The sequence below is a fragment of the Salmo salar genome, chromosome ssa05 (assembly GCF_905237065.1).
Source record: "Salmo salar chromosome ssa05, Ssal_v3.1, whole genome shotgun sequence".
Classification (NCBI taxonomy): domain Eukaryota; kingdom Metazoa; phylum Chordata; class Actinopteri; order Salmoniformes; family Salmonidae; genus Salmo; species Salmo salar.
The window spans coordinates 18,255,248-18,503,432 of record NC_059446.1 but is presented as its reverse complement, the minus strand read 5'-3'; the positions used below and the strand labels follow the sequence as shown (position 1 = coordinate 18,503,432).

At 43.6% G+C, this 248,185-nt stretch overlaps 13 protein-coding genes across 25 annotated transcripts in view; 9 read left to right on the top strand and 4 right to left on the bottom strand.

The window, feature by feature from the left end:
• The first annotated feature begins 4,674 nt into the window (after nt 1-4,674).
• LOC106604400 (PH and SEC7 domain-containing protein 2) lies at nt 4,675-43,218 on the top strand. The gene is made up of 15 exons (XM_045717963.1): nt 4,675-4,986; nt 14,400-15,060; nt 15,249-16,031; nt 31,357-31,554; nt 32,081-32,161; nt 32,605-32,765; nt 36,989-37,047; nt 38,683-38,772; nt 38,957-39,000; nt 39,089-39,282; nt 39,716-39,786; nt 39,963-40,120; nt 41,533-41,677; nt 41,828-41,971; nt 42,368-43,218. Exons 1-15 carry the CDS (start codon nt 4,902-4,904, stop codon nt 42,584-42,586), a joined length of 3,093 nt encoding a protein of 1,030 aa, XP_045573919.1. The 5' UTR covers nt 4,675-4,901; the 3' UTR covers nt 42,587-43,218.
• A 5,039-nt stretch (nt 43,219-48,257) lies between these two features.
• On the bottom strand, nt 48,258-54,187 carry LOC106604399 (transcriptional activator protein Pur-alpha). Its single transcript, XM_014198983.2, has one exon. It carries the CDS (start codon nt 54,100-54,102, stop codon nt 53,260-53,262), a length of 843 nt encoding a protein of 280 aa, XP_014054458.1. The 5' UTR covers nt 54,103-54,187; the 3' UTR covers nt 48,258-53,259.
• Nucleotides 54,188-55,105: 918 nt separating this feature from the next.
• On the top strand, nt 55,106-118,954 carry nrg2b (neuregulin 2b). The gene is made up of 12 exons (XM_014198977.2): nt 55,106-56,822; nt 90,493-90,655; nt 90,841-90,959; nt 91,286-91,406; nt 94,079-94,137; nt 99,404-99,427; nt 101,275-101,377; nt 101,741-101,876; nt 102,307-102,437; nt 104,259-104,477; nt 104,677-104,860; nt 115,853-118,954. Exons 1-12 carry the CDS (start codon nt 56,414-56,416, stop codon nt 116,324-116,326), a joined length of 2,142 nt encoding a protein of 713 aa, XP_014054452.1. The 5' UTR covers nt 55,106-56,413; the 3' UTR covers nt 116,327-118,954.
• Nucleotides 118,955-123,247: 4,293 nt separating this feature from the next.
• LOC106604396 (N-acetyllactosaminide beta-1,3-N-acetylglucosaminyltransferase 2) lies at nt 123,248-127,882 on the top strand. The gene is made up of 2 exons (XM_014198974.2): nt 123,248-123,572; nt 125,112-127,882. Exon 2 carries the CDS (start codon nt 125,116-125,118, stop codon nt 126,607-126,609), a length of 1,494 nt encoding a protein of 497 aa, XP_014054449.1. The 5' UTR covers nt 123,248-123,572; nt 125,112-125,115; the 3' UTR covers nt 126,610-127,882.
• Nucleotides 127,174-140,469, bottom strand: eif1ad (eukaryotic translation initiation factor 1A domain containing). Of its 3 annotated transcripts, none has more exons than XM_014198976.1 (5): nt 140,369-140,469; nt 133,838-133,943; nt 133,445-133,553; nt 131,648-131,756; nt 127,174-128,265 (listed from the first exon to the last, which is right to left on the bottom strand). In XM_014198976.1, the coding sequence occupies exons 2-5, from the start codon at nt 133,925-133,927 to the stop codon at nt 128,022-128,024; spliced, it is 552 nt and encodes a 183-aa protein (XP_014054451.1). In that variant the 5' UTR covers nt 133,928-133,943; nt 140,369-140,469; the 3' UTR covers nt 127,174-128,021. The 3 variants fall into 3 exon arrangements, with proteins under 3 accessions (XP_014054451.1, XP_014054450.1, XP_045573918.1); XM_014198975.2 differs by having other exon boundaries at nt 140,281-140,462; XM_045717962.1 differs by lacking the exon at nt 140,369-140,469 and adding an exon at nt 134,274-134,292.
• Nucleotides 140,470-140,608: 139 nt separating this feature from the next.
• On the bottom strand, nt 140,609-154,378 carry ctsw (cathepsin W). Of its 5 annotated transcripts, XM_014198904.1 has the most exons (14): nt 154,135-154,378; nt 152,010-152,252; nt 148,916-149,026; nt 145,402-145,483; nt 145,213-145,280; nt 145,020-145,101; nt 144,787-144,900; nt 144,325-144,473; nt 143,927-144,023; nt 143,618-143,818; nt 143,374-143,438; nt 141,769-141,859; nt 141,599-141,657; nt 140,609-141,418 (listed from the first exon to the last, which is right to left on the bottom strand). In XM_014198904.1, the coding sequence occupies exons 2-14, from the start codon at nt 152,241-152,243 to the stop codon at nt 141,344-141,346; spliced, it is 1,428 nt and encodes a 475-aa protein (XP_014054379.1). In that variant the 5' UTR covers nt 152,244-152,252; nt 154,135-154,378; the 3' UTR covers nt 140,609-141,343. The 5 variants fall into 5 exon arrangements, with proteins under 5 accessions (XP_014054379.1, XP_014054381.1, XP_045573635.1 ...); XM_014198906.2 differs by lacking the exon at nt 152,010-152,252; XM_045717679.1 differs by lacking the exon at nt 152,010-152,252 and having other exon boundaries at nt 145,020-145,098.
• A 319-nt stretch (nt 154,379-154,697) lies between these two features.
• Nucleotides 154,698-163,998, top strand: LOC106604395 (seipin). 3 transcript variants are annotated; one of them, XM_014198971.2, is made up of 10 exons: nt 154,698-155,160; nt 155,844-156,150; nt 160,181-160,262; nt 160,399-160,542; nt 160,840-160,869; nt 161,137-161,271; nt 161,420-161,517; nt 162,253-162,382; nt 162,577-162,670; nt 163,236-163,998. In XM_014198971.2, exons 2-10 carry the CDS (start codon nt 155,897-155,899, stop codon nt 163,520-163,522), a joined length of 1,254 nt encoding a protein of 417 aa, XP_014054446.1. In that variant the 5' UTR covers nt 154,698-155,160; nt 155,844-155,896; the 3' UTR covers nt 163,523-163,998. The 3 variants fall into 3 exon arrangements, with proteins under 3 accessions (XP_014054446.1, XP_014054448.1, XP_045573917.1); XM_014198973.2 differs by lacking the exon at nt 160,840-160,869 and having other exon boundaries at nt 154,700-155,160; XM_045717961.1 differs by lacking the exons at nt 160,840-160,869; nt 161,137-161,271 and having other exon boundaries at nt 154,700-155,160.
• Nucleotides 163,999-168,557: 4,559 nt separating this feature from the next.
• LOC106604393 (inositol-trisphosphate 3-kinase B) lies at nt 168,558-173,777 on the top strand. 2 transcript variants are annotated; one of them, XM_045717960.1, is made up of 7 exons: nt 168,579-168,865; nt 169,136-170,235; nt 170,719-171,258; nt 171,567-171,771; nt 172,840-172,941; nt 173,069-173,140; nt 173,248-173,777. In XM_045717960.1, the coding sequence occupies exons 3-7, from the start codon at nt 171,035-171,037 to the stop codon at nt 173,530-173,532; spliced, it is 888 nt and encodes a 295-aa protein (XP_045573916.1). In that variant the 5' UTR covers nt 168,579-168,865; nt 169,136-170,235; nt 170,719-171,034; the 3' UTR covers nt 173,533-173,777. The 2 variants fall into 2 exon arrangements, with proteins under 2 accessions (XP_014054444.1, XP_045573916.1); XM_014198969.2 differs by lacking the exons at nt 171,567-171,771; nt 172,840-172,941; nt 173,069-173,140; nt 173,248-173,777 and having other exon boundaries at nt 168,558-168,865; nt 170,719-171,019.
• A 375-nt stretch (nt 173,778-174,152) lies between these two features.
• Nucleotides 174,153-196,419, top strand: LOC106604390 (nuclear RNA export factor 1-like). 4 transcript variants are annotated; one of them, XM_045717958.1, is made up of 21 exons: nt 174,153-174,566; nt 175,339-175,395; nt 176,148-176,379; nt 176,517-176,649; nt 176,736-176,819; nt 177,246-177,350; nt 177,635-177,715; nt 177,817-177,886; nt 177,979-178,067; nt 178,159-178,266; nt 178,473-178,582; nt 178,781-178,817; nt 178,903-178,971; nt 179,073-179,128; nt 183,535-183,639; nt 183,724-183,782; nt 183,904-184,019; nt 184,128-184,243; nt 184,438-184,620; nt 195,823-195,883; nt 195,996-196,419. In XM_045717958.1, exons 1-21 carry the CDS (start codon nt 174,506-174,508, stop codon nt 196,032-196,034), a joined length of 1,971 nt encoding a protein of 656 aa, XP_045573914.1. In that variant the 5' UTR covers nt 174,153-174,505; the 3' UTR covers nt 196,035-196,419. The 4 variants fall into 4 exon arrangements, with proteins under 4 accessions (XP_045573914.1, XP_014054440.1, XP_045573915.1 ...); XM_014198965.2 differs by having other exon boundaries at nt 174,154-174,566; nt 176,505-176,649; XM_045717959.1 differs by lacking the exons at nt 174,153-174,566; nt 175,339-175,395 and adding an exon at nt 174,985-175,274.
• A 264-nt stretch (nt 196,420-196,683) lies between these two features.
• On the top strand, nt 196,684-225,013 carry atg2a (autophagy related 2A). Its single transcript, XM_014198963.2, has 39 exons — nt 196,684-197,200; nt 197,595-197,757; nt 198,061-198,210; nt 198,500-198,602; nt 198,891-199,029; nt 200,810-201,055; nt 201,188-201,287; nt 201,498-201,668; nt 201,936-202,130; nt 202,211-202,454; nt 202,690-202,831; nt 202,952-203,050; nt 203,184-203,342; nt 203,497-203,770; nt 203,865-203,937; nt 204,089-204,257; nt 204,437-204,573; nt 204,685-204,809; nt 205,034-205,188; nt 205,399-205,549; nt 205,735-205,919; nt 206,050-206,130; nt 206,246-206,352; nt 206,452-206,615; nt 206,694-206,770; nt 206,903-207,073; nt 209,704-209,830; nt 210,200-210,426; nt 210,564-210,793; nt 216,562-216,697; nt 216,938-217,168; nt 219,825-220,011; nt 221,188-221,353; nt 221,449-221,518; nt 221,624-221,706; nt 221,794-221,915; nt 222,108-222,262; nt 222,612-222,767; nt 222,908-225,013. Exons 1-39 carry the CDS (start codon nt 197,030-197,032, stop codon nt 223,142-223,144), a joined length of 6,078 nt encoding a protein of 2,025 aa, XP_014054438.2. The 5' UTR covers nt 196,684-197,029; the 3' UTR covers nt 223,145-225,013.
• A 318-nt stretch (nt 225,014-225,331) lies between these two features.
• On the top strand, nt 225,332-226,742 carry trmt112 (tRNA methyltransferase activator subunit 11-2). Its single transcript, NM_001141180.1, has 3 exons — nt 225,332-225,544; nt 225,664-225,722; nt 226,479-226,742. Exons 1-3 carry the CDS (start codon nt 225,470-225,472, stop codon nt 226,534-226,536), a joined length of 192 nt encoding a protein of 63 aa, NP_001134652.1. The 5' UTR covers nt 225,332-225,469; the 3' UTR covers nt 226,537-226,742.
• A 3,884-nt stretch (nt 226,743-230,626) lies between these two features.
• Nucleotides 230,627-237,976, top strand: tgfb5 (transforming growth factor, beta 5). Its single transcript, XM_014198968.2, has 7 exons — nt 230,627-231,932; nt 232,851-233,014; nt 234,455-234,587; nt 234,787-234,897; nt 235,107-235,293; nt 235,578-235,731; nt 237,510-237,976. The coding sequence occupies exons 1-7, from the start codon at nt 231,539-231,541 to the stop codon at nt 237,666-237,668; spliced, it is 1,302 nt and encodes a 433-aa protein (XP_014054443.1). The 5' UTR covers nt 230,627-231,538; the 3' UTR covers nt 237,669-237,976.
• A 1,867-nt stretch (nt 237,977-239,843) lies between these two features.
• kcnk4a (potassium channel, subfamily K, member 4a) overlaps nt 239,844-248,185 on the bottom strand; it is a 14,379-nt gene continuing 6,037 nt past the window's right edge. The window contains exons 3-8 of the mRNA XM_014198967.2: nt 243,631-243,906; nt 242,989-243,106; nt 242,622-242,782; nt 242,048-242,234; nt 241,683-241,819; nt 239,844-241,468 (exon numbers count right to left, since the gene is read on the bottom strand). Of these exons, the coding sequence (XP_014054442.1) occupies nt 240,503-241,468; nt 241,683-241,819; nt 242,048-242,234; nt 242,622-242,782; nt 242,989-243,106; nt 243,631-243,819 (1,758 nt within the window). The 5' untranslated portion in view covers nt 243,820-243,906 and the 3' untranslated portion in view covers nt 239,844-240,502. The remainder of the gene's footprint in view (nt 241,469-241,682; nt 241,820-242,047; nt 242,235-242,621; nt 242,783-242,988; nt 243,107-243,630; nt 243,907-248,185) is intronic.

Genomic DNA, 248,185 nt, shown 5'->3' with positions numbered 1-248,185 from the left:
GACCCCCCAAGCCCCTGTTCCCCAATGCACCAACAACCAACAAAATGAACAAAAGAGAAAAAAGACAAAGACAAAGGAAAACAGAAAACAAGTATGTAAAAAAACTAAAGACATCAAGGCCAACTGAATATGTTTGAGTGCATGCATGGCACTATTTACATGTGTGTGTGTGTCCGTGTATGTGCACGTGTGTGCGTTTGTATGAGAGTGTATGTATGTGCACGTGTGTGCGTTTGTATGAGAGTGTATGTATATGCATGTGTGTGCGTTTGTATGAGAGTGTATGTATATGCATGTGTGTGCGTTTGTATGAGAGTGTATGTATATGCATGTGTGTGCGTTTGTATGAGAGTGTGTGTATATGCATGTGTGTGCGTTTGTATGAGAGTGTGTGTATATGCATGTGTGTGCGTTTGTATGAGAGTGTGTGTATATGCATGTGTGTGCGTTTGTATGAGAGTGTGTGTATATGCATGTGTGTGCGTTTGTATGAGAGTGTATGTATGTGCATGTGTGTGCGTTTGTATGAGAGTGTGTGTATATGCATGTGTACATGCGTACAAACACCTGCATGGCAACAGCCTCAGGCAAACAGGCATCAGATGTAACAACATTGCCCCTCAGTGTCATGAAATGTGCTTTTTGTTTTGTTTTATTTTGACTTTATTTTTATACATTTATCTTTGACCGTCATCCTATCCACCGCCTAGCAACTCCACTCCCACTTCTCCAAATCCACATCCCAACCCTCAGCTTCCCTCAGCCCATCCCACCTATCTCTGCTGGCCACCCTCTTCGGATTTCTGTACAATCATTTCAGCTGAAAAGCACAAAGTCTTGAATCTTGCGTTGTTTTAGATATCAACTCATACACCCTGTACCATGGAATCAGTACATCAAAAATCTCTTCCCAAATATTTTGCAATCTGTATGGCACAGCTGTCAACATCCTGGTCCTCAAATGAAGCTGGTATACTTTCCTATTTATGCTATTTTTTATTTATTCCAGTTTTGATCCTTTATATTGGGCAGACAGACCAGTTCCCTACCTCCTCCCACTGCCTCCTCCATTTGGGGGGTAATGCTGTAATCAATTGGTTGTACTCTTGGATTGAGCAGACCTTCCCATACAATTCTGTTAACTCCATGAAAGACATAACTCTACCATTCCATTTTACAATATCATTTAAAAACAAAATACCCTTATCCATAGATACAGGTCTTTTATCAACCAGCACATTTGAGTTCAGCCATAATATTTGTTGTAATATTTGTTCTACCTTTTCAGGGGGAGGAAATTGAAATTGTAACCAGCTCTGCAATGCTTGTTTGAAAAATAGAGATACTCAATTAATCGAAAATGATGCAAGGCAATCTGCACAAAGACAAAAAATGTAAACAATGGATGAGCTTTTCTTAGTAATCTACTTGAGAACCATTTTGTCACGTTTGACTTGGACTGGTGGATGTGTGGAATCAAGTGCAGGAGACAGAGGTGCTGGAGGTGAGTGTCTTTAATGATCCTACTCACACACACGCCGAAAAGCACAGGGTGCTATACAAAGTTCCAGTAATTGGTTAACTGCGCCCGTACAGCACAAACAAAATACACTTTCTAAGGCAAGGAGCGCAGCCTGGTAAATCCTTTCACAAAAAAACAAACTATCGATCACACAACGTGGACAATAAACAATCCCGCACAAAATCCCAACTGAAAACACACATTAAATAAGTCCCCACTAATGACATACACAAAACAGGTGCGGAACAGACAGACAAAACTAAACGACACAGAAACAACGATCGGTGGCAGCTAATAGGCCGGCGACGACGACCGCCGAGCGCCGCCTGACCGAGGAGGGGCGCCACTTTCGTTGGATCCTGTGACACATTTAGGGTTCAAGTAAAACTTTTGTATAAGCGAAATTTATAGTGAGAAGTTTAGTACTTGTACATGTAATAATCTCAACCCACCCAGCTCATATTCATTATATAGATGGGCATGCTTTGTCTTGTCTGGTTCAGCATCCCAGATAAAGCTAAATATTTTTTCCTCATATGATTTGAAAAGCTCATCAGCAGGAGTAAGCAACGCCATAAGTAAGTGAGTAAACTGAGATTTAATCAGTGTAATTTTTCCATAAGTAGAAAGGTATTTACCTCTCCATGGTTGCATGATCTAGTCTATTTTTACCAGTTTTCTATTCAAATTCATTGTGGAGAGCTCTTCTATATCTTTTTTTATATGAATACCAAGTATTCTTCACCCTATTCAATTCTGTCTCTACCCATCAGTCTTCCTCTCTGATGTATCTCTTATTCAATCCCTCTCTATCATACATTTCATTTTTTCATTGAGCAGATGAGACTTACAGTTATGAGTGCATACATTTTTCATACTGGTACCCCAAGGGGATCAAACACACAACCCTGGCATTGCAAGCGCCATGCTCTACCAACTGAACCAAACGGGACAGCATCGTGTTTTATTGATTACTCTGTTCCTCCTTGGCCGAGGTGTCTGGTGGCTATGAAATTAAACTGTAGAGGTTGGCAGCATCACCGAGGGGGTGTACGTCCAGGATCAATACACAGGTTGGAACCGTTTACAAAGGGAAACAGACTAAAGCAGAATCTAATGTGTGGTTGCAGAATGCTGCAAAGTACAGCTGCTCTTGAACATGGCCTTGAGAAGTGCCCATAGAACTAAAGTGAGACACTTTAAAGGGTGTTGCAAGGACAATGCTAATTGTTCAGGTGAACGTCACACAACTTTGAACGTCACACAACTTTGCCTTTCTGAACGAAGCCTCGTTCTGCTTTTTGGCTTGGCGTCACTGATGCAGGTGTTTGGAGGGGAGGGAGGGAGATAGAGAGAGAATGAGTGAGGGATGGCATAGAGGGAGGGATGGGATGTCCTCTACTCCTATGGCAAGGACATTATTGGTACCGGCTACTTCTATATTAGTCAATACTCAACCTCTTGTTGTCAGCCAGTGAAGTAATCCAAGCCTTCTAAGTCATCCTTTCTAGTGTAATATAGATTGACGATGCTTTCATCTTCCAGTAATTGTGTTAAATAATAATATAATGTCACTTAGATTATGCTTTTCTCCCAAGTGACTTACAGTACAGTGAGTGCATAAATGTTACATATATAATCCATACAGGAATTGACTCAACGACCTTGGTGTTGCTGGTGCCACAATCGTACTAACTGAACCACACATTACCTGTGTTGTTCTTCTCCTACAATCTTATTCCCTTGCAGGAAAACGAAAACAACATCCTTTTCATGCAGACTAGTATCTTCCCACAACCTTAGCTAATTTGGTTCTGGGTGCTGAGATTATGTAAGAACCAGCTACCTAAAGCATAGATAAAAGCACCTAAACATTCCTCAGTGAAACTGTGACCAAAGTGTTCCTTCCCATGAACTTTGAACCCTCCTGTCTGTCACAGGTATTACGCAACACATCCATCTGAGAACAAACATTTAATGACATCCCATGACACCACAGGAGGGGTCAAAAGTTGTTTTAACTCAATTCTCCTCAGTCCTGTCAATTTATGCTGCAGGTAGGCCTCGGTCTGAGTCAATGGGAGATACCGGTAATACGTTTGAGATAAAATATACTTCCTGTAACATGGTATTTGATAGTGAAATATCTTGTTGTTATACTAAAAGAGAAACCCTACCACTGATTTCTATAAGGGACATCTTTTTTTCCCTTTGGTTACACAACAGCTGCCTGCAACAGATCTATTTTACAGAAACCATATAAAATATCCATGTAGCCTATAGTGATTTACATAATCTGCCAGTGCATGTGTCATCTCTGTTGATATGCTGACACTGGGTTAAATGTCTTTATTTTACCAGGTAAGTTGACTGTGAACACATTCTTTACAGCAACGACCTGGGGAATAGTTACAGGAGAGAGGAGGGGGATGAATGAGCCATTTGGAAGCTCGGGATGATTAGGTGGCCATGATGGTATGAGGGCCAGATTGGGAATTTAGCCAGGACACCGGGGTTAGCACCCCTACGATAAGTGCAATGGAATCTTTAATGACCACAGAGAGTCAGGACACCCGTTTCATGTCCAATCTGGAAAACAGATCTGGAAAACAGAAAGCAACCTACACAGGGCAATGTCCCCAATCACTATCATGGGGCATTGGGATATTGTTTTGTAGACCAGAGGAAAGAGTGCCTCCTACTGGCCCTCCAACACCACTTCAAGCAGCATCTGGTCTCCAATCCATCCAGGGACCAGTCTTGCTAAGCCTCAGAGGCAAGCCAGCAGTGTGATGCAGGGTGGTATGCTGCTGGCACTGGTATAACGCACTGCTATAACGCACTGGTATAAAGGCACTGGGATAAAGGCACTGGGATAAAGGCACTGGGATAAAGGCCCCTTTCCTCAGGTAAGCTATAGCCAAATTACTGAAAAAATGTATTTGTATGTAAGCAAAACCTCCTCATCCTGAGTTAGTGGTAAATCGAATCATTACGGATACCAACAGGACCGAGAGACAGACAGTCCCACAGTCCCATCTCTCTCCAATAAGAACACTTATTGGAGAGAGATGCTCCTCGCGTGCAGCAGTAGTGGAGGAGAGGGACGTGACAGCCCATCCGCTTAGATCGCTCACACACACACACACACACACAGAGACGCCCCCATCCACGCGCAATCGGTCTACAACGTTTCCCGCCGGCTGGACCTCCCGCATGCCTGAGCCAGTGCGTGGAGGCGAGACTAGCCTACTGTACCGCCAGAACCCGTGCGGCGAGGAGTTGCTTGCAGCGCAGACTAGACAGCGTACCAGTCGGGAAGGACGCCGCACGACGTGGACAAAACAGACCATCGGTCGATATATGTTCCCCCGCGTGGATGGATGGGCAGAGAGAGAAAACAACCCGAACCTGCGGTGCAGAACTGGCTTTTCAGGCTACCTTTGATTCAACGCATTTTGTTGGTGAGTGCAATATTGGATGACTGATATTGTTGTGGATTTAATATCATTATAGCTAGGCTATAGATAGATAGATTTTGTATGCACAAATCATTTAATTCAATAAATAACCAAAGCCTATATAGCCTAGCTATCCGATTAATACATCTGGAATCCGATTGAATGGGATCATTGAAAGGCTTTCTCTCCAAAATCCCTGTCATTGTACCAGGACACAAATGCATAAAGGAGAGTGGAAGGGGATATATGTTTCCTCCTGCCCTTGTAACGGTGGGGGTCTCGGACGCTCTCTGTTTGTCCATAATATCCTATGCAGTGTGTGGGCCATGGGGTTTTGTGGTGGTGGTGGGGGGGGGGTCTCCCCTTAACTGGGCAGGGGGAGAAATAAAGCTTTTCCGCTTTTAGGAGGACAAGTGAGTTGATCATCAAAAGCGACCAAGGTCTATTTTGGAGAGGAAAAGAAAAGTACCGGCCTCATTTAACGCGAGCAGTCTCTCAACCATCCTGTTGTCATGGTTACTGCTGAAGGAGGTTGGGAGAATATCACTCCATCCAGGCTGTGCTCTTGTTCTGTGTGTGCGAATGATATAGGCTACACACACTCGCACTATGTGAGTAGTCTGTGCTGTGTTTCTGTATTTTTATGCTATTCGAGGGCACACATTCCGTGAGTGTGGCTTGGAGAAGGTTTGCCCTGTGCTTTCGGTCCCGCAAGAGATGGGTGGTTTGGAACAGGTGCCTGATAACAGTCCTCTCAACCCTGAACCATGAGCCATTGTTATCTTAATTATAGTATTTACTCGTCTAGTCTAAATCCATTTAATAAGGCTTATTGGGACGTCAATTCTCCTGTCCTGAAAACGTGGGCTCATTTGAATAAACGTTTGTTTTAGAGACATATTGTTAACCGTCTCTCTCAAGGCAAGTGCTTCTCTTCTCGCAAATTAATTCAGCCTGAGAATCAAGGCGTCAGACATCCAGACACCCCTGCACCAGCCAGCCCACAGACATAAGACGCCGCCGAACATGCGTTCTTTCTTTCTTTCTCTCTCTCTCCCTCATCCTCCTTTTTCCGTATATAGGAAAAAAGTGAATAAGCAGCAAATATTTTTTTTGTTGCGTTGGTGTTATAAATAAGATTGATACCAGGGAATGAATTTGATGAAGACATTGCAAAGCGCTATAATGACACAGTGCAACAAGACGTCTGACATTGATGCACTAGAAGTGACTTATCAGGGTGATTTGTGAGATGCTGATCTGCACGGTTCACTGGGCTATAGTGGATAGTAGGCCGGTTAGTATTCGTCTGCGTTAAGAACCAGTGACATGTCGGTGCTGGGGAAGAATGACTGTCACCCAGCCAGCATAGCCAGTCTACTGCATTGTGTGTGTGTGTGTGTGTGTGTGTGTGTGTGTGTGTGTGTGTGTGTGTGTGTGTGTGTGTGTGTGTGTGTGTGTGTGTGTGTGTGTGTGTGTGTGTGTGTGTGTGTGTGTGTGTGTGCGTGTGTGTGCGTGTGTGTGTGTGCGTGCGTGTGTGTGTGTGTGGGTGTGTGTGTGTGGGTGTGTGTTGGCTGCAGTGCAGTGGCTTGCATATAAAGGGTTAGTAGGTCATTTGGTAGATCCAGAATGACTGCAGTATGTGATGTGGTTTGCTTGCTGTGAGAGGGGGGAGAAAGAGGGGGGAGAAAGAGGGGGACAAGAAAGACAAACACACACTCATCTTAGTAGTATTTATGTCGAAGACAAAGATTAAAGAAGGGGAAAAGAAAAGCAACAACAGACAATGAGACAGACTGACTGACAGACTGACTGACTGACATAGAGACACACTGACAGTAGTAATTCTCAGTAGTAGATTTCAGTGGTAGTTCTCAGTAGTAGTTCTCAGTAGCAGTTCTCAGTAGTAGTTCTCAGTAGTAGTTCTCAGTAGCAGTTCTCAGTAGTACATTTCAGTGGTAGTTCTCAGTAGGAGTTCTCAGTAGTAGATCTCAGTAGCAGTTCTCAGTAGCAGTTCTCAGAAGTAGTTCTCAGTAGCAGTTCTCAGAAGTAGTTCTCAGTAGAAGTTCTCAGTAGGAGTTCTCAGAAGTAGTTCTCAGTAGAAGTTCTCAGTAGCAGTTCTCAGAAGTAGTTCTCAGTAGCAGTTCTCAGAAGTAGTTCTCAGTAGAAGTTCTCAGTAGCAGTTCTCAGAAGTAGTTCTCAGTAGAAGTTCTCAGTAGAAGTTCTCAGTAGGAGTTCTCAGTAGTAGTTCTCAGGAGCAGTTCTCAGTAGGAGTTCTCAGTAACAGTTCTCAGTAGTAGTTCTCAGTAGGAGTTCTCAGTAGCAGTTCTCAGTAGCAGTTCTCAGTAGCAGTTCTCAGTAGGAGTTCTCAGTAGGAGTTCTCATTAACAGTTCTCAGTAGTAGTTATCAGTAGCAGTTCTCAGTAACAGTTCTCAGTAGCAGTTCTCAGTAGTACATTTCAGTGGTAGTTCTCAGTAGCAGTTCTCAGTAGTAGTTCTCAGTAGTAGTTCTCAGTAGCAATTCTCAGTAGGAGTTCTCAGTAGCAGTTCTCAGTAGCAGTTCTCAGTAGCAGTTCTCAGTAGGAGTTCTCAGTAACAGTTCTCAGTAGTAGTTCTCAGTAGGAGTTTTCAGTAGCAGTTCTCAGTAACAGTTCTCAGTAGCAGTTCTCAGTAGTAGTTCTCAGTAGCAGTTCTCAGTAGGAGTTCTCAGTAACAGTTCTCAGTAGCAGTTCTCAGTAGGAGTTCTCAGTAACAGTTCTCAGTAGTAGTTCTCAGTAGGAGTTCTCAGTAGTAGTTCTCAGTAGTAGTTCTCAGTAGGAGTTCTCAGTAGCAGTTCTCAGTAGCAGTTCTCAGTAGCAGTTCTCAGTAGCAGTTCTCAGTAGCAGTTCTCAGTAGTATTTCTCAGTAGCAGTTCTCAGTAGCAGTTCTCAGTAGCAGTTCTCAGTAGGAGTTCTCAGTAGCAGTTCTCAGTAGCAGTTCTCAGTAGCAGTTCTCAGTAGTAGTTCTCAGTAGGAGTTCTCAGTAGAAGTTCTCAGTAGCAGTTCAATAGCAAGGCTATGCTCACTGAGTCTGTACATAGTCAAAGATTTCTTTCATTTTGAGCCAGTTGCGGTGGTCAGGTATTCTGCCACTGTGTACTCTCTGTTTAGGGCCAAATAGCAATCGAGTTTGCTCTGTGTTTTTGTAAATTCTTTCCAATGTGTCAAGTAATTATCATTTTGTTTTCATGATTTGGTTGGGTCTAATTGTGTTTCTGTCCTGGCGCTCTGTTGGGTCTGTTTGTGTTTGTGAACAGAGCCCCAGGACCAGCTTGCTTAGGGGGCTCTTCTGCAAGTTCAGTTCTCTGTAGGTGATGGCTTTGTTGTGGAAGGTTGGAAAATCACTTGCTTTTAGGTGGTTGTAGAAATTAACGTCTCTTTTCTGGATTTTGATCATTAGCGGGTATCGGCCAATCAAGCTACAGCTCTACACACACACACACACACACACACACACACACACACACACACACACACACACACACACACACACACATACACACACACACACACACACACACACACACACACACACACACACACACACACACACACACACACACACACACACACACACACACACACACACACACACACACACACACACACACACAGTGCATAACAATGTGATGTGGGGTATGGGCATTGGATACAGGTGCACATCTGCCAGCTCCTCAGCAGTGGGACTCTTAGTGCTGCTCTACATAGCTGTCTTCCTGTTTGGACTCTTAGTGCTGCTCTACATAGCTGTCTTCCTGTTTGGACTCTTAGTGCTGCTCTACATAGCTGTATTCCTGTTTGGATTCTTAGTGCTGCTCTACATAGCTGTATTCCTGTTTGGATTCTTAGTGCTGCTCTACATAGCTGTCTTCCTGTTTGGACTCTTAGTGCTGCTCTACATAGCTGTATTCCTGTTTGGATTCTTAGTGCTGCTCTACATAGCTGTCTTCCTGTTTGGACTCTTAGTGCTGCTCTACATAGCTGTATTCCTGTTTGGATTCTTAGTGCTGCTCTACATAGCTGTCTTCCTGTTTGGACTCTTAGTGCTGCTCTACATAGCTGTCTTCCTGTTTGGACTCTTAGTGCTGCTCTACATAGCTGTCTTCCTGTTTGGATTCTTAGTGCTGCTCTACATAGCTGTCTTCCTGTTTGGACTCTTAGTGCTGCTCTACATAGCTGTATTCCTGTTTGGATTCTTAGTGCTGCTCTACATAGCTGTCTTCCTGTTTGGACTCTTAGTGCTGCTCTACATAGCTGTATTCCTGTTTGGATTCTTAGTGCTGCTCTACATAGCTGTCTTCCTGTTTGGATTCTTAGTGCTGCTCTACATAGCTGTCTTCCTGTTTGGACTCTTAGTGCTGCTCTACATAGCTGTCTTCCTGTTTGGACTCTTAGTGCTGCTCTACATAGCTGTATTCCTGTTTGGATTCTTAGTGCTGCTCTACATAGCTGTCTTCCTGTTTGGATTCTTAGTGCTGCTCTACATAGCTGTCTTCCTGTTTGGATTCTTAGTGCTGCTCTACATAGCTGTCTTCCTGTTTGGCGAGTCACACTCAACAACACTGTCAACAACATGACTGAGAGCGTAGGTGTGTGTGTGTGTGTGTGTGTGTGTGTGTGTGTGTGTGTGTGTGTGTGTGTGTGTGTGTGTGTGTGTGTGTGTGTGTGTGTGTGTGTGTGTGTGTGTGTGTGTGTGTGTTTGTGTGTTTGTGTGTGTGTGTGAGAAATAGATTACATAAGTGTTTCATTGTATGTTGATGTCTATCCATCCATGTGTTTGAATCTTTTAGTTGTCTGCGTTTGAGTGTAGTGATGTGTGTGATAACATAATACTATCTATATAAATGTGTGTGACTAGGCATGTCACTCGTGTGTATGTCCTTCATGTGGCAATCATGATGTCCTTTAATTTTAGTCTGCTCTTTACTTCAGCCTGGTCCATAGGGTTGGGAGGTTCAGCCTGGTCCATAGGGTTAGGAGGTTCAGTCTGGTTCATAGGGTTGGGAGGTTCAGCCTGGTTCATAGGGTTGGGAGATTCAGCCTGGTCCATAGGGTTGGGAGGTTCAGCCTGGTACATAGGGTTGGGAGGTTCAGCCTGGTCCATAGGGTTGGGAGGTTCAGCCTGGTCCATAGGGTTGGGAGGTTCAGCCTGGTTCATAGGGTTGGGAGGTTCAGCCTGGTCCATAGGGTTGGGAGGTTCAGCCTGGTCCATAGGGTTGGGAGGTTCAGCCTGGTCCATAGGGTTGGGAGGTTCAGCCTGGTCCATAGGTTTGGGAGGTTCAGCCTGGTCCATAGGGTTGGGAGGTTCAGCCTGGTCCATAGGGTTGGGAGGTTCAGCCTGGTCCATAGGGTTGGGAGGTTCAGCCTGGTCCATAGGGTTGGGAGGTTCAGCCTGGTCCATAGCGTTGGATGGTTCAGCCTGGTCCATAGGTTTGGGAGGTTCAGCCTGGTCCATAGGGTTGGGAGGTTCAGCCTGGTCCATAGGGTTGGGAGGTTCAGCCTGGTCCATAGGGTTGGGAGGTTCAGCCTGGTCCATAGGGTTGGGAGGTTGGAGACATAAATGTAAGAAAATAATCAAATCACAACTGGCTCCAACACGTACCGCAAATCTGCTTACCCCTACTAATGTAAATCCGTAGGTTATCCGCCGGTCTATTAATTAAGGCTAGGGGTCCCGCTAGCGGGACAACTTCCGGTGAAACTGGAGGGTGCCCAATTCAAATAAATAGTCATAAAAATTATGGATATTAAACATTTAGGTACATAGAAGTGTCTTATATTCCTTCTTTCCGTGGCCTCCAACTGCTCTTAAATACAAGTAAAACTAAATGCATGCTCTTCAACCGATCGCTGCCTGCACCTGCCTGCCCGTCCAGCATCACTACTCTGGACGGTTCTGACTTAGAATATGTGGACAACTACAAATACCTAGGTGTCTGGTTAGACTGTAAACTCTCCTTCCAGACTCACATCAAACATCTCCAATCCAAAGTTAAATCTAGAATTGGCTTCCTATTTCGCAACAAAGCCTCCTTCACTCATGCTGCCAAACATACCCTCGTAAAACTGACCATCCTACCGATCCTCGACTTCGGCGATGTCATTTACAAAATAGCCTCCAATACCCTACTCAATAAATTGGATGCAGTCTATCACAGTGCCATCCGTTTTGTCACCAAAGCCCCATATACTACCCACCACTGCAACCTGTACGCTCTCGTTGGCTGGCCGCTTCATATTCGTCACCAATCCCACTGGCTCCAGGTCATCTACAAGACCCTGCTAGGTAAAGTTCCCCATTATCTAAGCTCGCTGGTCACCATAGTAGCACCCACCTGTAGCACGCGCTCCAGACGGTATATCTCTCTGGTCACCCCCAAAGCCAATTCCTCCTTCAGCCACCTCTCCTTCCAGTTCTCTGCTGCCAGTGACTGGAACGAACTACAAAAATCTCTAAAACTGGAAACATTTATCTCCCTCACTAGCTTTAAGCACCAGCTGTCAGAGCAGCTCACAGATTACTGCACCTGTACATAGCCCATCTATAATTTAGCCCAAACAACTACCTCTTCCCCTACTGTATTTATTTATTTATTTATTTTGCTCCTTTGCACCCCATTATTTCTATTTCTACTTTGCACTTTCTTCCACTGCAAATCTACCATTCCAGTGTTTTACTTGCTATATTGTATGTACTTCACCACCATGGCCTTTTTTGCCTTTACCTCCCTTATCTCACCTCATTTGCTCACTTTGTATATAGACTTATTTTTCTACTATATTATTGACTATATGTTTGTTTTACTCCATGTGTAACTCTGTGTTGTTGTATGTGTCAAACTGCTTGCTTTATCTTGGCCAGGTCGCAATTGTAAATGAGAACTTGTTCTCAACTTGCCTACCTGGTTAAATAATGGTGAAATAAAAATTAAATAAATAAATATCGGTTAAAGGCTTAAATTCTTGTTAATCTAACTGCACTGTCCGATTTACAGTAGGCTTTACAGCGAAAGCATGCGCCCTACATCAAAATATTTTTCCACCGGCACAGGTTTCATAAATTCACAAATAGCGATTAAATATTCACTTACTTTTTGAAAATCTTCCTCTAATTTGTCATCCAAAGGGTCCCAGATACAACATGTAGTGTCATTTTGTTAGATAAAATCCGTTATATCCTAAAAAGTCAGTTTAGTTGGCACCATCGATTTGAGTAATCCACTCGTTCAACATGCAGAGAAAGGAATCCAAAAAGCTACCACTAAACTTTCTTCAAACAAGTCAAAATACGTTTCTATTGAATCCTCAGACACCCTGAAAGGTAATTAAACTATAATATTTCATACTGAAAGAAGTATGTTCAATAGGAAAGCGATATTAACAGATGCGCGCATACACTGATTTACAAGTCTGAGTCCCTGTACTAAAACTCATTATTCTTCCTTGTTTTGGAAGAAACAAACTTGAAACCTTGAACAAAGACTACTGACACCCAGTGGAAGCCATCGGAATTGCATACTGGGAGCTATATAATTTTTTTTCCTATACATTCCATTGGAAGAGTATGGGCTCAAAAAAAAAAGAATCCAGTTGGTTTTTCTTTGGATTTTCTCCTACCATATCTATTGTGTTATAGTCTCCTACATTATTTTAAAATTTTTACAAACTTCAGAGTGTTTTCTTTCCAATGGTACTAATTATATGCATATCCTGGCTTCAGGGCCTGAGCAACAGGCAGTTTACTTTGGGCATGTCAGTCAGGCGGAAATGGAGAAAAATAGACCCTAGCCTGAAGTAGTTTTAATGCTGATGAATCAGCAGGCAATGTGACGTCTGCGCACAGAGACTCCGTCTTTATTAAAAACAATAAATGGGAAGATGGAATGGCGGCTCCTCCAAAATCTACTATAATTTCAGGAAGAGTACTTTGTTCCAAAAGCCTTGTTCTCTGTACAGTAAACAATTGCGTTACCACCAAACAATAACAGGTACACTGACTGCCAAAATAAAAGTCCAAAATCACATTATTACAGTCCAATAATACATTTCCTACATTATCGTATGCTGGTGATACAACCAGCCCAATGAAACACAACCCAGACCAATGAAGAGTGAGACTCGCTGCCCAATCTCCAGCTGATATTCCAATAGGAACCAGTGCCTGATGTCCAGAAGGTTGCAGGTTTAAAGCCCCGGTGGATCTTCAGCATCTGGACCCCAGAGCAGGGCACTTAACCTGGGTGGTTTGTGATAGCCATTCAGCTGTGAAAAGAGGAAAAATAAAGCTGTGAATGAGTGATGTGAGATGAGATGTGTTATGTGATGTGATATGTGCTATGTGATGTGATATGTGCTATGTGATGTGATATGTGCTATGTGATGTGATATGTGCTATGTGATGTGATATGATGTGTGAGGTTTGATGTGATATATGATGTAAGATGAGATGTGATGTGAGATGAGATTTCATATGTAATGTGATGTGAGATGTAATGTGATGTGAGATGTAATGTGATGTGAGATGTAATGTGATGTGAGATGTAATGTGATGTGAGCTGTGATATGATGTGAGATGTAATGTGATGTGAGATGTAATGTGATGTGAGATGTAATGTGATGTAATGTAATGTGAGATGTAATGTGATGTAATGTGATGTGAGATGTAATGTGATGTAATGTGATGTGAGATGTAATGTGATGTGAGATGTAATGTGATGTAATGTGATGTGAGATGTAATGTGATGTGAGCTGTGAGATGTAATGTGATGTGAGATTTGATGTGAGATGTAATGTGATGTAATGTGATGTGAGATGTAATGTGATGTAATGTGATGTAATGTGATGTGAGATGTAATGTGATGTAATGTGATGTGAGATGTAATGTAATGTGAGATGTGATGAGGAATAGAGCAGCAGCTGTGTGGATTAAAGGCCTGCTGCTCTGGAGAAAATATGACTCTGTAAGAGGGACCCTTTTGACATGGATCTGCAGGGGCTTTAAAATGATCTTCCTTCACTCTCTCTCTCTCTCTCTTTCGCGCTCCTTCTTCTGGCCTCTTTTTCTGCTTCTTCTGGACTCATCTGGTTTAGAGGACATAGTGTTCTAGACACACACATAGACACTCAGGCAAGCATGTACACACCCACCCAAACACCCACCCACCCACCCACCCACCCACACAAGTACAGGGGGGATTCTGTCCAAGGTGACCTCCATATTACAATTAAGGCTAAGAATAATGAAATGAACTGTATCAGACAGCAACCCACCCCTCCCCCCTCCCTCCCATCCCCCCTCCCTTCTGTCTCTCTTTTTCTTCTATTCTCTTCTCTTTTTCACCTGTGCTTCCTTTCTCCCCCTCTGTCTCTCTCCCCAAGACGGTCTGTCCTCCATGGTCCTGGATCCAGAGCTCACTTCCTCCCCCGTGGCCCCAGACGACTCTCCCCGACACCCAGGCACCATGACCCAGGAGGGGCAGGGACAACACCAGAATGAACCCCCTACACCCCCGGACATCCAGGAGGTGACCCCAGCCCACCCTTCAGAGGAGTCAGCCACAGACCAAGGGCTGGAGGGGCGAGGTCTGGAGGTGAAGGTGGAGGGGATAGAGGGGACCAATGAGGAGGAAGGGGAGGGAAGTGTTACGGTAGAAGGGGAAGTACACAGAGAAAGAGAAGGTGAGGAAAGTGGAAAGGGAGAGGGTGATGAGGTAGGTGAGGGAGTGGAACAAGTGATGCAGGGAGAAGGAGAGGTGCATGAAGAGAGAGAGAGTATGGCAGAGACAAGTGATGAAGAAGATGGGCTGGGGGATGAGAGGATAGATTCAGAGGATGGTCAGACAGATGGAGAACTAGAGAGAGTGGAGGAGGTGGAGAAGGAGGGGGATAACATGAACACAGAGGCCACAGAGGAGGCAGAACCAGCCTGCGAGCCCAGCTGTGAGGAGGAGGAGGAGGAGTTAACACCACTACCACCACCTGAGAACCAGGAAGAGGACCAGGACTTACCAGACCCACCGCAGTCTCTGGACATAATCAGGTCAGTACAACAGACATGAGCAGACCTTGACTAGTGTGGTCATGAGTGAATGTATAGGTGGGATCATTTATAGAACATCCGTCAACAGACTGAGATGAGTGTGTTAATGCGGAGGGTGAGTGTGTAGTTTAATATGTAGCTGTTTTATAAAAGTTGTATTCTGATGACACTCCATGTTCTCCATACAGGCTGGAGAACGGGATAGGACCTGAGAACGGAATCGAAGGGCATGAAGAGGAGGATGATGAAGAGGATGAAGATGAGGGAGAAGGATGCGGCTTAGTAGAGGTCATCCAGGAACACCTGGACACGTTCAGCTCCACCTTCGAGTGTTCCGTAGAGCTGGCGGACACAGAGGTGGAGGAAGAGGAGGAGGAGGAGGAAGGGGATGGGAGGGGTAACCAGGACAGTTTCAGATCTGTGTTTGAACGCATCGTGGAGCACGTTGTGGCCATAGAGAGGGAGGAAGAGGAAGATGAGGAAGAGGGGGAGGGCGAGAGGGAGAAGAACACGGTGGACAACAAGGATGGCTTCAGCTCAACGTTTGAGCGTATCGTTGAGTCTGCGCTTCTCCGCGGGGGGACGTGCTACAGTAGTCTGGACTCTCTGGATGTCCTGTCACTCACAGACGAGACAGACAGCTGCGTCAGCTTCGAGGCTCCGCTCACCCCCCTTATTCAGCAGAGGTACTTCCTTCAGAGCCCTGAGCCTCTGGAGCTAGAACTAGCCACCGTCATGGAGCAGGAGGGGAGTGAGGCTGGAACCGAGGCCCAGCAAGGAGAGCCTGAGGCTGGGGAGAGTGCTGCAGGGCCTGGGCCTGAACCTGGAGGAAGCCCACTAAGGACCACCATCACCGGGACGAAGTCAGAGTTTGTACTGAGCCAGCCTGGTCGGTGGGACATCCCTAATGGGTTTCATACAGACACCCAGGGGGGAGTGGAGGGCTCTGGAGCTATACCCAACTCAATGAGGTAAGAGAGCAAGGTAGGGGCAAAACGGTGGGAAAACATGGTGGGTTGAGTGAGTTACGGTAAGGGTAATGGTAAGGGTAATGGCTAGGGTTAGGGTTAGGGTTATGACTAGGGTTAGGGTTAAAGTTAGGGTTATGACTAGGGTTAGGGCTAAAGTTAGGGTTATGACTAGGGCTAGGGTTAAAGTTAGGGTTATGACTAGGGTTAGGGTTAAAGTTAGGGTTATGACTAGGGTTAGGGTTAGGGTTAAAGTTAGGGTTATGACTAGGGTTAGGGTTAAAGTTAGGGTTATGACTAGGGTTAGGGTTAGGGTTAAAGTTAGGGTTATGACTAGGGTTAGGGTTATGACTAGGGTTAGGGTTAGGGTTAGGACTAGGGTTAGGGTTAGGGTTAGGACTAGGGTTAGGGTTAGGACTAGGGTTAGGGTTATGACTAGGGTTAGGGTTAGGGTTAGGGTTATGACTAGGGTTAGGGTTAGGGTTAGGGTTAGGACTAGGGTTAGGGTTATGACTAGGGTTAGGGTTAGGGTTAGGGTTATGACTAGGGTTAGGGTTAGGGTTATGACTAGGGTTAGGGTTAGGGTTAGGGTTATGACTAGGGTTAGGGTTAGGACTAGGGTTAGGACTAGGGTTAGGGTTAGGGTTAGGACTAGGGTTAGGGTTATGACTAGGGTTAGGGTTAGGGTTATGACTAGGGTTAGGGTTAGGGTTATGACTAGGGTTAGGGTTAGGACTAGGGTTAGGACTAGGGTTAGGGTTAGGGTTAGGACTAGGGTTAGGGTTATGACTAGGGTTAGGGTTAGGGTTAGGGTTATGACTAGGGTTAGGGTTAGGGTTATGACTAGGGTTAGGGTTATGACTAGGGTTAGGGTTAGGGTTATGACTAGGGTTAGGGTTAGGGTTAGGGTTATGACTAGGGTTAGGGTTAGGGTTATGACTAGGGTTAGGGTTAGGGTTATGACTAGGGTTAGGGTTAGGGTTAGGGTTATGACTAGGGTTAGGGTTAGGGTTAGGGTTATGACTAGGGTTAGGGTTAGGGTTAGGACTAGGGTTAGGGTTATGACTAGGGTTAGGGTTAGGGTTAGGGTTATGACTAGGGTTAGGGTTAGGGTTAGGGTTATGACTAGGGTTAGGGTTAGGGTTAGGGTTATGACTAGGGCTAGGGTTAGGGTTAGGACTAGGGTTAGGGTTATGACTAGGGTTAGGGTTAGGGTTATGACTAGGGTTAGGGTTAGGGTTAGGGTTATGACTAGGGTTAGGGTTAGGGTTAGGGTTAGGGTTAGGGTTAGGACTAGGGTTAGGGTTAGGACTAGGGTTAGGGTTAGGGTTAGGACTAGGGTTAGGGTTATGACTAGGGTTAGGGTTAGGGTTAGGGTTATGACTAGGGTTAGGGTTAGGGTTAGGGTTATGACTAGGGTTAGGGTTAGGGTTAGGGTTATGACTAGGGTTAGGGTTAGGGTTATGACTAGGGTTATGACTAGGGTTAGGGTTATGACTAGGGTTAGGGTTAGGGTTATGACTAGGGTTAGGGTTAGGGTTAGGGTTATGACTAGGGTTAGGGTTAGGGTTAGGGTTATGACTAGGGTTAGGGTTAGGGTTATGACTAGGGTTAGGGTTAGGGTTATGACTAGGGTTAGGGTTAGGGTTAGGGTTATGACTAGGGTTAGGGTTAGGGTTAGGGTTATGACTAGGGTTAGGGTTAGGGTTAGGACTAGGGTTAGGGTTATGACTAGGGTTAGGGTTAGGGTTAGGGTTATGACTAGGGTTAGGGTTAGGGTTAGGGTTATGACTAGGGTTAGGGTTAGGGTTAGGGTTATGACTAGGGCTAGGGTTAGGGTTAGGACTAGGGTTAGGGTTATGACTAGGGTTAGGGTTAGGGTTATGACTAGGGTTAGGGTTAGGGTTAGGGTTATGACTAGGGTTAGGGTTAGGGTTAGGGTTAGGGTTAGGACTAGGGTTAGGGTTAGGACTAGGGTTAGGGTTAGGGTTAGGACTAGGGTTAGGGTTATGACTAGGGTTAGGGTTAGGGTTAGGGTTATGACTAGGGTTAGGGTTAGGGTTAGGGTTATGACTAGGGTTAGGGTTAGGGTTAGGGTTATGACTAGGGTTAGGGTTAGGGTTATGACTAGGGTTAGGGTTAGGGTTAGGGTTATGACTAGGGTTAGGGTTAGGGTTAGGGTTAGGACTAGGGTTAGGGTTAGGGTTAGGGTTATGACTAGGGTTAGGGTTAGGGTTAGGGTTATGACTAGGGTTAGGGTTAGGGTTAGGGTTATGACTAGGGTTAGGGTTAGGGTTAGGGTTAGGACTAGGGTTAGGGTTAGGGTTATGACTAGGGTTAGGGTTAGGGTTAGGGTTATGACTAGGGTTAGGGTTAGGGTTAGGGTTATGACTAGGGTTAGGGTTAGGGTTATGACTAGGGTTAGGGTTAGGGTTAGGGTTAGGACTAGGGTTAGGGTTAGGGTTAGGGTTAGGACTAGGGTTAGGGTTAGGGTTAGGGTTAGGACTAGGGTTAGGGTTAGGGTTAGGACTAGGGTTAGGGTTAGGGTTAGGACTAGGGTTAGGGTTAGGGTTAGGGTTAGGGTTATGACTAGGGTTAGGGTTAGGGTTAGGGTTATGACTAGGGTTAGGGTTAGGGTTAGGGTTATGACTAGGGTTAGGGTTAGGTTGAGTGGGTCAGTGGTAGGTTCTCACAGGTTGTGTCTGGTTGTCTACCATGAAAGCAGGCTTGATTTAGGTGTATCAAAGTGCAGTACTCAGACATCATTCAAGAAAAGTCTCTAGCCTATCCAATACTAAAGCATGTCTAGTGAAGCTCACTTTGGAGTTAAAGGGACTTCAACTACAGTGTAATGTCCTGTAATTAAGCCTCTACTGGTCCAAGTCCCATCCAGCAGGGGGCATGAGTGAGATGACCAGGCAGGCTGAGGTTCATTAACAGAGGGGTCTGGCTGATAGTTCTGTTCATACTGTCCTCCTCCCACTGGTTGTGTCTGGCTGGGGTCACAGGTCCAATGCTGCAGGATATGGAGGTCTATTTAGACTCTAGAGTTGAGATTATGCACAGCACACTCAACTTACACAAAATAATTATACAAAATACTATATGTAATCAACTCCCAGAGAAAGCATGCTAGATCTAGTTCATATACAATGCAATACTTGAATCTGAGTTCATGTCAAAAACCTTTCAATTTGTCAAATAGGTCCATTATCACATAGCTATGTTCTCTCATGTCCTCTAGCTCCACTCAGCCACTAGTGTAGCGTGGTAATGTGAAACACATGGGAACATGAGACCTGGACATAGCTCAGGAGCCATTCTACTATCCCCACAGGACCACAGTCTCTGGGTCGTATGTTTCAAATAGTGTCAGATTGTCAGAGATCATTGCAGTCTGCTGGGATACTGTCTAATTGTTCTGCTGATCACTTGGTGTTCCACTTCTGAATCAGTGCAGGATATCATGGAGCTAAGTGCCTCTTTCTAGAAAGTCTGACAGACAGAATTCTAAAGGCTGCTGTTGTGGTGAATTCTAGAACTGATTGCATTAGAGATCATTCTGAATTCCAGAATGGTGGGAGAAAAGAAATCATACATGCTCAGTGTATTTAATTTATGAGCCATAGTTCTCATAGAGAGCATCTCTCTGTCTGTCTGTCTCTCTCTCTCTCTCTCTCGCACTCTTTCTCTATCTTTCTGTCTCTCTCTCTCTCTGTGTGTCTCGCACTCTCTCTCTGTTTCTGCAGATGTTGTCGTTTAAGCGAGAGCCTGCTTCCTGCCCACCCGCCCCTAGCTGAATGAGGCATTGTTTTGGCGGTGACATCATCGTCTTTGGCCTTCCTCTGCCCAGTGGGTGCAGTGCAAGCCCCAGTATGTGTGTTAGTGAGAGGGATTCCCAGTCTGTGTGTTAGAGGGAGGGATTCCCAGTCTGTGTGTTAGAGGGAGAGATTCCCAGTCTGTGTGTTAGAGGGAGAGATTCCCAGTCTGTGTGTTAGAGGGAGAGATTCCCAGTCTGTGTGTTAGAGGGAGAGATTCCCAGTCTGTGTGTTAGAGGGAGAGATTCCCAGTCTGTGTGTTAGAGGGAGAGATTCCCAGTCTGTGTGTTAGAGGGAGAGATTCCCAGTCTGTGTGTTAGAGGGAGAGATTCCCAGTCTGTGTGTTAGAGGGAGAGATTCCCAGTCTGTGTGTTAGTGAGAGGGATTCCCAGTCTGTGTGTTAGAGGGAGAGATTCCCAGTCTGTGTGTTAGAGGGAGAGATTCCCAGTCTGTGTGTTAGAGGGAGAGATTCCCAGTCTGTGTGTTAGAGGGAGAGATTCCCAGTCTGTGTGTTAGAGGGAGAGATTCCCAGTCTGTGTGTTAGAGGGAGAGATTCCCAGTCTGTGTGTTAGAGGGAGAGATTCCCAGTCTGTGTGTTAGAGGGAGAGATTCCCAGTCTGTGTGTTAGAGGGAGAGATTCCCAGTCTGTGTGTTAGAGGGAGAGATTCCCAGTCTGTGTGTTAGAGGGAGAGAGAGGGGAGAACACTATGACTTCTACAGTTTACCAATCTGGAGTGGATACTTGTGTAGGGGAGTCAGATTTGAGTGTAATGTATGAAAAAGTTATCATATTTGGAGTCTCTTTCTGTTCTCATGCACATGAAGATGTGTCGAGTAGCAGGAATGAGCTTTTTGTTTACATAATTCTGTCAAACAGAGTATGATGCACAATGTCTGTTCTCTTTTACAGTCAGACCTTTAGTCTGCAGTGCTACCAATCCCTCCCTCTCTCTCTTTCTCCTTCCCATGTTCCTTCCCTCGCTTGTCTCCTCCTTCTCTCCATCTCACTTCTCACCTCCCTTTCCCTCTCTTCCCTCCCTCTCCCCCTAATTTTCTCTACTCCTCCTTTTATCCTTAACTTCTGCCCTTCCTTCCCTCCCTCTCTGTTCCCCACCTCTCCCAAACCCAGCTGGTAGCCCCAATGCTAACATCATTACTGAGTATATTGTGGGTAACTAGTCTTTATCTCAGCAGGAAACAGCAGCTGCAGAAAAGAAGAGGAGAAAATCCCTCAGCCAACCAGTCAGTCAGTTAGTAAGCCAGTCAGTTTGTCAGTCAGTCAGTCAGTTAGTTAGTAAGCCAGTCAGTCTGTCCGTCAGTTAGTTAGCCACTCAGTCAGTCAGTCAGTCAGTCAGTCAGTCAGCCACTCACTCACTCACTCACTCACTCACTCACTCACTCACTCACTCACTCACTCACTCACTCACTCACTCACTCACTCACTCACTCACTCACTCACTCACTCAGTCAGTCAGTCAGTCAGTCAGTCAGTCAGTCAGTCAGTCAGTCAGTCAGTCAGTCAGTTAGTTAGTAAGCCAGTCAGTCTGTCCGTCAGTTAGTTAGCCACTCAGTCAGTCAGTCAGTCAGTCAGCCACTCACTCAGTTAGTCAGCCACTCAGTCAGTCAGTCAGTCAGTCAGTCAGTCATCCACTCAGTGAGTCAGTCAGTCAGTAAACCACTCAGTCAGTCAGTCAGCCACTCACTCAGTCAGTCAGTCAGTCAGTCAGTCATCCACTCAGTGAGTCAGTCAGTAAACCACTCAGTCAGTCAGTTAGTCAGCCACTCAGTCAGTCAGTCGGTCAGTCAGTCATCCACTCAGTGAGTCAGTCAGTCAGTAAACCACTCAGTCAGTCAGTTAGTCAGCCACTCAGTCAGTCAGTTAGTCAGCCACTCAGTCAGTCAGTCAGTCAGTCAGTCAGTTCATTGTATCAGTCGCTCTCTATGAGAGCATCAAACTGGTTGTTTCTCTACAGCAGTGGGCCAGTACAGTGGAACTTAGCTATAATCCATATAGCTCTATGGCTGAAATCCCCAGCCACTCTCAATCTGAACTGCAAGATGCACATGTAGTCCTAGTATTACAGTTTAAAAAACCAGCTGGTGCAACCTATACTGAACAGAAATATAAGCCCAACATGTAAAGTGTTGGTCCCATGTTTCATGAGCTGAAATAAAAGACCGCAGAAATTTTCCATACACACAAAAATCTTTTTTCTCTCAAATTCTGTGAACAAATTTGTTTACATCACTATTAGTGAGCATTTCTCCTTTGCCAAGATAAACCATCCACCTGACAGGTGTGGCATATCAAGAAGCTGATTAAACAGCATGATCATTACACAGGAGCACTTTGTGCTGGGGACAATAAAAGGCCACTCTAAAATGTGCAGTTTTGTCACACAACACAATACCACAGATGTCTTAAGTTTTGAGGGAGTGTGCACTTTGCATGCTGACTGCAGGAATGTCCACCAGAGCTGTTGCCAGAGAATTGAATGTTCATTTCTCTACCATAAGCTGCCTCCAAAGTCGTTTTAAAGAATTTGGCAGCACATCCAACCGGCCTCACAACCGCAGACCCATTTTAACCACACCAGCCCAGGACCTCCACATCCGGCTTCTTCACCTGCGGGATGATCTGACACCAGCCACCCAGACAGCTGATGAAACTGTGGGTTTGCACAACCATTATTCTGCACAAACTGTCAGAAACGGTCTCAGGGAAGATCATCTGCATGCTCCTTGTCCTCACCAGGGTCGTAACCGACTAAAGTGGGCAAATGCTCACCTTCCATGACCACTGGCACACTGGAGAAGTGTGCTCTTCATGGATGAATCCCGGTTTCAACTGTACCAGGCAGATGGCAAACAGCATGTATGGTGTTGTGTGGGTGAGTGGTTTGCTGATGTCAACGTAGTGAACAGAGTGCCCCATTGTGGCGGTGGGGTAATATTGTGGGCAGGCATAAGCTACGGACAACATACACAATTTAATTTTATCGATGGCAATTTGAAAGCACAGAGATACCATGACGAGATCCTGAGGCCCATTGACGTGCCATTCATCCGCCACCATCACATCATGTTTCAGCATGATAATGCATGGCCCCATGTCACAAGGATCTGTACACAATTCCTGGAAGCTGAACATGTCCCAGTTCTTCCATGGACTGCCTACTTACCAGACATGTCACCCATTGAGCATGTTTGGGATGCTCTGCATTTATATGTACAACAGCATGTTCCAGGTCCCACCAATATCCAGCAACTTCGCACAGCCATTGAAGAAGAGTGGGACAACATTCCACAGGCCACAATCAACAGCCTGATCAACTCTATGAGAAGGAGATGTGTAACGCTGCATGAGACAAATGGTGGTCACATCAGATACTGACACATTTTCTGATCCACGCCCATACTTTTTTTTAAAGGTATCTGTGACCAACAGATGCATATCTGTATTACCAGTTCTGTGAAATCCATAGACTAGGGCCTAATGAATTATATTTCAATTGACTGATTTCCTTATATGAACTGAAACTCAGTAAAATCGTAGAAATTGTTGCATGTTGCGTTTATATTTTTGTTCAGTGTAGATAGATCTGTTTCTGAATAGCTTTACAGTAGGTAGTCAGATCATTGCTGGCTGGATGACGTTTCTGTCAGACAGAGATGCTAGGCTGGTGATGGAGATGGTATGGTACCCAGTGATCATGCTGCGAGACTGGGTTACGTCCCAAATGGTACCCTATTCCTTTTATAGTGCACTACTTTTGACCAGAGCCCTATGGTCCCTAGTCAAAAGTAGTGCACTATAAAGGGAATAGTGTACCATTTGGGACAAGCTGGGCCCCTCTCCCCTGTGAGCAGGATAAGGAGGATACAGAGATCTGAGGCTGTAACCAGACAAGATAAAATAACCAGCATCAGTCTCTATATCAGAGGAACTGATTGTTCTGCCTCATGTTATATCTGTTGGCCATGTTATATCTGTTGGCCATGTTATATGTGTTGGCCATGTTATATCTGTTGGCCATGTTATATGTGTTGGCCATGTTATATGTGTTGGCCATGTTATATGTGTTGGCCATGTTATATGTGTTGGCCATGTTATATCTGTTGGCCATGTTATATCTGTTGGCCATGTTATATGTGTTGGCCATCTTATATGTGTTGGCCATGTTATATCTGTTGGCCATGTTATATGTGTTGGCCATGTTATATCTGTTGGCCATGTTATATCTGTTGGCCATGTTATATGTGTTGGCCATGTTATATGTGTTGGCCATCTTATATGTGTTGGCCATGTTATATCTGTTGGCCATGTTATATGTGTTGGCCATGTTATATGTGTTGGCCATGTTATATCTGTTGGCCATGTTATATGTGTTGGCCATGTTATATGTGTTGGCCATGTTATATCTGTTGGCCATGTTATATGTGTTGGCCATGTTATATCTGTTGGCCATGTTATATGTGTTGGCCATGTTATATCTGTTGGCCATGTTATATGTGTTGGCCATGTTATATCTGTTGGCCATGTTATATGTGTTGGCCATGTTATATGTGTTGGCCATGTTATATCTGTTGGCCATGTTATATCTGTTGGCCATGTTATATGTGTTGGCCATGTTATATCTGTTGGCCATCTTCTTTGTGTTGGCCATGTTATATCTGTTGGCCATGTTATATCTGTTGGCCATCTTCTTTGTGTAGGCCATGTTATATCTGTTGGCCATGTTATATCTGTTGGCCATGTTATATGTGTTGGCCATGTTATATCTGTTGGCCATGTTATATGTGTTGGCCATGTTATATGTGTTGGCCATGTTATATCTGTTGGCCATGTTATATCTGTTGGCCATCTTCTTTGTGTTGGCCATCTTATATGTGTTGGCCATGTTATATGTGTTGGCCATGTTATATGTGTTGGCCATGTTATATCTGTTGGCCATGTTATATCTGTTGGCCATGTTATATGTGTTGGCCATGTTATATGTGTTGGCCATGTTATATCTGTTGGCCATGTTATATGTGTTGGCCATGTTATATGTGTTGGCCATGTTATATGTGTTGGCCATGTTATATCTGTTGGCCATGTTATATCTGTTGGCCATGTTATATGTGTTGGCCATGTTATATGTGTTGGCCATCTTATATGTGTTGGCCATGTTATATGTGTTGGCCATGTTATATCTGTTGGCCATGTTATATGTGTTGGCCATGTTATATGGGTTGGCCATGTTATATCTGTTGGCCATGTTATATGTGTTGGCCATGTTATATCTGTTGGCCATGTTATATGTGTTGGCCATGTTATATGTGTTGGCCATGTTATATGTGTTGGCCATGTTATATGTGTTGGCCATGTTATATGTGCTGCACAGACACACAGACAGACGCAAGGAAGCAAACACATACACACTAGACACACACACACACACACACACATACACACATACACACATACATACATACATACATACATACATACATACATACATACATACATACATACATACATACATACATACATACTAGACAGACAGGCCCTGTCGTTGTGGGTGTCACTCTGAAGCAATAAATCCCTTGGGAGAGTTCTTCTCTCTGCTGCTGAAATTCCCTGAAGATAATCCACTCATGTTCCAGCAGTGATATGTCACAGACACACACTCACACAGACACACACACAGTTACAAACACACACACACACTGCTGTGATTCGCCAGATTTATTTCCATCACCGTCTATTTTTAGCTGCCTTTGTATTTTTTGACACATCATACGTACTTTGACTGAAATTGACTGAGAGGACATTTAGAATGTATCTCTTTCTCCAGACCTACGTCATTGGTCCTCAGGTAGGAGAGAACCGATGTAGGATGGAAGACTATTGTTTCTGTTCCTACGGTGTTCTTCTAAAGATGTTGCAGGAGCATATTTTACATATGGAGTGAGAGCTCATAAATATGTCATAAATGTTCAACCCAGACTCGTTTGGGTTCACGGGTGTATGATGCCTGCTAGAAAGTGGATGCTGATGTCAGTTAATGTTAGAATGTGGTGGCCATTTCAGAGGTCAGAAGGCGCTGGGGGATTGAATCTCTGTGTGACCCGTCTGCCATATATAAACTATTTCTTCACTAGAATCCTTGTCAATGAATTGCATCACAGTGGTGATGACAACATCCTATTTCCATCTAGCTTAGTGATCAGGGCCTATTGTGGTCCTGTCACACCATGTATGTCGGAGTCTCTGTGTTCTAAGAGCTTTCAATGGCTGTCTATATGGTCTAGTCTAGATAATGGCTGTCTATATGGTCTAGTCTAGATAATGGTCTGAGATTCCTACCCTCTATCCCCCTCTCCCCTCCTCGTCTTCTCCCTTTCTTTTTGTCTCCATGATTCCTCAAGATTAGAAGGGTTTAAAAACAGAGGGAGCATGTATTGATGAGTCAGACTGGCTGATTAATATCTGCCACTGTGTGTGTGTGTGTGTGTGTGTGTGTGTGTGTGTGTGTGTGTGTGTGTGTGTGTGTGTGTGTGTGTGTGTGTGTGTGTGTGTGTGTGTGTGTGTGTGTGTGTGTGTGTGTGTGTGTGTGTGTGTGTGTGTGTACCTATCACAATGCCACCAGTCCACATCTTCTTCTGCTTTTGGAGGGGTAGTCAGAGATGGGCCAAATAGAAGGAAAACACCATAGCTGTATGATAGAACTGGACCTGCCATTGAATATGACACATCCTTTGAATCTGACTCATATTCTGAAGAGTTACAGTGCCTTCACAAAGTATTCATATTCCTTGACTTATTCCACATTTTGTTATGTTGCAGCCTGCATTCTAAATAGATTTTTCTCACACAACAGCACATAACAAGGTGAAAACTTGTTTTTAGAAATGTTTGCAAATGTATTGTAAAGGAAATACAGAAATATATAATTTACATAAGTATTCACACCTCTGAGTCAATACATGTTAGAATCACCTTTGGCAGTGATTACAGCTATGAGTATTTCTGGGTAAGTCTCCAAGGGCTTCACTAGAATCCTTGTCAGTGAATTGCATCACCATGGTAATGACAACATCCTGTTCCTTTGTACACCTGGATTGTAAAATATTTGCACATTATTATTTTTACAATTCTTCAAGCTCTGTCAAGTTGGTTGTTGATTATTGCTAGAGGGACATTGTCTTGCCATAGATTTTCAAGCCAATTTAGTCAAAACTGTAACTAGGCCACTCAGGAACATTCACTGCCGTCTTGGTAAGCAACTCCAGTGTATATTTGGCCTTGTGTTTTAGGTTATTGTCCTGCTGAAAGGTGAATTTGTCTCCCAGTGTCTGTTGGAAAGCAGACTGAACCAGGTTTCCTCTAGGATTTTGCCTGTGTTTAGCTCAATCCCGTTTCTTTTTATTCTAAAAAAACTCTAGTCTTTGACGATGACAAGCGTAGCCATAACATGATGCAGCCACCACCATGCTTGAAAATATGACGACTGGTACTCTTTGCCCCAAACATAACGCTTTGTATTCAGGACATAAAGTTCATTTCTTTGCCACATTTTTAGCAGTTTTACTTTAGTGCCTTATTGCAAACAAGATGCATGTTTTGGAATATTTGTATTCTGTACAGGCTTCTTTATTTTCACTCTGTCATGTAGGTTAGTATTGTGGAGTAACTACAATGTTGTTGATCCATCCTCAGTTTTCTCCTATCACAGCCATTAAACTCTGTAACTGTTTTAAAGTCACCAGTGGCCTCATGGTGAAATCCCTGAGCGGTTTCCATCCTCTCCGGCAACAGAGTTAGGAAGGATGCCTGTATCTTTGTAGTGACTGGGTGTATTGATACACCATTCAAAGTGTAATTAATAACTTTTTTTTTTACCCATCTACCAATAGGTACCCTTCGTTGAGAGGCACTGGAAAACCTCCCTGGTCTTTGTGGTTGAATCTGTGTTTGAAATTCACTGCTCGACTGAGGGACCTTACAGATAATTGCATGTGTGGGGTACAGAGATGAGGCAGTCCTTCAAAATCATGTTAAACACTATTATTGCACACAGAGTGAGTCTATGCAACTTATTATGTGACTTGTTAAGCACATTTCTACTCCTGAACTTATCTAGGCTTGCCATAACAAAGGGGTTGACTCAAGACATTTCAGCTTTTAATTTTATATTCATTTGTAATCATTTCTAAAAACATAACTACACGATCACATTATGGGGTACTGCGTGTAGGCAGTGACACAAAGTCTCAATGTAATCCATTTTAAATCCAGGCTGTAACACAACAAAATGTAGCCTTAGGTCAAAAGAAAACAGGCTTTTCTTTGCATCACAATATAACCTATGGGAAAAGACCAGTGAGGACGTAGCCTAATGGGATATGTTCAGACCTACATGATCATCAAAGGGAGTGTATACTAACAAGATTTAGGAACATAATTCAGTAGGTTCTGTCGCTCCGCCCCTCACATCCTTTTTGAGGGAGACCTCCAAGAACCTTCTTGGAAAAAAATCTCATATCCATTCACATTATGGGGAAAGGCAGGAGGCTACACACACTGTAGTTAGATCATTCTGTGCTCTTAAGCCTGGTAATAACCATGCGGGGCTTCGAGTACCGCTTGTGTAGGAAAAGACTGACGAAATCTGATTGCTTAAGCCTCTTTGGGTAAATACCGCAAACGACGGAATGCCGGATTTTACAGACCACTGCTGGATGATGTCGCGCGTTCCTTCACACTGATTCCAATCCTCGAATGCGGGAGAGAAAATGTGGAAACAGGAGTATGACGTTCATTTCGACTTTCTTCTCGATCTCCTGTGAGTCTTTTCCTCTGGTTCCCCTCACAGTAAAATTATTCTGAAGTTTTTTTCAGCCAGAATGAGATTGTGCGAGAGTGTGTGCTGTATTTTCAATTAGCGTATTGAGCCGTTCCGGTTTGACACAGCGGTTATAAATCAACTACACATTGATTTGCGACTATTCAGTATAAATACACTGGAAAATTATGCTACTTTAAGTATAATTGAGATAATTTTGACAATAGCTCATTTTTCTGTATGGTTTGAACTTTGGTCAGTTTAAACGATTTTGTAATGCTGATCAATACATTTGAACCATCTCTGTTGATCTTACAACATGTTGCTCACTCTCATTGGAGACTGGCAACAAAGTGCTTCAACATGCCCCTAGGAACTAACAAGTTACTTTGTTAACTTTTATTTAAAAAATGTACCGTGACTATAATTCCTATGCCTTTATCAGTTATTGTCACTGCTGTATACTGTAGTGCAGCATTAGTGAATGTTGTTATTTTAGGAGTGTTGGTGTTTTGAATAACAAAATGAGACTGAGGGAGCAGTAGGTTATGCATGACCCAGAGTCCTTGGTGTTAATCCCTCAAGACATCCTTGCACAGAGGATGCCAGTGAAGCCTCAGGAGATGACCTGTCACAGTTATGAAACACACACACACTACTCATAAATAACACACACACACTACTCATAAATAACACACACACACCTACTCATAAATAACACCCACACACCCATTTACTCACATAATAGGTGTTCTGGACTTTAGTCACATTAACTCATACCAGATGCGTAATTCCAAAATTGCAATATTTTGGCAATAGAGTGTGACCCCCACTTACACACCTATCCACACACACACATCCACACACACCCCTCGTGCCCTTTACCCGACACTCCCTTGCTGGCCCAGGGGTGGTTGGCACCCAACACAACTGGGAGACAGAGATTACCATGTGAGTCACAGGCATGCAGCCTCATGCTCTAACTATACCCAGCACCAGGGCTTGGGAACACACACAGGCACACACAGTTTCACTATTAAACATTGGCTGACTATTCAGGACTTAAGGGAAAATCTACTCAACATCTACTCAAATGCATTTGCAGAGTTACAATGGAAGGTCCATGTGCATTTCACTTTGCTCAAGATAAAGTAGCAGAATCCACATTGAGTGGCTGTGAGTCAGGGGTGCATCCCAAATTGCACCCTATTACCTACATAGAGCACTAGTTTTTGGCCCTGTTCAAAAGTAGTGCATTAAATAGGGAATAGGGTGCCATTGTGTGTGTGTGTGTGTGTGTGTGTGTGTGTGTGTGTGTGTGTGTGTGTGTGTGTGTGTGTGTGTGTGTGTGTGTGTGTGTGTTGGGGGGGCTTTGCAAACTGGGGACCCCTGGATTGCTGTGACCCACAGGCTGTCATGTTGTTCATTATTCAGGACGTACCATGTTTTTCGTGAAAATAATGTGGTAAGACTTAGGCATGGTGTAATGTAGGGAGAAAGCTGGGGACTGCATCTGTTAGATATAGAGGAAGACAATGTGTTTCTAGAGGCAGGTTTGGGCATAGTTCAATCCTTGTGGCACTCTGGCTTTTGCTGACGGCACGCTGTCTGAAGTGAGGATTGTGGGTAATTGTGATGTAAAGACATCAAACTGGCAGGTAGCCTAGCGGTTAAGCGCGTTGGACAAGTAACCAAAAGGTTGCTGGTTCAAATCGACAAACCGACTAGTTAAAAAATCTGTCAGTGTGTCCTTGAGCAAGGCACTTCACCCTAATTGCTAATGTAAGTCGCTCTGCATAAGAGAGTCTGATAAATGACCAAAAAAATAATGATGAATAGAATGTAGGGAGGGCAGTTATTTTGTTAATAGTTCCTTGTTTGTCTCAGGATAGATAAAGAAGAGTAGATCTTCCTTGTACAGAGGGAGGTATGAGTACCTATTCTAGTTTGGGGTTCCATCCTTGTGAGAGGCTTGCGTTGTGTTCTCGGCACGCTGTTGGCTGCAGTGAGGATTGTGGGTAATTGTGATGTAGGAGACATCAACTTGAGAGGGGTGGTAATTGCGCCCGTCGTCTCTCCTGTCAGGACACCGGGTTCCGCCGCCCGTCGTGACCACGGCAACCAACACATTACCGTGCCTCAGCGTATTGAATTTAGGAAGTAATGCTCTAATCAGATTCTGCAGAAAAATGTTAATCATCTATAGAGAGAAAGTCAACTATGTCAAAGGGACATAAAATGAGGGATCCGTGGTCTGGTATTGAGGCCTGTGACGTTTGTATTTAGTACTATTTCAGTAGTGATCGTTTAGGAGGTTTTATGTGTTTTTGTTAGAGTGAGAGAGCTATGTAGGGATGGCTATGTTTCAGATAAGCTATCTTTATGTGTCTTCAGGGGATTTTTTATTATTGAGTCAGGGTTATATGTGAGAAAGCAATCTTATGTAGATAGAATATCACACATTCTTATTTATTATCGTATCTATCTGTTTATGCTTGTCTAGTGAAAAGGGTCTTGAAATGGGAGTTTATAGCTCCCAAATATCCTCACATTTGATGTTTTCATCATCATGACTGCCAGTCAGTGATCATACTAGGGCTACGTAGAAGACTCATATGAAGGTTGCTCACATTAGGGCACTGTTCTGTTCAATAAGGCTGTCGTGTGTGTCCTCTTCAGTGATGCCAACCTCCTCACGGACGTGCTGTCGGACTCGGAGTCGGAGCTGGGCGGTCTGGAGCAGCTGGAGAGAGGCAGCACGGAAACCCTGGCCAACGGTTGCCGTGCCGACTGCGACGCCGCGAAACGCCTGGCCAAGCGTCTGTTCTACCTGGAGGGCTTCAGACGCTGTGACGTGGCACGCCACCTGGGCAAGAAGTGGGTTTCAGGCACACACACAAGACCAACCACACACACACAAGACCAACCACACACACACAAGACCAACCACACACACACAAGACCAACCACACACACACAAGACCAACCACAGACACACACACAAGACCAACCACACACACACAAGACCAACCACACACACACAAGACCAACCACAGACACACACACAAGACCAACCACACACACACAAGACCAACCACACACACACACACACACAAGGCCAACCACACACACACACACACACACACACACACACACACACACACACACACACACACACACACACACACACACACACACACACACACACACACACTGTCATTCAGTTCCACATTGATACACATGCATATGTCTCACAGTGTTTATATTGTATTAATATGTATTTTGTATCATCTTAAATGTCACATCTCTTTCTCTCTCTCTCTCTCTCTCGCTCCCCATCCCCCCTTTTCTTTCCCCCTCTCTCTCCCCTCCCCCATTTAACTTCCCTCTGTCCATCCTGCAGTAACGACTTCAGCCAGCTGGTGGCGTCAGAGTACCTCAGCTTCTTTGACTTCTCTGGCCTGTCATTGGACAAGGCCCTGAGGTAAGACCAGTCAGCACTATTCTGACAGCACTGCTTACAACATATTAGCCTAACACTGATTTCTCTGAGTATAGAGCTGCAGTGGGTCTCTATTTTGCAATACAGTCAGCTGTCACCTCCTGGTATACAGTATGCCATGATTTGGGACTGTCTTGAATGCACGTATTAACCACAGCATGCAGATATTTAAAGTAAATTAACATGTTTGTATTGGGAGTGGTGAACCACACTTACACTGAGTTTGCACTGAATGAATGTGCAATGTACTGTACTAATCTACTGTAGCCTTAGTCTTAAGATGCCATTGACAATTTCCGAACCAAAGTGAGGAAGCTTGTAAAAGAAGGTTGTAGCCTATATCACTGTGTGGACAAATACACTCTGTATTCTAGCCTGAAAACAATACTGCCTTCTCACTCGTTGGTCTTTGACCTAATTCTCAGGAACTTCCTGAAAGCCTTTCCTCTGATGGGGGAGACCCAGGAGAGAGAGAGGATCCTGGTCCACTTCTCTAAGAGGTTCTGTGTATGCAACCCCACAGCCCTCGCCCCCGAAGGCAAGGACAGATCCAAACGGGATGATGATGATGATGAAGAAGATGATGGTGATGATTATAATTAGGGTGGTGGGTAGGGTGGGGATAGGGCTGTGGCGGTCATGACATTTTGTCAGCCGGTTATTGTCTTGCAAATTACTGCCGATCTCAGGGTAATTGACCGTTAATTAACATAAACATGTTTAGCATCTCCAGCAGGCCTCCACTCACACAAGCCGCTGATGCACCATCACAATAAATCCAGCATTTATTTTAGGCAGGTCTAAAGAAGCATTATGATATGAAGATGTGTTTCAGTAGAACAGAATATGAGTTGGCCTACTGTATGTTATCTGGCTATGCTCCATGCTATAGACTGTAGACTTGTTCATTTAGCTGGCTAGATACTGTATGGTATCTGGCTATGCTCCATGCTATAGACTGTAGGCTTGTTCATTTAGCTGACTAGATACTGTATGTTATCTGGCTATGATATAGACTGTAGACTTGTTCATTTAGCTGACTAGATACTGTATGTTATCTGGCTATGATATAGACTGTAGACTTGTTCATTTAGCTGACTAGATACTGTATGTTATCTGGCTATGATATAGACTGTAGACTTGTTCATTTAGCTGGCTAGATACTGTATGTTATCTGGCTATGCTCCATGCTATAGGCTGTAGGCTTGTTCATTTAGCAGACAAGTTATGCTTATAAGTCCGGTGCCATTATTTTATAGGAAGAAGAATATAATTGAACTTAACTGAATAAAATAGAAAGGATATTTTTCACATTCCGGAGCGAGTGCGAATATGAAGTGGCTATGTGGAGCGTAAAAGTAATCATTTGAAACAGGTCCTATACGCTAGATTGAGTTATTTGGCAACCTTAGTTGTGAATGATGCAAACCTTAGAAATGAAAACATATGGGCTGCATGATGCGACTACAGGCTATTGATGATTTGAGAAAGTCGCAAAAAAAAACTCCGCTCTGTCCCTTGCCTCAGGCTGCACAGCTGTCCTCTCTTCAAGTGGTCATATTTCACTCATCAAATCAAATGTTATTGGTCACGTAAACATATTTAGCAGATGTTATCCCCGGTGAAGCGAAATGCTTGTGTTTCTAGCTCCAACAGTACAGTTATGCGTAAAAAAATACAAATAAATACAGGCAAATCCCCAAAATAAAAAGAAAGGAATTAAGAAATATTAAAACAAGCAATGTCCGAGTCAGGAATATAAATGTATACAGTGCATTCGGAAGTATTCAGACCCCTTGGCAATTTAATACATTTTAGAATAAGGCCGTAATGTAACAAAATGTGGACAATGTCAAGGGGTCTGAATACTTTCCGAATGCACTGTATTAGAGCTTATGAATACGCATAGACCTATATATGAGCCCAAACCTGGAAAAAACCCTGAATTAAAGTAATGATTGTGCCGTTATACAATACATTGCCTACCACATTTTGGAGTATAGGCTAGACCAATTATGTATCAAAGACATCTTAAATCTATGTTTTTTTAAAATGTTTTTCTATCATGCGTAGTATGTGGTAGGTAGGCTATTAAGCTATGTATTGTATAACGGCACAATCATTACTTTAATTCAGGGTTTTTTCCAGGCTTGGGCTCATATATAGGTCTATGCGTATTCATAAACTCTAATACAGTGCATTCGGAAAGTATTCAGACCCCTTGACATTGTCCACATTTTGTTACATTACAGCCTTATTCTAAAATTGATTCAATTATATTTTTTCCTCATAAATCTACACACAATACCCCATAATGATGAAGCAAAAACAGGTTTTTAGTAATTTTTGCAAATGTAAAAAAAACTAAACAAACATGAAATATCACATTTACATAAGTATTCAGACCCTTTACTCAGAACTTTGTTGAAGCACCTTTGGCAGTGATCACAGCATAGAGTCTTCTTGGGTATGACGCTACAAGCTTGGCACACCTGTATTTGGGGAGTTTCTTCCATTCTTCTCTGCAGATCCTCTCAAGTTGGATGAGGAGCATCGCTGCACAGCTATTTTCAGGTCTGATTGGGTTCATGTCTGGGCTCTGGCTGGGCCATTCAGAGACTTGTCCCGAAGCCCCTACTGCGTTGTCTTGGCTGTGTGCTTAGGGTCGTTGTGAACCTTCGCTAAGTCTGAGGTCCTGAGGGCTCTGGAGCAGGTTTTCATCAAGGATCTCTGTACTTTGCTCCGTTCATCTTTCCCTCGATCCTGATAAGTCTCCCAGTCCCTGCCGCTGAAAAACATCCCCACAGCATGATGCTGCCACCACCATGCTTCACTGTAGGGATGGTGCCAGGTTTCCTCCAGGTGTGACGCCTGGCATTCAGGCCAAAGAGTTCAATTTTAGTGTCATCTGACCAGAGAATCTTGTTTCTCATGGTCAGAGTCCTTTAGGTGCCTTTTACTGAGGAGTGGCTTCTGTCTGGCCACTCTACCACAAAGGCCTGATTGGGGGAGTGCTGCAGAGATGGTAGTCCTTCTGGAAGGTTCTCCCATCTCAACATAGGAACTCTGGAGCTATGACAGCGTGACCATCGGGTTCTTGGTCACCTGCCTGACTAAGGCCCTTCTCCCCCGATTGCTCAGTTTGCCCAGGCAGCCAGCTCTAGCTTTGGTGGTTCCAAACTTCTTCCATTTAAGATTGATGGAGGCCACTGTATTCTTGGGGGCCTTCAATGCTGCAGACATTTTTTGGTACCCTTCCCCAGATCTGTGCCTTGACACAATCCTGTCTCGGACAATTCCTTCAACCTCATGGCTTGGTTTTTGCTCTGACATACACTGTCTACTATAGGACCTCATGTAGACAGTTGTGTGCCTTTCCAAATCATCTCCAGTTAATTGAATTTACCACAGGTGGAATCCAATCAAGTTGTAAAAACATCTCAAGGATGATCAATGGAAACAGGATGCAGCTGATCTCAAATTTGAGTGTCATATCAAAGGGTCTGAATACTTATGTAAATAAGGTTTTTTGTTTTTTGTAATAAATTTACAAAAAATTATAACAACCTGTTTTTGCTTTGTCATTGTGGGATATTGTATGTAGATTGATGAGATTATATTTTTTACATCCATTTTAGAATAAGGCTGTAACGTAACAAAATGTGGAAAAGGGGAAGGGGTCTGAATACTTTCTGAATGCACGGTATGCGTATGGGTGTTTTTAACAAATCCTCACCTTACAAAGCGCTGTCCATTTCGTTGTGTTTGGCTTTGAAACAACATCCACAATGACCATGTTTTACACTCAGTTTCAACCTGTTGTTGAACTTCCTTCTTCAAATTGATCATCACAGTGAGGTGAGTTTTTTTAAAAGCATGATGATAAGTGTTTGATGTGATTTTTATTTGCGTTTGCATTGATGTCAGAGTGGTTAGAAGGACAATAGAGCTCTGAGTACCAGGCCATTAGCGACGTGAAGGTCGTTAGCGAGTTGGGTACTACCAACTCATGTCCAGAGTGCATAAAAGGAGATTACCGTGACAACGGTCACGTGGATTATTATTATTGAAAATGTTTTACCCCTTTTTCGTGATATCCAAATTGGTAGTTACAGTCTCGTCCCATCGCTGCAACTTCCCTATGGAAGGTCGAGAGGCATGTATCCTCCGAAACATGACCCTGCCAAGCAGCACTGCTCGCTTAACCCAGAAGCACCAATGTGTCGAAGGAAACACCATACAGCTGGCGACAGAAGTCAGCGTGCATGCGCCCGGCCCGCCACAAAGAGTCGCTAGAGCGCGATGGGACAAGGACACCCCGGCCTTGCCAAACCCTCCCCTAACCCGGACAACGCTGGGCTAATTGTGCGCCGTCTCATTGGTCTCCCGGTCGAAGCCGGCTGCGACACAGCCTGGGATCTAACCCGTGTCTGTAGTGATGCCTCTAGCACTGTGATGCAGTGCCTTAGACTGCTGCGCCACTCGGGAGGCAGTCACGTGGAATCTGAGTGAGGTCATGACTCCTGACTGCCGGTGTGGCGCTATTACAGACACCACAACAACCCTAGGTGAGGAAGACTATGATGAGGAGGAGGATGACTGCTTTGTTGGCTTGAATAAAGTACATTACATTACTTACATCAACATTTTGCATAGCATATTTTGAAGTATTCTGTCAAGTATTGTTGAGACTTTGCCAGGTATTGTTGAGAATTTTTTTGCCTACTGTTAATTAAAATATGCCATTTGGGTCATCCATGACATTTAGATAACAACATTTAAAAACATGTTCTCTTCTTCTTCCAACAGACGGAGCCCATACGTTAACCTGCGCCCTAATGCTGCTCAACACTGATCTACATGGACACGTATGTACAGCTCTGTTATCAAACCTACAATCTGTGAAGATAGATGGAAATCAATGTACAGGCAGGAGCCCCCAGAAATACTCATAAATCCTATTTGACATACAGCAGATCCCTGAAGAGTAGAGTCAAAACCCTGTCTAACATGACTCACGCACCAACACAATTGACGTAGAGAAACCTACTGTAGCATTGGCTCATTGTATTTATGTGTTTTGCTCGGCTGTCTTTAAGAATAAAAATAAAGCCCCCATTAAGGCAGGCAACACCTGTTTAGAAGTGATGTGCTACAGCAACAATAGCTTCCCTCTGTCTGTCTGTCTGTCTGTCTGTCTGTCTGTCTGTCTGTCTGTCTGTCTGTCTGTCTGTCTGTCTGTCTGTCTGTCTGTCTGTCTGTCTGTCTGTCTGTCTGTCTGTCTGTCTGTCTGTCTGTCTGTTCTATCGCTCTCTCTCTCTTCTATCTCACTATCTCTCTGTTACCCTCCAACTCTATCTCTCAATCTCCAACTCTGTTCTCCTCTGACCCACTTTCTGCCCTCTTTTTGTCTCGTCTATCTATCTTCTACTACTAACTACCACAGCACTATATACTAACTCTTAGCCAGGGTTACTTTAACACAAACTCACAATTTAACTCTCTGCTCTTATATGTCTACTAACAGATCCTCTCATGCTTCTAACACACTCTCTCAACCTCCTTCGTTTCTTCTCCTCTCCTCTCAATCCCTCTATTCTCCTGCGTTCTGTCTGACCTCTGTGTGACCTCTGTGTAACCTCTGGCTGTCCTGCTCCGTAGGTGGTAAGTGGCTTTATCATTAACCTCTTCTGTGTCTCTCCATGTACTGTATATCTGTGGTCATAATTTAACCAATCAACCGCATAATGCATGAAGAGAATAGCTGATGCTCTACCTGCACACCACTGACACCTAGTGGTTATCCAGGGAAATTATCCATAGTACTACATAACATACTCACATCGATTTGCATTTACAGTAGTATTTCTCCTAACCTTGTTAAGATCCACCTACTATAGAAAATACATAAACGTCTGAAAAGTTTGTCAATATTTACATTTACCGGTAGGTAGTAAGGCTGTGAATCCCAAATCACCCCCTCGCCCCTACCGACCCACTTGGAGGGCCCTCGGTTGTCATGTTGCTGACGAAACTCCTAGGGTGACTTCCAGAGAGTGGCGAGGGGATCAATAATCCCATCAACTGTTGTTTTACAAGACATAAACCTCAGTAACAGTTAAACATTTCATTTGAGTTATAGGCTATTTCATCTGTTACATGTGTCATTTCTTGAAATCAGACATAAACAAATGCATGTGGTTTACAATTAGACCTGCATCTCCATTATTTTGGATTAAATTGTGCAAACTCCAAACATATCATTATTTTGGATTAAATTGTGCAAACTCCAAACATATTGTGGTGAGTGTCGGGATAACAACTCGCATTGAAACCTGCATCCTTGCTGCCTTGGCCGAAGTGGTTATAAGCTTTGGGATACTTATGCATAAGGCGGAGGTGAGCAAGAATGCACAAATGGAGGGCTGAGGGTTGTGGGAAAGGGAAGGCAGTGATTTAGGATTCAGCCTAATTCTGTTTCATTCTGTGTCTCTCTTGTCCAGAACATTGGGAAGAAGATGTCTTGCCAGCAGTTCATCAGTAATCTGGATGGCCTAAACGATGGCAAGGACTTCCCTAAAGACCTATTAAAGGTACAGTAATCAATGCTAGGACAATATTGATGACAACACTTCAACTAGGCTCCTTACTATTGCTTTGTCTTACTAATGTAGTATTTGGTCAGATTCCAAGGTTGGCATTAATCTGAAGTTGATCCAGTTCAATGAGATGTGACTTTTTTCTCTCACCATTTTGATTTCTTTACTTCCTGTTTAGGTGCTGTATAATTCAATAAAGAACGAGAAACTTGAATGGGCAATGTGAGTATCCCTTCTCAGGTGTGTGCATGCGTGTGTGTGTGTCCTATGTTATTTCTGATGTCTCTGACTGGAGATCCTTTATCTACAGTGAGGAAGAGGAGTTCAGGAAGAGTCTATCGGAGCTGGTGGAGGAGCAGTATGAGGGAGGGGGGAAGAGGGTGGTTGCCAGGGTAACGGATGGCAATAACCCTTTCATCGCCATCCCCATCCTACCCAACGCTATCACCTATAAACATGGTGTCCTGTCCCGCAAGAGTCACGCAGACATGGACGGCAAACGCAGTGAGTACAAACTCTCACACACACACACACACACACACACACATAGATTGGCTTAGGCTAGGTTGGAAGGGAATTTCTTAATGCATGAGTCTTCAGTTATTGGGATTTAAACAAGTTTAGAAATAACAGTTGTCTCTCTCCCTCGCCCTCTCTCCCTCTCTCTCTCTCTCTCCCTCTCTTTCTCTCTCTCTCTCTCTCTCTCGCCCTCTCTCTCTCTCCCTCTCTCCCTCGCCCTCTCTCCCTCTCTCACTCTCTCTCCCTCTCTTTCTCTCTCTCTCTCTCTCTCTCGCCCTCTCTCTCTCTCCCTCTCTCCCTCTCTTCCTCTCTCCCTCTCTCGCCCTCTCTCTCTCCCTTTCTCTCTCTCTCTCACTCTCTCTCTCTCTCTCTCTCTCTCTCTCTCTCTCTCTCTCTCTCTCTCTCTCTCTCTCCCTAGCCCCACGAGGACGACGAGGCTGGAAGAAGTTCTATGCGGTTCTAAAGGGGATGATCCTTTATCTACAGAAGGTACCAGATTCCTCTCCGTTACCATAGAAACAGACCTCTACCACTGCAGTAGAATGCAGCAGTGGTAGCTCAGCTGCGTGTGTGTGTCACTCTCTCTCTCTCCCACACACACACACAAACACAGTAGTAGGAGCTCTCTAACGACGTTATATGTGTGTGTCTCCCCCTGTTGACAGGATGAGTATAAGGCTGATGCAGAGCTGTGTGAGGGGGACCTGAAGAACGCTGTGCGTATCCACCATGCGTTAGCCACCCGCGCTACAGACTACAGCAAGAGACCCAACGTCCTCAAACTAAAGACCTCTGACTGGAGAGTGTTCCTGCTGCAGGCACCGTAGGTCCTCTGCTACTCTGGCCTGTAGGGGAGACCTGTTCTCTCTCTCTGACTGGAGAGTGTTCCTACTGCAGGCACCGTAGGTCCTCTGCTACTCTGGCCTGTAGGGGAGACCTGTTCTCTCTCTCTGACTGGAGAGTGTTCCTACTGCAGGCACCGTAGGTCCTCTGCTACTCTGGCCTGTAGGGGAGGCCTGTTCTCTCTCTCTGACTGGAGAGTGTTCCTGCTGCAGGCACCGTAGGTCCTCTGCTACTCTGGCCTGTAGGGGAGACCTGTTCTCTCTCTCTGACTGGAGAGTGTTCCTACTGCAGGCACCGTAGGTCCTCTGCTACTCTGGCCTGTAGGGGAGACCTGTTCTCTCTCTCTGACTGGAAAGTGTTCCTGCTGCAGGCACCGTGAGGTCCTCTGCTACTCTGGCCTGTAGGGGAGACCTGTTCTCTCTCTCTGACTGGAGAGTGTTCCTGCTGCAGGCACCGTAGGTCCTCTGCTACTCTGGCCTGTAGGGGAGACCTGTTCTCTCTCTCTGACTGGAGAGTGTTCCTACTGCAGGCACCGTAGGTCCTCTGCTACTCTGGCCTGTAGGGGAGACCTGTTCTCTCTCTCTGACTGGAGAGTGTTCCTGCTGCAGGCACCGTAGGTCCTCTGCTACTCTGGCCTGTAGGGGAGACCTGTTCTCTCTCTCTGACTGGAGAGTGTTCCTGCTGCAGGCACCGTAGGTCCTCTGCTACTCTGGCCTGTAGGGGAGACCTGTTCTCTCTCTCTGACTGGAGAGTGTTCCTGCTGCAGGCACCGTAGGTCCTCTGCTACTCTGGCCTGTAGGGGAGACCTGTTCTCTCTCTCTGACTGGAGAGTGTTCCTACTGCAGGCACCGTAGGTCCTCTGCTACTCTGGCCTGTAGGGGAGACCTGTTCTCTCTCTCTGACTGGAGAGTGTTCCTGCTGCAGGCACCGTAGGTCCTCTGCTACTCTGGCCTGTAGGGGAGACCTGTTCTCTCTCTCTGACTGGAGAGTGTTCCTACTGCAGGCACCGTAGGTCCTCTGCTACTCTGGCCTGTAGGGGAGACCTGTTTATGGGAACCAGCTATATGTCCCCTAATGCACATTCAGTTATTTTGTCACATTATAACTGACTTTCATGATATACAGAAATGTGGTGTTATTATTAGCCTTTAGATATTTTGTTGTAACTTGTGGCATACTCTCTCTCATAATAATGTATGCTATTTAGCAGACACTTTGTCCATGCATATATTTTACGTAAGGGTGGTCTCAGGAATCGAACACGTTATCCTGGCACTGAAAGCGCCATGCGCTGCCATCTGAACACACACAGACACATACAAATTTCTTTCTGTCTGTCTGTCTGTGTCCTTTCTTTCTGTCTGTCTGTCTGTGTCCTTTCTTTCTTTGTAGGAGTGAAGAGGAGATGATGTCGTGGATATTCCGTATTAACCTGGTAGCAGCTCTGTTCTCCGCCCCGGCCTTCCCTGCTGCCATTGGCTCCATGAAGACGTTCTGTAGACCTCTACTGCCCTCCTCCTCTACCCGGCTAAACCAGGTACACGCACGCAAACACACACACATTCTCTCACACACATTCGCAACACACACAGCCACAAATATAGCATGGTGCACCCTAAATTGATTGTGTTATGTGATTGGTTGTTACTGGTGCCTGCTGTTTGATGGGTTGCTGTGATTGGTGCAGGAGGATCAGCTGCAGTCCCACGAGGGGAAGCTGAAGCAGATGAGTGTGGAGGTGGAGGAGCACAGGAAGAGCCCGCCCTCGCCTTCTCCCAAGAGCAGAGAGTGGGAGGAGTATCGAATCAAAGAGCACTACCTCATATATGAGGTGAGAAGGAGAGAGGCTACAGGTCTTTTGGCCTACATCCCTTTGCATAATATGTGTAGTTTATCTTAAGGGAGAAAGGTTGCATCTTTCTTTCTTTCTTTCTTTCTATGTATCTCTCTTTCTCTCTCTTTCTCTCTCTGTGTAACTGTTTCTATGTGCATAGGTCTGGGTAAATCTGAAATAGATGTGCTGTTGTTGTGTTCTAGTTGTGACAGAATCACGAGATCAATGTCCTATATCCCCTTTCTCTGTGTTTTTCCCCATCATTTGTCATGAATCCTCTTTCTCGCTGTAGAGTGAGCATTGTCTAATTGTTGTGTGTTAAATGAGCCATATGTGTGATATATGCATATTTATAGTCACATCATCTTCATTCCCCCTCTCTCTCCATTGCAGAAGAGTCGGTATGAGACGTATATCAACCTGCTCCAGGCCAAGATGAGGGCAGAGACAGACGACCTGGAGAAGATAGAGGCTAGCGTGATGAGTGGGATCGGGGAGGGCCGAGGGGGGCGCGAGGGCTACCTCCGGAAGACCCAGTCCTCTCCTTCCATCAGCCAGCACGATGTCAATGGCAGGGCCTCTGGACGCACTGGCCCGGGCCAGCAGAGTTGAGAGGAGAACCCCCTAAAAAATATCATGCACCCCCCGTAACTCTGTCCTCTGAGCCAGAGGGCTCACCCCCTCCAAACGCCTGAGAACTGGACTCCCAAATCCTCCCTCCTTCCTATTTCATTGCACAGTAAAGCGGTAATAATTGTTCCAGCTATACAGTATTAATGGTGTTATTTAACCAACAGCTAATTGTCGCTGGCAGTGCTTATAAGAACACTTATAACGGAGAACATGAAGATGTGGAAAAAAGGACGAAAGAGGAGAGAGGACTTACCGGCATAAAGGAAGTGACATCGTAAGGAAGTGTGGAGTGTAGTTCTTTGGTTTGAGGAGATGGATGGTGGATTTCAGTGTGGAGGTGTACAGTAGCATAGTAGTAGGGTGACAAGTAGCCTAGCGGTTAAGAGATTTGGGCCAGTAACCATCGCTGTTTTGAATCCCGAGCCGACTAGGTGAAAAATCTGTCAATGTGCCCTAGAGCAAGGCACTTAACCCACAATTGCTCCTGTAAGTCGCTCTGCATAAGAGCATCTGCTAAATGACTAAAATGTAAAATGTACACTACCGTTCAAAAGTTTGGGGTCACTTAGAAAAGTCCTTGTTTTTGAAAGAGAAGCAAATTTTTTGTCCATTAAAATAACATCAAATTGATCAGAAATACAGTGTAGACATTTTTAATGTTGTAAATGACTATTGTAGCTGGAAACAGTAGATTTTCTTTTTAATGGAATATCTACATAGGCGTGTTCCAATGGCACATTGTGTTAGCTAATCACAGTTTAACATTTTAAAAGGCATTAGAAAACCCTTTTGCAATTATGTTAGCACAGCTGAAAACTGTTGTTCTGATTAAAGAAGCAATAAAACTGGCCTTCTTTAGACTAGTTGAGTATCTGGAGCATCAGCATTTGTGGGTTCAATTACAGGCACAAAATGTCCAGAAACAAAGACCTTTCTTCGGAAACTCGTCAGTCTATTCTTGTTCTGAGAAATGAAGGATATTCCATGCGAGAAATTGCCAAGAAACTGAAGATCTTGTACAACGCTGTGTACTACTCCCTTCACAGAACAGCACAAACTGGCTCTAACCAGAGTAGAAAGAGGAGTGGGAGGCCCCGGTGCACAACTCTCAACGTCAACAGTTAAGAGTTGCAAAGAAAACGCCATATCTCAGACTGGCCAATAAAAATAAAAGATTAAGATGGGCAAAAGAACACAGACACTGGACAGAGGAAGATTGGAAAAAAGTGTTATGGACAGACAAATCTAAGTTTGAGGTGTTCGGATCACAAAGAAGAACATTCGTGAGATGCAGAAAAAATGAAAAGATGCTGGAGGAGTGCTTGACGCCATCTGTCAAGCATGGTGGAGGTAATGTGATGGTCTGGGGGTGCTTTGGTGGTGGTAAAGTGGGAGATGTGTACAGGGGAAAAGCGATCTTGAAGAAGGAAGGCTATCACTCCATTTTGCAACGCCATGCCATACCCTGTGGACGGCGCTTAATTGGAGCCAATTTCCTCCTACAACAGGACAGTGACCCAAAGAATAGCTCCAAACTATGCAATAACTATTTAGGGAAGAAGCAGTCAGCTGGTATTCTGTCTATAATAGAGTGGCCGGCCAGCACAGTCATTGGATCTCAACCCTATTGAGCTTTTGTAGGAGCAGCTTGACCATATGGTACGTAAGAAGCACCCATCAAGCCAATCCAACTTGTGGGAGGTGCTTCAGGAAGTATGGGGTGAAATCTCTTCAGATTACCTCAACAAATTGACAACTAGAATGCCAAAGGTCTGCAAGGCTATAATTGCTGCAAATGGAGGATTCTTTGACGAAAGCAGTTTGAAGGACACAATTATTTCATTTAAAAATCATTATTTATAACCTTGTCAACATCTTGACTATATTTCCTATTCATTTTGCAACTCATTTCATGTATGTTTTCATGGAAAACAATGACATTTCTAAGTGACCCCAAACTTTTGAAGTAACTCACACCTTATAGTGAGCCTTCAACAGGTTACTATGGACCATAGAGCATGGAGACTCTCCTCAGTGTATCTGAACAGGCCTATGTAACACACCTACTGTATGGAAGCCTTATGATGATGAAGAACACTTACTCAGACTCTCAGAACTGTTATGATGATCAACTCCTTGCTGTGTAGACTATTATTGATAAGTATGTATTTCTTCTTCCACTTGAACCTGAGCTTCATATATGATATCAGACTGAATGAAAGCACTGTGGCATATATTATAACCCTTGTTCTATGTTACTGTCTGGATACCTGTACTGCTGTTACTCTGAGACATCTCCCTGAGTTGGAGCTGGCTCATCTTCCTGTCATATCATCATCAGAGTGCAGATACTACAATCAGAGGAAGGCCCTAAAAAAGTCCAGACTATTCTCTCTGCTACCGCTCGGCAAGCGGTACCGATGCACCAAGTCTGGAAACAAAAGGACCCTGAACAGCTTCTACCCCCTGTACTGCTGTTACTCTGAGTGGAAGCTGGGATGGAGGACATTGACTGAGTATGAGCAGTAACGTTGGTTTGTTGAAGATTTTGATGAAGTGCTTGAGCGTGTGTGAGAGCCTGCGTACATGCGTGTGTATGTGGTTGAGGGCTGGCCAGTGGACATTGGGTTAAGGTTGAAAGGAAGCACGTCTAACGTTAAAGGCTCTGTGTTCTGTGTTGGAATGCTTTGATGCAGAAGAAGACATCTCCCTGAGTTGGAGCTGGCTCATCTTCCTGTCATATCATCATCATCAGAGTGCAGATACTACAATCAAAGACTGAAAGACAAAGCAGCAGAACAGGAAGTAGAGGAAGTGGCTGAGCAGAACATAGCGGTACACGTGGTGTAGAATCATATTCATGTGGGAGACCAGAGAGAGGACACTAACCCAGCTCTGTCTCTCCAGGAAGGAACCATGGAAAGATGGAGGGAAGAAAGAGGGCTGTGGTTCTGCTGGACTACATTGTTCTAAATTGAACATTGAAACTCATCCCCCTCTCTTCCTCCCTCCCCCTTTCCTGACTGGACTTCGGATGGGATAGTGTCCCTAATTCATATCTCTTTCTCGACACTAAAGCGGTACGGAATCTTTGCACGGTCAGAACAGACACAGAGGCTTTATAGATGCTGTGTTTTTGATGAGACTGGATCAGAGATCCTTAGTTCTGTTGACTGAAGTGCAATTTGGAATCAGAACTGTCATTTTATACATAATGTCTTTCTTACTCTGAGGACCGACCTTGTCACTTTGGCTGTTGTGCTAACTAACCATTGTTTCCCCAATGTTTTAGGGTAGAGCAGTGCTGTTGTAATATAGAATTGTGAGAAGGTTTTTTACTTTGCTGGTCCTGTCTTAAATAAATATTTTTTGTTGTTTTTTATTTAAACAAAGGAAAATTGGAGACTGGAAATGTTACTGTATATTGTTATTTTGTTTGACAGTGTAAAGTGGAGGGAGTTTTTACTGGTTATTTTAGTCAGTGCTTCCTAAAGTCACCTTTCATATACAATAGAAATTGGTGTCAATGTTTTTATTATCAATTCTACATCTCTTTATCTAGAGATATTGCCTTATGTAACGCAGATGAGAAAATAACGATGTGGAAAATGTTTAGCATAGCTAGTTTGCAATTTAGCAGGAATAAACATCACGTCCACATCTTGGACACAATGAGCACTTGTCAAGGTACCACTTGCACCTGTAGCCATTAAATACTATGAAAGGCTGGTTATGGCTCACATCAACACCATCATCCCAGACACCCTGGACCCACTTCAATTCACATACTGCCCCAACAGAGCCACAGATTACGCAATCTCTATTGCACTCTCCCACCTGGACAAGAGGAACACTTAGGTGAGAATGCTGTTCATTGACTACAGCTCAGCATACAACACCATAGTGCCCTCCAAGCTCATCATTAAGCTCAGGTACCTGGGACTGAACACCTCACCCTGCAAGTGGATCCTGGATTTCCTGACAGGCTGCCCCAGGTGGTGAGGGTAGGCAACAACACATCCGCCACAATGATCCTCAATACAGGGGCCCCTCAGGATGTGCATGCTTAGTCCCCTTCTGTACTCCCTGTTCACCTGCACATGACTCCAACACCATCATTAAGTTTGCGGACGACATTACGGTGGTAGGCCTGATCACCAACGAGGATGAGACAGCCTATGGGGAGAAGGTCAGTGACCTGGCAGTGTGGTGCCAGGACAACGTCAACAAGACAAAGGAGCTGATCATGGAGTACAGGAAACAGAGGGCCGAGCACGCCCCCATCCACATTGATGGGGATGTAGTGGAGCGGGTCGAGTTCCTCAGTGTCCACAAGGAACATGATCCACACACACCAACACAGTCGTGAAGAAGGCACGACAACACCTCTTCCCCCTCAGGAGGCTGAAAAGGCTTGGCATGGGTCCTCAGATCCTCAAGAAGTTCTACAACTGCACCATTGAGAGCATCTTGACTGGCTGCATCACCGCTTGGTATGGCAACTGCTTGGCATCCAACTGCAAGGCGCTATAGAGGGTAGTGGGTACGGTCCAGTACGTCACCGGGGACGAGTTCCCTTCCATCAAGGACTTCTATACCAGGCAGTGTCAGAGGAAGGCCCTAAAAAAGTCCAGACTATTCTCTCTGCTACCGCTCGGCAAGCGGTACCGATGCACCAAGTCTGGAAACAACAGGACCCTGAACCGGAGCCCCAAGCCATAAGGCTGCTAAATAGTTAACCAAATAGCTACCTAGACAATATGCATTGACTCCCTTTTGCACTAACTCTTTCAATTCATCAAATACACTGCTGCTACTGCTTATTATCTATCTTGTTGCCTAGTCATTTTACCCCTACCAGTATGTACATATCTACCTCAATTACCTCGGACCACTGCACATTGACTCGGTACTGGTACTCTGTGTATATAGTCAAGTTATCATTACTCATTGTGGATTTATTCCTTGTGTTATTATTTTTCCATTTTTGTTGGGAATGGCTCGTAAGTAAGCATGTGACTGTTAGTCTACACCTGTTGTTTACGAAGCATGTGACAAATACAATTTGATTTGATTGTCTCTCAAATACATCGTAACAGTTGTTGGTTAGCTAGCTAGTGATTTTTTTGTTGTTGTTGCCATATTAGCATTGACCTGAAATCAGTCAAAACACCTCAAAACAAGACATGGTATTAAGAACAAGATAAAAGTAGCAGAAAAGAGCCACCTAGGATTCCCTACATGGCAGCCTCTCGTCATTGTTGCTAGCTATCTGCCCGTTCAGTCATAACGAGGCACGGATTCCGGCCCCATCGATACATGCACATTATTTTCGTGATGTAAGCCAAACCGTCTGTTCTTGTCAATGCGACGTGAACAGTATCCATGCTTCGGCTCCTTTGACTGTGCCAACTTTCCGCATCAACAACACGTCCTCAAAACGGCACAAATTAGCCTACTTCAGCGCAATGGACAGCGCCAATGTCGCATATCGCCATCACCTTGAAAAGTGCCTGACGACTCTTCTAGCGAACTTCAGGTTTCAGCAGCAGGTAGGCCTATTGGTGCCACTACCAGTACTTCTAAATGTAAGTTATTTGGACCATTATGAATTTAAAAAAATCAGTGGAACTTTTAGTCAGACACTCTGTAAAGACACAAGAGCATGAGGAATGCCTGTTTATTGCAATTAGTCATTTTCAGACGACAAAGGCTTTTCCAACATTAAAACAACAACGTACAAAACAGCACACGTTTTGCCATCAACTAAAATTTAATAAGGTAGTGAAAGTACATAAACAAAGTAATGAAGTACAGTAAGATACAAGTTATGATGATGTCAAATGTTGGATGAGCAGATTTTTCAAAGCCAAATGAAGCACCATCGTCATGTAGTCAGGAAAGGCCATGAATCAGTAAGAACTACTCTAGAATGTATGGGGGAAAAGTTAAACATGGTACATCACAGTTTTCAGACCTTATTACCAACTAAAAAATATCAATATTGGTGTAACACTACTTTATCATGCAATTTACTTTAGTAAACCTTCTGAAACACAGACAAAATATACTTCAATAAGTAGAAGAACTCGATACATCTCTGTCCAGCAATGTCACAATGCCTGGAAAGTAATTTATACTCTCTGAATGTGAGATCCCTATCAAAAATAATATGCAGATTTTTTTATTTTCTTAATATATCTAAAGTGCAAGTATTTATCCATTTTATTCAATGCTTTCTGTAAGTATAAAATACAAAAGAAAAAAAACAGCAATATGCTTTTCCTGTTTATATGTTATATTTTTCTGAAACAAGGATCATCATATACACACACACACACACACCACAGATAAAATATTTTGAAAGGTGCAACATATCATATAGGGTTGATAAAGGGTAGTTAGACCATATGGTGACATGGGATATGTTCATTGTGCATTGACCCTCTTCCTCCCCATTGACTTTCATAGATCCTTTTCCCAATGTCTCGTCCCTGTACATAACGGTAGCCTATACAGTCTGCATACATGAAGGACTCTGCATTGGTATGTGCAAAACAGAATGCGTGCTGAGCTAGTAATGGTCAAGATGACTGTTGGCTTCACAAACAAGATTGTGATTGGCCTTGCCCATTATAGACATTGTCTGTGAGTGATTGGTCTGAACTTGAAGGACCAGAGAAATGTCATAGCGACAATAGAACACTGAAACTCAATTGAATGGATCTTTAAACAGCTTGGTAGAATGAATGGAAGTTGGAATTGTAGTGGGAGAGATTCCAGAAGACCACACCTCTAAAGGGACTGGTAGAGGTTGTTACCATGGTCATGCAGCTGTTGTTTAGATCAAAATACACATTCCCACCATTAAGAACTAGTACAAATAAGAAGAACAAAGCACCTATAATAGTTAATCAATTCTAAGACATCTCTCTCTGATGCAAACAGCACAAGCACCATCACCACCACCAATGTTACACTGAACTGAACTAGCCATGCTGCTGCACAGTTACAATCAACCCACTGCAGGTTTTGATTATGGGACAAAAACACCTGGTGTCCATTTTGTGCCCCATTGATTAACTGCAATGTGAGCAACATGGCGAAATCATCAGCTCTAAACCGTGGCAGTTGGTTCTGACCCAACACCGTGTCGATCCTTTAAAATAGGCAGTGTTCTAGAATCTATTACACAGAACCATGCAACTCCGGAACCAGAACGGACCCAGTAGCACCTTGTGAACTGACAAAAAAATAATCACTTTTGTTTAATTATCATTTATTTTTGATGTGCGTTTTACAGAGCGAGGCATACAAACGTAAAACGTGAGCTGAATGATTTAGAATTACGGCCCCATTAAATCAGATCCTCTTTAGCCGACATCCACATAGCTGATATTTTGACTTGTCGGAGGCGGAACCGCGTTAGAGCTGTCAAATCCACAAGCGGCTCCCGGCATCATACCTAAAGCGCACATTGCTATTGGCTGCACAAAGTCGCATTAAGAGAAATCCCATGGAGTCATATTTACAAGTTCAAACACTGGAATGTGAGATGTAATCTACAGCTCAATTAAGCTGATAGAAATCCTCATTAAATGTTAAATGATTTTCAATTTGAACGTCATTATTTCTATATAGCCTACACTTTCTCGTTCTAAACTTCTAACGCGAGTGGGACGGGTGTGGCTTCGTGACAATGATCTCAAGAGCAGCTGCTCACTGATTTGACAGCTACAACGCAGTTCCACTTCGGACACCGCCAAAACATCAGCTATGCGGGTGTTGGCTATCGCCAGTTAACACTTGATCTGATTGACTATAGCCTTCGTCTCTCTAGGGCTGGCCAGTAAGAGAGTTGTGAAAATGGTGTATTGAATTTCCAGGCTTAATGTCTCGCATTTAAAGCCTGAATTCAATCAAGCATTTACTGTGTAGAAATAGCATTTGGTCTTTCACAGCGGTAGTGGAGGTTTGACTGAATTCTGGCTTCAAAATGTTCTCCATATGTGTAGAGCACAACAGAGTCAAATCCACAGTTTACCTGCTATGTAAAAGATCTCTGAAACTCTGGGGCAGTGTTAGGCAGTGTCATGGGTTTCTCTCCAAAAGAGGAGAGAAACCCATGAAGCTTTAATGCTAGCCTAGTAAAGGGCCATTTAATAGGGGTCCTATATGGGGCCCCACATAGGGACCCATGCATCTCGAGGCCTCTTACAGTTATAACTCTGACCGAATCCAAATGGCTGGTGGAATTATAGCAGACCTACCTACTGCTGCTCAGTCTGTCCTCAACATCACGCCAGCCGGCCTGATGGCAGTACAGTACAGTGCAGTAGGTTTAGATCTACAAAACTAATCCAAGCCACCCTGTGATGCTCTAAATCCAGCTACTGATGGTTAACCTAGCTGACTGATTGTTAATCAACGCTTAAAGAAATCCTCTATGGCATTGTTTACTGGTGGACTGAGAGCAAGGAATGCTGGGTAACTGTCAAAATGATTCTGTCTTCACCCCAGGAAGAATGGTTGGTCACTTCATCGTCAGGGCAACCCCCTCTGTCACCACATCAATTTGTTGATGTGTCATTTTCATTGAACTTTTCTCCTTCTGACTTGGGATAATTTATCCCAGTAAAACTAAAAAGTTTCATGATACTACTCAATTCAATTATAAGACACTCAGAAGGGGCAGGACTGTGCTTCTAACACTGACCTGGAGATAAACTTGCTGATTTGTGGGGGGGGGGGGGGGGGATAAGCTATGTCACTGTAGCGATTCTGTGGAAAGAGAAAGACCAGAAACGTGTCTACACTCACTGAAACACAGTGGGGGTTACTGTATATGAAAGTGATGGGAAATCTCACACTAGTTTGAAACCTTTTCACTTAAATGCAGAGAAAGACTTCACATGTCTGTAACAATGCAGAATTCAGCCTCATGCTTTTCAAATATCACATATATATTTGCCTTTTTTTTGTCTATACAACATACAATGCCACGATTGGCAAGTACAATATTGCACACTATAAAGTCATGTCCTCACTGTCTGTCATCACCCTGTGTAGGGGGAGACTGCTGCTCTGACAACATGTGGAGAGTAACATTGAGAAATCAAATAATGCAGTGACAAATTAGACCAGCAAGCCCGGTCTAGTTTGGATTATATTGGAGCTGTAGCACCATAGAAAGATACTGCCTTGGCCTTTTTGGCCTACATCCAGAAAAACCTCACAAGGGGCTCTTAGGGCATCCATCCATCATCCGTCTCCATCTCATCCCCACTGACTGACTACTGTATACGTCCAGTTACATTTTACATGGTGCAAGAGGTGGACAGACACAACCCCACATCTCTGATGACTATCCATGCTCACATTCGAAGTGCTGCTGCTGTCGCTGTTCTAGGGGCCATTCTCTGCTCTCCTGCCTGTGGAGGGAGACAGGCTACAGAAAAGGGCCTCTCTGGCTTGGCTTGTTAGTGTTGACCAATAGCCATACAGCAAACAGTACAGAACTCACAAATGAAAACATACAGTGGTCGAGAGAGATATCATTAACATCGACCACAATGTGAAGCACGTAAACGAGTGGAGTGTATAAGGCACCAGGTTGTTCTGACGTCAGAGAGGATGCGCCCTAGCGGCTCAGCATGCATGTAGCCGCGCGCTGATGCGTCTTTTTACGCGTCTCGCGCTGCCATCACCGGTTGAGCATCTGGTTTTTGTGCCCCATCCCACCCTCCCCCCGAAAAAGAAAACTCGCCCACAGAAAACGTGGGCATCTTAGGATTTAAATACAGCTGATTCACAAAATCATAATTAGTATATCTAAGTTAGCAAATGTTTTATCTAACCATTGTTCCAAATTTGAATGGACATGGTGCAAAAGGGTTGATATTCAATAGTAAAGATGCTTTTATCCCGTTTAGGCCTATATCGACTCTGCTCTCCTCATACAATACTCCATAATGTAGGCCTATGACATGATAGAAACGCTTTTCATAACTACATTTTGGATCAAATTAAACACTAGAACTTTCCCAAATGCCTTTTTAAAAGAGATTTAGGCCTACGCATATTGGCAGAAGTGTCTCTTTTTTCAGTCTGTGCGTTGCGTTCTGCAGTACACGTTAATAGATAGCGCTTTACTTTTTATTTCCTGCGTACCTTATATTAATAAACTACAACTGATTTCAGATATTGGTTTGGTAAAGTAATTTATCATATATATATATATATTTGTGCTGATGTCAAATGTTGGTTTACATGGAGATCTTCGTAATTTCCAATTTACGTTTATTTTTTCGTTTTGCACTTTGGAAACCTTTTCGAAATAGCTTGGACGTGTGCAAAATCGGGTTGTTTGTTAGAGCAATAAACACTGTTCATTGTCATTTAAATCAAGTAGGAAACAGTTCATATTTTACAGTTCAAACAAGTTATTGATAGCAGCGGCTTACTGTTAAAATGGTTGGTAAGTGGGTGACATCCAGCAATGAACGACGAGACAGTAGGCTACTGCCAGTCTGACTGTGAAGGTTGTGTGTGGGGTGCTTCCCTTGGAATTCTCTCTTTATATTTTACAGTAAAAGTCTGATTATAAAGTCTGGTGTTTGTTGTTATTTATTTCTGCTCAAGCCGGTAATCCGTCAATCATCGTCCCCGTCGTCACCATGTTGGCCCTCCGGTAGGAGTTCGGAGGCCCGTTTCTCTCTACTCCGCTCCTGGATCTTTCTCATCTCCTCGGCATATTTACAGAACGTGTTGCCGAATTTGGACCACACTTTGCACGGAACAGTGATGGAGTTCCGGTAGGTAGGCTTCACCTCGCTGACCCGCATGAACACTCCGTACTTGTTAGAACCCACGTCGAAGAAAAAGCGTTTGTTGTCAACAGTCAAGGAAGTGCCCTCGGGTAGTTCTGCTGGTTCCTCGTCCACACCGTAATCATCGATGAGTTTGGCCAAAGCGTCACGGAACTCGATAAGTCCCTGCGCTGGAAGCGCGATGGTCTGGCCTTGTGCACTTCCCAATCCGGGCCCCCGATTAACGGTCTGACGGATCCTTAGGAACCGCCCCCTCTGGTTCTCTTTCAGATCCATGTAATATTTGCGATTCTCTCGCACTAGAAATTCGCTCTTGAGGGCACGCCGGGGCTCATCCTGCACTATATCCGGGTTGCTCGGGCCCAGCTGGGCGTAATGTTCGATGAAGTCCCCGAGATAGTCACGGAACTCCACTGCCACTGACATAGAGAGAGTGAGGCGGCTCTTATTTCCCCCAGCTCCGACCTCGGCTATCTTTAGGAAGCGGCCTTTTGCATTCTGCTTCACGTCTAGGTAGAAGCGCTTATTCTGGATGTCGACTCGCTTTGACGCGAGCTCCTCGGTGTCGTGTTGCAGTCTTGCCGCGGCGCCCATCGCGCCCGGAGGCAGGGAGCCGGGGCCTGTGGCCAGCCCTCCGTGGTCACTGCCACTGTCTCTGTCCGCCATGATGCTGCCTCCTGCTTACCTTCCACCGTCTCCCTCAGCCTGCTGCAACCTCGACTGCCTGTCACCCACACCGACGATATCGCGAGAGCGCTAAGCTTTAGAAAGGAAATGAAAGCAGCCTACTGTAGTTCATATTACATGCTGTTCTGAGAGGGGTGTATTCAAGAGATACACGTTTGCGCCTAAACTGTGTAGTAGCTGCACATAATTCAGTAACGTTGTAACTAAATTGAAGCTCTTCACAATGTGTTATGATGCAATGCATCATTATAATGTCCCTCATTTTTATTTCCTATTAGTAATATGAAATCATAATCTTTCACAGAATTGCCTATACTACTTCCACTGGTCATCATCTGCCATGAGAGAAACGGGTGTCTTGTCTGTATCTGTAGCATCTAGCACATTCCTCGAATGAAACACTGGCCCACCCATGTGTCAAACCGAGCAGAGACAGATAATACAAACGTGTATTTTATTGATATACATCATCTCTTCTTAATCACCCTTGCATTTAAACATAATACAGCTAGGTGGATAAAATGACATATAAAAGTCGAATTAACTGATAAAGGTTTATTTGTCTTTTCATGAGAGAATAGACTCATATGTTTGGAGTGTTGGAGTGATTTGATTGAGAATAAATATTGAGCTTCAAAAAGGAAAAATATTTTTATGAATAACTAAAATAATATTTAGTCTATTATGTGAACTGTAAGATGATGAGGTAGAATGAGTCACATATCCTTAGTATGATCAGAAATCACCGTATTAATCAGTTCTCTTCCAGTGACTGATATCGACATCAAATTCTCTGACCTCTAGCAAGGACGGCTAGCTCGCGCTCTGAACGGGCGAGCGGGGGAATCTTGAAGGAATTAAGTGATTGATTGATTGATTGGGGGGGGAGAAGGGGGGAGGGATGGATGGATGGTAGAGGTTTGAATAACTTGTGAGCCACCACTGTAAGCTGTGTATGAGCAAGCTTTCGTCACACTGTTAAGGATTTGAGAAGAGATCAACATATTTTAAAGGCATCCACCTATCCTGTACAAAGATAACGAGTATCATTTTGGCATATGTGGCTTCCGTATTACTTCGATGCTGGTTGGCCTAATCGATATTCTCACATGTGGCCACACGCTGAGCCACTCGGCCACCACCACACACATTATTAATTTTCTCTCGGTGCAGAAATCTCCAGCCCTGCATGAACATGCCCGCAGGACCCAGTGCCTTTGTAATAGGTGAAGCCGTTGTTGGCCATCGTTCCGTGAGGGTTGCCTGTTTGGCGCTAGCTGCATCGGTTTGGTCAGATTAGACAGAAAGAGAGGTCTCCAATTTACAGGTTGTCGTGCTATAGGCTACTACTGGAACCATTGAGACATTTTCGCAGCGTTAGTCATCGCACTAGCCGCAGTGTAGCCTTGTCTCTCTGAATAGCCAGCCGTGTAGTTCAGTACGCACTCTTCTAAGTGTTGGGTTTGGTTGATATCATCTTTTTAAACCGAACCGCAACCGAACCATATGCTGCTGCTATAATGGTCGTCCATGGTTCTGACTTCGGGCGGTTTCTCTGACCTGTTGTCAGTGGTCTGAGTGGTGTTGGGCCAGTGTGTTGGGCGCGCGGCTCCGGTCATTAGTGTTTGCGCAGGAAGTGGCAGCCGACGCCAGTGGCCGAGCAGGTGATGTTTGCTCACGTAAGCCGTTCGCGTTTGAGGGGTGCAAGGGACGCGGCTGGAGGGATTGCGCTGTTGCATCGCCTAACTGGATAACCAGATAACCGCTGTCTTCTGTAGTCTCCGTTTTACCGAAAAGGAATCCGATTTTTCTACACTTCTGAAGGTGGATCAAGAAGCCCGACCTTGTGTGTGTCTGTCTGTGTATTTATGCTTTTTTTCTAACAATCATTTTCCGTTATAGAAAGGCAATGCGCCCACCCATGCGATGACATTTGTTGGTGAGAGAGGATAGACTGTAGAGGCTTCATGCAGAACCTCTGGTTTCGAGTAGAGGGTCATTTACGAGTCTCGGTTTGCGTTTCAGGAGAAAAAAATTGTGTTGAAGGAGAATGCAGCAACCACATTTTTAACCATGCAGAACCGGGCCGTTTCCGCTTCTTAGGCTGGTGTGTCCCCATCTGAAAGTTTATGGGGAAAGCGGCAGACACAGATGGCATGGACACTTATACAAGGTCTGCCGCTCTGCCCTGCTATCGGAGCCTATTCGCAGTCTCCCACTTCAACCCCGCTCCGTCATCCGCGCCCCTCAGCCGCCCCAGCACTGCAGCAACCGAGCCACGGCCGACGGCATGAGGCTTGATCCGGTGCATTTCTCCATGCTGGTCATCGGGGTCTCCTTCGCCTGTTACGCCCCGAGTCTCAATTCCCTCCAGGACCAGGCGTATCGATCTGCCGTGGTCATCGAGGGCGAGGTGCGCTCCTCACCGGAAAACGTCTCTCGGGAGCCTTACAGTGTAAATGTCAAAGTGCTGGACGTGTGGCCCGTGAACAGCGGCGGGCTCGAGCGGGAGCAGCTCGTGACTGTCGGAGACTTCGGTTCCGAGGCCCCGTGCACCACCGTGGAGGAGAACCACAGATATATATTTTTCATGGACCCAACAGGCGAGCCTTTAGTATTCAAGGCATCGTTTGCTCCGCTGGACGCCAGCGGAACGGACCTGAAGAAGGATGTGGAGAGCGTGTTGTGTGAGGACTGCGGTAAGTTTAGCTTTTATTGGACGCTTTAGGGCCGCACGCGAATGCCCCGGTGATATAAGGAGTCTCCGGTCTCCTTGTGAGTGTTTATAGGGGATGATTGACATGGTTCAATTCTCCATGCCCCGGTGACACAACCAAGACGGTGCATTTTTTCCGAGGACATCAGACCATGAATGGATGAGTGAGACAGATGTCCTAGATACTGTAGTACATTAGGATATAGGTGAGAGTGATGTAGAATAGGTTATACTTGGTGACGAGTGAGACGATTATCATGTCTAAAGCGCTTTGATTTGATATGGACAATCCATCAATATGAAAATGATATACCATCTATAGTGTGCATGTTGGTAAGATATTGGCCTGCTTCGCTATGTGGAGTCAAAAGATGGAGCATAGATGCTGTACAAAACCCTCTGTGTGTGTGTGTGTGTGTGTGTGTGTGTGTGTGTGTGTGTGTGTGTGTGTGTGTGTGTGTGAAATATTCCATGTCTAAGAATGGGGTGGCAAGGTATTAGAGAGAGAGAGTGAGATAAAGAGAGTGAGAGAAAGCGAGAGGGAACATGGAGTGAATCTGACAGAATATTGACACAGTTTAATTTCAAATACCCATCAGTATTCATTCAGATGTCAGTTAGCTCTAAAACAGCATGGAGACTGACACCATGTGACAGGAAATAGGGAGACCAACCAGCTAGTCCTAACCGGTCGGTGCTGTTAGATCAGGTGGTGGATATTTGGTCCCTTAGGGCCCTTCACTAAAGATCAGAGCCATGACAATGTTTCAGCACCGTGGACAGCTCATATTCTCTGACCTCTGAATAGCATCCATCCATTCTCAGTCTGTTTTATTTGTTGTCATGCATGATAAGAGTAAGACAGTGGCCTATTTCCTCTTTAAACCATCAGTTACATTATCTGCTAATCTCTGTGACAAATTCTCTGGATGTGTCCAAAATATTCTGGAGAACTGAAGCTTTCTTTGCTCAGCTCGTCACCTTTGGCATGATGAAACAACACCGGTATGATCAGGGCCCATATGTATCAAGCATCTTAGAGTAGGGGTGCTGATTTAAGATCAGTTTAACCTTTTATATCACAATTAATAAGATTCCATGTACAGGAAATACCTGATCCTAGATCAGCACTTCTATTCTGAGATGCTTGACACATGCCGCCCCTGGTCTCTAGCCAAGGCTAACATTAAGATCTTCCTGACAGCATTTCAGCACTATGGACAGTGTATAGTGTGCCTGACCTCTGAGTAGAATCCATGATGAGAAAATAAACAATCTTTCCTCAACTCGTTCTCATTGCCCCCATGACCACTAATCTGAAAGGCCTTGATGGGTGAAAGTGATGCAGGTGAAACCTATCCACCACTTTCACCTATCAGTGCTCATAATAGAGAGAAGACAACATGATGCTTGGAGTGTTTGTCTCTGTCAGCTGTGTGTTTCTGTATGGTTGCACCATTCCCTGTCTGCAGCTGAAGTGCTATACTTGTTATTTGGTTTAGTGTCATCTCTGCTTGCTGAGAGAGGGATGACAGTATTGTAGGTAATCTGCTACTCAGATGCTGCCATCAAAGACCACAATTCCTTGACTCAACAGTGACACAGACAGACTCGACTCACCACTGGAACCTCATCTATGCAAAGTCCCAGATGTACAGAGAGGCTCCAGTGCTCTGACTATCTATCTACACAAGTCTCTCTCTCTCTCTCTGTCCCTATAGAGCAGCATTATATCTCAGCTACGGCCTCACACACAACACAGAACTGCTGCTCTGCTGCAAATGCCTCAGCATGCTGTCTTTAGCAGATAGTTCTGGGGCTTGTATAAATGATGTACACTGACTGAGGTTTGAGGGTAAGTGTGTCCTGTAAGCAGGATGTATATGTAACACGGGATATGAACCTGGTTCTCCCACAGGAGCAACCAACGTCTTAGACCGTTAGACCAAGAGGATATTCCCTCTCGGGTCCGAGGGCAGACACTGGGTTTTGAAGATCGCAGGAGGGGCTACCTAGTCACGTGACCATGACCAACTCACGTCTGCTACATACAGACCAGTGTTACTGTCATTTGTGGTCTAGAAACATCAAACTGTTCTGCTGTGCCTTGATTACAGTTACTGTGCGTGTGCACGTGCTTGGGCACACGTATGTGTGTGTGTGTGTGTGTCTAGATGCCTAGAGGTCATCTGAGGTCTGCGTTGAGGATGTGCATGTATGTGGTATAATCACTTCTATGACCTGGCTATTAGAATCCTATCAGGATTGGTGTGAACATGGTTCTCCCATCAGCCACCTGCTACCGCTACAGATGTGTGTTGTATCAGACACATTCAGGTAAGCTGTACAAGCACTGCTCCTGCTTTGAGTGTGTATGTGTGTGGACATCATTCCAGACCTCCCAGTGCATTTGTGAATAATGTAACAGCACTCATCCTTTCCTGTCCCTCAGTGCAAACTGAACCAAGTCACGAGGCTTTTTAGAAGGACCATGAGAAGAGCAGATGATTGTATTTGTAAAGGCAAGGTACCTTCGTGTCCCCCTCCTCAGCCATGCATCCATCCATCCCATGCTCAAGGATGGTTGCCACACCCCTTTCTGTCTCTCTGTGTTTCTCTGTCTCTCGCTCTCTCTCCGAGGAAGTATGAGAGATTATCTTTCTCTGATTCTCTCTCTCTCTCTCTTTCTCCCTCTCTCTTTTAGAATCTCTACCTCTTCACAGAAGATGTATGGAATCAATGCCTCAATCCTCTAATCAGAAGAATACTGTCTGTTCTGCAGGTTTAGAAGATGTAGAACCCCGCAGTGAGACGTGTGTCTCTGAAATGAGGGGATAGATAAATATGAAAGAGAGGGGGGAGAGGTGATGGAGGGAGCAATGAGGGAGAGGTGACAGAGAGAAAGTGAGGTGTGGAGGTTAGAGAGCAAGAGAGAGTGTAAGAGAGAGAGAGATATAGATGGAAGGAGGAGAGGTAGTCGGGGAGGGAGAGGTGGTAGCATGGCTTGCACACGACTCAGAACCCTGTCAGGAGGGGGGAAAGAGGGAGCGAGAGGGGGAGAGGGGGAGAGAAGGGAGAGTAGGGAGTGAATAGCTTTTCCCCACCGCTCTGCCCGCAAGCGCTTCATCAACTATTAATCACTAACTCTGCTCATCCTCTCTCTCTCTCCCTCTCTTCTTCCATATCCCCCTGTTTCTACCTATCCTCCTCTCTCTCTCCCTCTCTTCTTCCATATCCCCTGTTTCTACCTATCCTCCTCTCTCTCTCCCTCTCTTCTTCCATATCCCCCTGTTTCTACCTATCCTCCTCTCTCTCTCCCTCTCTTCTTCCATATCCCCCTGTTTCTACCTATCCTCCTCTCTCTCTCCCTCTCTTCTTCCATATCCCCCTGTTTCTACCTATCCTCCCCTCTCTCTCTCCCTCTCTTCTTCCATATCCCCCTGTTTCTACCTATCCTCCCCTCTCTCTCTCTCCCTCTCTTCTTCCATATCCCCCTGTTTCTACCTATCCTCCCCTCTCTCCCTCTCTTCTTCCATATCCCCCTGTTTCTACCTATCCTCCCCTCTCTCTTTCACACACATCCTCTATTCCTTCCTCTCTCTCTCTCCCTCTCTTCTTCCATATCCCCCTGTTTCTACCTATCCTCCCCTCTCTCTCTCTCCCTCTCTTCTTCCATATCCCCCTGTTTCTACCTATCCTCCCCTCTCTCTCTCTCTCCCTCTCTTCTTCCATATCCCCCTGTTTCTACCTATCCTCCCCTCTCTCCCTCTCTTCTTCCATATCCCCCTGTTTCTACCTATCCTCCCCTCTCTCTCTCTCTCCCTCTCTTCTTCCATATCCCCATGTTTCTACCTAACCACCCCTCTCTCTCTCCCTCTCTTCTTCCATATCCCCATGTTTCTACCTAACCACCCCTCTCTCTTTCGCACACATCCTCTATTCCTTCCTCTCTCTCTCTCTCCCTCTCTTCTACCATATCCCCCTGTTTCTACCTATCCTCCCCTCTCTCTTTCACACACATCCTCTATTCCTTCCTCTCTCTCTCTCTCCCTCTCTTCTTCCATATCCCCCTGTTTCTACCTATCCTCCCCTCTCTCTTTCACACACATCCTCTATTCCTTCCTCTCTCTCTCTCCCTCTTCTTCCATATCCCCCTGTTTCTACCTATCCTCCCCTCTCTCTTTCGCACACATCCTCTATTCCTTCCTCTCTCTCACACGCATACTATCAATCTCTTTCTCTCTCTATTTCTGTCTCCCCCTCTCTCACCTCTCCCTACCTTCCCAATATCTGACAAAATATCTGTCTCCTCTCTTCCTCCACTTTCCGTTCCCTCACTCCCACACTCCCTGTTCTCCTTTCTCACACAACAGGCTTTCCATATTAGGAGGACAGTGAGTGAATCTTGTACAGTAGCTTATCCTCGGGACTGTAACCAGGGTTTGAGTTGTAGTGAGGTCCGGAAGATCATTTACTGCATTTCTATACAAGAAAAAAACAGCAAAAAAATGACCCCAGCCATTATCAACTTGGCTGCTGTAGGTTCATTCACCTCAGTCCATCTACAAACACATAGCCTATTAGCTTTACAATGTTATACCCCTGAAAGGAGGGAAATATGAGAAATGATTCACACTGACGTGTAGCATCAGTGACGTAACCAAAACGTGTGACATTTTTAGAACTATATTGTTTGCATGTTGATAAGATTTTAATGCAGACCTATAGGGAAGATAGGTGCTGTGGACATGTTCATATTGAAACATACAGTGGTTGTATTTTAAGGTAGACCTATAGGGAAGATAGGTGCTGTGGACATGTTCATATTGAAACATATGTAACAGTGTAGGTTCCGTCCCTCTCTTCGCCTCAACCCGGGCTCGAACCAGGGACCCTTGCACACATCAACAACTGACACCCCACGAAGCATCGTTACCCATCGCGCCACAAAAGCCGCGGCCCTTGCAACGCAAGGGGAAACCCTACTTCAAGTCTCAGAGCGAGTGACGTCACTGATTGAAATGCTATTAGCGCGCACCACCGCTAACTAACTAGCCATTTCACATCGGTTACACATACAGTGGTTGTATTTTAAGGTAGACCTATAGGGAAGATAGGCCATGTGGACATGTTCATATTGAAACATACAGTGGTTGTATTTTAAGGTAGACCTATAGGGAAGATAGGCCATGTGGACATGTTCATATTGAAACATACAGTGGTTGTATTTTAAGGTAGACCTATAGGGAAGATAGGCCATGTGGAGATGTTCATATTGAAACATACAGTGGTTGTATTTTAAGGTAGACCTATAGGGAAGATAGGCCATGTGGACATGTTCATATTGAAACATACAGTGGTTGTATTTTAAGGTAGACCTATAGGGAAGATAGGCCATGTGGACATGTTCATATTGAAACATATCTTCTTTAAGTTCCTAACTTGTCTGTTTAGATTAGTCAACATTTTCTAAGTTTGGGAACAACTGTACTAAGCTCTCTCTCTGCTTGTTTCCTCTCTCTCTATGTGTCCTCCTCTTCCTCTGCTTCCTCTGTTTCCTCTTGCATGCACTACAGCAAGCCTCAGCCTCACCACTGAGCACCACATCACTAGCCTACTCAGTAGCCTACTCTCTGTAAAGCACAGTTATTGTGAGAACTTAGAAGCATATTTTTTGCTCCTGCTGAGGTAGGCTCCGTTTAACGTTAGCATCTTACTTCATCCTTCTAGCTGGCTAAGTAATACTAACCAGAGCCCTTCAACATTACTGAAATAGAAGTTTCTGCCGGCATGGAGACACCTGACTGACTGATATAGCCTATCTATAAGCGACTATTTACCAGTTGTGCACTCATTCTCTGAAAGTCATTTTTTGTTTGTTTGGGGGTTGTCTGTAGACATGGCAGGAGTCGCGGGTCGGTTTTAAAGTGGACCATTTAGACACTGTCATTTTCACGTTTTCATAAATTCTTAGAATGTTTGGGATTTAAGTATAGTAAGGAATTTGTAAAATTTCTATAGCAATGTAGAGTGGGAAAGTGGTCGTGCGTTTGTACAATTAATAGAGACTGCAGTAAATAAAACCGAATAAAAACATACAGTACCAGTCAAAAGTTTGGACACACCTACTCATTCCAGGGTTTTTCTTTATTTTTACTATTTTCTACATTGTAGAATAGTAGTAAAGAAATCAAAATGATGAAATAACACATATGGAATCATGTAGTAACCAAAAAAGTGTTAAACAAATCAAAATGTATTTTATATTTGTCACGGATCCCTCCAGAACTTTCATCATGCACACCTGGCCCCTATCTCCACTGATTTTATTTGTATATATGTGCCCTTTGGTTTCCATTGGGCAGTCGATTATTTTCACAATGTCCGTTGGTGCATGTGAGTATATGTGCTGTGTGTTTTGGGCTTTCATGCCCTTGTGGATTGCGCAGATGATTACGGGTCTCGTCCCGTGTTAATCATCGTGTGTATGTGTTACTTATTCAGTGTACTCCTCGCTCTTTTGTTTGGGTTTCAGCCCTGTGTTTTGTTACGTGTTTGTTAGGTCTTCGTCCCCGTGCCTTTACACGGCACACCGTAATTTGGGATGAATAAAAAAAACTATTACACATTACTGCGCCTGTCTCCCGAATCTCTTCATACCTACGTGGCAATATTTGAGATTCATGAAAGTAGCCACCATTTGCCTTGATGACAGATTTGCACAGTCTTGGCATTCTCTCAACCAGCTTCACGAGGTAGTCACCTGGAATGCACTTCAATTAACAGGTGTGCCATGTTAAAAGTTAATTTGCAGAAATTCTTTCCTTAATGCATTTGAGCCAATCAGTTGTGTTGTGACAAAGTAGGGTGGGTATACAGAAGATAGCCCTATTTGGTAAAAGACCAAGACCATCCATATTATGGCAAGAACAGCTCAAATAAGCAAAGATAAACGAGAGTCCATCAGTTCTTTAAGAAATGAAGGTCAGTCAATCCGGAAAATGTCAAGAACTTTGAAAGTTTCTTCAAGTGCAGTTGCAAAAACCATCAAGCTCTATGATGAAACTTGCTCTCATGAGGACCGCCACAGGAATGGAAGACCCAGAATTACCTCTGCTGCAGAGGATAAGTTCCTTAGAATAACTGCACCTCAGATTGCAGCCCAAATATGTAACTCAATATGTAACTCAACATCAACTGTTCAGAGGTCGAATTGCTGCAAAGAAACCACTACTAAAGGACACCGTTAAGAACTAGAAGCTGTCGGAACTAGAAGCACAAGCATTTCGCTACACTCGCATTAACATCTGCTAACCATGTGTATGTAACAAATAACATTTGATTTGATTTGAGAAGAGACTTGCTTGGGCCAAGAAACACGAGCAATGGACATTAGACCGGTGGAAATCTGTCTTTTAGTCTGATGAGTCCAAATTTGAGATTTCTGGTTCCAACCTTTGTGAGACGCAGAGTAGGTGAACGGATTATCTCTGCATGTGGTTCCACCGTGAAGCATGGAGCAGAAGGTGTGATGGTGTGGGGGTGCTTTGCTGGTGACACTGTCAGTGATTTATTTAGAATTCAAGGCACACTTAATCAGCATGGCTACCACAGCATTCTGCAGTGATACACCATCCCATCTGGTTTGTGTTTTTCAACAGGACAATGACCCAAAACACACCTCCAGGCTGTGTAAGGGCTATTTGGCCAAGAAGGAGAGTGATGGAGTGCTGCATCAGATGACCTGGCCTCCACAATCACCCGACCTCAACCCAATTGAGATGGTTTGGGATAAGTTGGACCACAGAGTGAAGGAAAAGCAGCCAATAAGTGCTCAGCATATGTGGGAACTCCTTCAAGACCGTTGGAAAAGCATTCCAGGTGAAGCTGGTTGAGAGAATGCCAAGAGTGTGCATTCAAGGCAAAGAGTGTGCATTCAAGGCAAAGGGTGGCTACTTTGAAGACTATCAAATATATTTTGATTTGTTTAACACATTTTTGGTTACTACATGATTCCATATGTGTTATTTCATAGTTTTGATGTCTTCACTATTATTCTATAATGTAGAAAATAGTAAAAATATAGAAAAACCCTTGAATGAGTAAGTGTGTCCAAACTTTTGACTGATACTGTATATCTCGTCCAAAACCGGAGTCTACACAGGCCTGTTGCGCTATAGCCAGTCAGAGCTACAGTAGGCCTTTATACAAACAAGCCATTTGCCACACGAGCCTGCCATCATTCACTTTGAACTGGACTGTGTGTTTACAGGCAGTTACAACAGCATGACTTTAGATCATTAAAACGCATTCACCAAAAGACACAAAATACACCTGAATGGATTTCTGCTAATATGTAAAGAACACGGGGTCTTCTTACATTTGGGAACTTTACAGTCCTATTGATCAAACAACCATGAAAAGGTAGGCTCTCTCTCTGTTATGCACATAAACAACAACAAGATCAACAACTAATGCTAGCCAGAGCAAGATGAACTAAAATCTAACGAAGCCCCTCAAACTTTTGAAGCTAGTTAGCCGTCAACATTGATGGGGAATTGTATCCGACTAGTCCTTCTGCAGCTTGCCTGCCGATACATGCTTGTCCCAACCAAGCACACAAGTTAACTGGCTAAAGTTGGCTAGCTTGCTAGCTAGCTACTTCCAGATACAAATGAAAGAACACCTCACTCTGACAATTTTACACGCCGTAGCAGAGCTGGTTAGGCTGTTTATATGAGAGTGAATGTGCGAATGCAAGAGATATGCTAACTGGATAAAAGTTGTTCAAGTTCTTGCTAGCTAACCAAATGACACCTGCATCTTTCGCTGTGTAAAGCCACCGAAAAACTATATGAGGCGAAAAAGTCAGTCCCTCACCCACTCCTCCAATGGCATGAATTGACATCCTCCTAGCAGCTAGCTATCTAGCTAACGTTAGGCTCCGTGTTTTTATCCTAGACTATTAGCCACATTATGACTGACTTGTGATCATTGCCCTTGCTAGTCTGATTGTATTGATATTCCCAGCCTTAGTTACGTTCGTCCGTTTTTTGGTCCAAAATATTGAGTCTGAAACTGAAACAGTGCATCCCGAATGGAGGCAGCAAACAATTTACCAGGCCAGCTGTGATTTACAACCTGATAGCAATGATTTTGGTCTACCAAGATATGTATTGGTGAATTATATTAATCATGTATTGAACTGCATCCATCTATTCTGTCAACAATGCCTGAATGTACGTCATGAAATGTTGAGCCAAATAGAACCTATTTTTAAAACCTCTTATAAAGTTTGTTTTGTAGCATACGCTGGGAATTTCATCTTTTTTACTGATATCATGATTGTCTGTTTGTTTCATATCAGCAAAGTAGTTAAAATGCTGTCAGTTCCACTTTAAAAGCCGACTGCGAGCTGAGGTAGTTCGTTTCACGTCTCAGGCCCTCGGACTGCCATGCGAGAGGGCGGTGTTAGCCGTTTGAGAGAGTGGTGAATGTGCTTCTAAAAAGGCAAATCCAGGAGATGCAGGATAACATATTGTGCATTAGGAAAGTATTCAGACCCCTTGACTTTTTCCACATTTTGTTACGTTACTGTCTTATTCTAAATAAAAAAATAATAATAATGTTTTCCATCAGTCTACACACAATATGACAAAGCGAAAACAGGTTTTCAGAAATGTTTGCAAATGTATTAAAAATAAAAAAACAGAAATACCTTATTTACATAAGTATTCAGACCCTTTGCTATGAGACTCGAAATTGAGCCCAGGTGCATCCTGTTTCCATTGATCATCCTTGAGATGTTTCTACAACTTGATTGGATTCCACCTGTGGTAAATTGAATTGATTGGACATGATTAGGAAAGGCACACACCTGTCTATATAAGGTCCCACAGTTGACAGTACATGTCAGAGCAAAAACCAAGTCATGAGGTCGAAGGAATTGTCCGTAGAGCTCTGAGACAGAATTGTGTCGAGGCACAGATCTGGGGAAGGGTACCAAAACATTTCTGCAGCATTGAAGGTCCCCAAGCGCACAGTGGCCTCCATCATTCTTAAATGGAGGAAGTTTGGAACCACCAAGACTCTTCCTAGAGCTGGCAGCCTGGCCAAACTGAGCAATCGGGGGAGAAAGGCCTTGGTCAGAGTGGTGACCAAGAACCCGATGGTCACTCTGCCAGAGCTCCAGAGTTCCTCTGTGGAGATGGGAAAACCTTCCAGAAGGACAACTATCTCTGCAGCACTCCACCTATCAACTATCTCTGCAGCACTCAGGCCTTTATGGTAGAGTGGCCAGACGGAAGCCACTCCTTAGTAAAAGGCACATGACAGCCCGCTTGGAGTTTGCCAAAAGGCCCCTACAGGACTCTCAGACCATGAGGTACAAGATTATCTGGTCTGATGAAACCAAGATTGAACTCTTTGACCTGAATGCCAAGCATCACGTCTGGAGGAAACCTGGCACCAACTCTACGGTGAAACATGGTGGTGGCAGCATCATGCTGTGGGATGTTTTTCAGTGGCAGGGACTGGGAGACTAGTCAGGATTGAGGTAAAGATTAACGGAGCAAAGTACAGAGGGATCCTTGATGAAAACCTGCTCCAGAGCACTCAGGACCTCAGACTGGGACGAAGGTTTACCTTCCAACAGGATAATGACCCTAAGCACACATCCAAGACAATGCAGGAGTGGCTTCAGGACAAGTCTCTGAATGTCCTTGAGTGGCACAGCCAAAGCCCGGACTTGAACCTGATTGAACATCTCTGGAGAGACCTGAAAATAGCTGTGTAGCAACGCTTCCCATCCAACCTGACAGAGCTTGAGAGGATCTGCAGAAAAGAATGAGTGAAACTCCCCAAATACAGGTGTGCCAAGCTTGTAGCGTCATACCCAAGAAGACTCGAGGCTGTAATCGCTGCCAAAGGTGCTTCAATAAAGTACTAAGTGAAGGGTCTAAATACTTATGTAAATGTGATATTTCAGTTTTACATTTTGTATACATTTGCAAGCACTTCAAAAGTCCTGTTTTTACTTTGTCGTTATGGGGTATTGTGTGTCGATTGATGAGGGGAAAAAACTATTTCATGAATTTTAGAAAAAGGCTGTAATGTAACAAAAATGAATGTGGAAAAAGTCAAGGGGTCTGAATACTTTCCCAATGCACTGTAAGGAACAAACCACTGTTCAAGATTCCACTCGTTCCCAAAGAGGCAGGTATGAATAGAACTGAGTCAGATAAAGAATATAAGCATTCTGAGATTTGATCAACGCTGGGAGCAATATTTAGATGTTGACCCGTAATAGATTGTATTTATTGTGTACAAAATATATATTTGTATTATTATTAGGACCTCGGTGTCCTCACATGTAATTATAGCCATGCTTAACCTTGTAGGCTTGGTGTGTGTGTGTGTGTGTGTGTGTGTGTGTGTGTGTGATCCCCCTGACATGTGCTCCTCAATAGTCTTGCATACTGCTCTCATACTACATTGAGCTTAGAGATTTGAATAGGTCTACATGTATACAGGAGATACCGTTGAGGTTCAAATGTGCCTCTAAACGCAATGCAATCGATATATGAGACAGGGAGAGATTGACATGCACTCTGGTGTCAAAGAGAGAGAGAGAGAGGGAGAGAGAGCGAGAGAGAGATAGAACATGTCATGGAGGGACTCTGGGACACATTCCACTGGGCACAGAGGTCAGTTCAACATCTAGTTTTGATTTGATTGAGTGATCAAATAACATGAATTCAAACTGAAATCAACAACAAATGTCACCATGTCATTGGATTTAGGTTAAAAGTTGGTTGAAAAAAAGACAAAATGCCCTTACGTTTGGGTTGAAATTACGTGGAAACAACATTTATTCATGACATTAATCTTTCTCTCACACACACACACTCAAACACACACACCCTCATTCACACTCGGTTACAGGCTTTCATCCACTCAGGTTTGCTCCTGTCTGTACAGAGGTTAGTTATTTTATGTGCTCCAGATCTACAGGCCTATTCTGCCAGTGTATCATTCAAGAGCAGGACTGCAAATGCGCATCTCTCTCCCCTTCTCTTGCCTCCCTCGCTCTCCCTCTGCCTCTCTCTCTCCCTCTCCCTCTCTGGTTTCCATGGTGACAGCTTTGCACTGCAGAAATCACACCGATCTGAGACTGAGATAGAAGTGCTTCTCTCTTTCATACATGAACACACACACACACACACACACACACACACACACACACATACACACAGATACATATGCAGAACGCAACACTCACATATGTTCACACATTCACACAAACAATCACACAGCACTGACATTCTGTTTCCCACAGGACATGTAGATTTGATGAATGTACTGTGGTATCGCCTTCACACCCCGGTCTATAGATCCCCTCCCTCCATATGTCCATGTGCTGTGTTCCTCACCATGAGTTGGCTTGGCGCTGTGACACACACCCTCCTGTTAACAGCCCTAATTGATTTGGCTTTCATATCACTCTCTGTTATTGAATCAAGCTTAGCAAAAAATCAGATCAATTCTGTTGATGCCTTTCTCTGAAGGGACAGAAGCAGAGGGGGAGAGGAGATGGGGCGGAGTGAAGGGAGGAGAGGGGAGGCAGTGTTAGCGTCAGCTGACCTTGAGAGAAGGACCCCTTGATGAAAGCCTGTGAGTGCTGGTCACGTCTGATTGGCCAGTGGAGTACTGACCATGCGCGATTGGTCCAACTGTGTTCTATTCAGGCTGGGCACTGCCCCAGTGTTCTAACAGCGGAATCCTCAGATCACTCAGTGATACAGAAGGCTTGGCTCAGCAAGTTCAGCATCACACACACACAAACACATACACACAGGTCTGGAAAATCAAGATGCATTTGTAATATGCTAGAGGTGTTAAACTTGTTGTGGCTTGCTCAGTGTCTGTGGTGTGTGTATTATGTATGGTGTCAGTGCCAGGTGTGTATGTGTGTACAGCGTGTGTATGTAATATTGCCCAGATGTCTTTGATTCATTGTCAGAGAGAAGGGGAGAGGACAGTATATGGGGAGAGAGATGTTAAGTTTAAGGAAAGACTGTATTATGTAGAGAGGGGATCATTATCAAATCAAACTTTATTTGTCACATGCGCCAAATACAACAAGTGTAGACTTTACCGTGAAATGCTTACTAACAAGCCCTTAACCAACAGTGCAGTTCAAGAAGAGTTAAGAAAATATTTACCAAGGAGACTAAAATAAAAAGTAATAATGAAAAAGTAACACAATAAGAATAACAATAATGAAGTTATATACAGGGGGCACCGGTACCGAATCAGTGTGCGGGGGTACAGGTTAGTTGAGGTAATTTGTACATGTAGGTAGGGGTGAAGTGACTATGCATAGATAATAAACAGCGAGTAGCAGCAGTGTACAAAAGGGAGGGGGGTCAATGTAAATTGTCCAGTGACGATTTTATTAATTGTTCAGCAGTCTTATGGCTTGGGGTTAGAAACTGTTGAGGAGCCTCTTGGTCCTAGACTTGGCGCTCCAGTACCGCTTTTCGTGTGGTAGCAGAGAAAACAGTCTATAACTTGGGTGACTGGAGTCTCTGACAATTTCATGGGCTTTCCTCTGACACCGCCTATTATATAGGTCCTGGATGGCAGGAAGCTTGGCCCCAGTGATGTACTGGGCCGTTCATACTACCCTCTGTAGCTCCTTATGGTCAGATGCCGAGCAGTTGCCATACCAGGCGGTGATGCAACCAGTCAGGATGCTCTCGATGGTGCAGCTGTAGAACCTTTTTAGGATCTGGGGGGGGCTAAGTACACACCCCTGAGGGGCCCCAGTGTTAAGAATCAGCATGGCAGGCGTGTTGTTGCCTACTCTTACCATCTGGGGTGGCACGTCAGGAAGTCCAGGATCCAGTTGCAGAGGGAGGTGTTTAGTCCCAGGGTCCTTAGCTTAGTGATGAGCTTCGTGGGCACTATGGTGTTGAACGCTGAGCTGTAGTCAATGAACAGCATTCTCACATAGGTGTTCCTTTTTGTCCAGGTGAGAAAGGTCAGTGTGGAGTGTGATTGAGAGTGCATCATCTGTGGATCTGTTGGGGCGGTATGTGAATTGGAGTGGGTCTAGGGTGTCCGAGAGGATGCTGTTGATGTGAGCCATGACCAGCCTTTCAAAGCACTTCATGGCTACCGACATGAGTGCCTCGGGGCGGTAATCATTTAGGCAGGTTACCTTCGCTTCCTTAGGCACGGTAGTATAGAGAGAGAGGGGATCATTTTGTAGAGGGTAGTATAGAGAGAGAGGATCATTATGGAGAGGGTAGTATAGAGAGAGGATCATTATGTAGAGGGTAGTATAGAGAGAGAGAGGATCATTATGGAGAGGGTAGTATAGAGAGAGAGGATCATTATGGAGAGGGTAGTATAGAGAGAGAGAGGATCATTATGGAGAGGGTAGTATAGAGAGAGAGGATCATTATGGAGAGGGTAGTATAGAGAGAGAGAGGATCATTATGGAGAGGGTAGTATAGAGAGAGGGGATCATTATGGAGAGGGTAGTATAGAGAGAGAGAGGATCATTATGGAGAGGGTAGTATAGAGAGAGAGGATCATTATGGAGAGGGTAGTATAGAGAGAGGGGATCATTATGGAGAGGGTAGTATAGAGAGAGAGGATCATTATGGAAAGGGTAGTATAGAGAGAGAGAGGATCATTATGGAGAGGGTAGTATAGAGAGAGAGAGGATCATTATGGAGAGGGTAGTATAGAGAGAGAGAGGATCATTATGGAGAGGGTAGTATAGAGAGAGGATCATTATGGAGAGGGTAGTATAGAGAGAGGGGATCATTATGGAGAGGGTAGTATAGAGAGAGGGGATCATTATGTAGAGGGTAGTATAGAGAGAGAGGATCATTATGGAGAGGGTAGTATAGAGAGAGAGGGGATCATTATGGAGAGGGTAGTATAGAGAGAGAGGGGATCATTTTGTAGAGGGTAGTATAGAGAGAGAGGATCATTATGGAGAGGGTAGTATAGAGAGAGAGGATCATTATGGAGAGGGTAGTATAGAGAGAGGGGATCATTATGTAGAGGGTAGTATAGAGAGAGGGGATCATTATGGAGAGGGTAGTATAGAGAGAGAGAGGATCATTATGGAGAGGGTAGTATAGAGAGAGAGGATCATTATGGAGAGGGTAGTATAGAGAGAGAGAGGATCATTATGGAGAGGGTAGTATAGAGAGAGAGGATCATTATGGAGAGGGTAGTATAGAGAGAGAGGATCATTATGGAGAGGGTAGTATAGAGAGAGAGGGGATCATTATGTAGAGGGTAGTATAGAGAGAGAGGGGATCATAATAGAGAGTAGTATAGAGAGAGAGTATTATTATGGAGAGTGTAGTATAGAGAGAGAGGGATCATAATAGAGAGTAGTATAGAGAGAGAGTATTATTATGGAGAGTGTAGTATAGAGAGATAGGATTGTTATGTAGAGAGAGAGGATCATTATGGAGAGGGTAGTATAGAGAGAGAGGATCATTATGGAGAGGGTAGTATAGAGAGAGAGAGATCATTATGAAGAGGGTAGTATAGAGAGAGAGGGGATCATTATGGAGAGGGTAGTATAGAGAGAGGGGATCATTATGGAGAGGGTAGTATAGAGAGAGAGGATCATTATGAAGAGGGTAGTATAGAGAGGGGATCATTATGGAGAGGGTAGTATAGAGAGAGGGTCATTATGGAGAGGGTAGTATAGAGAGAGAGGATCATTATGGAGAGGGTAGTATAGAGAGAGAGGATCATTATGGAGAGGGTAGAATTTAGAGAGAGGGGATCATTATGGAAAGGGTAGTATTGAGAGAGAGGGGATCGATTTGGAGAGGGTAGTATAGAGAGAGAGGATCATTATGGAGAGGGTAGTATAGAGAGAGGGGATCATTATGTAGAGGGTAGTAGAGAGAGAGAGGGGATCATAATAGAGAGTAGTATAGAGAGAGAGTATTATTATGGAGAGTGTAGTATAGAGAGAGGGGATCATTATGGAGAGGGTAGTATAGAGAGAGAGGGATCATAATAGAGAGTAGTATAGAGAGAGAGTATTATTATGGAGAGTGTAGTATAGAGAGATAGGATCATTATGGAGAGGGTAGTATAGAGAGAGAGAGATCATAATAGAGAGTAGTATAGAGAGAGAGTATTATTATGGAGAGTGTAGTATAGAGAGATAGGATCGTTATGTAGAGAGAGGGGATCATTATGAAGAGGGTAGTATAGAGAGAGGGGATCATTATGGAGAGGGTAGTATAGAGAGAGGGGATCATTATGGAGAGGGTAGTATAGAGAGAGAGGGGATCATTATGGAGAGGGTAGTATAGAGAGAGGGGATCATTATGGAGAGGGTACTATAGAGAGAGGGGATCATTATGGAGAGGGTAGTATAGAGAGAGGGGATCATTATGGAGAGGGTAGTATAGAGAGAGAGAGGATCATTATGGAGAGGGTAGTATAGAGAGAGAGGATCATTATGGAGAGGGTAGTATAGAGAGAGAGAGGATCAGTATGGAGAGGGTAGTATAGAGAGAGAGAGGATCATTGTGGAGAGGGTAGTATAGAGAGAGAGAGGATCATTATGTAGAGGGTAGTATAGAGAGAGAGAGGATCATTATGTAGAGGGTAGTATAGAGAGAGAGAGGATCATTATGGAGAGGGTAGTATAGAGAGAGAGAGGATCATTGTGGAGAGGGTAGTATAGAGAGAGAGAGGATCATTATGTAGAGGGTAGTATAGAGAGAGAGGATCATTATGGAGAGGGTAGTATAGAGAGAGAGGATCATAATGGAGAGGGTAGTATAGAGAGAGAGAGGATCATTATGGAGAGGGTAGTATAGAGAGAGAGGATCATTATGGAGAGGGTAGTATAGAGAGAGAGGATCATTATGGAGAGGGTAGTATAGAGAGAGAGAGGATCATTATGGAGAGGGTAGTATAGAGAGAGGGGATCATTATGGAGAGGGTAGTATAGAGAGAGAGGATCATTATGGAGAGGGTAGTATAGAGAGAGGATCATTATGGAGAGGGTAGTATAGAGAGAGAGGATCATTATGGAGAGGGTAGTATAGAGAGAGAGGATCATTATGGAGAGGGTAGTATAGAGAGAGAGGGGATCATTATGTAGAGGGTAGTATAGAGAGAGAGAGGATCATTATGGAGAGGGTAGTATAGAGAGAGGGGATCATTATGGAGAGGGTAGTATAGAGAGAGAGGATCATTATGGAAAGGGTAGTATAGAGAGAGAGGATCATTATGGAGAGGGTAGTATAGAGAGAGAGAGGATCATTATGGAGAGGGTAGTATAGAGAGAGAGAGGATCATTATGGAGAGGGTAGTATAGAGAGAGAGAGGATCATTATGGAGAGGGTAGTATAGAGAGAGAGAGGATCATTATGGAGAGGGTAGTATAGAGAGAGGGGATCATTATGGAGAGGGTAGTATAGAGAGAGAGGATCATTATGGAGAGGGTAGTATAGAGAGAGAGAGGATCATTATGGAGAGGGTAGTATAGAGAGAGAGGATCATTATGGAGAGGGTAGTATAGAGAGACGGGATCATTATGTAGAGGGTAGTATAGAGAGAGAGGGGATCATAATAGAGAGTAGTATAGAGAGAGAGTATTATTATGGAGAGTGTAGTATAGAGAGAGGGGATCATTATGGAGAGGGTAGTATAGAGAGAGAGGGATCATAATAGAGAGTAGTATAGAGAGAGAGTATTATTATGGAGAGTGTAGTATAGAGAGATAGGATCATTATGTAGAGAGAGGGGATCATTATGGAGAGGGTAGTATAGAGAGAGGGGATCATTGTGGAGAGGGTAGTATAGAGAGAGAGGATCGTTATGTAGAGAGAGGGGATCATTATGGAGAGGGTAGTATAGAGAGAGAGGATCATTATGGAGAGGGTAGAATTTAGAGAGAGGGGATCATTATGGAAAGGGTAGTATTGAGAGAGAGGGGATCGATTTGGAGAGGGTAGTATAGAGAGAGAGGCTCATTATGGAGAGGGTAGTAAAGAGAGAGAGAGGATCATTATGGAGAGGGTAGTATAGAGAGAGAGGTTCATTATGGAGAGGGTAGTATAGAGAGAGAGAGGATCATTATGGAGAGGGTAGTATAGAGAGAGAGGATCATTATGGAGAGGGTAGTATAGAGAGAGGGGATCATTATGGAGAGGGTAGTATAGAGAGAGAGGATCATTATGGAGAGGGTAGTATAGAGAGAGAGGATCATTATGGAGAGGGTAGTATAGAGAGAGAGGTTCATTATGGAGAGGGTAGTATAGAGAGAGAGGTTCATTATGGAGAGGGTAGTATAGAGAGAGAGAGGATCATTATGGAGAGGGTAGTATAGAGAGAGAGGATCATTATGGAGAGGGTAGTATAGAGAGAGGGGATCATTATGGAGAGGGTAGTATAGAGAGAGAGGGGATCATTATGGAGAGGGTAGTATAGAGAGAGGGTCATTATGGAGAGGGTAGTATAGAGAGAGGGGATCATTATGGAGAGGGTAGTATAGAGAGAGAGGGGATCATTATGGAGAGGGTAGTATAGAGAGAGAGGGGATCATTATGGAGAGGGTAGTATAGAGAGAGAGAGGATCATTATGGAGAGGGTAGTATAGAGAGAGAGGGGATCATTATGGAGAGGGTAGTATAGAGAGAGAGGCTCATTATGGAGAGGGTAGTATAGAGAGAGAGGATCATTATGGAGAGGGTAGTATAGAGAGAGAGGATCATTATGGAGAGGGTAGTATAGAGAGAGAGGATCATTATGGAGAGGGTAGTATAGAGAGAGAGGATCATTATGGAGAGGGTAGAATTTAGAGAGAGGGGATCATTATGGAAAGGGTAGTATTGAGAGAGAGGGGATCGATTTGGAGAGGGTAGTATAGAGAGAGAGAGGATCATTATGGAGAGGGTAGTATAGAGAGAGGGGATCATTATGTAGAGGGTAGTATAGAGAGAGAGGGGATCATAATAGAGAGTAGTATAGAGAGAGAGTATTATTATGGAGAGTGTAGTATAGAGAGAGGGGATCATTATGGAGAGGGTAGTATAGAGAGAGAGGGATCATAATAGAGAGTAGTATAGAGAGAGAGTATTATTATGGAGAGTGTAGTATAGAGAGATAGGATCGTTATGTAGAGAGAGGGGATCATTATGGAGAGGGTAGTATAGAGAGAGAGAGATCATAATAGAGAGTAGTATAGAGAGAGAGTATTATTATGGAGAGTGTAGTATAGAGAGATAGGATCGTTATGTAGAGAGAGAGGATCGTTATGTAGAGAGAGGGGATCATTATGGAGAGGGTAGTATAGAGAGAGAGGATCATTATGGAGAGGGTAGTATAGAGAGAGAGGATCATTATGGAGAGGGTAGTATAGAGAGAGAGAGGATCATTATGGAGAGGGTAGTATAGAGAGAGAGAGGATCATTATGGAGAGGGTAGTATAGAGAGAGAGAGGATCATTATGTAGAGGGTAGTATAGAGAGAGCGAGGATCATTATTGAGAGGGTAGTATAGAGAGAGCGAGGATCATTATTGAGAGGGTAGTATAGAGAGAGGGGATCATTATGGAGAGGGTAGTATAGAGAGAGAGGATCATTATGGAGAGGGTAGTATAGAGAGAGAGAGGGGATCATTATGGAGAGGGTAGTATAGAGAGAGAGGATCATTATGGAGAGGGTAGTATAGAGAGAGAGAGGGGATCATTATGGAGAGGGTAGTATAGAGAGAGAGGATCATTATGTAGAGGGTAGTATAGAGAGAGAGAGGATCATTATGGAGAGGGTAGTATAGAGAGAGGATCATTATGGAGAGGGTAGTATAGAGAGAGGGGATCATTATGGAGAGGGTAGAATTTAGAGAGAGGGGATCATTATGGAAAGGGTAGTATTGAGAGAGAGAGGATCATTATGGAGAGGGTAGTATTGAGAGAGAGGGGATCGATTTGGAGAGGGTATTATAGAGTTAGGGGATCATTATGTAGAGGGTAGTATAGAGAGAGAGGGATCATAATAGAGAGTAGTATAGAGAGAGAGTATTATTATGGAGAGTTTAGTATAGAGAGATAGGATCGTTATGTAGAGAGAGGGGATCATTATGGAGAGGGTAGTATAGAGAGAGAGAGATCATAATAGAGAGTAGTATAGAGAGAGAGTATTATTATGGAGAGTGTAGTATAGAGAGATAGGATCGTTATGTAGAGAGAGGGGATCATTATGGAGAGGGTAGTATAGAGAGAGAGAGATCATAATAGAGAGTAGTATAGAGAGAGAGTATTATTATGGAGAGTGTAGTATAGAGAGATAGGATCGTTATGTAGAGAGAGGGGATCATTATGTAGAGGGTAGTATAGAGAGAGAGGGGATCATAATAGAGAGTAGTATAGAGAGAGAGTATTATTATGGAGAGTTTAGTGTAGAGAGAGGGGATCAGTATGGAGAGGGTAGTATAGAGAGAGAGTATCATTAACGAGAAGGTAGTATAGAAAGAGAGGCTCATTATGTAGAGGGTAGTATAGAAAGAGAGGGGATCATTGTGGAAAGGGTAGTATAGAGAGAGAGGATCATTATGGAGTGGGTAGTATAGAGAGAGAGAGGATCATTATGGAGTGGGTAGTATAGAGAGAGAGGATCATTATGGAGAGGGTAGTATAGAGAGAGGGGATCATTATGGAGAGGATAGTATAGAGAGAGGGGATCATTATGGAGAGGGTAGTATAGAATGAGAGGATCATTATGGAGAGGGTAGTATAGAGAGAGAGGCTCATTATGGAGAGGGTAGTATAGAGAGAGAGGATCATTATGGAGAGGGTAGTATAGAGAGAGAGGGGATCATTATGGAGAGGGTAGTATAGAGAGAGGGGATCATTATGGAGAGGGTAGTATAGAGAGAGGGGATCATTATGGAGAGGGTAGTATAGAGAGAGAGAGGATCATTATGGAGAGGGTAGTATAGAGAGAGAGAGGATCAGTATGGAGAGGGTAGTATAGAGAGAGAGAGGATCATTATGGAGAGGGTAGTATAGAGAGAGAGGATCATTATGGAGAGGGTAGTATAGAGAGAGAGAGGATCATTATGGAGAGGGTAGTATAGAGAGAGAGGGGATCATTATGGAGAGGGTAGTATAGAGAGAGAGAGGATCATTATGGAGAGGGTAGTATAGAGAGAGAGGATCATTATGGAGAGGGTAGTATAGAGAGAGAGGATCATTATGGAGAGGGTAGTATAGAGAGAGAGGATCATTGTGGAGAGGGTAGTATAGAGAGAGAGAGGATCAGTATGCAATGGGTAGTATAGAGAGAGAGAGGATCATTATGGAGAGGGTAGTATAGAGAGAGGGGATCGATTTGGAGAGGGTAGTGTAGAGAGAGAGAGGATCATTATGTAGAGGGTAGTATAGAGAGAGAGAGGATCATTATGGAGAGGGTAGTGTAGAGAGAGAGAGGATCATTATGTAGAGGGTAGTATAGAGAGAGAGAGAGGATCATTATGGAGAGGGTAGTATAGAGAGAGAGGATCATTATGGAGAGGGTAGTATAGAGAGAGAGGATCATTATGGAGAGGGTAGTATAGAGAGAGAGAGGATCATTATGGAGAGGGTAGTATAGAGAGAGAGGATCATTATGTAGAGGGTAGTATAGAGAGAGGGGATCATTATGGAGAGGGTAGTATAGAGAGAGAGGATCATTATGGAAAGGGTAGTATAGAGAGAGAGAGGATCATTATGGAGAGGGTAGTATAGAGAGAGGGGATCATTATGGAGAGGGTAGTATAGAGAGAGAGAGGATCATTATGGAGAGGGTAGTATAGAGAGAGGGGATCATTATGGAGAGGGTAGTATAGAGAGAGAGAGGATCATTATGGAGAGGGTAGTATAGAGAGAGGGGATCATTATGGAGAGGGTAGTATAGAGAGAGAGAGAGGATCATTATGGAGAGGATAGTATAGAGAGAGAGGATCATTATGGAGAGGGTAGTATAGAGAGAGAGGATCATTATGGAGAGGGTAGTATAGAGAGAGAGAGGATCATTATGGAGAGGGTAGTATAGAGAGAGGGGATCATTGTGGAGAGGGTAGTATAGAGAGAGAGGGGATCATTATGGAGAGGGTAGTATAGAGAGAGGGGATCATTATGGAGAGGGTAGTATAGAGAGAGAGGATCATTATGGAGAGGGTAGTATAGAGAGAGAGAGGATCATTATGGAGAGGGTAGTATAGAGAGAGAGAGGATCATTATGGAGAGGGTAGTATAGAGAGAGAGAGGATCATTATGGAGAGGGTAGTATAGAGAGAGAGGATCATTATGGAGAGGGTAGTATAGAGAGAGAGGATCATTATGGAGAGGGTAGTATAGAGAGAGAGGGGATCATTATGGAGAGGGTAGTATAGAGAGAGAGAGGATCATTATGGAGAGGGTAGTATAGAGAGAGAGAGGATCATTATGGAGAGGGTAGTATAGAGAGAGAGAGGATCATTATGGAGAGGGTAGTATAGAGAGAGAGAGGATCATTATGGAGAGGGTAGTATAGAGAGAGAGGATCATTATGTAGAGGGTAGTATAGAGAGAGAGAGGATCATTATGGAGAGGGTAGTATAGAGAGAGAGGATCATTATGGAAAGGGTAGTATAGAGAGAGAGGATCATTATGGAGAGGGTAGTATAGAGAGAGAGGATCATTATGGAGAGGGTAGTATAGAGAGAGAGGATCATTATGGAGAGGGTAGTATAGAGAGAGAGAGGATCATTATGGAGAGGGTAGTATAGAGAGAGAGGATCATTATGGAGAGGGTAGTATAGAGAGAGAGGGGATCATTATGGAGAGGGTAGTATAGAGAGAGAGGATCATTATGGAGAGGGTAGTATAGAGAGAGAGGATCATTATGGAGAGGGTAGTATAGAGAGAGGGGATCATTATGGAGAGGGTAGTATAGAGAGAGAGGGGATCATAATAGAGACTAGTATAGAGAGAGAGTATTATTATGGAGAGTGTAGTATAGAGAGATAGGATCGTTATGTAGAGAGAGGGGATCATTATGGAGAGTTTAGTGTAGAGAGAGGGGATCATTATGGAGAGGATAGTATAGAGAGAGAGTATTATTATGGAGAGGGTAGTATAGAGAGATGGGATCGTTATGTAGAGAGAGGGGATCATTGTGAAAAGGGTAGTATAGAGAGTGGATCATTTTGGAGAGGGTAGTATAGAGAGAGAGGGGATCATTGTGAAAAGGGTTGTATAGAGAGTGGATCATTATGGAGAGCGATGTGCAGGCAAGATGGTGATGCAATAAGGAGGTCACTATAACAGCAGGGTTCGCTCTTGATTTTTTTCACAATTATCCAACCTTGACCTATCAATGGTCTGTGTGTGCGTATGTGTGTGCTTGTGCGTGTGTTGTGTGTGTGCATGCCTGTGTGTGCAGCTATATAAGCACTATGTTGCTGATTCTGTTTGGATGTCCTTTGTGCTCCCCTGCTCTGGCTCATGTCAGTGTTGCAGGCTGTTATATTTTTTAAGGGGAACAGAGCGAGGGTCTCCAGAGATTCACACTGTGCCAGTTTATGGCAGAGTGAGGTTGGAAAACAAAGAGCTCCATATCAATGCTCTACAGCAGAGGCTATCTAGAATAGCTTTAACTCCTCAAAGAGCTCCATATCAATGCTCTACAGCAGAGGCTATCTAGAATAGCTTTAACTCCTCAAAGAGCTCCATATCAAAGCTCTACAGCAGAGGCTATCTAGAATAGCTTTAACTCCTCAAAGAGCTCCATATCAAAGCTCTACAGCAGAGGCTATCTAGAATAGCTTTAACTCCTCAAAGAGCTCCATATCAAAGCTCTACAGCAGAGGCTATCTAGAATAGCTTTAACTCCTCAAAGAGCTCCATATCAAAGCTCTACAGCAGAGGCTATCTAGAATAGCTTTAACTCCTCAAAGAGCTCCATATCAAAGCTCTACAGCAGAGGCTATCTAGAATAGCTTTAACTCCTCAAAGAGCTCCATATCAAAGCTCTACAGCAGAGGCTATCTAGAATAGCTTTAACTCCTCAAAGAGCTCCATATCAAAGCTCTACAGCAGAGGCTATCTAGAATAGCTTTAACTCCTCAAAGAGCTCCATATCAAAGCTCTACAGCAGAGGCTATCTAGAATAGCTTTAACTCCTCAAAGAGCTCCATATCAAAACTCTACAGCAGAGGCTATCTAGAATAGCTTTAACTCCTCAAAGAGCTCCATATCAAAGCTCTACAGCAGAGGCTATCTAGAATAGCTTTAACTCCTCAGAATTTAGCCCTCTCTTTTTTATGAGACAAAGAAATGTGAAAAGCCAAAACACTGACTTTCCAGGATTCAGTCCAGTGTTGGTGTATGATTTCACATACAGTAATATTGATTTACTCTGTAACGGAGGTGGCTTGGACCGAGAATCAATTAGTAAAGGGTCAAGTGCCCAGCTCACAAGGCCAACTGGAGTCAGGGTTCACCTGGGGGGCTTTTGGGTAATAAATTGAGCTCAATTACCATAGCAATCATTCTCTCTCCACATGCACACGCACACACACACACACACACACACACACACACACACACACACACACACACACACACACACACACACACACACACACACACACACACACACACACACACACACACACACACACACACACACACACACACACACACACACGTTGAAATGGTTCATAATGGGAAATAGTCCTAGGGCCTTCTTTCTTACTTTCACCTCTATCTCTCGGCTCTGACACAAATGACTGATGATTGGCTGAAAGAAATTGATAATAAGAAAATTGTGGGAGATGTTTTGTTAGACTTCAAAAGCAGCTTTTGACGTTATCAATCATTGTCTGCTGCTGAAACGTATGTGTTATGACTTTACATCCCCTGCCATATTGTGGTTCAAGAGTTATATGTAACAACACAGAGGGTGTTCTTTAATGGAAGCCCTTCTAACATAAACCAGGTAGAGTTTGGCATACCTTAAGGTAGCTGTTTTGAACCCTACATTTTTTCTATTTCTACTAATGACCAACCATTAGCATTGAGTAAAGCCTGTGTGTCTATGTACGCTGATGACTCAACATTATGCACATCATCTACCTCAGCAAATTAAATCACTGCACACTTAACAAAGAGCTGCAGTCAGTTTTAGAATGGGTGGCAAGTAATAATCAAGTCTACAATATATCAAAAACTAAAAGCATTGTATTTGGGAATAATAATTTGGTAAACCCTAATGAATAATGTGTAAATTAAGCATGTTCAGGTGACTAAACTGCATGGTGTAATTCTAGATCAGGGCTCTCCAACCCTGTTCATGGAGAGCTACACTCCTGTAGCTTTTCACTACAACCACAATTGTAAGATTGAATCCAGAATCATCTTATCAAGCAGCTAATTATTGGAATCAGGTGCGCCTGATTAGGGTTGGAGTGAATACCTGCAAGACTGTAGCTCTCCAGGAACAGGGTTGGAGTGAATACCTGCAGGACTGTAGCTCTCCAGGAACAGGGTTGGAGTGAATACCTGCAAGACTGTAGCTCTCCAGGAACAGGGTTGGAGTGAATACCTGCAGGACTGTAGCTCTCCGGGAACAGGGTTGGAGTGAATACCTGCAGGACTGTAGCTCTCCAGGAACAGGGTTGGAGTGAATACCTGCAAGACTGTAGCTCTCCAGGAACAGGGTTGGAGTGAATACCTGCAAGACTGTAGCTCTCCGGGAACAGGGTTGGAGTGAATACCTGCAAGACTGTAGCTCTCCGGGAACAGGGTTGGAGTGAATACCTGCAAGACTGTAGCTCTCCGGGAACAGGGTTGGAGTGAATACCTGCAAGACTGTAGCTCTCCGGGAACAGGGTTGGAGTGAATACCTGCAAGACTGTAGCTCTCCAGGAACAGGGTTGGAGTGAATACCTGCAGGACTGTAGCTCTCCAGGAACAGGGTTGGAGTGAATACCTGCAGGACTGTAGCTCTCCAGGAACAGGTTTGGAGTGAATACCTGCAGGACTGTAGCTCTCCAGGAACAGGTTTGGAGTGAATACCTGCAAGACTGTAGCTCTCCAGGAACAGGGTTGGAGTGAATACCTGCAGGACTGTAGCTCTCCAGGAACAGGGTTGGAGTGAATACCTGCAGGACAGTAGCTCTCCAGGAACAGGTTTGGAGTGAATACCTGCAGGACTGTAGCTCTCCAGGAACAGGTTTGGAGTGAATACCTGCAGGACTGTAGCTCTCCAGGAACAGGGTTGGAGATTCCTGCCTTAGATTGTAAACTGACATGGTCAAACATATTGATGCAACGTTAGCTAAGATTGGGGAGAGGTTTCTCCGTGATGAAGCGCTGCTCTGCTTTCTTGACATCACAATCAACAAAACAAGCCCTACAGGCCCTAGTTTTATCCCACCTGGACCACTGCTATATGGTTTTATGGTCAAGTACCACAAAGAAGTACATAGGCAAATGGCCCAGAACAGAGATTGACTGCATCACTACTTGTTTTTGTGAGGGTTATTGACATGTTGAAAGCATCAAACTGTCTGTTCAAACAGCTAACACACAGCTTACATACCCCATGAGATATACCACCGGGGGTCTCTTCACAGTCCCCATGTCCAGAACAGATGCTGGGAAATACAGAGTACTACAGAGCCATGACCCAAAAATATTTTGTACCTTAATTTAACCAGGCAAGTCAATTAAGAACAAATTCTTATTTACGATGATGGCCTGCAAGAGGCAAAAGACCTCCTGTGGGACGGGGACTGGGATAAAAATAAATAAAAATGAAACTCTGTAAAACCAAATGGACAACACAGACAGAAGACACTGGCAACAGCACAAATACAACAGCAAACAAACAGTGGATGTGTGTGTGTGTGCAGGCATGTGTGTGTCATCGGCAAGACAGAACAGCTGCCTCCGGTAAGACAAGGAGTGGCAGTCTGTGTCTATTTGTCAATAACAGCTGGTGCGCAGAATCTAACATTAAGCAAGTCTCAAGATTTTGCTCGCCTGAGGTAGAGTATCTCATGATAAGCTGTAGACCACACTATTTACCAAGAGAGTTTCATTCTAAATTTTTCATAGCTGTCTATTTACCACCACAATCTAATGCTGGCACTAAGACCGCACTCAACGAGCTGCATAAGGCCATAAGCAAACAACAAAATGCTCATCCAGAGGCAGCGCTCCTAGTGGCCAGGGACTTTAATGCAGGGAAACTTAAATCCGTTTTACCTCATTTCTACCAGACCACCTTTACTCCACACACAGAGACGCATACAAAGCTCTCCCTCGCCCTCCATTTGGCAAATCTGACCATAATTCTATCCTCCTGATTCCTGCTTATAAGCACAAACTAAAGCAGGAAGTAATAGTGACTCGCTCAATACGGAAGTGGTCAGATGACGCAGATGCTACGCTACAGGGCTGTTTTGCTAGCACAGACTGGAATATGTTCCGGGATTCATCCAATGGCATTGAGGAGTATACCACATAAGTCACCAGCTTCATCAATAAGTGCATCTATGACATCATCCCCACAGTGACCGTACGTACACACCCCAACCATAAGCCATGGATTACAGGCAACATCCGTACTGAGCTAAAAGGTAGAGCTGCCGCTTTCAAGGAGCGGGACTCTAACCCGAACACTATTTAGAAATCATGCTATGCCCCCCGACAAACCATCAAACCAAAAAAGGGTCAATACAGGACTGAAATTTAATCCCACCACACCGGCTCCGACGTTTGTCAGATGTGGCAGGGCCTGAACTATATCAGACTACAAAGGGAAGCCCAGCCGCAAGCTGCCCAGTGACATGAGCCCACCAGATGAGAAAAATTATTTCTATGCGCGCTTTGAGCCAAGCAACACTGAAGCATGCATGAGTGCAGTAGCTGTTCCAGACTACGCTCTCCGTAGCTGATGTGAGTAAGACCTTTAAACAGGTCAACATTTACAAGGCCGCAGGGCCAGGCAGATTACCAGGACGTGTACTCAGAGCATGCGCTGATCAACTTGCAAGTGTCTTCACTGACATTTTCAACCTGTCCCTGACTGAGTGTGTAAAACCTACATGTTTCAAAAGACCAACATAGTCCCTGTGCCCAAGAACACCAAGGTAACCTGCCTAAATGACTACCGCCCCGTAGCACTCACGTCTGTAGTCATGAAGTGTGAAAGGTTGGTCATGGCTCACATCAACATCATCAACATCATCCCAGAAACCCTAGACCCACTCCAATTCGCATACCACCCCAACAGATCCGCAGATGATGCAATCTCTATTGCACTCCACACTGCCCTTCTCCACCTGGACAAAAGGAACACCTACGTGAGAATGCTATTCATTGACTACAGCTCAGCGTTGAACGCCATAGTGCCCTCAAAGCTCATCACTAAGCTAAGGACCCTGGGACTAAACACCTCCCTCTGCAACTGGATCCTGGACTTCCTTATGGGCAGCCACCCAGGTGGTAAGGGTAGGCAACATCACATCTGCCACACTGATCCTCAACATGGGGGCGCCTCAGGGGTGCATGCTTAGTCCCCTCCTGTACTCCCTGTTCACCCATGACTGCATGGCCAAGCTCGACTCCAACACCATCATTAAGTTTGCAGACGACATAACGGTGGTAGGCCTGATCACGATGAGACAGCCTATAGGGAGGAGGTCAGAGACCTGGCAGTGTGGTGCTAGGACAACAACCTCTACCTCAACGTAATCAAGACAAAGGAGATGATTGTGGACTACAGGAAAAGGAGGGCCAAGCACACCCCCATTCTCATCGACAGGGCTGTAGTGGACAGGTTGAGAGCTTCAAATTCCTTGGTGTCCACATCACCAACAAACTATCATGGTCCAAACACACCAAGACAGTCGTGAAGAGGGCACGACAATGCCTATTCCTCCTCAGGAGACTAAAAAGATTTGGCATGGGTCCTCAGGTCCTCAAAACGTTCTACAGCTGCACCATCAAGAGCATCCTGACTGGTTGCATCACCGCCTGGTATGGCAACTGTTCGGCCTCCAAACTATTTGCATTGACCCCCCCCTTTTTACGCTGCTGCTACTCGCTGTTTATTATCTATGCATAGTCACTTTACCCCTATCTACATCTACATATTACCTCAATTACCTTGACTAACCTGTACCCCTGCACATTGACTCGGTACCGTACCCCCTGGATATAGCCTCGTTATTGTTATTTTATTGTTACTGTTTTATTTTTTTACTTTAGTTTATTTAGTAAATATTTTCTGAACTCTTATTTTTCTTAAAACTGCAATGTTGTTTAAGGGCTTGTAAGTAAGCATTTCACGGTAAGGTCTACACCTGTCGTATTCGGTGCATGTGACAAATAAAATTTGAAAACTCCGGGCTGCGGACCGTCGCTGAAGACTCCGGGCTGCGGACCGTCAGTGAAGACTCCGGGCTGCGGACCGTCAGTGAAGACTCCGGGCTGCGGACCGTCAGTGAAGACTCCGGGCTGCGGACCGTCAGTGAAGACTCCGGGCTGCGGACCGTCAGTGAAGACTCCGGGCTGCGGACCGTCAGTGAAGACTCCGGGCTGCGGACCGTCAGTGAAGACTCCGGGCTGCGGACCGTCAGTGAAGACTCCGGGCTGCGGACCGTCGCTGAAGACTCCGGGCTGAGGAGCGTCGCTGGAGGCTCCGGGCTGAGGAGCGTCGCTGGAGGCTCTGGGCTGCGGACCGTCGCTGGAGGCTCCGGGCTGCGGACCGTCGCTGGAGGCTCCGGGCTGCGGACCGTCGCTGGAGGCTCCGGGCTGCGGAGCGTCGCTGGAGGCTCCGGGCTGAGGAGCGTCGCTGGAGGCTCCGGGCTGAGGAGCGTCGCTGGAGGCTCCGGGCTGAGGAGCGTCGCTGGAGGCTCCGTACTGGGGAGACGCACAGGAGACTGGGTGCGCAGAGCAGGCACAGGGCACACTGGGCCGTGGAGGCGCACTGGAGGTCTGGAGCCAGGACGGAGCACACCCCGTCCTGGCTGGATGGTCACTGTAGCCCAGCAAGGGCGGAGCGCCGGCACAGGACGAACTGGGCTGTGCTGGTTAAAGGGGGGTACCGTGCGTAGAGCAGGCGCAGGATAACCTGGACCGAAGAGACGCACTGGAGACCAGATACGCTGAGCCGGCGCACTTCTTCCTGGCTGACGGCCAACTCTAGCACGGCAACGGTGAGGAGCTTGCACCGAGCGCACCGGGCTGTGAGTGCGCACTGGCGACACAGTGCGCATCACCGCATAACACGGTGCTTGCTCGGTCACTCGCTCCCCACGGTAAGCACGGGGAGTTGGCTCAGGTCTCAACCCCGACCTCGCCAATCTCCCCTGTCCACTACAGTAAGAACGTAACGCACTGTGCTGTACACACACAGAAATAACAATAACCCACAAACACAGGTGGGGAACAGGCTTCCTAAGTATGATTCCTAATCAGAGACAACGATAGACCGCTGCCTCTGATTTGGAACCATACTCGGCCCAACAAAGAAATACAAAAACAACATAGACATACAACACATAGAATGCCCACCCCATGTCACACCCTGACCTAACCAAACAGAGAAAAACGACTCTCTCAGGTCAGGGCGTGACAAGATCACAATGTTGAGTTAGACGTCTCTGATTGGTGACAAAATTAAGGGCTGCATGATACACAGAGTCAAGAGCCTTCAGTGTACTGTAGAGCTTGAGGCTTGCACATAAATAGAATCACCATAGTTCAACACAAATCAAGAAAACGAATCAAAGCGTTGTGCCGGTATTAAAAACAATACGCAGCTTGATTTTCCTGACAAGTTTCTCTAGATGGATGGTGAAGCTCAACTTCTCATCCACCCAAACTGCCAGATGATTGTACGTTTAAACTTGCTCTATAGAATGTCCTTCCAAGGTAGTAATTACATGGTTTTCAGAGTGTTTAGTATTGAAAAATACCATGCATTTTGTTTTAGAGGAATTCAGAACAAGCTTCAAATTGTACAGATTCTGTTGAATGATGTTGAAAGCTGTTTGAGCTTTTTCAAAAGTCAAACTGTAGCTACTTGACTAGAGAACAGTGTCAAACTGCTGCCACTTGACTAGAGAACAGTGTCAAACTGCTGCCACTTGACTAGAGAACAGTGTCAAACTGCTGCCACTTGACTAGAGAACAGTGTCAAACTGCTGCCACTTGACTAGAGAACAGTGTCAAACTGCTTCCACTTGACTAGAGAACAGTGTCAAACTGTAGCTACTTGACTAGAGAACAGTGTCAAACTGTAGCTACTTGACTAGAGAACAGTGTCAAACTGCTGCCACTTGACTAGAGAACAGTGTCAAACTGCTGCCACTTGACTAGAGAACAGTGTCAAACTGTAGCTACTTGAATAGAGAACAGTGTCAAACTGCTGCCACTTGAATAGAGAACAGTGTCAAACTGTAGCTACTTGACTAGAGAACAGTGTCAAACTGCTGCCACTTGACTAGAGAACAATGTCAAACTGCTGCCACTTGACTAGAGAACAGTGTCAAACTGCTTCCACTTGACTAGAGAACAGTGTCAAACTGTAGCTACTTGACTAGAGAACAGTGTCAAACTGTAGCTACTTGACTAGAGAACAGTGTCAAACTGCTGCCACTTGACTAGAGAACAGTGTCAAACTGCTGCCACTTGACTAGAGAACAGTGTCAAACTGTAGCTACTTGAATAGAGAACAGTGTCAAACTGCTGCCACTTGAATAGAGAACAGTGTCAAACTGTAGCTACTTGACTAGAGAACAGTGTCAAACTGCTGCCACTTGACTAGAGAACAATGTCAAACTGCTGCCACTTGACTAGAGAACAGTGTCAAACTGCTGCCACTTGACTAGAGAACAGTGTCAAACTGCTTCCACTTGACTAGAGAACAGTGTCAAACTGTAGCTACTTGACTAGAGAACAGTGTCAAACTGCTGCCACTTGACTAGAGAACAGTGTCAAACTGCTTCCACTTGACTAGAGAACAGTGTCAAACTGTAGCTACTTGACTAGAGAACAGTGTCAAACTGCTGCCACTTGAATAGAGAACAGTGTCAAAATGCTGCCATTTGACTAGAGAACAGTGTCAAACTGTAGCTACTTGACTAGAGAACAGTGTCAAACTGTAGCTACTTGAATAGAGAACAGTGTCAAACTGTAGCTACTTGACTAGAGAACAGTGTCAAACTGTACCTACTTGACTAGAGAACAGTGTCAAACTGTAGCTACTTGACTAGAGAACAGTGTCAAACTGCTGCCACTTGACTAGAGAACAGTGTCAAACTGTATCTACTTGAATAGAGAACAGTGTCAAACTGTAGCTACTTGACTAGAGAACAGTGTCAAACTGCTGTTACTTGACTAGAGAACAGTGTCAAACTGTAGCTACTTGACTAGAGAACAGTGTCAAACTGTAGCTACTTGACTAGAGAACAGTGTCAAACTGCTGTTACTTGACTAGAGAACAGTGTCAAACTGTATCTACTTGACTAGAGAACAGTGTCAAACTGTAGCTACTTGACTAGAGAACAGTGTCAAACTGCTGCCACTTGACTAGAGAACAGTGTCAAACTGCTGTTACTTGACTAGAGAACAGTGTCAAACTGTAGCTACTTGACTAGAGAACAGTGTCAAACTGCTGCCACTTGACTAGAGAACAGTGTCAAACTGTAGCTACTTGACTAGAGAACAGTGTCAAACTGCTGTTACTTGACTAGAGAACAATGTCATCTGCATAACACACAGGGTTCAATCTGACAGCGAGTTCACAAACCACTCCAGAGCATGACCAGTAATGCCAACACAATTCAGTCTGTGCACCAAGAAGGTGTGGTTCTCGGTGTCAAACACCTTTGACAAGTCTGTGAACACAGATATACAATGCAGCTTCCTATCCAAGGCACAGTGAATATAATTCAAAACCTTCAAAGTTGATGTTACAGTGCTATGGCTAGAACTGAACTCTTTTCCACATCAAGTAACTCAAGCGAGCAGTAAAATCAGATTTAAAAAACCCAGATGAAACAACACCTCACGGCACATTGCGGACTGTGAAGAGGCACACACACAAACACACACAGATGCATACGCACGCACACACACACACACACACACACACACACACACACACACACACACACACACACACACACACACACACACACACACACACACACACATAATGTTATGATATTGTGGTACTGGGGACTTTATATTGTAGATGTGTAATATTAGAGTAATAATGTCTTCTATGATGTATTGTGATATTTATGATGTAGGCTGTTTTTTGTGTTTTGTTGTGAAGTAATTGTTTTAATCTTGTTTGGACCCCAGGAAGAGTAGCTTATGGGGATCCTAATAAATACTAAATACTCTCTCCGTAACCCCTCCCACCCCTCTCTTTTTCTCTCTCTCTTTTTCTCTTTCTTTTTCTCTCTCTTATTCTTTCTCATTGTCTCTCTCTCTCTGTCTCTCTCTCGCTCGTCTCTCTCACTCTCGTCTCTCTCACTCTCTCTCTTTGTCTCTCTCTCGTCTCTCTCACTCTCTCTCTTTGTCTCTCTCTCTCTCTCTCTAGCTGTGGCCCCTAAGTTGCGGCCGATGCGGGGCCAGTCTCTAATGGAGGGGGAGCGGTTGTATCTGAAGTGTGAGGCGTCAGGGAACCCCAGCCCCTCCTTCCGATGGTATAAAGATGGCCGAGAGCTCCAGAGGGGAAAAGACATCAAAATCAAGACCAATAAGTGAGTCTCAGAGACGGGCCAACCTCCAGTCACACATTCAAACACATAACAAAGACACTCCAAAATAGACACTATAGACACTGCTGTTTCTGTTTTGAAGAAGCATTCATATTGACTCAAATTAATCACTCTCACTCCATTTCTCTCTCTCTCTCCTTCCACTCTTCCTCTCTCATTCTCTGAAGGAAAAACTCCAAGGTCCAGATCAACCGAGCGAGGCTGGAGGATTCTGGGAACTACACGTGTGTGGTTGAGAACATGCTGGGCCAGGAGAGCACTACGAGCAGCATCAGTGTGCAGAGCCGTGAGTCCACAGACACACCATCCTCTGTCTACTGTATGACGTTCTTACTGTTCTATAACGTTCACAATCTTTCCACCGTCGTCATTAACTACCACATACTTTTTTTCTTTGACAACCAGACATTCTCTTCCTCTCTTCTTTGGTAAAGACCAGACATTCTCTTTCTCTCTTCCTTAGTAACCACAACATTCTTTCCCTTTCTTCCTTAGTAACCATTTATTACCCTTCTTCCAAAGTGACCTCTACGCTTTCCTTCTCTTTCTTAGTTACCGCCACACTCCCCCTCTTCCTTGCTAACCCCTACTCTTACTCTCTCTCCTCCATAGTGACCACTACTCTGTCTCCAGGCTCGAGTCACGCCCGGCGCTGTAACGACACAGAGAAGTCGTACTGTGTGAACGGTGGAGACTGTTATTTCATACACGGTATAAACCAACTGTCATGCAAGTAAGTGAGTGGTCCTGTCCTCCTGCGGTGTCTGTCACTATGTGGCTTCAGCTGTGTGTTGTTCACCCTGTTAACCCAATCGCCAATCTCCTTCTCCAGACACGGAATGCCAAGTGTCATCACGTTCATTGTAAATGATCCTCTCAAGGATTAGTCTGGGTGCAACATTAAAGGCTTCTCTGTTGATTGTAAACTCATTCTTCTTCTCCCTTCACCCCTGTTTCTCTTGCTCTCGACAAACATTCATCTTTCCTCTATCTCTGATCTGTCCGCTTCTCGACATCTAGGTGTCTTTCCCTCCATCTATTTCTCCTTCTTTCTCTTGCTCTCTCTCCCTCTCTTTCCCTATCCCTCTAATATATCTCCAGCTCGTTGCACGAATGGCTGCATGCTGTTTAACAATGTGTTAGCAAACAAAATGCAAAAGCATTCAAGAAAACAAGCAATACTAGAGGTGAAAGACATGTACTTTTCCCAGGTGAACAAGGCCCCACAGACAGACAGCCTAAAATTGTTCTATTTCATACTGTGACAGACAGCCTAACAAAATATCTGCAGGAAAACATCTTGAGGTGTTTGGGTGCTTGGCTGGCTGGCTGGCTGGCTGGCTGATACCCTAACCTACACAGAACACTGTACTCTGTCAGGCCGTAGGAGATAGACTTGTATCCAGTCATGTCGCCGGTGAATTAGGGGTTGTAAATGGTGCTTCCTGATCCTGAGTTGTGTGTCTGAGTTGTGTGGAGAGGGACAGAGTTAGAGTTATGTTGTGACAGAGTAGAGAAACAAAGACAGAGTTAGAGTTATGTTGTGACAGAGTAGAGAAACAAAGACAGAGTTAGAGTTATGTTGTGACAGAGTAGAGAAACAAAGACAGAGTTAGAGTTATGTTGTGACAGAGTAGAGAAACAAAGACAGAGTTAGAGTTATGTTGTGATCTCTCTTAGCCTAGATTTCAGTCTGTTTTGACGGATCAGCTCTGTTCTGAATGAACCAAGGAGACTAGCGCATGCTATGGTGTGGCACTGGCATTGTATGCTAGAGGTTAGCAGCCCTCAGACAAATCCCTTTCCCTCTTTAGCATCAGAGAGAAATGAAGGAATGCCATTTTATTTCATTCAGATGAGTGCTGGTTTAAAAAGAGTGATGTTTATATCTCTGTGGAGACTGTTTCCCCTTGTATTTGTCTTGTTCTCAGGGCTGGCAAAAAGAGGGGAAGAGAGCGAGAGGGGGGGTGAGATAGAGATGGAGATAGTGAGAGGAAGAGAAAGAGAGAGGCGATCTCCTAGCATGGGCTTGCATGCTGCCTCAGTGTCTCTATTTATAACTGCATGGGAAATTGCTGAGTGGGCTCTTCTCTTCCAAGGAAGAGGTTCTTGCTTTAATTGATCCAAAATGCACAGTGAAGTTTTCTCTTTGGTACTATATGAGGGGAAAAATATATCCTGTTCAGTTTTATGCATGTTATGAATATTCAGACCCTGTGAGACTAGTTCAACTGAATGCTGTCTTAGAGCATCAGGGATCAGCATATGTATGTGTTAGGGAGTATTATGCTGCCTGGACTCACACACTGTAGTTACAGTGTAGTTACAGTGTAGTTACATTATAGTTACAGTACGGTAAGTGTAAAAACTTGGACATCCCATGTGTACTCCAATCCCCCGCCTTTCTCTCCTAGATGTTTATGAGTCCTTCAGCAAAGGGGTGCTTCTTTGCAGACTTTGCCTTTGCAGTTTTTTAAGCCCAAACTCTTTGAAAATGCATCTTGGGAAACAAACCCTGTCAATCAGTAATGTGTAGTGGGTGTTTCTGCTGATATGCTTTTAGCTCCGACTCCTCCTGTTCCTCCTCCCGCAGGTCCACATCTTCCAGCCTTTCACATGTGATGATGTCATAGCGTGCAATTATGTCATAGCGTGCAATGATGTCATAGCGATGACGCCATAGTAATGATGTCATAGCAATGGCATAACACTCTACCCTCTACCTCTGACAAATACTATTAGGCTGTGATCTGTTTCTAATTCCATGTTCTCTGCTCTCTTGTGTCCCTCCCTCCATTTCTTCCTTCCTTCCTTCCTTCCTTCCTTCCTTCCTTTCTTTCTTTCTTTCTTTCTTTCTTTCTTTCTTTCTTTCTTTCTTTCTTTCTTTCTTTCTTTCTTTCTTTCTTTCTTTCTTTCTTTCTCTCTCTCTCTCTCTCTCTCTCCCTCCTTCCCTCCTCTGTTCCCTTTCTCTCTCTCTCTCTCTCCCTCCCTCCCTCCCTCCCTTTCTTTCTCTCTCTCTCTCCCTCCCTCCCTCCTCCCCTTTCTTTCTTTCTCTCTCTCTCTCTCTCTCCTTCCTTCCTTCCTTCCTTCCTTCCTTCCTTCCTTCCTTCCTTCCTTCCTTCCTTCCTTCCTTCCTCCCGCCCGCCCGCCCGCCCGCCCTCCCTCCCTCCCTCCCTCCCTCCCTCCCTTTCTTGCTCTCTCCCGCCCTCCCTTTCTTCCTTCCCCCTCCCTCCCTCCCTCCCTTGCTCTCTCCCTCCCTCCATTTCTCTCTACCTCCCTCCCTTACTCTCTCTCTCCCTCCCTCCTTTCCCTTATATGTACTTCCTCCTTCGCATCCTCTCCCTCCCCCTCTTCCTCTTTTCCCTCCCTCCCTCTTCTCCTTCTGTGGCTTGTTTCCCCCATCAGGTGTCCAAATGACTATACAGGTGATCGCTGTCAAAAATCCGTCATGGCAGGTTTCTACAGTATGTTCATTTCCTCCTGTCTGTCTGTCTGTCTGTCTGTCTGTCTGTCTGTCTGTCTGTCTGTCTGTCTGTCTGTCTGTCTGTCTGTCTGTCTGTCTGTCTGTCTGTCTGTCTGTCTGTCTGTCTGTCTGTCTGTCTGTCTTCCTCATTGGGACGCTGCTGCATGCTCTGGAGGGTGATACCTACCTACCTGTGTGTGTGTGTGTATGTATGTGTGTGTGCGTGCGTGTGTGCGTGGCTGCGTGCCGACGTGAGTGTGTACAGTGGCTTGCGAAAGTATTCAACCCCCTTGGCATTTTTGCTATTTTGTTGCCTTACAACCTGGAATTAAAATTTATTTTGGGGGGGGGTTGTATCATTTTATTTACACAACATGCCTACCACTTTGAAGATGCTAAATATTTTTTATTGTGAAACAAACAAGAAATAAGACCAAAAAATTCCAAAACTTGAACGTGCATAACTATTCACCCCCCTCCCCCCCAAAGTCAATACTTTGTAGAGACACCTTTTGCAGCAATTACAGCTGCAAGTCTCTTGGGGTATGTCTCTGTAAGGTTGGCACATCTAGCCACTGGGATTTTTGCCTATTCTTCAAGGCAAAACTGCTCCAGCTCCTTCAAGTTGGATGGGTTCCACTGGTGTACAGCAATCTTTAAGTCATACCACAGATTCTCAATTGGATTGAGGTCTGGGTTTTGACTAGGCCATTCCAAGACATTTAAATGTTTCCCCTTAAACCACTCGAGTGTTGCTTTAGCAGTATGCTTAGGGTCATTGTCCTGCTGGAAGGGAAACCTCCGTCCCAGTCTAAAATCTCTGGAAGACTGAAACAGGTTTCCCTCAAGAATTTCCCTGTATTTAGTGCCATCTATCATTCCTTCAATTCTGACCAGTTTCCCAGTCCCTGTTGATGAAAAACAAAAGCATGATGCTGCCACCCCCATGCTTCACTGTGGGGATGGTGTTCTCGGGGTGATAAGAGGTGTTGGGTTTGCACCAGACAAAGCATTTTCCTTGATGGCCGAAAAGCTACATTTTAGTCTCATCTGACCAGATTACCTTCTTCCATATGTTTGGGGAGTCTCCCACATGCCTTTTGGCGAACACCAAACGTGTTTGCTTATTTTTTTATTTAAGCAATGGCTTTTTTCTGGCCACTCTTCCATAAAGCCCAGCTCAGTGGAGTATACGGCTTAAAGGGGTCCTATGGACAGATACTCCAAACTCCGCTGTGGAGCTTTGCAGCTCCTTCAGGGTTATCTTTGGTCTCTTTGTTGCCTCTGATTAATGCCCTCCTTGCCTGGTCCGTGAGTTTTGGTGAGCGGCCCTCTCTTGGCAGGTTTGTTCTGGTGCCATATTCGTTCAATTTCTTTAATAATGGATTTAATGGTGCTCTGTGGGATGTTCAAAGTTTCAGATATTTTTTTTATAACCCAACCCTGATCTGTACTTCTCTTTGTCCCTGACCTGTTTGGAGAGCTCCTTGGTCTTCATGGTGCCGCTTGCTTGGTGGTGCCCCTTGCTTAGTGGTGTTGCAGACTCTGGGGCCTTTCAGAACAGGTGTATGTATACTGAGATCATGTGACAGATCATGTGACACTTAGATTGCACACAGGTGGACTTTATTAAACTAATTATGTGACTTCTGAAGGTAATTGGTTGCACCAGATCTTATTTAGGGGTTTAATAGCAAAGGCAATACATATGCAAGCACGTCTTTTGCTTTTTTATTTTTTAGAATTTTATGAAACAAGCTATTTTTTTCATTTCACTTCACCAATTTGGACTATTTTGTGTATGTCCATTACATGAAATCCAAATAAAAATCCATTTAAATTACAGGTTGAAATGCAACAAAATAGTAAAAATGTCAAGGGGATGAATACTTCTGCAAGGCACTGTATGTGCATGCCTTTGTGTCTATCCCTTTCCTGTTGTCATTCCTCTCACCTTCCTCTGTTGTCCATCGTGCTGGTCCTTTACACAGAGGGACTTAACCAGTAGACCCCTCATTAATGGACAGAGGTGCATGCAGAGAAACAGACAGCAGAGTTAACATATAGGTCTCTATGCATTCCCTCCTGATCATATGCTACACAGTATGCTGCAGTAGAGATTGGATGATGATACAGTGAATGTAATATACAGGGTTCACCTGATATGCAGCTTGGATGGCTTGATGCAATTCTTGATACGAAGACCGGTAGTTATCTGTGATGTTCTGACTAGATGTTAGTGAAGTGGCCAGTAGTTTTGCTGCAAATGGGCAACTGATAACCCATTGTCATAATGTTTCATCCAGAGAGCTCATCCTAAGCCAGTTCTTATATTCAAATCATTAAAATGCTTGGTTTGTTTACCCCATCAATGTCCTGTTTACCATGTTCAGGTAACTACAGTACCGGTTAAAAGTTTGGACACACCTACTCATTCAAGGGTTTTTATTTGTTTTTACAATTTTTCTACATTGGAGAAAAGTAGTGAAGACATTAAACTATTAAATAACACACATGGAATCATGCAGTAACCAGAAAAGTGTTAAACAAATCAAAATATATTTTATATTTCAGGTTCTTTAAAGTTGCCACCCTTTGCCTTGATGACAGATTTGCACACTCTTGGCATTCTCTCAACCAGCTTCAGGTAGTCACCTGGAATGAATTTCAATTAACAGGTGTGCCTTGTTAAAAATTAATTTGTGGAATTTCTTTCCTTCTTGATGCGTTTGAGCCAATCATTTGTGTTGTGACAAGGTAAGAGTGGTATACAGAAGATAGCCCTGTTTGGTAAAAGACCAAGTCCATATAATGGCAAGAACAGCTCAAATAATCAAAGAGAAACGACAGTCCATCATTACTTTAAGACATGAATGTCAGTCAATCCGGAAAATTTCAGTCGCAAAAAAGATCAAGCGCTATGATGAAACTGGCTCTCATGAGGACTGTCACAGAAAAGGAAGACCCAGAGTTACCTCTGCTACAGAAGTTCATTAGAGTTACCAGACTCAAAAACTGCAGGCCAAATAAATGCTTCACAGAGTTCAAGTAACAGACACATCTCAACATCAACTGTTCAAAGGAGACTGCGTGAATCAGGCCTCCATGGTCGAATTGCTGCCAAGAAACCACTACTAAAGGACACCATTAAGAAGAAAAGACTTGCTTGGGCCAAGAAACACGAGCAATGGACATTAGACCGGTGGAAATCTGTCCTTTGGACTGATGAGTCCAAATTTGAGATTTTTGGTGTCTTTGTGAGATGCAGAGTAGGTGAACGGATGATCTCCGCATGTGTGGTTCCCACCGTGAAGCATGAAGGAGGAGGTGTGATGGTGTGGGGGTGCTTTGCTGGTGACACTGTCTATGATTTATTTTGAATTCAAGGCACACTTAACCAGCATGGCTACCACAGCATTCTGCAGCGATACGCCATCCCATTTGGTTTGCGCTTAGTGTGACTATCATTTGTTTTTCAACAGGACAATGACTCAACACACCACCAGGCTGTGTAAGGGCAATTTGACCAAGAAGGAAAGTGCTGCATCAGATGACCTGGCCTCCACAATCACCTGACCTCAACCCAATTGAGATGGTTTGGGATGAGTTGGACCACAGAGGGAAGGAAAAGCAGCCAACAAGTGCTCAGCATATGTGGGAACTCCTTCAGACTGTTGGAAAAGCATTCCAGGTGAAGCTGGTTGAGAGAATGCCAAGAGTGTACAAAGCTGTCATCAAGGCAAAGGGTGGCTACTTTGAAGAATCTAAAATATAAAATATATTTTGATTTGTTTAACACTTTTTTGTTTACTATATTATTCCATATGTGTTATTTCATAGTTTTGATGTCTTCACTATTATTCTACAATGTAGAAAATAGTAGAAAATAAAGAAAAACAATTGAATGAGTAGGTGTGTCCAAACGTTTGACTGGTACTGCATGTGAGTGTTTTTTTGCCACTAGTAGGCCACATAGATGAGTAGAGCACTTTGAACGGGGTTGTCATTGTTGGTTTAAGCCTAGAGAACAGCTAATGGGGACTTGGAGCACAATATGAATATACAGTTAATTGCCAAAATAAAGGAAACACCAACATAAAGTGTCTTAATAGGGCGTTGGGCCACCACAAGCCAGAATAGTTTCAATGCACCTTGGCATATATATATTCTACAAGTGTCTTTTCTTGATGGTGGTGAAAAACGCTGTCTCAGGCTCCGCTCCAGGATCTCCCATAAGTGTTCAATTGGGTTGAGATCTGGTGACTGAGATAGCCATGGCGTATGGTTTACATCATTTTCATGCTCATAAACCCATTCAGTGACCACTCGTGCCCTGTGGATGGGGGCATTGTCATCCTATGGGAGCATAGCCATGGTAGGCAAAATAATGGCCTGCCCAGCATTTTTATACATGACCCTAAGCATGATGGGATGTTAATTGCTTTATTAACTCAGGAACCACAGCTGTGGGGAAGCACCTGCTTTCAATATACTTTGTATTCCTCATTTACTCAACTGTTTCCATTATTTTGGCAGTTACCTGTACATACAGTATTGTATATATCTATATATGCATGCATAAATATGGTTAAAAAACAGCCTTTAAGCTATCATTGATGGCACGATTCACATCATACCAAGTTAAGAAACACACATTTTTCTAGTGCTATTGCTCACGCTGTGCTGAGATAGAAAACACCTTTGTCATATTTGATCATAATAATTTCAGGTGAAAGGTGTCAGAGCGATAAAGTGATATAACACAAGAAACAATAGGACACACTTACAACTTGTCATTAATCTGTCGACCTACAAAGCTGTTCCCATTTCTGTGCCAACCAACATCAACAATACTGTGTTTTTACTTTGGAAAGTAACACACTGCTTTTTTTCTTTTTTCTTTGATTTTATCCACACAAAAAACATATGTTTACCCCAGAAATGAGGTCTAGTAAATATGTCAGTAAGTGAAGTGGCTGTCTCTGTCTCTGCATGTCTCCTGCCTGCTTCCCTCTCTCTTTTATTAGTTATGCTTCTTTCTTTCCTTTTCTTTCATTTCCTGGGTCACAGAGCCGCGGCTGTCCGCGTTGTCTGTCTGTTACTGGACGTGACACCTGCTAATCACGATTATTATGTCACCGAAAGATTCCATACTAACCTCATGGTTTAGTATCTACTATCTATATATCTATGTTCCAATGTAGACTATCACTATCTGAAACTTGTTCTCTTTCCTTTTCATTGTGTCCAACTTTCTGCATTGGCAGAGCATCTTGGAATTGAATTTATGGGTATGGAACAATTATTCATTTGATTGTATATTATTAATTTTAAGAGTTGCCAAGATCCTCTCACAGTCACACATTACTACTACCATCTCTCTAGAACCAATAGTTCTTCTCTGATCTGTCGATCTGTCACTCACCCGCTAACCTACCTGGTCCAAAGACACTTGTCCCTCTGCATGCATGCTAGCCCTCTCTCTCAGTTATAGAAAACCTAGAAACTATGCTTTGTAGTACACTCCAATATATTACTGTAGAGAGGGAGACAGCAAAGCCACAGACATGTTGATGATCGAGAGGAACATATAAGTAGAAGATATTACAATGCAGGCACAATATATTTACCTGAGTGAGGCAACATTTATTTTAAAATGTGTACTTTTGAGTCAGAGAGACAAACTTGACAGAAATTTGCTGATGGTTAACAGTAACACCACACCTGAGAAAATAGCCAGTGTCTCATAAGCCAGCCAGCTGTGGTAGGTCTACCATCACCCAGTTGATTGGCATTGAATCAGAGGCTCCTGTAAGTGATAGTTACCTAGCTCCTTCAGTAGCAGCCAAGCACCAATCCCTTCCCCTATCAGTCCTCTCTTCTGTGACACACATACAATGCCAGGCTAAGGCTCTCTATACAGCACCCCTTCCCCGACCTTTAGCACTAAAACCCCCATCACCACCCCATTTTAGCCCCCCCCCCCCCCCCCACACACACACACCTTCCCAGACCCTCTTCCTCCACTGTCTGGCTGTCGCCACCTTTCATCTTCCTTTGTCCTTTCTTTCTTTCATTACCCCTCTCCCCATGTTCTGTTTGTTTTCCTCTGTCATTGTGACTTATCTGCTGACAATGTTCCACCACAACGAGCCTTCTGCTCATTGGTCATTTAAATGCCATCAGAACACCTGACAGGGAGGTATTCATAAAGCTTCCCCATGACAACAGAGATTCATACTAGCTACACTTTTTAACTGACAAAAAAGATCAGAAAACCAATTTTTAACCTTGCAAAATAATGATAACTCTCCTGCAAAAGCTCCAGTATATTTCCCTTGTTAACATATGGGGATTGTGAGTTGTCTGTGTTTTATATTCGTGCATTCTCTGGTCAATTAAAGGTGTTTTTTTAGTTGGCGGTGAGTTTTATGAATATCCCCAAACCATTGTGGTGTTTTTGCTCTAAAATGCTTTTTTTCTTATGATTATCATCTGATTCCATCATACAGGCATGTGTCCTTAGACCTCTTTGACATACATTCCATAGACATTGTGGTACATTTGTGCACGTAGGGAAAGCAGAGGGGGAATCCAGACCAACCACACATTGCAACATATAGGTCTATGTAGGATGAGGCCTAGTTTCTGAGAGATTGTTTGAACTTGACATACAGTAAGCCTACAGAAGCAAGCATTGCCAGTAAAAAAAATAGTCTACTATTGTTGAACTGTTACACACTTGTACATGTATGAAACAGTACAACTTTAAGCACCCCCTAACTGAAACAGTCTATGTTGTGGCTAAGCCACTGTTAGCCTCAGGGTTGGTACCATCATGGTTAGTTTTTGTTTTGTCTAAGGTTAGCACTACTAAGCTGGAGGAGAAAGACGATTGGTTACTTTCAGGGAGGTTAGAGGTTAGAGGTCAGAGCTCAGTGACGTCAGAGTATGGAGGGAAAGAGGAGGTGCTGAGTTGGCTTTTGTTTGATTATTCCCGTAGAGTAGCGCTCACACGTGTGTGTGTGTGTGTGTGTGTGTGTGTGTGTGTGTGTGTGTGTGTGTGTGTGTGTGTGTGTGTGTGTGTGTGTGTGTGTGTGTGTGTGTGTGTGTGTGTGTGTGTGTGGTTTGTTCACAGAGGCAGAGGAGCTGTACCAGCGGCGGGTGTTGACCATCACAGGCATCTGTGTGGCACTGTTGGTAGTGGGCATGGTCTGTGTGGTGGCATACTGCAAAACCAAGTACGTACTGGTACTGTACAGAGCCCACCCAGCCGGGCATAACTGGTTCCTCACAGAGCCCAGGAGGCATTCACTGACTGCCAGTGATCACAGCTATAATGTCACAGTCGGAAATTCATCTTTTAAACTTCTTAGATGAGCTTTACTAACTAATTATGTATATTTTTTAAACGTGTTAATGTTTGAAGCCAGATATTTCAATGACAGACAGAACAGAATTTGTAAAATGACTGCATTCCTGTCAAACTGTAGTTTGTATTTATATACATTTTCTGATCAACTTTTTCTGTTGTTATTTACTATTTTTCTCAATGTCTTCTAGAACAATAACACATTACACTTTTTCTTGCGTATGTCCTACAGGAAACAGAGGAAGAAGATACATGGCCACCTGAACCAGAACGTCAACCAGAACCAGTGTGTGGAGCAGCCCAACCGCATGCTAGCTAACGGGCCCAACCACCCCGGGCCGGGCCCTGAGGAGATCCCCATGGTGGACGTGAGTCACTACGGCCCCGTACACACTCAGGTTGTACAACTGATGTACAACACATTTCACACAACAGTTGTGATACAATGGTTATTTCTGTTATACTACAGAGAGTTTGTCTCAACAACCACTGTGGAAACACTTTTGCACAGACAAACCTTCCGTTGGATCACAATTGTTTAGTTAAATGCATTGTACACCAGTTGTACAAACTGAGTGTGTACAGGGCCTACAAGATACATCAGGCTCAGAAACAGATTTGTTTTGATTGTAACGGGTGTTATAACACGTCCTTATTCCAGTTTGGCCGGGAAGCCTGCCGACACAGCATACGTCTAGAGCCAGGACTGTCTGCAAGCCGGGGGAGAGAGAGACAGATTGCCATATCGTCCATGCCTATACAGCTCCCACAATGCATATTTCTCTCTTCCTTTCACAGTACATCTCAAAGAACGCTCCTACTACAGAGTGTAGTATAATACAGCATGGACCAGAAGAAGCTGTAAACTACGCAGGAAGCCGAATGTCCACCAGATCCCACCACTCATCTACAGCCTCCCACAACTCCAGGTGCTGTAGTGGCATACACACACATAGACACACACACATAGACACACACACATAGACACACACACATAGACACACACACATAGAAACACACACATAGAAACACACACACATAGAAACACACACACACATAGATACACACACATAGATACACACACATAGACACACACACATAGACACACACACATAGACACACACACATAGACACACACACATAGAAACACACACATAGAAACACACACATAGACACACACACATAGACACACACACATAGACACACACACATAGACACACACACATAGACACACACACATAGACACACACACATAGAAACACACACATAGACACACACACATAGACACACACATAGACACACACGCATAGACACACACGCATAGAAACACACACATAGACACACACACACATAGAAACACACACATAGACACACACACATAGACACACACACATAGACACACACACAGACACACACACACAGACACACACACATAGACACACACACATAGACACACACACATAGACACACACACACATAGACACACACACATTGACACACACACACATAGACACACACACATTGACACACACACATAGATGCACACACACATAGACACACACACACATAGATACACACACACATAGACACACACACATAGACACACACACATAGACACACACACACATAGACACACATAGACACACATAGACACACATAGACACATAGACACACATAGACACACACACATAGACACATAGACACACACACATAGATACACACACACACATAGACACACACACACACACACACACATAGACACACACACTCACACATAGATACACACACACATAGACACACACACTTAGACACACATACATAGAAACACACATACATAGAAACACACACATAGATACACACACACATAGACACACACACATAGACACACACACAGACACACACACATAGACACACACACACACACATAGATACACACACACACATAGACACACACACACACATAGACACACACACATAGATACACACACACACATAGACACACACACACACATAGACATACACACATAGATAGACACACACATAGACACACACACACACACATAGAAACACACACATAGACACACACACATAGACACACACACACACACACACACACACACACACACACACACACACACATAGATACACACACACATAGACACACACACAGAAACACACACACACACACACACACACACACACACACACACACATAGACACACACACACACACACACATAGACACACACACACTAGACACACACATAGACACACACACATAGAAACACACACACACACACACACACACACACACACACACACACACACGCACATAGATACACACACACATAGACACACACGCACATAGATACACACACACATAGACACACACACACACATAGATACACACACACACATAGACACACATACATAGACACACACACATAGACACACACACATAGAAACACGCACAAGCACACACACACATAGACACACACACGCAAGCACACACACATAGACACACACACATAGATACACACACACATAGACACACACACACAAGCACACACACATAGACACACACACATAGACACACGCACAAGCACACACACACACATAGACACACACACACATAGACACACACACATAGACACACACACATGTCAGGGCATTTCTGCGGCTCAGAAATTTCACAAAGCCCTCTCGTTACTTACTTCCATCTCTGTTTCTCTCTCTCCCCTCTCCCCGTAGACATGAGGAGCGGACGTGGAGTATAGAGAGGACAGACAGTATGAACTCAGACTGCCAGTCGGGGGCACTCTCCTCGTCAGTGGGCACCAGTAAATGCAGCAGCCCGACCTGCATGGAGGCACGGGCACGGAGGGCCGCCTACTGGGGCTGTTCTGAGGGAGCCAGCCTGCAGTATGGAGACTCCTACGACTCTCTGAGAGACTCACCTCACAGTGACAGGTGGGATGACTAGAATGAATGTTCGCCCACGATGTGTAGTTGTAAAAACCACAGAATGACTACTTGTCTACTGTCTCAGTTTTGGGCCTCTGAACTAGATTTAATACAGTTTTGTGTGTGTGTATGTGTGTGTGTGTGTGTGTGTGTGTGTGTGTGTGTGTGTGTGTGTGTGTCTGTTTCCCCCCTCCCCTCCCCACAGGTACGTGTCAGCGTTGACCACACCAGCCCGTCTGTCGCCCATTGAGTTCCACTACCCCCCACTGCCCCCCCAAGTGCCCACCTTCCAAATCACATCCCCCAACACAGGCCACGCCCTCGCCCTGCCGCCCGCTGCCGCAGCCTACCAGCGGGATGACGACCAGCCCTTGCTGAGATGCCCCCAGGTGACCATGACCCTGCCGCTACACTCACTAGCGACTACAAACATGGCAGAAAGCAGTCCATTTTACAACTGTGACTAATGAGTCATATTTTCCACTTCCTTGTTGTTGTAGGTAGTGTATGATGTTGTTGGTTGTAGACTAGAGTAGAGAGTGTATGATGTTGTAGACTAGAGTAGGTAGTGTATGATGTTGTTAGTTCTAGAGTAAGTAGTGTATGATGTTGTTAGGTGTAGACTAGAGTAGAGAGTGTATGATGTTGTTGGTTGTAGACTAGAGTAGAGAGTGTATGATGTTGTTAGTTGTAGACTAGAGTAGGTAGTGTATGATGTTGTTGGTTGTAGACTAGAGTAGAGAGTGTATGATGTTGTTAGTTGTAGACTAGAGTAGAGAGTGTATGATGTTGTTAGTTGTAGACTAGTGTATGTAGTGTATGATGTTGTTAGTTGTAGACTAGAGTAGAGAGTGTATGATGTTGTTAGTTGTAGACTAGAGTAGGTAGTGTATGATGTTGTTGGTTGTAGACTAGAGTAGGTAGTGTATGATGTTGTTAGTTGTAGACTAGAGTAGGTAGTGTATGATGTTGTTAGTTGTAGACTAGTGTAGGTAGTGTATGATGTTGTTAGTTGTAGACTAGAGTAGGTAGTGTATGATGTTGTTAGTTGTAGACTAGAGTAGGTAGTGTATGATGTTGTTAGTTGTAGACTAGAGTAGGTAGTGTATGATGTTGTTAGTTGTAGACTAGTGTAGGTAGTGTATGATGTTGTTAGTTGTAGACTAGCGTAGAGAGTGTATGATGTTGTTAGTTGTAGACTAGAGTAGAGAGTGTATGATGTTGTTAGTTGTAGACTAGAGTAGGTAGTGTATGATGTTGTTAGTTCTAGAGTAAGTAGTGTATGATGTTGTTAGTTGTAGACTAGAGTAGAGAGTGTATGATGTTGTTAGTTGTAGACTAGAGTAGATAGTGTATGATGTTGTTAGTTGTAGACTAGAGTAGGTAGTGTATGATGTTGTTAGTTGTAGACTAGAGTAGGTAGTGTATGATGTTGTTAGTTGTAGACTAGAGTAGAGAGTGTATGATGTTAGTTCTAGAGTAGAGAGTGTATGATGTTGTTAGTTGTAGACTAGAGTAGGTAGTGTATGATGTTGTTAGTTGTAGACTAGAGTAGAGAGTGTATGATGTTGTTAGTTGTAGACTAGAGTAGGTAGTGTATGATGTTGTTGGTTGTAGACTAGAGTAGGTAGTGTATGATGTTGTTAGTTGTAGACTAGAGTAGAGAGTGTATGATGTTGTTAGTTGTAGACTAGAGTAGAGAGTGTATGATGTTGTTAGTTGTAGACTAGAGTAGAGAGTGTATGATGTTGTTGGTTGTAGACTAGAGTAGAGAGTGTATGATGTTGTTAGTTGTAGACTAGTGTAGGTAGTGTATGATGTTGTTAGTTGTAGACTAGAGTAGAGAGTGTATGATGTTGTTAGTTCTAGAGTAGTGTATGATGTTGTTAGTTGTAGAGTAGAGTAGGTAGTGTATGATGTTGTTAGTTGTAGACTAGTGTAGGTAGTGTATGATGTTGTTAGTTGTAGACTAGAGTAGAGAGTGTATGATGTTGTTAGTTGTAGACTAGAGTAGGTAGTGTATGATGTTGTTAGTTGTAGACTAGAGTAGGTAGTGTATGATGTTGTTAGTTGTAGACTAGAGTAGGTAGTGTATGATGTTGTTGGTTGTAGACTAGAGTAGAGAGTGTATGATGTTGTTAGTTGTAGACTAGAGTAGGTAGTGTATGATGTTGTTAGTTGTAGACTAGAGTAGAGAGTGTATGATGTTGTTAGTTGTAGACTAGAGTAGAGAGTGTATGATGTTGTTAGTTGTAGACTAGAGTAGGTAGTGTATGATGTTGTTAGTTGTAGACTAGAGTAGACAGTGTATGATGTTAGTTCTAGAGTAGAGAGTGTATGATGTTGTTAGTTGTAGACTAGAGTAGAGAGTGTATGATGTTGTAGACTAGAGTAGGTAGTGTATGATGTTGTTAGTTCTAGAGTAAGTAGTGTATGATGTTGTTAGTTGTAGACTAGAGTAGAGAGTGTATGATGTTGTTAGTTGTAGACTAGAGTAGATAGTGTATGATGTTGTTAGTTGTAGACTAGAGTAGGTAGTGTATGATGTTGTTAGTTGTAGACTAGAGTAGGTAGTGTATGATGTTGTTAGTTGTAGACTAGAGTAGAGAGTGTATGATGTTAGTTCTAGAGTAGAGAGTGTATGATGTTGTTAGTTGTAGACTAGAGTAGAGAGTGTATGATGTTGTAGACTAGAGTAGGTAGTGTATGATGTTGTTAGTTGTAGACTAGAGTAGAGAGTGTATGATGTTGTTAGTTCTAGAGTAGTGTAGGTAGTGTATGATGTTGTTAGTTGTAGACTAGAGTAGAGAGTGTATGATGTTGTTAGTTGTAGACTAGTGTAGGTAGTGTATAATGTTGTTAGTTGTAGACTAGAGTAGGTAGTGTATGATGTTGTTAGTTGTAGACTAGTGTAGGTAGTGTATGATGTTGTTAGTTGTAGACTAGAGTAGGTAGTGTATGATGTTGTTAGTTGTAGACTAGAGTAGGTAGTGTATGATGTTGTTGGTTGTAGACTAGAGTAGAGAGTGTATGATGTTGTTAGTTGTAGACTAGAGTAGGTAGTGTATGATGTTGTTTGTTGTAGACTAGAGTAGGTAGTGTATGATGTTGTTAGTTGTAGACTAGAGTAGAGAGTGTATGATGTTGTTAGTTGTAGACTAGAGTAGGTAGTGTATGATGTTGTTAGTTGTAGACTAGAGTAGACAGTGTATGATGTTGTTAGTTGTAGATTAGAGTAGAGAGTGTATGATGTTGTTAGTTGTAGACTAGAGTAGAGAGTGTATGATGTTGTTAGTTGTAGACTAGCGTAGAGAGTGTATGATGTTGTTAGTTGTAGACTAGAGTAGAGTGTTTGATGTTGTTAGTTGTAGACTAGAGTAGGTAGTGTATGATGTTGTTAGTTGTAGACTAGTGTAGGTAGTGTATGATGTTGTTGGTTGTAGACTAGAGTAGAGAGTGTATGATGTTGTTAGTTGTAGACTAGAGTAGAGAGTGTAGGAGGTTGTTAGTTGTAGACTAGAGTAGGTAGTGTATGATGTTGTTAGTTGTAGACTAGAGTAGGTAGTGTATGATGTTGTTAGTTGTAGACTAGAGTAGAGAGTGTATGATGTTGTTAGTTGTAGACTAGAGTAGAGAGTGTATGATGTTAGTTGTAGACTAGCGTAGAGAGTGTATGATGTTGTTAGTTGTAGACTAGAGTAGAGAGTGTTTGATGTTGTTAGTTGTAGACTAGAGTAGGTAGTGTATGATGTTGTTAGTTGTAGACTAGAGTAGAGAGTGTTTGATGTTGTTAGTTGTAGACGAGAGTAGGTAGTGTATGATGTTGTTAGTTGTAGACTAGAGTAGAGAGTGTATGATGTTCTTAGTTCTAGAGTAGTGAGTGTATGATGTTGTTAGTTGTAGACTAGAGTAGGTAGTGTATGATGTTGTTGGTTGTAGACTAGAGTAGAGAGTGTATGATGTTGTTAGTTGTAGACTAGAGTAGAGAGTGTATGATCTTAGTTGTAGACTAGAGTAGGTAGTGTATGATGTTGTTAGTTGTAGACTAGAGTAGGTAGTGTATGATGTTGTTAGTTGTAGACTAGAGTAGGTAGTGTATGATGTTGTTAGTTGTAGACTAGAGTAGAGAGTGTATGATGTTGTTAGTTGTAGACTAGAGTAGAGAGTGTATGATGTTAGTTGTAGACTAGCGTAGAGAGTGTATGATGTTGTTAGTTGTAGACTAGAGTAGAGAGTGTTTGATGTTGTTAGTTGTAGACTAGAGTAGGTAGTGTATGATGTTGTTAGTTGTAGACTAGAGTAGAGAGTGTTTGATGTTGTTAGTTGTAGACGAGAGTAGGTAGTGTATGATGTTGTTAGTTGTAGACTAGAGTAGAGAGTGTATGATGTTGTTAGTTCTAGAGTAGTGAGTGTATGATGTTGTTAGTTGTAGACTAGAGTAGGTAGTGTATGATGTTGTTGGTTGTAGACTAGAGTAGAGAGTGTATGATGTTGTTAGTTGTAGACTAGAGTAGGTAGTGTATGATGTTGTTAGTTGTAGACTAGAGTAGGTAGTGTATGATGTTGTTAGTTGTAGACTAGAGTAGAGAGTGTATGATGTTGTTAGTTGTAGACTAGAGTAGGTAGTGTATAATGTTGTTAGTTGTAGACTAGAGTAGGTAGTGTATGATGTTGTTAGTTGTAGACTAGTGTAGGTAGTGTATGATGTTGTTAGTTGTAGACTAGAGTAGGTAGTGTATGATGTTGTTAGTTGTAGACTAGAGTAGAGAGTGTATGATGTTGTTAGTTGTAGACTAGAGTAGAGAGTGTATGATGTTGTTACTTGTAGACTAAAGTAGAGAGTGTATGATGTTGTTAGTTGTAGACTAGAGTAGAGAGTGTATGATGTTGTTAGTTGTAGACTAGAGTAGGTAGTGTATAATGTTGTTAGTTGTAGACTAGAGTAGGTAGTGTATGATGTTGTTAGTTGTAGACTAGTGTAGGTAGTGTATGATGTTGTTAGTTGTAGACTAGAGTAGAGAGTGTATGATGTTGTTAGTTGTAGACTAGAGTAGAGAGTGTATGATGTTGTTGGTTGTAGACTAGAGTAGAGAGTGTATGATGTTGTTAGTTGTAGACTAGAGTAGGTAGTGTATGATGTTGTTCGTTGTAGACTAGAGTAGGTAGTGTATGATGTTGTTAGTTGTAGACTAGAGTAGGTAGTGTATGATGTTGTTAGTTGTAGACTAGAGTAGGTAGTGTATGATGTTGTTAGTTGTAGACTAGAGTAGGTAGTGTATGATGTTGTTAGTTGTAGACTAGAGTAGAGAGTGTATGATGTTGTTAGTTGTAGACTAGAGTAGAGAGTGTATGATGTTGTTAGTTGTAGAATAGAGTGGAGAGTGTATGATGTTAGTTGTAGACTAGAGTAGAGAGTGTATGATGTTGTTAGTTCTAGAGTAGGTAGTGTATGATGCTGTTGGTTGTAGACTAGAGTAGGTAGTGTATGATGTTAGTTGTCGACTAGAGTAGAGAGTGTATGATGTTGGTTGTAGACTAGAGTACAGAGTGTATGATGTTGTTAGTTGTAGACTAGAGTGGAGAGTGTATGATGTTAGTTGTAGACTAGAGTAGAGAGTGTATGATGTTGTTAGTTGTAGACTAGAGTAGAGTGTATGATGTTGTAGACTAGAGTAGAGAGTGTATGATGTTAGTTGTAGACTAGAGTAGGTAGTGTATGATGTTGTTAGTCGTAGACTAGAGTAGGTAGTGTATGATGTTGTTAGTTGTAGACTAGAGTAGAGAGTGTATGATGTTAGTTGTAGACTAGAGTAGGTAGTGTATGATGTTGTTAGTTGTAGACAAGAGTAGGTAGTGTATGATGTTGTTAGTTGTAGACTAGAGTAGGTAGTGTATGATGTTGTTGGTTGTAGACTAGAGTAGAGAGTGTATGATGTTGTTAGTTGTAGACTAGAGTAGTGAGTGTATGATGTTGTTAGTTGTAGACTAGAGTAGAGAGTGTATGATGTTGTTAGTTGTAGACTAGAGTAGAGAGTGTATGATGTTGTAGACTAGAGTAGAGAGTGTATGATGTTGTTAGTTGTAGACTAGAGTAGAGAGTGTATGATGTTGTTAGTTGTAGACTAGTGTAGGTAGTGTATGATGTTGTTAGTTCTAGAGTAGGTAGTGTATGATGTTGTTGGTTGTAGAGTAGAGTAGAGAGTGTATGATGTTGTTAGTTGTAGACTAGAGTAGAGAGTGTATGATGTTGTTAGTTGTAGACTAGTGTAGGTAGTGTATGATGTTGTTAGTTCTAGAGTAGAGAGTGTATGATGTTGTTGGTTGTAGAGTAGAGTAGAGAGTGTATGATGTTGTTAGTTGTAGACTAGAGTAGAGAGTGTAGGAGGTTGTTAGTTGTAGACTAGAGTAGAGAGTGTATGATGTTGTTAGTTGTAGACTAGAGTAGAGAGTGTATGATGTTGTTAGTTCTAGAGTAGAGAGTGTATGATGTTGTTAGTTGTAGACTAGTGTATGTAGTGTATGATGTTGTTAGTTGTAGACTAGAGTAGAGAGTGTATGATGTTGTTAGTTCTAGAGTAGGTAGTGTATGATGTTGTTAGTTGTAGACTAGAGTAGAGAGTGTATGATGTTGTTAGTTCTAGAGTAGGTAGTGTATGATGTTGTTAGTTGTAGACTAGAGTAGAGAGTGTATGATGTTGTTGGTTGTAGACTAGAGTAGAGAGTGTATGATGTTGTTAGTTGTAGACTAGAGTAGAGTGTGTATGATGTTGTTAGTTGTAGACTAGAGTAGAGAGTGTATGATGTTGTTAGTTGTAGACTAGAGTAGATAATGTATGATGTTGTTAGTTGTAGACTAGAGTAGAGAGTGTATGATGTTGTTAGTTGTAGACTAGAGTAGGTAGTGTATGATGTTGTTAGTTGTTGACTAGAGTAGAGAGTGTATGATGTTGTTAGTTCTAGAGTAGGTAGTGTATGATGTTGTTGGTTGTAGACTAGAGTAGATAGTGTATGATGTTGTTAGTTGTACACTAGAGTAGAGAGTGTATGATGTTGTTAGTTGTAGACTAGAGTAGGTAGTGTATGATGTTGTTAGTTCTAGAGTAGAGAGTGTATGATGTTGTTGGTTGTAGACTCGAGTAGGTAGTGTATGATGCTGGTAGTTGTAGACTAGAGTAGAGAGTGTATGATGTTGTTAGTTGTAGACTAGAGTAGAGAGTGTATGATGTTGTTAGTTGTAGACTAGAGTAGGTAGTGTATGATGTTGTTAGTTGTAGACTAGAGTAGAGAGTGTATGATGTTGTTAGTTGTAGACTACAGTAGAGAGTGTATGATGTTGTTAGTTGTAGACTAGAGTAGAGAGTGTATAATGTTGTTAGTTGTAGACTAGAGTAGAGAGTGTATGATGTTGTTAGTTGTAGACTAGAGTAGAGAGTGTATAATGTTGTTAGTTGTAGACTAGAGTAGAGAGTGTATGATCTTGTTAGTTCTAGAGTAGGTAGTGTATGATGCTGTTGGTTGTAGACTAGAGTAGGTAGTGTATGATGTTGTTAGTTGTAGACTAGAGTAGAGAGTGTATGATGTTGGTTGTAGACTAGAGTAGAGAGTGTATGATGTTGTTAGTTGTAGACTAGAGTGGAGAGTGTATGATGTTAGTTGTAGACTAGAGTAGAGAGTGTATGATGTTGTTAGTCGTAGACTAGAGTAGGTAGTGTATGATGTTAGTTGTAGACTAGAGTAGAGAGTGTATGATGTTAGTTGTAGACTAGAGTAGGTAGTGTATGATGTTGTTAGTTGTAGACAAGAGTAGGTAGTGTATGATGTTGTTAGTTGTAGACTAGAGTAGGTAGTGTATGATGTTGTTAGTTGTAGACTAGAGTAGGTAGTGTATGATGTTGTTGGTTGTAGACTAGAGTAGTGAGTGTATGATGTTGTTAGTTGTAGACTAGAGTAGAGAGTGTATGATGTTGTTAGTTGTAGACTACAGTAGAGAGTGTATGATGTTGTTAGTTGTAGACTAGAGTAGAGAGTGTATGATGTTAGTTGTAGACTAGAGTAGGTAGTGTATGATGTTGTTAGTTGTAGACTAGAGTAGAGAGTGTATGATGTTGTTAGTTGTAGACTAGAGTAGTGAGTGTATGATGTTGTTAGTTGTAGACTAGAGTAGGAAGTGTATGATGTTGTTAGTTGTAGACTAGAGTAGAGAGTGTATGATGTTTTTAGTTGTAGACTAGAGTAGAGAGTGTATGATGTTGTTAGTTGTAGACTAGAGTAGAGAGTGTATGATGTTGTTAGTTGTAGACTAGAGTAGGTAGTGTATGATGTTGTTAGTTGTAGACTAGAGTAGGTAGTGTATGATGTTGTTAGTTGTAGACTAGAGTAGAGAGTGTATGATGTTGTTAGTTGTAGACTAGAGTAGGTAGTGTATGATGTTGTTAGTTGTAGACTAGAGTAGGTAGTGTATGATGTTGTTAGTTGTAGACTAGAGTAGAGAGTGTATGATGTTGTTAGTTCTAGAGTAGGTAGTGTATGATGTTGTTGGTTGTAGACTAGAGTAGAGAGTGTATGATGTTGTTAGTTGTAGACTAGAGTAGGTAGTGTATGATGTTGTTAGTTGTAGACTAGAGTAGAGAGTGTATGATGTTGTTAGTTGTAGACTAGAGTAGGTAGTGTATGATGTTGTTAGTTGTAGACTAGAGTAGAGAGTGTATGATGTTGTAGACTAGAGTAGAGAGTGTATGATGTTGTTAGTTGTAGACTAGAGTAGGTAGTGTATGATGTTGTTAGTTCTAGAGTAGAGAGTGTATGATGTTGTTGGTTGTAGACTAGTGTATGTAGTGTATGATGTTGTTAGTTGTAGACTAGAGTAGAGAGTGTATGATGTTGTAGACTAGAGTAGAGAGTGTATGATGTTGTTAGTTGTAGACTAGAGTAGAGAGTGTATGATGTTGTTAGTTGTAGACTAGAGTAGAGAGTGTATGATGTTGTTAGTTGTAGACTACAGTAGAGAGTGTATGATGTTGTTAGTTGTAGACTAGAGTAGAGAGTGTATGATGTTGTAGACTAGAGTAGAGAGTGTATGATGTTGTTGGTTGTAGACTAGAGTAGGTAGTGTATGATGTTAGTTGTAGACTAGAGTAGGTAGTGTATGATGTTGTTAGTTGTAGACTAGAGTAGAGAGTGTATGATGTTGTTAGTTGTAGACTAGAGTAGAGAGTGTATGATGTTGTTAGTTGTAGACTACAGTAGAGAGTGTATGATGTTGTTAGTTGTAGACTAGAGTAGAGAGTGTATGATATTGTTAGTTGTAGACTACAGTAGAGAGTGTATGATGTTGTTAGTTGTAGACTAGAGTAGAGAGTGTATGATGTTGTTAGTTGTAGACTAGAGTAGAGAGTGTATGATGTTAGTTGTAGACTAGAGTAGGTAGTGTATGATGTTGTTAGTTCTAGAGTAGGTAGTGTATGATGTTGTTGGTTGTAGACTAGAGTAGGTAGTGTATGATGTTGTTAGTTGTAGACTAGAGTAGGTAGTGTATGATGTTGTTAGTTGTAGACTAGAGTAGGTAGTGTATAATGTTGTTAGTTGTAGACTAGAGTAGAGAGTGTATGATGTTGTTAGTTGTAGACTAGAGTAGGTAGTGTATGATGTTGTTAGTTGTAGACTAGAGTAGAGAGTGTATGATGTTGTTAGTTGTAGACTAGAGTAGGTAGTGTATGATGTTGTTAGTTGTAGACTAGAGTAGGTAGTGTATGATGTTGTTAGTTGTAGACTAGAGTAGAGAGTGTATGATGTTGTTAGTTGTAGACTAAAGTAGAGAGTGTATGATGTTGTTAGTTGTAGACTAGAGTAGGTAGTGTATGATGTTGTTAGTTGTAGACTAGAGTAGGTAGTGTATGATGTTGTTAGTTGTAGACTAGAGTAGGTAGTGTATGATGTTGTTAGTTGTAGACTAAAGTAGAGAGTGTATGATGTTGTTAGTTGTAGACTAGAGTAGAGAGTGTATGATGTTGTTAGTTGTAGACTAGAGTAGAGAGTGTATGATGTTGTTAGTTGTAGACTAGAGTAGAGAGTGTATGATGTTGTTAGTTGTAGACTAGAGTAGGTAGTGTATGATGTTGTTAGTTGTAGACTAGAGTAGGTAGTGTATGATGTTGTTAGTTGTAGACTAGAGTAGGTAGTGTATGATGTTGTTAGTTGTAGACTAAAGTAGAGAGTGTATGATGTTGTTAGTTGTAGACTAGAGTAGGTAGTGTATGATGTTGTTAGGTGTAGACTAGAGTAGGTAGTGTATGATGTTGTTAGTTGTAGACTAGAGTAGAGAGTGTATGATGTTGTTAGTTGTAGACTAGAGTAGGTAGTGTATGATGTTGTTAGTTGTAGACTAGAGTAGAGAGTGTATGATGTTGTTAGTTGTAGACTAGAGTAGGTAGTGTATGATGTTAGTTGTAGACTTGAGTAGGTAGTGTATGATGTTGTTAGTTGTAGACTAGAGTAGGTAGTGTATGATGTTGTTAGTTGTAGACTAGAGTAGAGAGTGTATGATGTTGTTAGTTGTAGACTAGAGTAGAGAGTGTATGATGTTGTTAGTTCTAGAGTAGGTAGTGTATGATGTTGTTAGTTGTAGACTAGAGTAGAGAGTGTATGATGTTGTTAGTTGTAGACTACAGTAGAGAGTGTATGATGTTGTTAGTTGTAGACTAGAGTAGAGAGTGTATGATGTTGTTAGTTCTAGAGTAGGTAGTGTATGATGTTGTTAGTTGTAGACTAGAGTAGAGAGTGTATGATGTTGTTAGTTGTACACTAGAGTAGGTAGTGTATGATGTTGTTAGTTGTAGACTAGAGTAGAGAGTGTATGATGTTAGTTGTAGACTAGAGTAGAGAGTGTATGATGTTGTTAGTTGTAGACTAGAGTAGAGAGTGTATGATGTTGTTGGTTGTAGAGTAGAGTAGTGAGTGTATGATGTTGTTAGTTGTAGACTAGAGTAGAGAGTGTATGATGTTGTTAGTTGTAGACTAGAGTAGAGAGTGTATGATGTTGTTAGTTGTAGACTAGAGTAGAGAGTGTATGATGTTGTTAGTTGTAGACTAGAGTAGAGAGTGTATGATGTTGTTAGTTGTAGACTAGAGTAGGTAGTGTATGATGTTGTTAGTTGTAGACTAGAGTAGGTAGTGTATGATGTTGTTAGTTGTAGACTAGTGTAGGTAGTGTATGATGTTGTTAGTTGTAGACTAGAGTAGGTAGTGTATGATGTTGTTAGTTGTAGACTAGAGTAGAGAGTGTATGATGTTGTTAGTTGTAGACTAGAGTAGAGAGTGTATGATGTTGTTAGTTGTAGACTAGAGTATCTCGTGTGTGACGTTTTATGCTTCTGTCCCTGCAGGATGGACGGTTGTACCGGCAGCCCCGTCGTCCACGCCAACCCTACCTGACAGAGAGCACGGGCAGCCTTCCATCCAGCCCCTATCATCTCCCTGACGACGAGGCCTACGAGACCACGCAGGAGTACGCCTCCTCCCGTGAACCAATCAGGAGCCGCCGGCGCCCACGTCGGAACCGCCTCAATGGACATGTCTCCCAGCGTGCAATGGGCCTACGGGACAACAGCTCTCAGAGCTTCAGCCAATCAGAGGAGGAGGAGGAGGAAGAGGAGGGGCAAGGAGAGAGCACTCCTTTCCTCAGTATGCAGAACATGAACATGGAGCCGTGCGAACGTGGGTACCGATCATCTACTGCCCCTGCCCCGACCGCCGACATACGGACTCACCGGGCGCAGGGGCGGCCAAGCACCCGCAGCAACGGACACAGTAAAAGCTCCCAGTCGCGCTCCTCCAAAAATGACAACGCACCCCTTTAAGACCCGCCCGCCTTGACCACTGACCTCTAACCCTTGACCCCGACCCCCCTGACCCACCTAAAGACAACAGTGGAGTAGAGACCTGCACCTAGGAGAAATATTTTTATTTTGTATAACAGACAGATATTCTAAATAAATGAAATATTTATTTTCATTTCAGCAAAAATTGTCTACTAGCTAACAGCAAAGACTTTTTTTATAGGGAAAAATATTTATATGTAAAGTTTTTGATTTACAGCGTTATGAGAGAAAAAAATGATTACGTGCCAATTTTTTCACGAGTTAGATAATAGAATAATATTGTGGTGCCTTTTGCTGTGTGCTGAAGCCAGAGGTACAGTTGAGTTTTTGTAGCCTTTCTAATACAGACTCCTCATTTTATAGACCTCTTTACTTTGACTTCCTCTGATTTAGGATCTCCCTGTTTGAACTGTGATATGATTCTGGCATCATGCAATATGAATCACCCCTGTGTAACGGTGTATGTTTACATGAGTATGATCCACACGCAGATGTTTTTTCACGGGGGACATTTATCACAGACGCAACTGGATGTGGTGTCCTGTCCTGGTACAGGAAGTGAAGCGCTAGTTTTTGATGAGTTGCTCCAACAAACTCACATCAGTCATTCATGTCATCATCCGTCCGCCTGTCATTGTATGTGTATTGTTTCAGAGGAATGCAGGTGATCCAAGGTACCTGCACAGGTGTTCAGGGTTTCTACATGGGAATGAGTGTAGGTGACGGTTGTGGTGTGTGTGTGCGTGTGCGTATGCATGCGTGTGTGTACGCACTCCATGATGAGTTGTAGTCTGGTCAGAGCAAGGGAGACATGAGTGTCCATTCAGCTATGAGGGTGTAGTCACTGTTAAACTGACATACTCAACCGGCCAATCGTCATGCTGCCAGAAGCTCCATTGCACTGTAAAACCTCCATCCATGAGCATTCATTGGCCAGGGAGCTGCCAATCCTACCAATCCAGTCAATCCAGCCTGATTCTGGCCTACATGGACTGCCCTCCCCCATTCCTATGCCAGCAGCTTAACTAAAGCCGCACTGTGTCTCAGGACTTTCACATCCCATCAAGAAAAAGACTCCATTTCCCAAGAGCCACCATGGTCCATAGGCCAGATCCATTATGTCCCTCTTCCTTGTCTGTTTTCATCTGTGATATAGTATGGAGCTATGGAAACTCTTGAAACTTGAAAAAAAAGTGGGTTTTAAAAATGCCAAAATATGCTGATATGGAGTTCATGTTGAGGCTCTTGGATGATTGTTCTATGACAGTGTAATGACACAGGTTTGTTCTGTGATGATGATGATGATGATGATGACGGCATTGGCTCGTAGTGATGATGGCACTGGTTTGCTGTGTGCTGTGACAAGTGACACAGGTTAATTTTAAAGTCTTTCCTACGTTGGCTGACTCACTGCAGTGTGTTTGAGTCTGTTCGGTTTGTCTTTTTTTAATCATAGCCAACAGATGGTATTGTATTATCGATTATTGCATCCTTTTTTGCATTCCTATACCTTTATTATTAACACAAGTATACCTTGCTTGGTCATATTGACTGAATGATCTGATATGTGTCTGTCTCTGTCTGACCCCGCCCTCTTGACAATGACAACATAGAGTATGACATAACCTATTATCATGGGATATGTTAGATTTACACATTACAACAGCTTGTCCACTCCGCTATGGGTTACAGGCATTCCTCAGAAAGGGTCCACCTCAGAAATACCATGAGATTAACTGGACAGAGAGCGTCCGGCTCCTCAACCTAAAAGAAAAAGGGTATTGTGTAAAATACATGAATCCCCATGAGTTGGTTTTAAATGAACATTTTAATTTGCCCCTTTACCAGTAGAGTCTCACAGGAGATGCATGTATCACAAAAAAATGTTATAATAAGTACCATATAAAAAATGACAACCAACTCCTTTGATGAATTCAGAGGATTATTGTGGAATATCATTTAGAGATATACATGTTATTTTCATGGCCCAAAGTTCTGGCTAGTTTGTCTTAGTATCACTGTATTCAATCTGGGATTTGCAATGTGGGATACTGCCAGTGAGGTAGTGTGCTTCTAGTGGTAGTTCAAATGTAAAATCCCCCCTTACCTCCTTCCCTTGCAATCAATCCTTCCTACCTTCCACATTTACTCACACACACACACACACACACACACACACACACACACACACACACACACACACACACACACACACACACACACACACACACACACACACACACACACACACACACACACACACACACACACACACACACACACACCCTTCAACACGTCACATACACACAATGTTTGTTTTTACAGCAGTTGTCCTCATCTCCTTTACGCCCCCTCTCCCTCTCTTCTCCCCCCGCCCCCCTGCATGTCCTAGTGGTCCAGGTAGTTGGGTGCATGGGAAAAGAAGCAAGCAAATCGTTTTCCACTCAGTGAAAAGTGTCTTCATTTTAACATTCAGCAATAAATCCCCTTTTCTCATGTCTCCATTCTTGGAATATGCTATACGTTTTTTGCAAGTTTTATCAAAACATACTTGTAAAAAGGAAAAAGAACAATCCAAACCACCTCTTCATATGAAAATAAATCTTTATTCCTACCATTTTGAAAGTGTTGTCATTCTCTGTCACAAAGAAGAGGCCTCCTCCTTCATGACCCTCAAGGTGTAGGGGGGATTCTCAATCTTACGTCAGAAGCTATTTTTACCTGCCAGTTGATGACTGTCTATCAACCTGTAATAATTATTCTGCTTTATGCTGATCTCATTCATCTGTGTGACAGGTAAGGGTAAAACCAGAAAAATAGACCTTGAAAGCTTCTAGCCACTAGGTGGCAATATTTTAATGTCTTATCTCTTCCTTTTTAGATGCATATTTTCTACCCCAGCAAAGTATATTGCATCCTCACAAGTAACCAGTTTCCCTTTTATAGATCAAACAGGTTTTCCCACAAAATGATTTCCTTCCTTAGTGTGGTTATTCTCTGATTACAGATAGGTATGATTTTTATTGCCTGGAATATTGCTGGCATGATTCATCTGATCTACCATTCTACTAGGCTAAACTATTACTTAGATGGTCGTCTTTATTTGATGCAGTGGTGAAAAAAGTACCCAATTGTCATACTTAAGTAAAAGTAAAGATACCTTAATAGAAAAAGACCCAAGTAAAAGTCACCCAGTAAAATACTTCTTGAGTAAAAGTCTAAAAGTATTTGGTTTTAAATATACTTAAGTATCAAAAATATATGCAATTGCCAAAATATACTTAAGAATCAAAAGTAAAAGTATAAATCATTTCAAATTCCTTATATTAAGCAAACCAGATGGCACAGTTTTCTTTTTTTATTTATTTTTATTTATGGATAGCCAGGGGCACATTCCAACGCTCAAACATCATTTACAAACTAAGCATTTGTGTTTAGTGAGTCTGCCAGATCAGAGGCAGTAGGGATGACCAGGGATGTTCTCTTGATAAGAGCGTGAATTGGACCATTGTCCTGTCCTGCTAAGCATTAAAAAGTATTATTGAGTGTCAGGGAAAATGTATGGAGTAAAATGTACATTATTTTCTTTACGAATGTAGTGTAGGAAAAGATAAAGTAACCCTTCAACCCATCTGAGAAGTGTGTCTGAGTTTGGGCATGAGATCACCACCATAATGTCTCCTAATTATGCCCTTCATTTATCTATTTGATGCTTGTCATGAAATCAGAGGTGTAAAGTACTTAAGTAAAAATACTTTAAAGTACTACTTAGGTAGTATTACTTTATCTTTTCCTACACTACATTCGTAAAGAAAATAATGTACATTTTACTCCATACATTTTCCCTGACACTCAATAATATACTGCTCAAAAAAATAAAGGGAACACTTAAACAACACATCCTAGATCTGAATGAAAGAAATAATCTTATTAAGTACTTTTTTCTTTACATAGTTGAATGTGCTGACTACAAAATCACACAAAAATAATCAATGGAAATCCAATTTATCAACCCGTGGAGGTCTGGATTTGGAGTCACACTCAAAATTAAAGTGGAAAACCACACTACAGGCTGATCCAACTTTGATGAAATGTCCTTAAAACAAGGCTCAGTAGGGTGTGTGGCCTCAACGTGCCTGTATGACCTCCCTACAACGCCTGGGCATGCTCCTGATGAGATGGCAGATGGTCTCCTGAGGGATCTCCTCCCAGACCTGGACTAAAGCATCCGCCACCTCCTGGACAGTCTGTGGTGCAACGTGGCGTTGGTGGATGGAGCGAGACATGATGTTCCAGATGTGCTCAATTGGATTCAGGTCTGGGGAACGGGCGGGCCAGTCCATAGCATCAATGCCTTCCTCTTGCAGGAACTGCTGACACACTCCAGCCACATGAGGTCTAGCATTGTCTTGCATTAGGAGGAACCCAGGGCCAACCGCACCAGCATATGGTCTCACAAGGGGTCTGAGGATCTAATCTCGGTACCTAATGGCAGTCAGGCTTCCTCTGGCGAGCACATGGAGGGCTGTGTGGCCCCCCAAAGAAATGCCACCCCACACCATGACTGACCCACCGCCAAACCGATCATGCTGGAGGATGTTGCAGGCAGCAGAACGTTCTCCACGGCGTCTCCAGACACTGTCACGTCTGTCACGTGTGCTCATCTGTGAAGAGCACAGGGCGCCAGTGGCGAATTTGCCAATCTTGCTGTTCTCTGGCAAATGCCAAACGTCCTGCACGGTGTTGGGCTGTAAGCACAACCCCCACCTGTGGACGTCGGGCCCTCATACCACCCTCATGGAGTCTGTTTCTGACCGTTTGAGCAGACACATGCACATTTGTGGCCTGCTGGAGGTCATTTTGCAGGGCTCTGGCAGTGCTCCTCCTTGCACAAAGGCGGAGGTAGCGATCCTGCTGCTGGGTTGTTGCCCTCCTACGGCCTCCTCCACGTCTCCTGATGTACTGGCCTGTCTCCTGGTAGCGCCTCCATGCTCTGGACACTACGCTGACAGAGACAGCAAACCTTCTTGCCACAGCTCGCATTGATGTGCCATCCTGGATGAGCTGCACTACCTGAGCCACTTGTGTGGGTTGTAGACTCCGTCTCATGCTACCACTAGAGTGAAAGCACCGCCAGCATTCAAAAGTGACCAAAACATCAGCCAGGAAGCATAGGAACTGAGAAGTGGTCTGTGGTCACCACCTGCAGAACCACTCCTTTATTGGGGGTGTCTTGCTAATTGCCTATAATTTCCACCTGTTATCTATTCCATTTGCACAACAGCATGTGAAATTTATTGTCAATCAGTGTTGCTTCCTAAGTGGACAGTTTGATTTCACAGAAGTGTGATTGACTTGGAGTTACATTGTGTTGTTTAAGTGTTCCCTTTATTTTTTTGAGCAGTGTACATTTTTAATGCTTAGCAGGACAGGACAATGGTCCAATTCACGCACTTATCAAGAGAACATCCCTGGTCATACTGCAGAGAGAGAGGTGATGTTCTCTGTCAAAATGCCCCTGTACTGTACACACACTCACAAACGCATGCATGCGCACACACACACACACACACAATTACTATGACTGTGGTATGTGGTTGTATCACCTAGCTATCTTAAGATGAATGTAAGTCGATCTGGATAAGAGTCTGCTAAATGACTAACATGTCAATGTAGACACACACGTGATGAAATCATCAGATGTCTCATCTTCTTGTTGAATAAGATCCACCAACTCTGTTTATACTGAATCCAGATGTATGGTGCACACCTCATTCCTGAGACGCAGAGAGGACTTATCTCTCACAGCAAATGGACTGTAGTGAACACATATAATCTTGGTTTTTGCTGGGGAAATGACAAAACCGATGTCTCAATCTGTTTATTCAAGGTGGTTTCTGCAACACACACTTTGACATCATGCTTAACATTCCATACATTGTAGTGATTTGGGCGTGCAGTTGAGCAGGTATCAGCACATCTCGTAACTCCAGTTCTACCTGACAGCCATTGAAACGCTCAACCATCAGAGACAGTTAAAAGGAAATGCCTGGGAAGATTGTCTATGTACAATACAGGTGTTCCACAGATAAAGCACTGATACAATGCTGATAACAAACCATTGATCTGTGTTAGATATATATATATATATATATATATATATATATATATATATATATATATATTACATTTACTTTTTATAGCATTCTCTTCCAGCTTGGTGTTTGTCTGTGGTGGGCTACATTTGAAGTATTACCCAGTCCAAAGTGTGTGGTTTGCAAATCAAATCCAAATGTATTTGTGACATGCACCGAATACAACATACAATTTAAAAAAATATATAAATAATAATCCACCAAATTAGTGCACTAGGTCTTTATTACTCCTGTATGAGACTATAATGTCCTCTAAAATAGTATTAATAATATTATTATTGTTATCTCTGGAAGATAGAAGAAACGTTTTATTTTGTCATTTCTGTCAGTTTTGGTAGGTTTAGTATCAACAATGAGGGGAATAGATACAAAATTGAAATACAATATTTGTTTAAAGATTTTAAAGATCCACCCCTGTCTCCCTAGAACCTAATTTATCACATCTCAATGGGTGGTCCAGGTGTCCTCTGACATGGCATAAGTGGGGGCTTGGGCCTTTCCTCTATTGTCCTCAATTGCTCCTCTGTTGGAAGGATGACATCAGAGTGCACTTTCAGACCAACTCCTTGAATTACAAAACCCTTGAATTTCGCCATTATGTCTAAAAAAAACACTGTTTTATTCAAAACATAATTGTTTTACCCTTAGGTGTATTTACACTTCCAATATCGTTTTTCAACTGGAAATATAAAAAAAATGGAGTGGGACTTTAAACTAAATAAACAACAGTAACAAACGCATGGCATCTCTCTTGCTCTAATTTCTGACCAATTGGGGGAGTGCCCTTCGTGTATATACCTGCAACTTATTTTGCTGCATCGGTACATTCTTGCTCTACGGCCATGCTGTCTCACAAACGTTTGTGAAGGCCACTTCAGGGGACCATTAGGTCTCAGGGTCGTCTGAGAAGACCAAAGAAAATATCCTTTCATTGTTTTGTATTATTTGATTATATCATTTGCGTTTTGGTCGACTTGGTTTTTATATCAATTGGCTGGATACATTAGGCATATGAAAAGGAACGCTTAAAGCCATATGGGAAAACGGTAGTTTCCAAAGAATAAATCGAGGTAGGTTATGGTGTAATTTACAAATAATTGAGTATGTTTACATGTACACGAATAATTTTATATTTAACTGATTATAACAGTAGGCAGATCATGCAATAGTCATGTAATCACATTACTATGTTTATCTTAATCAGTGTAAGGTCAAAATCGAAGTACGCATACCCCGAATAAAACATGGTTTTCTGAGTCATTTTTCGAATTATTAGGACGTGTACACACCCTAATCGGCGTTCCAACTGTGTATTTGATCTGCGAATGTGGGAGCCTCACTCACTCAAGTGAAGTGAGTTTGTAACAACAGGTAGTTTTCACCTACAAACGTTATTATGTCCAAACTCAAAATTGTATTTATTGGCCAAGGCAGAAGCTAACTGAAGTTAACTGAAATGTGAGTCACACCAGAGAGGAAGAGGCTCATAATCATCAAGTGGCGTTTTTTATTGGGACGTAACATGGAGCACAGGGCGTGGATTAGCTAAAGAAACTGCAGAGCTCGACATTCAGGGCTGCGCGCTGGCCCGGCAACATCTGTCCAGAACGCCGGGACAGTTAATCAAGCTGTCATATGGCCCGCTTGGGCCAGGAGGCCTAAATGATCAAACTCCAAAACAGAAAAAGGATATGTAAAACATTGACGACGTCTGACGTTTCACACCTATTATCAACCAGCATTCGGTTCCTAAGCAAAAAATATGAAAACCTTCCCTCTGCCTTACTTGAGTGAGCCCCGCCTGAGTAGGCTACGTCATGTGAACTCACCCAGACCCGTCTCAGCGGAAGCAGGAAGATGATCAATTCATCAACGCACGCATTCAAAAGTGTTCCACCAGCTTTTCCGTCTTTTTCCATATCACAGTGATGTCATTATTAGCAAAGAAATGTTTACATAGACCTACACTGTAGAGCTGCTTGCTTGTCAAGAAATTACAATTATTTACACAAATCACTTGATGGTTAAATACAAAATGAATATTGTAATAATGCTATTCTGTAGTCAAGGCCTGTGCTATATAGTTGTTTAAAAAACAGATTGATTCCCGAAGCTGTTCATGAGCTATGTCGTTTATTTATCAGCTGCATTTTAACTGTGGCAAGAAAAAAAGACAAAAAACTCGGGAGTACACAACTCATCACACAGCTGATTGCTGCTCAGAAAGAAATGTCTTCTAATAAGCCCAGTCACTGCGTAACATTCCTAAATGCAATCAGCTGCATCATTCTTGGGAGAAGACATGTTTACTGTTGCCTTGTTTTCCACTTTATATTTCAAGGCCTACACATCACACTTCATGTTTTTACATACTTAAAACCATACTAAATGACTTAAAATCAGAAGTAACTATTCTTAGTTAGTCATACAGCTGTATTGACTTAAGTGACAAAATATTGCAATAATAAAATCATCCACCTCTTCCCTCCCGTCCTCTCTCACTCCCCTTATCATTCATCCCTCTCTCCCCTCACAACTCTTACCCATTTCTTTTTCACTCTTCTCCAAATGTATCTTGCCACCTCTTGCTCTTTCCTTTTCTCCTCTAGTTAAATGGCGCGATACCATTGCCGGTGGCGACGGGTGCTCCTGTGCCTGTGCTGTGCTCCCTGTGTCCTGGTAGGGTCTCTCTGTGTGTACGTCACCCTGGCTGTGTGTTATGGTATGACCACCAGTACAAGCCTGAGCAGCCCTGCCCCTATCCCACAAATTCTACCAGAGAACTTCATTGCACCAGGGCTTACCAGAAATGTCTACCTGGCCCCACACCCCACCAGCTCCTTCTGGGACCTCAAGCCCCACGGAGGGGCCCTCTGGAACCGGCTCCAGCTACACATTGACCGCCATTACAATCCCATCCTGATGCCCAAATCCAGCAAAGTGCACAATGACCATCTTGATACCAATAATAATAATTCAAACTATTTTCAGTTCTCCCTTCCCACCTTGAGTGCAGGGTTCTCTGAGATCGGGAACTTGACATCTCAAATGGAGCATTTTCAGGAGCTGCCCCTGCAGATGCAGATGTTTGTGAACTCCATGCATTTCAGGGACTACCCTGTCCTCATTGAGCCTGCTAAACTGTGTGGACGTGGGATAAGGAAGGGGCAGGGCCCTCTCCTACTGCTGGCCATCAAGACCCAGGGCCTGAACTTTGAGAACCGTCAGGCCATCCGGCAGACATGGGGCTGGGCGGGGCGGGTGGCAGGGGCGACGGGGAAAGGCGGGGTGGTGCGGAGGGTCTTCCTCCTGGGGAAGAACCATGAAGAATCCCATGTGGACATCAGTGAGCTGCTGCAGCTGGAGAACCGCCACTACGGGGACATCCTCCAGTGGGACTTTCATGACTCCTTCTTTAACCTCACCCTGAAGGACGTGCTGCTGTGGGACTGGCTCTCCACCCACTGCCCCCTGGCACGCTTCGTCTTTAAAGGGGACGATGACGTCCTGTTGCGGACCCCTGCTCTCTTAGACTACCTCCGGGAGCAGACGATCCAGTCAGGGGGGCCCGGGTCAGAGGGTATGAAGGTATTCATGGTAGGGGATGTGATACGAGCGGCTGTCCCCAACAGAGTCAACTCTACCAAGTACTTTATTCCTGATAGTTTCTATAAGGGGCTGTACCCTCCGTACGGGGGTGGGGGAGGGGTGGTGTACTCAGGGGAGCTTGCCCTGCGGCTCAACCGTATCTCCCGGCGAGTTCACCTGTATCCCATTGATGATGTCTACGTGGGCATGTGCCTCCACAGGCTCGGGGTCCACCCCATCCACCACCCCGCCTTCCTCACCTTCGACTTCCCCAAGAAAGAGGGGGTAGAGCAGTGTGCGTACCACACTATCTTACTGGTACACAAACGCAGCCCTGCTCAGGTGATGAAGCTGTGGTCGGAGATAATGAGGAACCAGACAGAATGCAGCAACACCATCCTGAGAACTGAGAAGGAGAAAAAGAATACACTTCTGATAGATCCATTTAGTGTGAAAGACAACGAGGGACAGGAACTTCTGACGGATCCATGGGGTCGTTCTGGAAATTCAGCTCTATAGTGAGGTAATCACTGACTGGCATAAAATTGACAAAGGATGAATAGTGATGGAGAAGGAATGCTACCACTTGAGAATAGGGAAGAGCCTGCAGGGCCTTCTGAAAGACCCTTGGGGTATGCCGGAAACTTCCACTCCACACTGAGGTAACCACTGACTGGTTGTTAAAAACTGAAGGTGATTAATTGACTGTCGAGAAGGAATGCTGCCACTTGAGAATGGGGAAGATGCAGGGCCTTCTGGGAGAACCACAGGGTACACCTGGAAACTTCCACTCATAGTGAGGCATTCAGACTGGCTTTCCTATTATAGAAAACAGACATATGGTGATTGACTATCGAGGTGTGCCTCCACTTGACAATGGCGAACATTACCAATTATTACTGTAAACCCAACAATGTAAAAAACCCAAGGTTACATTTGAGAAATAGTAGACTGTTTTAAAAGTGACTCAAATGATAGATGGAGAAAGGTATGCTACCAGCTGAGAATGGCCCTGTATTAAGGCCCCACAATGTGAGAAACGTGGACCTATGTTTGAGAGAAATACTGGATGTTGAAGAAACGTTTGTTTGGAAGTATTTATTGAAGTATAAACCAGAATGACTTAATTGGTACACGGTCATCTGTGATGAATGTCACTGTGAAGGCCATACATGTGCATTGCATACATAGCTCAACTGCCTCCTATTGAACGGGTTTTGGTTCCTTGCTGTGGGCATGAATTCTCATGCTCAGTTTCTGGGCTCGGGGGCAAGTTATGAGAAAAAAAGATATTAAGGGCTTAAGTCAGATTTATGAGGTGCAACAAACATTTTTAGATAAATCAATTTTACTGATTTAACCACTGCCAGTGCATAATTGCCAATTTAGATCTGAGGTTTGGGTATTAGAAACAGGTTAATGAGTAAATAAATGTGCAAATAACCCTCTGACAAATGTTGTGCACTTTTGAATGTTTCGCTTAACATTAAACAAAACTTTAATCTTTGATTATATCATTTTGAATCAGACAAATGTTTAATTAAATTGTAAGTATTTTTCTGATGCAAGACCAAAGATTTTATTACACAATCATTATGTACATAAATTATGACAACCTCTTCAGTCAGGAATGTCATGGACCAGTTCAATATTTCCACAATTAACCTATTTTTTAGCAGTTTAGCGAAGCATGCTAATGTTCCTCTCTAGGACAAGTGGTATGATATACCTAACCTATTATGTCCATGGGATGCTAAGTTCAACCACCAAATAAATTGTAAAATAGCAGGAATTTCTGCTTGATTGGATTCATGGGGTGCGACTGGAGAGTATAATCCACAATTTATTCTTCAGCAGCAGTGTATTCTGAGGGTGCCATTTGTGTAAACATTGTCCACAGCAGTGTACTGTCCGTTGTAAAGATTTCCCCACTAAAAGCTGCTCTCCACTTTATCCTCTTCAGCCTTCTCCTCATCCTCACTGTCTTCCTCACTCTCACTGTAGTGGACGTTACAGCGGTTGGTGTTGACGAAGAGATCGCTCTCGTCATCCTCTGAGTCAGTACTGTGATCACTCCCACAATCCTCCTCTACCTTCTCCTCCCTTCTCCCCTCCCTGGGCTGTGGTGCATCTGTTCTCTCTTCCGATGGGGGCTCGTCTGTGAAGGCCTTAGGCCTAACAGAAGACATGAAAATATATATAAAAAAAGGTCCAGCAGAACTCACTTGATTCAGTTATAATGGAACCTTTGTCTTCTCATTCACAGGTGACATATGAGTGTGTGTGTGTGTTTGAAAAAACAACCTACCACATTCTGTTGGGATTAAGATCATTTGAAATAATTACTTCATATTTTCACAAGAGCAGGGGGGGGAAATGTATCGGGTGGTGGCCTTGTAGTTACTATGGCAACGTAATAGAAGTGCTGACTAAAATGGGGTTTACTGGCTACATGTGTTTCTGCATGTTATTTCTATACGTGTAGGTACAGTTGAAGTCGGAAGTTTACATACACCTTAGCAAAATACATTTAAACTCAGTTTTCCACAATTCCTGACATTTAATCCTAGTAAAAATTCCCTGTTTTAGGTCAGTTAGGATCACCACTTTATTATTAGAATGTGAAATGTCAGAATAATAGCAGAGAGAATGATTTATTTCAGCTTTTATTTCTTTCATCATATTCCCAGTGGGTCAGAAGTTTACATACACTCAATTAGTATTTGGTAGCATTGCCTTTAAATTGTTTAATTTGGGTCAAACGTTTCGGGTATCTTTCCACAAGCTTCCCACAATAAGTTGGGTGAATTTTGGCCCATTCCTCCTGACAGAGCTGGTGCAACCGAGTCAGGTTTGTAGGCCTCCTTGCTCGCACACACTTTTCCAGTTCTGCTCACAAATTTTCTATAGGCTTGAGGTCAGGGCTTTGTGATGGCCACTCCAATACCTTGACTTTGTTGTCCTTAAGCCATTTTGCCACAACTTTGGAAGTATGCTTGGGGTCATTGTCCATTTGGAAGACCCATTTGTGACCAAGCTTTAACCTCTCTAGGGTAGGGGGCAGTATTTGCACGGCCGGATAAAAAACGTACCCGATTTAATCTGGTTATTACTACTGCCCAGAAACTAGAATATGCATATAATTATTGGCTTTGGATAGAAAACACCCTAAAGTTTCTAAAACTGTTTGAATGGTGTCTGTGAGTATAACAGAACTCATATGGCAGGCAAAAACCTGAGAAGATTCCTTACAGGAAGTGCCCTTTCTGACCATTTCTTGGGCTTCTACACTCTCTTTATTGAAAACTGAGGATCTCTGCTGTAACGTGACACTTCCTACGGCTCCCGTAGGCTCTCAGAAGGCGGCAAAACGCTGAATGATGCCTTTGGAGCACCTGGCTGAAAAACAGTAGCGCATTTGGATAGTGGTCGATCAGAGAACAATGAGACTGGGGCGCGTGCACGAGGCGACACCATGTTTTTATTTTTTCGTCTTTGAATGAAAACAGGGTTTCCCGGTCGGAATATTATCGCTTTTTTACGAGAAAAATCGCATAAAAATTGATTTTAAACAGCGGTTGACATGCTTCGATGTACGGTAATGGAATATTTAGATTTTTTTTTGTCACGAAACGCGTCGGGCGCGTCACCCTTCGGATAGTGTCTTGAACGCACGAACAAAACAGAGGATATTTGAACATAACTATGGATTATTTTGAACCAAACCAACATTTGTTATTGAAGTAGAAATCCTGGGAGTGCATTCTGACGAAGAACAGCAAAGGTAATCAATTTTTCTAATAGTAAATCGGAGTTTGGTGAGGGCCAAACTTGGTGGGTGTCAAAATAGCTAGCCGTGATGGCTGGGCTATCTACTCAGAATATTGCAAAATGTGCTTTTGCCGAAAAGCTATTTTAAAATCGGACATAGCGATTGCATAAAGGAGTTCTGTATCTATAATTCTTAAAATAATTATGTTTTTTGTGAACGTTTATCGTGAGTAATTTAGTAAATTCACCGGAAGTTTGCGGTGGGTATGCTAGTTCTGAACGTCACATGCTAATGTAAAAAGCTGGTTTTTGATATAAATAAGAACTTGATTGAACAAAACATGCATGTATTGTATAACATAATGTCCTAGGAGTGTCATCTGATGAAGATCAAAGGTTAGTGCTGCATTTAGCTGTGGTTTGGGTTTATTTGACATTATATGCTAGCTTGAAAAATGGGTGTCTGATTATTTCTGGCTGGGTACTCTGCTGACATAATCTAATGTTTTGCTTTCGTTGTAAAGCCTTTTTGAAATCGGACAGTGTGGTTAGATTAACGAGAGTCTTGTCTTTAAAATGGTGTAAAATAGTCATATGTTTGAGAAATTGAAGTAATAGCATTTCTAAGGTATTTGAATAACGCGCCACGGGATTCCACTGGCTGTTGAGTAGGTGGGACGATTTCATCCCACATACCCTAGAGAGGTTAACTTCCTGACTGATGTTTTGAGATGTTGCTTCAAAATATATATATCTACATAATTTTCCTTCCTCATGATGCCATCTATTTTGTGAAGTGCACCAGTCCCTCCTGCAGCAAAGCACCCCCACAACCTGATGCTGCCACCCGCGTTCTTCACGGTTGGGGGCGGGATGGTGTTCTTCGGCTTGCAAGCCTCCTTTTTCCTCCAAACATAACGATGGTCATTATGGCCAAACGGTTCTATTTTTGTTTCATCAGACCAGAGGACATTTCTCCAAAAAGTACGATCTTTTTCCCCATGTGCAGTTGCAAACCGTAGTCTGGCTTTTTTATGGCGGTTTTGGAGCAGTGGCTTCTTCCTTGCTGAGCGGCCTTTCAGGTTGTCGATATAGGACTCTTTACTGTGGATATAGATACTTTTGTACCGGTTTCCTCCAGCATCTTCACAAGGCCCTTTGCTGTTGTTCTGGGATTGAGTCGCACCAAAGTACTTTCATCTCTAGGAGACAGAACACGTCTCCTTCCTGAGCCGTATGATGGCTGCGTGGTCCCATGGTGTTTATACTTGCGTACTATTGTTTGTACAGATGAATGTGGTACCTTCAGGCATTTGGAAATTGCTCCCAAGGATGAACCAGACTTGTGTAGGTCTACAATAATTTTTCTGAGGTCTTGGCTGATTTCTTTTGATGTCAAGCAAAGAGGCACTGAGTTTGAAGGTAAGCCTTGACATACATCCACAGGTACACCTCCAATTAACTCAAATGATGTCGATTAGCCTATCAGAAGCTTCTAAAGCCATGACATAATTTTCTGGAATACTCCAAGCTGTTTAAAGGCAGTCAACTTAGTGTATGTAAACTTCTGACCCACTGGAATTGTGATACAGTGAATTATAAGTGAAATAATCTGTCTGTAAACAACTGTTGTAAAATTTAGTCCTAACCGACTTGCCAAAACTATAGTTTGTTAACAAGAAATTTGTGGAATGGTTGAAAAACGAGTTAATGTCTCCAACCTAAGCGTATGTAAACTTCCGACTTCAACTGTATATACTGAACTATGGGTCCAAGGTGCACTCACCAGAGTGTGAGTTTCTGCAGGTGCTGAATGTGGTCTCTGTAGAGTATAAAGCTGATCTCTCCCCTCACCTTCTCTCCCTCCTCTATAGGGTCTACAATCACATAGTCACCTGGGAGGGGGAGAGAGATGCCATGTTTATAATGACAACAAACCAATACTGAGAGAAACACAAAGACCTTCATTGTGTTCAGTAGAAACTAATCCAGAGTGCTTCTGTCAGTATGACATTGAGGTGGTTGAACCACAAAAGAAAGCACACTGATATACAGGTATGCAGATAACATATGCAAATTAGCCACTCAAATTCCGGACAATCCGCCTGCTTTAGCCACTCATTCTGGACAATCCGCCTGCTTTAGCCACTCATTCAGGACAATCCGCCTGCTTTAGTGTTTGACTGCCACTGGCACTCACACAGGAGCAGGGTTTTTATCTGCATTGAAGTCTAAGTGGTTTTTCCGGGCTGCCTATGTCCAAACAAAACGCCCCAGTTTCTGGTCTGGGGCGTAAAGTTACAAGCTCTGCTGGTCGGCTGCTGCGTAACAAACTAGCAGTGCCAAAAGCCCTGGTCTGTCCTAGAAAACCAACGGAAATTACAGCCGTTTACAGCTCTAAAATGTGTTTATTAGTTTCATCACCACAGCAAACTATTTTCAAAGTTCACTACAAATCGAGGTATTTAATTAAATAGTGATCCATTTGTCACACAGGACCACGTGCTGACAGACCAATCACGGGCTGGCAGGCTACGAGGAGGCTCGCGTCCTCATGCACGCGGAATTCATGTGGTATCTGTTATAGATGCTGAAGTCAATAGCAGCGTTGGGTTGATGTGCTCAGGAAGGATGAAAATGACTTCATCGACCATGATCCTTTGCTAGTTACGGCCATTTTCACCATGATTCTTTTTTTGGTGCCATTTTTTTCAGGCCATTCAGCAATATGATTCAAATTCAAATACTTCCAGTTTCATTAGAAGTTTCTATAGGAATGCGTGGATGACATCAGCGCTATCACTATCTACTGGTTTTAATGTCTATGGTCCAAACGGTACAAAAAAAAAGTTCTCAGTGTAAACTTAAAGGTGCAATGTTCAGAAGTTGCTCCACCATTTCCTAGTTGTACATTTTATACAAGCTTGGCTAATTTCAGTTTATGCTACAAAACAAGCAGCCATTGTGTAAAGAATCATTGTACCATATAAACTGCTGTAAAATATATTTTCCATTCGAAAAAATATTGTATTTTCAGCTGTTTGAAGCTGTTGTACAAAACCGAATGTAAAAGAAGCCAAAAAAATCACTCACTGGTACTTTACATCATTTCCTGTTAAGTTTAGTTTTTGCATCTTTAACTTTAGGTTTTGTACACCAGGTTCAAACAGCTGAAAATCTAATATTTTTGGTTTTTGGAAAGATATTTCACAGCGGTTTAGATGGTACAATGATTCTCTACACTTAGTGCTCATTTTGTCACAAACTGAAATTAGGCAAAATCTCAGAATTTTAGCAACCAGGAAGAGGCTGAGTGATTTATGCATATTGCACCTTTAATAGCGGGAAGCGTAGAAATAGCGCACATAGAACAGATCTACCGCTTCGGAGACCTGGTTTCAATGTGATCTATAACTCACAATTCTATTTGACTTTATATTTAAAACCCCAGATACAGTATATTGAAAAGATAATGGGCCTATATATTTTAAAATAAGATCTTTAAAAACAAAACAAGAACCTTATAGGCTATAAGGAATAGGGTGCCATTTGGGATGCACTCTAGTGTAAGGGGACATGTTACCTCTCTTAATCCAAAGGTTCTTGCGGAATTTTGGGGGCATGCTGATCAGGAAGTTCTCCCCCTGGGCCGTGACAGCCTCGTGCAGGTTGTTGCCACGACTACCAAGAACCTGCATGGAGACAAGTACAGAGAGAGGGGATTTGTATGACAAAGAAACTGGTAGAATGTGCATGCAAAAACAGGTAATTAACTACAGGTGCAGCAGAGATAAATGTGTGTGTCAGTCAGCTTACATGAAGAAAGACTTAAAAGTTCCCATCCTCTTGCTTCATCCACTGACCCTATCTGTTTGGTAGTGGCTGAATGAGTCCGAATCAGGATGGCAGACATCTAGGCTAGTCTTTGTGTGTGTTCAGTAAAACATCTGTCATGTCTGACAGCACAGTTACTAACCCTCACGATCTGTTGGTTCTCTTTAGGTGTGACGTAGTCGTCGAGTGTCTGCTCCTTGACAACATGCTTGCGTTTAGTAGCCTGTGACATCGTTGAAGTTTGCCAGCTGTGGAAAGATTGGTTTTCATCACCACTGTTGTTAGTCAACTGTTCTTCATGAATGTCAGGAGGACAGAATAAGTTACAGATAGCAAAAGTCTAATGAGAAGTACAGGCTGCTTAATGCATAACAGGCAGTGGCGACCCGTCATTCAGAGCAGTGGCAACCCCACCTGTTTTGACCCCCATATTTTAAGCAAAAATTAAAATAAATTGTGGAGGGGGCTTGCCTGTTTTGCATGTTATTTTGGCATTAATACGTGTCACATCAGTTTGCAAACAATGTAAAAATAAATGTACAGTGGCAAGAAAAAGTATGTGAACCCTTTGGAATTACCTGGATTTCTGCATAAATTGGTCATCAAATTTGATCGGATCTTCATCTAAGTTACAACAATAGACAAACAGTGTGCTTAAACTAATAACACAAATTATTGTATTTTCTTGTCCACATTGAATACATAATTTAATCATTCACAGCATAGGTTGGGAAAAGTATGTGAACCCCTAGGCTAATGACTTCTCCAAAAGCTAATTGGAGTCAGGAGTCAGCTAACCTGGAGTCCAATCAATGAGACGAAATTGGAGATGTTGGTTAGAGCTGCCCTGCCCTATAAAAAAATAAAAAATAAAATTCACAACATTTGAGTTTGCTATTCACAAGAAGCATTGCCTGATGTGAACCATGCCTCGAACAAAATATCTCAGTAGACCTAATATTAACAATTGTTGACTTGCATAAAGCTGGAAAGGATTACAAAAGTATCTCTAAAAGCCTTGATGTTCATCAGTCCACGGTTAGACAAATTGTCTATAAATTGAGAAATTCAGCACTGTTGCTACTCTCCCTAGGAGTGGGCGTCCTGCAAAGATGACTGCAAGAGCACAGTGCAGAATGCTCAATGAGGTTAAGAATCCTAGAGTATCAGCTAAAGACTTACAGAAATCTCTGGAACATGCTAACATCTCTGTTGACGAGTCTACGATACGTAAAACACTAAACAAGAATGGTGTTCATGGGAGGACACCACAGAAGAAGCCACTGCATTGCTTCTGAAGCCACAAGATTGCTGCACGTCTGAAGTTCACAAAAGTGCACCTGGATGTGCCACAGTGCTACTGGAAAAATATTGTGGAATAATGAAACTACAGTTGAGTTGTTTGGAAGGAACAAAACACTGTGTGGAGAAAAAAAAAAAAAAAAAGGCACAGCACACCAACATCAAAACCTCATCCCAACTGTAAAGTATGGTGGAGGGAGCACAACAGAATGGCTTCAAGAGAAGAAAATACACCTTCTGGAGTAGAGGTCGACCGATTATGGTTTTTACCGCCGATACCGATTATTGGAGGACCAAAAAAGGCCGATACCGATTAATTTGTAATAATGACAATTACAACAATACTGAATGAACACTTATTTTAACTTAATATAATACATAAATAAAATCAATTTAGCCTCAAATAAATAATGAAACATGTTCAATTTGGTTTAAATATTGCAAAAACAAAGTGTTGGAGAAGAAAGTGAAAGTGCAAGAAAGCGAACCTTTAAGTTCCTTGCTCAGAACATGAGAACATATGAAAGCTGGTGGTTCCTTTTAACATGAGTCTTCAATATTCCCAGGTAAGAAGTTTTAGGTTGTAGTTATAGGAATTATAGGACTATTTCTCTCTATACGATTTGTATTTCATATACCTTTGACTATTGGATGTTCTTATAGGCACTTTAGTATTGCCAGTGTAACAGTATAGCTTCCGTCCCTCTCCTCGCTCCTACCTGGGCTCAAACCAGGAACACATCGACAACAGCCACCCTCGAAGCAGCGTTACCCATGCAGAGCAAGGGGAACAACTACTCCAAGTCTCAGAGCGAGTGACGTTTGAAATGCTATTAGCGCACACCCCGCTAACTAGCTAGCCATTTCACATCGGTTACACCAGCCTAATCTCGGGAGTTGATAGGCTTGAAGTCATAAACAGCGCAATGCTTTAAGCATTGCGAAGAGCTGCTGGCAAAACGCACGAAAGTGCTGTTTGAATGAATGCTTACGAGCCTGCTGGTGCCTACCACCACTCAGTCAGACTGCTCTATCAAATCATAGACTTAATTATAATATAATAAACACACAGAAATACGAGCCTTAGGTCATTAATATGGTCGAATCCGGTAACTATCATCTCGAAAACAAAACATTTATTCTTTCAGTGAAATACGGAACCGTTCCGTATTTTATCTAACTGGTGGCATCCCTAAATCGAAATATTCCTGTTACATTGCACAACCTTCAATGTTATGTCATAATTCTGGCAAATTAGTTCGCAACGAGCCAGGCAGCCCAAACTGTTGCATACGGTGAGGGAAAAAAGTATTTGATCCCCTGCTGATTTTGTACGTTTGCTCACTGACATCAACTGAGAGAGGGGGTCAAATACTTATTTCCCTCATTAAAATGCAAATCAATTTATAACATGCGTTTTTCTGGATTTGTTTGTTGTTATTCTGTCTCTCACTGTTAAAATAAACCTACCATTAAAATTATAGACTGATCATTTCTTTGTCAGTGGGCAAACGTACAAAATCAGCAGGGGATCAAATACTTTTTTTCCCCTCACTGTATACCCTGACTCTGCGTGCAATGAACGCAAGAGAAATGACAATTTCACCTGGTTAATATTTCCTGCTAACCTGGATTTCTTTTAGCTAAATATGCAGGTTTAAAAATATATACTTCTGTGTATTGATTTTAAGAAAGGCATTGATGTTTATGGTTAGGTACAGTCGTGCAACGATTGTGCTTTTTTCGCAAATGCGCTTTTGTTAAATCATCCCGCGTTTGGCGAAGTTGGCTGTCTTTGTTAGGAAGAAATAGTCTTCACACAGTTCACAACGAGCCAGGCGGCCCAAATTGCTGCATATACCCTGACTCTGTTGCAAGAGGTGACACATTTTCCCCTAGTGATTACGATTGATTGATTGTTTTTTATAAGATAAGTGTAATGCTAGCTAGCAACTTACCTTGGCTTCTTGCTGCATTCACGTAACAGGCAGCCTCCTCGTGGAGTGCAATGTAAAGCAGGTGGTTAGAGCATTGGACTAGTTAACCATAAGGTTGCAAGATTGAATCCCCGAGCTGACAAGGTCAAAATCTGTCGTTCTGCCCCTGAACAAGGCAGTTAACTTGTTAGGGCTAGGGGGCAGTATTTACACTGCCCAGAAACTAGAATATGCATATAATTATTGGCTTTAGAAACTTTAGTGTTTTCTATCCAAAGCCAATAATTATATGCATATTCTAGTTACTGGGCAGGAGTAGTAACCAGATTAAATCGGGTACGTTTTTTATCCAGCCGTGAAAATACTGCCCCCTAGCCATAACAGGTTAACAAGAGTCTTGTCTTTAAAATGGTGTAAAATAGTCATATGTTTGAGAAATTGAAGTAATAGCATTTCTAAGGTATTTGAATAACGCGCCACAGGATTCCACTGGCTGTTACGTAGGTGGGACGAAATCGTCCCACTGGCCCTAGAGAAGTTAACCCACTGTTCCCCTGTAGGCCATCTTTGTAAATAATAATTTGTTCTTAACTGACTTGCCTAGTTATATATATTTATTTAACTTTTGAAATGTACAACGCCAGAGGTAGCCTGACTGCCATTAGGTACCGAGATGAGATCCTCAGACCCCTTGTGAGACCATATGCTAGTGCGGTTGGCCCTGGGTTCCTCCTAATGCAAGACAATGCTAGACCTCATGTGGCTGGAGTGTGTCAACAGTTCCTGCAAGAGGAAGGCATTGATGCTATGGACTGGCCCACCCGTTCCCCAGACCTGAATCCAATTGAGCACATCTGGGACATCATGTCTCGCTCCATCCACCAACGCCACGTTGCACCACAGACTGTCCAGGAGTTGGCGGATGCTTTAGTCCAGGTCTGGGAGGAGATCCCTCAGGAGACCATCCGCCATCTCATCAGGAGCATGCCCAGGCGTTGTAGGGAGGTCATACAGGCACGTGGAGGCCACACACACTACTGAGCCTCATTTTGACTTGTTTTAAGGACATTACATCAAAGTTGGATCAGCCTGTAGTGTGGTTTTCCACTTTAATTTTGAGTGTGACTCCAAATCCAGACCTCCATGGGTTGATAAATTGGATTTCCATTGATTATTTGTGTGTGATTTTGTTGTCAGCACATTCAACTATGTAAAGAAAAAAGTATTTAATAAGATTATTTCATTCATTCAGATCTAGGATGTGTTATTTTAGTGTTCCCTTTATTTTTTGAGCAGTGTATATATATATTTAAATTATTATTATTTTAAATAGTCGGCAAATCGGTGTCCAAAAATACCGATTACCAATTGTTATGAAAACTTGAAATCGGCCCTAATTAATCGTCCATTCCGATTAATCGGTCGACCTCTATTCTGGAGTGGCCCAGTCAGAGTCCTGATCTCAACCCAATTGAGATGCTGTGGCATGACCTCAAGAGAGCAGTTTACACCAGACATCCCAAGAATATATTGCTGAACTGAAACAGTTTTGTAAAGAGGAATGGTCCAAAATTCCTCCTGACCGTTGTGCAGGTCTGATCCACAACTACAGAAAACATTTGGATGAGTTTACTGCTGCCAAAGGAGGGTCAACCAGTTATTAATTCCAAGGGTTCACATACTTTTTCCACCCTCCACTGTGAATGTTTACACGGTGTTCAATAAAGAAATGAAAACGTATAATTGTTTGTGTTTTATTAGTTTAAGCAGACTGTGTGTCTATTGTTGTGACCTAGATGAAGATCAGATCAAATTTTATGACCAATTTATGCAGAAAGCCAGGTCTTCTTCTTGCAACTGTATATATCATTGAGTTAATAAAGCTGCATACAAACATGGTCTCTTTTTTGTTTTCTTGAGTAAGGCAGTTCCCAAATCCAGGTGTTTCTGCCTAGCTCAGTGCTTTCTGTGGTGGTGGGGCAAGCCAGCGGAAAATACGGAGCATTGCGCAGTGATTGGCTCAGTGTTCTGTCACTCACGGGGACACTAAGTCACCGCCAAGTCTAATCAAATCACTTTATATCTCCAGTAGCTTTGATTGGACTGAGCATGTCAACATCATACTTTCAAAAGTAGCTAGCAGTCATAGCTAGCAGTCATCATCATCATCATCATCATCATCATGAATCGAGTCGACTTTCTACTGGCAAATCCTTGTCATATGAAGAGAAATAATAAAAATTAATATGCCAAGGAGATATGTATACTGTAGCTAAGGAAGTAATACTAAGTATGTTGTGCAGCAAGCTGTTAGTAGACCATGTGCCTCACCCTAATAATTTTGTCTATTTTCACCAAATGTTCTGACTTGGTGGTGCACAACATATAATCTGTTTTTGAGAAATGTAATCATTGAATATTGTAAGAGCTTTCATTGTCTGCTTTGTTTATCCTACGATTCTGATTTGGTGTACAGGGAGAACACTAAGAACGGGCCATGTTCTGAATTCTGTCGTTGTACATTTCAAAAGTGAAAAAATATATATAACTAGGCAAGTCAGTTAAGAACAAATTCTTATTTACAAAGATGGCCTACAGGGGAACAGTGGGTTAACTGCCTTGTTCAGGGGCAGAACTACAGATTTGTACCTTGTCAGCGGGGATTTCATCCAGCAACCTTTCGATTACTGGCTCAACGCTATAACCACCTGGCTACCTGCTGCCCCATACTGACTATGATTGCCTTTGATCTGCTTGTCGTCTCCTTATACCCTAGTTTGTAGATCTCAATTCTCAGTAGAAACCACATTTGTTTAATAAAGTCAGCCAAAAGGCACTAAATGAGGCTGAATAAACTGTTTCGCTGTCAGACAAGGCTCCGCTGATAGCCAGGTGTAGCAGTGGTATAGTGTAAATCATGTATGGTTTAGTGTTGTAGCTTTGCTGGCATGCATCCCAAAATGTTTTGCCCCACAAAGATTTACATGTTAAAATCGCCACTGACAACAGGGTAGCATTTCAAAAGGTCAACCCTTAGCGACGTTAGTGTGACAGCTAGCTAGCGAACGTTACCATCAAATGTATGTTTTGTTTGGGCAAAGTAAGTGGCAAGCTGTCCCACGTTAGCTAGCTAACGTTAGCTATGTCAAGCAGAAATGCCGGTATCGTACAAACACAAATGGCTAATTGTCAGAATTATGCTTGCTGTTAAATTGTGAAATTATAGAAGATTAGACCATATATTATTAACGTTGTAATTATATGTATTGGTAGCTAACTAGCAGTTTTCACTAGTTAGCTAGAGTTAGCACGCACATAAACTTAAAATGAGCCACTTGCTACATACCTTGTAAATATGAACTGCAAAAATGTGTATCTTTACTGTAGGTCAAAGATTCTGGATTGTCAGATGGCATGTGAACTTTGAAAAATACCTGTTATATCAAATATTAGTTTCCAGCAGCGAAGAAACGCATGTGCTTCCTTTCCTTTTAGGCACTGCTGACGTAGCTATTCTACTCCAGTTGCATTTTGGGAGTTTTAGTCGTTTTCATGTACGGGGCTTGGCTGTATTCAAGAACCGCATGCTTTTGTGAATATATATTCTCATATTCTCCAATGAATCAACCAACATACGGTGGATTTTGACTTCAGAAATTACATTCCACAATGAATAATGGATAAGATATATTTTTTATTAATGGATAAAATACTTGTTTTATCAAACCTTAGTTTGTCTAGTTACACAGCACTGCAATATGTAACAGTTAATAGGCTACACATCAGTCACTGTATGATCCTTTTAAAATAAAATACAAACATGCAAACCCATTCATTACAAGTACTTGCACATTGAAGTTGTAAATTGTAAACTAAGGGGAGAGATTGACGTTATGTGGTATTGCACAGAACACGTTACAACAGACGAAAAGTCTAGCAAAAATGCATAAGCATTAATTCTACACTAGAGCATCAGCACAGAGAGTAGTCAGATGCAGGGGAACATAACGGACACTAAACAGCATGACTGAAGTCTAAATATATGACACCCCCTTTATCATTTAGACTCTGTTATTGTAAAGAGATTACCGAAATTACCTCTGCCTAAAACACAGCAATTCAATTAAAATATCCTTAAAGGCTAGTAGTAAAATCACAACAAAAGATCAGTGTTACCTCAGAACTATAGCTTCATCGGAGCTGGTTTGTTTTGAAAGAGAAGAATGAGGTATGAATGAATGCTGCTTCCCCTATTTAAGTAAACTGTCAGCAGGTCTTCCAGTGCATTGTGCAGTGTTCTGACTACACAGTTAGGGCGGTTAGTTTTTGTTTTATCCCAGGTGAAGATTGGAATAAAATATTATTCAGATCACGTGTTTGTGTGTGCGCGCGTGTGTGAGTCATGTCGCCTAGTTCACAATAGCAGATGAGCACATCGTGTTGATCCCACAGAGCCTGGATCCTCTGTACAGGTAGTAGTAACCCTGGAGGGAAGGAACACACAACAGGACATCAGTCAATTAACACACAAATACACATGTCAAATGTTCCAAGAGTTCAGGCATGACTAGGTATTATGCATGCATTGTAAACAAATACACTCGGTTTACAAATGCACGCATAATGTCTTGTCATAGAGGTTCAGTGTGACAGCTTTCTGTTACCTGTTCTCCATAGTCCTCTCCCCAGCTGTTCTTGATGGCCCAGAAAGGTTTGCCTTGACCTGTACACAGAAACAACCAGACACACATGAGTCACACATTCTGACTCATCACAGTGTTGTTATTACGCTAGGTTAATGTAAGGTAAATGAGTAGTTAAGTGTCAGTCTCACGTTCTCCGTAGCCCACGAGCAGCACTGCATGGTCAATCATCCAGGGGTTGCAGAAGATCTTCAGAGGGTGGGACACGCCCTTCCTGTAAAACTGAGGACAAACAACGAGAGAAAAGCAGGTAGGATTAGATAGATAGATACTAGTCACTTCATTGTTCACTTGTGTTTTAGTGATGCTAATTTCAGTTACATTAAGAAAGATATGACAGGCCTCCCGAGTGGCACAGCGGTTGCAGTACTTGAGGCATCACTACAGACCGGTTCGATCCCAGGCTGTGCCACAAATGGCCGTGACCGGGAGTCCCATAGGCTGGCGCACAATTGGCTCAGCATCATCCGGGTTAGGGGAGGGTTTGGCCAGGGGGGCTTTACTTAGCTCATTGCGCTCTAACAACTACTTGTGGCTACCGGGGTGCCTGCAGGCTGACTTCGGTCGTCAGTTGAACGGTGTTTCCTCCAACACATTGGTGCGGCTGGCTTCCGGTTTAAGCGGGTGGGTGTAAAGAAGTGTGGTTAGGCGGGTCATGTTTCGGAAGATGCATGACTTGACCTTCGCCTCTCTCGAACCTGTTGGGGAGTTGCAGCGATGAGATAAGATCCTAATTGGATATCACAAAAAGGAAAAAATTTAAAAAGAAGAAGAAGAATAAAGATCTAGCAGTGGTGTTACCTGCAGGGGTTGGAACCAAACTTATTTTCCAATCGTTTCATTCTGGACAGAACCGCATTTTTTTTCTTTCGTTCCACTGTTCCGACCAGGAAAATAAAGTTCTGAACCATTTCAAACCCTAAAAAAGTACCGGTTTATATTGCTCCTTTCTGTTCCTTTAAAAAAAATGTTTTATTTTACATTTAACTCATTAAATGACTTCACCAATCAGTGTGGAAAGAGCAGGCAAGCTAGTTGTTTACATGTGTGATGGACAGACAAGTGTAAGATGCGGTGAAACTTTGCAGTTGGGGAGAGAGCGAGAGAGGTTTGAGGAGGAGGCTTGAAGCGCTGGGCATCTTGTTATGACATACATTGTATGAATTAGGTCCACAGAATTATACCTAGGAGAAGTGGCTTCTATGTAGGAACTTTGAACGTCCTTTGAGCTAGCTAGATTTAGCTAGCTAACAAGCTTGTGTGTGCAGAGAATTAAAAACACCTTTTTGTAGTTAATAAATCCAGCGTGATCACTAGGCCTATAGTATCCTTAACTAGCATTGAAAAAGTTAATACATTCTTCTCTAGCTAATTAAAAATCTCTCTCCCTCCCTATCTTCTGAATCAAGCCTGTAATGTCAGTACAGTAGCCTATGCTTCAAAAATAGGAAAGGGGCAGATAGCCTAAACACACACAGGTGAAGATTTTCAGCTTGCAGGCAGACACTGGAATACGTTTCTGAGTGACAGAGTGAGGGCTTTGCATAGGCGCTTTGTAAAGGCGCTTTGCGTTTTGTTGTGGGACTAGATAAAAATGCCTGGAACGTAAAATAATGTTATTAAGCGTTCCTATGCTTTTAAATTAGTGGTTCTGTTCCGGAACAGTATGGATCACTTTCATTCCAGGTTCCGTTTCTGTTCCTTCTGTTCCATGAACCCATTCAACCCCTGGTTACCTGCATTGCGAAGGCGTTCAGGGCCACAGATACTGGTCCATTCTCAGCCAGCCAAGCAGCAATTTCTAAACATAAAAAGGGAAGGAAACCAAGATGAACACGTGGCCAACCCTCCTCCATATGTACCGCATCGTTCAATCTTCATCCAATCCTTCAACCTATCATCAGTGTCTTTATCTCTGTGTACCCTACCCTCTCTCTCTCTACTTTTTTCAAAGTGTCTTTCACCTCTCCTCCCACTCACCGTTCTCGTCCTTGGACAGCTCCACAGAGCTGTTGATGTAGGCAGTGACTTTGTCGGTGGTGAAGTCACAGCTCTGCTTCTTGCCGGTGTAGCTGTAGTCAGTCTCTGTCTCCACACCACCCAGCTTCTCAATAGCTTCATATGCATTTGATGGAAGCCCGCCCCCACAGGCCTGGTCCGCAGTATCACAGTCCACCAGCTCTGTGGGTGATAGGACATTGAACCAATCAATTCAAAACTGTTATGGAGAAAAGGGAAACTGTACTGTTGTACAGGTAAGTGTATGATACATACAATGCTTGTGCTTACCTTGCTCAGAGAGAGACACTAGTTTACCCGTTTTCACAAACCACTGGCCCTCAATGTTTCCTGTCACTGAGAATGCCCAGCAAGAACCACACATGCCCTGCAATACAAACACAAGCCACATAATCAGCCATACACACACACAGGTATTACCTACCTCCACATTTTCCATGAATTGTGTCATATCTACAGTATGAATGAAAGTATGACTTTTGCTTACTTAAACTTATATTTAGTGAAGCATCAAAGAAGAGTCATGAATACTGTGAATGCTATATAAAGTATTTTTAAGTTGTTATTTGTCCGATAAATAAATCCGTAAATACAATCACATATACACATTTACAGTCATACCTGTAGTCATCTCCAGTCTATAAGACCATCTCTAAACCCTGTCCTACCTGGTTCTTGACAGGGCTGACAGCTCCATGCTCTCTCCAGTCCCAGCTAGGCGGGGCAGGGCCGTGGGGCATGGCTGCAGGCTTCATGGACCGCTGAAGTTTCTGCTGGCTCAGCAGGGGGTTCAGGTACAGAGTCCTAAACTCCTCCTCTGGACGGTGAGAGACAGAGGGAGAGGGTAGAGGGAGGAGAGGAAGAATATTAGGATTATTCACAGTGTACAGCTGAGGAGTTGTACTGTAGCCTTTTGAAATGAGCTATGTAGAAGTGGAATTACTCAACAGGTTAACTAACTCTGCAAGGGAACATGTTTCAAACTGTCACAGAATCACAGACACACACAGGATGTCCTGTTGCTCCACAGAAGAGCAGACGGTGACCTCTTCGGCACACTCAGTGGATGTTCTGGAACTTCATCAGGCTTATTAATCTGCATTCCCACACATGCACACACACACACACACCTGTGAGATCGCTGAACTTGGTGACTCCGTACTCGGCTGTGCCCAGGTCCAGAGACTGGAGCTTCTCAGCGGTCTTCAGGTTCTCATGGAAGATACGCAGCCGCCGGTCAGTGTCTGTAGCAGCAAAGGTCAGAGGTCAGACAAAAATGTTATGTTAAGATGGTTTACCTTATCATCTGTGGAGGTGGATGGACGATGTTGTGTAAAATTATGGATTGACATTTATCTCTCACCCTCTTGGCTGCTGTAAGTCCTATTGTATCTGACCATGAACTCTTTGAACTGACCCAGAAGCTCCACGAAATCCTCTGTCTCCTGTCACAAAATATAAGTTAATTATTGACAAGTAAATTAAATATACGCATACAGAATAAACGAGAAAACACGCTCAAACACACATACAACAAGCGCTACGTTTTCTATTACCTCAACTGGTTTGCTTGTGGAGAGGGACAGAAATTCTACTTTGTTGGTCTCAACTGGTTTGGGATCAACTGAAACGCAAGCATCATGAAAAACAATTAGATGTAGCTACGAGTATTTATAGAAACAATCCTAAACAAATAAAAGCACAAAGGTACATTTAGTTCCCACAGTTAAACCTTTGACACTAACCTGCTGGCTGGCACTTCTGATTGAGCAGGGTGGACTTGCTCTCCCAGGGAATGTCCCAGACCTCAAACACACACACCTCCGTCTGACAGAGAACATATCAGCGGAGAAAACATGGTTAGTGAGATAATCTGTGTTTATTTTATTGGGCTGCTGTATTCATGACTTGTTTATAAACAGTGTAATGGACCACCCACACAGACAGTGTGGTGAATAAGGTGCAACAGAGCCTCTTCAACATCAGGAGGCTGAAGAAATTTGACTTGGCACCTAAAACCTCAAAAACTTTTACAGATGCACAATTGAGAGCATCCTGTCGGGCTGTATCAGCGCCTGGTACGGCAGCTGCTCCGCCCATAACCGGAAGGCTCTCCAGAGGGTAGTGAGGTCTGCACAACGCATCACCGGGGGCAAACTACCTGCCCTCCAGGACATCTACACCACACGATGTCACAGGAAGGCCAAAAAGATCATCAAGGACAACAACCACCCGAGCCACTGCCTGTTCACCCCGCTATCATCCAGAAGGCGAGGTCAGTACAGGTGCATCAAAGCGGGGACCGAGAGACTGAAAAACAGCTTCTATCTCAAGGTCATCAGACTGTTAAACAGCCATCACTAACATTCAGTGGCTGCTGCCAACATACTGACTCAACTCCACCCACTTTAATAATGGTAAAATTGATGTAATCAATTTATCACTAGCCATTTTATATGATATAATGTTTACTTACCCTACATTACTCATCTCTTATGTATATACTGTACGCTATACCATCTACTGCATCTTGCCATCTGATGTAATTAAATGTATCACTAGCCACTTTAAACAATGCCACTTTATATAATGTTCTCATACCCTGCATTGCTCATCTCATATGTATATACTGTACGCTATACCATCTACTGCATCTTGTCTATGCCGTTCGGCCATCACTCATTTATATATTTTTATGTACATATTCGTATTCATTCCTTTACACTTGTGTGTATAAGGTAGTTGTGAAATTGTTAGGTTATATTACTTGTTAGATATTACTACATGGTCGGAACTAGAAGCACAAGCATTTCGCTACATTTGCATTAACACCTGCTAACCATGTGTATGTGACAAATACATTTGATTTGATTCACCCCGCTATCATCCAGAAGGCGAGGTCAGTACAGGTGCATCAAAGCTGGGACCAAGATACTGAAAAACAGCTTCTATCGCAAGGCCATCAGACTGATAAACAGCCACCACTAGCACATTAGAGGCTGCTGCCTAAAGATATAGACTAGAAATCACTGGCCACTTTAAGTAATAGAACACTAGTCACTTTGATCATGTTTACATATCTTGCAATACTCATCTCATATGTATATACTGTATTCTATACTATTCTACTGTATCTTAGTCCATGCGCTCTGACATCGCTCGTCCATATATGTATTTCTCTTATTTCCATTCCTTAGTTAGATTTGTGTGTATTGGGTATATGTTGTGATTAGTTAGATTTATGTGTATTGGGTATATGTTGTGATTAGTTAGATTTGTGTGTATTGGGTATATGTTGTGATTAGTTAGATTTGTGTGTATTGGGTATATGTTGTGAAATTGTTACGTATTACTTGTTTGATATTACTGCACTGTAGGACCTAGAAGCACAAGCATTTTACACCTGCAATAACATCTGCTAAACACGTGTATGTGACCAATAAAATGTGATTTGATAATGGAATGTAGTGTATGTTTGTGTGCGTTTCAGAGAGAAATGCCTGTGTAAATGATTCCCGTCATGGGAATGGTTGTCACGTCCTGGCCAGTATAAGGGTTAATTGTTATTGTAGTTTGGTCAGGACGTGGCAGAGGGTATTTGTTTTATGTGGTCCGGGGGGTGTTTTGGAAAAAGGGTGTTTGATTTAATATTTCCGGGTTTTTGGTTTATGGTCTATGTTTATGTATTTCTATGTGTAGTCTAGTAAGTGTGTTTCTATGTGGAGTTAATTGGGGTGGACTTCCAATTGAAGGCAGCTGTGTGGTGTTGCCTTTGATTGGAAGTCCTATATTAGTTGGGTGTGTTTGTCTGTGTGTTTGTGGGAAATTGTTCTGTGTTTAGCCTTGTGCCTTGCCAGACTGTCAGTGGATCGGTCGTTTTGTTGTTTTTGTGTTCGTTTTGATTTAATAAATGTTCAAAATGAACAAACACAGTCCTGCTGCATTTTGGTCCTCCTTCACCGACGATAACCGTGACAATGGTAAAGCACATACATATCCTTTGTATGCGACCTAATGTAAACATCCAACAACAGTCTATTTCTGAACCTACACAGAAGTTAAGTAGAGGGGTGAACACTATGAACACTTTGTTTCCTTGACCTTGGAGACATTTCTGATTAAGTTTCTGCTAAGTCATGAAAACAAATACAGCAGGCGGAACAAATAAGGGGTAGCTGACTGCTTGTGCACATCGCTGCAGCAGGGGATAACAGTGTGTAAAATTCATGACAAGTTATTTATCACAAGGTCCTGGTCACATGACTAGGGGAAGGGAGAACAGACGGATAGAATAATAACCTGCAATAGACCCAGATACACACAATGGCCTTGATACTGGCCACTTCAGAGTTGACAGTTTATTTACATTCGTGGTTTAGGTTTTGCCAATTTTCAATATTGTCACGATCGTCGTAAGAACAATCAGACCAAAGCGCAGCGTGAAATCGGTTCGACTTTTTATTTGAAGTGAACCGCACAAAAAAACAATAAAGGTCAAACGAAACGGGAAGCAAGTGAAGTGCTCACAGGCAACTACACAAAACCAAAACATGATCCCACAAAACCCAGTGGGGAAATGGCTGCCTAAATATGATCCCCAATCAGAGACAACGATAAATAGCTGCCTCTGATTGGGAACCATACCAGGCCAACATAGAAATAAAACAACCTAGATTACACACCCTAGTCACACCCCGACCTAACCAATATAGAGAATAAAAGTCTCCCTATGGTCAGGGCGTGACAGTACCCCCCCAAAGGTGCGGACTCCGGCCGCAAAACCTGACTCTGTAGGGGAGGGTCCGGGTGGGTATCTAGCGTCGGTGGCGGCTCCGGTGCGGGGCGAAGTACCCACTCCGCTCGCGGATCCGCCAGCATCGGTGGCGGCTCTGGTGCGGGACTTTGCCCCCGCCCAGACCACGGGTCCGGCCATGGAGCCGGGTAGAACGCCGTGCCCGGACTGGGCCTCGGCGCAGAGGAGATAAATGGCTGCCTCTGATTGGGAACCATACCAGGCCAACATAGAAATAAAACAACCTAGATTATCCGCCCTAGTCACACCCAACCTAACCAACATAGAGAATAAAAGGCTCTCTATGGTCAGGGCGTGACAAATATTGTAAAACTTTGGGTTTTGTTTTGATTTGATGAGGTGGACTGACATTAGTTTCGCTGTACTTTCCCTGTAACACTATCTCCCTCCAACAACCTACACTGTTATCATCCCAAGACAGAAAAACAAACACACACAGGCCTCACCTTCAGGTTGTGTTCCTCTGGGTAGAAGTCACAGGTCATCAGTCTGGCAGCCTTCTTACACTGGGTGTTACTTAGCTCCACCATGATGCTGTATCGGATACCCTTCACCAGCTACAAGACAGACACATGCAGAGACAACACACAGAGTCAACACACAGTCAATACACAGAGACAACATACAGAGACAACACACAGAGACAACACACAGAGTCAATACAGAGTCAACACACAGAGTCAACACAGAGTCAACACACAGAGTCAATACAGAGTCAACATACAGAGACAACACACAGAGTCAACACACAGTCAATACACAGAGACAACATACAGAGTCAATACACAGAGTCAACACAGAGTCAACACACAGAGTCAACACACAGAGTCAACACACAGAGACAATACACAGAGTCAACACACAGAGTCAACACACAGAGTCAACACAGAGTCAACACACAGAGTCAACACACAGAGACAACACACAGAGTCAACACACAGAGTCAACACACAGAGTCAACACACAGAGTCAATACACAGAGTCAACACAGAGTCAATACACAGAGTCAACACACAGAGTCAACACACAGAGTCAATACACAGAGTCAACACACAGAGTCAACACACAGAGTCAACACACAGAGTCAACACACAGTCAATACACAGAGTCAACACAGAGTCAATACACAGAGACAACACACAGAGACAACACACAGGGACAACACACAGAGTCAACACACAGAGACAACATACAGAGACAACACAGAGTCAATACACAGAGTCAACACAGAGTCAATACACAGGGACAACACACAGAGTCAACACTCAGAGTCAACACACAGAGTCAACACAGAGTCAACACACAGAGTCAATACACAGAGACAACACATAGAGTCAATACACAGTAAAGGTCGGCCTCTTTGAAAAATAAACAAAATCAACTCTGCGGTTGTTGTTTTGCCATCTAGCTTACAATTTAGCTCTGACGTCACTTTCAAGACCAATATATGGCATTTATAGGCCTAGCTAAAGGGGCTGATTATGCTGGAAAATACAGGTCTCTTATTCAGCAGAGCTCTAACTGGCTAGTCTAGTTGAGACAATGGGTTTGTTGAGGGCAGTGTTGGGGAAGCTTTTCTAAAAAGATAGTTTACCAAGCTACCAATTACTTCACACTGGAAGAAGTTAAGCTACACATAAGCTACCATTAAGAAACATATAGTTGACTTCACTAAAGTTAATCTGAAAAAGTAGTTCACTACATCCAAACTACTTTGTGAAGAATTTTAATATGTAAATCTGAAATGTCAGGGTACAAATTGCAAGACAGATGACTTTGGGTTCATATGTTAACAGAATGTGTAATTTAGCCTATTAAACACAAAAACTATGTTTCAAGTAAGAATTAGGCAGGTCAGACACCGAGAAGGAGATTCTTGCCTACTTCACCCAAAAAAAGTAATTAACTGGGTCAGATCTGATATGATTGTCACGGGTCTCAGGTATGTATAATTTGAACTGACTTGTCCAGAAGGGCCCGTGCAGAGCCGAACACAACTGCTCCAGTAGAGAGAGAAAGACATTTTATTATTTATGCTTTTGCTCTTGCTTTTCACTAGAGTAGAGCATGGCGTGTGTAGCTTGTTGTTGGCCAAGCATAAGTCATCAAAGTGGCAATAGCCAGGCTAGTCATAGAGCCTGTGTGTGGCAAACGTTGGGAGATATCTAATCAATGAAAGATGGAATTAAAATGACAGAATTAAGTTAAAGGAGAGGATAGTCTACACCAAGAGCCGACAGTTAAGGCTTGGACTTGTTGTTATTTGTAACTGTAGGATGAAAAAGCGCATGCATTGCAGCCTTGATTGGCCTAGCTAGCTAACTTTAGCTAGCTTAATTAGGCAGGTACTACGTAATCACATTTTATGATATATTAACAACTGGGGGTGGCAGGTAGCCAGGTGGTTAGAGCGTTGGGCCAGTAACCGCAAGGTTGCTAGATTGAATCCCTGAGCTGACAAGGTAAAAATCTGTAGTTCTGCCCCTGAACAAGGCAGTTAACCCACTGTTCCCCGGTAGGTCGTCATTGTGAATAAGCATTTGTTCTTAACTGACTTGCCTAGTTAAATAAAGGTAAAATTAAAAATAATAGTAATAATAACCTAGCTATGGCAGCTATTAGTCTACTATAGCACGAGTTGGCTTGGTTGGTTGCTGTCTCTAGTCTCCTTCTCCCTGCTCCTCTCCTACCTTTACGCTCCCTCCTACCTTTACAACCCCCTCCTCCCTTCAAGGGCACAACGACAGATTTTTCAGTTATCCTCGGGTCCGTTCGGAATATATCGATGTAAAAAAAAAAATCTATATATATGCATATCGGGTCCGGGTGGCAAAGCCTCAGGTCCATTTCGGAACGGGTCCAGCTTTTTAGACCCTTGAAGACCTCTAGTTCAGACGCCCTAGAACATGTTGGTGGGTTCTGACGTAGGCGGCCGCATATCTCCTTTATGGCTGGTTGTTTACATTCATTGTTTATTTAACTAGGCAAGTCAGTTAAGAAAAATCATTATTGACAATGACTGTCTACCCCGGACAAACCCTAACAACGCTGGGCCAATTGTGCGCCGCCCTATGGGACTCGCAATCACAGCCTGGATTCAAACCAGGGACTGTAGTGAACCCTCTTGCATTGAGATGCAGTGCATTGGACTGCTGCGCCACTCGGGAGCACTGACTGGGAGAACGGTTGTTGTATGTGGAGGATGAGGGCTACAGTAGGTATATCAGATAGGGGGGAGTGAGGCCTAAGAGGGTTTTATAAATAAGCATCAACCAGTGGATCTTGCGACGGGTAGATAACCAGTTTACAGAGTAGTATAGCGTGCAGTGATGTGTCCTATAAAGAGCATTGGTGGCAAATCTGATGGTTGAATGGTAAAGAACATCTAGAATAGCCGCTCGAGAGCACCCTCGAACAGCCCACGATACAGTATTATGACCTACAACCACAATGGACATTAACATGATTTTAGGCTATTATTATGAGATTAAAAAAATATATATATACAAATAACATTTTCACAACACTGGTGTAGTCTACCTGTTTACTGGCAGAGAGGATCTTGCTAACCCTACGAACGTGCATCGTATTGGACCCCATGTTATAGCGCTCCTCTGCAAACTTCAGTGCCTTCTTCAAACCTGGGTCGTTTTCCGACAAACGGACAGAAGACCCGGGTGCCCCCATTAAAGTGTCATCCAAATCGGCCAGAACCGAGGCCAAAACCGCCAGGGTTAGGCAAAGGATAACGGGGCAGCGAAATCCGACATCCATCCTGTCTGTCTGTAGAGCAGAAAAAGTCAAAGGGACAGTGGACGGTAAGAGTATAAAACGGGATGTTTGTTTTCCCAGTTAACTATCATCCGACAATGCGACAAGAAATCAGCAGACCAGGGTTGCCAGGTTAAGCGAGAATTTCTAGCAAATGACCACTCAAACCCCGCCAAAAGGCCTGAAAAATAGCACATTTTTTTCACAGCATGAGGAGTTGCCATATCTATACAATAAACCCTTTTTCCATAATGTTATCGAGACAATTAAGAAGGAATATCACAGTAACTTGTAATGACGTTAGAAGAAAAATTCGGGTTTTCTCAAAATAATAAGTATCGCAATCTATGACATGGCATAATAAAGGAATGTTAATATGTGACAAGAGAAAAGATCATTCGCCCTTATTAATTAACTCGCTTGACTGCTATTATTAAGCAATAAGCCACACGGGGCATGGTATATGGCCAATATAGCACGGCTAAGGGCTGTTCTTAAGCAGATGCAACGCAGAGTGCCTGGATACAGCTTTAAGGCACCCCGGGGTGCATTATTGCTATTATAAACTGGTTACCAACGTAATTAGAACAGTAAAAAGTAATGTTTTGTCATACCCGTTGTATATATGCCAAGCAGCATTCAGGGTTCGAACCAGGTTAATAGTTGTAAATAAATCCCCTTTGCATGTTTATAACTATAGATAAATCCGACAGGAGAGTTTGAGTGATGAAAGTTGGACAGAGGATCTCAAATCTCTGAGCAAGAAACACTTGGATGAACATAAAAAACTAATGTTAGGCTATTTTCTATTGTGCTGTTATTATGTTCCAGATGTTAAGACTAAGTTAAGACTAAGTCGTTATAAATGGCCCATTTATTTTAAATAGGCATACATCTGGGTGTATGATTCTAATTACATTTTGCCATAATTTGCTTAGATAAAGACAGGTAGCCTATAGCACCCGATAGGCCTACATCTCATTTCAGATCGTTTACAGTAGCCTAGATAAGATGTAAACTGAACGATTTAGCAGCTTGCTTAATTCAAATGAATAGACAAATTTATTCAACATGAATAGCGAGGAGATTTCGCAATAAGTGAGGTCATACTTTCAATCACTGAATTAAATATGAACAATATGAATATGAACTGAATATGCTTGTCAACAGCTGCCAGTGTTTCTTTTTTTGAATGTGTTTTACCTGTAGCCTAATCTGACTACTGTTACAGTCAATCTAATGTGTTCATAATAACACAAGCCTACAACAACGATAAACTGAAGTTGTAGGCGATTTATTAAATTGGTTTTCCAGCTCCAGGTAGGCTACACAAGTGGCACACATTGATTTGCAATGACTCCAGTGATATCGTAATTTCAACATATTTATTGTATCAAATGGTAGCCTACAATGGCATATACATTAATAGGCTATTTGATGGCCAACAGAGGCACATTTTTAATTCTATACATTTAGCCTAGTGTCCGTTTCATTGTGGACTTTTTCCCACAAAAAGAATCATGCGAGGGCGTTCCATAACTTCCATTTTAAATGTCCACTCCGGCAGCCCCCCGAGACCAAAGAACTGAGCATGTTTAAAGCACTTCGCTTGATACCGTTTTATTTAAGCAGTCATAATTACAATGCAATTTCAAACACCTCCGAGCGGATTTATGTAACGCACTCTAGTGCGCCCAAAGTATTTCTCCAGTGCTTTGTCTCCATTATTTATTGATGCGCATCAGTTCTAGAGTATTAATATGTTTTATGGAAAAAGGTGTCTCCATAATGCCAATGTAAATAGCCTACATATCTACCTAAAAAGTTGTCTCAGCCAATAACTGTAGTGATCTCTCAACAAACACCCCTCCGGCCCTCACAACTACTCACTCACCCATCCAGCAACAGCCTTTCTCACTGCGTGACAGTCAGGAGCAGGTCACAGTGAAATATATTTTTAAGAGCAGTATGCCTTGGCGGCCGCGGTGCAACGTAGAAATAGCCCAAAAACCTGCAACCCGCGACCAATGCATCGTTTTCAAAGTAGCTCAAATAGCAGGAAAACAACGAACATGGCAACACTGCAGCAGAAGGCCCCAAATAGAAATGGTTACACAATGGATACAATGTTGCCAGAAACAACAATGGAACGACCGTGGGCGGAGCTACAGGAACTGTACGTTAGTTTCGGGTTTTGTTCCAAAAGTCTAGGCGCTGCGTTCTTGACCTCAAGTTGTTCACGTTTGTTATAGGCTAAGTAATGCATGCACTTCACTGCAATCTAATAGAGAAAATATGCATAATAATAACACATATATATATATATATATATATATATATATATAAAATATTATTATTATATTTGAATTCATATCCAAACCCAGAGACAGGAAATTGTTTAATATCCTATTGTGAAGAAACTGGATCCGACTTGGTACCAAATATTGGGATATTTCAACATCCAAAATATTACTCAACAACACAGCTGAAGTCTGTGAAGAGCAATTCCTTATGCAGATATAGGAGAAATGACTTGTGCTGGTATGGGTGATACTGATATCAGTTGAATTTTCTGTTTGCAAAATAACTCCCTGTCTTCTTTGTTCGGTTATTGTTTAAATATGCATTTTAAGTTTCATTTAAACGTTCTACAGTAGTTTTAAACTGTAACCCTACGTGAGAGACGCGACCAATCCGGTGCTTTTTTTCTATTTCAGTAGCCTATTGGAGAGCTTGTCTATAAAGGCACTGAGACCGTGTTTTTATATCGTTTTATCTGTGCTGCAATACACGCTCTTAGAGAAGAAGTTGGGAGAAGGGGGACAACTTTTACTGCTCGTTATCAAATAAGTTATTGAAACAATAACACCATTTTATTTTATCTCTGCACCAATATCCGAGGTCATTGAGACATTTGGAGGTGAGTTTTAATACTTTGGCAGTGTGCTCTCTGTGTCAGTAACAGAGAGTTTATTAATATAGGACTATATCTTTTCCCACAGTTTTATCATTGAAGGACAATATTCAACGTGTATTAATTGTTACTGTTGGTATATTTAGGTAAATTGAGTGTCCACTGTTGAATTAGTTCCTTTATAAATCAGTTTTTTAGGAATATTCTGTATTCTTCAATCGCTACCCTTTCTATCTTGACAAACTTCACTCATCTCATCTCGTCATCTGATGTAGTTTGGTTACACTTGTGACTTGTGAAATTAGACCCAGTGGTTTCATACCACTCAAAATCATCACTGCGATCACTGTCTGTGCCTTCAACACTCTGTCCTGTGGCACACAGGTCTCAATAGTCTCTTGTCATTAGCCCTCAGATATAGGTCTGCCTTTCGCTCTGTTCATATAATAGATCAAACGCTAGAAGTTAGAGCATTGGGCCAGAAACTGAAAGGTTGCTGGTTTGAATCCCCGAGCCGACAAGGTGAAAAATCTGTTGATGAGCCCTTGAGCAAGACACATAACCCTAATATGCTGCAGTGGTGTTGTACTACTATGACTGACCCTGTAAAACAACACATTTCACTGCACCTATCCCGTTTATGTTTTTAATCAAATATATATTTTTTTTATGCGAACCTGACCGGATAGCTTGACCAGAGAAATTCTATCAAGCATCAGAATAGATCATCCACACTCCAGAGATGGACACAGGAACTGAACCTATGGGCACCGGAGGTCATCATGAGTCAGGTGATCCAGTTGGACCGGCGCTGCTCTGGCTCTGGGACACTGTTACCATGGTAACACTGCAGGCGCGTCAGAGGGTGTTACAGGGAGCGTTGTTACTGTGTGCTCTGGGACTGTTACTATGGACCGCCATCTTCCTCTACGGGAGCTTCTACTACTCCTACATGCCCCTAGCCACCTACAGCACACCTGTTCACTACTACTACAGGTGTGTTTTACACACATACAGACACACGCTGTCTATCTCTCTCTCTCTCTCTCTCTCTCTCTCTCTCTCTCTTTGCTCTCTCTCTCTCTCACACACACACTGTCTATCTCTCTCTGTCTCTCTCTTTCGCTCTCTCTCCCTCTCTCTCTCTGCTGTGATTGCACACTGTGGTATTTCACCCAATAGACATGGGAGTTTATCAACATTGGACTTGTTTTCAAATTCTTTGTGGGGCTGTGTAATCTGAGGGAAATATGGTCATACATTTGGCAGAAGGTTAGGAAGTGCAGGAAGTGTACATAGTCAAAGATTTCCTTATTTTTGGGTCAGCCACAGTGGACAGGTATTCTGCCACTGTGTACTCTCTGTTTTGGGCCAAATAGCATTAGAGTTTGCTCTGTTTTTTTGTAAATTCTTTCCAATGTGTCAAGTAATTATCTTTTTGTTTTCTCATGATTTGGCTGGGTCTAACTGTGTTGCTGTCCTGAGCTCTGTGGGGTCTGTTTGTGTTTGTGAGCAGATCCCCAGGACCAGCTTGCTTAGGGGACTCTTCTCCAGGTTCATCTCTCTGTAGGTGATGGCTTTGTTATGAAAGGTTTGGGAATCGCTTTCTTTTATGTGGTTGTAGAATTAACGGGTCTCTGCATGCATTATTTGGTGTTTTACGTTGTACACAGAGGATATTTTTTCAGAATTCTGCATGCAGAGTCTCAAATTGGTGTTTATCCCATTTTGTGAATTATTGGTTGGTGAGCGGACCCCGGACCCCACACCATAAAGGGCAATGGGTTCTATAACTGATTCAAGTATTTTTAGCCAGATCCTAATTGGTATGTCGAATTTTATGTTCCATTTGATGGCATAGAAGGCCCTTCTTGCCTTGTCTCTCAGACCGTTCACAGCTTTGTGGAAATGACCTGTTAAATGTTTAGGCTGAGGTATGTATAGTTTTTTGTGTGCTCTATGGCAACGGTGTCTAGATGGAATTTGTATTCGTGGTCCTGGCAATTGGACCTTTTTTGGAACACCATTATTTTTGTCTTACCAAGATTTACTGTCAAGGCCCAGGTCTGACAGAATCTGTGCAGAAGATCTAGGTGCTGCTGTAGGCCCTCCTTGGTTGGGGACAGAAGCACCAGATCATCAGCAAACAGTAGACATTTGACTTCAGATTCTAGTAGGGTGAGACCGGGTGCTGCAGACTGTTCTAGTGCCCTAGCCAATATGTTGATATATATGTTGAAGAGGGTTGGGCTTAAGTTGCATCCCTGTCTCACCCCCTGGCTCTGTGGAAAGAAATGTGTGTGTTTTTTGCCAATTTTAACTGCACACGTTGTTTGTCTACATGGATTTTATAATGTTGTATGTTTTTCCACAACACCACTTTCCATCAGTTTGTATATCAGGCCCTCATGCCAAATTGAGTCGAAAGCTTTTTTTGAAATTAATTAAATTAATGCAAAACAAAGACTTTGCTTTTGTTTTGGAATGTTTGTTTGTTTGTTAATTAGGGTGTGGCAGAGTGAATACGTGGTCTGTCGTATGGTAATTTGGTAAAAAGCCAATTTGACATTTGCCCAGTACATTATTTTCACAAAGGAAATGTACGATTCTGCTGTTAATGATAATGCAGAGGATTTTCCCAAGGTTGCTGTTGACGCATATCCCACAGTACTTATTGGGGTCAAATTTGTCTCCACTTTTGTGGATTGGGGTGATCAGTCCTTGGTTCCAAATATTGGAGAAGATGCCAGAGCTGAGAATGATGTTAAAGAGTTTAAGTATAGCCAATTGGAATTTGTAGTCTGTATATTTTATCATTTAATTTAGGATACCATCAACACCACAGGCCTTTTTGGGTTGGAGGGTTTGTATTTTGTCCTGTAGTTCATTCACTGTAATTGGAGAATCCAGTGGGTTCTAGTATTCTTTAATAGTTGATTCTAAGATTTGTATTTGATCATGTCTATGTTTTTGCTGTTTGTTGTTATAGAGACAAACAAATTGGATAAGTGGTTTATCCATGAATCTCCGTTTTGGATAGATAACTCTTCGTGTCGTTGTTTGTTTAGAGTTTTCCAATTTTCCCCGAAGTGGTTCGATTCTATGTGTAACGTGTACGCTAATAATCGGAAAGCAAGAACAGGGAGTGAATTTAATAACTAAATGAAGATGGAACAAAACAAGAGTAGCGTACAGACATGAACCATATAAACAGAAACAGAGTCAATAACGCCTGAGGAAAAAACCAAGGGGAGTGTCAGATATAGGGGAGGTAATCAGGAAGGTGATGGAGTCCAGGTGTGTGTCATGAGGCGCAGGTGCGCGTAACAATGGTGGCAGGTTTGCGTAATAGTGAGTAAACTGGCAACGTCGAGCGAGGGGGAACGGGAGTAAACGTGACACTATGGATTCTTCAATAAAGTTGAGATGATTTCTGACGTGCTGTTCCTTCTTTTTCCGTAGTGTATTTCTGTATTGTTTTAGTGATTCACCATAGAGAAAGCGTAGTATCAGGTTTTCTGGGTCTCTATGTTTTTGGTTGGACAGGTTTCTCAATTTCTTTCATAGGCTTTTGCATTCTTCATCAAACCATTTGTCATTGTTGTTCATTTTCTTAGGTTTACATTTTTAGATTTGATAGGGAAGCTGAGAGGTCAAATATACTGTTTAGGTTTTCTACTTCTAGTTTACAAACATTTTGTCCAGTAAATTCTCTAGAAGGGATTTGAATTTGTTGTTGCCTAATAGTTTTTTTGTTAGATTTCCACACTACTTTCCTTCCAGCTATAGCATTTCTAAATATTATTCAGTTCCTTTGGCTTTGATGCCTCACGATTGAGCATAGCTCTGTTCAAGTAGTGTGATTTTGCTGTGATCTGATATGGATGTCAATGGACAGACTGTGAACGCTCTAAGAGACTCTGGTTTGAGGTCAGTGATAAAGTCTACAGTACTACTGCCAAGGGATGAGCTATAGGTGTACCTACCAAAGGAGTCCCCTTGAAGCCGACCATTGACTATGTACATACCCAGCATCCGACAGAGCTGCAGGAGTTGTGACCCATTTTTGTTGGTAATGTTGTCGTAGTTGTGTCTAGGGGGGCATATGGAGGAGGGAATGCTGTCACCTCCAGGTAGGTGTTTGTCCGCCTGTGTGCTAAGGGTGTCAGGTTCTTGTCCAGTTCTGACATTTAGATCGCCACAGACTAGTACATGTCCCTGGGCCTGGAAATTGTTTATCTCCCCCTCTAGGATGGAGAATCTGTCATCTTTAAGGTATGGGGATTCTATTGGGGGGATATAGGTAGCATACATGAGGACATTTTTCTCTGTTGACATAATTTCCTTATTAATTTCTAAACAGATGTAAAATGTTCCTGTTTTGACTAATTTAATAGTGGGTTAGGTCGGCTCTATAACAAATGAACATACCCCCTGAGTCTCTTCCCTGTTTCACAACTGGTAGTTTGATGGATGGGACTACCAGCTCTCTGTAAGCTAGAGAGCAACCAGTGGGCCCGTCTCCTCTACACCATGTTTCTTGTAGGATAACAATGTCTGTATTTCCAATTTCTTTGAAGTCTGTGTTTCTGCTCTTTAGGCCAAAGGCAGATGACCTCAGACCTTGTATATTCCAGGATGAGATAGTAAGAGCTTTGTGTTCCATAGTGTCTAGTGTTTTTTTGTGTGGTTGGGCCTGTTGCTCTACTCACGGCCTGGGCATATGTCCTGCTGTCATGTTGAGGTCCTTGCCTTAGGGGTGGGGGGCATAGGGGGGCAGAAGGGGCATAGGTCTGATATGGGAGGGCCTATATAGGGTGAGGTCAGGGTTTGCTTGTGGTGATCTTAGCTGGTTGGGGTGTGGCTGGTGATGCTGTGGTCTAGATGTAGGTTCTCTTGGCATGGGTTCTCTCGGTGCAGGTCCTCTCTCTCCGTCTCTCTCTCTCTTCCTCCCATACCTAAAGTACATACATACTTTTGCAATAATTGGAATTCATTACGTTTTTAACTCCCTTTCCTTTTGCAGGACAGACTGTGACTCCTCAGCTTCTCTTCTCTGCTCCTTCCCCACCGCCAACGTCTCTCTCCTGAGGAATGGCAAGAACCAGGTGATCCTTATATACACTGTTTATCCATCCACCTTTATTAGCCTATGTAACGATTAGAAACGTTTTCCAAATTCACAGAATTAATTGGGAGGTTTTCACTATGATGTTTGAACTCATTTGAACCCTCCCTCTGAAGGTGATGACATACGGCCAGCCCTATCGGATCTCTCTGGAGCTGGAGATGCCCGAGTCGCCAGCCAATCAGGAGTTAGGAATGTTCATGGTCAAGATGTTCTGTTACTCCAGACAGGGGCAGACTGTGACCTCTTCAGCACGATCTGTGAGTTGACCAGTGTTGGCAATATCAAGTATTGTGTTGGATTTGTTAATGTGCATCTCATAGTTAAATATTAAACAACCCTGCTTTGCACTTTTTAACATTAATCTGTTTTGATCTGTATTGGTGTGGTGTATTTTAAGTGTATGATCGATTTTTGTATATCGCTGCAACCAAATTGCCCAGCAATGGGAACAATCAATATCTTCTGAATCTGAACAAATCAGCTGCACATTTAAATATTCTGATTGTCCTGTATTGGTAAATTGACCACCATGTTGGTCTGCCTCGCTGTCTCAGGTAAGGCAGCTCAGCTCCAGCTCTCGCTTTGTGAGTACGCCGCTGCCGCACACTGACCTCCCACGCAGCTGTCATACCGCATACTATGACTGCTTATGACATCTCTTATATAGTTAAACATAACTATAGAACTGCGTATGATACCTCTTATGTAGTGTTTTTTTACAGTGTAATAAGCTTTATGACAGAGGTACAGTATGTCAGAGGAATGTGGCAATGGACAATAAAGTAAAATATGCATTAGTAACTGTATACATTGGCTATAGGGTGTCCTGCTCCATGTCCTGTTCCTATTAGACAATGCTGCGGTATCGCTCCGGCCTGCTTCAGACTCTGGGAACACTGTTTCTCATCCCGTTCTTCCTGTCTGGAACGGCTGACCAGAAACAGCTGGTAGAGGTGGAGCTCTTCTCCGAATACAGAGAGGATTCTGTGAGTCTCTGGCTGGCCAGTTTGTGTGTGTGTGTGTGTGTGTGTGTGTGTGTGTGTGTGTGTGTGTGTGTGTGTGTGTGTGTGTGTGTGTGTGTGTGTGTGTGTGTGTGTGTGTGTGTGTACAGGGCTAATCCCTTTCTCTCTGTAGTATGCCCCCTCTATAGGAGCCATCATTGAAATCCAGTCTCAAAGGGTGCAGATCTACTCAGCAAATCTCTACATTCACGCTCACTTCACTGGCATAAGGTTCACTTTACCTCATATTAAATCTTTAACAAGTATGAAACATTTGGATTTACTTAAAAAGTAACACATTTACATGAAAGTATGAACTAATCCCCCCCACCCACCTCCTCTCCAGTGGTGAAAAAAGTACCCAATGTCATACTTGAGTAAAAGTAAAGAAACCTTAATAGAAAATGACTGAAGTAGAGGTGAAAATCACCCAGTAAAATACTACTTGGGTATTTGGTTTTAAATATACTTACACTACCAGTCAAAAGTTATAGTACACCTATTCATTCAAGGTTTTTTTTTTTTTTTTTTTACAATTTTCTGGTTGAGAGAATGTCAAGCGTGTGCAAAGCTGTCATCAAGGCAAAGGGTAGCTATTTGAAGAATCTCAAATATAAAATATATTTTGATTTGTTTAACACTTTTTTGGTTACTACGTGATTCCATATGTGTTATTTCATAGTTGTGATGTCTTCGCTATTGTTCTACAATGTAGAAAATAGTACAAATAAAGAAGTACCCTTGAATGAGTAGGTGTTCTAAAACTTTTGACCGGTAGTGTAAGTATCAAAAGTAAAAGTATACATTTCCAATTAATGTAAAAAGTACATTATTTTCTTTAGGAATTTAGTGAAGAAAAAGTAAAAGTTGTCAAAAATATAGATACCCCAAAAATCTACTTAATAAGTATGTTAAAGTATTTTTACTGAAGTACTTTACACCACTGCTCCTCTCTCCCCTCATCAGGTACTTCCTGTACAACTTCCCGACACTGTCAGCAGTAATGGGTGTGGCCAGTAACTTGTCCTTCCTCAGTGTCCTCCTCCTCTTCAGCTACCTGAGGCTCATCTGGGGCCGATTTATCAACCCCCAAAAGGTGAGAATGGAATGGCCCCAAGAACAGGAGAACATGGTATGATTCACATAGTGAGACAGTGTAGTGAATCTTTTCATAACCTGTGTATACTGTTCTCGTACCTGTCCAAAACATTTCTTCAGAGACAGTAGTCACTGTACGTTCTAGTATATTCTGCATGTGTTCATGTATGTGTCTGGGCGTGTGTGTATGAGGTGAGAGATAGGATTCATCTTCATCAGAGGCTAGCCGGGATGGACGAGAGCGAGGACACTGAACTCCTACAAGATAACCAGGATGACACTACAGGTAAGTACATGTCACGGTTGTCGTCTGGAATGGAGGACCAAAACGCAGCAGGAATGTGGATGCTCATCTTGATATTTCTTTGAAATAAAGAGAACACCAAAAAACAAACGAAAACGAAGAACGCACGAACAACAAAACAGTCTTGTAATGCTCACACAGGCAAAACAAGAAACAATCTCCCACAAACACTACACCAAACACATACCCATATATAGGACTCTCAATCAGAGGCAACGAGAAAGCACCTGCCTCCAATTGAGAGTCCAACCCCTCATTAACCTAAACATAGAAATACAACTAACTAGACTAAACATAGAAATACATTAACAAGGAACAGTGCCCAAAAACACCGGAATACATAAATCAAATACCCTTCTACAAAAACACCACCCCGAACCACATAAAACAAATACCCTCTGCCACGTCCTGACCAAACTACAATAACAAATAACCCTTATACTGGTCAGGACGTGACAGTACACACTTGTACACACACCTGTGTGAGATGTATCATGTGTTTGTTTCCTATAGCGTGATGTTATGTTTGGGTGTGCTTTTCACTCAGGAATTGAGAATTCTTCATCGGATGCACTACTGGAGGCACATCAGATTACAGCAACCCATCTGAACCAGAAGGAAGAGTCCATTCTCAAAGCAGGTGGGGGGGGGATGGACATCAGACATGGAAGGTTTCAGAGTGAGATAGACGAAGAAGAGATCATTGCTGAGGAAGAGGTGGAGAATATGGTCATGTCTGTTGACCCAGAGTTGGAAGGGTCATCTGAGACGGCAAAGCAGCCAGACAGCATCCCTAGCACACTGACTGGAACCTCAACCTGTGTGATATCCTGATGGAGAGCTCCAATGGATGCACAGTGGCTTAATGACCAATAGTTGGGGGCCAAAGTATTATCTTTAGAGGGGCCCTCTTGTGCTTTGTTACTGTAAAACAATATGAAGATTTGTTAAGTTTAAAAACCTTATATGTTTAAAGCTCTGTGAATATATTACTTTTTGTGTCCTCTTTTATTTAGTTTATTTAAAGTTGTGTGATGATTCAAGCAAAAACCAGACAATGTTGAAATATTTGACCATAGGCCTCCACCTAAGATTACCATTTTACTGTAGCCTACAGTATTGCACAAATGGAGTAAGGGTTATATCAGATGACCTCAGTATTATGAAACATTCAGGGTGGATGACAACACAAAGTGCCTTCCTCATTTTAATATGTTTGCATGTTACCAGATAGTTTTCCATCCAATTGGCAACAAATTTTCATGTGAATATTCTAAAATCCATATTAAAAAAATATTAACATTTTTTCACCAGTGGTTTCCAACAAACTTACTTGTTGCTTGATGATGTAGGGCACACAAAATGTACTTTCTCGCTTAAGTTTTCATGTAAGTCTACCGAACAGATAGTTTTGTCACAAAAACCTGTTGCGTTAAATAGCAAATGTGTCTACTCTGGTCTCTTCACACGCGCTCCAGCCAATAGCTCGCATATAAAGTGCGGGTAGGCTGTGCGGTTACCACTTGTTACCACAGCCACTAAGTCAAAATTGGCTTTATTGTAAAAATTAATGAAAACAAATATTTGCTGTTTGGTCTTAATTTAAGGTTAGGGGTTGGCATAAGGTTAGCAGTGTGGTTAGGTTTAAAATCACATTTTATGATAAATTGTAGAAATGGGCGGGGTTTACGACTTTGTAAATGTGGTAACTAGTGACGACCAGGCTGTGCAGCTAGACTAGTTTACATGAGATTATTATGGATAAGAGCGAGTATATCATTTTTTTGTCAAACGGCAGACAAGCATCGATCATCATGTGACCAGAATAAGACCCCTCGATATTTATCGAAATTAGCATCAACCTCATCACAGTGCGCTTTCACCACCTTATGAATTTCATAATTTACTTCATCTGTAGCCTAATAAACTGCATGGCTTCCCGAGTGGTAGTGGGAGGACCACACACCATATCATCGCTTGGCTCCAAGTTTACTTCGATATGATCGGTATTACTGACTCCCAAGTTTACTTCGATATGATAGGTATTACTGACTCCCAAGTTTACTTCGATATGATAGTTATAATATCAATATTTACGCATAAAGGCGTTTACACTGCAATTTCTCACATAGTTATTTTTACCGAAACAAAAATATCCCATGTCGAACGAACAAATGATCCGTTGGCATTCATAAAAGTGTACCTAAACTTCACAGCTGTCATTTTTTTTTAATAAGGCATGCCTTTGCTTGCATAAAAACGTTGGATGGAAACGTGATTAGTAACCAGAATTCTATCCAACTTTTTTATTGAAGTAAAGTATCGTAAATGTCGATACAGAAACATAACTTTATCTGTAAACTTTTCAAATGTTGGCAAAACAAAATACGCTAGACAAGGTGGGCTCTTTTTGTGTCAGTAAAATTAATTATGCGAGAAATGTAGGTGGAAACGCTTTTAATGCACATATATTGATATAATAACCATCATATAGAAGTAAACTTGGGAGTCACACGATGGCATGAAGTTTACTATAGGCTACAGGCTATAGGCTATAGGTGAAAGTGCAAGTAAATGAGCTTGATGCTGCTTTCCAATAAATATTGAGGGTCTTATTCTGGTGACATGATAATGAATGTTTGGCTGCCATTTGACAAATAAAAAGTATCTCGCTAATTTGTCCGTAATAATGATCTCATCATATAGGCTATACGTGCGCTAACCAACAGCGAGCAGATAGTTATGTTGGCTCGAGCGCATGTGCCAATACCCTATATAACGCAAAATTATTTTTTGATAAAACCATCAGTAGAGTTGAAAATGCGACGGAAACCCATTTAAACTTGTATTTTCTAATCGGAACATGGGAATTTAACCGCAAAAATGTATCTTTATGTGCAACATGTCATCACGCACAGCCTTTTACCTGCAACAATGAAGTCAATTTAATGGAAACTTATAAATGGTGGGAAAATGCACATATTATTTTTATGCGGATTTTAGAATATTGGCATGAAAATCTGTCGCCAATGCGATCTAAACCTAGCTAGTGACAAACATTCATGTCTCCCATGTTCCCCTCATAATTTTCATTTAACAAATATTATAAATTATTTTACTGGTGTTTGTATAGCATTTATGCATTTACGCCCTACATTTCACATTCTGTCTATGTCACTCAAAAACATGTTCACAGCACAATCTGTCCAAAAAAATGCAGTGTATTTTATATTTATTTATGACATTAATCAAGTCACCTAAGATTTTTTTTTTTATATCATATAGTAGTTAGGCCTGTTAGTAAAACATTCTGTATAGAGTACCACAGTATGTGTCGTAATACCCATAAAACCTACAGTGAGGGAAAAAAGTATTTGATCCCCTGTTGATTTTGTATGTTTGCCCACTGACAAAGAAATGATCAGTCTATCATTTTAATGGTAGGTTTATTTGAACAGTGAGAGACAGAATAACAACAAAAAAATCCAGAAAATGCATGTCAAAAATGTTAGAAATTGATTTGCATTTTAATGAGGGAAATAAGTATTTGACCCCTCTGCAAAACATGACTTAGTACTTGGTGGCAAAACCCTTGTTGGCAATCACAGAGGTCAGATGTTTCTTGTAGTTGGCCACCAGGTTTGCACACATCTCAGGAGGGATTTTGTCCCACTCCTCTTTGCAGATCTTTTCCAAGTCATTAAGGTTTCGAGGCTGACGTTTGGCAACTCGAACCTTCAGCTCCCTCCACAGATTTTCTATGGGATTAAGGTCTGGAGACTGGCTAGGCCACTCCAGGACCGTAATGTGCTTCTTCTTGAGCCACTCCTTTGTTGCCTTGGCCGTGTGTTTTGGGTCATTGTCATGCTGGAATACCCAACCACGACCCATTTTCAATGCCCTGGCTGAGGGAAGGAGGTTCTCACCCAAGATTTGACGGTACATGGCCCCGTCCATTGTCCCTTTGATGCGGTGAAGTTGTCCTTAGCAGAAAAACACCCCCAAAGCATAATGTTTCCACCTCCATGTTTGACGGTGGAGATGGTGTTCTTGGGGTAGCATTCCTCCTCCAAACACGGCGAGTTGAGTTGATGCCAAAGAGCTCCATTTTGGTCTCATCTGACCACAACACTTTCACCCAGTTGTCCTCTGAATCATTCAGATGTTCATTGGCAAACTTCAGACGGGCATGTATATGTGCTTTCTTGAGCAGGGGGACCTTGCGGGCGCTGCAGGATTTCAGTCCTTCACGGCGTAGTGTGTTACCAATTGTTTTCTTGGTGACTATGGTCCCTGCTGCCTTGAGATCGTTGACAAGATCCTCCCGTGTAGTTCTGTGCTGATTCCTCACCGTTCTCATGATCATTGCAACTCCACGAGGTGAGATCTTGCATGGAGCCCCTGGCCGAGGGAGATTGACAGTTCTTTTGTGTTTCTTCCATTTGCGAATAATCGCACCAACTGTTGTCACCTTCTCATCAAGCTGCTTGGCGATGGTCTTGTAGCCCATTCCAGCCTTGTGTAGGTCTACAATCTTGTCCCTGACATCCTTGGAGAGCTCTTTGGTCTTGGCCATGGTGGAGAGTTTGGAATCTGATTGATTGATTGCTTCTGTGGACAGGTGTCTTTTATACAGGTAACAAACTGAGATTAGGAGCACTCCCTTTAAGAGTGTGCTCCTAATCTCAGCTCGTTACCTGTATAAAAGACACCTGGGAGCCAGAAATCTTTCTGATTGTTCGGGGGTCAAATACTTATTTCCCTCATTAAAATGCAAATCAATTTATACAATTTTTGACATGCGTTTTTCTGGATTTTTTTGTTGTTATTCGGTCTCTCACTGTTCAAATAAACCTACCATTAAAATGATAGATTGATAATTTCTTTGTCAGTGGACAAACGTACAAAATCAGCAGGGGATCAAATACTTTTTTCCCTCACTGAAGATGTCAAACAGCGAAACGGTTCCAATCATTTTTTCCACAATACCTTTTCCCATAGGGGATTACAGAAACACTTAAAATAAGGGCTGTTTCATGTAGGCTTGCCCTGGCGTGACATTTTCATAACCATGTACATTTCTCTAGGACATGGTGACTTTCATGAATATATTTTCCTGTATTTACCTGTAAAAAAAAAAATGAAACGCTAATTAGCTGCTAATTTGATTATCATAAAGACCTACAAATACCATTGGTGATCTGGATGAGACTGCCAAATCGAGGCAAAGGTAAGAATCTCTGGATTAACTATCTAATGTTAACTAAATGTAGTAATGAATAAATTGGAAAAATTGCTTTAAATTGACAATTCTGTGAACTGTATTGTGAATGTTTTAAATTTACACAATACCTGCTTAGTAAAAGTTTCAGCTAGAGTTTCATGCAGGAGCTTGCAGGGATTTGTAGTCTTGCATGATGTCTACTTTGATGCTAATTAACATTTTCGAATATGAGAGTAAATAGAGCCAAATTTATTAATAAAAGTCACATTCTCCTAGAGAGTTTTACATGGTTATCAAAACGTCACGCCAGGGTAAGCCTACACAAAACACAGCCCTTATTTTAAGTAATTCTAAACATGATTGGAACCATTTCCCTGTTTGACCGCTAGGTTTTATGGGTATTATGACACCTCCACTGTGGGGCTCTATTTGGATACTTGACCGAGTACAGAGGAGGCTAGTGGGAGGAGCTATGGGAGGACGGGCTCATTGTAATGGCCAGAATGGAACAAAGTCCAAAATATTTTTTTCCATATGTTTGATACCGTTACAATAATTCCATTCCAGCTATTACAATGAGCCCGTTCTCCTATAGCTCCTCCCACCAGCCTCCTCTGACAGAGTACCCTATGGCCTATTCATGTGACACTGATGCAGATGACGCAGATGTATTTCCTAGATAACACACAAACAAGAGAGACTCCTGTCAACCTGCAGTTCAATGCCATGCTGCCAGTCACGCTCACTCACTCAGAATGTTTGGAAACTTTATTGCGTCACAGCATGCAAAATACTGCCACATCAGGGATAACGCAGGGAGACAGAGCTAGAGTCTATCCTAACCTACTGCAGTCCACCGACTGTACAGGTGTCATTTCTACAGACTAAATCAACCCCTAGGGTCCATAAAGTGTTACATAGATTTATCAAGGGGATGCTGTTCGATGCACAAGGTAGGCTACTGCTAGCAACTTTTATTATCAGCATTTCAGCATCCTTATTGCAACACCTAAATAGACTTTGTCATTTCATTGTCAGACCTTTACCCGTTTAAAAAAATGTGTTGTAGCTATAGCTTATTTTTGTCTCTTGTTAGTGAAAGAATTTACACTTTTTTTCATTACTATTTTATTCTTAACTATATTTTCAAATACCTTAATTTGCTTGTGTGTTTTGTGCTGTATCTGATTTTTTAAATATTGGAACATATAATCTCTACTCAGGAGACTCATCTTTCACTCACAAAGAGGATTAGGCCTACTAACATTGGAGTGGACTTATCAGGATAACTACATCCCCTGGAATATCACCCTTTCACCTGGGAATGATGGACAACACAACACCCCCAGCTCTGAAGGAAATGAAGGATGTAGAGAAAGAAAAGGAGATGGTAGAAGGAGAGTTGGAGAATGGAGAACATGACAATGATGACGGATTTCTTGGACTCTTGAATGATGTCGACCAACATCCGCCCAGTGTATTTGGTACGGTGAAACCACAAACCAAACTTCTCTCAAGGCCGGACTCACCCGCTAACAGTCTGGAACTACAAGGCTATAAAAGAGTACCAGAAGAGAGACCAAGGCATCTGGAAGATACAGAATCAGCCTCTGACATGCATGTGACTCGAGGCCTTTTGGTTGATATTCAAAGATGTGACAGTGGAGTGTGGGAGAGGGGAGAAGAGAGGGGAGAAGTACATGTAGAAGAGGAGAAGTGGTCAGAGAGTGAGAGCGTAAACGATTCAAGGATGAACAGGAGTGCGAAGGAGAGATGGAGACTGAGGAAGAGGGAGAGGTTGGGAGGGAGCATGCCAGCAGCAAAGACAGAGGGATGGGAAAAGATGGAGAGAAGAGAGAGATGGAGCGAGTCAAGGAGGATGAGAAAAATGGAAGAGGAAGAGGGGATGCAAGATGGAGGTGTTCTGAATGAGAGGAGCGAGGAGAGGAAGAGCGCAGAGGAGATAGGTGATAAAGAGACAGAGAGGATAGGGGATAGAGAGATAGACAGAGAGGGCACAGGGGATAGAGAGATGGAAGTAGAAAGTGCAGGGGACAGAAAGATGGAAGGAGAGCATGCAGGGGATAGTAAGATGGAAGGAGAGAGTGTCAGGGATAGAGAGAAGGATGGCGAGAAGGAGGGTGCCAGCAGCCTGAGCTCTGAAGGGAGCTGGTCTCCTTCCCCCCATCCCATCTTCTCCAGGATGCACATGCACTCCTCTGTCTCATCCTCCTCTTCCTCCTTCAACTGCTCCTCAGCGGAGAGCGATGATGTCTTCAGCGAAGGAGAGGACACAGCCAGCAAAAGGAGCACCATGAGGAGGGTGAGATTGAGAACCGAACATGAAGAGAGAGAGATTGTAGGTCTACTAGATACACCATACTTTAGGAGATCATATTTCAAATAGACAACAACAATAAGTCACTGGTTTCATATCCACTGTAGGCTGTTTCTGTTGATGCCTTTATTCTCCATGACAGAATGTCTGTAATTTCCATCCCCTTCTCAACCCCTCTCTGTCTAACTGCTGTCTGCGATTTGCATGAGTTTGAAAGCGAGCCTTGAGCCTTGACACGGGCAAATTTGAATAGGATTTGCATGGGTCCTACTGATGGAGATAGGGGAGACTGGAGAAGAGGGCGATGGGTGTTCCACCAGTGCTTTCCCACTCCCCTTAGTGTGGGCCTACAGTATTTTGACTTAAGTTATTCCACATTTCCCATTATGACGCTAAAGACAGAGATAATTGAAATAGAAAGTAGGCTATTTTAAGCACATATGACAATGGACATTTTCTTTACTCCAGTGTCGCTCCTGGAGGACCTTCCTAACCGTGATGCAGTGGTCAGTACGTCGGCAGAACTCATGGGTCCAGCTAGCAGGACATCAAGGCATGTGTCCATTCAACAACCCTCACACATCAATATAGCACTTTATATGTACTGTATAACTCACTGTATCACAACTCACCATTTACTCACACATCATCAGCTCTCCAAATCATTCACTCATTCTGTTACAATGCGAGCATTGAGGAAACTGCAGATACATTGGTTAGTTAGTGAATGTAGAAGTTAAAGTTAAATATTGACTACACCCACCCTCCCCTTGCCCCTGCCTATATGTTGCTAGGTAACTTCCAGCTGAGTGAGGGGGGTGAGGTGCTGAAGCGTTTCAGTGAGGTGGAGGCTGTGTGTCTTCAGGCCCTCATGGCCGACCCCCTGCGTCCATTTGTACCGCAGTATCATGGCTCGGTCACCAAGGGGGGCGAGAGTTACATTCGCCTGAAGGACTTACTGAGTGGCCTGAAGAACCCTGTCATCATGGACTGCAAGATGGGCGTGAGGTACTGTGTGTGTGTGTGTGTGTGTGTCAGAGGAGGCTGGTGAGGGGAGGATGGCTCATAATAATGGATGGAAAGGAATGAATGGAATGGAATCAAAGATGGGAAACCAGGTGTTTGATGCATTTGATTCCAGGCATTTCATTTAATCTGTTACAGCCATTACTATGAGCCTGTTCTCCCTATTAAAAGTGCCACCAGCCACCACTGGTGTGTGTGTGTGTGTGTGTGTGTGTGTGTGTGTGTGTGTGTGTGTGTGTGTGTGTGTGTGTGTGTGTGTGTGTCTGTAATTAAGCTACTGTTGCTCTTAGGACATACCAGGAGGAGGAGTTAACCAAAGCACACACTAAGCCCACCCTGCGGACTGATATGTACCAGAAGATGGTAAAAGTAGATCCGACGGCTCCCACAGTGGAGGAACATGAGCAGCGAGGCGTGACGAAGTGGCGCTACCTGCAGTGGAGGGATAACACCAGCTCAACTGCCACATTAGGCTTCAGGATCGAGTGCATCATGGTGAGAGACAACGCCCAAACCTCTGCTGTCCGCTGATTGGCTAAATTATAACAGAAGGAAATAAACATCAGAATCAAGATCAAGACAAAAAATATATATTTTGTGCCAAAGTCTTCATTTATTGACTTCATCATTGATGTTTCAAAAGTCCTGACTGTTCTCGACCTCTCTGTCTCTCAGGGGAGGGTCTACTAACTTCCCTGAATTATGTATACTGGGGTTATGTAAACTGTTGGTGGTCTACAATAGTGCCAGAGTTTTAGAGCCTGATTCAATTAGATCCGCTTTAGCCGACATCTGTATATTGGTATAGAGTCAGAGGTGAAACTACTTTAGAGCTGTCAAATTCACAAGCAACTCCCGGCATTACACCTAAAGCATTGCCATTGGCTGCATGGAGTCGCATTAAGAGAAATCCCATGCAGCCTTGTTTAAGTTAAAACACTAGAATGTAAGAAATCCTCATAATTTAGTTAAATTATTTTCAATTTGAGCGTCATTATTTCTATATAGCCTACACCAGGAATCATCAACTAGTTTCAGCTGCGGGACAATTTTTTCTTGAGCGGATGGTCAGCGGGCCGGAACGTAGACTGCAAATTGACCACAAGATAGTCCAAACAGATATGTTTGACTAAAACATAATAATTTCAAGCCTTGCTTATATTTCTGTACGATCACGTCTCTCTATTAAGTGTGGGAATACTTGGTAACACATGTCTTATATTAAAAATCACTGATTTCCTGGTGTTTTTACACTCTATTATGTACAGCAAACTTGTTTTTTCTCTCATTAAACTTGGTGGGCCAAATAAAACCACCCGTTTGGTGAACCCTGGCGTACACTTTCTCATTCTTAACTTCTAACGCGAGTGGGCGGGTTAGGCTTTATGACAATGATCACAAGAGCAGCTGCTCACCGATTTAACATCTCCAACAGCTCCGATGCAGTTCCACCGCCGATACCGCCAAAACATCAGCAATGCCGGTGTCGGCTATCGCTTGTTAATACTTGATCTGATTGAATCTAGGCCTCAGTCTGTGTTTGTCCCTGTGTGTCCATGTTAGATGGAGAATGGCATCGTACAGCGGGACTTTAAGAAGATGCTCACCCCAGCTCAGGTCACCGAGGCCCTCCTCTCCTTCACCAAGAGTCAGCTACACATCCTGGTCAGTCATTTGCCATCAACATCACCTATATTATGTACAACATAAAGGTTTCACATACCTCTAATAATATTGCTCAAATATGAATCCTTTTCACCCTGCACTCTCCCTTCTGGTTTCTCACCCTTAGAAGGCCTACCATTCCAGACTTCAGGCTCTGGATGAAGCACTGAAGGAATCCCCATTTTTCAAAGCCCACGAGGTCAGTTCATATTTACCACTTAAACATGTCGACCCTCCCTCTACTTAATAATAACATATTTAGTCTCAGAACTGGTCATACAGTAATGTTTTGGGTTCACCTGACAGGTGATTGGCAGCTCGCTCCTCTTTGTCCACGACCGGACCAGTCAGGCAAGCATCTGGATGATAGACTTTGGGAAGACCACCCCATCGCCCAGCAGTGTGCAGCTGAGGCATGATGTCCCTTGGGCAGAGGGGAATCGGGAGGACGGGTACCTGATCGGGCTGGCCGCCCTCACCTCTTTCGTGGGTCAGGCCATCAGCCAGGCAGCCTGCAGACAGGTGGAGAACCATGGAGAGGAGATGGGTAGTGTCGCACACACCCTGCAGGAACAGGAACACACACACTAAAAGTCAGGGTGAGGCAGCACAGAATGAAGGTACTTCTGATGGAACAAGAGAGACCACATCAGGACAATACTCACAGGAATGTGTTCTCTAATTTACATGGATGATGTTTGTGGATGATTTGAGGCATTGCAATAGACAGTATTAATGGACAGAAGTCTCAACTGTTTAGACAGAATACAGGGTGAGTTGAGTTGAATATTGTGTTTGTGGACAATATTTTTTCATTTTTTACAATAAAAACGACCTATTGTACAAATGCCTCATCTATAGACATCATATTGATGTGTTCAATGTGTTCCAACTCAAACGTCTCCTTCGTCTCATTTGAATGTGCCATTGAGGAAATTTTATTTGAATAGCCACAGTCGATACTTCAGGCTTTGTGGTGGTGGTTATCTCCTGAACCATCACTGCAGGACAGGTGAGGGAGGCCAGCACCCAACATCAACAGATGCAGCCAACAAAAACAGGGTATTTCATTTAATTACACGTTTGCAGCATTACATCTGTGTCGCATGTGGGCAAAGTTGCCAGGAATTGTCTTTACTGCTCAGTGGATGTCCCTGAGTCCTCTTACCTTGAAGGTAGCGCGCATGCTCAAACCACGCACAAGGGGGCATTGTTTAAAGTTATCAGGAGGGTCCGTCTGCGGACAGGGCACTATCAATTTGGTTCCTATCGCAAATTTGATATTGTAGTCGCCATTTCTTTTCATCGTCACAACTTATATTGCTAAAACTAAACACTTAGACTAATATTTAGTTTTGATCAAGCATTGTTTAGATGTGGTGAATAATTGATTTGCACTGCAAAATGATGCATCACCAGAGCAACGTTGACGTTTCTCCAATTTTCTAGCTAGCAAACTTTTAAACTGCACAAGTGAAGTTAACCAGCAACCCATGTATATAAAATAAATTGCATTTGTTCAGATAATTTGGTGACAGTACTCGGTAACTTTGCAAGACTCAATATGACCTTCCGAAAATGGTACCCCAACCTGGCTGTGGTCGCACGTGTCCGATTTGACCAAGGTATGGCTAATTAGCAAGCTAACGTTAGCTTTCGCTAGCAAGTCTTTTTAAGGGAACTTCTGTGTTTAATAGTTTAGTCAACCAATGTAATGGGTATTTAAATAAATGTTTATTACGTTTGCCTGAACTGTCAGGTTGAAAACAGCTCCCTTCAAATGGATTCCACTCCTACCAGGTCATGGGATTCAGCTGTTGTCAAATTACTAGTAACGTTTTATTTGACTTTTCGTAGCAGGTTAGGATAATTTACGCTGCAGATAAGAGACGTACTGGGATTATAGTTAGTAGGTCAAATGATTTTTGTTGTTGTACCTTTGACGTTAATTTGACAAAATCTGGATCCCTTCTAGCCATGACCCTCGTACCACTGCGGTGGGCTCTGCGCTGGCAAATGCAATTGCGCGCGTCCCGGAAGCTAGTGAGCATGGTATATGTAGTTCTAAACCGCAGTGTTTACGTTTCTGTTAAAGTGCAGAACAGTAGCTAGATTTCCATAGAGCAATGCAGTGGGACACAATTTATAACCACATTACCTTCACCTTTTGGAACAGAGTTCTATATTTTTAAATATCTATTTTTCACTCGTTTTGATTTATGTTCGTCTGAAGTAGCCTATAGTCGCAGCGCTTGATATACTGTCACCCAGGGTTGTGTTTTGTATCTGACACTGACAGTGGAGTATGGCGGACGGTGGCCGGTTCTACAGTGGTAAGTTACCCCGGAACAAAGCTTCAAATCTGCTTCTCAACAGTTGTTTTCCTCCTCTGCCTAGATCAGGAGGGAGTTGTCGTCCAGAGAGATGTCACGCGCAAAGGCAAGCTACCAGGAGGTAAAACGCCGAAGTGTAAACAAATAAGTGAGGCGATTGGCATATGGGGACAGGACAGTCGTTTACGTTTTCTGTGACCGACGTGTGACACAGACTTTTTAGGCCACATCCCGATTCAAAAACAACCCCAAGCACACCTGGCTACCCATACAGTGTTGGCAATTATTTTTTTGTGAGAATCGCGATTGGCTCCTTGATTTGTCAGTAGATTATGTTTTGCCCACTGCCTTGCTGCAGCACGACATTTTTTCGCCCACTGCACACCCCCTCCCCTTGTGCTTCTCTGCCTGTGAGTGCACCATTGTGGTGACTGCTGTTGCACAGACAACTTCTTCCAATCTCGTTTGCTGCTAAATTAAGTCGGAAAAATTCACCAAAGGCAGCCTGAAAAGTAGCTGAATTTGTCGCTAGCCTTTACCAATAAAAGTATCTGTAGGGGTCTGAAAACTTGCTAAATAAATATAGGGACACATTTTGCAACACTGGTAACTTTTGGTCAGTTGGTCAGATTGAGACATGCTCAATATTTTAAATGCAGATTCAGAAGTATTTGTGCCATTTATCACAAAATATTAGGAGCTACTTTAGTCACCATTTGTAAATATACAGTTATGTGATGAATCATCTACAAATGTGTTGGTAATAATAACAACATGATAATGTATATGCATAAACAGATATTCATACCAGAAGATTGCCCGTACGAAGTTGTTTATGATGATCCATCCTCTCTCTCTCTCTCCCTCCCCCAGAGCATGACAACAGAGTCGCGGGCCCTCAGTTCTGGGGGGGCCGTATGAGTCGGGGCCCCTTTAGGGGCCCAATCTACTACGACGGTCCGGCCAGGCAGCAGAGGCCTCGAGGGGGCCAAATGGGTGGGTTCAGGGGCCCTGGACCAGGACCTCGGGTCCGGTTCGAAGATAACTATGTAGACGTAACTATGAACAGCGGGAGCCCACAGGATGGCAGCTCTCACCGCAGATTGTGAGTGAGATTGCATACTACAACTGTTACATAGCAGCGATAAGATTTTCTGTTACTGTCTATAAATAAACATGTTTTGTGAGATGATTCTTTGTCACGTAACACTGTGCACTCTGACCTCTTAGCAACCCGTACAGGTGGCCGAATTGGAAAGGCGATGGACAATTTGACCGAGACAGAAGAGGAGCTGGGGGCTACAAAGGAGGAGGTGGAGGAGGGAGAGAAGGAGACGGAGGAGGAAAAGACAAGAGAAGTTGGTACAAGATGATTGTGAGTATCTTTAACAAAGAGCATGACAAGTATCTATTTCATTATGATAAAGTATTTTATAGTCAACTAACTGCTGTCTCTGGCAGATTCCCTATGGGAGGAAATACGACAAGAAATGGCTGCTGACGGCTTTACAGAACCTGTGCTCCGTACCCTTCACACCTGTTCAGGTAAGTTGCTGGCAGACAGCCCAGCCATGATCATAGGACTTGACTGATGGGTTAAATGTTGTTTTTCTGATCACTGGGATAGAGGAGTCTAATGTATGCTTTGAAATCAATACAAGTACATGTATGTCTGTCTATTGTTTGTCTATTAAGCCGGGGCGGCATGTAGCCTAGTGGTTAGAGCGTTGAACTTGTAACCGAAAGGTTGCAAGATCGAATCCCTGAGCTGACAAGGTAAAAATATGTCGTTCTGCCCCTGAACAAGGCAGTTAACCCACTGTTCCTAGGCCATCATTGAAAATAACTGACTTGCCTAGTTAAAGGTTAAAAAAAATATATAGAAGTGTTGAGGATATTTACAAGTGTATTTAAGTATTAGTATTGTTTATCTCTCTCTCTTGCTCTCGCCCCCCCATCCATCCCTTTCAGTACCAGATTGAAGGCCATAAAGCCCAGTTCTACCTCGAGGATGCCTGCACAGCCAACGCACTGTGCAGAGTCTCTCGCCAAATCACAGACACTGAGGGCTACAAGGTGCTGAGGAGTATTTATGTCTGTAATAAAGTCCTTTTGTGGAGAAACTCATTCTGATTGGCTGGGCCCTGGCTCCCCAGTGGGTGGGCCTGGCTCCCCAGACCCCCCCATGGCTGTGCCCCTGCCCAGTCATGTGAAACCCATAGATTTGGGCCTAATTGATTTATTAATCTCTATTGATTGATATGAACTGACACTCAGTAAAATTGTTGCATGATGTAAAGATTTTTGTACAGAAGGATTTTTTGAAGTTACTACTTACACACCTCCACTCCCCTCTCTAGGTGATAGTGCTGATGAACCCCTGTCCTCCTCCCGCCATCCTCAACACCCAACTGAAGCCTGAAGACATGGAGCACTTAAAGGTGAGAGATGGAGGGAGGGGGGAGCGATGGAGAAAGTTGGAAAATAATATGGATGGATATTTACAGATGAATATGAGTAACTTCTGTAATATCTCTCTCAGCAATGCATGGCCAAGCGTTTTGATGGCTCCCAGCGAGCACTGGACCTGAACAACATCCGTACTGACCCAGGTAGCACCCCATACTACCTGGAGATTCAAACTAACCACTGTTTCTATCTTCCTCTGTCCTGGTCTAAAATGAGGTATGTACCTCTGTTTCAGACTTGGTGTCTCAGAACATCAGGGCGATCTTGAGCAGAAAGACCTTTATGGATGCTGTGGTCAAGATCATTGAGGAAAACATCCCTGAGGTAATAGTATAATAATACCAATCTATACCCATACAGTTTTAGTGTGTTGTGCTAAAATGTGTAGATCTCTTCTCCTCTTCTCTTATCTCAGCTGGTGTGTCTGAACTTGAGCAATAACAAGCTGTATAAACTGGAAGATGTGGCAGATCTGATAAGCAAGGCCCCACACCTGAAGATCCTCAACCTCTCCCACAATGAGGTGAGAGAAGAGACTGACCCTTAACCCTAATCTCTAACCTTGTCTATTCATTTGGGGGGCGAATCCTAACTTCCACATCACATTTTTACTTCGTCATGCATTAATATCAATGGGAGATTACAAATTAGGATTTGCCCCTGAATCTGCTCACTCGCTTAACCTTTTCCCACTCGATTCTCTTTTTTCTTTCTCCATCTTCCTCTCAGTTGAAGTCAGAGAAGGAGCTGGATAGGTTGAAGGGTTTGAAGCTGGTTGAGCTGTGGTTGGACCGTAACCCACTGTGTGACCAGTTCAAGGACCAGCTCACCTACATCAGGTCAGTCTCTGAGCCTGGGGGATAGGCTGTGTGGGGGTTAGGCTGTGTGTGTTAGTTAGTAGGTAGATGGGAGCACTGACATAGTCCGGTGGATGCCGCAGTCCGGTGGATGCCGTGGCCTTTACGTTGAGTGGGTGTGTGAGGTGGGATGTGACTTCTCTGTTCTTGTTCCCTCTCCATGGTGAACATGGCCACCAGTGCTATCAGGGAGAGGTTTCCCCGGCTACTCAAACTGGTAAGATGTTCTCTTTTCTTCTCTGATCCTCTCCATCTTTGACTGCATTTGATTTGTTTGTTTATTTCCTGTTGTTGTTCTGTAGGATGGTCATGACCTCCCCCCGCCGATAGTGTTTGAAGTGGTAACACCCACCACTACCCCCCCCTGCAAGGTCTGGTCCGTTTTGGTTCACAGAATAACAAAAAAATGCACTTGATTCAGTTTGTTCGCTTGGTTGATTCTGACAGATGCTCTTTTCTTTGACCAATGCAGGGTAGCTACTTCGGTTCAGAAGAAATCAAGGTCCTCATCTTGCATTTCCTGCAACAGTAAGTGTATTCACATATCTTTTGTCAAGATTCAAGTATATTCCTTCATAAAGGATATATTTGTCACCTCTAAGACAGGTAACACAGTGCGTGCTTCTCAAAATGCATACTTCCGAGCAAAGCAGTCCAAATCAAAGTATGCGAAACGAAGCATGGAGGGCACATCTCGAATGCGTACTCCGTACGTGCATATTTTGAAGCATGCATCGACACAAGCTTTTTATTTGAGCAGAAGCGAGAGAAAATGTTGCCTATTCACAAATCATATGTTGCCTGACTACAATATTTGATCTTGATACGTTAATAAATACATGGTGTTTCATTTCGGCATGTTAACCTGCCTACGTTCCGTAGATCGCAAGCCCATAATATGTCAATAGGGCTAACTGGCTAGCTACTACTGTTAGCTAGCCACGAAGAATTGACATATATCTTGCATAATATTTGTTTGTGATCATTTTCCCTGTTAAGCTATCTGGTTAGATACATTATTACTATTCACATATAGCTAGCAGATAGTTATGAAGTAAAACGGTTGCTTTGTGTATGTCTTGTTTCGTCTTTATTGCCATTGTCATGGCTGGAAGACGGTTCAGTGAATGGGTAAGTCCATAGTAAGTTAATAGGGCTGGCTAGCTAGCTAGCCACAAAGAATTGGTAGCTACCCAAGAAAAATGTACCACTACCTTGCATAACATTAGTTTTAAGTCATTTTTGCTTGTTTAACTAATTTTTTATCTAATTGATTTAAATATTGCCTGGCTTTCATCAGGCTGCCCACTCAAGAGAAAGCTTCAAACTATAACTAGTGCCTGCAACCTGGTTCAGGTTATCAATCAATCAACCTACCAGGGTAGTTAAAAAGAGTATAGGAATGAAATCATCAACATGTATTGATCATATCTTTACTAATGCTGCAGAAATTTGTTTGAAAGCAGTATACAAATCCCTCGGATATAGTGATCACAATATAGAAGCCATATTTAGGAAAACCAAAGTTCCAAAGGCTGGGCCTAATATTGTGTATAAGAGGTCATACAATAAGTTTTGTAGTGATTCCTATGTTGTTGATGTGAAGAATTTGTTGGTCCATGGTGTGTAATGACGAGCAACCAGACGCTGCACTTGACATATTTATGAAATTGCTTATCCCAGTTACTGATAAGCACGCACCCATTAAGAAAATGACTGTAAAAACTGTTAAATCCCTGTGGATTGATGAGGAATTTAAAAATGGTATGGTTGAGAGGAATGAGGCAAAAGAGGTGGCAAATAGGTCTGGCTGTACAACCGATTTGGCAAACGTACTGCAAATTGAGAAATCCTGTGACTAAACTGAATAAAAAGAAGAAGAAACTACACTATGAAACAAAGATGAATATATTAAAAAGCTTCGGAGCACCTTAAATGAAATCTTGGGCAAAAAGGCAAATGTTGCTCCATCATTCATTGAAACAGATAGCTCATTCGTCACAAAACCCACTGATATTGCGAACTACTTTCATGTTTTTTTCAATGGCAAGATTAGCAAACTTAGGCATGACATGCCAGCAACAAACGCTGACACTACACATCCAAGTATATCTGACCAAATTATGAAAGACAAGCATTGTAATTTTGAATTCTGTAAAGTGAGTGTGGAAGAAGTGAACAATCTATTGTTGTCTATCAACAATGACAAGCCACTGGGGTCTGACAACTTGGATGGAAAATTACTGAGGATAATAGCGGACAATATTGCCACTGCTATTTGCCATATCTTCAATTTAAGCCTACTAGAAGTGTGTGCCCTCAGGCCTGGAGGGAAGCAAAAGTCATTCCCCTACCTAAAATAGTAAAGCCCCTTTAATGGCTCAAATAGCCTACCAATCAGCCTGTTACCAACCCATAGTACATTTTGGAAAATATTGTGTTTGACCAGATACAATGCTATTTTTTCAGCACACTTATAGGGTAGGACATTCAGCAAGCACATCACTTACACAAATGACTGATTGGCTGAGAGAAAATGCTAAAAAGAAATTGGGGGGGCTGTTTTGTTCAAATTCAGTGCGGCTTTTGACATTATCAATCATAGTCTGTTGCTGGAAAAACGTATGCATTATGGCTTTACACCCCCTGCTATATTGTGGATAAAAAGTTCTGTCTAATAGAACACAGAGGGTGTTCTTTAATGGAAGCCTCTCCAACAAAATCCAAGTGGATTCAGGAATTCCCCAGGGCAGCTATCTAGGCCCCTTTACTTTTTTCAATCTTGACTAACGACATGCCACTGGCTTTGAGTAAAGCCAGCGTGTCTATGTATGCGGATGACTCAACACTACACGTCAGCGACTGAAATGACAGCAACACTTAACAAAGAGCTGCAGTTAGTTTCAGAATGGTTGGCAAGGAATAAGTTAGTCCTAAATATTAAAAAAACTAAAGGCATTGTATTTGGGACAAATCATTCACTAAATCCAAAACCTCAACTAAATCTTGTAATGAATAATGTGGAAATTGAGCAAGTTGAGACTAAACTGCTTGGAGTAACCCTGGATTGTAAACTGTCATGGTTAAAACATATTGATACAACAGTAGCTAGGATGGGGAGAAGTCTCTCTATAATAAAGCGCTGCTCTGCATTCTTAACAGCACTATCAATAAGGCAGGTCCTACAGGCCCTAGTTTTGTCGCACCTGGACTACTGTTCAGTTGTATGGTCAGGTGCCACAAAGAGGGACTCAGGGAAATTGCAATTGGCTCAGAACAGGGCAGTATGGCTGGGCCTTGGATATACAAAGAGAGTTAACATTAATAATATGCATGTCAATCTCTCCTGGCTCAAAGTAGAGGAGAGATTGATTTCATCACTACTTGTATTTGTGAGAGGTATTGACATGTTGAATGCACCGAGCTGTCTTTTTGAACTACTGGCACACAGCTCGGACACTCATGCATACCCCACAAGACATGCCACCAGAGATCTCTTCACACTCCCCAAGTCCAGAACAGACTATGGGAGGCGTAAAGTACTACATAGAGCCATGACTATGCAAGCAGTAAAATTTGATTTACAAACAGAAATAAACCTTATGGAACAGTGGGGACTGTGAAGCAACACTAACATAGACACATGCATACAAACACACAATAACATATGCACTATACACACATGTACACGTGGATTTTGTCTATAGATATGTGGTGGTAGAGTAGAGGTGGTAGAGTAGAGGCCTAACAGGCTGACTACACCGCGAGCGTTGCAAAATAAATGTCGAAATCTATATTATTCAATTATTGCACCCACACTGCTCGCGTGCGCCAACGAGCGTCTGCGTTGCCAAGGGCCAAAATAGAAGTCAAATAGAACACCCTCTGTGTTCTATTTGTGACGCAGATTGCGCTGCAAGTCCTGCCTCTCCCATCTCCTCATTGGTTTATAGAAGCAGGTACCCACGTGCCATCTCCTCATTGGTTATACCTACGTGGGTAACTGAAAGACGAATGAGGTCAGTGACGGTAATGCACCTAATTTATGAAAAGTTGCCATTCACAATATAAAGTCAAGAGGAGAAAAGGCCTAGAAGGAGGAGAGATGACTAGAAACGATTCGGTTGACCGTTTTATGTGTGGATTAATTGTCAGAGTAGAGGACCTTGTGCATTTCAGGTAAAATAACAACTCCCATGTTTATATCCCAGGACAAATTAGCTAGCAACAGCAAGCTAGCTAAATAGAACAAATTAGCTAGCAAGTACAAGCTAGCTAGCTAAATTGCCATAAATGTTTGATGCTTTTCGACCTGTCCCCAAATTAATGTAATTGGTTCAGAGTTGTTTTGATATTTTAACCTGCGTGTCGTAATCACATTTGGTGTGGGGGGACAAAATAAATGTATGCACGATGGCGCACACGCGTGCAGCCGGTTTGGGTTCCGTGTAAGGGCACACACTTAATATGTTGTGAAATCTGTTATGAATATATTGTAATATTTAAATGTTTAACTACATACATAAATTCAAATAAATACAAACTAGCTGGCTAGCTAGATTAATAAGATTCACATATCTAGCTGATCATTCTGAAGTAAAACGTTTGCTTGTATATCTTGTTTCATCTCTTGTTGCCATTATCCTGTCTGGAAGAAGGTTCAGTGAATGGGGAGGTGACGCGGGAGGTAATACAGTAGGGGGAGTGCGAGTTCTTCTTGAATATAATGTTTTATGCATTCTCCACACTCGTCCTCATAAGAACGTACTCAAGAGAACGTGGCCGGAGAATGCACTCGGATGCATGAGTGTGTGGAGCACGGTAGTATGCATATGACCTCTGACAGCTATTATAGTGTTATGACCTCTATGGCAGATATTAGTGTTATAACCTTTCTATGACGGTACTACAGTGTTATCACTTTTCTATGACAGGTACTACAGTGTATATGACTCTGGGAACAGACAGCCTCTTCTAGATGCCTACCATGATGGTGCCTCCTTCTCACTCAGCTTGCCCTCCAGTCAAAACCCAAACAGGTCTCACACACACATTTCCCCATCTGAATGTCTGGCTCGTGGGAGTTCGGAATTAATTATTTATTTGTATATTTTTCATCATAGGTGTAGTTTGAGAGACTACCATAAAGACAGCCGTAACATAAAGCGACTCAAAGATCCATGTGAGTCTTCCAAATATTTAAGACAATTAACAAGTCTGTCATCAACAGATTTGTCTGTTGTATTTTTGTAATAATGTGTGGCATCTTCTAAATGCTTCCCTCTGGAATCTGCTCCCCACAGCAACACGGTTCCGCCTACTGAAGCACACACGGCTGAACGTGGTGGCGTTGCTCAACGAGCTGCCTAAAACTCAGCATGACACAGCCTCCTTCAATGTAGACGTCAACACCTACACGGTTAGGCAATATCTGATTGATAGTTAGTGTAGCATTCTCAATACTATCATCAGTTCTTCTGTTCATGGGAGTTTTATTTTTCAAAACCTTGAATTTTCTCTTTTGTAGACCACGTTACTGTCCTTTACGGTCAGCGGCATGTTCAAAGAAGTTGATGGTAAATCTCAAGACGCGGTTAGGGCCTTCTCTCGGGTCTTCATCGCAGTTCCTGCAGGAATTTCAGGGTAATTCTGAGGTTCCTCGTTCACCTGATCTTGGTTTTAAAAAGCTCTTATAAGACTGTCTGTGCTGAAGAATGCTAAAACGATATCTTATATGATATACGAAAACAATGGTCAACGAATATTAATAAATATTGGCATCAGTTATATAAAAACTATAGTTTTAAACTATTTGTCTTCCGTTTCTCCCTCTCCAGTCTATGCATAGTGAATGACGAGCTATTTGTGCGCATCGCTACAACAGAGGAGATCCAGCATGCGTTCGCTGCTTCCGCCACCACTCCCTCCAGCAGCCCAGTGCCCACCCTCACCGCCCCCCAGCAGGAGATGCTCTCCGCCTTCTCCCTCAAGTCTGGCATGAACCTTGAGTGGTCGCAGAAGTAAGTTTGTGGGCATGTTCAAGCGGATCAATTTTGCTAAGTCATTGGTCACCGCCTTTCAAAGTGTGTTGCATTATGGGGATAAACATTGTCCGACTTGTGTCTACATGTCGACTACATGACCTTTATTAAAACCATGTGATCAAAGGTCATGCAGTTTTTTATAAAGTCGCTGCAGTTTCTTCTCACCGGTTGCACCATGCAGCCGTCGCCTGGCTACTGGGAGGTACTATTAGTTAGCCAATCATTAGGGTGTTTTTGTTTGACCCATGCGAATGGTACCCGAGACGTGACGGAAACAGGAACCAACTTTTCCACAATTCAAATGTTACTATTCATACAGTGGACATGTACAAATTGTGATATTTTGAGGCGCTCTCCTGATGAAACTACAGAGGAGAGTACATTTAATCTAGATCACCTTTACTCAACACACAGACTCATACAAAGCGCTCCCTCCACCTCCATTTGGCAAATCTGACAAATGATCCTCCTGATTCCTGCTTACAAGCAAAAACTTAAGCAGGAAGTACCAGTGACACGCTCAATTCTGAAGTGGTCCGATGAAGCGGATGCTAAGCTACAGGACTGTTTCGCTAGCATAGACTAGAATATGATCTCTGATTCATCCGATGTCATTGAGGAGTTTACCACATCAGTCACTGGCTTCATTAATAAGTGCATCGACGACATCAGTAGTGCCTTCAGAAAGTATTCGCATCACTTGACTTTTTCCACATTTTGTTGTGTTGCAGACTGAATTTAAAATTGATTAAATTGAGATTTTTTTTTGTCACTGGCCTACACACAATACCCCATAATGTCAAAGTACAATTATGTTTTGGGAATTTTTTACAAATTAATTCTAAATGAAAAGCTGAACTGCCTTGAGTCAATAAGTATTCAACACCTTTTTATGGCAAGCCTAAATATACTATACATAAATACAACATCAAATCAAACTTTATTTGTCATATGCGCCGAATACAGCAAGTGTAGACCTTACCGTGAAATGCTTACTTACAAGCCTTTAACCAACAGTGCAGTAACATGCAACATTTTCAAAGATTTTACTGAGTTACAGTTCATATAAGGAAATCGGTCAATTGAAATAAATTCATTAGACCCTAATCTAGGGATTTCACATGACTGGGAATACAGATATGCGTCTGTTGGTCACAGTTACCTTTAAAAAGAAAAAGGTATGGGCGTGGATTAGAAAACCAGTCAGTATCTGGGGTGACCACCATTGGCCACATGCAGTGTTACACATCTCCTTCTCATAGAGTTGATCAGGCTGTTGATTGTGGCCTGTGGAATGTTGTCCCACTCTTCTTCAATGGCTGTGCAAAGTTTCTGGATATTGGTGGGAACTGGAACACACTGTCTTACATGTCGTTCCAGAGTATCTCAAAGATGCTCAATGGGTGACATGTCTGGTGAGTATACAGGCCATGAAAGAATTGGGCCATTTTCAGCTTCCAGGAATTGTGTACAGATCCTTGCGACATGGGGCCATGCATTATCATGCTGAAACATGAGGGGTAGGCGGCGGATGAATGACACAACAATGGGCCTGAGGATCTCGTTACGGAATCTCTATGCATGCAAATTGCCATCGATAAAATGCAATTGTGTTCATAGCTTATGCCTGCCCATACCTGAACCACTCTGTTCACAAGGTTTATCAGAAAACCGCTCACCCACATGATTCCATACACGTGGTTTGCGGTTGTGAGGCCGGTTGGACATACTGCCAAATTCTCTCTAAAAAAAAAATACATTTTAGGTGGCTTATGGTAGAGAAATTAACATTTATTTCTCTGGCAACAGCTCTGGTGGACTTTCCTGCAGTCAGCATGCCAATTGCATGCTCCCGGAAACATGAGACATCTGTGACTTTGTGTTGTGTGACGACAACTGCACATTTTAGTGGCTCCAGCACAAGGTGCACCTGTGTAATGATCATGCTGTTTAATCAGCTTCTTGATATGCCACACCTTTCAGGTGGATGGATTATCTTGGCATAGTAGAAATGTTCACTAACAGGGTTGTACATTTTTGTTGTTGAGAAATTCACTTTGTGTTCGTATGGAACAATTCTGGAATATTTTATTTCAGCTCATGAAACATGGGACCAACACTTTACATGTTGCGTTTTTATATTTTTGTTCAGGAGTAAAAATGTGCTTAACAAGTTACATAATAAGTTGCATGGACTCTGTGTTCAATAATAGTGTTTTACATGATTTTTGAATCACTACCTCATCTCTGTACCCCACACATACAGTTATCTGTTAGGCCCCTCAGTGAATTTCAAACACAGATTCAACCACAAAGACCAGAGAGGTTTTCCAATGCCTCGCAAAGAAGGGAACCTATTGGTAGATGGGTAAAAATGAAAAAGCAGCCTGTCCCTTTTAACATGGTGAAGTTGTTATTATTAGGCTTTGGATGGTGTATCAATACACCCAGTCACTACAAAGATACAGGCGTCCTTCATAACTCAGTTGCCGGAGAGGAAGTAAACTCCTCAGGGATTTCATCATGAGGCCACTGGGGATTTTAAAACAGTTAAAGAGTTTAATGGTTGTGATATGATAACTGAGGATGGATCAACAACATTGTAGTTACTCCACAATACTAACCTAAATCACAGAGTGAAAATAAGGAAGCCTGCACAGAATAAAAAATATTCCAAAACATGCATCCTGTTTGCAACAAAGCACTTCAGTAATACTGCAAAAAATGTGGCAAAGAAATTCACTTTTTGTCCTGAATACAAAGCCTTATGTTTGGGGCAAATCCAACAGAACGCATCACTAAGTACCACTCTTCATATTTTCAAGTATGGTGGTGGCTGCATCATGTTGTGGGTATGCTTGTCATCGGCAAGGACTAGGGAGTTTTTTAGGATAAAAAGAAATGGAATACAGCTATAAGCAAAGGCAAAATCCTAGAGGAAAACCTGGTTCAGCCTGTTTTCCAACAGACTGGGAGACTAATTCACCTTTCAGCTGGACAATAACCTAAAACACAGGGCCAAATCTACACTGGAGTTGCTTACCAAGACGACACTGAATCTTCTTGAGTTGTCTAGTTACAGTTTTGACTTAAATTGTCTTAAAATAGGGCAATACTTTTTTTTAAATGGCTGTCTAGCAATAATCAACTTGACAGAGCTTGAATAATTTTTAAGAATAATGGGCAAATATTGTACAATCCAGGTGTGCAAAGCTCTTAGAGACTTACCCCAAAAGACTCGCAGCTGTAATCGCTGCCAAAGGTTCTTCTACAAGTTTTGACTCGGGTGTGAATACTTATGTAAATTAGATTTTTGAATTTAATACATTTGCAAACATTTCTAAAAACAATTTCACTGTCATTATGGGGTCTTGTGTGTAGATGGGTGAGAATATATATATTTTTTAATCCATTTTGAATTCAGGCTGTAAAACAACAATGTGGAATAAGTCAAGGGGTATGAATACTTTGTGAAGGCACTGTTCATGTTTCAAGCAGACCACCATAGTCTCTGTGCCCAAGAACGCTAAGGTAACCTGTCTAAATGACTATCACCCCGTAGCACTCAAATCTCTAGCCATGAAGTGCTTTGAAAGGCTGGTCATGGCTCACATCAACACCATCATCCCAGACTCTCTGGACCCTTTCCAATTCGCATACCGTCCTAACAGATCCACACAATCTCTACTACATTCCACACTGCCCTTTCCCACTTGGACAAAAGGAACACCTTCGTGAGAATGCTCTTCATTGACTACAGCTCAGTGTTCAACACCATAGTGCCCTCAATGCTCATCACTAAGCTAAGGTTCCTGGTACTAAACACTTCCTCTGCAACTGGATCCTGGACTTCCTGACAGGCCGCTCCAAGGTGGTGAGTGTAGGCAGCAACACATCCGCCACGCTGATCCTCAACACGGGGGCCCCTCAGGGGTGCGTGCTTTGTCCCCTCTTGTACTCTCTATTCACCCACGCACGACTCCAACACCATCATTAAGGCCTGATCAGCGACGACGATGAGACAGCCTATAGGGAGGAGGTCAGTGACCTGGCAGTGTGGTGGCAGGACAACAACCTCTCCCTCAACGGCAGTAAAACAAAGGAGCTGATCGCAGAATACAGGATAAGGAGGGCCGAGCACGTGACGGGGCTGTAGTGGAGCGGTTTGAGCGCTTCAAGTTCCTCTGTGTCCACATCACTAAAGATCTATCATGGTCCAAACTAGTGATGCACTGATATGACATTTTTGGCCGATACCGATATCCAATATTTTCCTTGCCCCAAAAAATGATATCGATAACCAATATTTAAAATTTTAGCGTCATTTTAAGTATTCTAGTACAGCTAAATAGTTAACACACACACATGGACGCAGCGGTCTAAGGCACTGCATCTCCGTGCAAGAGGTGTCACTACAGTCCCTGGTTCGAATCCAGGCTGTATCACATCCGGCCGTGATTGGGAGTCCCACAGGGCGGTGCACAATTGGCCCAGCGTAGTCCGGGTTTGGCAGGAGGTAGGCCGTCATTGTAAAACATAATTTGTTCTTAACTGACTTGCCTAGTTAAATAAAGGTTACACACACATACCACATTGACCAAAAGTTATTTTGTTGGCGTTTAAGTATGTCCCCATTACCAGTAAAACATAATCAAAACCTATTTCTTTCACTTACTTGCTGTGCTGTTTCGTTGTTCATTTGTTCAGTCATTTCATTCTTAACCAGGATTTCTATGGAACGCCGTTTGGGTCTTTGCATGTCAAAAAATATACTATTTAACACTTTGACGTATCAAATAACACAATTTGACGTGTCAAATAAGCTTTTTGACCAATCAGGACCTGAATATGACTACACATCACATAATAATTTGGCGTGTTCATACATTTTTTACGTAGTTATTACACATTGATTACACTCACTCGTATTTCATATGTGTCAACGATTCATTGACGCATATGCTATGACGCTGGTAAAGTTGTCTTGCGCACCTACAGTACTGGTCATAAAAAAAAAGCTAGCTAGCTAACTATATAGCTAGGTGTCATCATCTAAAATAACCCTAATTTATAAGACAGTTCTTATTTGATTAATGGTGGTCGGACCCATCTATGTGAAGCTAGCCACAATAAGGATTAGCCTCAATAGTGGACTTTGCGGTTAGCCTTCAAAATAAAAGTATGGCATAATTCTACTATTTGTATTCATTTGCATCACTGTCAATGACATAAGCAAAATCAACGATTGTGTCTAATCCTTACAGATAATACGTCATGTACCTTTGTTATATAGGTATGCACATCAGCTTTGACAGTTGTCTTAGAGGGCACAACAATGCCTCTTCTCCCTCAGGAGGCTGAAAAGATTTGGCATGGGCCCTCGGATCCTCAAAGGTATACAGCTGCAACATTGAGAGCATCTTGACTGGCTGCGTCACCGCTTGGTATGGCAACGCTTACACGGAACCGAAACCGGCTGCGCATGTGCGCCATCGTGCATAAATGTATTTTGTCCCCCCACACCAAACGCGATCACGACACGCAGGTTAAAATATCAAACAAACTCTGAACCAATTATATTAATTTGGGGACAGGTCGAAAAGCATTAAACATGTATGGCAATTTAGCTAGCTAGTTTCCACTTGCTAGTTAATTTGTCCTATTTAGCTAGCTTGCTGTTGCTAGCTAACTTGTCCTGGGATATAAACATTGAGTTGTTATTTTACCTGAAATGCACAAGGTCCTCTACTCCGACAATTAATCCACACATAAAACGGTCAACCGAATCGTTTCTAGTCATCTCTCCTAGGCCTTTTCTTCTCTTGACTTTATATTGCGATTGGCAATTTTCATAAATTAGGTGCATTGCCGTCACTGACCTCATTCGTCTTTCAGTAACCCACGTGGGTATAACCAATGAGGAGATGGCACGTGGGTACCTGCTTCTATAGACCAATGAGGAGATGGGAGAGGCAGGACTTGCAGCTCAATCTGTGTCAGAAATAGAACTGACTTCTATTTTAGCCCTTGGCAACGCAGACGCTCGTTGGCGCGCAAGCAGGGTGGGTGCAATAATTGAATAAAATAGATTTATAAATTGATTTTGCAACGCGACACGAGCGGTGTAGTCAGCCTCTTAGCATCTACAGAGTTACAGTGGGTAGTGCGTACGGCCCAGTACATCACTGAGGCCAAGCTCCCTGCCGTTCCAGGACCTCTATACCAGGCGGTGTCAAGAAGGCCCCAAAAAAATCTGACTCCAGCCACAGACTGTTCTCTCTGCTACCACACAGCAAGCGGTGAACAACCCTAAGCACATTTTACCCCCAAGCCATGAAACTTCAAAGCAAGACTGCTAATTAGCTAATCAAATGTCTACTCGGACTACCTGCATTTACCCTCTCTTAAACTGACTCTACCCACACTCTTATATACTTAGACTGACACTCCAACATACACACTACATACGCCCACATACATGCATACTGACGCCACACATACATACGCTTCTGTTACTGTCTTGTCTATCCTGTTGCCTAGTCACTTGACCCCTACCTATATGTACAGTACATAGCTACCTCAATTAACTTGTACTTCTGCCATGGTATTTTCTACTCCCTATTCATGGGTTGCATGTTGTCACTATTGTTTTGAATGTTTGTTTTGAACTGATGCCTGACTGAGCATTCTACTTAACGCATCGTCAATGAGCGCTAATGGAGATTATCCAAAGTGCATTACAGTGGCTTGGAAATACAATGACATTCGAAAGGAGGCAAACAATTAGTAGGAAAACCTTTTGTCATCATTTTGATTTCACCAGAATGACTTTAGATGCACAAAGATTTTTATAACTAATCCAAGATAAACCACAGTCTGTCTTTTCCAATGGGAACAAATGAGCCATAGTGGGCAGAACAAGCAAGGAGGGGGCAGGGCCAAGCACGAGCTAGCGAGATCCTATTGGCACATTCTAGCATCATCTGCATATTTTCATTAAATCAAATCAAATGTATTTGTCACATACACATGGTTAGCAGGTGTTAATGCAAGTGTAGTGAAATGCTTGTGCTTCTAGTTCCGACCATGCAGTAATATCTAACAAGTAATATAACCTAACAATTTCACAACTACCTCATACACACAAGTGTAAAGGAATGAATACGAATATGTACATAAAAATATATAAATGAGTGATGGCCGAACGGCATAGGCAAGATGCAGTAGATGGTATAGAGTACAGTATATACATATGAGATGAGCAATGCAGGGTATGAATACATTAAATGAAGTGACATTGTTTAAAGTGGCTAGTGATACATTACATCAAGATGGCAAGATGCAGTAGATGGTATAGCGTACAGTATATACATATGAGATGAGCAATGTAGGGTATGAGAACATTATATAAAGTGGCATTGTTTAAAGTGGCTAGTGATACATTTAATTACATCAGATGGCAAGATGCAGTAGATGGTATAGCGTGCAGTATATACATAAGAGATGAGTAATGTAGGGTAAGTAAACATTATATCATATAAAATGGCTAGTGATAAATTGATTACATCAATTTTACCATTATTAAAGTGGGTGGAGTTGAGTCAGTATGTTGGCAGCAGCCACTCAATGTTAGTGATGGCTGTTTAACAGTCTGATGACCTTGAGATAGAAGCTGTTTTTCAGTCTCTCGGTCCCCGCTTTGATGCACCTGTACTGACCTCGCCTTCTGGATGATAGCGGGGTGAACAGGCAGTGGCTCGGGTGGTTGTTGTCCTTGATGATCTTTTTGGCCTTCCTGTGACATCGGGTGGTGTAGGTGTCCTGGAGGACAGGTAGTTTGCCCCCGGTGATGCGTTGTGCAGACCTCACTACCCTCTGGAGAGCCTTCCGGTTATGGGCGGAGCAGCTGCCGTACCAGGCGGTGATACAGCCTCCTGAGGTTGAAGAGGCGCTGCTGCGCCTTCTTCACCACGCTGTCTGTGTGGGTGGACCATTTCAGTTTGTCCGTGATGTGTACGCCGAGGAACTTAACTCTCCACCCTCTCCACTACTCAATCAATATAGATAGGGGGCTGCTCCCTCTGCTGTTTCCTGAAGTCCACGATCATCTCCTTTGTTTTGTTGACATTGAGTGTGAGGTTATTTTCCTGACACCACACTCCGAGGGCCCTCACCTCCTCCCTGTAGGCCGTCTCGTCGTTGTTGGTAATCAAGTCTACCACTGTAGTGTCGTCTGCAAACTTGATGATTGAGTCGGAGGCGTGCATGGCCACGCAGTCATGAGTGAACAGGGAGTACAGTAGAGGGCTGAGAACGCACCCTTGTGGGGACCCAGTGTTGAGGATCAGCGGGGTGGAGATGTTGTTACCTACCCTCACCACCTGGGGGCGGCCCGTCAGGAAGTCCAGGACCCAGTTGCACAGGGGTCTCGAGCTTAATGACGAGTTTGGAGGGTACTATGGTGTTAAATGCTGAGCTGTAATCGATGAACAGCATTCTTACATAGGTATTCCTCTTGTCCAGATGGGTTAGGGCAGTGTGATGGCGATTGCGTCGTCTGTGGACCTATTGTGGCGGTAAGCAAATTGGAGTGGGTCTAGGGTGTCAGGTAGGGTGGAGGTGATATGGTCCTTGACTAGACTCTCAAAGCACTTCATGATGACGGAAGTGAGTGCTACAGGGTGGTAGTCATTTAGCTCAGTTACCTTAGCTTTCTTGGGAACAGGAACAATGGTGGCCCTCTTGAAGCATGTGGGGACAGCAGACTGGGATAAGGATTGATTATGTCTGTAAACACACCAGCCAGCTGGTCTGCGCATGCTCTGAGGACGCGGCCGGGGATGCCGTCTGGGCCTGCAGCCTTGAGAGGGTTAACACGTTTAGCAGTTTACACATCCAATGAAGTTCTTTCAGGGCCGTCAGTGTGTCTGCTTGGGGGGGATATACACGACTGTGATTATGATCGAAGAGAATTCTCTTGGTAGATAATGCGGTTGGCATTTGATAGTGAGGAATTCTAAGTCAGGTGAACAAAAGGACTTGAGTTCCTGTATGTTGTTATGATCACACCACGTCTCGTTAATCATAAGGCATACACCCCCGCCCTTCTTCTTACCAGAGAGATGCTTGTTTCTGACGGTGCGACGCGTGAAGAAACCAGGTGGCTGTACCGACTCCGATAGCGTGTCTTGAGTGAGCCATGTTTCCATGAAACAAAGAACGTTACAGTCTCGGATGTCTCTCTGGAATGCTACCCTTGCTCGGATTTCGTCAACCTTGTTGTCAAGAGACTGGACATTGGCGACTAGTATGCTCGGGAGCGGTGCGCGATGTGCCCGTCTACGGAGCCTGACCAGAAGACCGCTCTGTCTGCCCCTTCTTCTGCGGCGCCGTTGTTTTGGCTCGCCGGCTGGGATCCGATCCATTGTCCTGGGTGGTGGGCCAAACAGAGGATCCGCTTCGGGAAAGTCGTATTCCTGGTCGTAATGTTGGTGAGTTGACGTTGCTCTTATATCCAATAGTTCCTCCCGACTGGGGTAACAATGTAAGAAATAATACATAAAAAAACGAAATACTGCATAGTTTCCTAGGAACGCGAAGCGAGGCGGCCATCTCTGTCGGCGCCGGAAGTAACAGGGAACACATACTCTGAAGTGTGCGTGTGCAGTAACTCAATTCACCTTTGCACTCCTAAACAACGCAATTTAAAAAAAATGTTTGCAAAGGGTCCACTCTGTTCATAACAGATTTGAGTTTGGGGAACAGAAAACTGTATTGAGATCAAATGTTTCATACATGAGAAAATTTGCCGAATGTCGGCCAAAATCTATCTCGTTCCATTGCCCGCCAGTGGGCTTCATCTCACTACCCTATTTGGTAGTGAGTGGAAACGCCAAGTGGATGCTTCACATTTATACATCCAGTGAAATATGTCTCATTGTTCTATCTGTGCTATAACGTTAGCTAAGATTGAGGGGAGGCCACTGGATCTTAGCTAGCTAACGTTAGCACTGCTAGCTATTTTTGACGAATTTTGCTAGCTAATGACAACATTGCCATCTGTCTAAAGTAAATTTGATGACATAATCCTGGCAAAGTTGTTTCCTACCAAATATTTCACAACTTTAGCAATGTCATTGTATTTCCAGGCTCTATAGTGTAATTTAGACAACAGTAGTTAGCCTCCGTCCAGAATGACTGGGCTTATCACCACTTTAGGGCACCACTATGGCGCTGCCGATAGAGGGCGGCTTGAGAACATTCATAACAATGGCATGACGTGACGGAGGTGCAACCTATGAATATACTGAGTGTACGAAACATTAGGAACAGCCTCAATTCATTGCGGCATGGACTCTACAAGGTGTGCTGGCCCATGTTGACTCTAATGCTTCCCACAGTTGTATCAAGTTGGCTGGATGTTCTTTGGGTGGTGGACCATTTCTTGATACATACGGGAAAATGTTGAGTGAAGAACCCAGCAGCGTTGTAGTTCTTGACACACGCCCGGCACCTACTACCATACCTCAAAGTCACTTAAGTATTTTGTCTTGCCCCTTCACCCTCTGAATGGCACACATACAAAATCCATGTCTCAATTGTATCACAGGTTGAAAATTGGAGACGTGTTTATTTTGACATTACAAAGATAAGCTTTTATAAAAAATTGCAAAATGTTGCACAGAGCCTTGCTGTAGGTCAACCACAACAGTGTCCGACTTTTGGCTGTCATAGATGCACCTCCCCCATCGTCCTCTACTGTCAGCTGTGTTAGCGTTGTTACTGCTCGAACACACCCTGTGTGTGCTTGTTTGACAGAGGGTCAATTTATTTATTTTTTGTTGATTTTTTTTTAACCATTTTTCTCTCTTTCGTGGTATCCAATTGGTAGTAGTTACAGTCTTGTCTCATCGCTGCAACTGCCATGCGTCCTCCGAAACACAACCCAACCAAGCCGCACTGCTTCTTGACACAATGCACATCCAACCCGGAAGCCAGCCGCACCAATGTGTCGGAGGAAACACCGTACACCTGGCAACCTGGTCAGCGTGCACTGCGCCCGGCCCACCACAGGAGTCGCTAGTGTGCGATGAGACAAGGATATCCCTGCCGGCCAAATTCTTCCTAACCCAGACAACTCTGGGCCAAACATTCACTGTGACGTTCTCTCTGTGTCAGGTGTCTTCAGGACAATGAGTGGGATTTCAACAAAGCTGCACAGATCTTCACACAATTAAAAGTAAAGTATCATGAATAAAATGTCAAATAAAAGTTTGATTAAATACATGCATATTCTGAGTTTTTCACTTTGTCCAACTAAATGTTGTTTTTCTCCCCTCCGTCTCCCTCAGATTGAAGGCAAGATTCCAGATGTCGCTTTTATAAAGTGAAGTTGGAAGAATACATGCTGTTGATAGTGAACATTAGATTTTCTGTTAAGAATTGGACAAGAATAGAATTGTATATATTTTATGGGTTTTGGTTTTATCCTTTATTCTTTGTTGTTTTACTGAAGTAGAAAGATAATGTCCACAACAATGACTTTCTGCTCCATTGTTTTAGTAACAGTGTCAAGGTTGTTTGACTTGATGACTGATGTTATGATAAAATCTTGGTTATTGTAACCTTAGTTTAAAGTCATGTTTTCATTGTAATACAGTAAAAGAAAAAGCAATTGGTTTTGAATTTGTGTTCAACCTGTTTTCAAGATTGTTTGTTATGAAAATGTATCAAATTCACACATTCTCTGAAAATAAATTGTATTCCACAGCAAAATTATGACTATCACTGGATGACAGTAGTACCACACGTACAGATACCGGTCGCGTTCAGCCGCTCAAACCATGCATCAACCAATTGCTGTTGTGGTCAGCTAATACGTAAAATAACTATTCAGGCGTTGTAAGATTTGGCATGTATCAGCAACGCCTGGGCAGAGGTACACAAGAGGAACGCGCACACCGTTTTGTTTTGACCTTCCAAAGATGGCATACATCAATCTACTTTACGGCTTTTGCGACTGATGACGCAACGCCGTCCCCACCATACATTCAGTTCAAGTATGAAAACAATAAACAACCCTGAGAAACGGGAGATATGCAAGAAGATCTGTCGCCCAGTTTCGACAGAAATCCAGCTAAAATATTAACTGGAACAACCAAAGACGAGTTGAACGTTCTGTAAAACGACGTTGGACTCATCGGTCCTGACACAAAGGATTTCCGAGAGACGGCTTTCCCTTAGCCCCTTCTAGCTTTCTAGCTAGCCATGTAGCTCGTTCTTCGTTAGTACAATTTGCTTTCTTTGTTATGCAGTTGCCAGAGGACTGTTTTCGCATTCGTTTTCCTCCATCTCTTCGCTCCCTCACCCTGAACTTGCTGGCCCTATGTCTCGCTGGCTTTTCCCCTGGTCAGGCTCAATCAAGAAGCGGGCCTGTCGGTACCTCTTACAGCATTACCTCGGTCACTTCTTGCAAGAACGACTGAGTTTGGAACAGTTAAGTTTGGACCTGTACAATGGTAGTGGTGTCATCAAAGAAATCAACATCGACGTTTGGGTAAGTTAGTGAAAGTAGTAAGGCCGTTTAACTGTCGGAACAACTGGTCGCTTTTGTGTGTTCCCCTGCACCCCGACCCTCAACTAACTTATTTCGCAATTTCAAGACCTGAACATAACAACAATCAACGTCATATCCTCGCTTCTCGTGAGTTCAAGGAACAGCCGTTCCTTGAAAATAACTCACCTCATCCAGTGTCGCTGCAGTTCAGTTGAAATATATATGACCAAGTTATACTTAGGTCTTGCAAACGCACTCACTTTCAATCAGCAGAACAGACAAACCCATTGCCCTAAGTCATTTCCACCAGCTGTTTATTGTAGGACACAATGTTTGTTTTTCCAACATCATCTTCCACTCATGTCATAATTTCTCATCACACCCTCTCCCCCAGGCGGTCAACGAACTCTTGGAGTCTCTTGGGGCTCCATTTGAGATTGTGGATGGGTTTGTGAGCAGCATAGAGGTGACAATTCCCTGGTCAGCTCTTGTCACCGACCACTGCACCCTCGTCATCTCAGGCCTTCAGATAACATGCAGACCCAAGTACAGGAGCAGTAAGTCTCAGCCTGACAGCCAGTCTGCCTGACTAATGAGATCTTTGTTGTTACCGTGTTATTGTTTCAGCTCCTGTTCCTGTCACTGCCGCAGGCCTGTCAGGTTCAGGAAGGAAGTTGTGGTAACCATTGATTAGCTACCTTTTAGAATGTTATTGTCAACAAAGACAAATACAGTAAGGTCTAGTACTAGCTAACTCTTTGTTGTAAATGTCTGAGCTCAAGAGAAGACATGTTACACTATCCCATGCTCAACATTTCTCAGAGCCTGCTGAATCATGCCTTGTTTTTGTTAAATTGTAGGTGGGGGGTTGGACTCCCAGGGCTGGTCCACATGCATGACCTCCAGCATGCAACTGGCCCAGGAGTGTCTAAAGGATCCCCCTGAGGCGTCAGAGGAGCCGCCCGCTCCACTGGAGGGCCTGGAGATGTTTGCACAAACTATTGAGACAGGTAAGTCACTGGGTAGGCCTTGTTTGTTCAGGTGGGTGGGTGGGTGGGCGGGCAGTGACTATTTTAAAGTTGTCATTGTTGTTCCTGTACTGTCCCCAATGATTGTTTAGAGCCTTCTTCTGAAGATAACAACTTTTTCTCTAATTTTCAAACTGTGGAGTCAGTCATGTACTGTCAATTCCAAGCTTGTGAGACAAGGACTGATATCATATCACTGGTGTCCCTTCTGGTATCTTTGTGACCAATATGCTTAGTGATAATGGATGTCCTTGTTTGTGTTATGTTGCAGTCCTGCGTCGGATCAAAGTCACTCTCCTGGACACCATCGTCCGAATCGAGCACCATCCCCTGGACATGGAGACGGGCATTGCCTTAGAGGTGCACATCAAACGGTATGTTGGTTCTCACCGCACTGACATTCTCACACTGCCTGTGTTGGTCTGTCCACCTGACCAATTTAGAAGTCAGGAAGGGCAGGAGATGAGGAAACACTTCAGGAAAACCTGCCAATCTGTCTCAGGATTTGTCTGTAGATCCAAAGAGAACATCTGAATCTCGGAGAAGCTTCACTATCTTTAGTAGAGCTTGTGTGTGTGGTGGGTGTTTTGGCTGAGGTTGAAGGTAATATAGCGTTATTGTGCTGAGTGCTCTGCCCCCGGTGGCTGTGTGGTGTGCTGCAGGCTGGAGTACTGTGACGAGGCGGTGAGGGACCCCAACCAGACGGTGCCTGTAGACATCCACCAGCCGCCTGCCTTCCTGCACAAGATCCTCCAGCTCAGCTCTGTTCAACTGCTGTACGAGACCACCGGAGGGCCCCAGGTAACACGCACAGTTTTACATTGACCACGGCACTTATCAACTCCCTCATGTACACACACTCTCACATGCATATACTCAAGTTTGATCCCAATATAACACACACACACACACACACACACACACACACACACACACACACACACACACACACACACATCTTTTAGAGACTAAATATCCACTTATAGATACTCACACAAACGTATATTTCCTCTCACACTCCCCCTAGTGGCTGGCTGACAGTCTACCAACTAGTAGTGCTGGTATTGTTCCTCTCCTTCACAGGGTCCTTTAACCTCTCTTGGGGAGTGTCCCAGCCACGGTTCACACTATTCAACAGCCAGTGAAAAATCAGAGCGCCAAATTCAAAACCACAAAATGTCATAATTCATAGTTCTCAAACGTACGACTATTTTACACCATTTTAAAGATGCATGTCTCCTTAATGTAACCACATTGTCCGATTTCAAAAAGGCTTTACGGCGAAAGCATAAAGTTAGATTATGTTAGGACAGTTCCAACACAAGAAAAACCACACAGCCATTTTCCTAGCAAGGACAGGCGTCACAAAAACCAGAAAACCAGCTAAAATTATCCACTAACCTTTTGACAATCTTCATCAGATGACACTCCTAGGACATCATGTTACACAATACAGGCATTTTTTTGTTCGATCAAGTTCATATTTATATCCAAAAACAGCATTTTACATTGCCGTGTGATGTTCAGAAAATACTTTGCCTCCAATACTGCTGGTGAATCAGCACAACAATTAACAAAAATACTCATCATAAACGTTGATAAAATATTAAACTGTTGTTCATCTATAATTCTTTGAATATCTCCTTTATGTAACCGCTGTGACAGATTTAAAGAAAGCTTCACGGGGAAAGCACACTTTGCAATAATCTGAGTACTGCGCTCAGAAAAAGACATCAAGCAATACAGATACCTGCCATTTTGGAGTCATCTAAAATCATAAATAGCATTAGAAATATTCACTTACCTTTGATCTTCATCAGAAGGCACTCCCAGGGATCCCAGGTCCACAATAAATGTTGTTTTGTTCGATAAAGTCCATAATTTATGTCCAAATAGCTCCTTGTTGTTTGCGCGTTCAGTAAGCTACTCCAAGTGTAGGAAGCGCGGCCAAAATGTCACGACAAAAAGTAAAAGAAAGTTCTATTTACGTTCGTTCAAACATGTCAAACGTTGTATAGCATCTATCTTTAGGGCCTTTTTAACTTAGAACTTCAATAATATTCCAACCGGACGATTCCAATGTCTTGAAAAACGTTTTGGAACACAGCTACCCCGCACGTCAACGCGCACCAATGAACTCATGTGCTTTCCTGAGTCAACAACTTCCAACTTCCTCTGTTTGCTCTCTGTTCACCATAGACGCCTCAAACAACTTTCTAAAGACTGTTGACATCTAGTGGAAGCCTTAGGAAGTGCAAAATGTACCCTAAGTCACTGTGTGTTGGATAGGCAATGACTTGAAAGGACTACAAGCACCAGATTTCCCACTTCCTGGTTCGATTTTTCTCAGGTTTTTGCCTGCCATATGAGTTCTGTTATACTCACAGACAACATTCAAACAGTTTTAGAAACTTCAGAGTGTTTTCTATCCAAATCTACTAATAATATGCATATTCTAGTTCCTGGGCCCGAGTAGTAGGCCATTTAATTTGGGTACGTTTTTCGTCCGGCCGTGAAAATACTGCCCCCTACCCAAGAGAGGTTAAGCAATTAACCATGGTAATCATCCTCTCCTTCACAGGGTCCTTTAAGAGCAGACACCCCTGGCTCAGCCTCAGCCAGCGAAGAGGAGGAGGAGGAGGAGGAGGGTGGTGAAGAGGAGGAGGGTGGTGAAGAGGAGGAAGGTGGTGAGGAGGAGGAAGGTGGTGAGGAGGAGGAGGAAGATGACCCTCCAGCCGCCCAGCAGCCCCTCCTCATCGGCAGCTGCTCTGGCTTCATGGAGACCACGGTCAAGATCAAACAGAACGACATGCTGCCTGGACCTAAGGTGTGTGTGTGTTTCAGTGGATTTGTTCAGTTCCTTCCTGTGTTCACTTAAGTTTTTAAGAACCTCTGTTTGGTTTTTGTCCTTTTGTTCTGTCACTGTTATTACAGCCACTTGTCTCTCCATATCTTTCAGTTGGAGCTGGATGGGAAGGTGGGATGCCTCCACCTGCTGCTCTCCCCAGACCAGATCACTCACCTGACCGACCTTCTGTCTGCCCTCTGCATCGACACAGGTGAGTAAGGAAACTGGTTACCTGTTTCTCCCCACCTGCATTCCACCTGTCTTAGTTCCACATCCTCATGTCATTGACAGTGGAACAAAACTCAATTACCTGAACACACTTTGTTTGGATCCACATTTCAGTGTCTTTTAACCATGCACATCTTCATCCACACTGTGTACTGCTGACCCTGTATGGTTTCCTCCCTGTCTATCCTACCAGAACCTAAGCCCAGTGGTGCTGGGGTTCACAGCCGTCCCCTGGACTCTGAGGACCTGCGTCTGATAGAGGAGGACTTGAGCAAACAGTTGAGCTCCAGCCCCGGAGATAGAGATCCGGACTGGGATGTAGAGCCCGAGATGGAGCCCTACCTCACCGGTCTGGAGAACGGGGGTACGTGGAGTAGTGGAGGGCAGCTAAAGAGTTGGAATGCAGTATGGAGGCTAGTGAAGGTTGAGGTGACGGGTCGTATTAGCTTTGTGGTGACACACATTCTGCAGGACACGTGTACAGTTGTCTGCTGCTGCATAATGTTCTGTGAGAGCTTGGTTGAACTAGACATGTGAAGCATAGTGCTCATTCTCTCTGTGTTTACTCACTTGCTGTCTCGGTCTCTTGCTCTCTTTCTCTTCCCTCTCTCATTCTCTCTCTCTCTCTCAGATATGTTCTTCTCCATGGGTCCTGGTATGACTAGCAGTGTGACGTCTGCGCGCTCCCTCTCCGACAGCATGGCGTCGTCTACACACAGCCAGGCTAGCTACGCCCAGGGCCTACCACAGGGTCCACCACAGGGTCCCAGGCGTTATCCTGTACCAGGATCACTATCCAGCCTGCCACAGTGTAGCAAAATACCAGGTAACACGCACACTGTCTTGTACACATTTCACAGATAACAAAAACTACACAACTTATCTTATTAACCCCTCCTCCTCCAGGGCGAAGTAGCCAATCAGAGCCACTGAAGCCAGAGGTGTTGCTCCGCTTCTCGCTTGGCGGGCTCACCCTAACCCTACTGGAGCAGGACCCGCCCCCCGGGCTGGACACAGCTTCCTCATTAGCCCAGGTGTCTCAGGTGTTCTTCCGTGAGCTGGCCTTCTTCAAAGACAGCATGTTCAGCGAGAGAGACTTTCACCACCTCAGAGCTAGCTTCGCTAAAGCCTGCCCCCACTCACACCTCAGGTACAAACACACAATAGCCTCTTCAACGTTGGCCACCACTCCTCAGATAAATCAACAGACTTGCCCTACATATCAATAAATAATCCTTATTTTGCTCTCTTTTGCTCTCTCTATCTCGCTCTCCATCTCTGTCCCCTTTTCTCGCTCTCCATCCCCTTCTCTCTCTCTCTCTCTCTCTCTCTCTCTCTCTCTCTCTCTCTCTCTCTCTCTCTCTCTCTCTCTCTCTCTCTCTCAGGATGACTGGAGCAGCGGTACAGGTGGCGTGTGAGATGCGCAGTGCAGGTCGCCACTCTCGTGCTGTGACTTCTGACCTGTCCTTCAGTAGGCTAGAGCTGCTTGAGTGTCTCTGGGAGCCAGGAAAGCCCCAATACACTGAGGTAGGAAAGGGGCTGTTATTTGAGATGATCTGAGGGCTTCAACACAATATTCCACATAATACAGTGTGCTGCAGCAGGGGCTAGCATTGCCTAGGATATAACTCTTCCCTCCTTCTCTAGTTGCTCCACTTCCAGCGTGCTGGGATGTTCACAGTGGGAGCTACAGCCAGACCCTGTGCACAGCTACACTACAGGCTCACAGAGAAACACCTGCGCAAGGTAAACCAGGACACTGTGTTTGTGTCAGTTGAACATGTTCAAAAGCTAATATGTCATTGATTCAGTGTGTTTTAGTCTCCTCTGTTAACCTGCTACCCCCTCCTCCTGATATGTCAATGTCTCTGTATTGCAGGGGAGGCAGCGTGTGCTGCGTAGAGACAGTGTAGTGAGGGTAGAGTTGGGAGAGCTGAGTGCTGAGTTGGACCTGGACGTACTGAGTCGACTGGAGCCTCTGAGTAGAGCCATCAGCCACTGTCCCACACAGACAGGAGGAGGACCCATCCACACACAGGTAAACACTTAGCAAGCCATCAGCCACTAAGAGGCGCCATTTGATAATGTTTTTGATATGCCTGCCTCACAATTGAAGTAAAATTTCAGGTTTGCTTTATGTTTTCGATTGTTTGTTTATTTTTGAACATTCTCCTCTCCCATCCGTCTCTCAGACTCAGAGCAGTGAGCTGCACTCCTCTCTCTCCCTCCTCTCGCCCCACGCCATCCTCAAGCTCCGCTTCCCCATCCCGGACCTCCGGCCGTACCCCCTCCGACGCCCGCCTTCCCAGAGGGCCGTGCGGCAAGAGAACCTGGTGCTGGAGCTGTGTGACCTGGATATCCGATCCCAGGAGGGCCCTGACCTTCAGCCGGATCCCCATGCACCCCCTGGCCCCTCCCATGGCTCCCTCACACAGCTACTGGAGGCCAGCTTCAGTGACATGCACGGTGAGGAACACACACACACACACGCACAGTGAAATATACACACAAACAGTAACACTCACATTTTGAGCAATGGTTTGTTCATTGTCTCTCTCAGGAACATATGAGGGCTGGGAGGGAGGCTCCTTCCCCTGTATCAGAGTCAAGAAGAGTCAAGACTCCATGGCCAAGTGAGTGTGTTTCTGGAACATGTATTTTAGGGGAGTTTGTTTCCCTTGCTGTGTCACTTGGCTGTGTAGATTTAATGTGTTTCAGAAGTCAACGTTGCACATGAACCTACTGTATAGTTTACATCTCTGTCTCTTTCTTCTATCTCTCCAGGCTGTCAGTGCGTGTGAGTGGAGGAGAGGCTCTGGGGTCTGGGTTAGGGGGGTTAGGGGTGGGTCTGATGAGGGACCTGGGGTCCATGTCGTTTGAGAACCCCTGTGAACTCCGAGAGAAGACCAGCTCTCCCTTCTCCTCCAACCGCACCATGTTCGAGACTGAGGAGGTACCGCACCATCACAAACACCTAGACTCCTCTCTCTCACCCCTGGCCGTCCCTCTCTCTCACCCCTGGCCGTCCCTCTCTCACACATAATCACTTCCTTAAGATGTTGTTTTTATTTGACCCACTTCCTGAAAGTTGCAGTCTAACCTTTCCTCATTGCCCCTCTCTCCTCCTCTCAGATGGTGATCCCAGCAGACCCAGAGGAGATGCAACACTTCCAGTCTCAGTGTGTGTCTCAGTGTGTCGTAGACGTCTTTCTGCCCCTGGCCTACATCTTCCTGCCCAGCAAACAGGCCTTCCAGAGTGTCTACAACAGGTCTGTCTCTCTCTCTCTTTCTGCTAGGTTGCTTATTTGTTTACACCGTTTTACATCTCTTTTTTTCTGTCCTTTCCCTTCGTCCTCCGCTGTCCCTTTCCGTCCCTGTAGGATCAATAATGACCTGTTGATGTGGGAAGCCCCTCCCCCCTCAGACCCTAAGAGCAACCACAGCCCCCAACACCGTCGCCAAGACAATGACTATTTCCATCTTTGCAAGTCTGCCTTCAAACTAGGTGAGACCCCCATACTGAGACTTGTAAACCACTTCAAACTGGTCAGACAGAATTGGGTAATCTCTGTGTAGCAGCTTGTTAATGTCGTTTGGTCTATTTAAAGCTCTCATTTTAAAATGGCTTGCCAAGTGGTATGTGTTGAGCAACTCTTTAGTCAGCACCCCTGTAGACCATCTGAAATGTGTTGTTGCACAGTTCTATAACTGACGTTTCTGGTCTCTCAGACTCGGACTCCGAGGAGGAAGATGCTCAGTTCTACACAGCCAGTGTATCAGCCAGATGTGGGCCGTCGGAGCCCCGCCCTAACCACGACCTCAGCTTGCTCTCCCTCACCGTCGTCATAGGGAAGGGCCGCCTCCAAGCCATGTCGGACAGCAAGGTGAGCAAATAATGAACCAGCTGCATCTTACAATGGTTAGCTAGGTATATAGACTGGAGAGATTTTTGTTCCTGGCTCACATCCTGACTGGACCTTAACTGCCTGAAGGAACGATATTATTACACAAATTGAATGTATGTGTGTACTATGATTCTTCTAAGGAAGACGGATAAATAAATAGTTTTCTGTTTCCTGTTTCGCCTCCTTCAGGGAGAGACAGGAAGTCAGGAGGACCGGTGTCACGGGGAGCTCATGTTGGACCTGGAAGGGGGAAAGATGTTCAGCGTGGTGCAGCATCAGAACAACCCCCATCTCAGCTTCCTGTGCTTGGAGAGCAGGAGGGTGGAGCTTTACCACAAAGGTGCGTGGAATGACTGTGATATCAGGGTTTAGCTCTGGTAGTACCTTCCTAATCACATGTAGTAGTGTGACAATCCATGTGTTTTCATGTAGATTGTTTTTAGCCATGAGCTAATCTCTTCTAAATGATTGACAGCCCTTACCTCTTTCCTTTCTGGTCACTAACCCTTTTCCTCCCCCTCACAGCTGTAGTGAAAGACTCCCCCGTCCCCAGGCGGTTAGAAATGCCCAGCTTCACTCCCCCAGGGCATCTGGACCCTACCATTTACCCCACAGAGGTGGGGGTGAGCAGTGTGAGTGGCAGGGAGACTGAGGTCCACATGTTATCCACGGCTTTCAAAATAACCCTGGACCCTCAGAGGAACGTCAAGGTAACATTCATTTCTTCTCATTTCTTCTTTGAATATCACCTTTTGATTGCGCTTGTAAGTTAGCTGTGCTTGTGATGTGGAAAGCTTAAGAAATATCACTAACTTCATTCTGTGTTTGTGTGTTTCACAGGAGTTCCTGGTTGCCCTTCGTCTCCATGGCGCCACTATGCGACATCAGATGGCACAGACCAATCACAGCTGGCACGAACAGGTATGAGGGAAATGGGGGATCCTAATACATACCAAGCAGAGAAGATTCAGGCACACATCATGATTTGACTGCGTGGGGTGTGTTTGGTTAGTGAGGCTGTGTTTCTTCATGACAGCTGGTTGATTTTCTGGATGTCATTGATGACCCGATCCTGGGCTACACATCTCCTGCAGTTATTACCGTCCTACACACACACCTGGCCACCTGTGCCGTGGACTACAGGTACACACACACACACATACCAGATCTACATATGTGGACAAAGGCAGATAATAAATTAACATCATGATTTTTCACTTCTCTCGTGTCTCTGTCTCTCAGGCCCTTGTATCTTCCATTGAGGGTGTTGTTCACAGCAGAATCCTTCTCTCTGTCGAGTAACATCATCGTAGACACTGCCACCTTTCACCTCAGGTTTATCCTGGATGACTCTGCACTGTATCTCTCTGATAAATGTGAAAGTGATGTTGTGGACCTGAGACGAGGTATGCCACACGATTAACTGTACCGCGTGTGTACATCTGCATCTGTGTTCAACTCTAACGCCCTCTCTCTCTCCTCAGACTATGTGTGTGTTCTGGACATTGATCTGTTGGAGCTGGCCATTACCACATGGAAAGGCAGTGATACAGGGAAACTGGTAAGTTCTTAGCCTGCCAATTTAGTGTGATTATACATCTGTCAGGGTGTTTGAACTTAAGAGACTGTTGGTCTCAAATCTACACTGTCTTCCTTTCTCCCCTGCTCCAATCCCCTCCTCTCTCTCTCCCAGTCCCAGCCTCTGTTTGAGCTGCGTTGCTCCAACAACGTGGTCCACCTCCACACCTGTGCTGACTCCTGTGCTGCCCTGGTCAACATGCTGCAGTACCTGGTCTCCCAGGGAGACCTGCACCCACCCCCCCTACACACATCACCCACTGAGATCGCTGGACAGAAGCTGCCGGTAAGACAGACAGACCAGTATTTTGTATTTATTATGGATCCCGATCAGCAGCTACTCTTCCTGGGATCTGGCAAAATTAAGGCAGTTATACAATTTTAAAACATTACAATGAATTCATTGCAGATTCCGCAACATACTGTGTGCCCTCAGGCCCCTACTCCACTACCACATATCTACAACACAAAATCCATGTATACATGTGTGTGTGTATAGTGCGTTTGTTATCGTGTGTGTATGCATGTGTTTGTGCCTATGTTTGTGTTACTTCACAGTCCCCGCTGTTCCATAAGGTGTATTTTTACCTGTTTTTTTTAAAAATCTGATTCTACTTCTTGCATCAGTTACTTGATGTGGAATAGAGTTCCATGTAGTCATGGTTCTATGTAGTACTGTGCGCCTCCCATAGTCTGTTCTGGACTTGGGGACTGTGAAGAGATCTCCAGTGGCCTGTCTTGTGGGGTATGCATGGGTGTCTGAGCTGTGTGCCAGTAGTTCAAACGGACAGCTCGGTGCATTCAGCATGTCAATACCTCTCACAAATACAAGTAGTGATGAAATCAATCTCTCCTCCACTTTGAGCCAGGAGAGATTGACATGCATATTATTCATATTAGCTCTCTGTGTACGTCCAAGGGCCAGCCGCGTTGCCCTGTTCTGAGTTAATTGCACTTTCCCTCAGTCCTTTTTTGTGGCACCTGACCACACGACTGAACAGTAGTCCAGGTGTGACAAAACTAGGGCCTGTAGGACCTGCCTTGTTGATAGTGTTGTTAAGAAGGCAGAGCATCGCTTTATTATGGACAGACTTCTCCCCATCCTAGCTACTGTTGTATCAATATGTTTTAACCATGACAGTTTACAATCCAGGGTTACTCCAAGCAGTTTAGTCTCAACTTGCTCAATTTACACATTATTCATTACAAGATTTATTTCAGGGGTTTAGGGTTTAGTGAATGATTTGTCCCAAATACAATGCTTTTAGTGTTTTGAAATATTTAGGACTAACTTATTCCTTGCCACCCATTCTGAAACTAACTGCAGCACTTTAAGTGTTAGTCATTTCAGTAGCTGTAGTAGCTGATGTGTTGAGTCATCCACATAAATACACACACTGGCTTTACTTTTTCCAGCAGCAGACTATGACCGATTTAATGTTTAAAGCCGCGCTGAAGTCTAACAAAACAGACCCCACGATTTTTTGATCATCAATTTCTCTCAGCCAATCATCAGTCATTTGTGTAAGTGCTGTGTTTGTTGAATGTCCTTCGCTATAAGTGTGCTGAAAGTATGTTGTCAATTTGTTTACTGTAAAATAGCATTGTATCGGGTCAAACACCTTTTTTCCCAGAAGTTTACTAATGGTTGGTTACAGGCTGATTGGTCAGCTATTTGAGCCAGTAGAAGGGGCTTTACTATTCTCTTGTAGCGGAATGCCTTTTGCATCTCTTCGGGTCACAGGGCACACACTTTCTAGTAGGCTTAGGTTGAAGATATGGCAAATAGGAGTAGTAATATCGTCCACTCTTATCCTCAGTAATTCTCCATCCAAGTTGTCAGACCCTGGTGGCTTGTCATTGTTGATAGACAATTTCTACACCTCCTTTACGGAATTCAAAATTACAATTCTTGTCTTTCATAATTTGGTCAGATATACTTGGATGTGTAGTGTCAGCGTTTGTTGCTGGCATGTCATCCCTAAGTTTGCTAATCTTGCCATTGAAAAAAAGAATGAAAGTTTTGTGATGAATGAGCCATCTGATTCAATGAATGATGGAGCTGACTTTTCATTTTTCCCCAAAATGTAATTGAAGGTGCTCTGAAGCTTTTTACTGTCATTCTTTGTCATTTTTCTTTGTTTCATAGTGTAGTTTCTTCTTCTTTTAATTCAGTTCATTCACATGATTTCTCAATTTGCAGTACGTTTTCCATATTTGCCATTCCTTTTTCCTCATCCCTCTCAACCATACAATTTTTCAATTCCTCATCATTCCACAGGGATTTAAGTTTTTACAGTCATTTTCATAATTGGTGCGTGTTTATTAGTAACTGGGATAAGCAATGTCTGCTTGCTCCTCATTACACACCACGGACCAACAAATATTCTTTACAACAATAATATATGAATCACTACAAAACGTATTATATGACCTCTTATACACTATATTAGTCTCAGCCTTTGGAACTTTGGTTTTCCTAGATATGGCTACTATATTGTGATCACTATATCCGAGGGATTTGGATACTGCTTTAAAGCACATTTCTGCAGCATTAGTAAAGATGTGATCAATAAATGTTGATGATTTAATTCCTGTGCTGTTTATATACAGTAGACTAGTATATACTACCTTAAGGTCTGGAACAGATTTTGTATGTTTGTTCGGATAAACGTTGTGTGAGAACAACTGAAGAGATTGAAACTGTGGAGCGGCAGAATAGGAGCCTAACTCCACTAGCTTAAACTTTCTATTGCAGTAATGGGCAACTTCAGTCCTCCAGGGCCTGATTAGTGTCACAATTTTGCCCCAACTAATCGTGATCTTCAGTTTTAGAATAAATTATTTGAATCTCAACCCCTGAGGACTGGAGTTGTCCATCCCTGATCTGTTGTCTGTGTTTACGTGTCGTGTTAGTTGTCAGAAAGTCCCGCCTCCTTGCCACCCTGCCCTCCAGCTGAGACTGCTGAGATCAACCAGTGCGATCTCCTTGATGCTTTGATTGACACCGAGAGGAGCCATCCAGATGAGGATATGGACTCGGGTAAAACGGGCTATTAAATGACAGTGTAGTTCAGCATCTCTAGATATAACATTTTACGTTTTCATCATTTAGATCAGTGTTTCCCAACTCCGGTTCTCCAGTACCCAAAACAGAGCACAATTTTTATGTAGCCCCGGACAAGCACACCTGATTCAACTAATCATCGAGCCCTCGATGAGTTGAATCAGGTGAGTGTGTCTGTGGCTACATCAAAAATGTGTTCTGTTGGGGGTACTGTAGTTGGGAAACACTGATTTAGCAGATGCTCTTACCCAGAGCGGCTTACAGTCCTCTATATACATATAATAGACATTAAATAGAGGATGGTGATCACTCCTGGATATGTGGAATATTTCCTTGTGTTTCCAGGTTCTCCCACAGTGCCGCGGGGCTCACCTGTCTCTGTCTACCTGTTCCCCGGGGAGGCTCCCAAGCTCCCCCCACCTGTTGTCATTGACGGGGAGGGGTCAGAGCTTGACGGACTGGTGGCGACAGCCACTGAAGTGCAGGCGGATATGATGTCAGAGGAGGGCTCTGAGGGTTCAGAGGACAACGAGGACTTCTGCATCCTAGAGGCTCCTGGGATGGGTATACCTGTGCGTCTCTCTTCTCTATTTCATCTTCATCCCCCTCATCTCACCATACTACTTACTCGTAGTTCACATGGAATTGAATTATGCGACATGAAGTACTAAACCTATTCTGGTGTCCATGTTCATCAATTCACCCTCAGCCCAGAGACGGGGAGCCCCTGGTGACGGTGCTAACTGAGGGTCCTATCAGGGTAAGGGAGGGCCACTTCTCCCGACCACGGGGCAGCTCTGACCTGCTGCGGGCCCCCAGCCACTTCCCTGTCCCCCAGAGCAGGGTGGTGCTACGAGAGGTGTCTGTTGTCTGGCATCTGTATGGAGGGAGAGATTTCGGGGGCAAGGCCATGTCTACACACACGCAGCATGGAAACAGGTGCCCATACACACGTATACAGACAAATGCACAGAATTAGAATTAATAACGATGATAATGGCGCCGAAGGGGGTGGCTGCCGTTTTACGGGCTCCTAACCAACAGTGATATTTAGTTTTCTTCCCATTGTTTGAAACTCTCATGTCAGGACGTGCCCTCGGGGAGGATCATAGCCTCCCCCCCCAGTCTCTCTCTACATAGATTTATGACTTTACGACAGGTTATAAATACCTACCTGGTAGAAACTGCCATGCAGTATTGAGAGAGTCTACCAGAACAAAGAACTTATTTTGTTCAAAAATCCTAATCCCCAAAATGGGACAACTAAACAATATTTATAGTTTTTTGAGAATGTTGGATTGGCTTAAGGGACAGTTATGACGAGTGCGTTTCATTTTGTGATCTCATGAAAGACAGGAAACACACAACTGTATCTCTTAAAGTGTACATTTCCCAGCTCTCAGGTTTACATCTAAATATTGTGAAACGTGATTAAACATGAAACTATTTGTGAAAAGATGTAATGTGATGTTAACCTTCTAAATGAGAGTATGGATTTTCATGTAAAGATGAACTAGTCAGTGGCCACACCCCCGTGAACCCAGACATCACATTAGGCATCATGGACCGCCCTTTTCTTTGAAGTGTATAAAACCACCCGTGACGAAATTTACATTTCATGCCAAAGAAACCCACGGTAAACAGGACGTCTCGAATGGTTAAGAAGTCAGAGAACACCGGGACGGAGTTCCCACGTTGGAATGGCTACAGCTGGCTACAGCTGTAGTTTGGCTACACAGCTGGAAATGGTTAAACTCAGACTATCGATCACTACAGAATAGGAGCAAATCTTAGACGTATAATTACTAGTCTGCAGCTAGAAATTACGTAAGTCTAGAACGAGAATACCAACAACCGCCGAAGCATCTATCTATGAGAACATTTCCGAATGGTACTCTGAAGTATCCATTCTAAACACCGACAACCACAAAAGATTGTGACTTCTGGGAAAGTTAACCAGAGACTCTGATGAACTCTACAGAACGATCAAGTGTTTTCAGCGGAGAGACAATGATTAGTTTAATCACGTAATAATTAAACCTAGAGAATTGATTTGATAAAATAAGTCTTCACATTTAATGGTAGTCACAGACACAACAATCGTTTTGTACATTGTGTTGCTACTAACATCTCTTATGACCGAAAAGATCTTCTGGACATCAGAACAGTGATTACTCACCTCGAACTGAACAAAGATTTTTTTCTTTAATGAGTCCGACGTGAAGGACTCATTGCTTTGTCAAGACAAGGCCCAAATCTCTGTTAACAGCGTGAAGAAAAGGGGGAGGGCGGGGTGCCTTGTAAGAATCCGCAGACGAGTAGGGAAACCACCACTACCCTCCGTATGATTGCACGTTGGCCAATAATTGGGAAACAAACTGGACGATCTACAATTTAAGACTATCCTACCAATGGGACATTAAAAACTGTAATATGTTTCACCGAGGCGTGGCTGAACGACGACACGGATAATATAGAGCTGGATGGCTTCTCTGTGCATCATAGGACAGAGCATCTACATCTGGTACGACGCGGGGCAGGGGTGTGTCTATTTGTCAACTGCTGGTGCGCGATGTTTAATATTAAAGAAGTCTCGAGGTATTACTCGCCTGAGGTAGAATACCTCATGATAAGCTGTAGACCACACTATCTACCAAGAGAGTTCTCATCTATATTATTCGTAGGCGTCTATTTACCACCACAAACCGATGCTTACACTAAGACTGCACTCAACGACCGGTATACGGCCATAAGCAAACAAGAAAATGCTCATCCAGAAGCGGCGCTCCTAGTTGCCGGGGACTTTAATGCAGACAAACTTAATTATTTTTTACCTCATTTCTACAAGCATGTCACATGTGCAACCAGAGGAAAAAGCTCTAAACCACCTTTACTCCACACACAGAGACTCATACAAAGCTCTCCCTCGCCCTCCATTTGGCAAATCTGACCATAATTCTATCCTCCTGCTTACAAGCAAAAACTAAAGCAGGAAGTACCAGTGACTCGCTCAAAACGGAAATGGTCAGATGACACAGATGCTACGCTACAGGACTGTTTTGCTAGCACAGACTGGAATATGTTCCGGGATTCATCCGATGGCATTAAGGAGTATACCACCTCTGTCACCGGCTTCATCAATAAGTGCATCGATTTCCCAACCATAAGCTGCCGCTTTCAAGGAGCAGGACACTAATCCGTACGCTTATAAGAAATCCCGCTATGCCCTCCGACGAACCATCAAACAGGCAAAGCATCAATACAGAACTAAGATTGAATGCTAATACACTGTGGCAGGGCTCGAAAAATATTACGGACTACAAAGGGAAACCCAGCCGCGATCTGCCCAGTGATGTGAGCCTACCAGACGAGCTACATGCCTTTTTTATGCTCACTTTGAGGCAAGAAACACTGAAGCATGCATGAGCGCACCAGCTGTTCTGGATGACTGTGTGATCACGCTCTCCATAGCCGATGTGAGCAAGACCTTTTACACAGGTCAACATTCACAAAGCCACGGGGCCAGACGGATTACCAGGACGTGTACTCAAAGCATGCACGGCCCAACTGGCAAGTGTCTTGAGACATTTTCAACCTCTACCTGACCAAGTCTGTAATGCCTACATGTTTCAAACAGACCACCATAGTCTCTGTGCCCAAGAAAGCAAAGGTAACCTGCCTAAAAGTTTACTGCCCCGTAGCACTCACGTCGGTAGCCATGAAGTAATTTGCAAGGCTGGTCATGGCTCACTTCAACACTATCATGCCGGAAACCCTAGACCCACTCCAATTCGCATACCGCCCCAACAAATCCACAGATGACGCAATCTCTATCGCGCTCCACACTGCCCTTTCCCATCTGGACAAAAGGAACACCTATGTGAGAATGCTGTTCATTGACTATAGCTCAGCGTTCAACACCATATTGCCAACAAAGCTCATTACTAAGCTAAGGACCCTGGGACTAAACACCTCCCTCTGCAACTGGATCCTGGACTTCCTGACGGGCTGCCCCCAGGTGGTAAGGGTAGGCAACAACACATCTGCCATGCTGATCCTCAACACTGGGGCCCCTCAGGGGTGTGTGCTTAGTCCCCTCCTGTACTCTCTGTTCACCCACGACTGCAAGGCCATCATTAAGTTTGCTGATGACAACAGTGGTGTAGGCCTGATCACCGACAACGATGACAGCCTATAGGGAGGAGGTCAGAGACGGACAACAACCTCTCCGTCAATGTGAGCAAGATAAAGGAGCTGATCGTGGACTATAGGAAAAGGAGGGTCCAACAGGCCCCCATTAACATCGACGGGGCTGAAGTGGAGCGGGTCGAGAGTCAAGTTCCTTGGTGTCCACATCACCAACAAACTATCATGGTCCAAACACACCAAGACAGATGTGAAGAGGGCATGACAACACCTTTTCCCCCTCAGACTGAAAAGATTTGGCATGGGTCCTCAGATCCTCAAAAGGTTCTACAGCTGCACCATCGTGAGCATCCTGACCGGTTGCATCACCGCCTGGTATGGCAACTGCTCGGCATCTGACCGTAAGGTGCTACAGAGGGTAGTGCGTACGGCCCAGTACATCACTGGGGCCAAGCTTCCTGCCATCCAGGACCTACACTGTGTGCACAATTATTAGGCAAGTCAGTATTTTGACCATATCATCATTATTATGCATATTTGTCAACTCCAAGCTGTATAAACTGGAATGCTTATTGGATTTAAGCATATCAGGTGATGTGTAATGAGGGAGGGTGTGGCCTAAGGAGATCAACACCCTATATCAAAGTGTGTATAATTATTAGGCAGCTTCTTTTCCTCAGGCAAAATGGGCCAAAAAAGAGATTTAACTGACTCTGAAAAGTCAAAAATTATAAAAAGTATTTCAGAGGAATGCAGCACTCTTGAAATTGGGGCGTGATCACAGAACCATCAAATGTTTTGTTGCAAATAGTCAACAGGGTCGCAAGAACCGTGTTGAGAAAAAAAAGACGCAAATTAACTGCCAAAGATTTGAGAAGAATCAAACGTGAAGCTACCAGGAACCCATTATCCTCCAGTGCTGTCATATTCCAGAACTGCAACCTACCTGGAGTGCCCAGAAGTACAAGATGTTCAGTGCTCAGAGACATGGCCAAGGTAAGGAAGGCTGAATCCCGACCACCACTGAACAAGACACATAAGTTGAAACGTCAAGACTGGGCCAAGAAATATCTGAAGACAGATTCTTCAAAGGTTTTATGGACTGATGAGATGAGAGTGACTCTTGACGGACCAGATGGATGGGCCCGTGGCTGGATCAGTAACGGGCACGGAGCTCCACTTCGAATCAGACGCCAGCAAGGTGGAGGTGGGGTACTGGTATGGGGTGGTATTATTAAAGATGAGCTAGTTGGACCTTTTTGGGTTGAAGATGGACTCAAACTCAACTCCCAAACCTACTGCCAGTTTTTAGAAGACACTTTCTTCAAGCAGTGGTACAGGAAGAAGTCTGCATCTTTCAAAAAGACCATGATTTTTATGCAGGACAACGCTCCATCGCATGCATCGAAGTACTCCACTGCGTGGCTAGCCAGTAAAGGCCTTAACGATGAAAGAATAATGACATGGCCCCCTTCCTCACCTGACCTAAACCCTATTGAGAACTTGTGGTCCCTTCTTAAACAGACGATTTACGGTGAAGGAAAACAGTGCACCTCTCTGACCAGTGTCTGGGAGGCTGTGGTTGCTGCTGTCTGGGAGGCTGTGGTTGCTGCTGTCTGGGAGGCTGTGGTTGCTGCTACACAAACAGTTGATGGTCAACAGATCAAGAAATTGACAGACTCCATGGATTGAAGGCTTATGACTGTTATTGAAAAGATGGGTGGCTATATTGGTCACTTTTATTTTTTATTTTTTTGAAATGTCAAATGTTTGTTTATACATTTTGAGTTGTTTGTTATTTATTCTCACTTAAACAGATGAAAATAAACACGTGAGATGGGGAACTTTTCATTTTTCATTTAGTTGCATAATAATTCTGCACACTAATAGTTGCCCAATAATTGTGCACACAGATATTCTCCAAAGAAAGCCAAAACCTCACTTTTACTTTCTTAAATATTCAGGTTTGAGGTTTATTAACATTTTGGATTGACCGAGAGTGCTGTTGTTGTTCAATAATAAAATCAACCCTCAAACATACAACTTGTCTAATAATTGTGCACACAGTGTATATACTAGGCGGTGTCAGAGTAAGGCCCAAAATATTGTGAGACTCCTGTCACCCAAGTCATAGACTGTTCTCTCTGCTACCGCATGGCAACCGGTGCCCGCAGCACCAAGTCTATGACCAAAAGGCTCCTTAACAGCTTCTACCCCGAAGCCATAAGACTGTTGAACAACTAATCAAATTCCCCCCAACCCCCTCTGTTGTTACACTGCTGCTACTCGCTGTTTATTATCTATGCATAGTCACTTTACAAATGACCTCGACTAGCCTGTACCCCCTCACATTGACTCTGTACCGGTACCTGCTGTATATAGCGTCGTTATTGTTATGTTACTTTTTGATTCGATTTTTTTTAACTTTAATTTATTAAGTAAATCTTTTCTTAACTTTTTTGTTGTTGTACACAACCCAGCAACAGGCACTTGAATTTGTAAGATTTCTCTCTTAATGATCATCAAGCTCCTTTCTCCCTCCTTCCCCCCTCTCTCTCTAGGGGTCGCTCTGCCCCCTCTGGGATGCGTGGGTCCCCATCCCGCTCCGCTGCTCCGTCACGGCCTCAGAATTCTTGGCGTTGGGCTGGAGGTGGTGGACGACAACACAACCTGCTCATGGAGATCCAGCTCACCAAGGTAGGGAGACTATATGTACTGTGTGTGCACAAGGTGTGTCCATACAGTACTCTAAAGATATTGTTTGCCTTTGATTTTTTTTCTCTGTACAAAATGGAAAGCTAGTTCATTTTTTTTCCCCATCGTAAGGATATGTTCAGTTGGAGTGTAGCGTAAATGTCAACCGATGCTTTTGTTAAAGTGGAGACAGCAAAAAGCTACAACTGGTACTATTAGTTAAATGTGCCATTCCTATTCCAGGTGAGCTTCCAGCACGAGTCGTATCTGGTGGTGGTGTCTGCGGCTGGGCCGTGTCAGGAGGGAGGGGTGCCTGGGGCGGGGGTTGGCGCGGTGGGCGAGCAGCCTCTGTCCCGCCAAGTGTTCATCGTTCAGGAGCTGGAGATACGCGACCGCCTGGCCTCGTCCCAGCTCAACAAGTTCCTCTACCTGTACACCAGCGAGAGCATGCCCCGCAGAGCACACTCCAACATGGTGAGAGAAGAGGCTTTTCATAGCCATTTATCATTATTTACTTTTTGTTGTGAAAGTCAGTTTTTAACAATGATTTTAATTTACAGTGGAATTATAAGCTTTTTCAAACAGAAATGTGCATCCTGTAGCTCTAAATCCCAAAAGTTCTAGGACACTGTAAAGTCCATGGAGAATAAGAGCACCTCTTCCCAGCTGCCTACTGCACTGAGGATAGGAAACACTGTCACCACCGATAAATCCACGATAATCTAGAATTTCAATAAGCATTTCTCTACGGCTGGCCATGCTTTCCTCCTGGCTACCCCAACACCGGTCAACAGCTCCGCACCCCCCACAGCTACTTGCCCAAGCCTCCCCAGCTTCTCCTTCACCCAAATCCAGATAGCAGATATTCTGAAAGAGCTGCAAAATCTGGACCCGTACAAATCAGCTGGGCTAGACAATCTGGACCCTCTCTTTCTAAAATTATCTGCCGACATTGTTGCAACCCCTATTACTAGTCTGTTCAACCTCTTTCGTATCCTCTGAGATTCCTAAAGATTGTAAAGCTGCCTCGGTCATCCCCCTCTTCAAAGGGGGAGACACTCTAGACCCAAACTAAAAAAATGTATAAACTCTAGGCCCAAACTGTTACAGACCTATATCCATCCTGCCCTGCCTTTCTAAAGTCTTTGAAAGCCAAGTTAACAAACAGATCACTGACCATTTCGAATCCCAACGTACCTTCTCCGCTGTGCAATCCAGTTTCCGAGCTGGTCACGGGTGGCACCTCAGCCACGCTCAAGGTACTAAACGATATCATAACCGCCATCGATAAAAGACAGTACTGTGTAGCTGTCTTCATCGACCTGGCCAAGGCTTTCGACTCTGTCAATCACCGTATTCTTATCGGCAGACTCAACAGCCTTGGTTTCTCAAATGACTGCCTCACCTGGTTCACCAACTACTTCTCTGATAGAGTTCAGTGTGTTAAATCGGAGGGCCTGTTGTCCGGAACTCTGGCAGTCTCTATGGGGGTGCCACAGGTTTCAATTCTCGGGCCGACTCTTTTCTCTCTATATATCAACGCTCTTGCTGCGGGTGATTCCTTGATCCACCTCTACGCAGACGACACCATTCTGTATACACATCTAGCCCTTCTTTGGACACTGTGTTAACAAACCTCCAAACAAGCTTCAATGCTGTACAACACTCCTTCCGTGGCCTCCAACTGCTCTTAAACGCTAGTAAAACTAAATGCATGCTCTTCAACCGATCGCTGCCCGCACCCGCCCAACTAGCATCACTACTCTTGATGGTTCTGACTTAGAATATGTGGACAACTACAAATACCTAGGTGTCTGGATAGACTGTAAACTCTCCTTCCAGACTCATATTATGCATCTCCAAAATTAAATCTAGAATCGGCTTCCTATTTCACAACAAAGCCTCCTTCACTCACGCTGCCAAACATACCCTCGTAAAACTGACTATCCTACCGATCCTCGACTTCGGCGATGTAATTTACAAAATAGCCTCCAACACTCTACTCAGCAAACTGGATGCAGTCTATCACAGTGCCATTTACATTTTAGTCATTTAGCAGACGCTCTTATCCAGAGCGACTTACAGTAGTGAATGCATACATTTCATACATTTTTTTTTTGTACTGGCCCCCCTCTACCAACTGAGCCACAGGGAAGACATGCATATCATTTCATGCATTTTTTAAATTTAATTTAATTTTTTGTACTGGCCCCCCATGGGAATCGAACCCACAACCCTGGCATTGCACACACCATGCTGGCGTTGCAAACACCATGCTCTACCAACTGAGCCACAGTTGGCACTATGCATTGGGGCAGGCAGCATTCTCCTGGCATTCGCCAAAGCCCCGTATACCACCCACCACTGCGACCTGTGTGCTCTCGTCGGCTGGCCCTCGCTACATATTCGTCGCCAGACCCACTGGCTCCAGGTCATCTATAAGTCTTTGCTAGGTAAAGCTCCACCTTATCTCAGCTCACTGGTCACCATAACAACACCCACCCGTAGCACACGCTCCAGCAGGTATATCTCACTGGTCATCCCCAAAGCCAACACATCCTTTGGCCGCCTTTCCTTCCAGTTCTCTGCTGCCAATGACTGGAACGAATTGCAAAATCACTGAAGTTGGAGACCTATATCTCTCTCACTAACTTTAAGCATCAGCTATCTGAGCAGCTTACCGATCGCAGCAGCTGTACATAGCCCATCTGTAAATAGCCCATCCAACTACCTACCTCATCCCCATATTGTTTTTATTTACTTTTTTGCTCTTTTGCACACCAGTATTTCTACTTGCACATCATCATCTGCACATTTATCACTCCAGTGTTAATTTGCTAAATTGTAATTACTTTGCTACTATGGCCTATTTATTGCCTTACCTCCTTACTCCATTTGCACACACTGTATATAGATTTTTCTATTGTGTTATTGACTGTACTTTTGTTTATCCCACGTGTAACTCTGTTGTTTTTTGTCACACTGCTTTGCTTTATCTTGGCCAGGTCGCAGTTGTAAATGAGAACTTGTTCTCAACAAGCCTACCTGGTTAAAAAAAGGTGAAATAAAAATAAATAAAGTGTTCTATGATATTGGGTTCTAATGTGCTGTCTATGTCTGTGTGTCCCAGTTAACAGTGAAGGCCCTGCAGGTGTGTCCAGACTCAGGTGTAGGTGGTCCAGAGTGTTGTTTAAGAATCAGCCTCCTCCCCCTCCGACTCAACATCGACCAGGATGCCTTGTTCTTCCTGAAGGATTTCTTCAGTAGTCTGGCTGCTGGAGTTAACCCCTACCTGCCTATGGATCCTGCAGCTGAGGGTGAGCACCATCACTGTGTTTTTTTTGTACTCTACAAAAAAGCTTTTTCCTGCTCAGGTCACATGAATCAGGAAAACAGTCATACATAGCATTCATTTGTGGTGCTCTGTATCATACACACTATATATACAAAAGTATATGAACACCCCTTCAAATGAGTGGATTCGGTTATTTCAGCCACACCTGTTGCTGACGGGTGTATAAAATCGAGCACACAGCCATGCAATCTCCATAGACAAACATTGTTAGTAAAATGGCCTTATTGAACAGTGACATTCAACGTGGCACCGTCATAGGATGCCACCTTTCCAACAAGTCAGTTCGTCACATTTCTGCCCTGCTAGAGCTGCCCCGGTCAACTGTAGGTTCTGTTATTGTGAAGTGGAAACATCTAGGAGCGACACCGGCTCAGCCACGAAGTGGTAGGCCAAACAAGCTCACAGAACATGACCGCCAAGTGCTGAAGCGTATAGCATGTAAAAATCGTCTGTCCTTGGTTGCAACACTCACTACCAAGTTCCAAAATGCCTCTGGAAGCAACGCCAGCACAATAAATGTTCATTGGGAGCTTTATTAAATGGGTTTCCATGGCCAAGCAGCTGCATACAAACCTAAGATCACCATGTGCAATGCCAAGCATCGGCTAGAGTGGTGTAAAGCTTGCTGCTATTAGACTCCTGGAGCAGTGGAAACGCGTTCTCTGGAGTGATGAATCACGTTTCATCATCTGGCAGTCCAACGGACAAATCTGGGTTTGGCGGATGCCAGGAATAATTCTACCTGCCCAAATGCATAGTGCCAACTGTAAAGTTTGGTAGAGGAGGAATAATGGTCTGGGGCTGTTTCTCATGGTTCGGGCTAGGCCCCTTAGTTCCAGTGAAGGGAAATCTTAACGCTACAGCATACAATGACATTCTCGACGATTCTGTGCTTCCCCAAACTGTTGGCACAAATGTGTGAGGCCCTTTCCTGTTTCAGCATGTTAATGTCCCTGGGCACAAAGTGAGGTCCATACAGAAATGGTTTGTCGAGGCTCCTGAGTGGCGCAGCGGTCTAAAGCACTGCAACACAGGGTTGCGGCGTCACTACAGCCTGGGGTTCGATCCCAGTATATCCTCCTCAACCACTCAATACTTTCTCCTATTTTCTTCATTTTCTCTCTCTGTCCTTTCACAGTGAAGACGGACCCTTCTCAGAAGCCCACTGAAGATGGGGTCATTGGCACGGAGACCACTTCTGGTCTGGGTCCTGACCTCACTGCTTCTGTAGAAACCACCTATAGTGAGCAGAGCTCCTCGTCCGCTGGCTCCACCTCTTCCACTGATCAGCCAATCTACTTCCGGTAATTACTAACTTAATCATCCCAAAAAGTATTTTTTTTAAAACAAGTCTATTTCGAATGTGTCAATTATTTATTCATTGTCTTTGCTTTCTAAGGGAGTTCCGTTTCACCTCTGAAGTCCCCATCTGGCTTGACTACCAGGGCAAGCATGTGGTCATTGAGCAGGTGAAAGGACAAAGGACATTTTAACTGCGATGCTTTGTCAGTGAACTCATCTCTGTGGTTATGTTATGTCACACACTTGACCTTTGCACTGTGATTGTTTCCTAGGGAACGTTTGCAGGGATTCTTATTGGTCTGGCCCAGCTGAATTGCTCTGAACTGAAGCTGAAGAGACTTTGCTGCCGACACGGGTACAACAACACTAACTCTGTGGGGTTTCTGTGGAGTCTGAAGCAAGTGTCTTTTTCTTAACGCTTTTCTCTATCTCTTCCTCCCAGACTTCTAGGTGTAGATAAGGTGATTCAGTACGCTGTCACTGAGTGGCTGACAGACATCAGAAAGAACCAGCTGCCGGGCATTCTGGGAGGTGTAGGCCCCATGCACTCTGTAGTTCAGCTGTGTAAGTACGGGAAGTGACATCACTTGTATGGTGTTCTTTGTTTCTTTGCCGTTGTCCCTTTAGTAGTTCCTGAGTTATAACCATAGTAATACAATTGTTCTCTTGCAGTATGGTTTATAGCTAGGCTACTTTCACAACCTCATTTAGTGTTGATCTCAATAGTTTTTTTTGTGTAACTTTCTCTCTGTCTAGTCCATGGAGTGAGGGACTTGTTCTGGATGCCCATAGAGCAGTACAGGCGGGATGGCCGCATTATCCGGGGTCTCCAGCGGGGAGCAGCGTCCTTCGGTACCTCCACTGCCTCTGCTGCTCTGGAGCTCAGCAACAGACTGGTGCAGGCCATACAGGTACTACTGACCTCTGACCTCTAACCACAGACTATTAGCAGGCAACAGACTGTCCGTAGGCCACACAGCAGTAGAATACCAATCATACGTGCAGCTCACATAGACATATAGGTTGAAACAATGCGTCCCATGTACTACACACCATACATGTTAATACCACTATTCTTAGTCATGTATCATAGATTGTGGCCAAAGGGTTAGGATACCTAAACCATGTAGGAAAGAACTGAAAGACTCGAAGCAACCATACAGGTAGAAGCCACTGGGACCAGTAATACAGATTCCTCCAATGCTTTGATGTGCTTCACTCTCTTACAGAGTTGTAATAATCCTGCTCTTTCTCCTCAAGGCCACAGCGGAGACGGTGTACGACATCCTGTCCCCAACGCCCCCCCTGAACCGTTACATCACAGAGGGCCGACCGCCCTCCAACCAGCCCCGCCGCGCCCACCAGCCTGCCGACCTCAGAGAGGGTGTGGCTAAGGCCTATGACACTGTCAGAGAGGTACATGTTCTACTGATAAATACATTTATTTAAATCAATCATTTTAGAATGACAATAAAAGGCCTAGCACTCTCACTAACACTCATTCTCACACATGCACACTTCTCTTCCTCACCCTCTGTTTTCTGTCTGTTTCCCAGGGTATGATGGACACAGCTCAAACGCTATGTGACGTGGCGTCTCGCGGGCATGAGCAGAAAGGTCTGCCTGGTGCTGTGGGCGGAGTCCTGCGTCAGATCCCGCCCACCGTCGTCCGTCCCTTAATAGTGGCGTCCGAGGCAGCGTCCAACCTACTGGGGGGCATGCGGAACCAGATCAAGCCAGATGCACGGAAGGAGGACTTCTTAAAATGGCGCTCCGACGAAGGCCAAGAGTGAGGATTCTGGTGGTGGCTGGGTTAAAGGTTAAGGATATGGTGGTGAAGTTATGTGGCTGAACCGATGAAGGAAGTGAATGTGTGAGTGAATTTTTAATGCAAAAAAACCTAACTACTGCGGAGTGATTGACACCCAGTATTTTATGTGGCTCCAGATGGATCGAGATACATTTTTAGTTTTCTTTCTTCAACGCAATCAAATAGAGTTCAGTTCACTCTCCTTGCAGCAGTATGTACATGATGCAGATACTCTACCTTTTATTAGTACGGAAACATATCACTGTCATTCTGGGTTGACTTCTTGTTTAGCCGTCAACGCTGACAAAGGGCATACAGGGCTCTAGTCTAGTATAAAGTCTGTAGTAGGTGGGATTAAACGTATTAATCAGTAGCTCTCCCAGCCTTCTGTTGATCAGACTATGGGCCGGTTTCCCAGATTGAGATTAAACCTATTCCTGGACTGAAAAGCACCTTGAATGGCGATCCTTAATTGAGCATGCATTTTAGGAGTAGGCTTAATCTGAGTCCGGGAACTCATTCTATTGGAGGGTCACATCCTCTATTCCTTTGAGATATGGATGGAGGAGACTGAAGAAACTATATTATAGTGGCCTTTGCTGAGATTCTTACAAAGGTTAGGAATGTCATAGTTCCTCAACTCAAAATGCAACTCTGTGATTGTTCTATCCTAGCCTGTACACATCCCCACCCCAGTGTTTGTGCCATAAGCTTTTTCAATGCTGAGTTCCCTCGCCTCTCCCCCTTTTGGTTTTAAATCAATGTCTACTTTTATTGCCTTCCTGAAAACTATACTCATCTCTCTATATGCTTACTTGTTCATATTTGACCAATGGACACAATGGCCTGGTTGTATTAACTAGATGCAGTCATGGGAGAATATGGATGATGAACTGAACAAACTAGAGAAATGTCCTTTCCTCTCTGTCAAATGGCTTTCCTTGCTTTTAATGCTTGCCAGCGTTTGGTCATCAATTTGTACTTACTGTTTTGTTTCTGTCAGAGCAAGATGTCCCCCTCAGGGTCTTGAACCTTATCACAAGTCTGGTTCCTTCCTCTCAACAGAAAATTATCTTCTTCGTCTCGTTAGTTGCCTTCCCGCGTTTTTTTTTTTTTTTGTATTTTTCTAATTATGTTAAACACTAGTATTAATTATCATATTAATTTTCAAAATAACAGTGTTGGTGGGATGTCTGAAGGGTTAAGACATGGGGGGAAAAAAGGGGGTTTGTGGTCAAACGTTTTACATTTTTATCTTTTGTTCAATATGTTTAAGGAATATATGTTTAGGTATGTGTGTGCATAAAATGGAGTTTGTGTGTGTGTGGGTGGGTTAGTGGTTTCTTGTGAGGGTGACCCTTTGGTTATATTGGTCACACCTCTGTGTTAGACGGCAGATCCAACCCGCTTGCTTACAGCTGCACTAGGGTCTGACAGCATACTTTTGTATATTAAGACATCGTGGAGCCGGGGGCAAGATATGGCTAGGAAAACATGCCTCAATCCAGGGATGAGAAATGTTTTGGTACTCAAAATTGTCCCATTATCCTAAGAAGTCGTTCAATCTTCTTGGTGTAACAGTTGGGATAATGGGACAATTCGGAGTACGACTCATTTCTCATCCCTGCATTGAGGTACGTATTCTGAGCCATATCTCCCGCCGGCGCCGCATTGTCTTAATTTACAGAGGAATGCTGTCTGACCCTAGTGCAACTGTAAACAAGCGGATCGGACCTGCCGGCTAACCTCTGTGTATTTACTATATCATATCTGTAAGAATGACCTGTATAATATTAAGACAATGAGTACACATATTAATACAAAAAATAAAACATGAATATAAAAAACTTAACATGGTTTTGTGCTTTTTTTTTTCTTTTCTTTTTTACAGTTGACCAAATAAATAAAAGATTGTGACATGCTGTTTTCTTAGGTCTGTCTTTATGTAGTGTTGTGGTGTCTCTCTTATCATGTGTGTTTTGTCCTATATTTTTATTTTTAATCCCAACCCCCGTCCCCGCAGGACGACCAAATAAGAATTTGTTCTTAACTGATTTGCCTAGTCAATTTATATTTTTATCTGATTTCCGGAAACCGTTTGTACTGCTAGGAACCTTTTTTTAGGAGGATCTGTGTTTGGGGGAAGCTGTTCACTGTTGCAATTTCGACATTTCCGGTCCACATGTAAACGCGTTGTTTTTAGTTTGCACGGTAAATAATTATAGTTACTGTAGATACAGTATATATTGACAAAGCTACTGGTTCTCACTTTCTTTGATTATATAAGCGACATTCATAGACTCTAAGCATGAAACTACTGACGCACAACATGTTGACATCTCACGTGAAAGGGGTAACCAAAGGATACCCTCTCCTCATCAAGGTAAGGAAGTCTGCTCAAAACTAGCGTGCAGAGTTGCGGCAACTTGCAATGTGTGAAATGCACCACTTATTTAGCTAGCTAATATGTGCTTTTTTTCATCCCCTTTGTGCGGATCCCAGGCGACGGAGGTGAAAGTGAGTGAGGTGGAGTTTAATCCCAATTTCGTGAGTCGAATGATCCCCAAATTGGAGTGGAGCGCTCTGGTTCAGGCGGCTGATGGGGTTAGTCCGTCTGTCTGACTAACCATAACACACTTGTACAAAGTCATTTCAAGCTACTGTATCCAACAGAGGTAGAATAGTTAGCTAGGCCAACAGCCTAGATGACATGTAGACTAACTATACTTGGGTCTGATACAGAAAGGCTTTACCTAAATTGTTGTTATAGTGATTGTGGTTGTATGGCAATATCACTGTCTTCGTGTATATCCTAATTCCTAACTGTGGTCTTTTCTCCAGCTGGGGCATCTCCAAGATTTACCTGCAGAACTGGTCACGGACTATGAGAATAATGAAGACTTCCTGCGTAAAGTACACAGGGTTCTGCTGGAGGTGAGGTTCACCATAAATAACCTGATGTTGTTCATTACTTAGTTCTATCTGCTACTATTTTGGTTGGTAGAAAGAAGCGTAATGCATTTATTGTGGGAATATGAGGACATCTAGTGGTCAGGTTAGGTAGTGTCCGTCATGTTCCCTCTTGGCACTTTCATTCTGCTTGATAAAAAGGGATTGTAGGTTTAACCCTATTTTCACACACACGCAGAGTAACTACAGATGATGTGACGTTTATCTGTCTCTCTGTCCAGGTGGAGGTGCTGGAAGGGTGTCTGCAGTGCCCCGAGTCTGGCCGTGAGTTCCCCATCTCTCGGGGGGTCCCCAACATGCTGCTGAACGAGGACGAGGCATAGAGGGGGGTTGGTTATACGCTAACCCCCCTCATCCACCACCCTCTCACCCCAACCGTTCATTGTATGGGACTGCTGGCATTAGAAGTGAGGGAAAACTGGACTCTTGTTTGAGTGTATAGGAAAAAATACCACACTGTTGAATTGGTTATATAGTATAGTACCTGGGGCAATGAAATGTGAACACACTGCTGCCCCATGAAAACCACAGAACGGATCTGAATGCTTCTACATTGTCCAATATCTGTGAGCTGATTTTGTTTTATTTATTTTTATAAAAATGTTTCGGTGAATTTTTTGCCGTAGAAGTACAACTCCTTGGTTTCCTTGATACCCTAAACTGCTTTCCCTTGTAATTAAGTAACACAGATAAATAAATACCGGTACACACCAACTACATAATGTAACAAAAATACATATCAATACTATATATAGTCATGAATGAAAGGTGAAGTATGTCAAACTGTGATACAGTTGAAGTCGGAGGTTTACATACACTTAGGTTGGAGCCATTAAAACTCATTTTTCAACCACTCCACAAATTTCTTGTTAACGAACTATAGTTTTGCATGACACAGGTCATTTTTCCAACAATTGTTTACAGATTATTTCACTTATAATTCACTGTATCACAATTTAGTTTACATACACTAAGTTGACTGTGCCTTTAAACAGCTTGGAAAATTCCAGAAAATGTTATGGCTTTAGAAGCTTCTGATAGGCTAATTGACATCATTTGAGTCAATTGGAGGTGCACCTGTGGATGTATTCCAAGGCCTACCTTCAAACCCAGTGCCTCTTTGATTTTCTCATGATGTCAAGCAAAGGAAATCAGTCAAGAGATCAGAAAAAAAATTGTAGACCTCCACAAGTCTGGTTCATCGTCGGGAGCAATTTCCAAACACCTGAAGGTACCACGTTCATCTGTACAAACAATAGTACACAAGTATAAACACCATGGGATCATACCGCTCAGGAAGGAGACGCGTTCTGTCTCCTAGAGATGAACGTACTTTGGTGCGAAAAGTGCAAATCAATCCCTGAACCACATTAAAGGACCTTGTGAAGATGGTGGAAGAAACAGTATATATCCACAGTAAAACGAGTCCTATATTGACATAACCTGAAAGGCCGCTCAGCAAGGAAGAAGCCACTGCTCCAAAACCGCCATTAAAAAAGCCAGACTACGGTTTGCAACTGCACATGGGGACAAAGATCGTACTTTTAGGAGAAATGTCCTCTTGTCTGATGAAACAAAAATAGAACTGCTTGGCCATAATGGCCATCTTTATGTTTGGAGGAAAAAGGGAGAGGGTTGCAAGCCGAAGAACACCATCCCAACCGTGAAGCACGGGGGTGGCAGCATCATGTTGTGGTGGTGCTTTGCTACAGGAGGGACTGGTGCACTTCACAAAATAGATGGCATCATGAGGTGGGAAAATATTGTGGATATATTGAAGCAACATCTCAAGACATCAGTCAGGAAGTTAAAGCTTGGTCGCAAATAGGTCTTCCAAATGGACAATGACCCCAAGGTATTGGAGTGGCCATCACAAAGCCCTGACCTCAATCCCATAGACAATTTGTGGGCAGAACTAAAAAGCATGTGCGAGCAAGTAGGCCTACAAACCTGACTCAGTTACACCAGCTCTGTCAGGAGGAATGGGCCAAAATTCACCCAACTTATTGTGGGAAGCTTGTGGAAGGCTAGCTGAAAAGTTTCACCCAAGTTAAACAATTTAAAGGCAATGCTACCAAATACTAATTGAGTGTATGTAAAGTTCTGACCCACTGGGAATGTGATGAAAGAAATAAAAGCTTAAATAAATCATTCTCTCAACTATTATTCTGACATTTCACATTCTTAAAATAAAATGGTGATCCTAACTGACCTAAAATGAGATTTTTACTAGGATTAAATGTCAGGAATTGTGAAAAACTGAGTTTAAATGTATTTGGCTAAGGTGTATGTAAACTTACGACTTCAACTGTAAATCATCAAATCAAAGTGTATTGGTCACGTACACGGTTTAGCCTGTGTTTTGCGGTGCAGCAAAATGCTTATGTTACTAGCTCCTAACAATGCAGTCAAATGTCAAACAGCTAAAATATGTAGAAAAAATACAAAAAAAAGAAAGGAAAGAAATCAAGGATGGCGGGAGGAATCAAATTAATTCAATTTACAACGAATTCCATTAACAACCCAAATAGCACTCTAGCAGTATCAAAATGCAATCTACATATGTACACTGGGGGAATTTACACAACCTATACTAAGAATGATATGTACAGCAGTAGATGCACTATATATATATAAAAGTATGTGGCCACACATTCAAATTAGTTGATTTGGTTATTTCAGCCACACCTGTTGCTGACAGGTATATAAAATTGAGCACACAACCATGCAATCTCCAAAGACAAACATTGGCACCAACGTGGCACTATCATATGATGCAACCATTCCAACAAGTCAGTTTGTCAAATTTCTGCCTTGCTAGAGCTGCCCCAGTCAACTGCAAGTGCTGTTATTGTGATGTGGAAACGTCTAGGAGCAACAATGGCTCAGCTGCGAAGTAGTATGCCAAACAAGCTCACAGAACGGGATAGTCGAGTGCTGAAGCTCGTAGCGCATATAAATCGTCTGTTCTCGGTTGCAACACTAACTAGTGAGTTACCACCTGCCTCTGGAAGCAACGTCAGCACAAGAACTGTTCGTCTGTAGCTTCATGAAATGGGTTTCCATGGCCGAGCAGCCGCACACAAGCCTAAGATCACCATGTGCAATGCCAAGTGTCAGCTGGAGTGGTGTAAAGCTTGCCACCATTGGACTCTGGAGAAGTGGAAATGCGTTCTCTGGTGTGATGAATCACACTTCACCATCTGGCAGTCCAACGGACGACTCTGGGTTTGGTGGATACCAGGAGAACGCTACCTGCCCGAGTGAAACGGGAGTGACCAGTGGTTCAATGTCTCTATAACATGGGACAGCAGCGTTTGTGTGTGTGCGTGCGTGCGTGTGAGAGAGAGAGAGAGCGAGAGAGAGAGAGAACCATATCCTTGAGTTTGTTGTTGCAGGCAGGAGAACTGCTAGGAGATAGATGACGTGGCAAGCCGTGACTATATTTGGACTGAGGAAAAGTGAAAAAGCTCCAGCCAGGGATAAGTTGTTTTTGAGTAAGTATTTTTATACCCACACATTGCAATTCTACAACTAACCACTAGGCCCCTTTGATCCATTAACCACAGGTCAGACAGTAACACTGGCTGTTGCCAAACATCCCTAGATCCACGTAGGCAAAATTTGCTCTGAGCAGCCATGGGGGTGCACCGTCTGAGGCTCTGGGGCACAGCATGATGAAACAAGAAAGTGCTTGTTCCCAAACTTCCCCTGCAGTGTTATCATTTTTAGAAAACTTGCCAGGAGAGAAAAAAGCCTGCCACAAGCCTTTGGGCTGCTTGCGTCTCTTTCTGTCTCTCTTTCTCTCTGTAGTACCTATCCCTTCTACTTACTGCAATTACAGCCTTGGAGCCGAAACTATAATAACAGTATAATGGGATGGGGAGAGAGCTACAATAAAAGCCTCCTTTGACAGATTAACAGTCCCAGGCTTCTGAACTGTAATTAACAATGAGACTGGGAAGAAGAGTAAGAGAGAGGGAAGGAGGGAGAGAGAGAGAAAGAAAGAGAGAGACAGGGTGGGACTGAATAACTGGGCTACTCATTTATTATAACTGAAAATTAAAAGATTGAAATAAATACTAGATATGGGACAAGTGGTCTACATTTATGTAGGACACACTTAGGAGACATGTCACAGTTATGGAAATAACTAGAGGGAAGACGAATGAGACCAGGATCAGTCAAATATGACAAGCCAAGGAATTAGCATACTCCATCGATCACTTTTTTGCTTTCCAATGGAGACTGGGTAACATGGACAAATCATGGACAGGTTTTAGGCCTGGCTACTGATCAAGTGGTGGTTTTGACATGTTTCAAGAGGATACTTACCTGAGGATAGAAGGGTGGCCTGTGCAAACATTTTTGTGGTGTGGAGAATTTCCCAAAATATATCTGCCAGATTTTTTTTTGTGTGTGTGTGTGTGTGTGTGTGTGTGTGTATACACACACTCTGAATTGATGAGAGGGAGATATCTACATAATGACACATACCCATCACCCACTGTGTCTCTCGTTCTGTCTGTTGCTTTGTCTGTCTGTCTCTCTCCTTCACACACACACACACCTTGCATTGCACACTGAAGTTACTGTCCCACAGCTCTGGATGATTTCTTTTCTTGCCAAGGAATGAAAGAGTGGCATCAGACCTTTTTGCTGTAGTGGATCGTTTCCCCCCCTCTGATATCCACATCAGAAGAATCAAGAGGAGGATTAGATTTTTCTTAATGTTCTAAGGATGGGACTGTACCAACGCTTACCCTAAGCTCTATAATATATTTCAACTTTTCTGGAGGAGTTTTATTTTTCGGGAGTACAAATATTTCTTCCATAGAGGATTTAATCATATTCTAACTTTTATGTAGTGTGAAAGAATTTGACTAGCCAAACATGCTGATTGGTTTACGTCTCAACATTTTCTCAAAATGTTTGTAAATTCATAGCCAATGACTATAATTTATTTAACCAGTGAAGTCACCCTTATAGCAGGAATCTATAGCATTCACTTCCGAGAATAAAAAATAAAAGAATACTTATGGGCAGTGATTTTCTTTCATTTGCTCAGAGGTGGCTCTCAGAGAAGAACATGAACAAACATACACTTTCCAAATTATTTGATAGAACTTTGCAATGTACGACATGGGCTGAAGTCTTAAATTTACATTACATGTTTGTCATTTAGCACTCTTAAATTGTAGTTGTATTTCTTTTTCACTATTATTTGGCAGATTTTTTTCGGGTTTTTTACGTGTTAGAAGTTTTTCAAACGTAAATTCTCTGTTAAAGTTTACACTCTGGGAGTTGCTAAAACATTCGCCAGTGCGCATTGGATTCCACACAGGTCCTCAGTGCGCATTGGACTGCACCGGACAGACACAGACTGAAAGATTCCTGAAGATTTCATATGGAGCCGAGTGAGTCCGTTCACCAATCTGACCACCGGACTATGTGGCTCACCCACCTCGCCTTGCTGCTGCTCCGGCTGGCGGTGTCCGCGGAGGGGCTCTCCACCTGCCAATCATTCAGCCTGGATGATCAGAAGTCCAAGCGCATCGAGGCCGTTCGGGGTCAGATCCTCAGCAAGCTCCGCTACCGGAGCCCACCGGAGCCCCCCGCACCGAGCCCACAGCCCGAGACTGTGCCCGCCGAGGTGATGCTGCTCTACAACAGCACTCGGGAGCTGCTGAAGGAGCGTGCGCGCCAGGCCGAGTCCGCGTGCGACCGGGAGAGCAGCGAGGAGGATTATTATGCAAAAGAGGTTCAGCGCATAGACATGCTTCCGCAGCGCACAGACATCAGTAAGTGGAGCTTTCCACAATCATAATTTCAATATATGTCGCAAATCAATCGTGGTCCCTTTTTATGTCAGTGATTTATTTTAAAAAAAAAACTTATACAGCACTATAACGCATATGCGTAATCATCTCCAACCACCAATCTGATTACAAAAAATCTTTTTTTACAGATACTTTTGAAAAACTACATGATTGCTTCTTGGATTACTTTTACATTCAGAAAGGATGTTCGCGGAAAAAAAATACATGATGACATATTTTGTTTTATCAATGACATTCAATTCAGCACTGAAAAAATGCGTTCCACCTGAGTGTCTGACCATAGGTCAGAGACCACTATGACGACACACCAAATGCTTTTGAAGGATCCCTTTTGTCTTCTTCTAATGCCTCTTAAGGGGAAAGTAATCCAAAAGTAACGAAGTAATCCGATCGTGGTACTGAGTTTGGGTAATCCAAAAATGACGTTGCTGATTACAATTTTGGACAGGTTGTAACTAACGGATTACATTTAGAAAGTAACCAACCCACCCTTGCCAAGTTGTCAACCATTTGTCAGATACCTCGATGACTTAGGATATGTGTGTGAGACGCTCAGATAGCCTATACAATATTTAGCATATACTGTAGATTCAAATCAAACTTTATTTGTCACATGCGCCGAATAAAACAAGTGTAGACCTTACCGTGAAATGCTTACTTACAAGCCCTTAACCGACAGTGCAGTTCAAGAAGAGTTTACCAAATATTTACCAATAAACTAAAGTAAAAAAATAATAAAAAGTAACAATAAAATAACAATAACGAGGGGGTACCGGTACCGAGTCAATGTGCAGGGGTGAAGATTGCATATTTATGAATGAATTGATGTCCAGTTATTAGTATTTGTAATAAGTCGTATATCTCTTACCACTCCCATAGATGCAGTGAACCCTCCAATTCCCAGCCCATATTACAGAGTGGTGGGGTTCGATGTGAGTGGTGTGGACAGGAACTCCAGCACCCTGGTCAAAGCCGAGTTCAGAATCTACAGAGCACCCAACCCCCAGGCCCGCACCTCAGAGCAGAGAGTAGAGATCTATCAGGTACTGACAACATTACACCATCACTTACCTGCACCAGGTAGACCCATCACAATACCATATACCCACTCCAGGTATCACAATACCATATACCCACTCCAGGCATCACAATACCATATACCCACTCCAGGCATCACAATACCATATACCCACTCCAGGCATCACAATACCATATACCCACTCCAGGTATCACAATACCATATACCCACTCCAGGCATCACAATACCATATACCCACTCCAGGCATCACAATACCATATACCCACTCCAGGCATCACAATACCATATACCCACTCCAGGCATCACAATACCATATACCCACTCCAGGCATCACAATACCATATACCCACTCCAGGTATCACAATACCATATACCCACTCCAGGTATCACAATACCATATACCCACTCCAGGCATCACAATACCATATACCCACTCCAGGTATCACAATACCATATACCCACTCCAGGCATCACAATACCATATACCCACTCCAGGCATCACAATACCATATACCCACTCCAGGCATCACAATACCATATACCCACTCCAGGCATCACAATACCATATACCCACTCCAGGTATCACAATACCATATACCCACTCCAGGTATCACAATACCATATACCCACTCCAGGCATCACAATACCATATACCCACTCCAGGGATCACAATACCATATACCCACTCCAGGTATCACAATACCATATACCCACTCCAGGCATCACAATACCATATACCCACTCCAGGTATCACAATACCATATACCCACTCCAGGCATCACAATACCATATACCCACTCCAGGTATCACAATACCATATACCCACTCCAGGTATCACAATACCATATACCCACTCCAGGTATCACAATACCATATACCCACTCCAGGCATCACAATACCATATACCCACTCCAGGTATCACAATACCATAGAACTGCAACTGCAATACAGTGGCGTCTGAAATTATTGACACCCTTGATAAAAATGAGCAATAATGATTGTATAAAATAAATAATACAGAGCATTATTGTATGCAAAAATGTTTTGGGGAAATTATATTATTTTATACTAATACTATTACTCAGAGAAAGAGATTTTGTTTAACAAGTAATCATTTGTTTCTCTCAAAAAGGTAGGGGTTGAAATCATTGACACCGCTCAAATTCTTATAAATAAAGTAGTCAAAAGTTTAGTATTTGATCCCTTATTCCTAGTTTGTGACTCTACAAACGTGTTGGATACATTTGCAGTTCAGTTTGGTTGTGTTTCAGATTATTTTGTGCCCAATAGAAATGAATGGTAAATAATGTAGTGTCATTTTGGAGTCACTTTTATTATAAACGCTCCCTAGTGCCAGCTGTGTACTGATGTTCAAGACCATATCTACAGAGGGTTAAAAGCTATCCTCTGGTTCTCTTTGTTTCTCCCTGTATGTCTCTGTCAGGTGATAAAGCCAGAAGAGCCAACAGGCCCCACGCAGAGATACATCGATTCCAGAACTGTTCGCCCACGGACCAAGGGGGCGTGGCTCTCTGTGGATGTCACAGACACTGTGAAGGACTGGCTGGCTCATAAGGGTACATTGACAAGCATACCACATGGCTCTATACCCCTTTATCTACTTAACACGTAACAAATGTAACAGATGTTACGTGACACCTTGAATGTTGTTAAGTTAGTGGTCATTGCACACACATTTAGAGCTATACATCTGTTTTCTCCTCTCACCATCTCTACCTGTGCTTTATCCTCTCATCCTCCATATCACTCTTTCAGAGAGGAACCTGGGTTTGAAGCTGGGTGTTCACTGTCCGTGCTGCACCTTCGTTCCCTCCACCAACAGCATCGTGTTCAATAAGAGTGAGCAGCTGGAGACGCGCTTCGCAGGTCTGCTTGTTCTACAACTTGTTTATGTTAAGTAACAGACACATAACACATGGCTCTTTTATTTTTTATGATTGAGCTTCTCAATTCACTAACACACAGCATTCTGGCTGACCAATGTTCCCATTACAGTATGTCTCCATGAGATCACTCCACACCAACCCTTTCTCTCTCTCCTCCTTCACCCCTCTCTTCCTCCTCCTCTTCTCAAGGCCTGGATGATGAGCTGCATCAGCAGCAGGTGTGGAAGCCGGGGGCAGGCATGGCTAAGGGCCAGGTAGAGTTTAGTACCAAGACCCCCCACCTCATCCTCACCCTGCTGCCCAGTGACAGGGTAGACAACCCGGGCAAGAAGACCCGCAAGAGGAGGGCCGCTGCAGACACCACCACCTGCTCCAGGTAGGGGAAACACTGATCCAGAAGCCAAAAACCTACATTGTTATCTACAACCATAGAATGTACTTATCAGAGCGTTCTCTTTATTTTGGTCTTTGATATACAGAATCACTACATCGTTGTTCATAGCCACATTATTGATGATTGTTGTATTGTTGTTATGAATCTATTGGAGGCTTTATAGGGAGTCTGCTAGGCTTGTAGTCCTGAAACTTATTAAGTAGGATATATCCTGTGTGGATCAGAATAAAAGAGTGTTTTCTGTCCATCTCTCCTACCTGTTGTAGGAATTCAGGCGCGGGCTGCTGTCTGCGATCGCTCTACATCGACTTCCGCCGGGACCTGAACTGGAAGTGGATCCACGAGCCGAAGGGCTACAAGGCCAATTTCTGCTCTGGCAGCTGCCCATACCTCTGGAGCGCTGACAACCACTACAACATGGTTAGTTAACCCCCAACCACTACATGGTTAGTTAACCCCCAACCACTGCAACATGGTTAGTTAACCCCCAACCACTGCAACATGGTTAGTTAACCCCCAACCACTGCAACATGGTTAGTTAACCCCCAACCACTGCAACATGGTTAGTTAACCCCCTACCACTGCAACATGGTTAGTTAACTCCCAACCACTGCAACATGGTTAGTTAACTCCCAACCACTGCAACATGGTTAGTTAACCCCCAACCACTGCAACATGGTTAGTTAACCCCCAACCACTGCAACATGGTTAGTTAACCCCCAACCACTGCAACATGGTTAGTTAACCCCCAACCACTACAACATGGTTAGTTAACCCCCAACCACTGCAACATGGTTAGTTAACCCCCAACCACTGCAACATGGTTAGTTAACCCCCAACCACTACAACATGGTTAGTTAACCCCCAACCACTACAACATGGTTAGTTAACCCCCAACCACTGCAACATGGTTAGTTAACCCCCAACCACTGCAACATGGTTAGTTAACCCCCAACCACTACAACATGGTTAGTTAACCCCCAACCACTGCAACATGGTTAGTTAACCCCCAACCACTGCAACATGGTTAGTTAACCCCCAACCACTACAACATGGTTAGTTAACCCCCAACCACTACAACATGGTTAGTTAACCCCCAACCACTACAACATGGTTAGTTAACCCCCAACCACTACAACATGGTTAGTTAACCCCCAACCACTACAGTGGCATAAATGTTCTATCACCTCAGTGACAGTCAGGTCTTATGGCTTTATTACCATACACTCACTTTTACAGCATGGCTATACAAGTAGCTGAAATGTCCTGTCATCTCAGCACCCTGCAGTCCGTTGGTTACACGTCCCAGTGCTCCTGCACAACCATATTGTTCAACACAGTAGTAGGGTTAGATGGAAGTACTTAAAGGGTTAGTGCGCCCAAATTGACAAAATGACCAATTAGTTTCTTTACCCTGTAAGCAGTCGTGGATATGTGGTGGTGTGACAGTGTTATATGATGTATTGTTTTATCTTTTGTTTTATGTGTAATACATTTACATTTACATTTTAGTCATTTAGCAGACGCTCTTATCCAGAGCGACTTACAGCAGTGAATGCATACATTTCATAGATTTTTTTTTTCTTCTGTGCTGGCCCCCCGTGGGAATCGAACCCACAACCCTGGTGTTGCAAACACCATGCTCTACCAACTGAGCTACAGTTGGTAATATAAGGGTCTTAATGTGTTTGGACCCCAGGAAGAGTGCTGCTGCCTTGGCAGTAGCTAAAGGGGATCCATAATAAACCCCCAGGAATACCAAATACAAATATGGAGAAGTTATGACAGCAGTCAATGCTTTGGTTTAGTTTCCCCGGTACTGTTTCCACATGCTAACGTTTTAGCATTTGTGGCACAAATCCCATTCAAGTCACGCAACCGTTATCATTTTTTGCTCATAACGTTCAAATCATCTATAAATGACTTTGTTGAGCTTCACAGTCAATTTTAGATACTTTCGGATGGTTTGGATATGATATGCAAAAAATTATTATATCGGTCCCATGACTTGAATGGGATTTGTGCCACAAAGGGAAACAGTGCCAGGGAAACTAAACCAAAGCATGGATCGCTTTCATACCTGGTCCATAGACTGCTTACAAGGTAAGGACACCAATGTGTCATTTTGTAATTTGGTTGAACTCTCTTTAGGTAGTATTGTTGTGATATTTCATGTTCTCTCTCACACACACACACAGATCCTGCCGCTGTATAACAAGCTGAACCCTGAGGCGTCGGCATCTCCGTGCTGCGTACCTCAGGACCTGGAGCCTCTGACCATCGTTTACTTCATGGGCCGAACGCCCAAGGTAGAGCAGCTCTCCAACATGGTGGTCAGGTCCTGCAAGTGCCGCTGACGCAGGAGCCCAGCGGCGGGAGAGGGGGAAGGAGGAGGAAAAGAGCTGGACAAAACAACTACTTGTGGTCCTCAAGCAAAAAGGACAGACTGACTCTCTTTCTATATATTCAACCCTTCATTTCACTTACACATTTTACACAGTCGGAGTCTGGCACAGCTTGTTTTCTTTCAAATCTCACAAGTATGAAACTGAGAAATTGTCTTCAGCTGTGGGTCTTTTCCCCACTTTCATAAGGTCAAAAATACTGTAAATATCTTATTCATTGAATAGCTTTATTAAACTTTATTCACGTTTTCAAAATCTTATATTAAAGTGTTTTGATTGGAAATACAATGTGTGCTTGTTGCATACGATTATGTGAACTCTGCCAAGTAGCTTTAGGCAGAGATCTGTGTGCATTTACTAAAAGGAGATGATTTTGATGTGAACTGTTGATGTGAGCTAGTTTTCCTTTGGGCTGAAAGAGAGGGAGAGAAGGAGATGAAGAGAGAAAGAGGCTGAGAGAGGATAGAAGGGAAAGAGGCTGAGAGAGAGAAGAGAAAATGACAGCGCGAGAGAGGGGTGAGGAGAAGAAAGAGAAGGAGAAAGAGCGAGAAATATAGGAGAGAGGGAAAGCAAAAGAAAGAAGGATAGAGAGAGTGAGGTTGTGTCCAGGCAGTAGAGTCCTCCAGCCAGCTCTCTGCGGTAAGGGCTGAAATCTGCTGGCGTAAACAGGATGTGAAAGATTTCCAGAGAGCGACCACTCACGGAATGCCAGATTTAAACCCGTTCAGGGTTTGTGGTGAGAGGAGAGGAGGAATGAAACAGAAAGGAGGTTTTCAAAGGAGAGACATGGGCTGATAGGCCCAATTTGGAACACATCCACTTTGGACGGGGGTAGCCATTTTGTAGCCTTAACAAATTTGTAACTATTAGGTCTGGCATGGTGGGGCTTTGCACAGCTGTAACCACACTTTTTATTTATTTCTCATTTACTTCTTACTTGATTGCTGTTTGTATAAAATGTTAAGGTCATATTGGTAACATTGATCCAGTCACACAAATCAAAGTTTGGCCACGTTAACCACTTTTGATAAGACGCATAAAAACTCAAAATACATCCACCCTGGAACTGAAATTATATTTAGGCCTTCTGGTATTTCAGTGGTTTGAGAGAGAGACTGTAGTGTTCTGTATGTTTATCTCTATGCGCTGTGTACTCCTGTGGTTGACACTGAACCTAGAGAGAAACAGAGTGGGTCTGTTCAGCTGCCAAGTTGGTCTGCTTTATGCGCCAAACACAGAAAGGTGATGAAAAATAGATAGTGCCTAGAGAGTTGGACATTGAGTCTGACACAGTAACCAGACTGTGCCCCCATTAACCCTCTCCTCCTCCTCCTCCCCAGTCCCTGTAAGCCTTTCTGGGGCCCCGCCCGTCCCTGTCCAGCCTCTCTGGGAAAAGGACGTGTGGCCTCTCTGTAAGGGGAGGGGGGGGACGTGTGGCCTCTCTGTAAGGGGGGTGGGACGTGTGGCCTCTCTGTAAGGGGGGGTGGGACGTGTGGCCTCTCTGTAACGGGGGGGACGTGTGGCCTCTCTGTAACGGGGGGGACGTGTGGCCTCTCTGTAACGGGGGGGACGTGTGGCCTCTCTGTGGGGGGGGGGGGGACGTGTGGCCTCTCTGTAAGGGGGGGACGTGTGGCCTCTCTGTAAGGGGGGGACGTGTGGCCTCTCTGTAAGGGGGGGGGCGTGTGGCCTCTCTGTAAGGGGGAGGGGGAACGTGTGGCCTCTCTGTAAGGGGGGAGGGGGAACGTGTGGCCTCTCTGTAAGGGGGAAGGAGGGGTGAGAGGACGTGAGGGGGTAGACCCCTGAGTGGCTGGCAGGCTGCAGGACGGAGGTGTGGTGAGGTCACACCCCTCTGTCCCCGGCTGTAAACCAGCCCAGCATCTGTTAGTCCTTTCCACCTAACCACCCCTTACTATATTCAACCTGCACTTATCCCAAAGTAACACTCCTCTGGGTGTCTGAGTGTGTGAGTGGCCTTGCCACGGTGTGTGTGTGTGTGTGTGTGTGTGTGTGTGTGACATACAATCTGACATCCCTTCCAGCCCCACCCACACCTCTCTCACCACTCCCCAAGGCCTCTCTACACAGTATATCATGTTATCTCATCAGTCTATCAAACATACAGTATTGTAGGTTTGTATAGGACTTTCCTTTATTTAGAAAAGCACCATTTTATTTTAAATACCAGTTTGGCAGATACACATTCAGGGCAACAGAACAGCGTCAAAACAAACAAGCTATACAAGCAGAGTACTGAATATCCCACATGCTGAAGGACACTGGATATACAGGGATATGGATCTCTGACACCAGATCTAAATGGTTATTTTAAAAAGTCCTTCCACTTTGGTGTCATTTAAAAACGGTGGCTGAGGTTTGGGCTGAGCTCCAGTAGAAGACAGCACAGCAGCCTCTACACCGATGCAGAGGAGCTGCTGTACTACACTTGGTACTATTTCTCAACCCAGTGAGTCTGACTTCACTGAGCTGAGACAGTTTATATATTCTATATCTGTGCTGCTGAATACATTAATTGGTTTTCATACAAATATTTCTCAATGGTGACTGTGGTCCTCAGTCAGTGAGATCTAATAAATTGTTGGCGTGGGCCACATTTATCCCCAGTACATAAATCCATCTGAGCTTTAAGGTCTGCTTCTCCTTTGGACACTGGTAATAAAGACCAGCCTTAGTATCCCCCTTCATGACCCGTGTCTGTCAGTTTGTTCATCAGTCTCTGAGATGGGGGAGGGGTGGGGGGTTAGAGGAGGGGACTGCATGTCACTGTGTCAGTCTCTGAGATGGGAAAGAGGGGGAGGAGTTGGGGGGTTAGAGGGGGGCTGCATGTCGCTGTCCCTTCTCTCCTTCAGCTGCCTCCTCATGCTCCTCCTGCGGTGTATCCGGGGACGAGGACTGACACCCCCCTCAACCGTCTGGTTCCGGTCACTTAGCGTGTCCGACGACTCGTCGATGTAGGCCAAGTTCTCCCCGAAGAAATCTAGCATCTTGCAGCCTGGCGGGGTGGGCAAAGGTGGCATGGGGAGCGGCATGGGGAGCGGCATAGTGGAGTTGGGCGACTTTGGGAGTTGCTGGAGAGGCACAGGGAACCGAACGTCCTCCCTGAAATATACCAGCCTGGATCCTCCATGGCGTCCCCTCTGTTCAGTACAGAGAGACCCACTTGGGTCAAAACTAGCAAAAGGCATCCTCCGCCCTGGCATACACAGGTCAGAGGTGTGAGAGTCAGAGGAGGAGACAACTGATCTGGAGTCAGACTCTGGAGACTCGGACTCGAACACAGAGCCCGACTCCCATGGCATCATCATTATCGCAACAGGATCAGGGTCATAGTCTAACTCCATCACGGAGCGCGTCGCAGGCATCGACAGCGACCTCGCAACCGGCCGGCCGTCTGACCTCGCATTCACCCTGCAATCTGCCCTCAAACCTACCCCTAGCCCTAACCTCACCCCCTCGGTCCTAACCTCACCCCCCCCTAACCTCACGACCTCCAGACGGGTCATGGAGCGTGTGACCCACCTATTGGGCAGATGTCCGTTCTCCCCTATGGCGCCCTGCCTGCCGCGGTGCCCCAGCGCCCCCCTGCGGAACCGTCGCCGGGTGCTGCGTTTCCAGCGGCGCCGCTGCAGCAGGAAGGGGTCATTGAGTTCCAGAGGGTTGGGTATCCGGAAGTCCATGGACATGTTCTGGATGTTCTGGGTCCAGTCAGTAGCATGGGCCCTCAACTCCTCCATCTGAGAGAGAGAAAGGGGAGGGAGAGGGAAAGAGTCAGAGAAAGAAAGAGAGAGGTGTCCCAGAGACCCAGAGAAAGACAGAGAGACAGAGGATAAGTAAATATCGGCAGTACAAACCCAAATTCCCTTTCGGTAAATCTTTGTCCAGATCTTGTCATATCGACTGTTTCCCTTTCACCAGCCCTTCCAATCATTTGGTTTGTGTCCCACTCACCTCAGCACGTGTTTTCTTGGACAGCACCCGCAGCCAGTTCCCAATCATGGTGAGTATGGAAGCAAAGTAAGCCAGGCCAAACACTATCCAGAGCCACACAAGGGGCTTAAACAGATCTCCGTCCCGCCGGTTAGCACCTACGCACAAGGACATTGACGCATTGGAATCGCATGGACTCGAAGGCGCACATACATGCACATACACACAAACAAAAGGGTTTAGACAGGTCCATATCCCTATGAAATATCAAGTGTATCTTTCATAGTGTGTATCCTGATAGAAATGTGTAGAGTGTGTACTCTCCAGAGTCTGTACTGTCCAAAGTGTGTACAGTGTCTTTCAGGCACCAAGTGTTCACTTCATACCTGCTACGTAGTCTCCGAAGCCGACCGTGGTCAGGGTGATGACCACAAAGTAGAGCGCCTCCAGAAAGGACCAGTCCTCCACTTCCTTAAACACCAGCGTTGGCACGGCGAGGAAGATCAGACAGCCAATCAGGATGGACAGAACGGCAGACATGACCCGCACATAAGTGGGACTGACCCGCCGCTTCTGAGAGGGGCAGAGAGAGAGGGGGACACAAAATAAGAAGGGAAAGACTGATGAATTAAAAGAAGGAGAGATGAGGGAAAAAGGATGGAGAGGGTAAGATCTTCCTCAAGATGATCAAATAATGTGCCTTTTCTTTGATAAACAGAAACAATAATTGTTAGGGTTTTTTTGTACTGCAAAGTTACATTGGGAATTATCTAATGACTGACTGAATGTTTAAGCCGGCTTTTGTTCTACTTGTGTGTAACATGTTTCAAATGCTAGAGACTCCAAGACGGCCTCTTCTGTTTACAGCACAGTGACATCACTTAAGCAGCCCCTGAGACAGGCGAGAACAATGAGATGACATCCTGTAAATGAAGCAGCCCCGAGACAAGACAGTCTCACCAGGAAGAGTGTCTCCATCTTCCACACGGCCTTCCTCAGCCCCGTCCCCATGTGGTCCCCAACACCAGCTAGCAGGAAACCAAACATAGGGATCCCTACCAGGGCATAACACACGCAGAACAGCTGGCCCCATTTGGTCCTGGGAGACAGGTTACCAAACCCTGAGGACAGAGTGAGACCATATACATTCACCTATATGTTAATCTATATCATTTAAAAATGATTCAACTCACCAGCATGTCTATTGAGGTTCATTGTATTTTCTGAGATTGGATAATTCATTTTCTGTCAAATTCAAAATACACATCTGGCTGACTAAGTTATTACCAAACGGTTTGCAGGAGGGAACAAATGAACAAAGGCTCACCGATGGTGGTGATGATGGTACCACAGAAGAAGAAGGCGCTGGCCAGGTCCCACCTGCTAGTGAAGTTGGTGGAGCTGTATTTTACATCCAGGCCCGCCTCCACCGCCTTCACCACACTCTGACAGTACAGAGACAGAGCAGACAGGCTAGGGCTACATCTGGGGTCTGTGTTCTTTTTAGGATTTTAGTAAATCAATTAAAAATATATAGAAAATTACCAGGAATTCAGCTAAAAATGTGTTTCATTTAGGAAATCCGTTTCCAAGTATATCCCACGAATAAAAAGAAAAGACGTGATCGTGTCTCAATGTAATTTTCATTTCAAAGCCCTTTTGGTGCATAGTTATGATTGTAATTATGTTCCGGCCCCCCGACCATCCACACTGACAAAAATCATCCCATTACTGAATGTAGTTGCCTACCCTGGGCTACACCTTCCCAGTAGGGGTTCTACACTGGACTTTGTTTAGACGAGGTTCTTCTCAGATGTGTTTTAACTCGTCTGTCTGTTCAAGTGTATGCTTTCACTCTCTGAAGTTATTCCTGCCAAGGTGTATATTATGTGTGTTTATGTCTGCTTGCTCTGGTGTGGGTGTGTCTATCTCTCTGCTCAAATGTGTGTGTGCTCTGGTGTGTGTGTACCTTGATGAGGTCGCTGAGGTTCTGTGCGGTGACACAGGAGTGGTTTTGGAGGAAGTCACGTGTGGTACGGCGCAGCTTCTCGTGCTCCTTGCTCTCCTTGGGGCTTTCCAGGGTCCGGAACACCAGCGCCCCCATCACCAGGTACAGCATGACCCCTGCCAGCAGGGCCAGCAGGGTGGGGCACCGCATCGCCCCGAGCTCACCCCCCCACCACAGGAGTCAGGTTTCGCCAGGGTCTGCTCTACGGCCTCTTCCACGATACACACAGTGGCACAGCTGCATGCACACGCGCACACACACACACACACACACACACACACACACACACACACACACACACACACACACACACACACACACACACACACACACAACACCATTTTTTGTTTGGTTTTACTATCCTTGTGGGAAACAGAAGTCCTCTGTTTTCCACAAGGATAGTAAAACAAGGGGAAAAAATGGTTGGCCCCCACAAGGGAAAAAGGCTATTTTAGGTTTAGGGGTTAGGTTTACAACTAGGATTAAGATTAGGGTTACATTTATAGTTAGGGGTTTAGGTTAGGTTAAGGGTTAGGGTTAGGGTTAGGGAAAATAGGATTTTGAGTGTGTGTGTTCAATGATAATGATCTCTTTCTGGAAATATAAGATCAGGAACAAGTTTGATAATGGGGATTATTTGAGGAGCTATATCAAGGAAAAAACAACACAGAGCAGGGTGGTTCTCAGGTCATTTCCAGAACATGAAAGTGTGAGACAAGATATGAAGTTTATCTCCTATAGGGGTAAATCCATTTGAATTCAATAACTTTTTGACATCATCCCTTATGATTTAAACAAAACTTTCCATACATGTTTGCCCATGGAAGAAGTGGTCAGAAAGTTACTTTTTGGACCTGAATGCCAGAACATTCAGGAGATAAATGGTGCTCAAAGTTAACCTGTTTTGCATAACCCGCCACACAGTGAGACATACGTCTTCATCACTGGAAAAGATAAACAGTTGAGCTTGATATAATTTAAACACAAACAGGGTTGTCAAACTACTTGATCATTTCTTTAAAAAAGTTTAAATAAAAATTACATTTAACCTTCAACATCAATTACCTAAAAATGCCTAAACTCTGATTTTTTTCATATTAGAATATGTTTTATCTTAGACCCTACTTTACATCATCTGAGGTTTTTGTGTTGTACCGACCATTGGTTGAAACACAGCATGCTCTTGGATACAGGGTGGGTGTCATTTCTATCATAGAAATATAATTAATAGAATGGACCTATCGATTCAGACCACTGTAAATTAGCTGGAACACCATTGAAATGTTTCCTTCTAATTAATACCAAAGATGGCGGCCGGTCCACCTGTGTTGAATGTCAAATTAAATGGTCATGTCCATTCCATTGTCTAGATTTCTATAATTTCAATACATTTCCTATGGAGGCCTGACAGTATAATTTAAAACAAAAGATATTCCCATTCAAGTCAACATTCTCTACCATCTTTGTGGTAGCATTTGAAAGTTGACATTTCAATTTAATTGCCATTTGAGTACAATTAACAGCCAAAACATGACAACAACCCTGTATTCAAGAGCATGTTTTGTCTCAACCGATGGCGGGCACAACACAAAAACGTCAGATGATGTAAAATAGGGTCAATGGGTGTTTTCACACGTGGTACCTTTCAGCCATTCTTTGTGAACTCAGTGCGGTTCGCTTCATTTTTTTGTTTAGCGTGAACACTCCAAAGGAACTGACTCCACAAAAGAGCCTCCGAAGCGAACCGAACTGAGACCATCTCCAGACGTGATCTGAGTCCGGATCCCTTTTTTAGGGCAATGTGAACACACAGCTCCCCAGGTTCACTTGTCATTATTCCCGCACCCCACACACTAGACTACTGCAACACCGTTCCCCCTGCCATAACCCTCACACTAGACTACTGCAACAACGTTTCCCCTGCCATAACCCCACACACTAGACTACTGCAACACCGTTCACCCTGCCATAACCCCACACACTAGACTACTGCAACACCGTTTCCCCTGCCATAATCCCACACACTAGACTACTGCAACACCGTTTCCCCTGCCATAACCCCACACACTAGACTACTGCAACACCGTTCCCCCTGCCATAACCCTCACACTAGACTACTGCAACAACGTTTCCCCTGCCATAACCCCACACACTAGACTACTGCAACACCGTTCACCCTGCCATAACCCCACACACTAGACTACTGCAACACCGTTCCCCCTGCCATAACCCCTCACACTAGACTACTGCAACACCGTTTCCCCTGCCATAACCCCTCACACTAGACTACTGACATAACCCCACACACTAGACTACTGCAACACCATTTCCCCTGCCATAACCCCACACACTAGACTACTGCAACACCGTTCCCCCTGCCATAGCCCTCACACTAGACTACTGCAACAACGTTTCCCCTGCCATAACCCTCACACTAGACTACTGCAACACCGTTCCCCCTGCCATAACCCCACACACTTGACTACAGACATAACCCCTCACACTAGACTACTGCAACACCGTTCCCCCTGCCATAACCCCACACACTAGACTACTGCAACACCGTTTCCCCTGCCATAACCCCTCACACTAGACTACTGCAACACCGTTTCCCCTGCCATAACCCCACACACTAGACTACTGCAACACCGTTTCCCCTGCCATAACCCCACACACTAGACTACTGCAACACCGTTCCCCCTGCCATAACCCCACACACTAGACTACTGCAACACCGTTTCCCCTGCCATAACCCCTCACACTAGACTACTGACATAACCCCACACACTAGACTACTGCAACACCGTTTCCCCTGCCATAACCCTCACACTAGACTACTGACATAACCCCACACACTAGACTACTGCAACACCGTTTCCCCTGCCATAACCCCTCACACTAGACTACTGCAACACCGTTTCCCTGCCATAATCCCACACACTAGACTACTGCAACACCGTTTCCCCTGCCATAACCCCTCACACTAGACTACTGCAACACCGTTTCCCTGCCATAATCCCACACACTAGACTACTGCAACACCGTTTCCCCTGCCATAATCCCACACACTAGACTACTGCAACACCGTTTCCCCTGCCATAACCCCACACACTAGACTACTGCAACACCGTTTCCCCTGCCATAACCCCACACACTAGACTACTGCAACACCGTTTCCCCTGCCATAATCCCACACACTAGACTACTGCAACACCGTTCCCCCTGCCATGACCCCTCACACTAGACTACTGACATAACCCCACACACTAGACTACTGCATCACTGTTTCCCCTGCCATAATCCCACACACTAGACTACTGACATAACCCCTCACACTAGACTACTGACATAACCCCTCACACTAGACTACTGACATAACCCCACACACTAGACTACTGCAACACCGTTTCCCCTGCCATAATCCCACACACTAGACTACTGCAACACCGTTTCCCCTGCCATAACCCCACACACTAGACTACTGCAACACCGTTTCCCCTGCCATAACCCCACACACTAGACTACTGCAACACCGTTTCCCCTGCCATAACCCCACACACTAGACTACTGCAACACCGTTTCCCCTGCCATAACCCCTCACACTAGACTACTGCAACACCGTTTCCCCTGCCATAACCCCTCACACTAGACTACTGCAGCACTGTTTCCCCTGCCATAACCCCTCACACTAGACTACTGCTACACCGTTTCCCCTGACATAACCCCCCACACTAGACTACTGCAGCACCGTTTCCTCTGACATAACCCCTCACACTAGACTACTGCATCACTGTTTCCCCTGCCATAACCCCTCACACTAGACTACTGCAGCACCGTTTCCTCTGACATAACCCCTCACACTAGACTACTGCAGCACCGTTTCCTCTGACATAACCCCTCACACTAGACTACTGCCATAACCCTCACACTAGACTACTGCAACACCGTTTCCCCTGCCATAACCCCACACTAGACTACTGACATAACCCCTCACACTAGACTACTGCAGCACCATTTCCCCTGCCATAACCCCACACTAGACTACTGACATAACCCCACACACTAGACAACAAACACCGTTTCCCCTGCCATAACCCTCACACTAGACTACTGCAACACCGGTTCCCCTGCCATAATCCCACACACTAGACTACTGCAACACCGTTTCCCCTGCCATAATCCCACACACTAGACTACTGCAACACCGTTTCCCCTGCCATAACCCCACACACTAGACTACTGCAACACCGTTTCCCCTGCCATAACCCCACACACTAGACTACTGCAACACCGTTTCCCCTGCCATAACCCCACACACTAGACTACTGCAACACCGTTTCCCCTGCCATAACCCCTCACACTAGACTACTGCAACAACGTTTCCCCTGCCATAACCCCTCACACTAGACTACTGCAACACCGTTTCCCCTGCCATAACCCCACACACTAGACTACTGCATCACTGTTTCCCCTGCCATAACCCCTCACACTAGACTACTGCAACACCGTTTCCCCT

Coding starts and splice junctions, on each gene's coding strand:
- eif1ad (XM_045717962.1), bottom strand. Junction 133,554..133,837: donor AGAACCAACAGATCGTGAGG/GTTAGTAACTGT, acceptor GTCTCCATGCAG/GTTCTTGGTAGTCGTGGCAA. Junction 128,266..131,647: donor CTGCAGAAACTCACACTCTG/GTGAGTGCACCT, acceptor GTCTTCTGTTAG/GCCTAAGGCCTTCACAGACG.
- ctsw (XM_014198904.1), bottom strand. CDS start 152,243: ATGGATGTCGGATTTCGCTGCCCCGTTATCCTTTGCCTAACCCTGGCG. Junction 145,484..148,915: donor CAGAGGAACACAACCTGAAG/GTGAGGCCTGTG, acceptor GTTCTCTGTCAG/ACGGAGGTGTGTGTGTTTGA. Junction 141,419..141,598: donor GAGAGGACTATGGAGAACAG/GTAACAGAAAGC, acceptor CCTTCCCTCCAG/GGTTACTACTACCTGTACAG.
- LOC106604390 (XM_014198965.2), top strand. CDS start 174,506: ATGACCTTCCGAAAATGGTACCCCAACCTGGCTGTGGTCGCACGTGTC. Junction 177,716..177,816: donor AAGACATGGAGCACTTAAAG/GTGAGAGATGGA, acceptor TATCTCTCTCAG/CAATGCATGGCCAAGCGTTT. Junction 178,267..178,472: donor TCAACCTCTCCCACAATGAG/GTGAGAGAAGAG, acceptor TCTTCCTCTCAG/TTGAAGTCAGAGAAGGAGCT.
- LOC106604395 (XM_014198971.2), top strand. CDS start 155,897: ATGGACACAGGAACTGAACCTATGGGCACCGGAGGTCATCATGAGTCA. Junction 156,151..160,180: donor CCTGTTCACTACTACTACAG/GTGTGTTTTACA, acceptor TTCCTTTTGCAG/GACAGACTGTGACTCCTCAG. Junction 161,272..161,419: donor CCGAATACAGAGAGGATTCT/GTGAGTCTCTGG, acceptor TTCTCTCTGTAG/TATGCCCCCTCTATAGGAGC.
- LOC106604396 (XM_014198974.2), top strand. CDS start 125,116: ATGGCGCGATACCATTGCCGGTGGCGACGGGTGCTCCTGTGCCTGTGC.
- LOC106604393 (XM_014198969.2), top strand. CDS start 169,237: ATGATGGACAACACAACACCCCCAGCTCTGAAGGAAATGAAGGATGTA. Junction 170,236..170,718: donor AAAGGAGCACCATGAGGAGG/GTGAGATTGAGA, acceptor TCTTTACTCCAG/TGTCGCTCCTGGAGGACCTT.
- LOC106604399 (XM_014198983.2), bottom strand. CDS start 54,102: ATGGCGGACAGAGACAGTGGCAGTGACCACGGAGGGCTGGCCACAGGC.
- tgfb5 (XM_014198968.2), top strand. CDS start 231,539: ATGGAGCCGAGTGAGTCCGTTCACCAATCTGACCACCGGACTATGTGG. Junction 231,933..232,850: donor TCCGCAGCGCACAGACATCA/GTAAGTGGAGCT, acceptor CCACTCCCATAG/ATGCAGTGAACCCTCCAATT. Junction 233,015..234,454: donor AGAGAGTAGAGATCTATCAG/GTACTGACAACA, acceptor TGTCTCTGTCAG/GTGATAAAGCCAGAAGAGCC.
- nrg2b (XM_014198977.2), top strand. CDS start 56,414: ATGAGGCTTGATCCGGTGCATTTCTCCATGCTGGTCATCGGGGTCTCC. Junction 101,877..102,306: donor AGGAGATCCCCATGGTGGAC/GTGAGTCACTAC, acceptor TTCCTTTCACAG/TACATCTCAAAGAACGCTCC. Junction 104,861..115,852: donor CCTTGCTGAGATGCCCCCAG/GTGACCATGACC, acceptor CTGTCCCTGCAG/GATGGACGGTTGTACCGGCA.
- atg2a (XM_014198963.2), top strand. CDS start 197,030: ATGTCTCGCTGGCTTTTCCCCTGGTCAGGCTCAATCAAGAAGCGGGCC. Junction 203,051..203,183: donor CAGAGAAACACCTGCGCAAG/GTAAACCAGGAC, acceptor TCTGTATTGCAG/GGGAGGCAGCGTGTGCTGCG. Junction 221,916..222,107: donor GCACTCTGTAGTTCAGCTGT/GTAAGTACGGGA, acceptor CTCTCTGTCTAG/TCCATGGAGTGAGGGACTTG.
- trmt112 (NM_001141180.1), top strand. CDS start 225,470: ATGAAACTACTGACGCACAACATGTTGACATCTCACGTGAAAGGGGTA. Junction 225,545..225,663: donor GATACCCTCTCCTCATCAAG/GTAAGGAAGTCT, acceptor TGCGGATCCCAG/GCGACGGAGGTGAAAGTGAG. Junction 225,723..226,478: donor AATTTCGTGAGTCGAATGAT/CCCCAAATTGGA, acceptor TATACGCTAACC/CCCCTCATCCACCACCCTCT.
- LOC106604400 (XM_045717963.1), top strand. CDS start 4,902: ATGGATGGGCAGAGAGAGAAAACAACCCGAACCTGCGGTGCAGAACTG. Junction 31,555..32,080: donor GCACGCCACCTGGGCAAGAA/GTGGGTTTCAGG, acceptor TCCATCCTGCAG/TAACGACTTCAGCCAGCTGG. Junction 38,773..38,956: donor TCCCTAAAGACCTATTAAAG/GTACAGTAATCA, acceptor CTTCCTGTTTAG/GTGCTGTATAATTCAATAAA.